Here is a 228,018-nt window from a genome sequence, read left to right on the forward strand (position 1 = left end):
GCGTGACTGCTATTGAAGGAAAAAGATATAGAATGAATAGGTTGGGGCTTTGTCTTTATCACTGTATGCTTGTATGCCAGGCCACGTGACTGGGGTAAGGTGGGAGAACTTCCCACGTCGGTACAATCAGTAAATTTGAAAATGAGAATTTTCAATCAGAAAATGAAAAAGACCTGGGAGTAATTGTGCAGTCAGATATGCAGTTTTCTGAGCAATGCAGACAGGCTGCCAGGGCAGGTCATGGGGTTTTGTCAATGATATATAGGAATTTTGCTAGCAGGGAAAAGGAGGTGATTGTCCCTCTGTATAAGGCAATGGTCAGGCCACGCCTTGAGTACTGCGTACAGGTCTGGAGACCTCATTTTAGGAAGGATGAAGATTTCCTTGAGTATGTACAGAGAAGGGCAACAAGATTGGCGGAATATTTTAACAATATTTCCGACTTTCTACCGAGTAATTCTGATCGGTCACGGAAGTGACGTAATCCGCGGATTCCGCTACAGGCTCTTCCCACGCCCGCACTACAGTAGTGTGATTAGAGCACGTGACGCATTTTTTGTGACCGGTATGATATCTTGAGTCAGGGGCAAATTTAGTGGGGGTGGTCAGATTCGGCTTATTATCCCCTAAGGTAAAGCGGGTATAAAGTATGTGTAAAACGTTCCTAGGCCTATCTAAAAAAAACTTAAAAACCTGGTCGTCATGGCTCGCCTTACGATGAAAACTGGATACGACAGTGTGTGGAGTTCTAACCTTTTAGAATTTTTGAATAGTATGACGTCACAATCATGCTTCCTGAAGTTACTACTGCAGTACGTATGATTGCAACAATATAAATATTTGTCAACAATTTCTTTTTTCGTCTCGCATTTTCGTTAAATTCCATTGTTAGGATCCCCTAACACAGGGGTGGCCAACCTATGGCGCATGCGCCAAACGTGGCGCTTTGGAAGATTACAAGTGGTGCATTTCATCATAAAATTTCTCAAGTACCCAAAGCCCATATTGCCGATTCTTTGGTTCTATTTCCTTTCATCAGGTCCTTCCGCGTATGGCTTAAGACACTCACCACCTTCTTTCCACTTACACGCACATAAACGTGTCAATTCCCTCAATTTAGCAAAAGAAATAAATTAAATAGTTTCCAAAAAAATGCATTTCTGAATTTTGACTTAAGTGATCTATGGCTATGAAAATATATCCCGCACCTAGTCGTCCATTCTTTTGTACGGCCGTTGCCTCCGGCGCCCGACTCTATGCACAAGTGGGAAAATAAATGCAATACGTGACTTTTTCAGGGGACTGAGAATATACAAATAGATCCTTTGTCGGAAGTCTTTCAAATTAAAAGGAAACAATGAAATGATAAATTTGAGGTATTTTCATCTACGAGAAATTTCCATCAAACACATTTCCAAATCGCATTTTGCCAACTCAAGAAATAATAGGGGGGCTCCTCCCCCGGTCGCCCCTGCTCATCAGTTCTTCGAAATTTTTCGACAGTTTACAATTGATATTCTGTGTGATACGACGTACATACTTGTGATCTGTTTGTTCTTTTTCAACATTTAGACTTCTAGAGTTTTGTACTTTTCTGTTTTTTTTTTTTTTTTTTGTTTTTTTTATTCCTTCTATCCACCACTTTTGCTCATTTTCTTTTGCACTGTGGTGCAAAAGAAAAGCAGAAAGTGATATTAAACGTGAAGTCAATGAACAGTGGGAAAATGAGTTGTTATTTATAGCAAAGTCATCAGGAAAACCGTTTTGCATTGTTTCTGAAAGTACTCTTTCACATAATAAAAGACATGATCTTAATAGATACTATAAATCACAGCATCAGACTAACACTATAAATCACAGCATCAGACTAAAAATGAAGCTCGTTCTTGGGTCTGAGCTACGAAAAGAATATGTGACTAAGAAAAAGGAAGAAATCAGAAGACAAAATATATTTGCTAAAGTACGTTGTGAAGACTTGGCGATGATAGAAGCGTCCTATGAAATTGCTTTAGTATTGGCTCAAAAAAAGAAACCTTTTTCTGACGGAGAAGAAATTGTTAAGCCTTGTCTCCAAATATTTGCACGCCATCTTGGTAATAAAGGTATTGAAAGGAAAGCAGACGAAATTGCTATATCTAGGCAGACAGTTACGAGACGTATCGAGGAACTCTCTCAGGATGTATCTCAGCAACTGGAAGATCTTGTCCATTCTTGTACTTTCTTTTCTCTAGATTTGGATGAATCAACGGACATATGTGGTGTAGCCCAGTTAAGCATTTTTATAAGAGGAATTGATGATAATTTTAATGTCTTTGAAGAACTGGAGTCTTCTGGAGTCACTGCATGGTAAAACAAGAGGATCAGACATATTTTAAAAAGTAAAATCATGCCTAGAAAATCTAAAATTAGATTATAGTAAACTCATCAGTGTGTGTACTGACGGAGCGCCGTCAATGATAGGTAAAGCCAATGGCACTACAACTTTGCTCGAAAATTTTTTTAATCGTCCTGTACTAAAATATCACTGCATTATACACCAAGAGGCACTGTGTGGAAAAACTTTAAATATGCAGCATGTTATGTTACCGGTTGTGAAATTTGTGAGTAAAATTAGAGCAAGAGCATTAAACAGACGAGAATTCAGAGAATATTGTGAGTTGTTAGATTTGGAATATGGTGAACTTGTCCTTCATTGTGAGGTGCGCTGGCTTTCTGGAGAACAGGTTCTGAGTAGATTTTGGAAATTGAAAAATGCTGTTTATAATTTTTTAGAACAGGAAAATGAACTACCTGATGAAAGAACATTATTAGATAACAACTGGCTATTTGATTTGGCATTTTTAGTTGATGTTACTAGTCATCTCAATGATCTAAATTCGAAACTACAAGGCATGAATAAATTATTTCCTAGCTTAGTAAATAGCATCAATTCATTTAAAATGAAATTAAAACTGTTCATCTTTCAGTTAGAAAATCAGGATTTAAGTCAATTTCCACATTTGAAAGAGCAGAATGAATGTGCTGTGGATGATAGCAATTGGACCAAATATCTTGAAAAAATCAAATTATTGCGAGTGTCATTTGAAAGTCGTTTTCGTGATTTGGCTAAAGAAGAAAACTACATGCTCGCATTTATAAACCCATTTTTACTTAGTGAACAAAACATAATTGAGATGCCTAGTAATATACAAATGGAACTTATTGATTTAAAAACAAATTCATTATTAAAAATGAAATTTGATGAGCTTTTTTCAGATCAAAATGCTTCTGACACGATTAATTTCTGGCGTTCATTACCCTGTGAACATTTCCCAGAACTAAAAAAATTTGCAAAAAATTATATATGTCGTTTCGGAACGACATACAGATGTGAACAAGCATTTTCATCCACGAAATTGATCAAAAGCAAAACGAGGTCGCGAATGACTTATTCAAATTTGAAGAATTCCCTGCTGCTCTCAGTAACAAATTTAACACCAAACATTGAAAGACTGGCGAAATCCAAACAGGCTCAAAAGTCTCATTAATGGTAAGTAATGTTTATGCGCTGTAATAGAAATTGCTTTACATACAATAATTAAATCATTTAAAAATGTTAATTATGTTCATAAACATACTTTTATTAAAAAGGTTATTAAGGATATGCCTGGACGACTCCTAGCGAGCAGAGAGAACAGACGACTCCAAGTTCCAACCTGATCTCGCTCAGAGCTCTCTCTCTCTCATCACATTCAACAACTGTGGTACAGAGCTATCTTCACCAAACGAGACTCTCCGGCAGCTGTAGCACCATCAGCGGGTTCCACGACAGCGGTCGTCCTCTCGTCCAAGAGATCATCTCTCACTATTGTAGATTGGTGCTCCAATAAACATGTGTCTTTTGAACTGGCGTACATTATTTAATTTAGTTGCGTGTTTAAGTTATTCTTTTTCCTCCCCTAAGCGAAGCAGATCCTACCCCTATCCCTATTTTCCAACCCCAACCACGAACGTAAGAAGGTAGAAAAGGTGCTTGAGTTGTATGGCGCATCTGAACTCGTATGTGAAAAAATTGGCGCATAGTATGTAAAAGGTTGGCCACCACTGCCCTAACAGCTGCGTATGTCGCTTCAACTACAAGATCAGTACATCGATCGGTGCTATTTTACAGAGATATTTAGATACGTTGCACTTGCAAGTATATATTACTTATCATAAATCCATTGTATCTTGTCTTCCAGAAATTATGAAAATTTGTGAATGATCAATAAAATATTTACAATAAAAAAGCTCTTTTATTTCGTAATCGATATATACAAAGCAAAATACCTAAAAGAAACGCGAAGAATGTTTCGCATAAACCGTCTACCGCGCGTGCTCAGCACACACGCAATTTTTTTATTCGTCTTTTTTTTCACAACTAGAGAAACATAATAGATACATTTTTTTCATGATAAAATTTTAATATTGCGAATAAAAAATAACATGAAATATTTCCCATGTCACAAATAACATAAAAACTATCACAAAACATTCAACAATATAAAGACAAATATTACATAAAAAACAAACTTTCTAGAAAAAGTACACAAAAAATCACAGATTACATGAAAAAAAAATTATTTCACCACATAGAATTTACTTCTTTATTAATATTTGTTGTCGATCTTCTGCTTTGCTCAATAGCTGAGCGATGATTACAGAGGAATGATTTGACGTAACGATCCGGATCAAATTGAAGCAATGGTCATCATAATCTGCAACGTGTTTAATTGTCACAATATTATTCATTACGCTGAAAGCTCACTCAGCTTCAGCACTGCTAATCGCAATGGTTTCAAAGATATTTCTGGCTTTCTTAATTGAAAAGATAATTTCACTCGATTTTAAAGATAAACTGTCTTCGATAAAATCTCTAAAATCATTAATTTTTATTTCATATTTTATCAGAAAACTTAAATTTCTTATTCAGTTTTCACCGCCTTGCCACCAAGACGAAAGTTCTTTCACATTCCACGATTTCGGGTAGCGTATGTTTAAAATTTCTTTCAATGGTATCATTATTTTCTTTATTTAATTTAAAATCACTCTGTTGCATTAATAACTTATCCTTTAGGCGCCTCCGTAGCCAGGTGGGAAGGAGCAGCAGTGCGTAGCACATGCTTCTTGATTAGACCGGGGTTCGAGCCCGTCACCACCAAATACGGAGTATGCGGAAAGGTCAAGGAATGACCACCGCATATCCCGGAGCAATATGGCCTTAGTTGCTAATGCTCCTAAAAACCAAATAACAAACAAACAAACAAACTTATCCTTTGAGGATAAAACAATGCATTTAATAACTTGTCACGAGGTAATATTTTTTGCTTTCGATTTTGATTAATTCGAATTTTTTCCACTTCAACATGCTCTCAATTTTAGCTTCATAATTTCCTTCAGAAATTTTCAAATTAGCAATAGCATTGATAGTTCGAATAATTAATTTATCTGCTTTTACCATAGTGATTCTGTAAAAGCTTCTGAAAGGTAAGAGAGCTCCTGCAGGATGTCGATCATTAGTGCTAAATGGTTAAGAAATTCCAGATTTAAAAGTCGATTTAATAATCAGGAATATTTAACTTCTGATTCAAAATGTTTGCACAAAGCGGGATGATTCCTCAAATCCACAATTGTCGTCCGCAAGCTACAATCTGTTCACCGTGGCCCAAACACACGACCGATCTTTATAGTTCAACATCAAGTTCTTCAGCAACCATCCTTAATTCGCGCTAGTTTTTTTTTTTTTTTAATTATTGCCTATATCCCATTATATTTTAGAACATTTTCTACACAGTGACAAAGTTTCAAAATCTGCCAACATTTCATCTTCTTCCAGTTTATATATCTTAGTTGCCTCAATCTCACCTCTCTATGTTGCTACTGTCACTACTGTGACTATGTAAACATAGACAGCAGAAATTTACTGGAAGGCATGGATCACTCACTTTTCCAAAAAACACATGCCCGTTTGTCGAAGTAAAGGGGAACCACAACGCAGGTTGACCAGAGGCTATAATCCGTGTCGAGAATCTTAATCCTATGGAAAGCATATTGACTAGCGCGACTTCTCGGTATGTGACTGCATAGGTTTTACAGACACCACTAACGTTGTGGGACGGTAATCCCTTTCACCCTTGATTCGAACTTTCTAATTACCTAAATTGCCTAAAGGCCAGAGGTGGGAACAATGCATACACAGTTGTCTTTCCTAATCCGTTCGTTACATGGAAATTTTCTTTGTTCAACAGAAACTATTTTAAATGTAATTACCAAGGGGGATAAAAAAATTCGCTATAAAGAAGTTCGTTAAACAGAGGTCGGACTGTAATTAAATCAAAAATGAAGCAATTTTAAAATACATAACCGATCGATTGTGCCATTAAAATGCTGGGTATGGGGTCCCCTCCCCCCTCCGTAGTTTCGGCTCTGGATACTCAATAATTGCATTCAGGATTTTATTTGTAAAATGAATTATCGTCTTAACAATGGGCTCGCATATTTTCAAAAAAATAAATAAATAAATAAAATAATAATAATAAAAAAAATAGCTCACCACTGATTATAAGTGTGTAATGATATACATAACTTATGGGCGCAGATTTGTATGTGCACTCCCTGGTCAAAAGCTGTAATCGGGTCTCTTAGGAGAAAATAAAGATAATAATAATCTCACCAAGTGATATTATTATTATCCTGTAAGATTTTTTGAAGATGAGGGAATAAAGGGGGGGGAGATTTAAACTGCAACTTGTCTACTACTATCTCAGTACAAAATACCAACCAGCACAGAATCTAAAAGGACGTTTTCTGACGTTAATTAAATATGTACCAAAATTAGATCCAGTTTAAACGATAATACTACTGAGTTTCTTAAGAGCTCACTTTATTCGGACAGGTAGTGAATGCTTATTTATTTGTTTTTAGAATAACTGTAGTTTAATAATTTTTGCTAGAATGGGGCGCCTCCGTAGCCAGGAGCAGCTGTAGTGGTGCATAGCACACGCTTCTTGATTAGACGGGGGTTCGAGCCTGTAACCACCAAATACGGAAGGTCAGGGAATGACCACCGCATTATCCTCAGCCCAAATAAAGGGTGAGGGTTGGCGTCAGGAAGGGCATCCGGCCGTAAAAATTGAATACCAAAACAATAAAAACGCTGACCCCCATATAATAATGGGAAAAGGCGAGGACAAAAAAAAAAAAATAATACTAATTTTTGCTAGAATATTTATTATTGTAAAAGTTTGATTTAAAATGTGAATTCAAGTAATTATGTTTTTTCCTTACTTTATTGCACCTAATTGTCATCAAAATTTATTGCGAATTTTTTTTTTTTTTTTGGAATACTGGTATCATAAATTAAAAATACCGTAATACGGGTATTGTGATCCCCCCCCCATGACCAATGTCTGCTGGAGTTCAGTAGGGAGATGGCAAATGGTGATCGATAATTCGCTCTTCCGTGTCAAACTTAGGAGCTTGACATTATTTGACATAATTGATATGAGACCAACATGCATAAAAATTACTTCCATCCGAACCACATTTTTTAATATCTATGATAATTTTCGCCTGCAATAGGCAAGATTTTGTATGACAGTAATCGTGCATATAAATAAATAAATTTTCTGTTTATACTCAGGGACGACCAAACGGTCAGAGTTCACAAGATAGATAGAATACAAGAAACAGCACCGTATTCAGCAGTCATGGGCTTGAACCCCGGTCACTCAAGGCACGTGTACTTATGCACCCGCGTGCCTGATCACTAGGCTACGGCGGCCTTTTTTGCATATATCAAAATGCCTCGATTGTTAATGGTTTCAAAGTAAAAGGGACCAATAATACGAGCGTGTAAATAGGATTAATAATAGCATGACCATAGCATAACTTTTAAGGGGGTGGGATTGATTCCTCAATGAGCACAGCATCTTTGCAGTTCCAACCGATGCAGACATTTGATTTTATAGGGAGACTGGTGGAGGCCCACCTTTACATAGTCGGGCTTCTTGTTGCACCTCATAAAATCTTTGGATCATTTCTTGTTATGCTGAAAGATGACCACCTCTTTGCTGAGGAATTAAGTAACCTTCTTCGAAGCACCTCACAATATTTAATGATTCTTGAACAAGGGGCCTTCGGACATTTGTCTTTGACATGTTCTATGGGATGCAATAACACTGACACCATTTAGCTTTAATCATGTCTTTAAATAAGCTGTTTTCTTCGTAGTGGTCTCCATCAAGAAATCAACTATTTTAACCATTTATACACTAGGATATTTTATAAACGACCACCTTACAAACTCTTTACCACGGTCTTGTTCAAATGCACAAGTAAAAAAACCAAAAAATTTCATATTAAGATTACCCATCTTGCCCATGTGTCTTATGCCCACAAATTATATGTTCTCTGGTTTGTTTGCATGTTTTGCTGGATGAAAAGACGGTTTCCCGGAGAAGTATCCTTGCTACCCTCGCCTGAGATTGACTAATTCAACCATGAAATGAAATAAGTTCATAAAATTCTTCGCATCGTTGATGAGATTCGAACGCGGGCCTTTTCCAGATAGGGTGAAAAGAATAGTGATTATAGCAACTGTGCTAAAAGGCGACATTTCAAAACAAGAAAGAACAAAAATTACAAATTTGCCTTTATCAAACTTCAGCCACAGCGGCCACCTAAAATAGCTGCTGCTAGATACGCTACTGCATGTGTTAAGATGCATATATCAATTATGCTCCACAATCACTATTGCCAGCCGTGACGGCATATGATCCCATACAGCGGCTAAACAAGCTTCACTGCGGTGAACCAGGCTAATTATCAGGGTGTCTATAAGATTCTGTGGCAACAAATCCCATTCTTCCACCAGTGCACACCATAGCTCAACAAGTGACTAAACAGTTAGCTGTTGGTGTGCAGCGACGCCTAAGGGCGTTCCAGACATGTTCAGTCAGATTTACATCTGTGATCGTGCTGGCCATGAGTCTTTGGATATCTTCAGTTTCAAGATATTCCTCCGCCACTTGAGCTCTATGTGCACAAAATGAAACTCTGGGCCAACCGAACCCCTAAAAATTCGCACATAAGGTTCATGGATCTGCTTTTGTGTGCAATTATGGCACCCCTATCAAAAACACAGAGGGACACAGCCATTGATAATTATTCTTCCCCACACGAGAACACCGCCTCCACCACAAGTGTCCATTTCTCTGATGCTAGAGGGATGGTACTGAATTTCTCATCTCCAGATGTAATAATGTCTAGAATTTGTAAGCTAAAATGGTACTCATGAGTGAACAGAAATGTACCCCATTTGTCAGGGCTCCAAGTTACTTGTTCGTGGCACCAGTTTCAATGAACTCTGCGGTAGTGTGGGGATACACACACCGACTTCCTTGCATAGTACTGTGTACTGTTTGTTTTTTGGAGCATTAGCAACTAAGGCCATATTGCTCCGGGATGTGCGGTGGTCATTCCCTGACCTTTCCGCATCCTCCGTATTTGGTGGTGACGGGCTCGAACCTCGGTCTAATCAAGAAGCGTGTACTATGCACTACTGCTCCTTCCCACCTGGCTACAGAGTCGCCTTCCTTGCATAGTGTCCACTTGATTGAGCCTTCTTAACAGTCTGGTTGAAAATGTTTTCACCTGTGGTCACAGCAACTTCAAGAGATGATGACAGGACATCGTAGGGTTCTGTCTTGCTGTTAGACAGATAGTGGTCTGTTCTAGTTGACGTAGCCCTCTGGCCACCTTTTCTTGTAATGATTCCTGTATTCTGAAACTGCTTCCATAGTGCCGAGACATTGCATTGACAAATTACAAGCCAATGTGCCACCTCTGTCTGCCTAGCTACAAATCGTCCAAGGCCACCATCTCAAAGGAACATCTAAACGACCACTTGCCATCTTGAGTACTGGAGATGGGACTATCCCACTGCGCAAGCCAAAAAACGCGAATGAAGTGATTTGGTCGCAACACGTCTTGTTCATGAGTAACACTGGTTGGCGAGAAGAAAAAAAAAAAAAAAAAAAAAAAATCGTTCCGTTAAAACTCAAGGTGATTCTTATAGATTTGACGTTGCTGAATTCAAATATGGCAACTATATTGCTGTAACACCCACCAATTTTAAAGGATTAAAGTCAAGAAAAGTTTCTAGTAAAAAAAGATTTCATATATTTTAAGAAAATGTCACGTACAGTACTAAATATTGAACAATGAGCCTATTAACCTTATTCTATTTACAAAACTGATTATCTGATTAAACAGTCATTTTTTGCCTTTTATAATCATATCAACAATATTCTGCCAACATATTTCGACTCCATTTACAAAAAACTAAACTGATTTAAATTTGTAAACACAATGATTATCGTGTAATTTCATGTTTTTGTGGTCATCAGAATTTAAATTATGTGGATAATGCAATGGTCTTACTTCTCACAGTATAACAAACTTACCTATGGAACAAGTTGAGCTTGCATTGCATTTACTTTCAACAGATAGATTTGCCTACGAGTTTTTACATCGTAAAAAACGTTTTACGATACAGCCTATAGTTTTTAAAACGTGGGAAAGAATTTTATAACAATCCTGGTAATATCAGCTAATAGGGGGAACCCCGGGGTCCGCCATCAACACACGAATAAATGAAAAAAATTTTGCAATTATCTGTATATTTTCCATTGAAAAATTCAGTCCGGTGATGTGTCCAGTTTTAAATCCTAGAGGAACTTTGGATCCAGATATTAAAGGTTTCTGCAAAAATTCAACCAAAAGATATTACCAGCTTGATAAGATTCTCTACTTCTGGAAAAGATGTCTCTCTAACCATGAACATCTCTATGAATTGGGGAAAAAAATTTTATTATAGGCGGTGAGCTTTCTATTGCAGAACCTTTTTGCAAGTGCGATAATTCGTTCCCCCAATGAATAGTTCAAACTATTCATCGTTTAGCAACCAAGAAGTGAAGTATGCAAAATTGTGACAGGTAAAAAGTCCGTTAGTTTACTTATGGAACCAATATATTTATGCTCAGATGACCCTTCTCTACAGGTAAAATTTTATTTAAAAGAGGTTCCTGCAACACGTGAAGAAAACGTAGAGATGTCTTGAAGAACGGAATCGGTCAGTAGGAATGACCAGTCTGTTTGATCTTAATATTAGCCTTACTAGCCATCTACCAGGGAGCGTTTTCCATTTATACAAAGATTGTGAAGCCAGAAGTTTTCATCACTCCATTCAGATATGCAGTGGTGCAGAAGACAATTAAAAATATACTAAAACGTATATTTTAATATGGAGATTTTAAATAAAAATATATCCTGGTAATATATAGCATATTACTACGTTGAAACTAATTTTGTATACATGGAGGATCACATCAACTTCTTTACAACTGTTTCGTTAAGTGTAGTCTCTAGAGACCACTTATCTAATGAGGCACAAATTAATTCTGAAACAGAAGCATATCTTTTAGAAAAATGTTACCCATTTTTATTTGCATGCAATCCTTGATACTAATGCAGGATTGCTTTAATAATTTTGCATTGGAAAATGTGGCGAATTTTCTAGACTTCCCTGTAATAAAATACATCATGGTGTATTTTATTACAGGGAATAAAATACACCATGGTGTATAAAATATTAAAATAGTTTACTTCTTCATGACTATCGACATTCTATTAATAGTTTAAGTAAAAGTGCTTTTTCTGTAGGCAACCTAGTAAAACGAACTTAACTAAACTTGGTTATTTAAGTTAGGGCCAACTCTTCAAGCTTTTTATATTAACAACATAAAAAAAAAAATGACGAGCGAACACTCGATTTCTCCGATCCCTCTATAACTAACGAATGCAAAAAGCAAATGCAAAATACAGCCTCAGATGTCTTCTGCTAACCATGCTATCCAACAGATAGGGTTGGAAATCTGGCAGATTGTGACAATTTTTCCTGTTGCTATTCGTTGACTCCATTGATTCTTCCATTCTGACTCATTCCACAAAAGCCCTCGTAACGCATATAACTATCTTCCTCTACCTACTGGCAGCCTTTTTGGGAATTACAATCCACACAGGATGCAAATTGCCATGTTGACTACCCAATTTCTGATTCCCAATGACCTAACCCTTTCAGATTCTGTCAGCAGTAAATATAATCTCCTTAGTTATGTTAAAGGTGTATATATCTAATTGTACACTCTCTGTGGCCATTTGCCTGATTTTTATAGTACCTTCAGATTCCTGTTAGGGCAGCAGCAGGCATGTCATTCGACGTTCAGCTGATATGCTCATCGTTTATGTACACGCATGCATGCTAATCAAGTAAATCTGTACTTTCTAATTGAGTTAATTTTAATGATGAGCAGTGTGTATGTATGGTAGTAGGGTTTTAGGAGCATCACCGACTAAGGCCATATTGCTCCTTATATACGTAGTCTGTAAATTGCATGTATTCTATGGTCGATTTTCTGTTTGCTGGACAAAAAACACGAGTTTCCAGGAGACAAAACCATGCTACCCTCACCTGAAACGGACTAATTCAGCCATGTTGTGAAAAAAATCCATTAAAAATTCCTTCCATCAATGGGACTCAAACTCAAATCTTTTCTGCCCAGTGTTTGGGTTGGATGGCGATTCTACAAACTGTGCTACAAGCAAGTGAATGTACGTATATAAATTCTGATATTGAAATCGCAGCATCCAGAAGGAATGATCAGCAGGAAGATGGGTTATGCCGATATGCAAATGATTAAAATACGAGGCCAATCGGGCTGATGCTTGCTGATATACGAGGCGTGTCTAAAAAGTAATGAGACTGAACGCGTGGCTCGAAAACTGGCAACACTGTAGCCACGCCTCCGACACCAACCGAGGCGTACATTCTTACTTGATGTTCAGTGAAAGTTTCACTCGATAGCATTAACACATCTGACTTGACAGCGAATTGTGTGTAGTAGCAGTGACGCGTTACGAAAAGGGAAAAACCAAATCTCTTGAGCAGCGTTGCGCGATCAAATTTTGCGTCAAAAATTAACGAAAACGCAACAGAAACTTACGAAAAATTAAAAAGGGCTTATGGAGAGCATGCTCTATCGACGGCACAGATATTTACGTGGCATAAAGTATTTTTGGATGGTCGTGAGAGTGTGGAAGTCCAACCTTGTTCTGGAAGATGTTGCCAGTCAAAAAAGGGACGAAAATGTGACCAAAGTGGTCTGATCGACGTTTGACAGTCAGAATGATCGGTAGTTTAAGTTGAATTTGAATCACCAAACCGTTCACGACATTTTGACCAAGGAATTGGGCATGCGGTAAATTTGTGCAAAGCTGATTCCAAAACCTCACCAAACGAAAACCGAAGGAATGTGTGCCTGGACCTTCTTGAACGCATCTGAATCTTTTTCTATCAATTTTGTTTGTTGGCCCAAAGAGTGGGGTTTTATTTTTATATAAAACTACTCCTTTGTTATTTAATGTTCTATGAGTTCTAGTAGCATGTGTGATGACTAAGCTTGCTGGCTTGAGTAACTGAAATGGAAAAAAAAAATTACTGCTGCCCATTGTCAAACCACACTCCCCATTAGTGTTATAGTGTATGAACTATCAGTTTTGGTAGTCATGCTTGAAGTTTGCCAACAGCAATCTGACTTCTTGCCGCTGTTGCCCAGATTCAGAAAAATGTCGCTCTCTCTCCTTTATTACTCGAGTGCCAGACGCCTTTTCACCAGGACAATACCCAGATACATACCACAGAAGCTTCTTCTGAGTGTTATGACTTGAATGTATCATGGCCAGACAGCTTGGATTTCTACCCCAGTGAGCACATAAGCCACAATTGTACACCGTTATACAGAGCGAGCACATGAATGTGCTGTGCTGGAAGAGGCTTGGAGGGGGGGATACTGCAAGCTATTGGACACTTGTGTGACTCAATGAATCTGTATCATTTTGTCTTTAAATGTGCTCATACATACACCAGCATTTGCAATTTTTATCATAAAGTATACTTTCCACTTCAACCATTGGTCCAAGCAAAAACAACAAGAAACAATCTGAAGCATTCATTGAAACAATGGATGCCATGTGACAAATCAACATTCTGCTTTTTAATGACAACAGTAACGAGAAAGACTGTTGCTTCCTACCTTATGCCAGTTGGGGAGGAATGGCTTTTTCCCACTTGTCAATGCTCCACTAACAACTAAAGTTTGCATCTGAACAGTTCCATTGGACCATTGCTTAGGAAAATTGCCTTTTCCAATGAATGACATTTCCTGCAGAAAGGAGTTGCTGTCGTGGTACAACAGAAAGAGGCAGTATTTTGCTATGGACGATGTTTTCCTAGGAAACTCTTGGTTGTTGTAAAAGGTTTTTAGAAGCATCAGCAACTTAAGGCCATCATCATCAGCCATTTTCAGTCAATTGCAGAATGAAGGCCTATGCAGCAACTTTCCAGTTCCCTCTGTATCGTGCAAGAGCCATCCATTTACTACACACAAACTCATGAATTTCATCTGTCCATCTCCGTCGTTGTCATTCAGGTTTTCTTCTAGCTCCTCTTAGGTACCATTCTGTTATTTTCTTAGTTCATCTGTCTTCATGCCTTCGAGCTGTGTCCTGCCCAAGACCATTTTAATTCTTTAGTGTTGATAAGAATGTCTTTACTTGAGTTTGCTGCCTAATCCAAGTGTTTCTCTTCTTATCTAAGAGTCGGATTCCACATATACATTCCTTTCTTCGCTGTGTAGTTCTCAGCTTATTTTCCATTCTTTTGGCAAATGCCCAAGTTTATTTTATGTTTCAGACAAATTTGGATATTGGTCCTCAGTATGACTAGATTTCTTGAATGCTATCCATCCAAAATGTATTCTTCTCTTGACCTACAGCCATTTATCATTATTACAGCTAATGACGTGTCCCAGATAAGTATATGACTCCAACTTTTCAATTACTGCTCCAATCATTATATCCATTTCTGTGGCATACTTGTTCATTACTTTTCTTTTAGCCATATTCATCTTTAGTCCAAAATCCTTACTAACTCTGCATAACTGATTAAGATTTTCCTCTAATTTTTTGGGATTGTGGCTTAGGACCAGTCATCCGCAAATCGTAAATATTTTAGGTACTCTCCATTCACATTGACTCCTTTCTGCGACCAGTCTATTCTTCTGAAAGCTTCAAGGGCAGCAGTAAATAAATTCGGAGATGTCTCCTTGTCGAACTCCTTTCTCAATTTTAAATTTGCTGCTGTCTTTGTCTAGTCTAAAGGAGCTAGTGTTCTCATATATTTTCTTCAAAATCAATATATGGGATATCTATGCCTTGTCTTTCCGGTGCCCAAAACATTGCCTTATGCTGTATGGAGTCATACGCCTTTTCATAATCCACAAATGCCAGGCACAATGGTGTTTTATATTCATTTGCTTTCTCCATTAGCTGTGATATTACGTGAAGGTGATCCATAGTTGAGAATCCTCTCCTAAAGCCAGCTTGCTCTTTCGGTTGATTCTCAAGTATTCCTACTAATCTGTTAGTAATGATCCTTGTGAACAATTTGTAGATGTGGGATAACAAGCTAATTGGTCTATAATTTCCAATTTACCTCCTTTCTTATGCAGCAAAACTACGATTGGCATCAGACCTTTTCTAATGCATTTTGGGAAGTCTTGCCAGTTTTCGTGTCATCTCTTTTTCATAACTCTACAGTAACTTTATCTTCCCCCGGGGTTTTCTGGTTCATTTTCTTCAATGCATGTTCTACCTCATCAGGTATGTCGTATGTGTTACTAATTTGCAATCCATCTTCCCCTGCTCCTTGTATAATTCTCTACAGTTATCTTCTATTTATAAGTACACCATTACTATTCTTCAGTGTCAGTATCATCGTACTGTTTTACTGATTTGTCCTTTTTCCCTTAATGTTTGTTCTACTTTTCTTGTATTAAATCTTATGTCCTCTCTAAGTCTCTTTCTAATGGCTTTGCATAACTCAATATACCCAATTTTCTCCTTATCAGTGTTTATCTTGCTCTTCTTTTGTCGTCTTCGGTTCATCATGACAAGTGTTTCTTGACTAATTTTTTGTTCTTCGGATTTCTTTTTACCTACAGGTTTCTTGGTCTTTATCATTTTCAGAAAGTTGTAATTTTCTTCATTGAAATCTTGGTCTTTTGCCGTCTGCAGCTCAAACTTGTTCTTAAGTTTCAGTACATATTGCTTTGCTTTTTCTCATTATCTCAAAGACCATTATTATTTACTCAAGTTAGTTTTGGCCTTTCTTTTCTTACATCTATATCAAGTGTGCATCTTACCATTCTGTGATCACTTTCATTTACCTTGTTCAAGACCGTAACATCATTCACGATATATCTTCTGTGAGGATGAAATCGATTTCACTAGTTGTTAATCCATTTGGACTCTTCCATGTCCACCATCGCAGGTGTCACGTAACATATCTCAGAGTCCTTATATAGCATACATGCTCTGCCATGTGGTGGCAGTCCTACAGGTAGAGGACATATCCCAATATTGAGTAGGTGGTCAATGTTTTGAATGTATAGTTTATACAGATGCATATAGTATATTGCCCAAACCGGACATCACATTTTGAAAAACCTTTTATTGATAAACATGTTGATTCACTCTATGAAGCTATCCATAAAACATCAGTCATAATCTTGACTGGACAATGCACATAACATGCCCTATTTAAAACACTTCTTTGAGGAATGTTTGTATTATGTTGTGTAGAAGCAAATTATATCCATACTTTTTTTAAGTGCTAGCAAAATGCTTCAGGTGGTATGTGGAACCAATTTTGCTGACCACCAACCTAGACCATATTCAATCATTTTGCTGGGCAAAAAAGTTAGACCATTCAGTCAACTGAATGGTCTAACTTGTAACCTGATTCATAATAACTGCAATAATACACAAACAGTATAATTGAAACTATTAAAATAGGAATAATAACAATATAAAACCGGAACAAATTAAAATAAAATATACCAATTATACAATAAAAGCAATAAGATAAAATAAAAATAAAACAACGAATAGTAATTACACTATATATAACAAAAGTGATAAAGACAGCCATAGCTTTCAGAGGCAACTGCCTCCTTTATCAACAGTAAGACTTAACTTGTCATGGTACATTCTTAAATAACTGCAGGATCACAGCTCGCAGCATGGGCAGTATCCTCCACACGCACACTGAAACGGGAAATGGCTCGGGAGTGTGCCAGACGAAACTTTACATCACGTTCCAGAATTAGTTACAATGAGGGGACAAATACGGATTCCTGTCTCCATTAATGGTATTATGCTTAGAAGAGCAAATCCGCAAACTCTCAAGCCATTTGCGGTTCCAAAATCTGTGTGAATGGGCAACTATAATGGCATCGCCAGGCAAAATTCGGTGGTTCTTCTCCCAAAAATATTCAGCCACACATTCAAGGAACAACTAGACAGACTGTTGGAGGATAGACGAAATGGGAAGTTTTTTTTTCCCAGTTGATGCGGTATAAGTTTTTCCTCTTGCACCATTTGACACTACTAATGCAAATGTTAAACTGCAGGGATAAATGAATGTTTCAGATGCTCATTGAGTTCTGCATGGGTAGGGCAGTGGATATAATCACCACCCTCCCACATTGGTTGGAATAGGGCTGTCTAAATCATTCTTGCAATAAATTATGTGCTTTTGTTCAACCTTGTAAAAGTTAGTCAGACAAGGGTTGAATTCGTTTTTCATCCAACAAACAAAAAAATACATGCAATTGCAAAAATAATATACTGATGCCTCTATTTTTGACAGCACACACTTAAAAAGCTGAATCTGAAATAGACTAATGTAGAAGGCTACACCTAAAAAACGTTTGACAAGGTAAAAAAAAAAATAACTGGACCCGGTGAGTTCGCAAAGGGTGCACAGCAGACAAAATGTGGAGGCTAAAGAACTTGAAATCTCAAAAGATATTTTAATGAGGTTAACTTGACTGGGTGTAGGGCGAAGCATAAATTCAAGTTTCACTTCTGTCATTCGCAACCTCAATGTGGCATCTGTGTGATACCCTTTGTTTTAATTATAAAGAATGATTTTTTTTTTACCGAATTTAAAACTGACCTATTATGGTTTCCTACACCTAATTAAAAATATCAATAAACAAATAAAGTTTATTGTATTTTTAAAAAATACAATATTTAGTGGCACTGATCTAGGTTGAAAACCAGATGCAAACATGAACATCTGGATTTATTTACATTTAGACAGGAATATCAAAGATTATATATAGTTGCTTGTGTCTCACATGTGCCACAAGAGAATGAGATTTGCCTAAAAGAATTTTGTTTGCCATGAATATGTTAAATGCCACACAAAAAATGTCCCTTAATTTACAATGTGTGATATCCCTTGTTTTAATTATAAATTTTTAGCTTTTTTTTTTACCGAATTTAAAACTGATCTATTATGATTTCCTGCACCTAATTAAAAAAAATATATCAAATAAACACAAAGCAAATAATAAAGTTTATTGTATTTTTTTGGAATTTTATGTCACTGATCTCCCAGATGCTTAGCAGATGCAAACAAACATCTGGATTTGTTTACATTTAGCCAGGAATATCAAAGCTCTACAATAAGATTAGGCACTGTAGCTGGTATCTCACATATGGGACAAGGGAATGAGATTTGCCTAGAAGACAGACAATTTTGCTTGCCTGGAGTCTGTTAAATGTCATACAAAAAATGTCTTGTAATGTACAATATATATCGAAATAAAAACAGAAAATACCATACAACCAATTAGAGAATATTGTTGAGCAAAGGTACAATGGAGGATTTTTTTTTTTTTTTTTCATTTACTTTAAAAGAATGGCACCATACTATCAAAAGAGGGTTAGGGAGAAGAATTATATGCTGGATTGAAGAAAGTTTCCCTTTCGGCAAGGAGTTTTTACTCATTGTAATAAGTATCTCCATGAGTGGTTGAAGTTATTTTATGGAAGGCCTGCTGAATTGGAACTTGGAAACAGTAGAATTTTACGGTCCTATAAGAAGTCATTTAAACTGTTTTGAAGAACAAAATGAGTTTAATGCACTACATGCATACATGTTAACTCCTTTCAAAAGCATGCTGTCTCTGGCCTTTCAAATGGCACACAGCAACGAATGACAATGACAGAACAGTGTTACAGAGCGTACAGTCTTGCAGTCAAAACGAAATGTCTGTAAGATCATTATGCACCTGAAGTGTGTATAATGATCCCACAGCCATTTGGTTTCGAGGTACTTGAAATCAAGTGTAGAGAAATCATTCAATGTGTGTGGAGTTCAAAAATTTGGTGTTATGGGAAATGTTGATTATCAAACCCAAAACGTTGCAGGAATAGGATCGTTAAGAAAGATGCAATATTTGTGAAAGCAATATTTTTTTATGAATCACGCTGGCTTAGTGAGTTTAGCATCATTAAACAAATAAGACAGGGATTTATTACTGGAGCAGAACCATTTTACTTGTGATCACATGCAACCAAGACCATTTTCATACATGAGCAATACAAATTTTCCACAGCATCCGTGATTTCACCTTTCAATTCTACGATGGCATGTAAATTATTCATGTATATGTCTTCAGGATCGTCCTGAGATCTCATTTCATAAATTTCTTAGGCTATACTAATCATTCCCTATATGCATGCAATATTTTCATGTCTAGACAACAACTCACTTATTGTCTATTATAGAACCAAACAATCTTTAGTAGTCTTAACACTATTGATCTATTTGTAGTTTTTTTGCAACTAAATCAATTCGCTCTCACTGTACTAACGAAATGGGCAGTTTGATAATAAAACTTTTCACATTATGTGCTCTCAACATAAAACGATATTGCTATCCACTTATTCACAATTTTCCTGCTATGGTAACAAAACTTCATCTTGTGTTTAATGATGCATAATTCACAAATGCTGGCCTAAAAGAGCCATTGAAAACTGTTGTGTTCTCGTTGATGCTGTAGATACCACATTATTCACAATCTAAATATGTTAGACAACACATCAGTAACAACCTCAATGTCAATTTCTGGTATCACTGGTAACTGCTGTTTTACAGCACTTTCTCTCCACCTTACTAACAGCAAAGAATTCAGAGAACATTTCAATAAGTGCCATGAAATGTGTCACACTAATTTTAAGTTTTGTAGCAAGTTCTTAAATGTTACAGGACTTTGCATTAATATCAAAGAGCCACAGTGAATATAACAATTAACAGACAGTTTCTCTGAGCTTAGAAGTCTGTAATTATAATGTATGGACACAGCAGAATATATTTTCTTGAATATATATGAAAACATTACTTCAAAAACAGAAATTCAACACAAACATGTCACAAGCATATTTTATTTTGGTTTTTAACAGTTACACTTGCTAACACAAGAGACAAAACTTTTACTCTTAATAACTATTTCTACAACTGAAAAACTGGCAATGGATGATGATACACTGTGTGTGTGTGTGTGTGTGTGTGTGTTCCATTAACTAATAAAAACACAGGTATTTATATTTCTCTGAGAAATTCATGAACTTCATACACAGACACGTGATGGTACACATTAATTAAAATTTCCTTAAATTTAAAACCACTACACAAATTAATGATAGGCTAAACATACATTATACATTACAAAAAAAATGGAGGAAACAAGGGTGGTAGGTATTGAAAATCTGTATTGAATGTAACTTTCAAAGGAATGATGTAATGCCATTACACCTCTACATTTCAGTAGCGCCTAATAATAGGTACATTATAGCGATCAAAACCGCCACCCATGGACATCATGTTACCCATTCCGCTAGAACTGCCAAACATGCCAGATTGACTCTGATGGCCAATACCCTGTCCCATTCCAACTGGCTGACCTCGAGGATGATCCATGCTATTACTCCAGCGATCACCTGATGATTCCACTCTCCCCCAGCTGTCAATCTTACTGCCAGAACCCCACTGGGAATTCATCATACTTGAACCAAATGATTTTCCCATTTCTCTGTCACCAGATTTCCAAGAATCGCCTCTATCATATGGTCTGCCTCGGCCCGGAAATGATCTACCACTAATCATTCCTTTAACATAATGCTCCGAACGGTCTCTGGAGGTATCGTATGCTCTTGACTCACGAGGTCTTAGTTTCCACTCTCTAGAAGCTCTGCGATCTGATGATTCCCGTGCTGATACGAAACGTTCTCTATCAAAATTCTCTCTTCTTGTTTCCCTAATTTCATGATCCTTTCCTCTATCGTGGTGCTCAACCCTACTTACTTCTCTATCCACATGATCTATGTCCCGCCTTCTATCATGTTCAATTGCATGAGAATATTCACGGGAGGTATCCAAGCCTTTCTCTCGCACAAATCTATCACTTCTCTTCTCAGGAAGTTCTCTGTGTTCATAAGATACCCTACTGCGACCATACTCTCGTAATCTGAAAAAGATGTAACACTTAAAACAAAACTGAACAAGCTATAGCTAACTTAATTACTGTACAGTTTGGAAAATGAGGTAAATTCTCAGTGAACTAATTATTTTCCCCCAAACTAATTAATGTGAAAATGAATATATATATATATATATATATATATATATATATATATTTTTTTTGTTTTTTGTGATGCATGTGCATGCCCTGAAAAGAAAAGCTCAAAAGTTGTATTTTAAACCACTACTGTCAAAATTTCCAAATCAGGAACATGCATTGGGACCTGACACTTTACATATCAGTTTTTCCAGATTCCTGGTGGTTATACAGTCAAAAAATTGCATTTTTTCCACGAGAAAGGCATATTACAGTATTTTGAGAACTATAGTAAATACTACAGTACAAATGAAAAGTATAGTAAACACAGTAAAAATGAAACCACTATTCCTTTAAATAGGGAAAAAGTGAGTTTCATACATTCATTTCCTTGAAGTTCCAACGATGGGCTTTTTTGAAAATACACTTCACTATGGAAAGGAACAGCATATTTATGAAAGACCACCGTGTTTGGAAATAATTTTTTTTTTTTTAGCCGGTATGGACAAATACAAAGAGATGAAAGCTGACATTTGCAAATGAAATAAAAACACAGTAAACACATTTAGTGAATTGTTACCCTTGTGTAATAGTTCGTGTACAAATCTCAGACTCAGAAACTGAACAGCAATAAAGTAATCGATACATTCCACCATTCAAATATTGCCTCCACAAACCTCTACAGATTCACTACGCTAGAGATTCCCAAAATGTTTCCCTAGCACACTTACTTTTTTTTTGGGATGTGTTATTTTTATGAAACACTTTAATGAAATTTGGATAAGCAATCCTACTAATCAAGGCTTGAAGTCTATTTTAATCCAATCTTTAAGATTAAATGCACTGATGTGTGTGTTACAACTAAATTATGCCAAATCTGTTTATCTGCATTTGATGTGGAAGATGGGGAGTGTTATTGTTATTTGGTTTTTAGGAGCATTAGCAACTAAGGCCATATTTTTCTGGGGATATGTGGTGGTCATTCCCTGACCTTTCCACATCCTCCGTATTTGGGGGTCACGGGCTCGAACCTCGGTCTAAACAAGAAGCGTGTGCAACGCACTGCTGCTCCTGACCACCTGGCTACAGAAGTGCCTGGAAGATGGGGACAATTCACGAAATGCTTGGGGGGGGGGGGAAATTGTTATCAAAGTTTGGGAACACCTACAGTACCTTTCCTGGAAAGACCCACAGTAACCAATTTAAACTCCATAATCAGTGCCATTCTCAAAACACTAGAAGCAGAAACAGTTTGCCATCACGTACACTGACCTGGAAGCTGCCTTCAATTCCATCAGTATTCCCTCAACTATCCACCTCCTACAAAATTACTTCTGTATCATGAGGCAGAACATTATGATTCACAACAGCCCTGTTATCTCACAAAACTATTCTCCTTACTAATCAAACATGTAATCTCAAGAGAGAGAGAGAGATCACAAAAAGAGTTCAAAGGATGAACTCTCTCTGGAGCATTATTTATGGCAATGTTCTATTTGCACAAGAGAATTTGTTATGCTAATTAACCAGCAACTATATCACAAACATCAATAACAGGATCAATCAAAAGCTACATGACTTAAGATCTCATATTAATAAATTTCAACTACTGTTGAAATTTATTAATATGAGATCTTAACTACTGAATCAGTGCAAATAGTCCTCTCTCTCAAGCACCAACCAACCAATGAAAATCCAAGCTCCCCTAGACAGAATACTTATTCTAGCAGACAATATGCATACAGATTTTGGCATCATTTTGGAGTATGAAGTGCATTTCGAGTCCCACATTCATAAATTCATAGCAAAATTTTACCAGATGCACTAGGCTGCCAAACAAAAACTGCTCTACGTTAGATATGTCGATGTGACTTGGCAATACACACACATCTGTATACTCTATCATCTTATATGCCTCTGAAATTTGGGAATCTGCCACGGCACAAACATCAAGTACAGTCAGTTCTGCTATAACGCATATTTTTGCAATGCAGATTTGCTCCAACACAACTGATATATAAGGGAACAATGATGGTATAACATGATTTTGTCTGCGAGTAACACAAGGTGAACACAAAACCCAGCACCAAGCTGAACATAGCGATCTGTGCAATAATACATACAAGTTTACAAAGCTTAAAAAATGTCAAATACGTGAAAGCTATATTTCCCATTTACTGTAGTTGTATTGATTGGAGACACACTGTTCTCAGTTGCTGTATTCACAATATTCACAAGGTAACATGTGATAGTGTACGCCGACTCATGTTTTCAGGAGCTCACATTTTTCTGTTCGAACAAAAATTGTGTGATAGCATGAGCAGAGGAGCACATTTCTGGAGGTCACTACCATAAAACAATTTGCAGTTCCTGAATTATTGGGATTTTCAGTTAGTGCAATCAAATTATAAACAGGTAGTAAACACGATCTTACTGCATTTGCGACAATACCGATAGCTGGAATTCTGTGGGTTTTTACATTATGGTGAAATGAGTTCTGCCTTCCATGAAAATCTTCAATCATAAAATTTTTAGAATCTTCTCTTTGTAAACTTCTCACTCCTGTGTTCATTGTTATCGTTTGCTTATCTTTTTTGCTGTTTAAATTTTACAATTAAAAAAAAAAAAAAAAAAAAAAGCCAGTTAACAAAAATATCAATCAAGCAAACTTCATGTCTTGTCTTGTCAAGGCAAAGTGCTATATTTACTGTAATATTTATTTATTAAATAATTTAAGGTGTTTAAACCTGTGTTAGCAATTTTATTGGGTTTAATTTTTTTTTTTTTGTTTTATATTAAAGCAGAACTGACTGTATATGTACCCTGCTGAATACTAGCTCCTCCACTGAACCATATTTAATGAGATTGCCATCACAATCTCATTAAACTTTGCCCACCTGCTATCCTTGTTAATGTAAAGACATCTTTTCTTTTCCTAACAGCCAAAATAACCATTAGATGATTTTGGAGCTGAATGTCTGAGAACTGTGTAGCTTGAAAAACCCTCAACCTGGACTGAGATTGACTTCTGTGGTAACAGCCCAACCCCAGGCTTGCCTTCTCTGATTGTTTTCTCCCTAAGGCCCAAGCAATTGATGGCAATTCCTATTAATTTGTGAAGGTTTGGAGATACTGAAAAAAGATCCTAAGTAACTTAACCCCAAACAGCCACCCAGTATAAAATTATGGATTGGATGCATATGATCATGTGGAATTCATAAGGTGGCTGTGATATTCAAGCTCTTGATACTCCATAAAGAATATTGTTAAATATTAAAATAAGAAATCAGTTCTGTCTCTGCAATAATACAAGCAATTAAGCAGAAATATAAGCAATGCAAATCTATAAAAATTAATTTGTGTCCATGCCACTTGTGGGCAAACATGAATTCCCAATGTGGATAATGGCATTTAATTCCCAACCACATGTAAAATCCCCTGGCATTGCTGTTGTGAAGGTACACTGTACATCACTATTTGTGTATAATAAACATATGGGAATACTTATTTAATATTACAGAGAATAAGTACAGCCACTTGCCGATTAATGTAAGAGTTGCATTATCCGGAACACTACGTAAGTAGGAACTTCCATAAACAAGCATTTAGGAAATTCCACACTCGCAAACTATAAGGCCTCCGTAGCCGAGTGGGCAGGAGCGGGAGTGCAGTAGCACACGCTCTTTGAGTAGACCGGGGTTCAAGCCCCTGACTGCTGAATACGGTCGATCTGCCAACCCGCACTGGACCAGCGTGGCAGATTATGGTCCATTTCCCTCAACATGAATTGTTGAGGAGGCTTCCATCCTGCAGTGGGTTGATAAAGGCTGCACTTTACTTTTTTACACTCGCAAACTATGCACGCTGAAATTGATAGAAGCAAAAAAGAAATGTTCAACTCGCATGTAAATAGAATTATTTATCCAATTTTTTTTTTTTTATCTCATACGCAGGAAAAATTACAAAAGTGTACAAAATTACAAAATTATTAAATTACAAAAAGAGAGGGGCATGCATAATGCCAGCAAGTTTTACCTTTCGAGCATCGTTGCCAGAATTAACTCTCCAGCTGCAGAATCTGCACAGGCAACTTCATCGCATACTTTAATGTTCTGGAAACCAGCGCGTGATGCTTGAACCTATTAAACCATCCATTACTTGCCATGAACTTAGCTTGGGTTTGCCATACTTATCCTTAACATGTTCATAAATACTTCTTGCTTTTGCTTGAATGGCCATTGGACTCAGGGGCACTCGCTTCCGAATCTAATTTTGTATCCATATTAATAGCTTTTCCATCTTCGATATGGCACCCAAACACTGTTTTTGTGATCACTGTTGATCCTTTAACATCATGTTCTTTAATATACACTGTCCCTTAAAACAGTATTCACTGTTGAAGCAGCGAGACCTTTTTTTTTGGTAGTTGTTGGTGCATAGGCTTCTGTGGCCATAATGCACCTCCCAAGGTTTTTGCAGTACTTTGATCCAAGCCCGAGGCGGGAATCGAACCCGTGACCTTTGGGTTGCCAGGCAGGCACTTTACCCACCTGGCTAGTCCGTTCGGCTCAGCGAGACCTAATTCCGTGCAATAGATGACAAATTTTGTCCTTCTTCCTACTTATTAATTAATCATCTTCATTTCTAAAAAAAAAAAAAAAAAAATTTGTTGTTTCCTAGCACTGCCAGCCCTTATTGTTGGCCCCTTTCCCTTCACCATTGTAATAAGTAAATAGGAACGAAGAGACAATTCTGAAAATGTATTTATGTTTTTTATATTATTGAAGATTTCAGTGAAGGGGAACTCATTTCACCATAATAGCGTAACAAAAAAACCCACACAATTCCAGTTATCAGTATTATTGCAAATGCAATAAGATAGAGTTTACTACCCATTTATAATAGACCGTGCTAAAAGAAAAGCACAATAAACTGGAAAGTGCAAATTGTTTTATGGTAGTGACCTCCAGAAATGTTTTAGAAAAATATCAACAAAGGCGTTCAAATTTGATTCTTATAACGGAACATATGATATCGATGAAAGTGTAGTGCAATTTCCAATATAAAAATGACCTTCTAGAGAGATAAATAGCTTAGTTATATAGCGACAATTTCAACTTCCAAGGTCTTGGAATGAATTACCAAAAAAAAAAACAAAAAAAAACCCACGTGTTATTGGGTTTAACATTATGATATTTTCATGATACCTCCATTTATTCCTACAGGATGCAAAATATGTTTCCATGATTTTTTTAAGTTTTAAGGCTGGCAAAAACTTACGTATAAAGTTGAATTTCCATAAGTCAAGTATTACTTAAGTCAAGAAGTGGCTGTATTCCGAAATCTCAAGCACTAATCTTTTTAAGTACATTAGCATGTATGCATAATGCGCAGACTGTCTTCATGCCTGTCCATCCACATGTAACAGTTCGACTCTTTGTGGATGCATTTTTGTGAAATTTTATACTGAGCATTTTAAACACTTGTTGAGCCATTCTGAATTTCACCAAAATTGGACAAATAGAAATCCAGCAAATTTTATACTGAGCATTTTAAACACTTGTTGAGCCATTCTGAATTTCACCAAAATTGGACAAATAGAAATCCAGCAACTTCCAAGGTCTTGGAATGAATTACCAAAAAAAAAAACAAAAAAAAACCCACGTGTTATTGGGTTTAACATTATGATATTTTCATGATACCTCCATTTATTCCTACAGGATGCAAAATATGTTTCCATGATTTTTTTAAGTTTTAAGGCTGGCAAAAACTTACGTATAAAGTTGAATTTCCATAAGTCAAGTATTACTTAAGTCAAGAAGTGGCTGTATTCCGAAATCTCAAGCACTAATCTTTTTAAGTACATTAGCATGTATGCATAATGCGCAGACTGTCTTCATGCCTGTCCATCCACATGTAACAGTTCGACTCTTTGTGGATGCATTTTTGTGAAATTTTATACTGAGCATTTTAAACACTTGTTGAGCCATTCTGAATTTCACCAAAATTGGACAAATAGAAATCCAGCAAATTTTATACTGAGCATTTTAAACACTTGTTGAGCCATTCTGAATTTCACCAAAATTGGACAAATAGAAATCCAGCAATTGCCCCCCCCCCCCCCCCCCAACATGTTAAGTAAATAGGAGAGGATGGATTTTCAGAAATTTTTTTACACAGGCCCTTCCAAAAAATTTCCAGAACTACTCTAAATTTCATTAAAATCAAACTTAGAAATATTATTTTTTTGTTTATCCATACACATATAATAACTTGACTCCAAGCAAATGGATTTTTATGAAATTTTTTATATTTTGCTGTTACAGAATAATTTTCACAGTCATAGCAAATTTCATTAAAATCAGACTACAAGAAAGCAAGCAATTATTTTTTCATAAGTGTCATATAGGCTACTCACATACTGTATATTATTGCTGAAGCATATTATGTTCACCGACATGTGCTGGTTGGAGGAATGAATGGGCATTGTGGCAGATGGGCAGCAAGAAATTCTCAGTTCACAGATAAACTTTCTCCCCCCCCCTTATAAATCATTAATTTTTACTATTTGCTAATGCACCTGAAATGAACACTAAATCTGCTAAATAGCCCACTTGTTTTGTCCATACAATTTTAAGTAAAAACATGAAAAGAAGTGTACAGTAAACACAGTAATTTACACTAATGGTGAGAAGGTTTAACCAAATTAGTATTATATATAGACAGTTCATAAAACAAGCAAATATATTCACAATCTAGCAAAGATGTTAGCTAATACATAAATAAGACAACCTTAATTAGTGAGATTTTAGGAAATACATAGAAACGGCACCAGTGTTTGTTTTTGCTGTCTGAGACAAACCTTGTCATAGTGCCTAATTCATATTGTAACTTAACAAGCATATATTAGCAGTAGTGCATCTAGCAGTGCCTATTTTAGCCAGCAGCTGTTAAAAGTGCCTCACTTGCACACCCCTAGTGCTGGGCCTGTAAATATATCTACAATTTTATAACCCAAATGTTGCAAACATGAGGAAGAACAAATGTGGTAAATTTCATTCAATTACAGCTGAATGTAGAAACTCCGCATATTCCAGCTCTGACTCATATTTATATAAAATCATCACATGCCCCAAACAATGCCCTTTTCCATGACACTGCTAAGTGCACATATAATGTACATTTCTGCAATATGCAAGAAATGGTGCAATGACTGCATCTATATATACATTCAGCCTAGAGCACTGAATGACTGGGCCATTTTACAGCTATGGACATAGGAAACTTGTGGCAGTACAAATAGTTATAGAAACTAACACGGAGATGCAAATTACTTGTGAACACAAAAGTGAACTTTCGGGGCAATAAACAGACAGCTTTCAAAACTTCTCTTGCCAATTTCCAGTTTGGCTGATTCAGTATTTGCTCATTAATTGGAAAAAAGTAAATTTAAATCAATGATTACACCTTCGAAGGCAGGCAAGCACTGTGAATCAATTTAATGGAAACTTGGATTGGAGTTTTTTTTTTTTTTTTTTTTTTTTTAATGGATTCTTTCATGCAGAAAACACATGCTAATGGATAACAACATAAAAGATTTCTATAGTGAACAAGCACCGAGTGAACTGCACTATAGGAGAGATAACTGTACGTATAAATTGCAACAACAACAAAAAAATAAATAAATATATACAGTGCAGACAAAAAACTGCATCGCCTTAAAAAAAAAGTAACATTTGTAGTCAATATTATAAGATATTGTTTGATTAGTCATTTTGTTTGTCACAAAGCAGCAAAGGTATTGCGTCATATAACGCTGCTTATCCCGGGTGCTGAAATTAAAGCGTGAAGCTGGTGTGAGGAGAAGAACCAGATAGGGCCATAAGAGAGTGCATACACCTTCCCAAGATCAATATTTGAAACAGCTATGCCTTAGTAATCGCCATGCTAGTGCTCCTGATCTAAAACTGGACTTTGAGATGGCCTCTGGTGTTGAAACAAGTCCACTGTCCAAAGACTGCTTTTGGAATGTGGTCTGAACGACTATCGGCCTAAGAAGAAGCCTTTGTTAACTCAACAAATGAGGAAGAAGCCACTTGCTTGGGCTAAAACATGTTTCTGGACAAAAGAGCAATGTGAATCTTTTCTGATGAATCGAAATTCAACCTACACAGCTCATATGGGAAGCGATATGTCAGAAGACGAAACTCGGGGGCACATCATCCTGACCGCTTAACACAGACTGTAAAGTTCCCCGCCGGTCATGTGGTCTGGAGATGCATAACAAGCAAGCAAAGGGGTGGGGCAAATTAAGTTTATTAACGGAATGGTGATTGAAGAAACCTACACTGCTACCTTGGAGTGCCTAAAACCTGTTATTAGGGATCACCACACAGACATCCAAAACTGCATTTTTCAACAGGACTCAGCACCTTGCGATGCAGCAAAATTGGTAAGTTTTATGCTATTTAGATTTAATGATGAGTTTGTCTTCTTGTCTCAAGGCTTAAAACATACTTACACCAATGTTTTCCCTCATTTTTCTCCCTTAAGGTGCAGTCATACCTCAGAAATGCTGGCATTAGTGTTGGACAGGCCCAGTACAGTCAGATTTGAACTCTATTGAAAATTGCTGATACATGTCGTCTAAAATTTCTCAGAAGAAGCCAACAAGATTAAGCTTCAGGAGAGCATCACAAGAGTGTGGCACCAAGAAATTGGGCAACCGCATATCCAGAAGTTAACTCTATGCCAGTCCATTGCAAGGCTGTAATTGCAGCTCAAGGAGGAACAAAATATTGAGGACTTATTTTGCTGATTTACAGTACATAATACTACTAGGTTAACTGGTCATTTCTGTTTGTACACATAAATGCAATAAAATGTATGTTTGGTTGTCATGATTGCCATTTGCATGACTTCTCATATTTCCATTAATTACAGATTGTACCCTTCGGGAAGATATTTGTGGCAATTAGGTATATCAGGTGGAGCCTTTTTATTGGATTTTATTCACAGAGATATATATATCCCATACAACAAATGCACTTTCAACATTTCTGCAACCCACAATGCTGCGCAAAACATAATATTTGAAAAATCCCTAACTTATATAATACTCGACTTACGGAAATTTGACTCAACGTAAGTTTTGCCAGCCGGTGCAAACTGAAAAGAAATATGGAAATGTATTTTGCATCTGTAGGGATAAATGGAGGTATTGTGAAAATATAGTAATGTGAAACCAATAACACTTTTTTTTTTTTTTTGAAAATCATTCCAAAGTCCTTGGAAGCTGGAAATTTTGCTATAGAGTAAACCCCCGCTATTCGCAGTATCTGTATTCACAGTTGCTGATTTAATATAAAATGAAACCTAACAAATTGTGAATGTTAAAGTAGCGTGAACATTTTCCGTGATAAAAATACATGGGCGTGGCTAAAATTATCTTTCCCGGTCAAAACAACACTCAGTGGGTGGGGTAAGAGTGGTCACAAAATCGCAAGCGTGCATGTTTCTCGCTAATCCTTGTTCAGTATGTGTTATGCGCTTGCCATGGAAGGCTTCGTTTGTTTTTAATTTATGTTTATAAATTGAATAAATTTATCAATTTATAAATTGATATGCTTACAAAAGTGATAAATCTACCGTTTTGCAGTGTAAAACAGACTTTTTCGAGTGTGTTAACAGAAGAAAGTGACATTATTTGGACAAGTTCTTTCTAACCCGTACAAAAATATGGCTATGAATAACAAGGGAATGTGAATGTGAAAATATCAAAGAAGGTGGATGACATTAGCGAATAAAATTGAGTTATTAGATAAAATTTCTAATGGTGAAAGTGCCTCCTCAGTGGCAAAACATTATAAAATCAATGAGTCAATGGTATGATCAATCAAGAAATCGGAAGAAAAAATCCGCCGTAGTGTCCGCGAAAACACGCTAATTGTTTCAAATATTTGCTCTGTAACTCGTGATGTTAAATTAGAAAAAATGGAAAAGGCTTTAAATCTGTGGATAGAAGACAGAATGCAAAATAAAATTCCGTTAAGCTCACTCTGATCATTCGTGAAAAGGCAAAACTCCTTTATCAACACTTTAACGAAACTGGTGATAGCACTGGCAGGATAAGTTTTTTTAGCTAACAAAGGCGCTGGTTTGAAAGATTTGTTTGAAACTTCTAATAAATATTACATTTAATATTAAATTGTTTCTTATTTTCATTTCGATGCCATATGCTTGCATTTCACTATGTACTCTCTATGTACATAGTCATATTATGAAGGTACATATAATACATACACATACAAAATTTTAGACTAGTTTTTCTTATATATTTCATACTTTGGAACAGAAACCCTTTATTACTATGGGAGCCATAACTCAGTAGTAGTAGTAGTAGTAGTGGCATGTGATGCAAGAAAGCAAATGTATGAGCTTATGCAGCATCAGCCAAAAAAAAAAAAAAAAAAAATCACACCATTCCCTCCAAATGCCTGTCCAGTTCCTCCTTAAATTTATTCAACCTATCAACTTCCACAACGACAGATGGAAGTTTGTTCCAGCAATTAACCACCCGCTGGCTAAAGGCAAATTTCCGCACATCTATTCTACATCTGTCTTTTCTTAATTTGAATTTATGCCCCCTTAGGTTCGTAACCTGAACAAGTGGAAGGATCCCATCAGAATTCAGCGTGCTCAACCCATTCAAGGCCTTATATACCTCAATCATATCACCGCTCAGGTGCCTAGTCTCCAGCCACTGCAATTTGCAGAACTTAAGCCTGTCTTGGTAAGAGGATCCCTTCATTCCCCTCACCAATCTTGTTGCCCTTCTCTGTACACGTTCAAGTACATCTACATCCTTCCTAAAATGAGGGCTCCAGACCTGTACGCAGTACTCAAGGCGTGGCCTGACCATTGCCTTATACAGAGGGATAATCACCTCCTTTTCCCTGCTAGCAAAATTCCTATATATCATTGACAAAACCCCATGACCTGCCCTGGCAGCCTGTCTGCATTGCTCAGAGAACTTCATATCTGCCTGCACAATTACTCCCAGGTCTTTTTCATTTTCTACCACCTTAAGTGTAGTACCACACAGTTGGTACGTTTCTCTGGGTTACTTCTACCCATATGCAGTACTTTGCATTTGTCAAGGTTAAACTTCAGTTGCCACTTCTTAGCCCATCTGCCCAAATTATCTAGATCCTGTTGCAGTAGCACACTGCCATTACTGTCATTAACAACCCTGCCAACCTTTGTATCATCTGCAAACTTAGACATTAAGCCTGATATACCTTCATCAATATCATTGATAAATATACAAAACAACAGAGGACCTAACACCGAACCCTGTGGGACTCCACTAATAACATTAGTCCAAGAAGAGCAGCACCCATTGATTACCACCCTCTGTCTTCTCGCACTTAACCATCCTTTTATCCATTGTAGCAACTTACCCTTAATACCATTCTGCTCTAATTTGTACAATAGTCTTCCATGCGCAACAGTGTCAAAAGCTTTCCTGAAATCCAAATATATGATATCAAAATTATTTTTTGCATCCAGTTCCTTTGTAACCACATCATAATATCCTATCAAATTTGTCAGACAAGACTTTCCCTTAACAAACCCATGCTGTGTCTGAATTATTGCTGCAGTCTTGTCTAGATGATCCTGCAATGCATCTTTAACCAGCGACTCCATTATTTTACCCGGAACAGAAGTTAAACTAACTGGTCTATAGTTACTCGTGTCACCCTTCGTGGCATTTCTCAGGAACGTAACCCCCGCTATTCACGGGGGTTTACTGTATTCCTAAACTATTTATCTCTCTTCTTAGATCATATTTATAATGGAAATTGCACCACCGTTTCATCTTTATATGTTCCCGTTATAAGAATCAATTTTGAATGCCTTGTGATATTTTTCTGGAGGTCACAACCATACAATTTGCACTTTCCAGTTTATTGGGCTTATCTGTTAGTGCATCTAATTATAAATGGGTAGTAAACTCGATCATATTGCATTTGCGATAATACCAATAACTGCAGTTGTGTGGTTTTTTGGGTTATGGTGAAATATGTTCCCTTTCACTGAAATCTTCAATCACATAAAAAACAAATAAATTTTCAGAATCTTCTCTTCATTCCTATTTACATATTACAATGATGAAGGGAAAGCATGTGGTGGCAGTGCTAGGAAACAAAACAAAATCGATTTACAAATGAAGATGAAAATGATTAAGTAATAAGAAGCAAGACAAAGTTTGTCAGTTTGTCATCTATTGCATGGGAATTAAGTCTCACTGCTTCAACAGTGAATGCTATTTCAAAGGATAGAGCGCATATAAAAGAATACGGATCAATGCATTTAAGATCAACAGTGATCACAAAACAGCATTCAGGTGCTAGATCAAAGATGGAAAATTTATTAATAATGTGGATGTGATTTATTAATAATCAGATTAAGAATCAAGTGCCTCTGAGTCCAATGGCCATTCAAGCAAAAGCAACAAGTATTTATGAAGATATTAATGATAAGTATGGCAAACCAGTGAAATACCACCACTTTGCTTATTGGAGGCTTGAAGTGGTGAAACCCATGTTTAGTCTCTAGAGCAAAGTTTCCGGCATCCCCCTCCCCCCATACTTCTCCTTCAACCCATGCACGGTACTAAGTACAGTAAACCCCCGCTATTCGCGGTATCTGTATTCGCGGTTTCGCAATCGCCGATTTAATATAAAATGAAACCTAAAAAAATGTGAATTTTAAAGCGCCATGAATATTTTCCGCCATAAAAAAACATGGGCGTGGCTAAAATTATCTTTCCCGGTCAAAACAGAGCTCAGTGGGGGGAGAGGGGTGACAAAATCGCAAGCGTGGATGTTTCTCGCTAATCCTTGTTCAGTATGTGTTATGCACTTGTCATGGAAGGTTTCGTCGTTTGCTTTTAATTTATATGCTTATAAATTGAATAAATTTATAAATTGATATGCTTAAAAAATGATAAATCTACCGTTTTTGCAGTGTAAAACAGACTTTTTCGAGTGTGTTAACGGAAGAAAGTGACTTTATTGTGGACAAGTTCTTTCTAACCCCTACAAAAATATGGCTACGAATAACAAGAGAAATGTGAAAATATCAAAGAAGGTGGATGACATTAGCGAATAAAATTGAGTTATTAGATAAAATTTCTAATGGTGAAAGTGCCTCCTCAGTGGCAAAACATTATAAAATCAATGAGTCAATGGTACGATCAATCAAGAAATCGGAAGAAAAAATCCGCCGTAGTGTCCGCGAAAACGCGCTAATTGCTTCAAAAATTTGCTCTGTAACTCGTGATGTTAAATTAGAAAAAACGGAAAAGGCTTTAAATATGTGGAACTCAAAATAAAATTCCGTTAAGTTCGCTCATTATTCGTGAAAAGGCAAAACTCCTTTATCAACACATTAGCGAAACTGGTGATAGCACTGGCGGGATAAGTTTTTTAGCTAGCAAAGGTGCTGGTTTGAAAGATTTGTTTGAAATTTCTAATAAATATTACATTTAATATTAAATTGTTTCTTATTTTCATTTCGATGTGATATGCTTGCATTTCACTATATACATACTCATATTATGAAGGTACATATAATACATACATAAACAAAATTTTAGACTAGTTTTTCTTATATATTTCATACTTTGGAATGGAATCACTTTATTACTATGGGAGCCATAACTCAGTATTCGTGTTTTCGGTATTCGCAACATTTTTCAGGAACTAACCTCCGCGAATAGTGGGGGTTTACTGTACTATAGGTTTTGATACCTTTCGTGTTTGGGGTTTTCATAAAAAAAAAAAAAAAAAACCCAAGCCAAGTTCATGGCAAGCAACAGGTGGTTTAATAGGTTCAAGCATCACGCTGATTTCCATAACATATAAGTATGCGATGAAGTCGGCAGTGCCAATTCTGAAGCTGCAGGGAAATCTTGTGATGTGTTGGAAAAAATTTATGAAGGTGGCTATTCAACGCAGCAAATTTTTAACATTGACAAGACTACTCTGTACTGGAGAACAATGCCAGCTCGAACATATATTGCCAAATCCCCAGGTTTCAAGGCTTCAAAAATAGAACTACACTCTTGCTTGGGGCTAATGCAGCAGGAGATTATAGATTAAAACCAGCTTGTGTACCATTCTCCTTTCTGGAAACCTCGTGCATTTAAGGGCATCAATAAAACCACCCTACCTGTGCATTTCCGATTGAATCACAGAGCATGGATAACAATATCTCTTTGAGGATTGGTTTAATTGCCACTTCATTCCCGGGTTGAAAAATATTGTAAAGACTACGTTCCTTTCAAGATTTTGCTGATATTAGATAATGCTCCTGGTCATCCCACGCATTTAGATGATTTCAATTTGAACGCGAGAGTCATATTTCTACCGCCAAACACTACTTCACTCATCCAATCTATGGATCAGAGCATTATTTCAAATTTAAAACAATACTATTTACACACAACATTTGCTCAGCCATTGTCTGCAGTAGACGATGAGAAAAATTTTACGTTTAATCTTACAATATTTACCATGTCATCTTAAACTTTAAGAAGGCCTGGGCAGAAATTACTAAAAGTTGTTTAAATGGCACATGGAAGAAAATATGCCCATGGCAATTAAAAGGCTACAAAGGATTTGAAAAAGACGAATCACATGAAGAGGTTATAGATAATGTTGTAAAGGTTGCAGAGCTACTTCAGTTGAAGGTCAATGCCAAAGACAGGGAGGAGTTAATAGAGGAAAAAGAGTAGGAATTTATCTAAAGAAGAACTTATTGACATACAGGCAGCGATTAGTGAAAGAAGAAAATGCTGACGAAGCTCAAGAGGAACCAAATGAGGAGCTGATCGAGACGCTTCATCACCAGAGAAATGGCAATGGCAAGGTTTGAGAAGATGGACCCTGAAAGCAAATGATTCTTAAAAGAGGTGTGAATGATATGATTGCTTGCTACAAATAAATCTAAGATGAAAAGTAAAAAGCCACCGTCCAGTCATCCATTAGTACGTTCTTTCATAAGGCTGAGCGGCCGACCCGTTCTAACTTATCACCTGAAGATGTCGATTCTGGCAACAATGCTCGAGAGGGTAAAACTTACTGACATTATGCCTGTCTCCTCTCTTTTTTTTATAATTTTTAAATTTTTTAAATCACATGCTTTTGTAATTTTTCCTGCTCATGAGATAAATTGAATACAATAAATAATTCTATTTACATGTTCATTGAACATTTTCTTTTTTGATTCAATCAATTCAGCAAGCACAGTTGTGAGTGCTATAACAAGCATGGGGGAAAGTTCGACTTACGTAGAGTTCAGCGGAACGTAACCCTTACGCAAGCTGGGGAGTGGCTGTGTGTGTATAAAATATAATTTATATACCTGCTTGAACTCTCAGGCTGATATGATACTTCATGATGTCCTGCAGATCTTTTTCTATCTTCCCAGTAAGGATCTGAATCTCTAGCACTACGACCTTCATATGGACGCTTCTGTGCACGACGCAAACCACCACGGCTGAAAATTAAATATCCAAATAAGTCATCACTATATATTAACTCAAGTTAAAATATCATATATCTTTTATCCAAAGGATATAAAAAAAATTATATCCAGGGCTGGATGGATGGATAGATATTAGGTTTTAATAGCACAAAAATTTTAAGGATTATTATGCACCTGAAAGAATCCAAATTTACAGGAAAATTGATATTTGGGTAATGCCTGATTGAAAACTTGTATATACATACAATGAGTGGACAGAAATCATGGGAACACCTACTTAGTAACAGGCAGACCCACCATTCGCCCAGTTAAGGGCAGTCACACAGCGAGGCATTGAGTCCACTAGTTCACAAAAGCGTTCCACGGGTATTTCCATCCATGCTTGCTGCACTGCTGTCCATAATTCCATTACATTCATTCCTGGGCAGAGGATCCAAAGCTCAAACAGACTTTTCCACAGCATGCCAAAGATGCTCCACAGGGCTCACGTCCGAGAACGGGGAAGCCATTTCACGGTGATAAAATCTGCAGAATGCTCTGTGAACCATGTTCTAGTCACCATGGCTCTGCGGGGAGGTGCAGTGTCCTGCTGGAAGTGTCTAGTGGGTGCATGATGACCATGAATGGCTGCAGATGGTCTGCAAGAGTGGATACAACCTGGACCTTTCACAGATGCATCTAGAAGTACCAGAGGTCCCAACGTGTGCCAATTGAGTATGCCCCACACCATTACCAACCGTCCAAATAGTTCCTTGTTGACACGATGGGTGCATACCTTCGTGCAGTTTCCGCCAGATATGCGCCCTCCCATCCGCTTGAAATAACTGGAAATGGGAGTTGTCTGACTAGGAGATCAGTCTCCAGTCATCCAGGGGCCAGTGCTGATGTTCTTTCTCCAAGTTGAGGCATAGCATCCTGCGTCATGGTGTTAGCAATGGAACTCTGCTGGGTCGGTAGCTCTGCCAGATGGTTTTGGTGGAGACGTTTCTGGCACTTCCCTCGATGAAGCCAGCAGTGATTTGTGCCACTGTTGCTCTCCGGTTTGCTGAAACAATGAAAGACAGAAGTCAATGGCCATTCAACCCCCACCTTTCTCCATCCATCAGTCCAAGATGAGATGTTATTCTGGAAATGGCTTATTCCCAATACACCCTTGATACCATCGGAAAGGGATAGTGCCATTTCTGTACCATCTCTGTGATTGAGTGATCTATGCGTCGGGCACCATCATCCCTCTTTCAAAGTCGGTTAACTCACGACATTTATCCATCACGACCTATATACCTGCCAACCTGTGGGCTTGTCCACATGCTAGAGCGGTGACAACACTGTGTTCCCCAGGGAACCCCGTGAATTCTGTGTCTTTCAGTGTATACACATGAATAAGAAAAAAGTAGTAGAAGGGCAAAAATGTGTCCTATTTCATACTTCTATACATATTGATGATAGCACATAAAAAATTAAAAACTGCTGACACTGCCATTGATGGAGAAAATCTGAGTGCATATGGCTGTTGGCTGGTTAAAAGCGACAAAATGTGCACTTCTAAAATTTGGATATACCGTTGAAGCATGCTTAATAGATGAAACAGTTTCACATTGCTTGCATGTAAGAGGGTTCTTGGTCATCAGCAAAAAAGAGTGTGCAAAACGACAGTCTTATGTGGAACCAAACAAGAACTCTATGATCCCCACGGAAACTAGACTGACATGGTTTGATTACAAGCTTAATCTGATAGGGTTTTTTTTCCCCTTGTCCATACCAGGAACTTGACACTGCAAAAAAATCTTATTACAGATAATTTGCATGTAGTCTGTACAGGAGACTGACAAGTCAAGATTATTCGTCAAGGCTGCTGATTTAGCAGCATTATCAGCCGCATTGTTTCCGATAATGCTGATGTGGCCGGGGATCAGCAGAATCGGATATCGAATCCACCTTCATAGAGAGAGCATAAAATATGCTGAACCTGGGACATGGTTGAAGAATTGTTGTATCTCGCCACTGATAGAACCTGGTGTGCACTCAAAGAATTGCTAAGTATAATAACCTGATCATGTTGGCAGGTTATGTGGTCCAAAAATAACTCTATCATGCAGCCGTGTGGTGTATATTCTGCATTTAGTGGGAATCTTTTGAACTATACTAGAGTCAGTAAAGACAGCTGCAGGTTCCAACACATGATTATGACTTCGAGCTATCTGTATACACAGGCAAGAAGTCAGAATGTTCGCCATGGTGTTGTGATTATAGCTGAAGGTAGATGGCAGGCAGTGTATCAGACTTCATCCAGTTCTTAAGGGAGAAGTCACATGCTGTAGTTTGAGCAACCTTATCTACCAAGAGGTCAAGCTTTGAGTAGCTCTTGGCCACAAATACCAAATGGACAGTTGGCAGTCCAATATGTTAAAGATTTTCTCATCATAGTTCAACAAAGGATGTCCACATGGGGTGGTCTGGGAAGCAGTGAAGGACCCTTTCTGCCAGATAAATATACCTGAGACCCATAATCTAATTTTGAATGTAAAAGTGCACAATACAGACAGAGTAAAGTGCATCAGTATTCACCCAAAGTAGAAGAGAGAGCAAGGAGAATGTTAAGCCCTCTCATGGACTTTGTATGTAGCTGAAAAACATGATGCAGAAATCTCAGCTTTTCTATCAAATAAAAGTCAAACATTTTGTCTCTGCTACTGCTGGAATGGTGCTTTCTTCAAGTCTTAATTCAGGATCAAGGTAAAGGTTACACTTGCAACAAAAATGGACACAAACAGCCTTCTCTGGTGAGAACCTGAAACCATTAGCCATGGCCCAGGAGTTAAGACAGTCAATGGCCAGTTGCAGTTGTCTCTCAATAACCCTCGTTGCATAATTGAGTAAATATGCTGAAGTCATCAACAGAGTGCATTGTTTACAGCTGGAGGAAGTTGTTTCCTAATGGAGGTTAATGGCAAAAAGCGTAACACTTAAGACAGATCCTTGTAGCATTCCTTCTCTTGACAAAAAGGCTGAGAAAGGGTGGCTACTACTCGAACTTGGAAAAGACAACAGGATAAGAAGTTTTTAATCAACACAGGAACACCAGTGTCCTCTTAGATGGAGGTTATAAAGATCTTTTAAAATACCAAATGTCCAAGTTGTCTTGTATGCTTTTTCCATTTCAAAGATTCCACCAACTGCTCTCTTGTTAGGAATAGATGTTTCCAGGCTAAGTGGCCCAAAGTGGACCTATTCATTCAAGGACCACAATGAAAGTGGGAGAGAAGGGCATTTGGTTCTAATTACCACAAAAGATTAGCTTTGACGATTCTCTTCAATACTTTACACAAACAATTAGCCACAGCAATAAGACGATAATGTTTTGGAGATTCTGGATCCTTTACTGGCTTAGCAAAAGTAAGAACAGTTATCTTGCAGCAGGTGTCTGTAAAGTGCTCTTCAAGGAAGATGTTGTATAAGAAGAGCAGAAGGTCAATGGATTTGTCCAGTCCAATGGCATTAGCCTTTGTAAGGCTGAGAACTGCTTTCAGTTTGTAGATAGTAAATGGCCCGTTATATGGGTAAATACCCTTGGTGCTTACCCATAAAATAAAATGAGTCTGAAATAGTACGTCGTGAAAATGTGACAAACAATCTTATTAAAAAAAAAAAAAAAAAAAACACACCTGGGTAATCAGCTAATACTTTAACATATTAATGTAAATAATATTAGTGGTTATGAATTGGTACAAAACAACTGATGCTATTACCATCAGCCAAATCTAAATGGAAAGCATTCAAAGAATTAATCATAGAAACTACTAGGCTTTTCATACCAAGAAATAAATACTGGTCAAGGTAAATGGATGGATATCAGAGAGCTAATGAGATTCGTGGCAGAGGAAAAAATTGTAGCAGGGATTAAGCAGCATCAGCGGCTAAGGCCATATTGCTCTGTATATACTGCCTGTAAATTGCATGTTGCGGTCAGTTTTCTGTTTGCTGGACGAAAATCTGAGTTTCTGGGAGAAAAAAATATGCTACCCTTCCCTGAGACCAACTAATTCAACACATTGTGAAAAAAGGCCCATAAAAATTCCTTACATCATCAATGGGAATCAAAATCAATATTTTCCACGAGGTGCGGGAGGACAGCAATTTGACAAGGGGCAAAGAGAAGAAATATGCATGGGATGCTTATAAATTATCAGGTAACAAAGAAGCTATGGTAGAAACTAGTCTGTAATCAGGTCACTAAAGAAGGCAGATTACAAGAAATCTATGGTAAAGGATGCAAAGAAAAGCAGCAAAGACTTCTTCCCTTACGTAAATACTAAAAGGAAAGAGAAGAATCAAATTGGTTCACTTAATATAGATGGTTTTCAACTGTTGATGATCCTGCTCGGGTTGCTGACACACATTGAATATTTTGCATCTACATTCACACTGAATTCTTTAGAGAAGTGGAGATCATAAGTTTATCAAACAGGGAGCTAAATGATTTTATAATAAGTGAGAAGAAAGTGGAAGAGAAATTGTTGTTAAAGTTAAACATAAAAAAAAGCACTATGATCCATAAACAAAGCAACTGGATGCAAAAATCAATTTTAATATTATATACTTGGATTTCAGGAAAAATTCTGATACTGTTGCACAAAAAAGGCTGCTGTACATTTGGAGCAGTGTGGCATTAAGGACAAGTTGCTACTATAGATAAAGCCATGCCTGCTCTTTGTTGACTAATATTATTAATGGAGTCCCGCAGGGTTCGGAGTTGGGCCTACTGTTGTTTTCTATATTTATCAACTATATTTATAATATAATGGGGATATAACTTCGCAACTGTGATGGCTTGTTGTATTACCTGGGTACCTGCCTGCCCACTGACGATGAAGTTGAACAGCTTCGAAACGATCGTCTGGGTTATTATTATTTGGTTTTTAGGAGCATTAGCAACTAAGGCCATATTGCTCCGGGATATGCGGTGGTCATTCCCTGACCTTTCCGCATCCTCCGTATTTGGTGGTGACGGGCTCGAACCCCGGTCTAATCAAGAAGCGTGTGCTACGCACTGCTGCTCCTTCCCACCTGGCTACGGAGGCGCCTGATCGTCTGGGTGGTGGTACCGCTGAAAATAAATAACAGTAGTCTTCTCTACTAGAGAAGCGTTATTTATTTGAAGTAATGCAATAGTAGCTATCTCGTTGTGAAGGCAACCACATTATGAGATACAATTAAAACGATGCCCTCTACGCTACATATGTAGTTCAAATATATGGGTTAACTATGGTGTATTTACACCGATACTATATATTTATCTACGTAATTGATGAAGCCATACCAGGCTTAATGTCAACGTTTGTAGATGATACAAAGGTTGGTAGGGAGGTTAATGACAGTATACCACTGCAACAGGATTCAAAAAATTTTAGGCAAATGGGCTAAGAAATGGCAACTGAAGTTTAACATTAACAAATGAGAGTACTGCATACAGTTGGCATGTAACTCCAGGTAACATGCCAACTGTATGGTTACCACACTCAATGTAGTGGAAAGTTTAACAAAGACCTGGGGGTAATGGGTAATTGTGCAGCCAGATACAAAGTCTCTGAATATAGACAGGCTACTGGAACAGCACATGGTGTTTTGTCAATGATATACAGGAATTTTGCTAACAGAGATAAGGTGTTTATCCCATTGTATAAGGCAATGGTCAGACCAAACCTCGAGTACTGTATACAGGTCTAGAGGCCTCACATTTCAGGAAAGGTGTAGAGCTTCTGAAACGAGTACAGAGAAGGGTAACAAGATTTGTGAGGGGAACAAAGGGGTGCTCTTATTAAGAGAGGCTTCAGTTCTGCAAATTGTGGCATCTGGAGAGTAGGCATCTGCAAGGGTATCTGACCATGTTTAAAGCTTTGAATGGACCGGACAAGATCAATGTTGATGGGATTTTATCCTTGCTCAGACTATGCACGTAAGGGAACAAATGCAAATTGTGGAAGGATAGTTGCAGAATAGATTATGCAAAGTTCGCTTTAGCCAGTAAGTGGCTGATTGATAAAATAAGTTCAAGGAAGAACTTATGGATAGGTGAAATCGAAAGTTCTTTTTAAAGAAAAAACTTCCTTATAAAGTGACACCTCTAATTACTTGTTGGGTAAAATTCTTCTATAATTTTTTTGTCTGATGCTGTATAAGCTTGTTTCTTGATTCATATTCCATTATTAATGCCTACAGCAGGATTTTTACAAATTTATAAACAATCCACAAATTTGAAAGTGCAGTCCACAACAGGAAGAGTTGAGAGCAATTAACCCTGCTGGCATATCATCTCCTACACAAGTTCTCAGCCTGAAGAAATCAGTCAGGTTTGCTGTTAGAAGCAGTTAGTTAGTATGCAGGATGGGTGAAGGGCGAGTCAGAAGTATTCCTCTCAAGGAGTAGATTTCTCAACAAGGTCAAGTCCATCAAATCAAAACAAGGACCGCTGAAACAGCCCCAGCTCTCAAGCATCTCTATAACAATGCAGAACATTTATTTATAACTCAACTCCTTGTTCTCTATTGAAATCTCCCCTTCACTGGTGGCATGCACACTGTGTGATTAAAAAGGGCAGGTTTCTCTTTACTTTTGAGATCATAATTAGTTGTATGTTATTGTCACTGCTTTCCCTTTTAATTATGTAGTTTTGTTAACTAATTAAGATAATTTAATTATTCAGCCGATGATATAAGGCAGGGAGCAGTCCTAACATAAATATCCAATTTTGAATTAATAAATCCAGCTGCTAACCCTAAAATGTACAGTTATATTTTCTGTTTAGATCAATGTCATTTTCTGCATGTGTTCAGGCAGGAAATGCCATTTTCAGTTCTATATTAAACACTGACACTGTATTAAACACTGTAAGGAAGAATGGCCCCTACAGTTTGCCAGTATGCACAAAAACATACTTTAGGGACATAAATAACGTATTTAAAATAGATTTGCACATTACTGCTTCTTTACATTCAAGCACCATGCTTATTAACTTTTACAGAGGTGAAATGTTGCCGAACAGTTCGGTAATTTGATTTCTTGTTTTGTTCAAAGATAATTCATTTCCAACCTGGCATACCATCTAATTTCTTTTTCTTTTTAGTCCGAGGTCATTGCCACGTTGACCAAGGTTTTTTGCAGCTCCAGTGAACACTAAGTTTTCATTTATATTTAGTTGTTTTATTGACTTTTAATTGTTATACTAAATTATTTTCTATAAATAGCTTTATAGTTCTAGCCAAGCTCCGTGGTTTATTTTTGAATTTAGGCAATTTCTTCAATGCAGCAGTCTAAAACAATGCGCAAAATGTGAAATGTTTGCAGATGTCTAGAACATGACATGATCAAGCCAAGGAAGATGCCTTTGTGTGTGCTAGGTGCAGAAACTGTGAAGAAATTAAGCACCAATCAGTGTTCTGATAGGTGTCTGAGAGTTTGAGGTGTACGGTAAACCATTTTTTTTTTGCTGATGCTGTATAAGCTTGCACCATATGCCTCAAATACTGCAAAATGCTAATTTATTTTATTTGTTTATTCTTTTGACTACAAACGAAAGGATCACCAAGTTAAATTCTTATGCATTAGTTGCAGACTGTTCCATGCCTTTTTCTTTGCAGGGCAAATGATTGATACAGCACACACGTGCACACGCACGCACACACACACACACCTTTTTATGTAATTATGAAATTCTTAATGAACACTGGCCACACATTTTGAGCAGTGGGAATACATTGAAGTTTATATCATCTTGAAGATCCAGCAACCCAGACATTGACCTGCTCTTTCCTTTTACGAAGAGAGCAAAAAACCCGCTATACTGCAATATGCTCGGTGATAACAGATACAATCAAAGATCAATAACAAGTCATAATTAATAAAATTCCACAGTTAATGCCTATACTGGATTTCAGTGTGTGTGTGTGTGAGAGAGAGAGAGAGAGAGAGAGAGAGAGAGAGAGAGAGAGAGAGAGAGAGAGAGGAGATTAATACAATCTTTCTTTAACAAAGTACAACCTCATTGCTACTTCTTATTCCTATGCAATTAGAGTGCACTGTAATACATTCAACGAGAGCACACAATTGTCTAAGCCAATGTTTCTCAACCTTTTCGTCATTGCAGCACACTTTGAAAGATGCTAAAATTTTGCGGCCCACTACAATCACCATTATACTCATATATATATATATATATATATTATAAATAAAATAAACAAAAATTATATTTACGGAGGGTTGATTCAGCCTTTTGATAACGATTTTGACAGTCCTTTAAAACTACGAAATTCCGTGCCACTGCCACCGGTTGTGTTCTATTTGTTTTCCCTGCTCGTGGACTATCGCACGGCGTCACTATTTCTATTGGAGTAAAGCCCGCTGAAAAACTGCCAAGTCGATCTTGTCCCATTCCTGCTGGCAGACTTTCACAAACCTTCAACAGTTCTGGGGCAGTGGTTTCCGAGAGCACTTTTCAAAAGTCCGAATGTGCAAAAATCCATGGTTGCAGTGTCAGGTGATTTAACAGTATAACTTCAAACGAATACCTGTCATCGCTTCCATTCTCCGCAAAAAAGTGCGAGTAGAACATGACGTGTGGTTGGACACCTTATCCTGGTGCACCCAGACCTTTTCATCGCCAGAACCGTACAACGTGGGTATTTCACGTTAAAACTTCAGTCTGGCAATACAGAGTTGACTTTCACGTTTTTAGCAACTCTGCGCAACTCAAATTTGCGTTATAACAAAAACCGGCTACAACCATAAAAAGTTGGCCAAAACGTTCCTCGCACTGATGCGCTCATGTTGGAAAGGCCTTGTCACCCTGTGGTCGGTAATAAATTGCCCGAATTTTGTTGCAGTAGGAGAGGTACACCCACGCTCCATCCAATGTTGCTATGAATTTCAACCTTTCAGGTGCCAGATATTTTTCTTAAGAGTTTTCGAGCATTGATCCGCCGCTCTGCAACGTGCCTTGCTCCTAGGTGGTGTACAGGGCTTTGTGCTTCTTCTCCAGTTGGAAATTTTCGTTGATTATGCGATAAACGGTTGACTGGGATGTTCCCACATGTGACTCTTTGGGCTTTTGGATTTTCACAGACAACGAGCGGCTGCACTTTTCGTACTGTCTCCCTCGTTCAACTTGCAGCTTCTTCGGTGTTTTCCGCCCTCTTGCAGCAGCTTCGCGGAATTTTCCTTTGCCATTCAAAACCTTATGGATACCAAACTTCGATACACTAAAAGTTTTCGACCTGCACCTATCTCATAACTGTACCCTTCTTCGGAAAGTGTGGTTATGTAACCTTCCAACCATGGGTCCAATTTCCGAGGCACGTTGACATTAAAACAACTTCTACAAATGATACACCTGTTCATAAGATTTGGGACTGTGCCTGCGGGAAATAAAAATTACATTGCTGCCATACGTCACAAGCAGGATTAATGTCAAAATCGTTATCAAAAGGTTGAATCAACCCTCTGTATACACACATGCACGCAAAGTGGAAGTTATTTCTGTTGGATATATTTAATAATACATTTATTATTTGTTTTAAATTCTTTAATGTTATTTTTTGAACATACATGAATTGCATGAAATTTAAAAGAAAATATGTAAAAAATTAACATAATTATATAAAAACAAACAAATATAGAATTATAACATTTTAATCAGTGAGATGGTTGAGTTTGATGGGAAGCAGTTTTTTAATACGAGGATTTATTATGGATAGGCTTACTCTCAGCTCCTCTATCGACTTAGGTTCTCTCTCTCTCTCTCTCTCTCTTTTTTTTTTTGTTTAATCTCATTTAAAGCAGAAAACACTGCTTTGCACTAGTAGGAAATGGAAAATGGTAATAAAATTCTAATTGCCTTTTTTGGAAATTTGTGGATATTCATTATTTTGATCTAACATTTGCTAATATTAGCACTATTAAAGTGAATTTCCAGTGACAGGTCAATATGGATCTCAGCCAATTATTCCTCTTACAAATTAAGTTCTAGCATTGGAATGTTTCTTCTTGCAAGTGGGTCTTTCACCCACAAATATATTTTGGTTTCAAAGGATGGGAAGTAAAGCTCAATTTTTGTCATTAACAGCTCTAATGTTTCACTTATTACATTCATTATTTTAGTATAATTCGTTTTGGCAGTCAAGGGAAACATTTCTAAATTTTTTCATTTACGTATTTTTTCCATACACAGTAAACCCGTGCTATTTGCGGGGGTTACATTCCTGAGAAATGCAGTGAATACTGAGTTATGGCTCCCATAGTAATAAAAGGGGTTCCATTCCAAAGTATGAAATATATAAGAAAAACTAGTCTAAAATTTTGTCTATGTATGTATTATATGTACCTTCATAATATGACTATGTACATAGACAGCACAGTGAAATGCAAGCATATGGCATCGAAATGAAAATAAGAAACAATTTAATATTAAATGTAATATTTATTAGAAGTTTCAAACAAATCTTTCAAACCAGCACCTTTGCTAGCTAAAAAACTTATCCCGCCAGTGCTATCACCAGTTTCGCTAAAGTGTTGATAAAGGAGTTTTGCCTTTTCGCGAATGATGAGTGAGCTTAATGGAATTTTATTTTGAATTCGGTTTTCTATCCACAGATTTAAAGCCTTTTCCATTTTTTCTAATTTAACATCAGTTACAGAGCAAATATTTGAAACAATTAGCGTGTTTTCGCGGACACTACGACGGATTTTTCCTTCCGATTTCTTGATTGATTGTAACCGTTGACTCATTGATTTTATAATGTTTTGCCACTGAGGAGACACTTTCACCATTAGAAATTGTCTAATAAAAGAATTTTATTTGCTAATGTCATCACCTTCTTTGATATTTTCACATTCACATTCCCTTGTTATTCGTAGCCATATTTTTGTACGGGTTAGAAAGAACTTGTCCAAATAAAGTCACTTTCTTCCGTTAACACACTCAAAAAAGTCTGTTTTACACTGCAAAAAGGTAGATTTATCACTTTCGTAAGCATATCAATTTATAAATTGATAAATTTATTCAGTTTATAAGCATATAAATTAAAAGCAAACAACGAAACCTTCCATGACAAACGCATAACACATACTAAACAAGGATTAGAGAGAAACATGCACGCTCGCGATTTTGTCACCCCTCTCCCCCCCCACACACCAAGTGCTGTTTTGACCGGGAAAGATCATTTTAGCCACGCCCATGTATTTTTATGGCAGAAAATGTTCACGGCGCTTTAAAATTCACATTTTTTTAGGTTTCATTTTATATTAAATCAGCGACCGCGAATATGCAAAAAGCGGGGGTTTACTGTACTCAATTTTTCCTCTGAGCCTTGCATACTGATATTTAATTTATTTAACTACACGAATAAATCTGCTAGAAAAGCTAATTTTCAGCACCAAATTTTATCACTTATATAAGCACAAAATTTTGATTGCTCCACTGAAAGAAATATGATCATTTCCTTATGCAACTCATACATACAGATAAGTACATTTCCTTTTGATAGCCATTAAACCTCAGTAAGCATTAAAAATGGCCAGTCTCCAGTGCCTCTCATAATTTTCCAAAAATACATATTTTTTGTGGTCTAGTTTTGACATAATTGACCATTTTAACCGTTTGATCAAATACAAGTTTTAAATCGGGTATGACTGTCTTTGCTACGAGAACGTCTCTGTCTAAAACAGTGTTGCAATAATATTTGCATTATGTTGTTTTACTAAGTTTACAAATCCTTTTAGTGCTCCTCTCATTGCGGGAGCACCTTCAGTACAAATGCTAACACATGACTTCCATAATATGCCACACTTTTGTAAATAATTATTCATTACAGTAATACCCCGAAGTTACGCGATAGGTGGGTCCGACGAAAATCGCTTAAGTCAAATTTGCGTAAGTCGGGGTACAACTTTACATACAAATACATAAGTTTTGTTTAATTGGGACGAAGGACTAACAAAAACACTAAATATTTAATAAAATTGCAGTTATTTTTACATATTAATACAAAATATGTATTAAAAAAATAAATGAGTTACGTAAAAAAGTTATTTCGATGTCGTCAAATTTGACGTTATTTCGTCAAATTCTTCTGACGACACAGCGCCTTCTTTTTTTCACGCAGAATTTCTTCGTAGCAAGTTAATTTTTGTATTCCTTGCTTTGTAGCTATAACGCGTTCTTCGTTGGAGTCTGTGTTCTAAAATTTCTAAGCCTTTTCAATTGAGCTGAGACCTGTCAAACTTGCAATTGTCATGTGCTTTTCTGGTGGAACTGGGTCTGAAGTGTCGGATACTTCAGTGATGTTTTGCTCACGAATCTCATTCATTGTCAGCTCCTGACTATGTGAATCCAACAGCTCGTTGACATCATCACCATTGACTTCCAAATCTAATTGCCTGGCAAGATTAACAACTTCTATCACATGAGCGACATGATCAGTTTCTGGCATTGTTTTCGCCTTGTTTTTGAAAAAAAAATGAACAAAGTTTCTTCCAGAGACCATTCAATGTTTTTTTTGTGAATTTCATCCCAAGATTCAATGATTCTTACGGCATCTAAAACATTGAATTGTTTCCAAAAGTCTTTAACAGATATCTCACTATTTTGTCTCATAGCTTCATTCAGACGTGCAAACGAACGCCTCGTGTAGTAAGCCTTGAATGTTTTGATGACTACCTGGTCCATCGGTTGAAGCAAGCTGGTTATGTTTGGAGGCAAAAACACAACTTTCACACGTGGGTCGAAATTAATTAGGGTGGCAGGAGGGTGACCGGGTGCATTGTCAATAAGAAGCATCACTTTAAATGGAATCTGTTTAGACTTGCAATAAAGTTCGACTTTGGGTATGAAGTGGTGACCAAACCAGTCCTCAAAATCGGAAGCTCTCACCCAAGCTTTATGATTTGACTTCCAAATCACTGGTAAGCTAATTTTAGATATACACCAAACGAAAAAATGAAGAACCGCGTAACTCCGAGTTCACGTAAGTCGGGGTATTACTGTACTTCGAAAATATCTTGGCTGGTTGTTCTTTCAGCAAGTTCTGAAACAACAACAATAAAAAAAAAAAAAAAAAAAGATTAATAATTGTGTCCTTTTTGATAAACCTGACAAATGCTATCAACTGGGCTTTACCGCTAATATCTGTAGAATTATCTACTGTACTTGCAGTGCAAACAAGCACCCAAAATTAATGTTGAACTACTTGTTCTTCAATATCATCGGACATTTCGTTTATATGCCTGCTAATTCTGCTGTTCGAAAGTGGTACTGTCATTTTCCCCCCCAGCTTCCTCTCCCAAAATACTTTTCACGAATACCCAACATGCTGATAAAATCAGACTGTGCAACCAAGTGAGTTTTTTTTTTTTTTTTTTTTTTTTTTTTTGTCATCAGTTTGGCTACTAAATAGCTGGCTTCTTGATCTTTATCAGATATTTTAGCCATACTATAAAATTCTATATGTTGTCTAATGGAGGCCTGCAGTCTTTTAAAATACTCCACAGTTTTCGGCAATAAATTCTCGTGTTTTGTAGAAAAATGACGCTGCAATTTACTCGACACCATTGATTCATTCGACAATTTTAAATCACAAAGGTTGAAGGCAATCTTGGGTACCAGTATAAGGAAATCCCATCGCCAAATAATCATCATATTTATGATGACATATTTTCTTCTTTTTTGATGTTGGTGGTTCGTTTTTGTTTGTCATTTTCTCCAACTCGTTATCAAGTTGCCTCTTCTGATTTCCTTTCACTAAAAATTAATCCATTTCTAACCATTTCTAAAAAAATTAAAATTTACTTCTAGAATGTACTCATACGGTTAATTGAAAATACCTGTTCTATACAAATTAACTGAATGACGTTTTAGAGATATAAAAGCACAAAGGAAATTTCTTACTATGCTGCTTATAAGTTGCACTTATACAACTACAGGGTGCCTGGGAGAGTTTCTCAAATGATAAGAATGGCAGTTGGACAGACTAGACTTTGGGACCTCCATAATTTTTTTACACTATGTCATAAGAATGGCTGAATAAAGGTGAACAGATCTACTACTAGGAATCAAAAGGTGAATAAAGAAATAAGGTGAACAGATCTAGTACTAGGAATCAAAACGTGGCATCACATTGACCACTGGAAGGGGCTGGGATCGGTGCAGCATAAATAAACAATTTTTTTATTTGAATATCATAAAACCTGGATTTATTAATTTTTTTTTTTTGCATTTTCTGCAGCACACCTGAAGCATACTCAAGGCACACTGTGCCGCAGCACACAGGTTAAGAAACACCGGTCTAAGCTTTCATTAATTCACTTACATAAGATAGTTTTAGAAATTGTTACCCTTCAATGACATTGGCATAAGATGGAACAATCTATAAAACCAATGAAAAAATCTATTTATATTACCTTATCTGTTGCCTTCTTCTTAGCTCCTCCTTCTCACGCTCTAAATGTTCTCTCTCCATTCTCTGCTTTTCTCTTTCCATTCTTAGAACTTCAGCACGTTCCCGCTCAAGTTTCTCTCTCTCAATCCTAGTTTTAAAAGCTGAATTTTAGCTCACTATACTGGACTGATACATATTAACATAAAGATTAAAATAGCTAAACAGACAAGAATTAAGCAGTGTTTCAGTCAAGATTTAATGTTAAACGTTTAACAACAGGTGACAAAAGCAGCAAGATCCAAAAATTCAGGAACATACATATTTACAGGTAAGCTCCGGTACTTTGAAATCAGAAAAGGAAGGTTTGCACTTTGTAGTTTACGCTAATATGAAATTAATGTCACATGGTGAGAAAATCAATGTTGCATACCATATTGAGTGCATAAAACATTTGTAACACCAAGTATTGTGATGAAAAGAAGAACAACAAAAAGTATTCTTTTATTTTCTGGACTTCATATATCTTAAGTTACGATACGTATATTTACATATTTGATCTTTTAATAGTTTTTTTATTAATTTAATATCAATGTTTTTAAATAAGTAGCATTAATGACTTGGTTGGAATTTATTGGACCACTTACTGTTACTGGCTAGGGACAGTTTCTATTTGTATTGTGTAACATGATTGTGTTTTTGTTGCTCAGTTAGGTTAAAGTGGTGTTTCAATTCACTCTGATAGTCCCCTGGGGCAATTTTTACCTTGTACACCCTGAAACTTGCAATAGCTGGAGCCAGAACTGTTGGATGCAGTAGAAAATATAGAAATAATCAGTTTATTTCAGGGTAGCAATTTTAAACCAAACATTAAAAATTAACAGGAACATTAAGAGAATGTATGGGAAAGAACATTAGGTCACTTTAAATTTAGTGAATAAGATGTGATAGCCAATTTGTGTAAGTTGGCATGGTGCACTACAGTCAGCTTCCGGAAATCACGGAACAAAAAAGATTGAGTAGCCAATTAAACAAATACAAGACTCCATTACTTCTCATATGTTTTGTACATCCCAGAGTACTGATTTTGGCACTCCCTCAATATATACTAAGTTGATATTAGATAGTATGAATCAGAGCTGTAATACTCAATATGTTCTACGTTGATAATAATATTAGTAAATTAATAAGAGGAGTTTACCTCAATATAGTACGTGGAACACTTCCGTATGATACCCTCCAGAAATTAAAACGGAAAAAACGAAAAAATCGACAACTTACCAGTACATTAAAGTAAAATATAAATAATTAAAGTAAAATATAAATAATTAAATAATCAATTTAACACAATTCAAAATCAATTCAAAACAATTAAAATTCAAATTAACGCAATTAAAATTCAAATTAACGAAAATATTCAAAACGATTTTCCTTCCTGGAGGAAGGAAAATCGTTTTGAATATTTTCGTTAATTTGAATTTTAATTGTGTTAATTTGAATTTTAATTGTTTTGAATCAATTTGAATTAAAAATTTGAATCAAAATCAATTCAAAACAATTAAAATTCAAATTAACGCAATTAAAATTCAAATTAACGAAAATATTCAAAACGATTTTCCTTCCTCCAGGAAGGAAAATCGTTTTGAATATTTTCGTTAGATTCTTTTAATTGCGTTAATTTGAATTTTAATTGTTTTGAATTGATTTTGAATTGTGTTAAATTGATTATTTAATTATTTATATTTTAACTTTAATTATTTATATTTTACTTTAATGTACCGGTAAGTTGTCGATTTTTTCGTTTTTTCCGTTTTAATTTCTGGAGGGTATCATACGGAAGTGTTCCACGTACTATATTGAGGTAAACTCCTCTTATTAATTTACTAATAACTAAGTTGATATACACAACAAGAAGTGAAATGAAGAATTGGTTCTGGTCCACAGGTGGACAAGTCAATTCATTACACTGTTATGCAATAACAGTGTAAGCAAACCCTTCAGTTAGATTAAGGTTCATTTTCCGCCATGAATATTAATAGAATAACAGATATTTATAAAATAAAATGATTTTATATAAGGTAACAGTTCCTGAGCTAAATCAACCACAGATATGTAGAAAAAAGATAAACAGTGGTGTATTAACCTTTGAGTTGCAAAAGGATTTTATAACTGAGAGAGAGAGATTCCTCTAATCAGTTTCTCAGAAAATTATGGAGGCACTGAATGCAATGGGTTTGGTGTGGTAAGAGAAGCCTGATGGAGATTGTCAATTCAAGATGCAACAGAGTGCAATAAATTCCACCTAAGTCATTAATGTTACTTATTTAATAATACTGATATTAAGTTAATAAAAAAAAAATTTAAAAGATCAAACATGTAAATATACCCATAGTAACTTAAGATATATGAAGTTCAGAAAACAAAAAAATGCTTTTTTTTTGTTGTTTTATTTTCATCGTAATACTTGGTGTTACAAATGTTTTATGCACTCAACATGGTATACATTACTTTTCTCACTATTTGGACAAGAGGTACGTTTTCTACTATTCAAATCTTCTAAATATATTGAGTTTGGATTTATTAACAATTGTTGCAAGCTTCAGTGTAGACAGAAAACAAATGATTCTGATGTGTTATGTTGCATATGCATCTCTTATCCAGAACACACTTTTTTTTGGAAAACTGCAGTTTGGAAATGTTTAGGATGAAATGGGAATGAATAATTTCATTCCTAAAATAAAATTTCAGTAACATGACCTGAACAAGTGTAAGGAGATTTAAAACGAGAAAGAGGTAACTAAAAAATGAAGTTTGTCTTACTTGATATTGCTATAATGGAAGACATAAGACTGAGATGGAAGCAATAAACAAGTTGTGAATTGATGCAACTAGGGAGCAGCTAATATTAAATGTTTGGTGTAGTGGTTCTGTACTTCCAGAAAACAATGTGACAACAAAGTGCAAATTTCACAATACCACTTTTAAAATTATGCCAACTGACTTCTTCACAGAAATTGAAGATGGGCCCCTTACGCTGTATTTCACCCTTCACATTTTTAAAAGTGGAAGCCAAAACACCTGTTACTATGCAACTAGAGCAAGGCTTTTGTCATGTGAGTGTTGTAGTTATGGGTATTGCATCATGCAAAACTAGTCACTGATTGCAATAAACACACACACACACACACACACACACACACACACACACACACACACACACACACACACACACACACACACACACACACACACTTTTCTAAGTGAAAACCTTGGCAGAATTTCATAAGCAGCCAGAGATACCATTTATGAAGTACTGCCAGGAAATGTAAAGTCTTTAGTAACAAATTCCTTTACTATGTGGAGTTTAAACATTTCATTTATTTAAATGCTTTACACTTAAAACCTGTCATTTGAAATGTTCACAGTGAAAACTGATTTAAATTCTACTGAAATGTAAGAAATATTTGATCTTATCATGATAACCATCATAACACCAAAAGAAAGGGGGGGGGGGGGAAATCACACTGCATATAACGAAAAAATGAGATAAGGCTGGGACAACAACTACAGCAAAACAAAAATCACATCTTAATTAGAAACTGCACACGCCAAAGAAAACTTGGGGCTTTAAAGTAGAACTGTTTTTAACCTATTACACTAGCCAGCAAAAAATATTTTTTGTCATAGAATGAAAGAAATAAATGCACTAACTCCGAAAATCACCATAAAGAGTATAACGTCTACATCAAAAGATGTACCAATGTTTAATGTCAAAATAAAGGGATATATACATATAATTCAAGTTTGTAATACGAGTGTAAAAAAAAAAATATCATACATTCTATTAATGTTTGGAGGAGGGATTTACAAACCCTGAGAACACTGTTGCACCGGAATTTGAACTGATGAACCATAAGGTAGAAGTCTGTTTATCACAAGAAAACAGAGGCCAGAATCAATTGCTAAAATTAAGAGAATTAGCTTATATCTGTTAAAATAAATTAGTATGTCATACATTACTGGCTAGTTTATGCGAAATTGGCATATTTTGGTAAAAGCTAACTCCCTCTATATTTAATAACTGTGATGTGAAACTATCATGGTGATTTTCAAAATCTACACATAAAAATTGGTTAAAAACAACTAGGTTCTTGGAGGTAAAATCGTGTTGGCTAGTGTTATTAGCAGACCAAGTTTAAAATCTTTCCTATGCTGAAAGTTAGCTATCCTCCAGGATGGTTTTTCTTTTACATTTAATGGAGAATACAAGAATTGTGTGCATCTTAAAAGAAGAACCAACCGGCAACATTCACCTGTGCAGTGAGTGATGAAAGGGCTTGGAGCTTAATTATAATGAATAAACACACACACACCTCACAAATTTTAGAGTACATATTCAGAATCCCTATGGGAGATTGACATCATTGAAACTGGAATGGACTCACTCCATTCCAGTTTCAATAATATCTATCCTTGGAGCTGTAGTAGATGCTACTGCTCTAAGAATATACGTCTGACCCCCTCTCACAGGGAGTTGCTTGTGGAATACTCAAGTCTGCATTTTGAGATTCGTTTAGACAATAAATTAAATGTATAAAATATTAATGAACAAAAATCTATTACCTCAATCTAGTTCGTTCTCTTTCTAGACGAAATGCTTCTTCTTTTTGTTTCCTTTCAATTTCTCTCTGCCTATAGAAATCTTGAGTTCTTCGCCTCTCGGCCTCTCTCATTTCACGTTCTTTCTGTCTTTGTCTCTGTCTTAAGTGTTCTTCCTGCAGAATATTAAAGGAGAATAATGGGACTGGATAGATTATAGACAATACAAGAATAATCAATTAGCAACTAATACAAGTGATGTACTGAATCACACTACCAAATGAGTAACACGAGTTTAATAACCTGCCAAAACACATAAGAGGAGATAGAAACACCTTCATGGTTACACTCTCTTATTTTTGTAATTGGCCATAGTTTAAATTTACAGCATCTAGCACATATCAAGTCTTGTAACATTTCAAACCATAAAATATTAACTTGCATTCTCTTTGACCCATCCCAGAGTGAGGTTCCTGAAATTAAACATCAAGTAGTACTAAATTTTGAAACACAAACTTCCTAATGGATGAAATTTGAGCTCACCCAGCATTTATTAAAGAATAATCATTTTTCAATGCTAACATGTGCAGAAATAAAATTCTTCCTCACTGCACAGGACAGAATCTACTGTTTTTGTTTTAAACTCTCCACAACTTTCTAGTAGAAATGCCTAAGTTAGAATCATTCTTCTGGTTGTTTGCCATGTATGACAGGAATCATGTGTCCAAGAAAGTGGAAGATTTGAAGTGTTCTAGGAGTAACAGCATCATATCCATGTAATGACCTCAATATGTAAATGAGGTACATCAGATTGAAAGTGACCATCGGGTTTTCAAATGTTGGCATAACATTTAAAAGAAACAAGCAAATTGCCTTATTCGAGCCAAAAGAGAGGAACACAAAACAGACCTTAAGCACAAATGAGGATAACATACCTAAAATGTTTAGGATTGGTTTCAATTAAAATTTGCAATTCAACCCTTTCTTGGGCAGTTCATTAATTTACCTTCTTTTAGACCTTTTTGATCATGAATGGATTTGGATGAGTCAGTGATCACTTGTACTTTTTAATTTGGTAACTCTGAAGCGATTATATGGCATTTCTCACCACTGATTTATCAATCGAGATGCATATTTAGCCAAAGAGCCAACACACACGTCCACAAGATTCAAAAGGTTTCAGTAGCATGCATCCACTAAAATTTTTTATAAGTTACAATTCCTTTTAGCACATCTCCCTATATAGTAAAGAATGTCTAGTAAGTAATCATCCACTTTTACAGAAAGGGCATGCTGTTCCCTTTTCATACACAAATTAATAAGATCACAAAGACAGCCTATTACCACCAGATGCCTAATCATTTGGTGATAATCTTTTTGCATTTCTCTGCTAGTTCACTATAAGGAAACATATTTCTCAATGTGCCTACATGATCAACAACTCAGAGAAAGATGTTCTATGACAATAGATGCAAATAAATATTCAGCACATATGACATCACTAGGAACTGGCACATTTTCTATGCATTGCAGTCCTTATAGTAATTTGTTAGCAAATGTTAAATTTAATTTTGTTTCCTGCTTGAAAGTGAAACGTAAAATCTTGTCTTATGAAGTTTTACATTGCATTTCTTTGGCATCTTACTGAAAGAGATTGTTAATTTTTTTTTTTTTTTTTTTTTTTACGTAAACCCCAAACACGAGAGGTATTAGAACCTATAGTACTTAATACCGTGCTTGGGTTGGAGGTTCAGAAGACGAAAGAAGATATTTATTGACATTGGACTTGAACCTCTGTACACTGTAATTTTCAGGAAATACAAAGGGTACTAGGAAAGTTTTGCAATATGACGCAACAATGAATCACAGGAAGCTGCTTGTTGCTGCATGTTGAGACATGTTCATACGTGCATAGTAGCCGCCGTGCCAAGTCGATGGGCTCAGTTATTCATTAGTAGTGAGAGTGTAAAGTGCTTGCGATGGCATCGTGGTCACGAAATGAGATAAGGACAGTTTTGCGGTATAATTTCGTGCTTGGTTTAACCATAGACCAGTGCTTAGAAGAAATGACTCTTGCACTAGATGATGATTGTCCACATCGTACAACGATATTCAGGTGGTATAGAGAATTCCAAAGGGGAAATTTCACTCTGGAGGATTCTGAGAGGCCTGGAAGGCCACGAACGTCAGTTACGGAGGGAAACGTTACTGCTGTGAGGAAAATGCTTGACGAAAACAGGCGAGTGACCTACCAACAGATAGAGGATACTTTGGGCCTAAATGCACCAGCAATTTGTTCGATTCTGCAAGATCATTTGCACGTGAAGAAACTTTGTTCTCTCTGGGTGCCGCATCAACTGACTGAAGAGCAGATGACACGACGTGTGACTTGGTGCCGGGAGATGTTTAAAAAGTTTGATAAGGGACAATCTCGGTATGTGAACAACATCGTGACAGGTGACGAGACTTGGCTGTACTATTACGATCTGCCGACCAAGGCTCAAAGCAAAGTTTGGGTCTTTGATGATGACGACACACCCGTAATTGTCAGAAAATCCCGATCTGTAAAGAAGAAAATGATAGCTGTATTTTTCAAATCGAGTGGAATTGTGGAACGTGTCGTTTTGGACACGCAGAAGACAGTCACAGCTAAGTGGTATACTGAACAATGCCTGCCTAAAGTCATTGGATCTATGAAGAACCTGCGGCCAAAGTCAAGAATGGACACCTGGTACCTCCATCACGATAATGCTCCAGCTCACCGCGCCAAAGCCTGCACCGAATATTTGACCACGACAGGACTGAAACTTCTCGAGCACCCTCCCTACAGTCCAGACCTTGCTCCCTGCGACTTTGCACTGTTCCCGCATGTGAAAATGAAGCTAAAAGGGAGGAGGTTTTCCAGTGATGAGGACCTTCTACGGGCTTGGGACAACGAGTGTGCTTTACTCCCTAGTGAAACTTGGCAGAACTGGTTTAAAGATTGGTTTCGGAGGATGGAGAGGTGTATTGAATGTAGAGGAAATTACTTTGAAAAAATTAAATAAACAAAGCTGTATTGCAAAACTTTCCTAGTACCCTTTGTAGTATGAAGGAAGGTTGTTCCAGAAAACAGCAGTTGAATGAATAAACAAGGAAGATGAAAAGTTGGTTCTGTGAGTTTGAAGTTGGACAGCAAATGGATGTTGGCTGGTGGCTGCACATGTTCGGACTGTTTTGAAAGAGAGCGGGAATTATAGAAGCTAATTCAGAAGAACAGTGCCCATGGACGTATCTTTAGAAGAGGCATGCAGCAGAAACGGTACATCTATGAGACAGCGAGTGGAGAGACTGTTCGAGATGAATCATTATTTAACCGATTCTATCTGAATAGAATCAAGAAGCCCGAGCAAGGTTTTGGGGGCACCACCCCAGATGTGGGAACAATATTCCATGGTAGGGTGGATTTGCGATTTATACAGAGTGATCAGCTGTTTGGAAGAAAAGTAAAGCCAAGAGCGAAAGAGAAAACCAAGTTTTTTGGATGCAGAGGAAGCAAAATTTGTAATGTGCTTGTGCCAAGAGAGATTAGAAGTCAGGGTAATCCCCAAAAGAGATAGTGGATTCCGGTTATTTGGGCAGCCGTTTATTTGGGGCAAAAAAATCTTAAAAAACAGAACCCAATCAAGAAAATAGCCAGGGTTTACTTCGCTTAATTGGGACAAAATGCCGTTTAATCGGGGCAGGAGACCGCAGCACTGAAGATTACCCTACGATTGTCTCCGACCGTACACTTAGTTCGGTTGGATTTCTGGACACGACCATAAAACAATTAGCAGTCACCTGTTTATTGGACTTTTGTGTTAGTGAAATCTGTCATAAACTGATAGTAAACTCGATCTTATTGAATTTACGCTAATACCGACAGCTGGAATTCTGTGGGTTATTAATGGTAAAATGTGTTTACACTTCTATGGAATCTTCAATCATATAAAAAAAATAATTTTCAGAATCTGCTCTTCATTCCTATTTTTAAAGCTTCGTAATTTGTTACTCCGTTCTCACTTGCGGGTATCGTGTTACTTGCAATTTGTGTGCAGTGTTCTTTGTTATTGATTGCTTATCTTTTTACTGTTTTAAATTTTAACTCCCACCCACAAATGACAGTGAACAGAAATGTCAACTAGTTTAGTTAGTATGTACATATTACAGTACGTATTAATTCTTCCGAATTTCACATATCATTTAATTTTTTAATTGGTAAGGTAATAAAGGGTAAATTTGTACTTAATATATATATTTACTTAGATAGTCTGTGGATAATATTCCTCCTATTTTCGCTAATTAGAATCGCGGTTTAATTGAATTAAAATTCAATTCACAAACGTGATCACAATGACCGGCGCTTATTACACATCGTATAGTGAACGGTACTTCACAATGGTGACTCCATCGTAACACGATTTGATTGTACAGTGAACCAATTGTAGGGGGGGGGGGCATTGTATTTTTAACTATTTATGTGAAACTTCGGATAATTGGGGCAGCCGCTTAATCGGGTCAAAATGCACTAGTCCCGATGTGTCCCAAATAACCGGAATCGACTGTATATCATTTTGCCTAGAAATCTGACTGTCACCAAAGATAAGCATAGGAGTAGAAGAATCCTTTTTGCAAGATATAAGACAAGACTGGGTTTTAGAAGGGTTGAAATCAACTAAGTTGTCTTCGTCCCACTGGAGAATTACCTGAAGGTCAGCATTTAAGGAATTGGTAGCAGATTTTCGAAAAGTTGAAGCTGATTGAGCAGGGCAAGGTTTCTCAAAATGGAAAGTGGAATGCAATGTGCTATCATCGGCAAAACTATGGATAGGATTTCCAGTCAATGGAAGAAGGTCATTAATATACAAGAGGAAAAGAGTGGGGGAAAGAACTGAACCTTGGGGTACACCGGCATTAGTGGAGAAGTTAAAAGATAGAGAGCCATCTACCATCACCCTCAGTGAGTGATCAGATGTTGCTGTTGAGTTTAACGACACATAGGCTGCTGGGGCCATATTGTGTCTTTCTAATGGTGAATATGAAACAATAACTATATTTTATGATATATTCCTATCTGATTTAGGAAAGTAAATAGTTCCTTTTTATTAGGATCATCTCCCAGACTCTGCATTAAATTTATTGATGACTGCGTATTAGAAATTGACTTAAAGGTGTCTAAGCGGATGGTTTGAAAGTGGGGACAGTCCACTAGCAAATGGTCAGTTGAATTTCGCATGATGTGCATTGGAGAGCGCTGTCATTAGTTAGCAGATACAGGTGAGTGAGGTGAGTATGCCCAATCCTAAGCCTTCCTAAAATTGTTTCTTCTCGTCTATTTTTCCAGAAGCTGGAGAGCCACAGCTTTGGTTCTGGTTTTATTTGGTAGTTTGTTTTCTGGATAACCTCTCCAGATCAGTGACCAGCTACTGTAACATGCTTTATGGATGATATGTTTGAAATCGGAATACAGAACTTGACTATTCTGTAAAATAGAGGTATCTGGTTGTTTGGCTGCAAGATCTGCTCTTTCATTTCCTGCTATACCAGAATGCCCTGGTATCTAATCTAGCAGAATGTCACAGTTTGGTTTGACTCATTACACAGTAATTTAGAATGGATTTGTTTGATAACAGGGCGAGAGGAGGCGGTATTACTATTTATGGCAGAGACAGCACTGAGTGAGTCAGTGTATATTAAGGCAGACGAAATTAGAAGTTGAGTAATGTGATCTAGAGCCAAGTTAATAGCATAAAGCTCAGCAGTGAAGACACTGCATTCTACAGGTAATGAGACAGAAGTAGTGAATGATGGGAAGATTGCCGCATCGCCTACTTGGGTCTCAGTTTTTGATCCATCTGTATAGATCTTACAAGCCTGTGAATTAGAAGCAGAGCGAGTTTCATGTAACTGTGCGATATTGAAGGGACACAAGGTGTTCTTTCCCCACTGTTGGAAATATTCATCGTAAATTGCAGGAATATTTGTCCACGGTGGATCAAGCGGTGTCATGTCATGATATATATTGCCAATTTCTATATTCCACAACTGAGTTAGTTCTTTAAGTCTAAGTGCAGCAAGGTTTGTTTTCATTTGGTTTACTGTTGAAAAATGACTCCCATTCGGTATTGTACAGACATCTCCAATTCAGGTGAGAGGGAAGACTGCGGATTTTTGCGGCATACATCAAAAGCAATTTTTCCTTCGAAGATGTAAGGGAGGTTCTGAAAGCCCCTAGAGAAACTCTCAGAGCACTGTGCTGGATTGTGTTCAATCGCTGTAAAATAGTTTTCCTAGCGCAGAGTCATACACTGGGGAGACATAGGCTAAACGGGACCTGATGAGAGCTCGATAAAGATGGATCAGGGTATGTCGATCAGCACCCCATGACATAGATGACATACCAGAGGAAATTCAATTTCTTCAAGCAGATGGTCCAAAGGTAGGTCACATGTGCTTGAAAGTTTAGTTTCCTATCTAGCACCAGGCCAAGAAAACGGACAGTGTGAGTAAGAGGTATTGGCATGTTATTGATCTTTAACTCAGGATCAGGATGAAGTGATCGTAGTCTGCAGAAGTGAATAGTGGTGGATTTCTGTTCAGCAAGACGATACCCATTGCATAAGGTCCAGGCTTGCAATTTGCAACTGTCTTTCAATAGTATTCATACTTTGTGATTGGTAGGATATAGTGAAGTCATCTGCATACATATAAATTTGAATGGTTTTTGGAAGATCTTCCAATATTTTGTTGACCCGAATTGCAAATAGGGGAGCACTCAGTATTGAACCCTGTGGGACACCCTCTTCTTGAATGTGAGATGCTGACAACACGTTTTGATACCGGACTTGTGCGGTAAGAAAAGGTGCGTAATTTTAAAAAGTTCTGGATGATTTGAGGAAGATAGCCTCTCAGCCCCAACTGATGCATATCTTTAATAATGCCAATTGATGCCGGGTGGTATCGAATGCTTTGTGAATATCTAGGTTGACCATCACTAGGTGTTGTTTCATGACGAAGGCATTTCATATGTTGCATTCAAGTTTTACAAGTAAATCTAGGGTAGATCTGTTTTTACAGAAGCCATATTGCTGATCAGAAAGAAGATTCTGAGAATCTAGAAACCAGGTGAGCCTCTTATGCACCATCCTTTCAAATATTTTGCCTAAACAGCTTGTTAATGATATAGTTCTGGACCAGAGTGGGATCTTTGCCTGGTTTTGGAATAGCACAGATATAGGAATGCCGCCAGGATAGAGGATAAGTAATAATATGCCAAGGTCAGTTTCACATAGATGCTGCAGCATACTGTAGTGAATACCGTCTGGTACTGCTGCACTATTTGACGATTTGGTTAAGCATTCCTTGGACTCAACTAGATTAAAGGCTGGTTATAAGGAAGTGAGAGTCTAGTTTGAAAATTCAATTTTTGAAGTTCTTCATTAGCTTTATATGCGTTGAAAGAATGTCACATAAGAGGATGAGGTGGAAATGTTATAAAAAGACTCTGATAGCGCATTTGCAATATCAGTAGGGGAAGATAATTCCGGCCCACTCCATTGTATTAGTGGTGATTGCAGCGGTAGAAATTTCCCATTGAGTGTTTGTATTTTTTTTCCAAATAATTCGAGTGTCAGTATTTTTGTTAATGGATGAGGCGAAGTTAATCCAGAATTCGTGTTTTGCTTTTTTTCTAATTTGTTTCGCTTTAGCTCTGAGTTTTTTGTAAACAATTAGGTTGGCAGTAGTTGGGAATTTACGAAAGTGGTTCCAAGCTCGGTTTTTATCACGCTTTGCTTTGGAGCATTCTTCATTCCACCAATGATTTTGGTGTACACTCTTGCGCTGGTTAGATTTTGGAATGGAAATTTCTGCTGCAGATAATATATATGGCTGGTAATGTGGTCAGTTATGTCATCAAGATTCTATTGCTGTACATATTGCTTTTCAAGTATGACACAACTGGAATAGGTTTTCCAGTCTGCTTTTTGGAAGTTCCAAGAAGTACGGCCTTTAAAGTATGGCATGCCCTGTGTTTGAATTGAACTGATGATAGGGAAATGGTCACTGTGGAATGGATCATTTAGCACTAACCATTCCATGCTTGGAAAGAGAGTTGCTGAACAGATGGATACGTCTATGGCTGATGTAGCACCACCAGGTAGTTGAACATAAGTTGGAGAGCCAGAATTTAAAAGAGTCAGGTTATGGTTATCCAGGAATGTTTCAATTAATTTGCCTCTACTATCCATGGTGGAGGATCCCAACAATGGGTTGTGACCATTGAAATCACCAAGTAAACAGACGGGAGGTGGAAGTTGTGTAATAAGACTGTCCAGTTCAGTCTGGGAGCAAGGAAAATTCGGTGATATATAGATGGATGCAAGTGATAACGATATTCCCATTGCTATCCGCACTGCTACAACTTCTAAGGAGGTTTGTAGTTGGAGATGTCTTGAGGGAATTGTAGATTTCGTAAGTATAGCTACCCCACCACGAGCAGGAGAGTTAGAAACCTTGTCTCTCCTAAACATAGTATAATTTTTGAATTTGACAGAAGCATGTGGTGATAAAAATGATTCCTGTAAGAACACACCTACTGCATTAGTTTGAGTTAGTAAATCACTGAGGTCGTCTATATTACTGTGTAATCCTCTACAGTTCCATTGTAGGAATTTATTCATTGGTTGGATTTGTTTGAGGAAGATTGATCTCACAGTTTTTTCTGAGAAGGTTTCTGTCTGCTTGGCTTTGGTTTTTCATTTCTAGGAAATGATTGGGCCTGTATCCATGATATCACTAGCATGTAACTCTAGTACTGTGTCGTCATCCTCTGATTGAACATCAGTTTCCGTGTTGCTATTTCGTGGCTTCACCCTTTTCTGATTTTCAACGGTAGTTGATTTTGTTGTTTCGGGCAAGGTTGAGATAGCATCAGTTGGGATGCTGATCGGCGTATTGCTGGTTTCGTTGTCTGTAGGTTTCTTGTTGCATGATAACACAGTTTTGGCCCAGGTGGCAAAGGAAATGCTCGGTTCTATGGACACATCTGTTTGAGTTGCAGCTGAGTGGCTGGTTCTGGTGACAGAAGCCAGAAAGCAAGTAGCACTTGCTTTCTGGCTTCAGGGTAAGTGACTTTATGTTCCACTTTATATTTCCGGATTTTTTGCCTGTTTTCCAAAGATCATATGCTTTAGAAAATGCAGGGTGGTTTTCCTTACAGTTTGGACAAATAGGAGTGGAAGCTGTACAGTCTTCTTCAGAATGTTCCTTGGAACCACAAAGAGGACACACAGCATCGCCTCGGCATGCTGTTTGAGAATGACCGTACTTTCTGACATTTAAAGCAGCAAATGGGGTTTGGGATGTAAGGACGAATCTTGCAATTTAGGTAACCTGCTTTAGCAGAAGATGGAAGAGTCAGAGTACTGAATGTTAAAATGATGGACCTGGTTGATAGTAGGTTGCCATCTTTTTTGGTCATGATTCTCCGTGCATGAGTCACTTTTTGTTCACTAAGCTCTTGTATTATTTCTTGTTCAGAGACAGTAATTCCCATTCGCCGATGATGCCTTTAGAGGTGTTCAGAGTGTTATGTGGCATAACTGACACTAGAATGCTATTAAATGTTGTCAATTTTAACAATTTTTCTTAATTAGAAGAATTTTTAGAATTAGAATTTTTCTTCATTTAGAAGGAGACGTTTCACCATTTTAGGAGATCCAACAACCGATTCTAAGCATTTCTGTATTAGAAACGGCGATAACTTGCTGACAGGCTGTGTGGATAATCACTGCATTATTAGAAATGCTGGCATATCTGCACTCTGTTTTTCAGTCCGCTGTCTCTTCGGACGATTCAAGTCACGCTCTGAATCAGACTTGACAGGTCTGGAGCCAGTGGGCTCTAGCGGTGGATATGCATCACAATCCATCGCTGCTCCTTTTAGCCCTGGAAGAGGGAATTCCTTCTCCCAGGTTACCGACCCTGCCACGCAGAGGCAGGAGCAGTGCCAACCAGTGACCAAGCGATCAGCAGAAGAGGAGAGCAGTAACGTTGCAAGCAGAGTTAGCAGTAAGAGAGAAAACTCGATAACCAATTACAAAAAACAGTTAGCAAACCATAAGATGGAAGCTTGTTTAGAAGACCTTTATGCCTAACACGATTGAAAGCCTTTGAGATGTCAAGAGCAACTACTTGTGCTTCACAGAACCTTTCCATTGAATTAGTCCATAAATGGGTAACATAAGCCAGAATATCACCAGTGGATCGACACTGACGGAATCCATACTGGCGATCGTTGATCAGACAGAAGGTTTCTAGGTAGTTTAAGAGTTGGCAGTTAATTGATTTCTCCATTACTTTAGAAAGAGTAGAAGTAATTGCAATGGGACGATAACTGGATGGGAGGGATTTGTCACCCTTTTTAGGAACTGGATGGATATGAGCAAATTTCCGAGCAGAAGGAAAAACACCTTTGGAATAAGAAAGTGTAAAAAGGTGGCAAAGAATAGGAGTAAGTTCAGGAGCACAGGTTTTGAGAACAAGTGGAGAAATACCATTGGGACCTGGAGCTTTCTTAGCATCAAGATTCGTCAAAATCCTTTTGACGGAAGATCACAGCAGACATTGAATGGAACGTGTTAGAAATGATGGGAGGTGTTTTACCAAGATCATTAATACAAGAGTTGGAAGAAAAATGGGATGCCAGCAGGTTAGCTTTATCCTTGGCTGAAGTGACAACAGAACCATCTGGTTTGGACAGAGGCAGGAGTAGAGATGGGCAAAAGTTGCAGCCAATAGCTTTAGCAAGAGACCAGAATGCTCGGCTACCATTAGGGCAAGAAGCAAGTTTTCTACTCTTAGCCTGTTCAAACTCTAGTTTGGACTGATTAATAACTGCTTTACAATTGTTGTGAGCTTTGGTGTGGGCAGAAAATGAAACTGAAGAATTAGAAACAAGCCAATTACGATATGCAACATTCTTCTCTTGAACAGCCTTAGCACATTTATTGGAAAACCAAGGTTTAGATAAAGGATGAGATTTTAAAGTGGAGTGTGGGACAAAGGATTCCATTCCTGCAAGAATAATTTTGCTGACACGATCTGAGCAAACATTGACATCAGAAGTTTTGAAACAGTAACCTGACCAAGAAAAATCTTGCAGGTCATCCCTTTTTGCATTCTTGTAAGGCCAAACAACACGAGGTTGGGAATAGCCATAAGATAAAGGTTCCATTGGAGAAGAGACAATCACCAAGTTGTGATCTGAAGTGCCTAAAGGACCTCTCACTTCGACCGTGTACTTAGAAGGGTTGTTTGTGAGAAAAAGATCAAGCGTGTTGGCTGTATGGTTAGGATTGTCCAGTATTCTTGTAGGTAAATGAAAAATCTGTGCAAGATCATTAGTAATTGCAAAAGCCTCAGCAACTCGACCAGCTGGGTCAGTGTTACTAGAAAACGGGAGCCAGCTGGAGTTGTGAACATTAAAATCACCTCACTGTTAGGAAAGTTGGACTGGAGAAAGTCAAGTTGCAAGGAGAGGAAGTCAAAGAGCTCCAAGTGATTAGTGGAGTGGAGTTGAGACAACAGATGAATTTGACACAATGAGGTAGAGATTTTAAGAAAGAGAAGATCAAAGACAGGAGATTCCAAATTGCCAATTCTCTGACAGGGAATATCAGAACGGACATATGCACAAGTACCACCTTTGAGGCGAAAGGAATCAGCGAATAATTTAGGCATCTGAGATGAGCAGTAGTTGAATCAACCGATAACTGAGATTCTGTCAGAAAAAAGTACATGGGGTTTGGCAGACTGTAAGTGGAAATGGACATCGTTGAGACTAGAATTGAGACCACGTATATTTGTGAAATGAATTAGGAAGTGTTTGGGAGGTTTAGATCTTTTCGCAGATAAGCTTGCTCTATTATTTTGACAATTCATGGTGTATTCAATAGTAAGAAAAAGTGGAGGGATGGACATGCTGTGTGAAGTAATGAAATTTTTGGATATGGCATACATGGTAAGAATATACCCAGATCCTTGACATAATGTGGCCTCGACAATGCTCCCCGCATACACACTACTCGGACTCCCTCCAGTCACTATCTGGAAGAGTACAGGTAGCAAGATTATACACTAGCTGATCCGGAAGCCTCCTAGAGAGTTACCAATAGATTCGGTCCAGTGTACTAACTAGCAGCCGGCCTGCTAACACCGTTTTAGAGCTGTATCCACGAAATGTAAGGAATATTAGATCTTGCCACATCATAACCTCAAAAGTCATCAATCATACTGCATGATGGAAGAGTTGGGGAAGGGTTGAATTGGCTTTGTTTCTAGGCCAGCCCTAAGCAGCAAACTCTTGTATAGTGTTACTTCATGAAAATTTGTAAAGATGAAAACTTTGTACCGAAAGTTATTTTTTCATGTACGAAAATAGATTTAAAATCTGGAGTAGGAGGAGGAACAGTTCATGCTATTTTCTGATTTTGCTTTAAAAAGCAAATCCAGGTCTGAAATTCAGATCCAGTAATTGTTGAAGTTGAATCAAGCATTTCATAAACAGATGCAGAAGTAGTATAGGCACTCCTCGACTTATGTACTTAATTGGTTTTTTTTTTTAAAAATGTACATACGTCCGTTTTGTACGCAAGTCCAACTTCGGTCTTTGTAGATACAAAATACATATACAATACAGTACAACACACCGAGATTATAACCCCAGACAAACTTCATCATGTAGAGCATTTTACGATTTGTAACCGTGTTAAATGACGCTGAAAAAAACATGCAATGAATAACATATAGTACAGTATTTATTCAAAACTAATTTAATGTAAATACGATACATAATTTAATTTAATATACGATCAAATCACTTTACGGTGGATTCTCTAAAATAAAATACCATTCACCATATGATATGTAGTAATCGCCGGTCATTGTGATCACGTTTGCGAACTGAATTTTAATTCTATTAAACGGCTATTCTAATAAGAGAAAATAGGAAAAATATTATCCATAGGCTATAAAATTAAAGATATAGAACACAAATTTACACTTTACTTCCTCCAATTAACAAAATTAAATGATGCGTGAAAATTTGATGAATATTTCCCACAGGTTAGCAAAATAAAAATAAATTTACGCTTACGTACTAGCTTAATTAATAGTTTAACTAATTAACATTTCTGTTTACTGACTTTTTTTTTTGTCGTAAAATTTAAAACAGTAAGAAAATAAGCAATCAATAACAAAGAACACAGCAGGAACAAATTTCAACTGACGTGATATGCAATTGAGATATGGGGTAACAACTTTACGAAGCTCAAAAAATAGGAATGAAAAAGATTCTGAAAATTTGTTTTTTATATGACTGAAGATTTCAGTGAAGGGGGACCACATTTCAGCCATAATAACGTAAAATTCCATAGAATCGAGGCTATCGGTATCATTGCAAATGCAATATGATTGAGTTTATAATTACTTTGCACTAACAGAAAAGCCCAATAAACTGGAAATTGCAAATTGTTTTTATTATTTTATGGTAGTGACTTCCAGAAATCTGCTTTAGAAAAATATCACGAAGGTGTTCAAAACTGATTCTTATAACCGAACATAGCAAACAGCTTTGTGCTTTGTACGTATCTGGAAGTTGTACATAAGTAGAGTGCCTGTATTATCAAAAATAATAATAAGGAAAAAAAATTGTGTGAATTCAAGATATATTAAAATGTCATATTTTAAATTCTGATTTGATTTTTGAAATAAATAATTTCACTCTAACATTGAGTAAGCAAGTCAAAAACAGATTAATATTTAAAAGTTAGTTAATATTTGAAATTTTTGGTTATGTAATTAAAGGCAATGACTGAAACTAGTCTAAAATCTGGCAAAATTATTTGATTTTGTTTTTACTTGTGCATTTTTAGATAGAATGTGTGAAATTAATTATTGCTTAAAAAACCTGGCAAAAAGAATATGGAAATTCTTACCAACATAAAATTATGAGTGGTGCATAGATACTCATTTTTGAATGAAACGACAATCTACTTTAGATTTGTGGTATTATTTAAAATGTACATTTTGAACAACATTTTTATAGTAAGGCATTGGCACGTTGACAAAAACAGAGCCCCCCAACCCCTCTCAGTGGTCTTTGCATAGAGGTCCAAAAATTCTAGCTAATCCACAAATGTCACATATCAAACAAATAGGAAATGTCATCTGGGACCATGAGTTCAAAGTATCTAGCAGTTTGATATGGTGGAAGATAAATCAAAAAAGAGAAAATTATTCCAAGTACTTATTCATACTGCTACAGCTTCTAGGGTGGTTTGTAAGGGGATTTGCCTGAATAGAATTCCAGAGCACCCTTAGCTACATCTCCAAATGCTAGTTACTGACAGTGAAATTCGTGTTCATATCCACTTCAACATGAATGTCAAATACACATTCTTCCTGATTTTGTCATCAATGTCCATCTTTGCAGAAATCATTTGGTTCTTTAGAGAAGATTCAGCTTCTTCCACCTCAGCTTCCATCTGAGACTTGGTGCAATAGGGTGACAGGATGGAAATTGGAGTATTTCAAGTCTATCTTTGTTTTGCTTGTAAAGTGGCCAAGTCACTGAAAGCTGAGCTCTAGTTCATTCTGCAAGCAATTTATCAGGTGGAATTGATTCACGGATCCAAGTAACAAATCAGCAATATTTCTGCATAAAGGATGCATAAGTGTGTCGGTGGACCATGGACTTTTTATTGGCTTACTTCCTGAATAGTCAGTGGTTTTTTTTTTTAATACAAATTTCTGTAGGTTACGGGAGATTTTGGAAGATTGCAGTAAGAACTCCCTTTCTGTTAGGGCAAATCAGATATTAGACAACCAGTTTCAATGTTATTCTGTGATCCCCATTTTGTGCATATTGCATTTCCTGAGCATGTTCTCTGAAAATGTCTGAATCTCTAGCACCTGAAGCATGGAATAGGGTTTGGAATATAGGGGTGGATGTGACAATTAGAATAACCAGTTTATATTCAAAATGAGTATTATGCTATATTGAAATCAGACTGCTGTCTCTTCTTATCAAAATTCTTTTGGTGTGCATAACCTTTTGATTTTGCACAAGCTCCTCTTCTGTTATATTCAACACATTCCACTTGGAGATAACACAAAGTTCACTGGATGATTACTTGAATGCACTATGAGGAAAGCTCAATATTCAGGTTGGTGAATGTCTTGAATACCGTTCAGAATAATAGCACGCTGTGATTTTGATCCAAAAGGTCCTGCATCTGGGAGGAAGTGTTTACACCCAGGTGACTGACCAGCTTGTAATGGGCAAGCAGAAGCAGTGTTGCTCCTGCTTCCCCATGACAAGCTAATCAATTGGGTATAAGCTAGTCCTTAGTGGAAATAAAATTAAAGAAAGCGTGTTTTCCTTTTTGAGCTTTCTTCTTAGTGCTTTAAGAAAGTAGAGCTACTTGAGAGAAAGATTTGCACCTGCATGAGATAACAAGAAAAAACCATCAGTCACTGTAAGGAATATTCTCTGCAGTACAGTGATTGCTTGTAAACCAAAAATGCTTGACGTTTGGTGACAGGAAAAGTATGAGGAATTACAACAGGTCCCCACACATCAATTGGAAAAGTTTACTTTTCATCATTTGGCTGTACCAATACTGTTTTTCAAATTTAAAGCCAAATCCCTGCTCAGCCAGAATGTAGTAACATCTTTAATTTCCCAAACCTTCTGAGACTGTTGCTTGTCTACATTCACAGGAGACATCCCCTCTAGTAACATGCAACACACACTTTAGAAAATCAATTTGATTTTAATCACTTAATCCAACAAATAAAATTTAAAAATGAATACGACAATGCATACCTTAATTTTCTGGAATGTAAGCATAGATGGTTTTGATGATCTGAAACCAGGCTTAAAATAAGTTCTTCCATAAAATGATCTTCTAAATCCTACAGCACCTGACATTACTCTTCCACGACCACGAAATCCAAAGCTACCCCTGCCACGCCCACGAAATCCAAATGTTCCTCTGCCTCGTGGACGACCTAGTGAACGGAATCTGAACTCTCTGCTACGGGATCTGCTTCTCCTCCTTATTCGTCTTCTCCGTTCATGTGATCCTTCTCGAGACCTCCGATCTTTGGAGGCTCTTTCAACCTTTTCGGCTTTTTCCTCATCTTGAACGCCATCTGAAATAAAAATAAAATAAAATAAATAACAAAATAAACACAAAAATGACACCCCAACCAGCTTTATTCTTTAGGCATGTGAGGTTTTCTACAAAATAAAAAAAAAAAAAAACTTTTTCCAGCTTTCATGTTTTCCTTACTCCTGTTATTCACCACAAGTGGAACAACTATTTACATAGCGATCAACAACATGCCATTTTCATTTTTGGTCTTTATATCAGCTTACGTATTGCTTATATTATATTATTATAGTGCTCGTGGTGGACAAAAGCAGTGTTTAGGAAGCCAGTAATCAGCACAGGTGTGCGTACTAGCATTACTGGGAAGATTGTTAATTTTCAAGTATTCAACCTTTAGGATTTTGTGTCAGGGAAAACCGCCAAAATATGTTCTGCTTCTTTGGGACAAGATGCCTATTCACAAGAATAGTAGTTCAGCACCCCATTAAAAAATGCTGTTAAACCATCCACTAACAATTCAGATTTTTCTCCAATGACTTATCTGATCAGAAACCTTAAATCTAAGTTCTGTGGGAAGAGACAGTTTTACTTAACATTGCTCATGTCCCATATTTCAAATATGGGACAAGGGCAATGAAGTACAGGGACATTCAAATTAAAAAAGGACTAGTTTCAATTAATTTATTTTTCAGCATAGACTTGCAAAATGTCCCTTGTTTGTAACATGATTTACAGTTAAGGTGAATGGCCTATGGAAAAAGACAACGATACCAAGAGAGGAATGTGAATACTACTGAACCACACACCTTCGAATGATCAAGAGTAATAACCAGAATTTACATGGCTACTGCATTTAGAAAGGACTAGCCACCAAAGGTACTCTTTTTCTAAATTCAGGAAGGTGTTTTCCCTTTTCCGTGCATCTCTCACCATTAGTGAGCAGTACATGGGAAAAGGAAAACTCCCCATAAAATACATGCAACTTATTGACAATATACTAATACTTCTTGTACTCAGAAAAAACTCAAACAAAAGCCTTTGGATGTGCATTTGAAGAATGATGGAAATAACCAGCTGGAATGACAAAATTAATGTAGAGAAAATAGGGAAAGAATGGACCTGCTGAAATATATAACAGAAAGCGGATGTGTCATGAGAACTGGCTGACAAAAATGGGACTAAAAGAATGGTCAAAGAAGCTAAACAAAGGAGAAAAACTGCTAATCTTAGAAGTTTAAAAAAGGATAACACAACACTTAGATAAGGAGATCGCAATTTATCGTAATAAAATATTGCTAATACTTTTGCTTCTGTCGTAAGCAAACTTGTTTTTTGTTTGATTTTCTATCCAAACAGATGACAGCCGTTCCATCTCTTCCAATTCTTTGTCTTAATCTAATGGATTTTAATTACACTTTGAGTTGTTCCTACTATAAAAGTTATTTTCTCTGCATTCTTTGTAATTCTTGGCGTTGCCTCATTTAGGTCTGTAGCACGTGCAACATCACATGGTCTTTCATTTCGCTCAAAGCGTTTCACAATTTCATATTTTTTCTCTATTGACATAAGCCTTACCAGGGAAACCATGGTGGGTCAGAGGCCGGAGTGATTTTGGCCATAAACGCTAGTATGAGGCCACAATAAATTTTCCCGGGTAAGAATTTTTGACCCCGTCCGCCTCTGTTTATCAATATTGCTTTTCTTTTTCCCTCTGAATCTGTAGTGTCTTCACCAGGACGCTTCCTTTTCACTCCTTTTCAGTATTTTACTCATTTTTAGGGAATAAAGCACAATTACAAAATGAGGAGGCACACTTGATACACAAACAAAGCTGTGTGCGTGTAGCAACTGAATAAACAACACCGTAAAGGCAGAAACAACTACCTCATTAGCTCACATTTTACTAAAGCACATTTCTGGGGGTTACTACCATAAAACAATAAAAACAATTTCCAGTTGCGTTTCTGCTAGTGGAATCTGTTATAAACTGGTAGTAAACTCGATCTAATTGCATTTGCGATAATACCGATAGCTGGAATTTTACGTTGTGGTGAAACACGCTTCCCCTTCACTGATATAAAAAACATAAATACATTTTCAGAATCTTCTCTTCATTCCTATCGTGTTGCGCTCGGTTGGGGTGATTCCGGTCCAACTGCCATTTCTTGTAAACACAAAGGGGAATTGTGCATAAGCGAATTCGGTTCATGTTATATACTATATCGTTCCCCTATTTATAAATCGTATATGATCAAATTCGTGTAATGTAAACATGTGTTATACAAGGGCTGACTGTACTGATTTCCTTTTTTTTTTTACTTGTACCTGTCTCTGATAATATTTCACCCACCTTTAACACAACTTTGCCGAAACTTTTATTTACAAAAATAACCATTACAGAGACATAGAAATCAAGCAAATATTAAGAATACCTTTAACGGCATCAGCCTTTTCCTGGCCTTTTTCTTGAGAATCCACATCCATTTTTTCATCGGGCTTCTCTGTATCGGAAGTGATACCTGTTAAAATTAATCAAATACCAATTAAAATTAAATTATTATTACATAACTTATAAACAATACTGACCTGGTTACTTTAAAGTTCACCAAGTTTGGTGTAACTACAGCTAGGTTAGGTTATATTATGTTAGTTGTTCAGCTTTAAATGATGAACTTCATTTATGTTATGAGATGCAATTTTTGCAATTAATAAAATATAAAATCTCATACTTTCTCCAAACACATAATCCATACCCATCTAACTAATCGTTTTAATAATTTTTATAAATTCATCTTCTCCAGGAGGATGTTTAAATAAGGAATATCCATGCATTATGGTAATATATCTGTTATAAGAAACACTAACTGATTTCAGCACTAGAATTTACACCAAGAACAAACATTTACTATGCACTACTTTAGAAATATCCCTTCTAAGAAAAATGCCATGCTAAAATTCTTCCATATGCAAACTCTGGGGTGGGGGGGGGGGAAAGAACTTCAATTTTTCTAAACTTCTCCTGCCAAAAACTTATCCAATTCCTGCGCAATATGCATATAAGACTTGTAAAGCTATTGCTGTTATGAATATTTTTATCTTCTTCAAAAGAAGCATTTTACACTGAATTTTGGCCTGCCTCTACCTTCCAGTGCATTCTGCATCCATTTGTAATCAATGGTCAAACATCTTTACACTGCAATTTTCAGAAAATGAAAGCATTTGAAAATAAACTTCTTAAAAAATATTTCATTTACACTGGTGTTCAAAGACCTAGGAATTTCACATTTCTAACCCTTTTTTCGTGATTGTATGTTACATTAATAACTAGCATCACAAAGAGAAATATAAACAAAAGATATTTATTAATAGTTAATGCAAAGCTAAGTAATATTTGACAGGTGCTCTCAAAATATTCCAAAATGAGAATTTGCAACCTTTATACAATAGTTTTGGTAAACATGACAATTATGGCTAAAATGTTATCAGAAGCTCTCAATTTGTTTCAGTTTATCATTTTAAATGAAAAACAAAATGAAAAGTTCACCAGGTGCAAAATAATATTTAGTTGAACTGCCTCTGCCCTGATGACAGCAGCACACCATCAAGGCATTGACAAGTTCAATTTCTGAAGATAATCAACTGATAGTTCATGGTCCCAAACAGAATTATGGCTTTCTGAAGTTCATGAAGGGTCTTTGGTTTCTTTCTGACAACTGCAGATTCCACACGATGCCAACAGTTCTCCATAGGATTCAGGTCTGGGCTGTTTCCTGACCAGCTAATAGTTGTAATGGAGCATTCTTCCAACCCTTTTTTCACCTGTAACAAATGTAAACACATTACTGTCGAACCTCTAATGCAGAAATGAAGCTAAAGTAACTACAGAAGTGCCTACTTACACTTTTTTGCCCAATGACAAGGAGCGTAGTCAACCTGAAAGATGCAGTTACTTGGCAGGTTGAAATGGTCTCTAATGGTTGGCAGCAATTTGCCTTCCAATATAGCGAGGTATCCATTGGCATTTTACAGAACCTTTTATAAACTGCAGGTGACCTACTCCATGATACAAAATGCATCCCCATATTATTTGCTGGTAGGGAATTTCACTGTAGACACCATACAGTGTGAATGGTATTCTTCACCATGTCTACGCTGAATCGTTTGTCTCCCATCAGAGCCATGCAGGGTGAATTTCTTCTCATCCGAGAAAGTAACTGACACCCATTGCTCGGGGGTCCATTTGACATGCTCTTTACACCAAATTAATCGGGCGTTTTTCATTTTTTGTGTGAGGAGGGGGCTTCTTCCTAGGACAGTCGGCTTCAAGTCCATTTTTGAAGAGGTGTCTTCTGACTGTTGCTGCACTTGCTATCACTCCTGTATGGTCTTCCCATTCTCTTTGCAGCTCAGACAAATAAGCTTTACGGTTTTTAAAGCATAAGTGCTTCAAAGCACCGTCCTGCTTTGGCACAGACTCGTTTGCATCCGGTTCCTTTTTTCCTATCAACAGAACCAGTATTCTTGAGTTTTGAAAGAAATCTACTCACTGTCAACTGATTACAAGAAACTCTATAAGCAATATAACAGGAAGAACATCCTTCCTCACGTAAAGCAATAATAACACTCTTTCTTCGTGGTGTTAACTGCAAGTAACTCGCCATCCTGACACAAGCAAGGAATGACTGCAACCCTTGCAGAGCGAGCTTATATAGCTGAAAGTAACAGCTGATGCAATATTACATCATCACCTATGTGTGTCAATCTTATCTGATGCAATCTGTAAGAAACATCGCCATATACTTACGTTACTCGGATGACAATTACAATTTAAGGGGTGTGCACTTCCTTTGAACACCAGTGTATGTTATATAATAAGTTATATCTATTTCATCAAATCAAAAAAAGGTTTATTTATTTGTCATACAGCACATAGTATTTTGCAAGAAAAAAAATTACCATGCAGCATCAATTAAATATTTTGTTTATATTTTTTAAAGTAAATACCAATGATACAGGTTTTCTTTAGTGGGTATATATATAAACACTTATCATATACCACAAAGCAAGAGGAAAACAGATTTTTTGGGGGCAGAACAAGAATTATTATTATTATTATTTTTTTTTAAATCTATAACACTAGAAACTAAAATTTAACTTGACAACATACACATTTTTATTAAAATACAGACATTGGATTGTTTACTAGTAGTATAGTATGCTTTAAAACATTAGTTTACACAGGACTTTATTTTTTTCTCTATGGCTTTTCTATTTTTCATCAACTTATTTATCATGATTTTTTCAAGAAAGACAGTGGTAGAGACTTTGCCCCCTCATGTTATACCAAAGTTCTGTTGCAAAAGTGGCATTGCTGTTGGGACTTGGCTGTGAAGACCATTTCCAAAGCTTCATTAGAAGTATTTCAGTGTTTTTCACCTGATTAAATAAATATTCTGACGCTCAAGCACTGCTGTGAGGATTTTTAAAATGACGAGCATGATCGGATAACTTTTTATATTTAAAGCACCCTTATTAGTTTCCCAACCAAGGGCAACTGCACATCAGTTTTCTTTCTTTCTTTCACAATAGCAAATATAAGATACTCACACAATCAAACTGACAGGCCAATGCTGCAAACAGTTACTGCTTCATCTATTTTATCTTTAAAGATACTGATGCTAAAAAAGTATTTGAAACTCATCTATAAGAAATTTTAAATTTGAAAATGATGCACTCTAAGTGAAGGAATTTGCGAACAATTTAAGCGTTCCTTTAAATGCTGAGACAATAATAAGAACCTTTTTCAAGAGGAATTTGTGCACCATATAGTTACATACATATTTCTTCACTGACCAAAGAACAGAATTTTCTTGTTTTAGACTTTCCATGGTTTTGGCAGAAGAAATGCCTAGAAGTCAGATCATCCAATGGTTTAGTCTGCTATGGTAATCAACTTCCAAAATGAAGATTTGAGTGTTGGTATTTGAACAAAACATTCTCCAGCACACCAAGGAATAATGATCTCAGTGAGGATATGAGGTAGGCTAGACTGAAGAACTGTGTTTGGACTTTTAAATGTTGGCATAATATATTTAAAAGACAAAAGCAAACTGCTTTATTCAAGCTAGAGGAACATAGCCAGACTTTCTGCAGAGATGAAAATAATTTTGCCTAGAATTATCAGCTTGCTTGGCTCATTACAATTGCTTTCACCACAAACTTGTAAATCAGTTCTTTTTTTTTTTTTTAGTTCAATTTGTCTTCTTTCAAAAGTTTTGGATCAAGAAAAAATTGAATCTGAATAAGTCAGTGCCACTCACTAGTGATAAACTGCACTTTTCAATTTGTTTTAACTGAATAGGTCTCCCATATTTTGTCGACACTTCTAACCTCTTCTCAAATAGACGTAAGGTTCCTACTATTCTATCAGTCTGGTACATATTGAAGAACCAAATAGCCTATGTGTCCACATCACATGTGCTTAAAAATCTTTATATCAGTGGTAGGCATCATTCATTGTAAAGTAAAGATAAATCTATCTTTACTTTTAGCACTGTTTCTAGATAGTGAATAAATTTACCCCAATTGCCCAGTCTTTTCTCTTAATATAAAACAGGTATATAAACAGGTATATAGTATATAAACAGGCACATTATTGGCTAAAATGTGTATTTTTTTAAAAAAGGAATTCGCATGCATTCAAATTGTTTAGATGTTCTATGTTATACTCCATACAGTCAGGTCTAGCTCAATTCTGTCCGCAATAAACAAATCTGTGTGACATCCCTTTAGTGTCTTTAGTGTTTTTCAGATGTTTACTGTGCAATTTAATTCTTTAATCCAAATAAAAGTTCTTTATTATTATTATATTACTTTTTGCATAGAGATATATTTTTTTAAATCTTACACCATCCAAGGAACTTAGATATTGAAAGGCTCAGACAAAAGCCCCATCAAGCTCAAAATCAACTGACCGATTCAAAAATGCATCAATTTTCATTTACTGCTTCTGGAAATTTGGGGCAATTAATGTAATACTTGCCATACCAAAAACATTTACAATCCAAGAAATACTATGTTAATGACCTTTTAAATCAATAATACATTTAGATGTAGTTTTGTTACTGTTGAAAGTAATACCTTGTAACTTAATTATTAACTTTGTAACTGATTATTTCATTTCAGTTAGGATGTAAAACATTATATACGTACCATTACCTTCTTAAATTTTCTTAATTTTTTGGGAGGGGAGTTAAACTATGGAGATTTTCTGCAGTGCTAAAATAATTTATTCTTCAGTCACTTTGAATACACAAAAATAAAAAAATTAGTAAAAATTAATGTAAGCAATTACAAATAAAAGCTTAGTGCAAAGACTTCCACTACAAAAGGAGGATCCTCTGAAGCATAGCCAATATTCACAACAGATGACTAGACAACCGAAGTTAAGGGGATTTGTTTCACTCTGTGATGTCTTGAATGCAGTCTTTCCTTGGACGATACAGGAGTTTCTAGAATTGGCTATTTGAAAGATCAATTTCCATATTTGTACTGTTCAAGATGCAAACTTTGGTTGGATGGCTCAATATCAGCTTCAACAGGGCAGCTGCTCCATAATGTTACTATCTGTCAAGTCATTCACTCCAGATTGGTAAGGCTTCATCAGCCTAATCAGAAATTAAGACTATGAATTAGTCATTTGATTTTGAATTAAGAGACTTTTGCCATTAAGTTCCTTGGGTGGTGTAAGAAAAGAAGTCAAAGTTCAATTTTGTTTATATTAAAGGGGGGGGGGGAAAATCAGAGAAAATATCCACAAAATTTGATTTTTAGACTGTTAGTAATAAGCACATTCAAAGTGCTGCCCAGGTGGAGCAGAAATGTCTCACAAATTTGTTTCTTGGCTGCAAGAACTAATTGCCAACCATTCAATCCGATGGTGGCACTGAAAGCAAGCTGACTTTTTTCTTTTAATCAAAGATCACACTTCAATGGGAAGCAGCTCAGAATCACTGATTACTGCCATCTGAAGCAATATTTTGTTTTTGTTTCTCCATACCTGGTGGTTTTTTTTTTTTTTTTTTGCTACTTCACTGTCAGAAAACATTTCTAATCCACCAACCTATGATGTTGACAATATTTTTTTAATGTGAGTATTCCTGAGTATTGTTGTGCCTATTCACTTTTTCCAGTGATGCCTTTTCACTTTTTTCAGTGAATTCACAATTCCAGTTTTAGTTGCTCTCTTGAAGGTCCTCTGAGGGGGGGGGGGTTACATCATCCAACCCAAATTTCCTTCCAGCCAGGTTGGTTTTAAGTTAAGAATTGGTGGAAAAATGGACCTAGTCTGGCAAGCGTGATGCACGGGGCAGCAATTCATACCCAACCTGATGAATTGTAGATATGACAACAGCTGGTATGTGAACAGGTACAATGTCCTATGGAAACAAAAACCTTCAGTATCTTGGCTTCTCCGACTTGACTGATTTTAGTAATTTAGTTAAAGGTAATATAAATTTGTCTGTCCATCTTGGGAGTAATAATGGTAGATTATTCTCAGTTTTCTTGAAGATCAACCACACTTTTACCTGCACAAAAAAAAAATTATAGTTTTCATTCTTGTTGGTAGTGATGATGCTACATTTCATCTATAATTGTAGATCTGACCAGAGTTTTCAGTTTGCTTGATAATAAACAAAACACAGTGGGTTGAAGTTTTGAATGGAATATGTTTCTGACTGGATGTCAAAAAGCAAGGAAATGTTTGGTCACTATCACATCATCCAACCAAGATTTCCTTCCAGCTAAGTTGGTGTTTAGTTTCAGGTGGAAAGAAGTAAACTAGATGGGGTTAGTCTATGGTAATCCTGTCTCGCCTAATTCATTTGACAGACTGTTTTGCACTCAACTGAGATTCTCTAGTTATTCTCTGATCGTCCATTGCAGTGTCCACTGCACTGTTCATCTTCAATACTAGTACAGCCATGTTTAAATTCAACCAATCATTTTTTGATAATTGATGTGGTGGGGCAGATTCTCCTAATGTATTTACTGCATCTTCATGAATATACCTGCCCAATGACTCCTTTTTGTAAATAAATATTATTACAGCCATTTTTTTTTTTTTTTAAAACATAGGCCAAAACTTTATGAACAAAAAAAAGAAATGTGGTGTAAATTATGAACATGTTCATAGAAACATTCATATAACCCTTGTATATTATTTCAGAACTTCTACAGCATAGCATTTATGCATAATGTGTAAATTATGAAAAGAATTTTCTCAAACTAATCCCTTATTAATAAGTCATCAGTATCTTACTTTTCTTTCTTTCTGCAGCAGTTTTTATATTTCTGAAGTCTTTTTGGGCCAGTTTTTTTGCAGCTAAAGATGCCCTGATATCAGTCTTCTTTAATGCACTACCTCCTGGTTCCTTCCTTGTCTATGAACAGAAAGAAAAATAGATGCATATCATGGTACTGGAAGAGAGTACTTTCTCACAAATTTAATGGTAAACTTTAATGGTAAAAAAATCCAATTACAATGAAATGGACCCAACCTATAACTCCTACAAGAGTTATGACAAGTTCATTCCTGCCCCAGCATGGGGACACTGCTTCATACTAGAAATTGCTTTCTCTAGTAGAAATTACTTTCCACTAGAGAAAGCAATTTCTTAGTTCGTAACAGACAGTTTCCTACATGTGATCACAAAAGAAAGTCGAAAAGTTTTGTCTCTTAAGGAATTAAAGTTTTTAGATTCATCATCATATTTTAGTAGATTTTAACTGCATTTATTTTAATGGCGTGTATTTTTAGAATCTTCAACCTCGAGAAATTGAAGACAATGTCTTCAATATCTCGAGGTTGCATGATGTATTAGGTATGTCTGGCGTCGGGTTGAGGGCTTCAGCTGTAGTCCCGGGGTTGTCTGATTATCTAGATGCCTTCTAGACTGACAGCAAAGGTTGAAAAAGAAATTTATAAACTTCTGAAGATAGATTAGATTAAGACTCACACAAAATCACTAAGCTTATCAATTTTTGATTATTTATTATAAGGAAATGTGGAGGAGAAATTAAAGATAAATATAAAAAATGCACCTGGGGTGGATGGGACTATCCAATTATATTAAGGGAGCCAGCAAAGGATGTAAGAAAACCATTAGACATAATTATAAGATCTTTGGATTCGGGAGTGGTCCTTGTGCATTGGAGATGTGCAAACTTATCCCCACTTCACAAAAGGGGGTTCAAACAGTGATATGAGTAATTTCAGACCTCTTAGCTTCACTTCCATTCCAAGGAAAATAATGGAGTCACTGGTTAAAGAAATGATATAGGACCATCAAGAGAGAAGCGCATTTATACTTGTCACATCATGGGTTTGTTGGGGGGGGGGGCCTCTTTGCCTGACCAATGTGGCTGGGTACTACGATGCAGTAACAAAGGAACTGGATGCAAAAAATAATTTTGATATCACACACTTGGATTTCAGGAAAGCTATTGATACTGTTCCAAATACATAAGACTGCTGTATACATTAGAGCAGTGTTGAATTAAGTGAAAGTGACTGCTATGAATAAAGGGATGGTTGAGTGGGGGAAGATAGAGTGGTTATCGATGGACACTACTCTTCGTGAACTAATGTCAACAGTGGATAAACTAAGATAGTCCCACCCAGCACCAAACCCACAGGGTTCAATGTTGGGCCTATTGTAGTTTACCTTATTTACTGATGAGGATATATTAGGATTAATGTCTTAGTCTATAGTAAAAGAAAGGTGGTTAATGACAGTAATGAAGGTATGCTGCAACAAGATCTGAAAAAGTTTGGCAGTTGGGCTGAAAAATGGCACCTGCAGTTTAACATTGACAAATGTAAGTTATATAAGGGTAGCAGTAATCAGAGTAATGTCTCAACTGTGTGGTACTACACTCAGGGTAGTGGGAAATGAAAAGGACATTGGGGTAATTATGCAGTATGATATGAAGTTCCTTCAGCAGTACAGACAGGCTGCCATGACAGACCATGGGGTTTTGTCAACGGTTAGGCCACACCTTGAGTACTGCATGCATGTCTGGAGGGTGCATTTGAGGATGTAGAGTTGCTACATCCTCAAATGCACTTCAAGTACAGAAAAGAGCAATTAGATTGGTGAGGGGAACAACAGAGTGCTCTTACCAAGAAAAGCTTCAGTTCTGGAAATGGCAGTGTCTGGAGACTAGGCACATGCGAGGTGATCTGATTGAGGTGTTTAAGGCTTTGAATTGCTTGAGCAAACTCATTGCTGATGGGATTCTCCATCTTGCCAAGACTATGCACGAGGGGGCATAAACTCAAATTAAGGATGGTTGCAGAATAGATGTGTTTAGAGCTTTCGACCAATGGGTGGTTGATTGTTGGAACAAGCTTTCATCAGTTCTTGAAGAGTTTTAATAAATTCAAGGAAGAACTAGACAAGCTACTGGAGGAGAATTCCCTCCCCCCCCCACCTGGCTGATGCTGTATAAGCTTGCTTTCTTATATCAGTTGCCACTATTCATACTAATATTAATTTGTGCCTAATCTGTTACTTTTATCTAATTAATTTAGAGATATTAAAGATGTTACAGGCTCTATTATTTAAGAGAACAAAATCATCTTCACATAAACTGATTAAATCATTAGACCTTCCACAATAAACTTTGTAACTTGCATTCTTTTATTAAACGGTCTACAATACCATCAAGAGTGAAGATAAAGTGCAGACTACTCCACTCAAAATTTACAGAAATTCAAGTTGAAAATCTCAGCAAGTACTCCCTGTATTCTTGCCTTCAATCTATTCAATGAAAACTCCCATGTATGGGAGCTTCAGAAGGGAGGGGGGATATATATATACCTGTAGATGTAACTGTAATTTCGTACTCTGCTAGCTATTTAAATCTCCAACAAAAACTATACAGACTGTTCCTTTGTAATTACTTTCTATTCCCTAAGATATTAAGAACTCTTTAATTTTTTTGGGCTTTCAATTCAGTCATATGTATAAGCCAATTTCATTAAACTAACTTTCCATTTTAAATGTGCCTGCAAGTCTCTACTTGTTTTATCCAACCAATTAAATTTAAATTTTCTTCCAAGCTAGTTCTATCTTATCTTATTTACAGAGTAAATTAATCTATAACTATTTATATGCAACTTCATGTTAATCGTCTTGATTTTTCTGATGTCTGCTATTCTGATATGGCCTAGTTCATCTACAAATTCCAGTTCTTTGCCATTCAAGCTTCTATCATTAGTGGTACTTGTGTTGATGACTTTGGTATCACATTAGCACTGTGTTCTCTCTGAGCCAGGTTATGTCCAAATTGATTAGTACTTATCTTGATTACTCCAACCTACTGCAGCAATAAGGTTTCAGCCTATTTCTCCAATTTGGTCAGCTTAATCCCCTATTGGCAGTCGTTGATCATTTGTTCAGTAGCCATATAGCTTTCAAACTAGAAAAAGCATGAGTGGTCACTGAATAAGGATCCCAGTTCATTCCCAAACCTAGCTAAGGAGATGAAGGTCTCGAAGTGCTAAGATGGTGGTACTCTTTTCAGTAATATGCTCCTGTGTAATAGTTCATCCCCCTCTACTACAAATAACCAAAACCTAAATGTTTATAGCAAACATTTATATATATATATATATATATACACAGGGTGATTCACTACCAGTGCGACAAACTTACAGGAGGTGTAGGGGGCACAAAGATGAATCGGAATCACATAGCATTACAGGGTCCGAAATGCCTTTGTCATGCGAGAGGTCGTGTGAGCGAAGAAGAACAAAAACAGCAACTCATTAGTGTAGCAGAAATCATTTTAATGAAAAGTTTTACATTGGCAAAAAGCCATGCTACAGAAGGTTTTCTAAAGTTCGACCAGAAGCAGTCACACAGGCTTCACAGTGCCGCCGCATGGAATCCCTAACGTTCTGGAAGATTCCTGGCGTGTCTCGAACCTCCCCGGCAGCTACAGAGAAGCGGGCGAAGAGGTCTTCAACTGGATCAACGACGGGGGGTCTCGTAAACCAATGTCTTCATTTTACCCCAGCAGAAGAAGTCCAGGCATGATAGGTCCGCCGATCTAGCAGGCCAATGACCCGGACAACCACGACCTGTCCAATGCTGTCCAAATGTAACGTTTAGGTGTTGGTGGATGTCACTGGTGTAATGTGGGGGAGCCCCATCATGCTGGAACCACATTGAGCAGCGCAACGACTGAGGAACATGTGCTTCTTCAATAAGTTCGGGCAGGACTTGCTGTAGAAAGATCAAGTATGCCCTACCATCCAGACGAGGGGGCAGAAGGTATGGTCCAATGAGGTGGTCTTCAACAATACTGGCCCAAACATTGACAGAGAAACGGCATTGAGTTGCATGTGTTCGCGTACCATGGGGGTTCTCCAAAGCCCACAAATGGGTGTTATGTTGATTTAAGGTTCCCCTCTCTTGTGAAACTTGCCTCATCCGTGAACAATACGGACACAGCAAATGCGGCGTCTGCCGCACTCTGTTGAAGAAACCAAGTAGCAAAAGTCCTCCGGAGTGGATAATCCGCAGGCTCCAATGATTTGGACGTGTTGCAGATAGTATGAACTCATTTGGTTTGTTGACAGTATCCTCCATACAGTGGATTGGGAAATACCCACTCGTTGGCCTATCACTCGAGTACTTGTACTCGGATTGCCTTCTGCAAGACGTAGGACATTCTCCTCATTGTCTGGTGTCCTCGTCATTCACTCTCGATTCATGGTACCTCTCGTGAAACAACCAGTCTCACGTAACCTTCTGTGCACACGTGCTAAAATCATATGATAAGGAGCACGCCTGTGCAGGAAACGTTCCTGGTACAAGCGCAGAGCTGCGCGCCAGTTACAGTCCGCAGCTCCATATGCGAGGTGCATGTCGGCCAGTTCAACGTATGAATACTCGTTCATCCTACTGCCTCGGGAACCGGTTCGCAAATGCTGACTTCCAGCGGGATCGCTGTTCACACGACCTTCCGTTCAACGTTCTCTAGTGCATGACAAAGGCATTTCGGACCCTGCAATGCTATGTGATTCTGATTCGTCTTTGTACCCCCCACACCTCCTGCAAGTTTGTCGCACTGGTAGTGAATCACCCTGTATATGCAATTAAGGTAGATTCCATCACCTCTAGCCATTTTACACCTGAAATGGCTGCTTTGTGTCACCTCCAAAAATATTAATGTTCAGTGATTACCAATCAATTGTAGCTGGACAAGTAAATGACAGTCAGATGCTTATCTTATCTGTTCTTCTATCACCAGCTTGTTGTTTCTTCTACAATCCAATTTATGCACAGGGCCCTATAGATTATAAATATCTAGTTTCTTAAGAACACCACCACATACAATACATACTAATTTCAGGTCTGGAAAACACCGGTAATTGTGATTTAGCCAAGGGTTAGCTAAAGCCCTTGACTAAATCACAATTACCGGTGTTTTCCAGACCTGATTGCAACTTGTGCCCTGAAATTAATATGCATTGTATGTGGTGTTCTTAGGAAACTAGATATATTTTGTAATAACAGGACAACCAGAAATGTTTTCTTAAAGCTTAACCTCCTGATAACACTGATCAACACGTAAAATGTTACGAAATCGAAAATCACATTGAAATTTGTCTATTGGCTCGTTTTCAAATTGATTTTTAATTGACCGTATTTATCTTCCGAAAGATATTTATAGAATTGGGTTAGATCCATTTCTTTAAACATAACCTTTAGCATATCATCATTTTGCAGATCAATCACTTCCAACTGAAGGTCTGATGGAAGCTCCTCAATTGTACAGCCAAATGGATTTTGAAATATGGAAATGTCTTTTGCACTTGCATCAAGATCCGAAAAACGCTGTTGTAACTGTAGTTTAAGTTCAGAAAATATATCCGCCGCGATTTTTTTTGGGAATGGGGATTTCGCTAATATTTGAAATTTTTTACAGCATGGAAAATGGTCAAACTTGGTTATGTGATTTGTGTTTCAAACAATGCAAATTTTTGACGATATGATTTTACGAATGTTTCACATATGAGCACTGTTTTCCCCTGTAATTTTAAGTTAAATTCGTTAAGATATCCCATGATGTCTGTAGCAAATGCTAATTTCCATAGCCATTCATTGTTAGATAATAGTGGTTGTGGGCAGTTTTTCTCATTTAGAAAAATTTCTATTGCTTCTTTGAGTTCAAAAAATCTCATTAAAACTTTTCCATTGCTGAGCCATTGAACTGCTGTATGGTAGGGCAAATCAGGATATTCGGCTTCAATTTCTAATAAAAAATCACGAAACTGACGATGGTTATGTTAAGTCCACGAGAGCGAATAAATTTAACCGCTGACACAACTGGTTTAATAACACATGACAGATTGAGGTGTTTCCCATAAAGAAAGCCTGCTGGTGAATAATACAATGAATTACCAGAGGTTTTGAAAATTTAGCTTCTTCACAAGCCTTAAAAATTTGTCCAACTAATCCTTTCCCCGTTCCACACATTTTTACCACCATCAGTTGTGACACACATTTTAACTGATTCCATTGCAAATTGTACTGTGTTAGCGTTTCACTTCCTTGAAGATATCTTCGCCTGTAGTTTTTCCATGCAGACTATTCATAGAAGCTAATTCTTCAGTAACCTCAAACTCAGTATTGACTCCTCTAATAAACAACAACAATTGGGCAGTATCAGTAATATCTGTACTCATCAAGAGCCAACAAAAACCACTTGAAATTTTTTGCCTCGTTTTTTAATTGACTCTTGATGTGGCTCCCAATGTCCTCAACTCTTCTAACAGTTGTTCTCCTCGAAAGACTGACAGATTGAAACAAATCCATTTTCTCTGGACACATTTCTTTGGCTGCCACAAGCAAACATGATTTAATTAATTCACCATCGGTAAATGGTTTCCCTTTCTTGGCTAATAAATGAGCTATTCGTAAGCTTACTTTAGTTACTGCTTCATTATAATTTTTTATTTTAACAAATAAATTGCGTTGTGATGATGCATTACGTTTTAAACTTTCCAATTTTAGCTTCCTTTGATTTTCTGTGAGATTTGAATATTGTGCCGCGTGCTTACTTTGGTAATGACGACGTATTGTACTCTTTTCGCACAGCTATTGTGTCATTACATAATAAACATGATACGTTGTCATTTATTTCTATGACAAAATAATTCACACTCCATTCAGCTTTAAAAGCACGACATTCGAAGTCCACTTTTCTCTTCATATTTGGTCTTGAGGGTGACCTGGAAACGGTGGGTAATAAATAAGAGGGGGAAAAAAGATCGCAGAGTGCCGTGACAGACAATACTACGTGCGCCGCTAAAGCAAAACTGAGAGAAATGCTGGCAACACTTGTTCTACAGTAGACGACAGAATGCGAATATGCGACACCAGTAGCGCCACGTGCGGTCATTCTCAACTCGACTATCGGCTATTGCAGCGCATAATTTGATTTATTTTTAATTTTTTTCATGTAAAAAACAATACTAACCCGCGGGCCGTAGTTTGCCAACCATTGGTCTACATCAAGGGATCCACCATTTTGTCCAAATCTTAATCCTTCTGAACCACATAAGATCACAGATAATGAGCATAATGACCTCATCGGGGATCAAGAACTACCGAACAATAAGAGCTTTTGGCTCTTGAAGCAACAACAGTGGAATCTTCTAGATCACTCTTAGAAAGTGACATTTCATACTCAAAATAAAAAGACTGATAAATTCTATCAACAGAAGGTAAACTCACTGTGTCTAAGGATGTTGATGGTCCAATGGCAGCAAGGAACATGAGCCACGTTCCAGAAGAATGGAAACTATTTATAGATGCTTCTAAGTTGAGTCTTAAAGCTGTGTTATTACACAATGCTAATATGCTGCATTCAATACCACTTGCATTGCTGTCCACAAAAAAGAAATTGGTGCAAACACTGAGAACATCCTCTTAGGTGTACACTATCAGAAGTATGAGTGGCAGATGTGGTGTTTTAAAGGTAATCACCATTTTTATTAAGACCACAATAGAGTATTGTTGCTTTCTCTGCGAGGGGGATAGTAGTTGGAGAGGAGTTGGCCTCAACAAAAATAATTATCACTTGGAATCAAGAACGTAGCATTTGAATCTCTGGCAGATCCAAATAAAGTTTTGCTGCCACCACTCCACATCGAACTAGGGCTCATAAAAAATTTTGTGAAGGCTTTGGAAGTGAGAGGTCCTCCATTCACATACTTGCAAGAGAAAATTCCCAAGATTTATTACAGACAAGATTAAGGAAGGCATTTTCACTGTTCCACAAATAAGGCAACTTTTCGAAGACGAACAGTTCGAATATGTCCTTAGTGATAGCGAGAAATCAGCGTGGAAAACCTTCCGAAATGTTGACTGGTTTTCTAGGAAACATTATAAGCCAGAACCTACAAGGCAGCTGCTTGTGGAAGATCATTACTACTTACAAAAAAAAAAAAAAAAACTGGGGTGCAACATGTCATTGAAAATGCATTTCTTTCCCTCACACCTGGATTTCTTCCCGCTAAACTGTGGTGCCGTCAGCGACGAACATGGTGAGCACTTCCATCAAGACATTGCAGCAATGGAACAACGATACAAAAGCAAATGGCGTGCCACCACGTTAGCCAATTATTGTTGGATGGTGAAATGGGATGTTCCCGAAACTGAATACAAGCGAAAGCCGAAAAGGTCCAGTGTTTGATACAGATGTGTTCGTAGCTACATCTTACTGTCATATAAATAAAAAATACCTTGTATAAATATAGAAAACTTTTTTTCCATGTTTGGCACCAAAATTTATAAAGTAAATTTACTTTCATTCCCATAACAAGATATGACCCATAATTTGTTGTTCAGTGTAAAATGGTATCATCATTATTTCGAAAGTTGTCAGCAATACTTCAGCAATGTACTTTTTGACAGTAATCACTATAATGTTTGAATATGAAGTTAAATATTAAAAAAAAACTAATATTTTTTTAAAGCATTTATGTCCTTTAAAAGTATGTATTTTAAAGTATTATCCATTTTTAATAAGGTTCCAAAAAAACACCTAACTAGGAAAGGGGGGTAGATAATTTACAATATCACTGAAGCTGTTTTTAGAAATGTATGGGGTAAGGTACAAAGCTGCATCTATTTAACTTTAAGAATCATACTGGCTGTCTTTTGATTTCCTTTCTTTTTTTTTTTATATAGATCCAAAATATTCACTATCATTTTTTTCTTAAAATCAATTTAACAGCCCATATAGACAGAGTAAAAAGATCCACTAGATACTGATTTTTATTTTACAATGAAAAATCATTATCCGGTTGGTCAAGCAGTTTAGTTATTTCTACGTTGGTTACCTTGGTTAGGCATATTTTTGGATGAAAGTTTTATCAAAAAAGAGTGTACTGCTACTTATCTGCAATGTGAAAACTGTCTAGATTGAGAATTTCAGGACTTAATATTTCTCAATCAGTATAATACCTGTAAAACAATATTTATAACTAATACTCATTACAAATAATAATATATTTCTTTTATGGAGAAGACCTGTTTATTTCTAATGCAACAATAAGGAACTCTTGCTGATTTGGCTTACAAAATAAACTATTTTAATGCTTTTGTGGTAACCTACTTTTGCTTTTTAAGTTAAGTACAGAAAAACTAGTATTGTGCACGCACGTGTGTATCTTATTAAGTAAATAGAAGATTGTAAAAAGAGAAAGTAATATATAAAAACAAACTGTCCACTTACCCTTTCTACAGATATCATTCGTCCATGTAATTCAGTACGATGAAGATTCTGAATACATACAGATGCCTCTTTACTCGTTGACATTGTAACAAACCCATAGCGACGGGCACCTGGTGTTCTTGCATTGGTAACAATTTTGGCTCCAATAACCTAAACATCACACAAAAAATTAAATAATAATGTGTGTGTATTTAGTTCCACAATATGATCTTTTTTAGACTTTATAACAAAATATTTATCTGTCTAATCTAATCTATAACTATTTTTTTAAAACCATGAAATTCAAAAGGGTTAAGTTTTATATGACAAACTGCATGTGTAGTGACAATACTTTTGCCCAATATTTTAAGTTTCTGAAACCAACCCAGCTAGCCATTTTTGCACCAGTCTTTGGTATCTAACTTCCAGCAGCTCACAATTCTTTAGCATCTTTGAAATGACAGCCTTTCAAGGACAGATTATGCAGGCTACATAATCTGGAATGTAAGGCAAACTATAACATGTTCAGTGATGGTCAAACAGTGGCTTTTTGGCTATGAAGGGCATTAAAGATTATCTCTCTCTCTCTCAGTGCAACAGAAACTTTACTGGCCTAGAACCCTCCTTTAGTTCCTAACTTTATCAGCAGATCGCCAAAATAAAATAAAATAATTTTGTTTTATTGTTGGCAATAATAATAAAACAGATTCACAAAACAAAGCCATTTCTAACATACTTTTAAAATTGTCATTCAAATTTGGAAATATGCAAATTTTTATTTGCTCATACAACCTGGTTATACAATTGCTTGTGATCTTGGGTTGCAGAAATGAGAGAGGGGAAAAAAAGTACAAATCCTTACTTCTCAGAATTAGTATGATGAGCAAGCCTGTATGTTTTTCTGCTGTGATGAGCAGAGCTCACTTGCAGATATCAATAAAAAAACTTTGTTAACTTAAGAATAAACCATTTTTAAAACTACAAAAATGCTTTTGAAACCATGGCATATGTTTCATTATTTTTTATTCATTTACTGCAATATTTTATGCATAAATACATAAAACATGACAATATGAATATCTCACACTATATTACTGCTTTCATTTGAAATTCTTCAGTTCACTGTATTAATTGTTTGGGCTTTGTCATACTTTCATCATGTTCATTTACTGATAACCTGGAAAAATCAACAATATATAATTGATTATAGTAGATCAATTATATGTTATTGATATGTGTAATATGATGCATTTTAAAAATAGCCTCATGGGATTCCAAGACTGGATATTTGGGCTCAGTTAGTTTGCCAATTTCTGCTTTCAAACTAGAGAGGAAATGCACATCAAGTATGTGCTCTTTACCAGGGGGATGAGAATTATTTTTACAATTAATCAGAAGCAAGAATTCCAGAACCAACAGGAATATCACTCTTTCTATAGTACAGTGAATGTCTTCACATCTTGCACACTTCATGCTTATCCTTCACAAAATTTGCTTTCATTTTGTTTATGTATGATCTAAATTTATACTTGTGTATACACAAACACCATATTGTCAGAATTATATGAATATCTGAGATTTCGGAGAAAAATGAGACATACCCACCAAATATATGACAGAACAAATATAACAGAAACTGTATCCGTGCTAAAAGTACACAGATCAACAAAATACAGTAAACTGGGTTAAGCATTGACCCCAACAACTTCCAAGGGGAATCATGCAATATTAGCAATCAGCCTTCAATGCCATGCAGCAAAACTAGATCAGTTCTCAAACTGTGGGTTGAACCTTCCCAGGGGATCACAAGCTTTCTAAAATTGTCTGTGATTTTCAAATGATTTTTTTAATATATTTTTTGTTTTTTTCTGTTTATTTCCAGTGCAGTTTTATTTAATAAAGACAACCTTATAATATTAATAATATTAGACCTTTATAATATTACAAGCAAACATATTTATATATCACAAATAAGCATACTTGTAGCATAAAAATATACAAAAAAAAGAAGAAAAAAAGTAAACGACTAAATCTTGCCCAAAGCTAACCTAAACAAAATTTTGGGATAAACTGCAGCATCAGCTTCAGTATAAACTGACAAAACAGCAACAATTAGTTGAACTGACTGCTGTAGAAAGAAAGATTTTTTTTTTTTTTTTTTTTTTTAGGAGCATTAGCAACTAAGGCCATATTGCTCCGGGATATGCGGTGGTCATTCCCTGACCTTTCCGCATCCTCTGTATTTGGTGGTGACGGGCTCGAACCCCGGTCTAATCAAGAAGCGTATGCTACGCACTGCTGCTGCTCCTTCCCACCTGGCTACGGAGGCACCTCTGTAGGAAGAAAGAATAGCTGCATATATGCTCTTAGAGTTACAAAATGTAGCAACCACAGAAGTGCCAATTTGCATTATGAACCAAATTTTGGGTGTGATTTTCTGCATGCCATTTAATTTCATAAATTGTATGACTATTATTTTAAGGAATAAAATAAAAAATATACAGCCACTCCATGACTTTTTTCATGGAGTGGCTGTATTATTTGTAAAAAATGTCATGGAGTCATGACATGGTCATGACTCCATGACATTTTTTGAAGTTTTTGCCAGGAGGGGCAAACTTAAAAAAAAATCGTGGAAACTTATTTTGCATCCCATGGGAATAAATGGAGGTATCGTAAAAATATTGTAATGTGAACCCAATAACATTTTTTGGTAATTCAATCCAAGACCTCGGAAATTGAAATTTTTGCTATATAACAAAGCTATTTATCTTTCTAAAATGTCATTTTTATAATGGAAATTGCACTGCACTTTCATCGTTTTCATATGTTCTGTTATAAGAATCAATTTTGAACGCCTTTGTGATATTTTTCTAAAACATTTCTGGGGGTCACTACCATAAAACTATTTGCACTTTCCGGTTTATTGGGCTTTTCTGTTAGTGCAATCTATTATAAACTGGTAGTAAACTCGATCTTATTGCATTTGCAATAATACCGATAACTGGAATTGTGTGGGTTTCGCTGAAATCTTTAATCATACAAAAAAGAAATACATTTTCAGAATCTTCTCTTCATTCCTATTTATTTATTACGATGGTGAAGGGAAATGGGCTAACGGAAAGCACTGGCAGTGCTACGAAATGGAACAAAATTGATTTAGAAATGAAGATGATCAATTAAGAAGTACGAAGCGGGACAAAATTTGTCATCTATTGCACGGAATTAGGTCCTGCTGCTTCAACAGTGAATACTATTTTAAGGGACAGTGTGGGTATAAAACAACATGTTAAAGGATCAATGTATTTCACACCACGGCCAGTCCACCCCAACAGTGATCACAAAACAGCATTTAGGTGCTGTATCGAAGATGGAAAAGCTATTAATAATATGGATGGAAAATCAGATTTAGAAGCAAGTGCCCATGAATCTAATGGCCATTCAAAGCAAGCATTATTTATGAAGATAACGATAAGTACGGCAAGCTGCAAGTCAACTTTGTGGCAAGCAACAGGTGGTTTAATAGGTTAAAGCATCACACTGGTTTCCAAAGCATTAAAGTATGCGGTGAAGTTGCCACTGACGATTCTACAGTTGCAGAAAAATTTTGTGATGTGTTAGAAAAAACCCCTTCTAAATCTGCACAGCCATCAACTTCTGTAGAGGCGTGCTTTTCAACTGGAGAGTTAATTCTGGCATCAATGCTCGAAAGGTAAAACTTGCTGACAATTATGCCTATCTCCTCTCTTTTTGCAATTTTATAATTTTGTAATTTTTGTCATTTTGTACACTTTTTCCTGTGCACGAGATGAAATAATTGAATAATTCTTTTTACATGTTCGGCGAACATTTCTTTTTTGCTTCTATCAGCGCCATTGTTTCAAGTGCGAAATTTCCCTAAATAAGCATTTAGGGAAATTCCGACTTATGTAAAATTCAACTTACGCAGTGTTCCGCGGAATACAACCCTTACATTAATCGGGGAGTGGCTGTACATGACATTGTAAAATACAGTAACATTGTTTAAATAAAGGGGAAAAGTTACAGGCTGCACTATAGAGGTTTTCCTTTACCTAAAAAGGAATTTATCTAATCTCTGCTGACAGAGTCTAGATAAATTGTTGCCTCCATAGGTAGGCTTAAGAAAATTCAAAGGCCATCCGAATTGTTACATACATGAGAGAAACTTTATAGGGTGTTTTTTTTTTTTTTTTTTTTTGTTGTTAGTGCAGCAAAAGCTTGACTTTCTTGCATCCCATAGGAAAAAGGGAAAAAAATTTTAAAAAAGGGGGAAAAAAAAACAAAATTGATGTTAACAATTAAAGGGGGCCTACTTGATATTCCAACCTTTACAAGTGCACATTTGCTGATAGTGGGGGTCCTTGCAAGAAACAGCAACACAATCTGATTCGTGCACCTGGTAATAGCCTGCAATAGGTGAGACTCTTAAACAACTGCTGTATCCAGTTTTGTAGTAATATAAAAAGATACCAATTCCTGTGTATCTTATTTAAAGACATGTATGACATTTTACAAAAAAAATGCCTATAATGGATAAAAATCTATATAATTTTTGAATTTTATATGCACAGATTACTGAAGGACAGAATTAGCCAGACTCAAATTATCATTGCCCTGCATTACCAACAGCTAATATTTAGAATTTTGTGGCTGTTAAATACTTCTCATTGAAAACTAACATGAAAGAAGGATGCTCTGCTAATATTTCCTTAGTGAGTCCATTATTAATAGCTCATAAAATTTGTGTAGTGGTCTATTTAGCCAAAATAATAAATGTGCTGAAAAATTACTTTAAAATTAATCAGTATACAAAACACTCTTCCCACTCACCAGTGGGAAGAGTGTTTTGAAAATTTCCACCACACTGTAGTTTTGCCATGGATGTTCTTTCCTGCTAGAGATTACTGATTAAGTATCTATACAAGTATTAAAAACCTATTAAGTCAGTTATTATCATTGTTCACAACACCTTGCATCTCACAACACAACCAGGTTTGCCCATAATGAATGCTGTTTATGTTGCATCCATTCTTTTAAAAAGCCAGTATAGTGCATAATTTCAATTATAATGATTTTCATATTTCAAGAGTTATGTACTGATACAAAATTCTCACAATGAGGGAATTGGTTGGGCATGAAAACAAGTGATGAGTTTGCGGTCTAGGAATTTCCCCCACCCTTTCTTAGTTAGTCTGCGCAAGCGTGGCATTTTGCTCGTATGCATATAGGGAGCAATTTTACAGTGTTTCATAAAAGGGGAACAAAAGCCTTGGTTTAGGTGGTCAAAAGTAACTCTTAAGAATGTATACTTCACTCTCCAGTACCAAATAAAGTGCAACAAAAAAAAAACTATAACAATGTTATCCAAGAAAAGCACTACTGCTTCCCACTTGTTATTATCTAATTGTGCTGACAGCAAGTTCACTGCACACCAAATTGCATGAAACTTTTGAATATGCCCTCATAAATTCACCCATTAAAATGTTGAAGCACGAGGTCAAAGTTAAGTAGTAGTTTTGACCAGATATTTTTATGATTATATAGATATAGGAAATCTGTGAAATTGATACCAAAAAAAATTAAAAAACATCAATAAATAATTCTGTATTTCATTATGTGAAATTCTGACATTATCGATCTGATGCATACATTTAATTTTTCTTATTTCAATATTTTGAATAATATTACAGCTACAATGCATATCAGCTGAATATTTTAAATGCATTTTACCTTTCCATACTTGGTGAAAAGTGCTTTTAAATCAGCAGCACGTGTAGTTGGAGCTAATCCTGTAATCCACAAGTTTCGGTTGCTAACAACAACACGCCTCACTCTTTCACCTATTTTTTCCAGAAATGAAAGAAATCACTTCATTAGGAAACTCTAAAGTAATCAAAAAATAAAATAATACAAATTTACCAGAAAAGTACATTGCAAATTACAGCACAGACATGCTGACTTTTATTTCAATTCCACTTTTTAGAGTTACCAGTACCTTTGCCTCTTAACCCAAAATAAAGTTGATGTTCAAAATACAATTTTAATAATCTCACAGCACAGCAATTTCTGTATAGTATTAGTTGTAAATACCACTATGAACTATTAAAATTGCAAGGATTAACAAAACTTTGATTTTTGAAGTCACTAAAAGAATACAAATCATTATAAACTGAATGGGACAGCTTCAGATGTATACTGATATCATAACGATAAAAAGCATATCAAAGTGCAGAAGGCATTTTCCTTAAAATGTCACTAAATATTTCCTACATTTTTAATTTTATTTTAAAAATTAAAATTAAACTTGAAAATAAATTTTAACTTTAAACTATTATTTTACTCAACTGCCTATAGAAACTATACACACGGTAAGTTAAGTAGCAGTAATGGCAAATGATGCAAGAAAGGAAGTTTATATCGCATTAGCCCAAAAAACAAACAATAATAATAAAAAATAAATAATAATAAAAATAAATAAATAAATAAATAATAATAAAAATAAATAAATAAATAAATAATAATAATAAAAATAAATAAAATAAAAATAAACTAAACAGTTCACTCATCTGTTTCAGACAAGAATTTGTCTAGTCTTCCTTGAATTTATTCAACCAGTCCACTTCTACTACAATAGATGGAAGCCTGTTCCTATAATCAACCACCCTCTAGCTCAAGAAAAACCTCTGCATATCTATCCTGCAACCATTCTCAAATAGAAGTTTCAAATGGAAGAATGGCATTAACATTCAGTATACCCAATCCATTGAAGGCTTTAAACACCTTAATCAGATCTCTGAGTGCTTACTCTCAAGATGTGGCAATTTGCAGAACTGAAGCCTTTCTAGGTAAAACCATCCTTTTGTTTCCTACACAAGTCTGGTTGCCCTGCTCTGCATCCTTCCTAAAGGGAGCCCTCCAAACCTGTATATAGTAGTAAAGATGCAGCTTAACCATTGTCTTATATAAAGAGATAACCTCCTTATCCCTGCTAGCAAAGTTTCTGTATATCACTGACAAAACCCCATGGGATGTCGTAGAAGCATGTCTGCACTGCACAGAGAATTTAATGCCCGACTACACAATTACTCCCATGATCTTTTTTTCTTCTCCACTACCCTGAGTGCAGTACCACACATTTAAGTTACTCTGGGTTACTGGTACCCATTTCCAATACCTTTCATTTGTCAATATTAAACTTAAACTGCCATTTCTCAGCCCATCGACCCAATTTTCATAGATCTTGTTGCAGTAGCCCATCCTGATGACTGTCTAAACACACTGCCAACCTTTGTATCACATACAAACTCAGACATTAAGCTGGTATATATACCTTCATCAATATCACTGATAAATATTGAAATCAACAATCAGACCAGCAATGAAATCTCGGTAACCCCACTAATAACTTTAGTCCATGAAGAGCAGTGCCCATTGATAACCATTCTCTGTCTTCTTCCACATAACCACCCCTTTATCCATAGCAGCAACTTGCCCATAATGCCACATTGCTCTAGTTTATACAGAAGTCTTATGTGCAACAGTATCAAAAGCCTCCCTGAAATCCAAGTAAATTATGTCAAAATTATTTTTTGCATCCAGTTCCTTGGTCACTGCATGATGATAACCTATTGGATTGGTTAGACAAGACTGCTTTTTAATATACCCATGCTGTGATAGTAGTATAATTGCATGCCTGTCCAGATGGTCCTGCATTACTTCTTTAACAATGAAGTCAATATTTTTCCTGGAACAGACATTAAACTAACAAGTTTGTAATTACTCATGTCGCATTTTGATCCACTTTACGAATTGGGGATACATTCGCACATCTCCAGTCCATAAGGCCCTTCCCTGAATCCAAGGATGCTTTCATAATTATAGCTAAGGGTTTGCTTATTGCCTTTGCTTCCTCCGTTAATATGACTGGATAGATTCCATCCATCCCAAGTGCCTTTTTTATGTACATCTTCAAGAATTTCTCTTCCACTTTCCTTTCAGTTATCAAAAAGTCATTTACCTCCTCTTTAGAGTTCGATAAACTTCTGGCATCCCCTTCCCTAAAGAATCCCTCGTGTGTCAATGTAGATGCAAAAGACCTATTCAATTTATTAAGAACCTGAGTAGAGTTATTAACAGTTAACCCATAGATATCAAGTGGTCCAATTCATTCAACCCCTTCCTTCTACTGTTAATATAAGCATGGAAGTCTTTGCTGTTTTTCTTTGCCAGAGAGTTCTCAATCTGCCTTAGGTTTCCTAGCCTCCTTTTTTTTTTATATAGGTTTTATATGCATCCCATGCATGTATATAAATATTTCATCTGACTTCCATTTAGGTCTAAGCCTTGAACAGTATTTTTTCATTGGGATGAAAAGCCTAGGAGCTTCTTTGAATACTTCCCATTCAGAATTTGCTGTTGGTAACATCATCAGTTGGTCCCACTGCAGTCACCCTTACGAAAGCAAAAGCCTTTCCAGTTACCCTTGACACAGTCATTATGCCTATAACACTCCTACTCTCAATTTTGTTTTCCTAGTGCTAATATCAAAACAAACTGACTTGACTTTGCACTCTTCACCCACTTCAACTGGATGCACTCCCTTAAATTTAATATGCTTCTTAAATAAGAGCATAACCCCTCCATCTCCTCTTAGATGTCCTGTCTGTCCTTCCTGCATACATTGTACATCCCATATTCAAATTCACTTATGCCTGAGTGACACCATGTTTCAGCTATTCCTACAATTACTGCACTTGATGACTGAATTACTACTTTAAATTCATCAAATTTATTTACAATGCTCCTAGCATTAGTATACATGCACATGTTCTTACTCTTAATTATCCTAACACAGCCCATATATTTATTTGTTCCATGATGACATACACAGCAGTGCCTGAAGACCCAGACACCTTGCTTTCCAGGCTGCTGTATGTACCAATAGTAGCAGTGGAAGAATCACTTTCACCTCTGCCTGAGGCTCTAGTTAAGCTATTAGTCTGTGTACCTCCTGAAGCTAGCAGTTTTCCAACCCACCTATCACTGTCTTAATAGCATCATCAAATATTCTTGCACCCATTCAAGTGTATCCCATCCCTGTGAAAACAGTCACTCCTGTTAAATGCTGTGAAAAAAGTCTACCCCACAAGCCTTGCACATTCTATTTAGGGCCAAATTGACTGACAATGCTCTCAACATATAATCGCTCCTATAGTGCCTGAGCAGAATTGCAGACACTTTCGAATTAAATCCTAACTTGCGACTTTTTTTCAACACTGACCTGTACTTGTTAAGGAAGTCCTCAGATCTCTTACTCTTAATATCATTAATGCCCACACGCACAACGATATCACCTTTAGTGCCCTTAAAAGATTACATCTGCTCTACGTCATCAACTTTTGCTCCCTAGCATGAATACCCAGGTTCTGTTTCACCTATCCTTCTTGCACAAATTTCTTGTTTCTCTGACATTAGAGTCAACGACAATAACTGCCTTCTGTGAGACCAGAGCATTCTGCCTTAGAAGTTGCCGGTGTTGTCTGATACATAAGTGTGAGCTGTGGCACTGAGTTGGGCAGCTGAGAGCTTAATGGGTTCCTCATTTAAATCCTTCGAGGGCATATATCCTATTGTTAAAACTAGCAAACACCCATTAGAACACTGAATTGGCATCTCATTTCTTCACCCCCCTGCACCTAGCAGACACAAAGACATCATATATGCATGTGCATATATATATATATATATATATACGCACATGCACACACACCTTTCATGGTTATTGTATTATGGACCCATAGTTTACCGCCTAAGGCACATTTTAGTCTCCTTATATAAAGAGCTGACAATGATTATTTTCCCACATTTTTCATAACTATTAAAATATAGCATAAAACAGGATACTGTCTTATTTGTTTATTAATCCTCATCTCAATTATGCTGCTTGATAACTTACCGTATTTCCCCATGTATAAGACACACCCTTTTTTGAAAAATTTGGGGTCTAAAAACTGGGTGCGTCTTATACAGTGGTTATAGGTTTTTTTACTTGCATTTCCCACTTTTTCGCGCTTGTTGTCTTTGCGCTCATTGTTTCGCACTTGTTACCGGTATATTAAGTTACGTTTGGCCACATTCTGCCCAGAAATGGCTCAGAAAAGATTTTCGTACAGTGCTGAATTCAAGTTAAAAGTGATCCAGTTTGCAAAAGTGAATGGAAATCGTGCTGCTGAACATAATTTTGGTCCTCCTCCTCCAACTGAGAAAACAATCTAAGACTGGCTACGGGAAGAAGACTGAAAACGCCATGGCAGAAGAAGGCCATGAGAGGAGTGTCAGCAAAATGGCCTGATTTAGAGAGGGAATTGAAGATATGGATTGAAGAGCAAAGGGCAATTGGAATACCTGGAGGCTTGACATCCCAGCTCCAACCACTTGATGTCAGCATTAACAAACCCTTCAAAGCTGCCATGAGAGACGAATGGAACCAATGGATGAAGTCTTCTGGGGACAATTTGACACCAGCAGGAAGAGTGAAGAAACCAACTATAGGAGAAGTTTGTACCTGGGTGAAAAGATCCTGGGATAATATCAAGATTGAGATCATTGTCAAGCCATTTAAGAAGTGTGGCATTTCAAATGCCATAGATGGAACTGAGGACGAGGCAATATATGAAGACAGTGATTCGTCATCAGACACAGATGAGGACAAGCTAATGGACGAGAGTTTTGACAGTGATGAGGAGTTGTATGAATTTTATGATGAATAAAACTTGAGTTCAATAACTTTAAGTAATACTTTTTTTTTTTTTCAAATTTCGGGCCCCAAAATTAAGATGTCTTATACATGGGGAAATACAGTAATTAACTTTATGGAAAAAAATTAATGTTCCTGACACTACATAATTAATACATAGTACAATCAAAAAAGTCCAGATTCTCATTTTAAATGTAACTTGGCCCAAACACTGCAACTATTACTGCTCCTTAAGCAGTAATGCACTTTTATGAACACTGGTATAACTGATACAATTGAAACAGCTGGACAGCTCATGCATTGAGAGTGACTTGATAAACTTGTGCAAGAACTTTTCCAAAATTTGATATCAGTATGATCTAAAGTTGACTATTTTAGAGTGTAAAAAAATATACTTAACATATACTTAACAATGTTAAGTATATGTGAAGATGGAGATTGAAACTTGCAATTTTACAACAGCAAATCATACTATGTTTATTACTGTGGTATTATGCAGAAAGTCCTGAAGGTTCTTAAATGTACATGTTTAAGTAGGAGTTTGGGGGAGGGGGGGGGCAATTCATAAAAGATGTTTACATTAAAGTTAACTTACCTTTCTCATCTCGGCTTATAACCTTCAACTCTTTCACAGCACTATAAAAAATTAAAGTTAATTATATTTGAGAACAGGTGTGTACACATAAATAATATTTGAAATTCTCAAAAAAAATTCCATCCAAAGAAAGACTGATAGCTTAGTTCAGTTTTACTTTTAATATTCAGATTCAGTAGTTTTCAGAAATTCAGCTAGCACAAATAATGAAGGGGGGAGGAAGAGAAACAGAGAAAGGGGCAAAAAAAAAACACATCTGAAGATGTATTTATATTTGTGGGTGGGGAGAAAACTATAAAGTGGAACAATCCAGATAATTTAGTTATGGTTCACATAGTAATAAAAATATTTAACTCGATACCATAAACAGACAAAATTATAGTTTTTTAGGTCTTAAGTATAAAACAATTACAACAATGAAATAAGTTGTTAATAGTCAGAAATTTTCTCTAAATCTTACATTTCAAAATCTCTTTATTATCAAATCTCAAGAGAGCAGAATAAGAAACGATATAAGTTTTAAAATCCAAATTAGCAAAACAAAATATTCTGTTATGCTAATTTTTGTCTTTTATAATATTAGAAATTAAATTTATAAATCATTAAAATTAAAAAACTATTTTAAATAATGGCTGCAACTGGTGGTTGTTAACAGAGGACAACATACAGAAATTATCAATCTTCCACTAAATATTAAAAAGAAAGAAAAACTTAATCACAGTGACAATTTAATAAGGGAAAAATTACCAGACCATGTCTAAAATCTGTTCTACTCTGTACAGTTACTGGAATTGCAAATGCGGCTACAAGTATTGGGTAGTTCACTGTGTGAAATATCACACAGTAGACAATATGATATTAGAGAATATTTGTATTTTGCTTGACTACCACCACGGCACACCTCGTAATCTAGTTCATTAATGAAAATAAGCAGAAATAAACAATTTTTAAAAAAAGTTTAATTTTTCTTGTGTAAAGAAAAAAAGACAGAAAAACTGAGTCTTTGCAAAAACACGGCGAAATTGTCACTAACTATACTATGACAGTGAGAGGGATGAAAAAAGATGAAAGTGAATTAAAAAAAAAAAAATGGATTCTCTTTTGTAAATTTGGAGGGTTGGCAGTTATGATTTCAATATGCAGTATACTCATGAAAAGTAATGCTTTCGTGATATAAAAAAAAAAAAAAGCCCACGGCTATTTATTCTCAGTAGTGCCATGACCAAAACAGCACAGTTGTGGGAATTTTTTCCCCCTTCTTCAGTGAGTGAGTAAGCACCATGAGGGTACAAGAAGACAACTGAAGCAAATATTCTCATAGTACACAAAGGACAGAATTTATTTAGTATTTAATTTTTTGCGTGCTATCATCAATAGGTATAGACATACATAAAATATGACACTTATCTTTGCTCTTCTACTACGTTTTACTTATTAATAGATGAAAGGATAGAAAAGATACCGGGATCTGGGGCAACACTATGCTTTCACTCCCCCCCCCCCTCGCTAGTGGACGAATCCCCAGTTGGTAAGTATATAGGTTCAATGCATTCATGTAGATGGTAATTTGATGTCAGTATGGATAAACGTTGTCAGTTAACTGACTTTGAAAGAGGGATCTGACACAAGGGTTGCTCTATCGTGGAGGTGGTACAGAAATTGCACTATACCTGTTCGACAGTATCAAGAATGTATCGGGAATACGCAATCTCTGGAATAACATCTCATGATGGGCAGCGCTGTTGGGGGAGGGGGGGGGGAGGTGCTGGATGAAGGTGGCCGCTGCCTCTGTCTCGCATTGTTTCAGCGAACCGGAGAGCAATGGTGACACAAATCACTGCAGACTTCGAGGGAGGTGGCAGAAATGTCTCCACCAAGACCGTCAGGCAATGATTAGCCGCAATAGGTTATGGGAACTGCCAACCTACCAGAGTCTCACTGCTAACACCACGACACAGGACTCCGCCTCAACCGGGGGGGGGGGGGACAACGGCACTGGACCTTGGATGATTGGAGACGGGTCCACCGGTCCCGTTTCCAGTTATTTCGAACAGACGGGAGGGTGCTTATCTGGTGGAAACCGCAGAAAGCTATGCACCCATCGTGTCAACAAGGAACTTTTCAGGCAGGTGGACAGTCAGTAATGGTCTGGGGTGTGCTCAACTGGCAAACATTGCGATCTATGGTATGTTTAGACACATCTCCGAACAGTCCAGATGTGTTCATCCATGCAGGCCATCTGCATCCCTTCATGGTCATCATGCACCCACAGGGCAATGGACTCTTCCAGTGGGACACATGGAATGGCCTCCCTGTTAACCGGACATGAACCCTGTGGAGCATCTTTGGCATGCTGTGGAAAGGTCCATTCAAGTTTTGGATCCTCCACCCAGGAATGTGGCAGAATTATGGACAGCTGTGCAGCATGGATGGATGGAAGTACCTGTGGAACACTTTTGTCGACTCAATGCCGTGTGACTGCCCTTATATGGACAAAAGATGGGCCTAGCCGTTACTAGGTTGGTATCCCAAGAGTTCTCTCCACTCAGTGTATGAGAGTTACATAAGGTGTGTGAACATAACATGGTGCATCCTTTTTTTTAGGTCTCTGACTGCAGAAAATTACTAATTCAAATTGGATAGTGCTCAAAGGCAACATCTTGATTTGCAAAAAACTGTGTTGATGGCACTTAACTGAGAATAAGTATCAATAGCATTCTCTACCAGGGCAGATTTACTTATCCGAAAACCGAGGTTAAGCGATCGATATGTTTACCTGGAGATTGTTAACACAAAGTATCATTGCCGATACTCAAATAAAGAGTATTCCTTTCTCTTGTTGCCTTTTAATATGCCAGTGCAAAAAACATTTATACAGAATATCCAGAAAGGCTCTTCTCGATATGAATGGCCAACTCACTATTTCCAGTCAATATCTGAAAATTTTAAATATCCCCCATTCACCCATTGTAAGACATTATTTATTTGTCCATTCCACTTGTCTGTATAGTTCTTTATTATAGTTATCACAGTCATTTTGGCCAATGTCTGTCAAGCCTTCCATGACAGATATAGTTCAGAGGTCTAATTAAATTTATTAGTCATCAATTAAAATCAAAGTGATCTTAAAATAATTTCCAGAAATCTGGCAATTTTATTCACACAAATCATGTTGGCTAATACATAGCTGACAATTCTCCATATATACAGTGGAAAAATCCTGCTTTTTGCCTAAATTTGGCCCTACGCTGTTGTAATGTAGTTGGCGTGAGTATCTCTTTTGCAAAAGTTCAGTTTTCTTCATCTATCTTTTCATAAAATAAAAATATTAACAAAACTATTTTAAAAATATTGATTTTTATATATATTTGTTAATCAATTGACTGGCAGGTGTGCAGTAGTAGGCTGTTACTAAATACAAATACAAAAGTGTTTTTTCTGTTATGCACAGTCATTTCATAATAGTTTTGTAATGCAAAGCTAATGCACACCTTTCATTGAGATACCAAATAAATAAGATAATTTTGAAGTCATATACATTGGATTATTGTCTAATGTCATCTGAAAGAATCAGATGTATTGTAAAATCAGAAAAAGATATGGTTGCCTTGTGTTATTTCAATTTCCAGTGGCACAAATGCAACAATCAGACATTTGGAAATAAATACCTATAACAGTGTGCAGTGTTGAGTTTTGATATGTGCCAAGTTTTTATTTGCATAGAACAGTCTTCCTCAGAGCTGTGCTAATTATGGAGGCAAGTTGTTTATTATGTGTATCCCAGAGTGAAATATGATATACAAACATATAATATAAAAAGAAATTGCAGGGATGATGGAAGAACATGTAGTGATACTGCAAAAAAATTCTGTTGCTATAGGTGGCAGTAATCAAAGTGATTCCAAGCTACATTCCATTGTGATCCTTTGTAGTAATAATACTAGTAATAAAATGGCCTTCTCTCAATGTGAATGCTGGCAGTGGGAGAAGGCTATTTTATTACCATTACTAACTTAGTGTTGACAATGTGTCTGTTATGGTAGTCCTAAAAAACTGGAGTAGCAAGGGTATTAAAAGAGGAGTCTGAGCACTTGATGTCCTTAAAGTGGCTATTTTCTTCACCATGTCTGTCCTCACATCTACCTGCATGTAATAACGCAGCTACAATTGGATGGCTTTTCATAAATTTTTTTTTGAGACATACTAAATTTTATGAAAATCAGCTCAATAAAAATCTGAAACTTATTTTTTCTCTGTCTGTCCATCCACCTGTAATAACCCTACTTGGAGGATGGCTTCTTGTAAAATTTTATATTTGTAGAATGATTTATCATGACATCTAAAACTTTGTTAAAAATTGAACCAATAGAAGTACAGCAATTACTTTTATCTCCCCTTCCCCCACGCATAGGCTATCTGTATACTATATGCTGCAGATGAAGTACCAGGTGCTATGTACATTATCATGGCCTGACTGGAGGAAGAATGGGCAATATGGCAAATGTGCAGAAACAATGTTCAGATTAGCACATAATTATTGCATTTTGTTGGGGTTTTTTAAAAAATTAACTCATTGATTATCACTATTTGCATCTGAAATGCAGTGCACAATGTTCGTTCTTCTTCAAACCTTATCCAGATTTGAAGTTTATATTTTCATCTTATAGCTGTGAGATCAAGCTACTGAAGTATAAATTAATTCAAGGTGATGCATTTATATGCAGTAAACTCATGAAAAGAACAAATGAAGGTTTGCAATATAGCACCGTTACCATATCATCTCATATTGGAAGTCCTTCACAACAAGATAAAGTAACCAATAACTGATAGCAATCATAATATACTGATGTGGGATTTATTTAAGACATAACTGCTGTCAAGGGTAAAAAGGAAGACACTTTGCTTTCATAAAGATGACTACGGCGGTCCTACACAATTTTTAAATTCATTCAGTGAGACCATCTGATGACGTTACCAACTGCAAATTCAGTGAAAATCAATCGTGGAAGTTACTAAGCTTTTATACCACCTAACAGATATTCCTCTGGGTTTAGACCTAAATAGATATCGAATGAATTTATGAGACTAGTGGTAGAGAAGAAAAATGCATGATTATGGTTATAAATTATCAGGGAACACAGAAACTTGGTATGCAATCAGATCACTGAGGGGATTAGACAAGGTGAGGCAGATAAGCCTTTCACTAAGAATGCAAAGAATTCTTTGTTTATGTTAAGATTGGAAAGGAAAGGGGTGGACCATATTTGCCCACTGATTATAAATGGCACAACTACTGATGATCCTGTTCTGATGGCTGACAAACAGAATTATTTTGCCATCTACATTAGGACGTGGAGGAGCTTAGATGGGAATGCAAGAAGTATATCAAGTGGGAGTTAAATGACTGTGGTAAATCAGAGGAAAGAAAGGAAAATTCGTGAAGTTAAAAGCAAATAATGCACCTAGGGTTGGCAGAATCAATCCAATCATGTTAGAAACAGCAGCAGAAGAAATAAGCAAACTTTTCACCACAATTATGAGAGCATTCAGGGAAAGAGCCTGAATGAGAAAGAAGAAAGGATGGACCTGTGAGTTTGAAGTTGGACAGTAAAACAATACTGACTGGTTGTAGCACATGTTCATACTGGTGTGGAAGAGAGAGAGAGAGAATTATAGAAGCCAATTCAGAAGAACAGTGCCCATGGAAGTATCTATAGAAAAGGGTGTGCAGCAAAAACAGAACATCAGAGAGAGAGAGAGAGAGAGAGAGAGAGAGACTTTATTAGAGATGGGTCATTAACCTGCCTAAGATCCGGGAGCAATATTCCATGGTAGGGTGGATTTAAGATTTGCACAGAGTGTGCAGCAAGCTTGGAATAAAAGTAACACCCAGAGCAAAGAGAAAACCCAATTTTTTATATGTAGAGGAAGCAATATTTGTAATGTGCTCATGGCAAGAGAGATTAGAAGTCACAGTAATCCCTAATAAAGAGATACGTGATCTTGTCTAGAAATAAGTGTCACTGAAGATAAGTATAGGAGGCGAAGAAACCTTTTTTGCAAGGTACAAGACAAGAGTTTTAAAAGGATCGAATTGGTAGTGGATATTCGAGAAGTTGAATGTTTGACCAGGGCAAGGTTTCTCAAACTGGAAGGTAGAATGCAATGTGTATCATCAGCAAAACTATGAATAGGATCTCTAGTCAATGGGAGAAGATCATTAATATACAAGAGGAAAGGAGTAGGGGAAAGGAATAAACATTGAGAGAAACCTGCATTAGTGGAGAGAGAGCAGTCAGGAAAAAAACCAGATACCCAATTATAAAAAACAGTTGGAAAACCACAAGATGGGCACGTATTTAGGAGACCTATAAGCCAAACACAATCAAAGGACTTTGAGATGTTGAGAGCAACTGCTTGACTTTCGTCAAACTTTCCCATTGAATATGTCCCTAGATGGGTAATGTAAGCAAGTATATCACAAGAGTACCACCACAATGATGGCATCCATACTCGCAATCACTAATCAGATGGAAAGTTTCTAGATAGTTTAGGAGTTGGCAGTTAATAGATTTCTCCCTTAGTTTGGAAAGAGAAGAAGTTCAATGGGATAATAATTGGATGGGAGGGATTTGTCAACTTTTTTTAAGAACCGGTTTGATATGAGCAATTTCCAAGCAGAAGGGAAAACACCTGTAGAATAAAAATGTGTAAAAAAGCAATACAAAACAGGGGCACAGGTTTTAAGATCAAGTGGAAAATGGAAAGTTTCTAGATAGTTTAGGAGTTGGTACTTACTTTTCGATTACTTTGGAAAGAGAAAAAGTTCAAATGGGAGGATAATTGGATGGGAGGGACTTGTCAACATTTTTTAAGAAGTGGCTGGATATGAGCAATTTCCAAGCAGAAGGTAAAACACCTGTGGAATAAAATGTAAAAAGGCAACAAACAAGAGCACAGATTGTCAGATCAAGTGGGAAAATACCATCAGGACCTTGAGCTTTCTTAGCATCGAGACTGTTCAAAGTTCTTCTGATATCATTTTAAAAGAAGACAGGAGGCATTTAAAAGAGTGTATTGGGAATGGTAGGAGGTGGTTTAACAAGATCATCAATACAAGTCAGAAGAAAAGTAAGATGCTAGCAGGTCAGCTTTATCTTTAGCTGAGGTGGCAACAGACTATTTGGTTTTGACAGAGGTGGGAATAAAGATGGGCAAAAGTTGCAGCCAATAGTCTTAACAAGAGACCAGAATGCACGACTACCATTCAACAAGTTTTCTACTCTTAGCATGTGCAAAATATAATTAATTAACTGCATTACAACTGTTGCAAGTATTTGTGTAGGCAAAAAATTAACCTGGATATTTGGATGTAAGCCAATTAAGATATACAACATTCTTATCTTGAACAGCCATAGCAGATTATTGGAAAACCCAAGGTTTAGATGAAGGACAAGATTTTAGGGTGGAGTGTGGAATAAAGATTTCATCCCTACAAGAATAATTTCACTGACACGATCCGGGCAAATGTGGACATCAGAAGATTTGAAACAACCAAGGAAACGAAGAAAAGAAATCTCAAAGATCATCCCATTTTTCATTCTTGTAAGGCCAAACAATGAGAGGTTTAGAATGGCCATGAGAGAAAGGCTCCGTTGTAGAAGAGACCACCACCAAGTTGTGATCTCAGGCACCCAGAGAACCACTCACCTTGCCTTGACCATGTACCTAGAAGGATTGTTCGTGAGAAAAAGATCAGACATGTTGGCTACGTGGTTATGACTGTCTGGTATTCTGGTAGGTAAATGAATAATCTGTGCAAGGTCATCAGTAATTGCAAACGCCTCTCAACTAGCCTGGTCTGTGTGACTACAAAACGGAAGCCAGCTGGAGTTCTGAACATTAAAATCACCAAGGAATATTACCTCACCATTAGGAAAGTTAGACTGGAGAAAGTCAAGTTTCAAAGAGAGGAAGTCAAGAGTTAAGCAATTAATGGAGTTGGGAGAATGATATGGGCAACAGATGAATTTGCCAGAATGTGGTAGAGATATTTTAAGCCAGAGAAGGTCAAAAAGAGGAAATTCCAAAATTACTGAGTCTTTGACAGGGAATATCAGAGTGGAAATATGCACCCACTTTGAAGCAAAAGGAATTGCATAATTAGGAAATAATTAGGACAACCGAGATGAGCAGTGGTTAATTCAACTGATAGTTGATTGTATCAGAAAAATGTGGGATTTGGCAGACTAAGCAGAAATAGGTATCACTGAGATTGGAAACTGAGACCATGTACATTTATAAAATGAATGAAAATGTTTAAGCCTGAATGAAGTAGGTCTCTTCATGTGGCTTGATATCATAGAAGGATGCTGCAGAATAGGAGCAAAAGTTCCCTACAAAGATAAAAAAATTTATAATAATAATAAATGATACTAGCACAACAATTATTGGTGAACTGTGCACACTATGGAGAAGTATGGAGGCCCCCGATTTCACAATGCATGAATTTACATCTGCATATATGTGCTTTGAGGTGAAGGCTGGAGAGGTCCTGAAAGGTGAAGACTGGAGAGGTCCTGAAAGCCCATAGAGCATGCTCAGCCATTGCAAAGTTTTGAAGATCTCATCAAGAATAGTACATGATATTATCTACAGGTTAAACCCACTTTAGTCCTTGTGCCCCCACTTCACAAGTAACCAAATTGAAATGTAATACATTACACCACCCACGTATGTAGGCACTCTTGTTTCAATTGATATAAAACATCAAATTTCCATTATTTTATAAACAATAAAAATCATTTATCCAAGCCTTTCAAATCAACAAAAACATTACTCTGTAAGAATTATTTATTCAAAAATGTTATACTGGGACATCATAAAATTTAATAAGCATCATCAGAAATAACTAAACTGTAGATGCTTAAAAATTCTAATTAACTTGATTACTATTATATTCACTGAATTGGAACTCTCCTCAATTTAAGCAGAGTTCATCTGCAGAGGAAAGAATTCAAAACTAACCTCAAAACTTTTATAAATGATTTTTAATTTATGTTTTGAGAGAATAATTCATAACAGCTATTTACATTAAGACTTCAAAATTAACAATTTACAAGAATAACATTAACAAATACCAAAAAAATATATTACTGTTGTATTATTTTACTGTTTAATTAGATCTAGCACACCAATGTGGAATGGTTATTTAAACATGAAAGAGCTTAAATTTTATTAGCATCAAGCTGATTTTCAGATGTGTATAATTTAGGTTCTGATCATATTAAATTGAATTTGTATTTCTGAATATTTGCAAAAAACAACTTAAATATATTTTTCACAATTTCCTATTAAGCTCTATTACAATTAAATTCAATTCACTTTATGAACCAAGAAATGTTTCCCTTTGAACTTCACTGCATATTTTGTTATATCTACTTCAGAATACAATTTTCTGGTTCCATTCAAATTTAAACAAAAAAAAATCTTCAAATTTATAATCTTTAAACTTCAATTAGCTATATATATACTAGGAATGACAAACTGTAGTTTGTGAGCTGCATCTAATTACGTGCTTTAAGAATAACTATGCAGAAGAATAAACCTCTCCACTTCTTTGTTAGTCATTTTAATAACATAAAATAATACTTAGTCAAATTGAAAGTTAGTACCCTCACTTGAAATTAGTACTTTCCTTTATATTAATACTGAAAATACAATGAAATGACTGCATAAACATATTGCTGTAGCATGATTTTCTACTTAAAGTGTTCAATGCCAATTATCTGATGAGGTGGGACAATGACTAACAGTTACATTCATCAACTAACTATTGTTTATTTCCGGAAATTTTAAAGATTTCCAAGCATTTCAATTTAGGGGCTCAAACTTGAAAACTAACTTCACAATATCTCATTCTACTATCTTGTCAGGCAGTTATCAAACCTATCTGCAACTGCAAAGAGATATGTGCAAGAACTGGCGATTCTGACTTAGAATATTATTTACATAGAAGCATAATATTATTTCTTACCTTAGCCCAAATAACTTCAGCTTTCTGTCATTTTCATTTTTGAATTTGACATTCTTGCTTTATTTTGTCTGGAGGATTGTTTTGTCTTCTGTTGCACTGTCTTTTAGTTTATTGGTCATATTAGAACATATGACCAATAAAGTCTCCCAATTCTTTGATCTTCATTTAAAATTTTTGGCACCATCTTGGCATACACTCTTCTAACAAATTTAAAGTTATTATTAATTTTTTTTTTCTGTTTATACTCCAGCACGACAACCAAGTCAGTAGAGTTTACAAGAAATTGTCAATACAAATATTTATCGGATTTAGTAGCCACGGGCTTGAACCCCGGTCCACCCAAGGAACGCGTGCTTTGCCCTGACGCTCCTGACCACTCGGCTATGTCAGCCCTAAAGTTAAAATTTGTCTGTTTCTTTGTACATATTGAGTTTTGATGGAACCTTTCTAATGCTTAAATGGTGATCACTTCTAATCAATATCCTTGCTCGGTCCACATTTTCATTGATATCAGAGAGCCTGGCTTTGAAAAGGTTCCACATTCTCTCTTCCTTCTAAAAATCTTTTATGCCATCCAAACACACAAGCTCTTAAACTTGATGTAACAAGTCAACTCTCAGTTGGTGTTTTCTTTAGTTTTGTTAAAAATTTGAGGTTTATTTGTTGTTTGATTCCATTGTCTGTTATTTTTCTGGAAACAGACAAGGTAATGAAAACCTGTCTCTCTACAAAGCAAATAAGCTTGTTGGAATTTGACTTGCAGACAACTAGGGAACAGTTCAACATCAAATGCTGTGTGTCACTCTTGTTACTTAGTAGCCAAACCTTGTATGTAAACTTATTGATAAGCAGTGCAATTCACTGAGAACTAAACTACCAAAAGCAGTTTTAACAATTAATTTTAATGTCATAAATCATGTATATATAATATTAATAAAGAAACACGTGCAGGACATTGACTTTGAGATTTAAATTGTGCAAATAACTTGTTAATGAAGTGACAAGTAACACCCACCCTGTACATTTCTAATCGCATCTAATTCCAAAAAAAAATAATGTACAGAAAATGGAAATAATTATACAAACAACTGCATCCTGAAAACTAGTGCCAAAAAAAAAAAGTATAAGCTCTCAACTAAAAGAATTATCAACATATTTAAATTACAAGTCAAAACATTCCAGTTTCTATGAATCACAATAAAAGTAATAATGTAGCTTTAAACAACATCGTGATACCACTGCCCCATGAGACGTCTACGTTTTTTGAAAATTATAACACTAATTATTGATAGTTGCAATTTTAGGGTATTGTTGTTTTAGTAATTTCATTATAACCATTCGAGTTAAAGGTCCAAAATCAAATTTAATGAAAATTTGATAATTACGATCAAAAATTAACCACTATCAACCAGTCCATTAAATATGATCACTCCTGAAAGAAACTAATATAAATAAATTTGTAAAAAAAAAAAAAAAAAAAAATTGGGGGAGGGGTTTAAACACATGGAACTTCAGTCTCCTGGATCATACAGTAGTTTTTCCACTTATCTGGATAGGTATGGGTTCAAATTGTTTTGAAACACTGGAGGAATTCTTAAAGGCTTAAAGGAACATGAGTAGTTAGTTTCTCATGAGAAAGCACTATTTTCCCTCCCACTAGTTATTCTGAGATTTTTGACCCATACAACACACAAATCCATCCACATAGGTTACTATAGCCTAAAAGACCAATGCATTATAAGTAATATAGACTACAAGACAAATGCTTTGTAAAGTGCATAACTGAATTGAACAAAGGACCCTTAACAGAAATGTTATCATTATTACACATTTCAGGAGGAAAATTTATAAACAGTGTTAATATCTGTAGAATCCAAAAAACCCAAAAGAAGAGTAGATGTTTAATGTCTGTTACCAATAACCTGAGAAGTCCAATAAACATGTCATTAATGAATAACATGTCAAAGCACATACCTGCATGGAAGTGGTGATGCTTGGTTGAGGGTTTGGGTTGTGTAGAATTTGTTCCAATATAATTAAAGCCACAAAGAACAGGTATAAAAGTTCATAAAGTATGTATATTTTATTTTATCGACTAATCATTAGAGCAATGTTGGCATGAAAATTCCTTGTTAACAAAAAACTGTTTTCTAAATTTTGACCAATGGCCCAAGGAAATAAACTTAGATTTATATCTTGTACAGTTTGAACGGCAACAGATGTAGATATCATTAGGTGCAACCAATAAGACTTTATTAATGAACTCTCCACTTACATAATAAGTGATTAACATCGTAACGAATAATATCTGGAGGAATTCTCAAAGGCCTCCAACTGTGCTACCATGAATAAATTAACTCCAGTTACATAATATACATGGGATTTCTGTAAAAATTGGTTCTCATTTGATAAGGTACAAACAACAGCAGCTTTTCAATATAGAAGCTGGCACAATTTCTGGTTTATTGGACTTTATTTTTATATAAAATTTTCAAATCTGAGATTTTTATTGCAATTGACGTACTACTCATTAAAGAATAAATAAACGTGTAAAAGTCATAAGCAACACCAAAATGCTACAAAATAAAAAATATATATAATTTTATAACAATTTTAAAAAAAAGATAAAATCTTGTATTTCATAAAAGCAACAATATTAAAAAATTTTGCATTAGTAGCGGCAAATGATGCAAGAAAGTAAGCTAATACAATATCAGCAAAAAAAAAAAAAAAATTTCCATATCACATGTCCATCCCTCTCCAGCATTTAAACCGTTGAACTTGCTGAGCAAGTTCAACTGCTAAACATATATAAGGTGGAACCATGTAGTAAAAAATTCATTCCTTTCTTTCTAGTGTTACATAGGAAGTTTTCGTTGTGTATCTTCACATTCTTTGCCCCGAGACCTCTCGTAATTTACCTTAGCTTGCCTAACCTCCATTGTGACTTAATTGCACATTAGTTTATATCTACTGTAGGATTCTGTACCACTTGATAATTTATATGCATCCCATAACATTCTTTTCTGCTATAAGTCTCATTAGTAGATCTGACATCTAATGCAGTCTAAGTCTTGAACAGTATTCTCTTAACTGGCTTTTTTTTTTTTTTTTTTTTTTTTGTTAGTTGTTGGCGCATCGGCTTCTGTGGCCATAATGCACCTCCCAAAGTTTTTTCATTTTACTCTGATCCAAGCTCGAGGCAGGAATCGAACCCATGACCTTTGGGTTGCGGGGCAGACACTTTACTTACCTGGCTAGCCCTTAACTGGTATAAAAAGCCGAGTAGAGTCTATGATTACATCCCTGGATGTATCTTTATTTAGAATTTGGTAATAGTAACTTCGTCAGTTTGGCATAGAATTTAAAAACTGTCTAAGACTACCTTTACAAAATAAAAGGTCTTTCCTTTTGCCCTTGAGTGTAATTACATATTTAACTAAATCGCACAATACACTATGATTGTGCTACCTAATGGGTTTTTAACTGCATATTCTAAATGCATGATGGGTCACTGCTGATAATGATATCAAGATCTTTCACAAGCTTTTCCCCATTGCCTCTCTAAAATGCTGGTGTAGGAAACATTTATCCAATAATCCACAAGTCTTGCTACTGTAAGTGGCCAACCCACAAGTTCCAATCAACATCTGGAAAGTTAAAACCTCCCATTATAAGACATTTGATTTATTGGCCCACTTTACATATCTGTAAAACTTCTTGCTATACTCACCAGTGATTAGACCTATAACACATTCCTCTTATTTCTGCATTCCAAGTGCTTATGTCACACAAGAGTGACTCCAAATTGCACTGGCCATTCATGTCAACTGGGTACACAGCCTTAGATTTCATGTGCTTAATCTAAGAGAAACCCACCCCCTATACCTGTCTTTTCTGTACATAATGTATTCCCCATGTTCAAATTCTGAATCCATTAAATGTGAGTGATATCATGTCTCTGAACTCCACAGTGTCAGCATTTCAGGAGTTGACCAGTACTTCAAATTTATTTACTATGCATGCTCCTGCAACTGATGTTCAAGTTTAAGTGAACAGTTGAGCTTACTCACTTAATCACCTTTAAAGTACCTTTCTACTGCACACACACTTGCTCCTCTGGTCTTCCTAAGTTATGAGGCATTCTTTAAAATTGTGTTTTAAAGTTGGATTTTGTTGCATTAGACTCCTTGGGTCATGGGGGCATTTTTGTGTGCCATTCAAGTGATTCCACCGTGGTCATGAGTGAACACCCAACTCTCATCCCCAGCGACCACTTTTCTTAGAAAGCTGGAATCTGCATAGATTTTTTGAACAAATCACCAGCAATGGTTTTCCTGTGGTTCATTTGACCTTCTGACAGCAAGCATGGAATAAACTTTGCACTCATGTGACACATCCCTAAATCTTGGACTGGGACTGTGTGTGTACTGAGCCTACACACAGTTCAACTTCATGAGCAATTACAACATTCATCCCTAAATCTTGGACTGGGACTGGGTGTGTGTGTGTGTGTGTGTGTGTGTGTGTGTGTGTGTGTGTGTGTGTGTGTGTGTGTGTGTGTGTGTGTGTGCTGAGCCTACACACAGTCCAACTTCATGAGCAATTACAACATTCATCCCTAAATCTTGGACTGGGACTGTGTGTGTGTGTGTGTACTGAGCCTACACACAGTCCAACTTCATGAGCAATTACAACATTCATTTGCCTATAATTTCACACAAGTTCCTTCACTTTAGTGACATTTTCATCATTTCGTGGCATCTTGGGGTACTCTCTGTGGGGTTCATCTTCCAGTGTTTTCTGCATTTTTCAAACAGCTGTTTTCTTCAAAGTGTCATCTTCATAAACTTTCTGTAATACTTGCAACATCTCTGTAGCATTTTCTCAAGTATAAAGAACTTGATGGTAGCATGCTGTACAAACTGCAACATTCTGTAATTAGCTGTAACACACAAGTGAAGTGGTTGAGCCAGTTCCTACTTTGCATGTTTGCACACCAAGCTCAACATCAACACCCCATGAAACCTTACATGCACGTTCTTACCCTTAGTAACCTTAACACGTCCACATATTTGCCTGCTCTCTCTCTCTCTTATAATTATGTTTTTATTTTAATTTAAATCTAGTTTTAATTCTAGTTAAATTTAATTTAAAATGCAGTCCACATATTTGCCTGCTCTCTCTCTCTCTCTCTCTCTCTCTCTCTCTCAACTATGTTTTATTTTAATTTAAATCTAGCTACTGCACATTATTACTGATACTTAGAAAATTTAATAAAGAATTTTATTTTATTTTTTGTAAAAACACTATGGGTCAGGTTCAGGACCAGTTACCACAGGTCTAATACAGTGCACCCAAACAGGACTCTAATGATAGATACTACAAAACTGCTCTATGGTTGCTGCACAATGTTGTTCAGAAAAATTGCCTGAAAAGTGAATGTCTTTTCATCATGATGGCACACTTTAACACTCGGTAGCACGTTCTATTCAAGAATTTCTTGTAAGGCACTTCCTTACAAATATGTGAAAACATACTTGCTGCATTTTTCCACCTACATTTCAGATAATACATTCCATGAGCTGTAATTTTATAAATGCAAATGAGCAACCCCTTTAATATTTGCCAAAAAATAATGGTTGAAAAGCAAGTCTGCAATTCTTGGATAAATACAAACATTTATTTTTGGGCCAAGCTGTCTATGCAACAAGCCTCAATTTTATCAAAAGTATTTCATGTACATCAACAAGCATTTGGTTGATAATAAACAAAAACCAGCAAGTGGGCGACAATAAACAAAAACCAAACACTGCTGCCAATACAGTACAGACATCTGTCAGTGTGCGTATACAGTACTCTCGATTTTCTGGGATAGATTGTAAAAAAATATTCCAGGATAATCGATTTCCCGATTAATCCAAAAATACAAGTCTCTGACATACTCTTCAATAGTCCTGGAACGTAAGAGATACGTTCCTGGACTTCTTGCGTAAGAGGAGATTTGCATAACTCGGGAATGACTAATAAAATATAAAAGATATGCCAAAATTAAAAAAACCACATATCCTCAAAAGAATGAAGAAAAATAGTTATATATTTTTAATAAGTCCAATTAAAAACTATCTGGGGACAGCGGTGAAGTAGCCGGAGTGGCACATAAGAAATGAAAACATAAAAGGAAGAAAAAATGCATGTTATTGTACTGTAAAGACTGGTATGTATTTCATAGCCTTGGTTATTATTATAGCTGACTTTCATTGGTACTGACCGCTTCTCGTATTGTCTTTCTCCTTTATTGTGTTCACCACTGCCACTGACAAATCTCAATTTTGCATGATACTTGTTAATGTTTGGCCATTTTCATACATCCTTATTTTAATTTTCTGATCCAACTCTATCGCTTTCCTTTTCTTGATAGATTTACTAGTACCGCTGTCACTTATTCTCTTAGTCGGCACCATGATAATGGTCAAAATGAAATTTTCTGAAAAGTACTTCACAGGGTTAAGGCGAAAACTCACTATTATTACTCCACCCGAGCTCACAAAAAATTTAATGAAGCATATTTCTGGATGTCACTGCCATAAAACAATAAAAACAATTTTACTGGACTTTTCTGTTACTGCAAGCAATCATAAATGGGTAGTAAACTTGATCGTATTGCATTTGCGATAATACCGATAGCTGGAATTCTGTGAGTTATTAACATTATGGTGAAATGTGTGTCCCCTTGAAATCTTCAGTCATAAAAAAATTATAAATAATGTAATGCAAGTCTGAAGCTACATAAGTCGGGGACTTGCTGTATTGAAAAATGTTCAGCAACCTACGTAAAAGGTATGGCGATAGATAAAGAACTTGCCATGCACTACTCGTGTGTCCAATACAATGCGTCCCTTAATGTCGTGTATGGTTTGGTCCCCAACATTATAATGGTTCTTTAGAGATGCAATGGATGCACCATTTTCAAACTTTTGAATAATTTCAAGTTTTTGTTTAAATGAAAGCACAACTCATCATTAAGTTACTATAAAAAAAAATTCCGACAGCCCTAACAAAACAATCTCCTTTCGGGGTGCGATGGAACACAACAATTGACGCGACGCACTAAAACAAACTAAACATTTGGGGTTGTGTTTTTTTTTTTTTTTTTTTTTTTGCAGCAAGTATGAAGGCATCAGGGGTTACAAGATAATAGGCATACTAATCTTCTAATGACGACTTATAACGCCACTTCTTGTCACTTATTTACGACTTGCAAAACATCTGTTTATACCTATTCTATTTATTACTTGAATTTTATGATTTCTGGTTGGGTTTTTTTTTTTTTTTTTTTTTATTTGGAATCTTGAAATGTCCTGGTCAATCCGATCCTGGTAAATCGAGTCTGCTGTATACTGAGCATACCTTTACAGCTATTTGGTTTTTAGGAGCATTAGTAACTAAGGCCATATTGCTTCGGTACGGTGGTCATTCCCTGACCTTTCCGCATGCTCCGTATTTGGTGGCGACGGGCTCGAACCCCGGTCTAATCAAGAAGCATGTGCTACGCACTGCTGCTCCTTCCCACCTGGCTACGGAGGCGCCCCCTTTACAGCAATTGCATCAATAAACTTGTGTGCTCTGTAACATGTATACATCAAGAACATATTAGAATGCACTTCTAACCTATTACATTATATATTTACATGCAATGCTGCTACAGCTGCTGATGCTTGGCCTGCAGAACCCAGATACAAACAATCCAAAGAGGAAATCACAGTAAATGCTTGCAGTAATGCCAGTCTTCCAACTGCCATGTCTGTTGTTGGTAGGATCAAAAATGCTAGATCTTTTAAAAATACATTGTCCAGGTTTTTTTTTCCCTTTTTTGTTTCCCCGTCCCCCAGTTTATTACCACTCACAAAAATCAGCATGCACGGATTCTGCATTATTCAATTTTTTTTTTTTTTTTTTAAAGTATACTGCAAATATTATAGTAAGAAAGCATGCCACAAGGGATTCAAAAATTTTTCCAACATAACAGAAGGATCTAAATACAAAAAAAAAAAAAAAAAAAAAAACAATCAAATGCAGCACCAAAAGTATCTCATGCAGCTGCCAAAAACACCCAAATGCTGCAATACATTACATTTAAATAGAATTACTGATTTCATGTAAATTAAAATACACACACATTTTAAATGAAAATAAAAAACTTAAGGCATATATAATTATTTATGGTTCCCCACTCTAATATTTTCAATTATCCAACCAACTACAGGTCCTGATCATGTCAGATGTCTTCTGGTGTATTTATTTGGACTGGAATCTCAAAAAAGAATCTGAATTGCATTTTGTCCATGAATGAGTGTTTATGACCAATTTCAGGGTGGGTTAAACCTATATTACGATCATTAACCTTTCAGGGATGATGTTTTTGGGTAAATTCTTGCCATCGGGAATTCCACTGCCAAGTTCATTACGGTATTAATCTCAGATGGTAATATAAAATAATTTAAATCACAGGATCTGTGTTCAACCATCTGTTATTTGCTAAAGTGTACTGAAACTGTAACACACACCCAAGCTACATCAGGAAGTTTTTTTTAAATGAAATTGTATTGTAGTGCCATCTCAACCCTTTACCTACATATTTCTTATACCCAAGACCATTTAAGTAAGCCACAAACTAAAGTAGCTATATAAATCAAACTTTTCGAAAGGTGGCAAAGTAGCATAACCAATATATTGGTTATGTTACTTATGTTATTTGTTGGTTTATCAAGGAGTTCTAGAATGTCTAAAGAGATGACAAGTTTTTAAGTTCAGTTTTGGAAAAAATAGAAGACATGAATAAAGACCACGTTAAAATTTGGTAGCTAGGCTGAGCATACATAATGATTGTGGCAAGACTGCATCATTAGGATTTTAAGATGATTAAAGATAAGTGAAATCAGTTACTTTTTTTTATAATGCACACACTGCTACTTTCTGAGAATCTTGACAATGCACACTGGGATAAACTATTTCAATGACCACCAATTTAACAAGGTAAGTTAAATTGTTCATTGACTACATTACTACTCTTCAAAAATATTCAAGTTCTATAAATGTGCACACAAAATGTTGTCTCCCATAAATGACATAAGCTTGTCTTCAAACTATCACAAAAAGATATTGCATATGTAAGTGCCACTGCACTCTTCTAAGGCCAGTGGCTTACATCCGTACCTAAATGGTTAGAGAATGACCCCCCCCCCACTTTCTAATTAGCTGAACTGCTAATGCCAATCTATATCAATGCAGATAATGCAGAAGCATTAATCCTTGAGTGAATGCACAGGATATTTAAAGCACTCCAGTGATTCTGAAACTTTACCAAAAGTAAGGGTATTAAACCTTGAGTGGATGTGCATGGCATTTAAAGCACTGTACTAATTTCAAAACTATTCCACCAAAAAAAGTTGAATCCAATGAAGCAATAAAATAATTTTAGGAGTTATATTTTCTGAAGTGTCAGAAGTAATTCAGATTTCTCAATAGACAACCATTTGGGGAAGTTTAGCCTAACTTTAGTAAGTGCAGAAATATGTTCTAGCATGAAATATAAATGGTGCAGTTAATTCTTTCTTTCATTGTTGATTTTTAGATAGTATGAATCAGAGCTGTACTACTCAATATGTTCTACGTTGATAATAATATTAGTAAAATAATAAGAGGAGTTTGCCTCAATATAGTGCGTAGAACACTTCCGTATGATACCCTCCAGAAATTAAAACGGAAAAAACGAAAAAAACCGACAACTTACCGGTACATTAGAGTAAAATATAAATAATTAAATAATCAATTTAACACAATTAAACACAATCAATTATTTATATTTTACTCTAATGTACCGGTAAGTTGTCGATTTTTTCGTTTTTTCCATTTTAATTTCTGGAGGGTATCATACGGAAGTGTTCTACGCACTATATTGAGGTAAACTCCTCTTATTATTTTACTAATATTGTTGATTTTTTATACATTTTCACAGTAGGGAGGAAGCCAAAACATACTGCTGCATTATAATTTTCTAAAATATAGTACGGCAATTATCAAAATGACGGGTAAGGTTTAAATTAATAAAATTCTTTGCTAACCGTTTGCAGCTACTTTATATTTTTAAAAAAGTGATATCAGTACCAAAATATTGAAAAATTCAGTCATCCAAATCATGGCATTATGAGAGGTGTTTCATGTTTCAAGAGCTATCAAAGATTGGGACATGACCAATCATAAATTGATATGGACCTTTATGACAGCTTCATAAATAAACTGAAGCCCATCAAGCTATCAGCTGCCCATATGCCAGAGCTAGAACTTTATGATCAGGCAACACAATGGAAACTCCCAAGGTAGAATGCACCAGTCCCACAGGAACTAGTTGCTACTGGTGACTATAGTCAGGGAAACAGAAAATACATGGTGCAAAAGGGATAGGACCAGGGTACGTTTTCCAGGGACAAAAGTTGATGACATTGTAGAGCAGATATCTTTTAAGGGCACAAAAGGTGATACTGCTGTACACGTTGGCGCCAATGACATTAAGAGCAGGAGATCTGTGGACTTACTTAACAAGTACATGTCAATGTTAAAAAAAAGTAGTGAGTTAGGGTTAAATTTGAAACTGTCTGCAATTCTCCCCAGACACGATAGCAGAGTATATGGTGAGAGCAAACAATTCAGCCCTGGAGAGACTGAGCAAGGCTTGTGGGGTAGATTTTTTTACAGCATGGTCTGTGCTTGTTAACAGGAGAGACTTCTATTGGGATAGGATACACTTAAATAGAAAGGGTGCAAGAATATTTGCAATGTTAAGTGGGTCTCAAAACTGCTTGCTTGTGGGGATACACAGATTAACAACACAGCCAGAGGCGAAAGTGATTCTTGCACTGCCTCTATTTGATTGAGCAGTAGCCTTGAAACAAATAAATACATGAGCTGTGTTAAGGTAACTGAGAGTAAGAATAGGTGCATGTCCACCAAAGCTAGGAGCATAATAAATAAATTTGATCAATCTGAAGTGCTGGCAAAGGCATGAAATGCAGACATTGTTGGAATTTCAGGGACATGGTGTCACACATATAAGGGAGGCAGATTTTGAATATGGGAAGTACAATGTATACAGAAAGACGTGTGGGGGGGGGGGTTATGCTCTTAGTTAAGAAGCACAAAATCTAAGGCAGTGCATCCCATTGACATGGGTGGCCACTGCAATGTTGAATTAGTCTGATGTGACATAACCGGGAAAGAAAAAATGAGCACAGCACTGTATTATAAGCACAATGCCTGTGATGATTCACCAAACAGTTGTACAGAAAAAGAGTGGGCCAGAATATCTTATAATGGGGGATATTGACTAGAACTTATAGTTGGTTACTCACAGACTAGAAGACTTTCATGGGTTTATTGGACAACTGTTTTCTACAGCAACATGTTAGAGGCAACATGTTAGAGGGTGTAATACTCATGATCTGATTATCAGCAGTGATTATTCATGCATTAAGAATTTGCAGATAAAAGGAAACACTAGGTGGCAGTGATCACAGTATATTGATTTGGGATTTACTTAAAAATGTTACTGCCATCAAGGGGAGAAGGGGGTTTTTGCTTTCAAATGCAACTACAGTGGTCTCAGACAGTTTTAAACTCTATACAGCGGGACCAACTGATAATGTTACAATCAGCAAAATCTAAATAGGGAGCATTGAAGGAAATAATCATAGAAGCTACTATGCTTTTCATACCAAGTGTAAGAAATACTCTTCAAGTTCTAAATGGATATCAGATGAACTGATGAAACTTGTGGCAGAGAAGAAAAGTGCATGGGATGTATATAAATCATCAGGTAACACAGAAGCTTATGGTAGATATAAACTAGTCTGTAATCAAGTTACAAAAGAGATCATGGAATCGAAGGCAGATTACAAGAAACCCTTGGCAAAGTAAACAAAGAAAAACAGCAAAGACTTCTTTACCTATGTAAACCCTAGAACAAAGGGAATGAATTAAACTGGACAACTGTTGATGATCCTGCTCAGGTTGCTGACAAACTGGATGAGAATTTTCCATCTACATTCATATGAGGAATTCTCTAGGGAAGGGGATTCCATAAGTTCATCAAGCTCTAACAGGGAGCTAACTAATTTTGTAATAACTGAGAGGAAAGTGAAAGAGAAATTGTTGAAGTCAAACATAAGGAAGGCACCTGGTGTGGATGAGATCTATCGAATTATATTAAGGGAGGCAACAAAGGAAATAATCAAACTCTCAGCCATAACTATGAGCACATCCTGGGATTCAGGGGAGGTCCTGGTGGACTGCAGATGTATGAATGTATCCCCAATTCACAAAGTTGGATCAAAGGCAACAATAATACTTTAAACAGAGTGTGTGTTGGTTAAGGGAAATCTTGTTTGACCAATATGATTGGTTACTATGATGTGGTCACAAAGGAACTGGATGCAAAAAATAATTTCACATCATAAACTTGGATCTCAGAAAAGTATTTGATACTGCTGCACATAAAAAAAGTGCTGTACAAATTGGAGCAGTGTGGCATTAAGGCTGAGTTGCTGCTATGGATAAAAGGATAGCTGAGTCTGAAAAAAGGCATACCTACACAGCTACTTAATCTCCAACTAGACCTGACAAGCGACCACAAACAGGAAAAAAGACGAATCTCGGATCAGTTGCAGTGCCGCTGTCAGGAATCCTGGATTCAAACCCACAAAGATGGGCAATACTCATCTCGGACTAATGTTATTAGTGGAGTTCCAAAGGGTTCAGAGTTCGACATTGGGCTCGTTTTCTATATTTATCAATGATATTGATGAAGGCTTAATGTCCAAGTTTGCAAATGATACAAAGGTTGGCAGGGTAATTAATGACTGTAACAATAGTATGCTACTGCAATAGGATCTAGAAAAGTTGGGCCAGTGGATTGAAAAATAGTAATTGAAGTTTATCTTTGATAAATGCAAAGTACTGCATATGGGTAGCAGTAACCCAAAAGAAATGTACCAACTGTGTGAACAACCTCAGGGTGGTGGAAAATGAAAGACCTTTGGTAATTCTGTAATCAGTTAAATTCTCTGAGCAATGCAGACAGGCTGCTAGTTGAGCTCTTGGGGTTTTGTCATTGACATACAGGAATTTGCTAGCAGTGATAAGGTGACTATCCCATTGTATAAGGCAATGGTCAGGCCACATCTTGAGTACTGCATACAGATCTAGAGGCTTCATTTTAGAAGGATTTGGACCTGCTGGAAAGAGTAATACAGGGAAGGACAATAAAATTGGTGAGCAGAACAAAGGATTGCTTTTAACAAGAAAAGCTTTTTTTGTTTGTTTTGTTTTTTTGCTGATACTCTATAAGCTTGCTTTCTTATATCATTTATCACTGCTAATGGTAGTAAGTAGGACACGCAGAAATTATTCGAATCATGGTTTTTCTCCTGCTTGGCATTATAGCGATCTGTATTCCACCAGTGATTTTTGTAAATGCAACCATTCTTGGATTTTGGAACAGAAGAATTAGGTGCAGCCAGCCTGATTGGTTATGTACTTACATCATCAATCAGTTACTGCTAAACTAAAGCCTAAAAGAAATTGGGCAGCATACCCATCCCAGTCCACCTTATTATACTCCCGGATGGATCGCTAATCAGGATATGGAGTTACCCTGTTCGTAATGAGCAAATAATTGAAAAGTGATTTCAGTTCAGGCATTGTTTAATACCAGCCATGTCATAATTGGAAACACTGATGGTGAACAAACTGACAATTCAATTGCAGTAGAATATGTATACAGATGGATATAGTTGGAGATTCAGAGTTTAGTAAATTAAGATAATTTATTATTCAAAAATTCTTCAATTTTCATGTCCAATGTAGCCCCCCCACCCTACAAAGGATGATAGCCATTAAAGTCACTGAAAATAAAAATTGGAGCTGGGAGGTGTGTGGTGAGGTTGCTTCATCCTGAATAGGGAAATGGTGGGTATTAATGGAAACAAGGGCAATTTCATGACAACTTCTAGGGTGATTTGTAATTGGCAGTATGCTACTCTTCCACATCCAGGACTGAGCTCCTATCTTGTCTATACATGCTTTAATTTGTAAATTCTGGCCAAAGTAATAGTGACAAGGTTTCCCACAGGCTGGGGGTAGAATTGAGCAAGTAAATCCTTAATTCATTAGGATGGCTGATTAGTCCTCTGCAGTTCTGTTGGATGATTTCATGAATCAATTAGGTTTAGCTGTGGAAGATTATCTGACTACTTTTTCTATGCAAACCATTTGTCTTTTTTTTTTTTTTTCTTTTTTCTTTTTTTTTTTTGAAATATTAGGCATCCAGTATCCACAGTATCATTTGCATGACATTCTAGTATAGGTTCCTGATCTTTATGTTTATGTACTAATTGCAGTGCTGGGGGGCTTCACTGTTTTTACTTTGAGGAATGCCTTTTCAGTAGTTTGATAGAGTAACTTTTTCTCCCCTTCTTTCAAGATTAATAATGCAGATTTCAGATTATTTTGCAGATTTCTATTGGTCCAATTTTAATGAAATTTGGGAAGAGTCAACAAATCAATCCCAAAGGGAGAAATGGAAAATTTACCCACCAATAATCAAGTTATTACATGCAGATCCAGGAATAATAGGGGGAGGATTTCAAATCTTCAACTTTAATGAAATTTCAATTTTAGCTGGCTTGTAATGTTGTTCTGAAGAGCCAAATATAAAATTTCACAAAACTTCATCTACTGAATGTCAAAGAAATAATTTCCAGGTTTTTATTTTAAGCCATCCCAATTTTAATGAAACTTGGGATGGCTTTACAAATATTTCTAAAAGAGCCAAATATAAAAGTTTATGAAAATCCATCCACTGGGAGTTCAGTTATTACATGAGGGCATACAAGACAGACAGACAAAGACAAGTACTTTACACATATGATAAATTGCCTAAAAATGTGATATAAAAACATACACCTGCCAGAGTTAACTCTCTGGGGCCCAATGTCGCAGCCACCTAACTGCCAGAGTTCCTGATTAGAGAATTTGTTTTTCAGCTTTTCAGCTGTGCAGGTGCAATTATTATACTGTTATCTATTTAAATTTCATATGAGCAATCTGAAAAGCTGAATCAATGTTTATAAGCAATTGTTAGTGGTAGGTGTTGTTTCTTTGTAGTCCTCTTTCAGCTAGGATGTCAGAGCACCATGACTGGCATCTATATATACACATCTTTCATATAAGCAATCTAAGCTAAACTGATGTTTACATTAAATTGTTAATAGCAGGCAGTTTTTTTTTTTTTTAGTCCTCTTCAAGTTTGATGTTGCAACTGGCATGACCCTTGGTGTTTCCAATTATGTTTTTAAGTTGTGCTAACTCATTTACTGTAATGTCATCCATTTATACTTCATATGAAAAATCTGAAAATAATTAGATATTAACTGCTGTTAATATTCAATTGTAACAAAAGATGGCATCCCCCTTCCCCAGTGATGTTGCTGTCAGTGTTCCCAATTATGAAATTTGTTTTCCTGATGTGCTGGTGCAATTATTGTACTGCCATTATTTTTTACTTCTTATAAGCCACACATTTATACTTCATATAAACATTTGAAAAACTAAGTCAATATTACATTCTATTTTTAATGGCAGGTGGCAGTTTTTTTCAGTGAATCAGTCACACAGAAACTTACACTGTGTGTAAATAAAGTATTTAGACATACCATCAAACTCTCATAAATGCCTTTCTAATGACAAAACTGGGAAATTGTTAGACCTTGATAAAGGAATTGGAGAGGGAGGGATTCTTACAAAGAAGGCAGTTTCTGACTGTTCCACATGACATGATTGGGTTTCAGTTTCATTAAACTACGGTTTTTTTTTTATGTTATCAACATGGTTAAATGAAAAAAAATAATAAAAACTGATAAAGAAATAAAAGGTTAGGAGCATCTGGTATTACAGAAATACAAACATTAGTACCATTATCTGTGATATGATAGATTCTACTTCATCTGGATGGGTCCAAGTTTGAACTCACTAATTTAGTCAAGGCTTGTTCAAATTGAAAATTTTTTATGTAGCTAAATATTCACCCCAAGAATGATACCAGACCAATGTTCCAAACTAATGCACCTTTGTAGAAATAATTACAAGTAGTATATAAAAATTGAGAAGGTATTTAATAACAAAGGTTTATTTAATTTGTCCAATTCTGCATCACATGCTCTTCATGTGTTAATTGTTGTAAGCATATCTGAAATTCCATTTTCCTAATACTGTCATGTATCCCTGCAACTTTTTCCCCCTTTGATCTTTAATTTTACCTTTCAAAATAAAGTATTGATTTTCAAGCAAAACTTTACAAGGAGTAAAGTTCAGAACCACAAACAGTTGATCAAAGACTGTATGGTTTGAAGTTGTCAGATGGAGTGATGCTATTAAAAAAAAAAAAAAAAACTGCCCAAACTGCATGGATGTAAGATGTCAAAATAAAATTTTGAATAAATTGGTTAACTGTTGTAATGATGTGTTTAGGTGGCATGCTGCATCAACAGTCATCTGCTCTAATGAGCTTACAATCATAAAATAGCATGTTTCACAGTGGACAGACACTGAAAAAATTTACAAAAAACAACAGATACAATATGGCCATACATTATAGCAAGCCACCTTACATTACAGTAGTCCTTCTGAAGTGGGCAAATGGAGTCTGCTCGGCATGGTCAAAGAGAAAAAATTTTGGCTGTGTGTAATCAAGATTGATGTGTCCTGGAGATTTACACCTGCCTGTTTCAATTCCTTTCAATATCTGGAAAGTTAAAATCTCCCATTTCAAGAATCATCACAAGAACCATCCAAACATGTTCTTATGATACAGAATCATCTCCAAAGGCTACCCTTACAACCTTGAAACAAAATTTAATACAATCTCTCTTCTGAATTATACACAACATATGCACGAATTAAACCAACACAGATACACAATAAAGAAAACTACACAAAAATTTACTATCACCACTAGACCAGAAAAAAATTGTACTATTGGTAGTGTTGTTTTGGTAGTTAATGACCATTATAGCAAACTTTATACCAGGGGCTCTTAACTTGTAGTCTATTAATGGGCCACATGGGCTTCAGCAGTCTGTGAACCAAGTGGAGGGTAGTTTTTTTTCCCCTTCAATTTCTTTCCTGTTACTCTGAAAATTGTCTAAAAAACAAAGGTCCTTTTATATCAAGTTATGCTGTATTGTTTCACTCCAAACAAATGTGGTTTGGAATATCATATGTGGCCCACCATGTTCAAGTAAAAGCACAACAAAGTTTCCATATCATTTAATTTTACTTTCATCATTGAAAATGATGGGACAAAAGCCACAGTGCTTCTAGCAAAGTTTATGAAGGAAGCAAAGCTCAAAGAATACCTTATGGCTGCCCATCCTCATTACACATCAGACTGAATTTTTTTCAAAAGGCTCACTTTAGAAAGGTTGCAGACTGAATTTTTTTCAAAAGGCTCACTTTAAAAAGGTTGCAACTTTACCAAACTTTGGATATACCTAACACAAAGGCGGTCATAAAATAGCATGTTTCACAGTGGATAGACACCGAATATATTTATAAAAAACAACAGATACAAAATGGCCATACATTATAGCAAGCCACCTTACGTTACAGTAGTCTTTCTTCTGAAGTGGGCAAATGGAGTCTGCTCAGCATGGTCAAAGAGAAAAAAATTTTGGCTGTCTGTAATCAAGATTGAATCTTAAAGCATCTCAAGATGCTTATCACACTGTCCAGAAAAAGAAGCCACACATGGCTGGAGAGACAGGGAAACAATGTTCCACCAAGAAAATCTAACTAGTTTGTGGCTTCGTGCAGAAGAAGAAAATTGAAGTGCTGCTGCTGTCAAATGAGGTCATCCACTCCAGAAGCAATGAAATTTCTTCTAATATTTTGAAGCAGGGTATGGATGAATTAGCAGCTGTAACAATCCCTTCACCATGAAACCTGACAAAACTACTGTCTTTCAATGAATTCGGCTTGATTTCTCCACTGCATGCACACAAGAAAAGAATTCCTATTCTGTCAGACCCTTTTGGAAACAACAAAGCTTTGACCTGAAGAAAAATCTTGGTATTCTCTGCAGATGGAACACCTGAAATGCTTAGCAACACATCTGGCTTTGTTGAAGAAAAGCTGCATACATCACTGTTATTGCATTTTACAACACAGCAGGCAGTGGCATTAAAAACTCAGCAATTTTGAAAACCATGTTGTATACTGAAAGTTGGCAACTTCAAAATCTGGACTTGGATTACTGCCTTCAAAAGTTTTTAAGAAATGAGCAGAATATGAAATTATTCACTTCTACAAAGAAATTCTTTGGTTTTCCATTAGCACCTGAATAAACTCTGGACTCAGATTTTCATTTTTTTTTTTTTTTTTTTTAGAGAGAAACTGAAACCCCCACTCTCAGGGGAGTTCTTTCATCACTTGGCTTATTTGGCAGATATTTTTGATGAAATGAAGTAAACCTTTCAATAAAAGGCCCTGCTGGCTGGAGTAAAGGGTGACAAAGCCTTGCCAACTTTTCTGCCAGCAAATATCTGCACACTTGGAAACACTACAGAATCCTTAAATGTTACTTCTGCTAAGACTACCTTAAAATTGAAAGTTTCATAATCCTTTCCTTGCTCACATAAATAATAATGATGGCAGGTCCTGCCAAATATGACCTCAATTACTTGAGGACAAAAGAAATTATGTAAAGTAAATTCAACTCAAATTCTTAGAGAACAGTCACCTGATAGAGCTACGGGAGCTGTGATCCTGTTTGCTACTTCATACTTTTGTGAGTCAGGGTCATCAACATTTGTTGCCTTAAAACAAAGTCAAGACTGACAGGTTATCATTGATGATATAAACACTGCCAGGTCAAACACTAAACTTACCCAAAAAGTAATATTCTCATTGAAATTTACTTTAAACCAGAATTAAATTTTCCTTTTCATTTTAGTATCAGTAGTAACAAATGATACAAGGGAGCAAGCAGCATCAAGGGAAAAAAAAAACTCCCCACTTTCACTGCACCAGATGGAAGTTTGTTCCAACAATCAACCAATCAATTACTCTCTCACTGAAAGAGTATTTCCACACATATACCCTGAGGCGCCTCCGTAGCCAGGTGGGAAGGAGCAGCAGTGCGTAGCACACGCTTCTTGATTAGACCGGGGTTCGAGCCCGTCACCACCAAATACGGAGGATGCGGAAAGGTTAAGGAATGACCACCGCATATCCTGGAGCAATATGGCCTTAGTTGCTAATGCTCCTAAAAACCAAACAACAACAACAACAACATATACCCTGCAACCATCCATTTCCAATTTATGTCCCCTTATATGGACTTTCATGTGTTATGCGAGAGAGTAAGGATGACATCAGCATTTTTTTTACTCAATCCGTTTAAAGCCTTAAAACACTTCAATGAGATCTCCTCACGGGTGCCTTGTTTGCAAACACTGTAATATGCAGAACTGACGACTTCCTCAATAAGTCATCTTTTATGACCCTAGCTAATCTAGTTGCTCTTCTCTGCACCCATTCCAACAGGTCTTCATCCTGTCTAAAATGAAGTTTCTAGACCTATATGTAGTGTTAGAGTTTAACCTAACCATTGCCTTATACAACAGGATATAATCACCACCTTATCCCTGATGGAAAAATTCCTGCATATGACATTGACAAAACCCATAAGCTCTCTCTCTCTGCATTGCTCAGAAAAATAACAGATAATAAATGTATAACTGCCACAACAGCACATGACATGCACTAAATAAAAAAATTAAAACACCTAACAGAGCGATACAAATATGAATTTTCACATTCTTAATGTTCATTTTAAATATTTACGAAGTCACAATATTCCTTTTTAATAGAGTGAGGTCATTACAAAGTTTGATACTTTAATATGGATTTTTTTTTTCACTGCGAATGGAAAGTGGAATGCGGTAAATAAAATTAAAATGGCTAGTGATGTAAATGAATTTTGATATTCCTTCTGTATACTTTTGATCTGCACACTTAATATTCAGATTTTAAGTTTGGGTTGATGTTTGGTTGACTGTTGTCAGTAGACTTTATATTCTGTACAGTTGATTGTTTAAGCGAAACTTCCCTTATGTTAATTTTAATGTCTTTTTGTCATTTTTAATTGACAGTGTTCAGCTAGCAAAATTGGAATGCCAAATTCAAGTTACTAAGGTGCTATATTTGACTTGTTATTGTCCACAATACTAAAAAATAAATAGTAAAATTTTATAATTACATCAGCATACAAAATTTTTTGATTTCATGTGCAGATTTATTATTGACTTTTATAGTTTGTATTATAAACTTTATTACAGAAATTCAATCAAACATGGGAAAACCAAACCTGGCTCTCAGATTCTTTACACTTTTGAAAATACTTTTTTTTAAAACAAAACAAAAACTGAAAAATTTATTAACAGTAATATTTAAAATCTTTAAAAGATTTATTCTCTAAATTATTTTAAACCTTTTAAAAATATATTTTTTCCATATATGCTTAAGATATTCCACAGGATATCTGTGCACATTTGTATGCTTATGAAAATATCTACCAGCTGCTGCAATGATTTTTAATCCCAGTTTAATAATCAATAAAAGAATTAAAAATTATATATTATTTCTTATATCTATGTTGTCAAAAAAATGAATACAGTCATAAGTGCCCAATTTTAAATTTATTGCCTTTATTGTTAACATTTCCATAGTATCATGGAAGACTCAGATGTGCCAGTTAGTGACTTTTAGGGATGCACCATGTAGTTAGTTAATGTCGGACTGTACAACTACCCCTAGGTCTTTATCATTCTCCACTACGTCGAGTATGTATGATACCATCCAACTGGTATATTATTCAGTAATTACTGCTACCCATACAAAGTAACTTGCATTTATCAATGTTAAACCACAATTGCACTAATACCCATCTGCCTAAGTTTTCTAAATCTTGATGCAGTTGCACACACACACACACTGATAACTCTCAAAACCATCTAGCCAACCTTTGTACCATCAGGAAACTTGGACATTAAACTTGATACACTTTCATTAATAAATATTGAAAGGAGCCTAGCACTTCATATTCTGTATGCAAATCAGGTAACTTAGGATATTATGCATTATTTCTATTCTTGAGAGCTGCAATAGTTAATTTCAAATATTTAGTACAGCAGAAGTACAACCTACTTATGACTTTTGATCGCGAGTCCCCCCCCCCCCGACACTGCAAGCTGATTTTAAACAGCCGTAAATATTGCAATGGTCTTTGTACTCTCAATAGAGCAAACTTTTCTACCATGAGTTGCACAGGTTTCACACAAATTACATCACCAAAAGGCAAGTATGCCATTTATTTAAAATTGTTTTACTTGGTGATCATAGGACTATGCAAGAATTAACAGTAACTGTTAAGATAGATGATAGTAAAGATTGAAAATTTTTTAAAAGCACCTTCATGTTCCACGTTTGTTCTTTTAGACATTTATAAACATTCATAATAATTCTTCTCTCCTGGATATTTAGCAACAATTTCTTGTGGTTAACTGAATAGTCATCCCTATTTATGCCATTTCAGTACAAGTGTCATCATAATTCTGGCCACTGCAATGTAAGCATATTCACATTATAATGCATCATTTTTGTCCAACTTTAGTGGCAGCTCATAATATTAAATATCATTATTGTTAAGCCAACCATTCACAAGTATAAAAACAAAGTGCTGCCTAATAAGGTACAATTCATTGATGAGATTCATTGTTGAGATATAGGCACATCAGCAACCTAAACCATATTGAATCATTGGGTATTGTGTGTACAAGTGTGGTGTTCACGGGCCAATCTGCAAGTTGTTTGGACTGAAAAACCCAGAATAACTCAATGAGAAAAATCCTACTTGTTATGTCTGAGATTGGCTAACTACAGCCATGAGTGAAGAGGCCTTAGAAATTCCTCCAGTCTACGGAGGAGGTCTGCATGGGCCCAGGTCTGATACACGGGCTGGGTAACAAGAACAGTGTTCGGGTACAAATAACCGTAATGAATTGTTATTTCCAAACATTTCTGACTATTTCCTACATATATATTTTTGTAAAATATTTTGTTATGCATTTAAATTCTTAAAGGTTTTTCAGAAAAATTTGTATTAGTTGTCTGTTGAGACTTTTAATTGACCAATAAGGCACACTTCAACACCTCCAAAATTCACCGAAATTTGTACTCTTTCGTGGAAATAACCTGGCCTGTATTTTTGCTCACTAGCCTTTACCCTTAAGTGGGCATAGTTGCAATTTACATTACACCAAGGGTATGTGAGTAATTATGTCCCCTGGCAATGGGTTCCTTTTTAGTTGTATGTGTACAGTATTAATTAAGTGTGTGATACTGTTAATCCCTAGTTCTTCTGGATCAGAGATTTTGAGTTGACCTATTTTCAATTCTAAGAACATTCACTTGTAACACTTTCTAACCACTTCTTTGCTATATCCAATATTGATCAAATAATTTAGAAATACAGGTAAGGGGAATGCTTACACATCATTCATATAGTGAGAATTTCCAGTGACAGAAGTGACAGTCAGTTCTAATTTTTTAATTTAAGTAGAGGTGGATATTGATTTTTGTTTTGGAATTAAATTAAATATGGTAAATTGAAAATTTATTACATTTTCTTTTTTATATAATTAATATTGATAATTATTTTGGATAATTATTATTGTTATATAATTATTACTATTGAATTTTGAACCTGAAAGGTTATTTTTTATTATTATGAAACTTCCAAGTAATGCTAGCAATTTTATTTATATAAAAAGTTTCAACTAGGGTCGGATAAAAATGGATTCTGGAAAGAAAAAAAATTCGGGTTCAGGCCAGGCTGTCTAGACTTTGGGCCGGGCAGGGTAAAAATAAAAAATTTAGACTCATGCAGGAATCGAATAGATTGAATAAAATACTTGAATAAAACTCCTACAGAAAATAAATCAATTCTCAGCTAACTGCATATTTTCAAAAATATTTTTAAAGGAAATAAGTCTGAGATGAAAATAATTAGGAAAATTAATAACCTACAGGTCAGACAGTTGCACAAAATAATTATTGTCCAAGGCAGAGACTAAATGGATATAATGCACCTTACAATACTGTATACACTTACCATGAGCAAAGAACCCCATTACATGGGTAAATCCACAAAAACAAATAAAATAAAATAAATTTTCTGTTTATACTCCGGGACGACCAAACGGTCAGAGGAGTTCACAAGATAGACAGAATACAAGAAACAGCACCGCTGTCACGGGTTTGAACCCCGGTCACTCAAGGCACATATACTTATGCACCCACGCGCCTGACCACTAGGCTACGGCGCCATAAATAACATGTTTGCATAATGTGGTGGAGAGAAAAAATTTAATTCGATTTCAAGAAAACTCTGCAGGAAAAAAAGAAAAAAAAAAAAAAAAAATACAAATGAATACCAGAAACTTGGGAAGTACATAGCAATAAGAAGTTGGGTAATCTAATTAAGAGCATTAAATTACAGGCCCACATTTTCCCCTTTAAATTAATTGAATTTTAGCATATTTTGTAATTAAAGTGAAAAATAAGTAATTAAATTTTTACCAATTAATATCTGTCATACTTTCTACTCATTTGTCTAAGGAAAACTTCTGAATGCCCATGTGTGATTGATTTTAATGACATTTGGGATGATTCATATTTCTAAAAGAGCAAAATATAAAATTCATTTAAATCTACCCACTGGGAGTCTAGGTGTTACACGTTGAAAAAAAGTCATGAGTTAGGGTTCAATTTGAAAGTGTCTGCAATTCTACCAGACACGATAGGAGGGAGTATATGATGAGAAACTTGTCGATCCTTTCAGCCCTGGAGAGACTGTGCAAGGCTCAAGAGGTAGAATTTTTCTCAACCTGGTCTGTGCTTGTTAACAGGAGAGACTGCTTCTACAGGGATGGGATACACTTAAACAGAAAGGGTCCAAGAATATTTGCTGATGCTATCGAAGCAGCAAAGTTAGGTGGGTAGGAAACTTCTAGCTTTGGGAGGGGAATACATGGACTAATAGATTAACAGTAGCCGCTGACAGAGGTGAAAGTGTTTCTTGCACCGCTTCTATTGAAATGCAATTGAGCAGCAACCTGGAAAGCAAAGCAATGGGGATTTCCAGGACTGCTGGAAATCCTCATAGTGGAACAAGCAAATACATGGGCTGTGTTACGGTAACTAAGAGTAGAAACAGGTGCATGTATACTTGCATGTACACCAATGCTAGGAGTATAGTTAATAAATTTGATCAGCTTGAAGTGCTAGTCAAGACCTCAAAGGCAGACATTGTTGGGATATCAGAGACGTGGTGCCACACAGACATAAGCAGTGCATATTTGGGAATTTGGGGAGTACGTGTACAGAAAAGATACAGGACAGGAAGGGAGGAGTTATGCTGTTAGTTAAGAAACACAAAATCTAAGGAAGTACATCCAATTGAGATTGGTGGACAATACAATGTTGAGTCTGTCTGGTGCAACATAAGCACTGGGAAAGAAAAAATGAGTAGGTGTGTTTATAGGCCTAATGAATCGGATGAGTATAATGAGCAATTATGCAGAGAAATAGTGGGCAAGTAATTTAGAGAGTCTTATAATGGGGGAATTTAATTTCCAGGATATTGACTGGAATTTGTGGGTTGGTCACTCACATACTAGCAAGGCTTTTGTGGATTTATTGGATGATTGTTTTCTACAGCAGAATGTTCGGGAGGCAACTAGAGGGAGTAATACTCGTGATCTGATTATCAGCAGTGATTATTCATGCATTAAGAATTTGCAGATAGAGGAACCACTGGGTGACAGTGATCACAATGTACTGATGTGGAAATTACTTAAAAATGTAACTACCATCAAGGCTAAAGGGAAGGGCTTTTGCTTTCATAAAGGTGACTACGCTAGTCTGAGACAGTATTTAAATTCTATACCATAGGACCAATTGATGATGTTACCAACAGCAAATTCAAAATGGGAAGCATTCAAGGAATTAAACTTGGAAGCTACTAGGCTTTTCATACCAACCAAGAAATACTGTTCCAAGTTTTAGTCCTAAATTAATGTCAGATGAACTAAATAGACATGTTTGTTTGTTTGTTATTTGGAGCATTAGCAACTAAGGCCATATTGCTCCGGGGATATGCGGTGGTCATTCTCCGACTTTTCCGCATCCTCCGTATTTGGTGTCACGGGCTCAAACCCCGGTCTAAATCAAGAAGCGTGTGCCACGCACTGCTGCTCCTGCCCACCTGGCTACGGAGGTGCGAATTAGACATGTGGCTGAGAAGTAAACTGCATGGGATACATATAAATTAACAGGTGACACAGTAGCCTATGATAGATATAAGTTGGTCTGTAACCAAGTCACAAAGGAGGTTAGGCAGGCAAAGGCAGATTACAAGAAATCTTTCGCAAAGGATGCAAAGAAAAACAACAATGAGTTCTTTACTTATGTAAACTCTAGAAGGAAGGGGATAAATCAGATTGGTCCACTTGATATAGATGGATCAACTGTTGATGATTCTACTCAGGTAGCTAACAAACTAAATGCATATCTGTTTCTACATTCACACGTGAGGAGTTATTCAGGGAGGGGAATGCCAGAGGTGTATTAAACTCTGGCATTAAGCTAGATAATCTTGTGATAACAGAGTAAAATGGAGGAGAAATTGTTGAAGATAAACATAAGAGAGGCACCTGGGGTGGATGGAATCTATCCAGTTATATAAAAGGAGACAGAAAAGGAAGTAAGCAAACCCTTAGCCATAATTATGAGAACTTCCTTGGGCTAAGAGGAGGTAACCATGGACTGGAAATGGGCAAATTTGTCCCCAATCCACAAAGGAGGATCAAAGGGAGACAGGTAATTAGAGACCTGTTAGTTTAACTTCTGTTCCAGGGAAATTAATGGAGGCACTGGTTAAAGAAGCATTGCAGGATCATCTAGACAAGACTTCAGTTATAGCTCAGACACAGCATGGGTTTCTTAAGGGATACAAAGAATAATTTTGATATCATATATTTGGATCTTAGAAAGACTTTTGATACTGTTGTACATGGAAGACTGCTGCACAAATTGGAGCAGTGTGGCATTGGAGACAAATTGCTGCTATGGATAAAGGGATGGTTGAGTGGGAGAAGACCGAGTGGTAATCAATGGACGCTCTTCATGGACTAATGTTATTAGTGGAGTCCCCCATGGTTCAGTTTGGGTCCACTGTTGTTTTCTGTATTCATTAATGATGGTATATCAGGCTTAACGTTGAAGTTTGCAGATGATACGAAGGTCGGCAGGGTTGTTAATGACACTAATGACAGTACGCTGCTGCAATAGGATCTAGAAAAGTTGAGCAGATGGGCTGAGAGGTGGCGAATGAAATTTAACATTGACAAATATAAAGTAGTACATATGGGAACCAGTAACCCCAGAGTAACGTATCAACTGTGTGATACTACACTGACAGTGGTAGAGAGTGAAAAGGACCTGGGGGTAATTGTGCAGGCAGATTGTTTGCAAGAGTAGCTCATGGTGTCTTGTCAATGATATACAGGAATTTTTCTAGCAGGGATAAGGAGGCAATTATCCCCTTGTATAAGGCAATGGTCAGGCCACACCTTGAGTACTGTATCCAGGTCTGGAGGCCTCATTTTAAGAAGTATGTAGAGCTGTTGGAACGAGTACAGAGAAGGTTGTTATTTGTTATTTGGTTTTTTTTAGGAGCATTAGCAACTAAGGCCATATTGCTATATGGCCGCATATAGCAATGGGAAATGACCACCGCATATTTGAATATGCGGTGGTCATTTCCTGACCTTTCCGCATCCTCCGTATTTGGTGGTGACGGGCTCGAACCCTACAGAGAAGGGCAACAAGATTAGTGAATGGAACAAAGGGTTGCTCTTATGAAAAAAGGCTTAATTTTGCAAATTAGTGTCTGGAGACTAGGCAACTGCAAGGTGATCTGATTGAGGTGTATAAAGCCTTGAATGGTTTGAGCATGCTCAATGCTGATGGGATTCTTCCTCTTGCTCAGAATAATCACCTGAGTTGACTGAGTAGACATTTGTAGGATAGATGTGCGGAAGTTCGCCTTTAGTCAGCGGGTAGTTGATTGCTGGAACAAACTTCCATCTGTTGTTTTAGAAGTTGATAGCTTAAACAGATTCAAGGCAGAACTAGGCAAACAACTGGAGCGAGTGGATGAGTGAAAGGGGGCATATGACTTTTTTTTTTTTTTTTTTTTTTTTTTGGCTGGTCATTTGCGTCGAATGTGGCTTTCAGTTTTTCCAACGTTGTACAGTAAAGCTGGGTATTGATTGTTCCTCCCTTCAGCAAGAAATCCACCAACAGAACGCCTTGGCGATCCCAAAACACTGTGGCCATGACTTTTCGCACACTGGGAACAGTTTAGACTTTTTTGTACACATGAGATTGTGGATGTTTCCAGGTCATGGAGTCTTGTTTGCTCTCTGAGGTAAAGTGATGAACCCACGTTTCGTCTGCTGTGACTACCTGAGTGAGAAAATCCTCTCCTTCGTCGCTGTATCGCAACAGGTTCTCCAGACACATCCCCATGCGTTTTGCTTTGTCCTCCTCTGACAAATGTCAGGGCACCCAACGGCAGCACACCTTTCGAAAGCCAAGGTCATCATGAACAATTTTGTGAATAGTCAACTTACTCGTGTTCACTATTTGTGAAATTCACACAGTTTCACTCGCCTGTTTAAGAACGAAGCCGTCAATGCACAAAATGTTGTCTTCTGTCTTGCTCAATGAAGGCCTGTCCACCCGATGTTGATATTTATGTCAACATGGCCCACTTTAAATTCATTGCACCAATTTTGTACACAGGAGATTGTGGATGTTTCCAGGTCATGGAGTCTTGTTTGCTCTCCAAGGTAAAGTGATGAACCCACGTTTCGTCTGCTGTGAATACCCGAGTGAGAAAATCCTCTCCGTTGCTCTATCGCAACAGGTTCTCCAGACACATCCCCATGCGTTTTGCTTTGTCCTCCTCTGACAAATGTCAGGGCACCCAGCGCCAGCACACCTTTCGAAAGCCAAGGACATCATGAACAATTTTGTGAATAGTCAACTTACTCACGTTCACTATTTGTGCAATTTCACACAGTTTCACTCGCCTGTTTAAGAACGAAGCCTTCAATACGTGAAATGTTGTCTTCTGTCTTGCTCGATGAAGGCCTGCCCACCCGATGTAGATATTTAATGTCAACATGGCCCACTTTAAATTCATTGCACCAAAAACACATCTGCTTCTTTGTCATCACCTTTTCCATACACAGCAACTAGTTCACAGTGAATGTCACTTGGTGAAGACCCTTTTGCTTGCAAAAAGCAAATAACTTCATGAACACCTGTTTTGGACCACACTCAACACAGTAGCTGCCATTTTGCAACTGGAATCTGCTGTGAGACGACAGTACCGAAACACTGCACTGGCAGTCTTTTTGAACTTTATTAATGGGTCTATCTGTCCACCGCATTTCATCTCATTCACTTTCACTATAATAATTAGGGGGGGGGGAAATGTGTTAGCTTGCCTTTCGGAAACCCCTCGTATATAATACAGTATTAGGAAGGATAAGAGAGATGCAAGAATTATGCTTCTTATGACAAAAAGAAGCTCTCATTTTGTCTTCTTATTCAAAGGCAAAATGAGAGCAGGAACATGCTGCTGACCAAAGGATTGCAAAAAGCATGATCTTACTAAAATCTCATATTCTGAGAGGAAACAGTGAAAACATATGCTAGTTTTAAATGACTATAGAACTAACAGACAGATTCAAGTCATGGAGGAAGGGATTTAGACTCAATAGTAGAAAGTTCTTTTTTAATGATGTTTGGCGTTTAATGAAAGTTTGATTTTAATGTTAGAAGTTTATACTTAAATAAACTATCACCATTCTGTGAAGAGGGGTGATGGCTTCCCCCCATTTAATGGCTGGTGCAACAACTAGGAATTCGTAGCACCATATTACTAAAATTTCCATTAGCCCCCTTATGTCATTAGTTGTCTAGATCAGAAGTTCAAACTCATTCATTTCAATGTCAACATGCCTAACATTAATGCAGTTTCTGCTCATACCAAATATTTTTTGTATTGCTTACTGCCCTGACATCCTTTGAGTTATTTAAGCTTGTTTCCCCAGCATTTGCTTCTAGTACACTTAAAACATCAGCTGCCATCGTATATCTAGCTAATATCAACTTTTACAGCCTCATAGATCTCTTGACAGTAATGTATTTATATTAATACTGAAGTCTAAGGTATGGGGGACAGTTCTAGTTCCCAACAATAATTCAGCAAATGTTTGAAATAATGATAATGTGCCTGTTTGTATATTATTCATGATCTCTCTCTCTATAGATAAAAAAATTGGGATAAATCACAAGGGGGAAAAGAGACTGTTGAGTGTTGAGATCTATTCATCTGTATTGTCCCTATAATGAAACACATAATACACCAAAAGAAAACTGGACACAAGCATAACATTTCAATACAGTGTTTTGTGATACAGGAGCACGCATTTTATTCGGAGGACATACAAATTACTCCAAGAATACATCAGGAATCACACTGAAATCAGTAAGTGATGGCTTAACTTAAAATATTACCTTGGGTTGAGAGTGAAGATTATACACTTAACACAAAATCAACTTAATAATAGATATACACAACCTAAATAAAGTCACTGGCATATGCCAGACAATTAGAAATAGGAATGTATTAGTTGATCAAATGATTTTGATATTCCATAAATCCTTCCACGCAGATAACAGAATAAGAGAATAACTTCCTTTCTTCACTGCAGATCATAGAATAACACAACTGTTATAAAGATTTAATATTTTTTTGTCTTACAATTGAAATGAGCACCCCTGCTTATTATTATTGTTAGGCAACTGCTCATTAAGATTAACAATGAATCAGGCTTTAATACGCAGAATAGCTCACTTCACCCCTAGTTTAATTTGTCATTAACTGATTTCAAACAATTCTTATCCTTATTTTTTTTTGAAGAGATGTAAAAATACATTTCATACTGTGTAATTTAAATTTCTAAACAAGGTGGTGTCATCCATATACTCAAATATATATAATATATAAAAAATTCCAAATATTTAGATAAATTTAAATTCCTAGAAGTGAACAATAAGAAGTAAACAAAAATGAAGACTGTATGATCTGCTCAAAAACAGGTCAACTAGTTCACAGTTTATACAACTTAGCTATATAAACCTCAAAGAAAACTTTCTTATTTTCTGAATAACTTGAACCAATCTTGAAAGTTGAATGGCCAACCGATTCTCCACTGTATGTACATTTTAATCAGTTATTGACTGTTCAGTAGAGTAAAAAATAAGTAGAGGGGATGGGAAAACTATTTAAAAAATAAGGAGAGGAAAACAAAGATGTGCATATGATGCAGTGTCCATTAAAAACAATCCAAAACTTCAGTAGTGCCACAACCTTGTTAATGGACTTTCTGGCTATTTTCATTTGTCTTTCCACTATCATTGTTCTTGATTATGTAATTGAACATTAGCTGTCCAGTTTCTTTCCCTCAACTTATAAAACATATTGTAATGACTTGTTTGTATGTGTGCATACACACACACACATACGAAAAAAATATCAAGCGTACCCTCTTACTGTCAATAAGTGATTATAAAAGTTGTTGCTGTAGTATATCCCTTTTGATAATCATTTTTATACTAAAGAAACTGCCAATCCGACAATCCAACAGAAGCAAAGGTGTGTTCATGCTGTATATCATAATGAAATATCCACTATTCATCCATTCCCCCACTGGATGTAATAGATTACAGCTTCATTTGTTGACAGCTTGCAAACTTTTATCTCAGATGTATAAGCAGGCACAGGAAGGGAGCCAATACAATTTTCAGTAATATAAAAAGTAGCTGCCTAATGACGAAAGCTATGATACACAGTTTACCTTAGTATGAAACATTTCTCAAATAAGTAAATATATTTTAATACTTTAAAGATGACAAATTTAACCTTACACATTAAAACATTTTAAAATTTATACTTTTCTCCCCAAATATACAAAGCTTTCTGACTGGATTCTAGTTGTTTTAATGTTTAAAGAGAAACACTGGTATTTATGTATTAAATTTTCTTCTTCAATGTCAAAGCAGAAGCTATAAATGGATATATCTTCTCAACAAATCTCTTCAGTTCTAACTTCAGAATCACTTGCCGAAATCCATTACATTCAAAACAATAAAATTTCGGTAAAATTGCATCCACATATGCATTATCCATATGTAACTCATATCTCATTAATGAAAAATTAGATGATTTTCAGTCTAAGTATATATATATGTATATATATATTCTAGAGCATCAAAATAAAGTATTTTGAGTTGCTTTCCTTAAAAAAAATACCATTTTGCATAAGGTCAAGCTTGATGCATAAACAGCAAGTAGCTTTTTACTATCAAGAATGACAACACTTGTACTTTTCCTTTCTGCCATTTCACTAATTTCAAGTAGTTATGAAAATGTAACCCTCCACAATTTGTAAATTACAGAGAGAAATCAAGACCACATATATACACACATCACGCAGATATAAACATATCTTCCATCAAAAAAAAAAAAAAAAAAAAGGAAAATGAAATAAAGAAAAATAGAAAATATAAACACTTTTCAAAAGGCACATATCACAGCAGGAATAATGGGCAAGTTGAATTCTGTACAGCTTTCCTAAATGAGTACTATATTTAGAAATCCTCATACTAAACAGAATGATGCAAATAATGAGATGTCTTGTCTTTGTTATCTGGAAGTTTATTACTGCATTTCCATACTTCATTTTAGCAATTAATTCAAAATTATTGCTTTTTTACTAAAGAAATTCTGCACTAGTCTTGAAATCAAAAATCTGTAATTTTTACTCAATTTCTCTTGGATGATAATTTTAGTTTCAACATCACTAAATATGATGTATATATACATATATACAGTATACAGACACAAACATACAAATATGAACATATATGTATATATAGACATCCTACAGGAAGAGTCATTTTATCTCATCACTTGTGGAGAGTAAAACAGCAATGTATGAGTAAAAAGTTACTGAAGGCTCTCAACACATTGTTTCACACAATCTATCCATCTCCTTTATGCAGTGTTTGTAGTAGGCTTTTGTTTTCCATCATTGCTGCTTAAAGATTAATATTCATAAATAGACACCAAATTTCCACTCAACATTATGTTTTGCCCTTCATTTCCAACTTATCTTTTAAGTCAAACAATGAACCTTATTCTAAACTGTATTTCAGCTTTTATATATATATATATATATATATATTTTTTTTTTTTTTTTTTTTGTTATTAGAAAACCATGCCACATCAGGAGTGCTAGATTAAATCTCAGTTCCAATGTTTAATATGGACAGGCTATCAAAAGGAACAGTAATATAACAATTTGGTTTAAAACAAAGTTAAATGGTGTAAAGAAAACAAACCTCTTGGCCTTTGGTGTATCCGCTTCAGTTGGTTCAGAATTTTCTTTTGCTGCTTCCTTTGGCTCTCCTTCCTGTTCTTCTTCTCCACTAGCTGTTTTCTCCTCAGTCACGGTTGATTCGGTCTGTTCTTTCTCAGCATTGGCAGAAGTCTCGCTCAGTACCTCATCTTCTGCAATGACATTAACTAATTCAGGAGCTTCATCCTCAATTTCAGCTTGTTTTTCAGTACTGACATTTTTCATATTGTAAAGGAATATCCAAATTTCTGATTATATTCTGATCAATCCATTTTCTGATGTTCCATATCTATATCATGGTGTATGGCAACAATACTATAATTAATTAAATAGCATTAGTTTAAATACCATTAATTGAATTTAGATTAATATCCTCATCACTATAAGGATAACAGTGGAACCGTTGTTTCTGATTTAAAAACAATGTATGGTTTTTCAGATATACCCATCCTCACAGTACTTTTCTCAGTGATTGTTTCCTTTTCTTCAACAGTAATTTCTTCTAGAAGTTTTTAAAAAAGGTGCTGCCAACATTAGGTATACTTTTTACAAGCTGATAGTGGTATTACTATTCTCAAAAGGAAATGAAAACTCCAAACTGTAGGCCTACGTAGATTCTTCTTCAAAACTTTATTAGGTTTAGCTATCATTATGGATTTTTTTTTCTAACACTGATCAAAATATTTACAGAGAAAAAAAATAAAACATTAGTTCAAATTTATATTTTTAGTGAGGAAAAAAATTGTCCTGATGGCCTATATGCCATGAGAAGGCTGGCTGCAACAACAAACAGTACACTAGCACCGAAACCAAGAATAAATTTAATTTGTCTAATATCCTTTTTAATTAAGACAGCAAATTACTCATGACAAAAACAAAGTATTCACATCTTGATCCTGAAGCTATATCCAGATTTCATTTCATTTTATATCATGTTGAAATAAATGTTATATCAGGCATAATCCTTACTTCCTTTTTCTTGCTTCTGCTCTTTCTCTATCCAGATGAAAAATAATTTTATTGACAATTTCTTTTACGAATCTTTTATCTTCCAAATTCAGAAAGAAAATGCCTTAATCTTTTCTTCCAAAAATCAAGGGAAGCCTTTGCTAAAGATCTTGTTTAATCTCTATATATTACCTCTTTGGTGATACAATCAGGCTGAAATGCTTTTAAAATTATTTGTTCCACATCATTAGTCTACTTCATCCAGTGTGTAAAAAATGTTTCAATTAAATAGGGCAACTCTTGCTTCTCCTTATTCAGAGTGCATATATTTATAAACAGTAAAACACTCCATCTTGTTATTTTATAAACAGCTTGTCCTGCAAGTCAACCAGACAAATATTTCTCTATGCAATTCAATGCACAGCAATGCATTTAATTTTCAATGTTATCTTTCAATTAGAGTATGTTCATAAAAACAGAATCCCAACATTTTATCAATGCTCAAGAGCAGACAAATTTTTAAAATTTTCATACTAAAAATATTTTCACATAAGAAAGAAAAAATAAACTGTTTTCTCTATCATAACAGATGAAAAATAGTATGAACAGAAGACTTACCATTACACTTGCTCTCTACATTCTGCTCAACCTAAAATTAAGGCAATAAAGAATTCACACACAATTCTAACTATTAAAATATACATATTGTTAAAACTAAAAGCATAACTCTAAAGTTTCATTAGCAGAGCAAATTATTACAAGCTCAATTTAGATCAATAAACAAACTCCATTGTGCTTATTTTAGCTCAATTTAGATCAATAAACATAAGATCCATTGTACTTATTTTACTACAGAACAGATTTTAAAGATTAAATCTAAATTATACAGGGCAGGGAACTGCAACCTTTTTCCACCATGAGATACTTTAAAGTACCTCACAGCAGAAAAGGTTGCAGTCAAAGTCCCCTGCTCTATATAATTAGCTAGCATCTCTATATTAAATATGCTGGTTGAAGAATTATATAATTTTTTATTATAAAAGACACATTAAGTAGTTACATAATATGAAATAAAAACTAAATCAGGCAAGTAATTAGAAATTTGACATTCTCCAGAAAATTTTATTTATATTTCTATACACTACTATTGACCAATATGTTATGTAATCAGCCATTTTCTTATATCTGAAAATACATGATGTTGTAGGGTGTTCTGATCCAAACAATTTGAAAATGTAATAAAATATCATCTAGACATTCTAAAAAGAAAAAAGTTTATTGGTATAAGGTCATTTTGAAAAGTTTAACTGGCATAAAGTTCACTGTTAATCAGCAAAAATAATTTATATATATAGTCATGCTTCAATCAAAAGAAAACCAAAATAACCTTACAAAAACCTTAAAAGTCACAAACTACAAACTTCAAAGTCACAATTTTTTATGGTCTCAGACAAGCAAAGCACAAGTTCAATAGCACAGAAGTCGTATACTGGTACTTCATTATTTAACTCTGTCCATAAGTGGTTAGTAGAATCCAGGTGAAATATAATGGTCAATATCTCCCCCCTGCCACAAAGAATGGAGGAAATAGCATGCAAGACAAAGCTTCTCACACATCCCGATCTTTCATAACAAATGTTCTAGAACATTTCTCAAACTGGTCCGTAGACCAGTTCCAGGGGATCTGCAAAATGCTCAGAAGATATCAAAGTAATGTGTTCATTTTCTTAAAAAATGTACTGAGAATCACAGCTAATTTCGATTTCTAAACATTACTTATTTTTGATACGATTAGAATATATATAATTGTGTACATATTTCAAACTATTCATTCTATGTATAGCAAATTGATGATAAATAAAGTTATTATATATCTGTATCAAAATAAAGTTCAGTTGGTTCACACAAAGCTATGAATTTTCTTTTCAGAAAAACCAGTTATATATATATATAGGGGTCAGCAAACATGTTTTGATTTTTGAAGGGGTTCATAAATCTCAGTAGTTTGGGAACTGCTGTTTTAGAAAGTTTAGCATTTTGCCTAAAGTTAATCAAAAAAAATTTGACTTTGGATTCCCTGGGGTTGTTTGTCCATTTAGTGTTAAATTTAGATCAGCATAAAGATTACTTTTTGTGAAAAAAGTGCAAACAAATTGTTTTCTAGGCTGAAAGTCTAAAATCATTATTCGGAGCCCACTTACTATGATTAATCACTGGCTGTAGTTATCATACTACATGGTTGATAGAAAATACTAATATCACCTAAACAAAAATGGAGATGCACTTATGATCCACGTGGAACTCTTTTCTATTGTCGGAAGAAAGATGAAAATTAGTTTTTACATACTTTGAAACCAGAAATACTATGTTAAAAAAAAAAAAAAAAGACATATCATGAAGACCATATTTATAAAGATCTCACAATACTCCAAATCACCATTGTTTCATAAACTTTTTCAATATCAAAAGCCATACTATGTTTCAACTTTACAAAGGCATTCCTTATAGGTTACTGTTCTCACTAGAATAGTCTGCTACCTTTTAAAACAATCATATTATACACTGTGCTGCCACTTTATTAGGAACACCCCTGCTGTGCACACAAATGGTTTGTCCGACAATGTTGCAAGTCACATGACCACAGTTGTGGATATAAGTGCAGCAGAACAAAACCTTTCTAGTATCAGTTAAGCATACAAACCATAGCAAGAATGGGGAAAAGGAGTGATCTTACGGACTTCGAACGTGGCATGGTAGTAGGTGCAAGACGTGCTGGACAAAGCACATCTGAAACAGTAGTTCTCCGGAATTTTTCATGCACCACAGTTTCAAGGGTGTGTAGAGAATGGTGCAACGAACAGAAAACATCCTCTCGATGGCACTTCTGTGGAAGAAAATCACTTGTTGATGAGAGAGATCAGAGGAGGATGGCTAGAATTGTGCAGGCAAACAGACGGGCCACAATGTCGCACATCACGTCAGAATACAACCTTGGTGCGCAGAACAAAATATTGCAATGGACCACTAGTTGCACTTTGTCGCAAATGGGCTACAACAGTCGACGGCCAGTTAGCGTATCTTTGTTATAAATGAAGAACAAGAGAGCACGCCTCCTCTGGGCACAGCAACACCAGCACTGGACTATTGAGGATTGGAAAACAGTTGCTTTTTCTGACAAGTCGAAGTACTTGGTGTATCATGTTGATGGAAGGCTCAGAATTTGGCAAAAACAACATGAATCCATGGACCCATCATGTCTGATGACTACTGTGCAAGGTGGTGAGGGGAATGTTTTCTTGGCACACCATTGATACCCATGGATTCATGTCCGAATGCCACATCATACCTAAACATCGTTGCTGACCAAGTGCATCCGTTCATGTTGACAGTTTATCCTCAGATGGTTATTTTCCAGCAGGATAATGCATTGGTGTACAAAGCCCGAATCACTATGGAATAGTTCCAGGAACATGACAATAACTATTCTTTGATGCAGTGGCATACTCAGTCCGCGGATCTCAATCCTATTGAACATCTTTGGGATGAACTGGAAAGGGCTGTTCACTGCAGGCCTACACCTCCGTCGAATCTCAAGGAACTGCGTGACACCCTCGTGTCTGCATGGTACTCCATTCCTGCACATTTTCAGCATCTTGTTCAATCCATGCCTAGACAAATTCAGGCTGTTTTGAAGGCTAAAGGAGGCTCGACATGCTACTAGGTAGATGTACCTAATAAAGTGGCAGTACAGTGTATATATTTGTATAAAAGCTCATTAGTCTTGCACTGACCAATCTTCCAAGAACTTTTCAGCGATTACTGATTATAGTGCATATAAGATGGCAGTGAGACCCCCCATGAAAGGTGTTGGTTGATACATACATACATATATATAGTTGGTTTCAAGTGATGCTTTTGGAAGATGTTTCAGAATATTGAAGCGTGTTACTTGAGCCTACTGCTTTAGACTAAGACAATGCAGCATACAAAACTTTTGTTATACAGTTCCAGTCTGTATGATTCCAGATTTTTTCTTTTTGTGGGGCATTGACTAAACTATTTTATGCACTGATGTATGGTGATTACCACCCCCCCATGATTTGGGATGAAGATGGAAATGGGTCAATGTCTGCTTGATCACATTTTATGCAAAACAATTGTTCTGTAACACTGCTTCCATAATCCTCTCATGTGGTACATAACTTGAGTTTTTTGTACGTCAGTTTGAACATACCTAAAAATATCTAAATTTTATTGCCCCAGTCTGGAAAATTTTAGCTGAAACTTCGTACTATGAAACACTTGATTACCATCTGAATATAATTTATGACTGGAATAATGATACTCACATGGAGGTGGAAGTGCTTTAATTCTTCTTTTAATAAATTTAAATTAGAGATGAACTGCTGTTCAATCAAGAAAAAGGCAAGCTGGTTTCTCCTTTTCCAGTACTTTTAAAATAACCTCAATTTTTACAAAAACCACAGCAGTTCCATTGTATTTATGACACGACTCTGCATTTTTTAAGATGCATTCACTGATGTTTTCTCAGAAGAGCATTTCTGGATCATTTTCTAATGCTGATTTCAAAAATGACTTGTTTGTTTCCATCACATCATGTCTCTTCAAAAATCAATTTTTATTAATTTTGGCAGAATTTGTGAACTGAAAGTATAACAAAATGCTACTTTTACCAGACTTAAAATGTTGAAAACACTATTAAAAAGGTCAATGTGGTAAAAAGTCCACTACACACATCTCATTTTAAAAACTGCTCGACAATGAGTCAGATTTTTTTTTTGATTTTCTTGCAGATCCTTCTACTTTACAGCCATCAATATTTACATTCCACCTCTACTGGTACCTCATCTCCATGATGTTCTGGTGAAACCTCACCCTGTTCTTCTTAACATTTCCTAGATTTTGTGAGCAGTAGTCGATGCAAGAATATAAAAAATACACCTTGACACTCATGCTGCAGCCCAGATTCTTGAAGTTTGCCAACATTTTCAACTATATTCTTATAGTCTGGATCCTTGTTCCGTAAGAAGTTCTCAACAACAGACTTGAAGCTGGTCAATGACTGTTTTTCTCTTTTATTCATAGTTCACTCAATCTCAGTCCCTCTGTTTGCAAATTTGAAGTCTAACAAAAATATCTTGTTTTAGCTTCTCTTGGTTGATTGATGGGAATTTAGTACAATGGTAGTTGAAGGAGGGAACTTCCAGAGATAAAGCTTTCACACACTGTTTCATCAAACCCAGTTTGATGTGGAAGGTCAGTTTTGGGGTCTACCAGTGGTTTATGAACTATGTTCTTTGATCCATGCAACAAACTGCCACTCTTTGGCCATACCTTGACATCCCAGTCCTTACTCCTTGTCTTACTGTCTCACTCACAAAAAGCAAGGCATTTTTGTGTGGCTAGATTGCTGTCCAAGTAACATGCCTATCACTTAAGTCAGCACAGACAAACCATGTTCTTCATAATTAATATTTGTCAACTTCAAATTCTCATATTTCTTTCAAGTGCACAGAGTGAGCTACTGGAATTAAAGCATATTTATTTCCACTGTGGAGCAACACCCCTTTGAGACTAATCTGATGAGTCAATAAAATATTCACTGTGTAGGATTGTAACCAATCCTTATATAGTTCATTAAGTCATTTATATTACTGCAAAAAAACCATAGAATTGTCCTCAGAAAACAGGGGACTATTTCTCAATCACTTCTTACGTACCATGAGAAAAACATCCCAAGTGCTAGAAGATTTTTTGACTTAAGTCTTGCAAATTCCTTCAGTAAATTTAAATCTCTTACCAGATCATTGAATTCATGCTGTGAAAACAGCTGAGGGCTGGTCTGTCTCCGAGCATAGACTTTAGTTCCATTTTCAGAAGCTTAACTTTTGGCACTCTGCTGCTACATGCTCCAATATAAGTGGAGGGTGTGGAATCACCAGGTTATCTCCATGTGGGACTGGTATAATGGAAGATGGAATATTAGGATACACAGTGCTCTTCTTACTGTTTACATTATTTACTTATATTATATCCTTTTACATTAACTAAGCAAAAGTAACAGTCATCACAGTGGTTTGTAGGCTCCCACCAAATCATGGGAACTGCATATGACATAGCCTTCTTTTTACCATTTTCCTACAAGCTCAATGCTTCAACATGCAAACTTTATGTGGAGCCCACTGTTTCTCTTGTTAGTTTCATTCCAAAATAAGCCCAATACAAATTTTTTTCCAAATTCTGTAATATCTTGTCATTGCTTGACACCTACATAACTTCCACAAATATAACAAAGTTCAGATTGATCCAACACTTTCAGATTTTTTTTTTTTTTTTTAGGAGCAATAGCAACTAAGGCCATATTGCTTCAGGGATATGCGGTGGTCATTCCCTGACCTTTCCAGATCATCCGTATTTTGTCGCGGGCTCGAACCCCGGTCTAATCAAGAAGCACGTGCAATGCACTGCTGCTCCTGCCCACCTGGATACGGAAGCGCCCACTTTCAGAAGACATTTTCATAACTTTTCCACACAAGTTTGACATAACCTCAAAAATAATGAGTTCACACTGATAAATACTGCTGCATGGTGCTCTCATGGTCAATAATATTCGAAGGCAGTGTTGCCAACATGTGAAGATTTAGTTTACAAATTACTGGCATTTACTCCTAATTTAATACCTACAATAATACAACTCCTCGCGACATCAACTTTTACTTCATGTTCACAAAGTGATTTGTTAAAAATTGTAAATGATAGAAAAAAAATTTATTTAAATCTAAAAAAAAAAAGTGAAGTGCCTTGTGTTCGTTAACTTCAGTTCTGATTTTGTGACTGCACTTGTTAATTCTGTAGTGTGAAGAACTGGTATTACTGATTTAGTACTGGCTAAAAACTGCCATTTGAAAATGTAAACTTTAACCAATTTGAACAATTTCTCATTCAAAATACTACAGCATTCGCTGTCGACAATCAGCAGTGAGGAGTTGGCATCTCTTCTATAGTCTGCTGTAGAAATCCATACTTCCAAGTGTGTGGCACATCGGGTGTTCTTGCATTCCCCAAATTGTATTATGTCAACTGTTGTGCAGTGATCTACCATTGAGCCTGTACAATGCACTGAACCTTTCACTAACAATGAACATCCACTTTGCATAACCGTATACAGTTCTCTTGACAGCAGATGGTTTGACACCATTCTTTGAGTCACAAGCAACCAATAAGTTTCCACAACCTTTTGAAAATCCGTCATATCTTAACTATATCCCTTAACTGCTACTTTCACTTTGACTTGCACAACCAGATGCAAATTACCACTGCTCTAGTGAATGGCTTTTTATACTGTGTGCTATGTGACAGTCCATTATGGATAGGGTGGTCACATTTCAGTGATCAATCTGTATATACAAGGTGTTTCAAAAATGGTCAATAATTTAAAGGTGAAAAGTACAAACTAAAATAAGCAAAAAAGTCCCAGTGAACATCAGGCCGCAAATGAACAGTTTGCAAAATAATGCACATTTTATGTTAAGATCTGCCACTGACTATGGGAGCACTCTGGGAGGGTAGTCTGTATTGCTGAGACCTTGTACACATTGGATATGGTAAGGGTACAGTAACTGGCAATGTAAAATTCACCACACACTGCCATGACTTAGTACACGCTCTTGCAGAGAAACCCTCCTTGTTGAAATTCCTGGATTTTGTTCTATTCTTTCTAACACCCTTTCCTCAACATCAGGTGTTATGCTTCTGGGCCTATCTGCTTGTACTCCATGTGTGAAGCACCCATGTTCTCTAAGACACTGATGTACCCTGATGAACATGCACCTGTTGGGCTGCCTTCGGTGGGGAAATGCTTCTTGGTAAAAATGTGCAGCCTTGAGTGCACTGCCGTTGGCTTTACCATACATGAAGTACATGTCCGCATACCATTCGTTGCTGTAACCTCTTTCCATGTTGACTATCCTTTTACAAGTACTAGTATGCCTGCTACATCTCAGAGCATTGAAAGAGGGGAAAGGGAGAGAATGAGCATAACCTAACCTAAACAAACAACTGTCAGTGGTGGATCCCAACTAGAAATGTGCAATATCTCAAAAATGATTCACTTAAGGACCCATGTTTACTAGGCTTTTTTTGCGTATTGTAGTCTGTACAGTTCACTTTAAATTATTGACCATCGCTTTTGAAACACCCTGAATATGTAACCATTTAACATAAATATTCTATAATACTATTTATCAGTAAATATTGTAAACTACAACTGGTTATCTCTTTCCAGATTAAAGGCATGACTTGATGAGAAAGACACTACTGGCAATAGTCTATCAATCAATAACTGATCAAGATCTGCAACTATTTATTTTTCCAACTACAGAAAAAAATGGATACATATATATAAAAAAAAATTATGGGCAAGAATGTACAAGAGAAATATACAAACTTAAAATTGGCAAGAACTGCAAGGTGCAGTTGATGAATGATAACATATCATGCTCACATCTCATCCAACTCAGAAAACAGAATTTTGACAGCACATTTCCTAGCTCCTTTGGTTTGATTTGTTTTGGATTTTACTGGTGCATTAGCAACTATAGCTATAATGTTGCCAAATCCAGGTCATATATAAACAAATTAAGCTTTCAGTGACCTAATAAATTAGATAACCATGTTATGATATGACATACACTGAGTGATCACTGAATTATGACCACCTACCTAATACTTCATAGGTCCTCCTTTTGCCCTCAGTACAGCAGCTATCCAACGTGGCATTGATTCAACAAGATGTCGGAAGCGTTCAGGAGGTAGGGCCAACCAAAGCTGTGTAATGCAGGCAGCAATGCAGGTATGGAGGTGATTGGTGTATCCAGATGCCTGATATGCCTTTCTATAGTGTCCCACAAGTGCTCTATAGGATTGATATCGGTGGAGTACGGAGGTCAATCGATATGCTGGAAGTCAGAACTGTGTTCTTCAAACCATTCCTGCAAAAGTGCCCGATGGCTCGGCGCATTGTCATCTTGGAAGACACCATCTCCATTCAAGGAAAAAGTGTAACATAGTAGGATGTGCAGAGTCAGCAAGCAGTTGACTATTGATGTTGTTCCACATGCACCGGGGTACAAGTTCCTGCCAGAGAAACATACCCACACCATACAACTGCCTCCACCAGCCTGCACTTTTGATACCTTGCATGATGAATCACGAGCCTCATGCTGATGATGCCAAATCCGTACACAACCATCCATGGTGTGGAGTAAATAACGTGACTCATCCGACCAGCACACCTTCTTCCAGTCTTCTAACATCCAACTTGCATGCTCTTTGCACCAGGCAAGTCTTTTACACTGAGGAACCTTGGTCAGGAGAGAATGCCATTGAGGTCATCTGCTGGTATAGCTCACACGTGCAAACATGCAACGCATGGTCATGCCAGATATTGTTTCGGGTTGGGCCATGTTGTATTGGGTAATCAACTCTTCAACAGTGCTGCACATGTTCGCCTGTATGAGTCGTCGGACCCAGCACTCCTCTAACATCAACCTTTCGCTGACCTTTGCAGTTTTGCTGTCGGCTCGTTGTTTGACCATTCTGACGCCAGTCTAGTACACTTTAACTACGGCAGCTCTCGAACACCCCACCAGTTCAGCCGTTTGGGAAATTGAGGCACCAGGCAAGTCTTTTACACTGAGGAACCTTGGTTAGGAGAGGATGCCGCTGGGATCGTCTGCTGGTATAGCTCATACGTGCGAACGTGCAACGCATGGTCATGCCAGATATTGTTTCGGGTTGGCCCATGTTGCATTGGGTAGTCAACTCTTCAACAGTGCTGCACATGTTCACCTGTATGAGTCGTCGGACCCAGCACTCACCTCTAACATCAACCTTTCGCTGACCTTTGCAGTTTTGCCATCAGGTCATTGTTTGACCATTCTGATGCCAGTCCTGGTACACTAACTACGGCAGCTCTCGAACACCCCACCAGTTCAACCGTTTGGGAAATCGAGACACCAGCTCGTTGAGCACACACAATCTGTCCTTTATTAAAGTCCGATTAATCATTCCTTTTACCCATCACACTCGGAACTTTACTTGACTATCTCTGCACTTTCGTACCTCACGTGGTCAACGGGTTGCATTCAATTTTCATAGGGGTGGTCATAATTCAGTGATCACTCAGTATAGGTATAATAAATATAAAAGATATATCAATAAATGGTAAATTTTAAATACGTATAAAAAGGTTTTCCTAGCTGCAGGTAAATAGCAAAAATGTCTCAATTTTGGGAGAGGGTACAGTATTACGCTTATTATATCCTGAAACTTAGATTCAAGTGTGAGTGTGTGTGTGTGTGTAAATAAAAGGATATGGTCTACCACTGAGCTTTATCGATTGACTATTTTTGCTATATGAAAAAAAATTGCTTAACAATAAATGGTTTCCATCTATTAAAATCTTAAGCAGGTACTCACCTCCTCAACTGCATCTTGATCATTCTGATCATGTGATGTATCATCTTCCCCTTCTAGTCCATTCTGGAAATGGAATTTCTTATATATATAATGCCATAATTGTACAGCATTGTTCACCAGTTCAAAATTTTATTACTATTACTATTAATTATCCAACTAAACAGCAATAAATCTGCACCAATCAAATTATGGTAAGCAAGCATTAATAGCCTATGTATAACTGGCTAAATTTGATTTTAATTACTATAATCATTAGTGAAAGTTTATAGCTAAAAATGAACTTATACTGAGAAATGGCTATATTCAAGGAAGATGAAGTTTAATATAACCCAATGCACATCAAATAATTTACATTAAATATTTCAACTGTTCTTGTTTTGGGAGATTTTTTGTGCAATTAAATAAAAATTCAAAAAGACAAAGTAGCCACTGGAAATGTCACTTCACAACTATTCAGTAGTTATTTGAGAAAGAATTAACAATGCTATGCTAAAATAACTTGATAGATGAAGTTGTTTTTATTAAAATCATGCAACAAAGTTGGAAATACCACAATACTTAAATTATTTTAACGTTTTGAGAATACAGTAGACCAGGCCCGGGCAAACTACGGCCCGCAAGCTTTAATTGTATTTTCGAAAAAAGTTTACTTATTTTATGGCTTTTGCGACACCTTTTTGAAAAATAAATTTGTATATGTAATACATTATAGAATTTGTCAACTTGTAAATTGTTTTATCATCTCTGTATTGTTCAAATTGAGATAGAATTTTAAATTGCGCACGAACCGGAGCGAGCCAACAGGCGCTTTTATAAACTAACCACACGAAACTACGGTGATGACAACAACGGCTTTGCTGCAGTGGCGGAGTAATAGGATAGGACTGCTGACCTACCGCAGTTCCAATCTGTTTTCTCTGACGGTCATCCTGCAGTTAGTTTTTTTGCATTATCTTCGGTTACCATTTTGGCGGCAGTAGCGATAAAAATTATTAAAAAACGAAAAATTCAACAAGAGCATCGTGTCTTCAATGAAGAGTGGAACACAAAATATTTTTTTTACATAAATAACGAGACTATTTGTCTCATCTGCCGGGAGAGTGTCTCAGTGCTGAAACAGTACAATATTAAAAGACATTTCACTACTAAACATTCCGAATATGGTGCCAATTTAACTCCGGAAGCGGGAAAGAAAACTGCTGATGGATTGATTCAAATTTATCTAGACAACAAAATGTGTTTACGTGGCTAACTAAGGAACAAGAAGCTACTGTAGAGGCAAGTTTTTTTATTTCTCATATAATTGCAAAAAGCAACGAGCCTTTTTCTGATGGAGACTATTAAAGAATGTATGACTGAAGCTTGTGGAATTATATGTCCTGACATTAAACACAAATTTGAGTGAGAATATAAGTTTATCTCGGTGAACCATAGTAAGAAGAATTGAATGTATTGATACAATTTTGAATGAGCAATTATTATCAGTATTATAATCCATAACATGGTACTCGATAGCTCTCGACGAAAGTAACGACTAAAAGAATACTGCGCAGTTATTAATTTTCATATGTAGATGTACCTCTAATTTTAAAATTATTGAAGAGTATCTTTCAATGGAATCTCTTAAAGACCAAACAACGGGAGCTGATATATTTGAAAAATGCTTAACAAGATATAATTTACAATGGAACAAAATGGTAAGCATAACAACTGATAGAGAACCAAGTTTGACAGGTAAAAATGTTGGAGCATTAAAGAAAATTCAGGATAAAATATGTGAAAATTATCCTGATTATAATTTAATTACAATTCATTGTATTATACATCAAAAAGTATTATGTAAAAATGTGTTAAAAGTTGAACAGGTCACATCTTGTATTAGTAAATAACTAGTAAAATTTAGTAATTCTAGTAAATCTAGTAAAATTTAACTAGTAATTAAAAGTTTATTTACTAGTAAAATTAACTAGTAAATAAACTAGTAAATTTAATACGATCGAGGGGCCTGAAACACAGACAATTCGTTAATTTTCTTCAAGATATTGAATCCAAGTACACAGATATTCCTTATCATAGTCAAATTCAATAACTTAGCTTAGGAAAAGTTCTTCGGCGAGTATGGGATCTTAAAGATGACATCGTTCTATTTTTAAAACTGAAAAATATTATGGACTTTCCCGAATTAACTGATAATAACTGGATTTGTGAATTTGCGTTTACCCTGAACATCGTGACACCCTTATACAAAGGGTACTAGGAAAGTTTTGCAATATGACGCAACAATGAATCACAGGAAGCTGCTTGTTGCTGCATGTTGAGACATGTTCATACGTGCATAGTAGCCGCCGCACCAAGTCGATGGGCTCAGTTATTCATTAGTAGTGAGAGTGTAAAGTGCTTGCGATGGCATCGTGGTCACGAAATGAGATAAGGACAGTTTTGCGGTATAATTTCGTGCTTGGTTTAACCATAGACCAGTGCTTAGAAGAAATGACTCTTGCACTAGATGATGATTGTCCACATCGTACAACGATATTCAGGTGGTATAGAGAATTCCAAAGGGGAAATTTCACTCTGGAGGATTCTGAGAGGCCTGGAAGGCCACGAACGTCAGTTACGGAGGAAAACGTTACTGCTGTGAGGAAAATGCTTGACGAAAACAGGCGAGTGACCTACCAACAGATAGAGGATACTTTGGGCCTAAATGCACCAGCAATTTGTTCGATTCTGCAAGATCATTTGCACGTGAAGAAACTTTGTTCTCTCTGGGTGCCGCATCAACTGACTGAAGAGCAGATGACACGACGTGTGACTTGGTGCCGGGAGATGTTTAAAAAGTTTGATAAGGGACAATCTCGGTATGTGAACAACATCGTGACAGGTGACGAGACTTGGCTGTACTATTACGATCTGCCGACCAAGGCTCAAAGCAAAGTTTGGGTCTTTGATGATGACGACACACCCGTAATTGTCAGAAAATCCCGATCTGTAAAGAAGAAAATGATAGCTGTATTTTTCAAATCGAGTGGAATTGTGGAACGTGTCGTTTTGGACACGCAGAAGACAGTCACAGCTAAGTGGTATACTGAACAATGCCTGCCTAAAGTCATTGGATCTATGAAGAACCTGCGGCCAAAGTCAAGAATGGACACCTGGTACCTCCATCACGATAATGCTCCAGCTCACCGCGCCAAAGCCTGCACCGAATATTTGACCACGACAGGACTGAAACTTCTCGAGCACCCTCCCTACAGTCCAGACCTTGCTCCCTGCGACTTTGCACTGTTCCCGCATGTGAAAATGAAGCTAAAAGGGAGGAGGTTTTCCAGTGATGAGGACCTTCTACGGGCTTGGGACAACGAGTGTGCTTTACTCCCTAGTGAAACTTGGCAGAACTGGTTTAAAGATTGGTTTCGGAGGATGGAGAGGTGTACTGAATGTAGAGGAAATTACTTTGAAAAAATTAAATAAACAAAGCTGTATTGCAAAACTTTCCTAGTACCCTTTGTATACTTTCGACACTGTGTTACAAGGGAAAAATTTATATGACCATGATATGCTAAAAAGTTTGAATGGTTTTCAATTAAAACTCCAGTTGTTCCTTCGACATTCATTGATTAACAAGGTAGACCACTTTCCAACCATGAAGTTGCTGAAGATTCCAGAAAGTAAATTTGAAAAATATTGTGAAATTATCGACGCTTTGAATGATGACTTTTCACGAAGATTTGGTGACTGCCGAAAAATTGAGACAAGTTTGGCAATGGTGCGTGACCCATTTTCAATAGAAATTGATAGTGCACCGAGTGAACCACAACTTCAGATTATAGATCTGCAGTGTGATACCAATTTAAGGGAATTGCACCGTCGTGAGGAAATCTGTATATTTTACAATACTCTTAATTCGGACAAATTCGACGAAGATTTTGCCCGAAAAATGTTGGTTATTTTTGGATCAATCTACATATGTGAACAAACATTTTCCATCATGAATCTAAATAAATATTCTTTACGATCAAGCATCACCGATGAACATTTACAAGCAGTTTTAAGAAATATGTATTAACACCCGTAATTAAACAGGTGTTAATCTGTATTAACACCTGTAATTAAAACTGCAAAATTAACACCCGAAATTAAAAAAAATGTTAAAAGCTGTAAAACAGTTCCATTCATATCATTAAATTCTTGGTTGTCAGAGAATAATTTTTTTTTTATGTTATATTTCTTCTTCATGGTAACATAATATATATCTAAAAATAGTATTTTACGTGCGGTCCGCCTTCTTTTTGAATTCCTAATATGGCCCTTCAGTCAAAAAGTTTGCCCCTGCAGTAGACTCAATTTTCCAAGATAGATGGTAAAAAAAATTCCTGGGTAATCAATTTCCCTGTTAATCCAAAAATAGTGTCTCTGACATACGTAACAGATATGTTCCAGGACTTCTCATGTAAGTCGAGAATTACTAATTAAGTATTGCTACTATATCCCTGATATGCTAAAATTACAAAACCTATGCAATATCCTCAGAAGAATGAAGAAAACTAGTTATATTTTTAATTAGTTCAATTAAAAACTATCTGGGGACAGGGTTGAAGTAGCCAGAGTGGCATATAGGGGGGGGGAAGAAAAAAAAACTCTTGTTATTGTACTGTAAAAACTATGTATTTTGTAGCCCTGGTTATTATAGTTGATTCATTGGTGCCGATCGCTTCACTGCTTCTCATATTCTGTCTTTCTCCTTGTGTTCACCGTTGCCACTGAAAAATCTGAATTCTACACAATTCTTGATGTTTGGGAATTTTCGTACATTATTATTTTAATTTTCTGATACAACTATCGCTTTCCTAGTACCGCTGTCACTTATTCTCTTAGTCGGCACCATGATAACAGTCAAAATAAAATTTTCTGAAAAGAACTTCACAAGGAATGAAAACTCACTATCGTCACCCCGCGCAAGCTCACATCTGGAGGTCACTACCATAGAACAATTTGCACTTTCCAGGTTATTGGGCTTTTCTGTTAGTGGCAATCTATTATAAACAGGTAGTAAACTTGACCCTATTTCATTTGCGATAATACCGATATCTGTAATTCTGTGGGTTTTTACGTTATTATGGTGAAATATGTGTCCCCCTTCACTGAAATCTTCAGTCATATAAAAAAATATATAAATAACGTAATGTAAGTCCGAAGCTACATAAGTCGGGGACATACTGTATCAAAAAATTTTCAGCACCCTATGTAAAAGTATGGTGATGCCGACCGGAGTAGCCGGGTGGGTAAAGTGCCTGCCTGGCAACCCAAAGGTCGCTGGTTCGAGTCCCACCTGGGGCTTGGATACCATGATGGTGCCGCACTATCCGGTTGGATCTCACTGCCATGATACACGAAGGAAGCAGGAAAAAACTGCTTCCTTCGTGTATTGCTCACATCATACGATAAAAAAAAAGTATGCAATACATAAAAAACAAAAAACTTACCACGCACTACCTGTGTGTCCAATACGATGCTTCCCTTTATTTTTTACGAGGTCAATTTTAAATCTAATAGCTTCCCTTTATTTTTTACAATGTTGTGTATGGTTTGGTCACCAACATTATAAGGGTTCTTTAAAGATTTAACGGATGCACCGTTTTCAAACTTGAATAATTTCAAGATTTTTTTTTAATTAAAAGCACAACTCTTGCATTTGCCCATCATTTTTGTGATTTCTAAATGGGGGGGGGGGATAGTTATAAAAAAAAATTCTGACATACATAACGAAACAAGATACGGTCAGACATGAAATTCTCTGAGCATTGTAAACAGGTTGCAAGGAAGGCCCATGGTGTCCTATCGATGATCTGTCGAACTTTTGCAAGTAGAGATAGGGACGTGATAATCCCATTATATAAGGCTTATGTTAGACCACACTTGGAATACTGTGTTCAAGTATGGAGACCACACCTAAAGAAAGACATCGAGCTTCTTGAAAGGGTGCAAAGACGGGTAACTCGCCTGGTGAGATCGGCAAAAGGGCGTCCTTATGAAGAAAGACTTCGAATATGTGGGTTGCAGAGTTTGGAAACTAGACACCTTAGAGGAGATTTGATTGAGGTGTTTAAGGCTCTGAGAGGCATCAGTAAAATGAATGAGGACAAAATTTTCAAGATTATAAATGATGCTAGAACTAGGGGACATAAATTCAAGTTACGGGGGGAAATGTTTAGATTGGACTGCAGGAAGTTTTATTTTAGCCAGCGAGTTATAAATTATTGGAATAAGTTGCCTTCATGGGTGGTAGAGGCCGACAGTTTGGGGAAATTCAAAGGTCATCTGGATAGTACTTTCGGGTAAGGGAAGCGCATAGGATGATAGGATTAATTTCCTTTTTATTTCATTTTATTATTTTTATTTATTTATTAATTATTATTATTTATTTATTTATTTATTTAATTTTTGTTTATATCATTGTTTTGTTCGGATTTTTTTTTTTTTTTTTTTTTGGCTGGTGCAGCATAAGCCATAGGCTTTCTTGCACCATACGGCCGTTACTAATACTAATACTAAAATTTGTCCTTTTGCAGTTCGGCAGAACACAACAATCAACCAATGCACTAAAACAAACTAACATTTGGTCTCTTTCCCCCCCCCCTTTTTTGAGCTGCAGGTGTGAATACAACGGGGGTTGCAAGATAATACGTACACTAATCTTCCAATGACCACTTATAACGCCGCTTCATGTCATTTATTTACTTACGAGTTGCAAAACATCTGTTTTTTTTCAAAGCACCCTTAGTTCCTAAAATATTTCACCTTTTATGTACACATATTTTGGTCTATTTGCTCAATTAGTTTGATTACCAATTGAAAAGTTCTGGAGTCTACTAAATCTTGCTGTTTTTGGCAGTTTCTAGACAATTCTGTCTCCACCTGCTCCCTGCATGTCAGATAGATATATAAGAACCCTGCCAGACAGGGTCAGTCAGAATTGGTGTGTAAATTATTATTATTACATATTAGTAAACACTTCTCTTATTTTGTTGTCTATGGCAGTTGAAATGCTTTTAAGATTTCACATCAGCGTGTTAATTTACAAGATAACTTTTGTTAGGTGTATGGTGATTACACAATGAAATCTCAGTCTCTAATGCTCATTATAAGAAATTACATGCACCTCATTTTGACAGCAAATTAGGTGATCAAGACAAGAAGTAGGCTCTAATATATACTGCATTAATTGCACAGCATATGAGTAAATGGAAGCTTGGACATCTTCAAGAAATTTTGTGGAAGATTTTTTGGGCAAAAAGAGCAGAGAACTATTAAATCCTGATTAAAAATTTATTACAGAACTACCAAAATTTCAGCTGCAATACATCTCTAAAAATACACCTCTGTTCTGATTTAGAATTTTTTCCTGATAACCTTCGACATGTTACTGACCATTATGAATGTGTTCACCAAGATATTGCTACCAGGGAGAAATGTTACCAAGGGAGTGGAAGCTCAGCATGATACACTACTGCTGGACATTTAATTACAGAGGCTCCTAATCATTACAAAAGAAAAACCAAATTAAAAAACTTTTCTTTTTTTTTTTAACCATTCGTCGTAAAAATTTGATTAAAATTTTCAATAAGTGTAACCTACATTCTTCTCTAAATCTGTGGGTACTAGGCAATACCAGCAAATTTGCATTTAGCTCAAAATCCACAAGATATACCAGCATTTTCCAAACTGTTCAGCGGAACACTAGTGTTCCGTGAGATGTGAACAAGTGTTCCATGAAAAATCGTAATTAATAATTAAAAAAATAAAATAAATAAATTGTGTTCTGTAGCGTACACCACTTTTGTATCATAATTTTTAATGTTTTTCCCCCCTCCCTCAGTTATTAATATACTGGCATACACTAATAATCAAATAAAGGTGGAACACTATTTTGGCAGGCTTTGCATAGAGACGTATGAGTAGAGGTAATGATATCTACGAAAAAAGTAGCAATGTAGTGATCTAATATGCCATGATATGTACGTGATTTAGCCTGGAGTACATGGGTTGAAGGAGAGGGGGAAGCAAACCGATATTATAACTAAACTCACATCCTTGAATAAATTTTTTTTGATAATTATCAGTATTTCGAAATATTATTATTAAAATAAATGACCATGGATTTGTGGTTGAAAAAAGGAACTTTAACGTGAGAAGCAAGTACTTCTAGTATTGCAACATTGGTCAATGAAAATGAACAATATTGTCACACTTCAAAGTGAGGATGAAGAATCACAGCCTTTTGTTCCTCAAAAATAAAGTACGGTTTCCAGTTATTTTAATTTCAGCTTTATGTGTTGGAAATAAAGTTGTGCCTGATGCACAGTGCATTGTATGTAATAAAATATTAGCAAACAGTTCTTTGGCTCCAGCTAAATTTGTGTTTCGTAAGTGTTCCATAACTATATTGCGAAAAATTGTTTCACGACTAAAAAAGTTTGGAAAACGCTGAGGTATACCATATTTGGGGGGTTAAAAAACTAAGTTTGTTTTCCAGTTTTATTTACCTATTTATAAAAAAAAAAAAAAAGTAATGTGCATATTTGTGCACACATACATTAAATGAATTTTTGAATGCTTCATGGTTTTATAAACTTAAAAATGGAACATTAATAGCTTCATTTTTATATATATTTGTAGGGGTTTTTTTTGTTTTTTTTAAACAGAAAAGGTTTTATGTTAAAAATAACAATGATAAAAAGATGTTTAAATTTAAATTTTTCCTTGATAACCAGGATAATCACTCTAGACCAACTGCTATCTATATATACAGGGTGTCTCAAAAATACATGGCATAACTTCAAGAATGAGTTCCCCATATGTAGACAATAAAAATATTTTATATCAACATAGTTCCGGAAATGCTTGGTTCCCGAGTTATTAACTGGAATGTCTTATCTCCCCACAGATGATTTCCTTCATCATAAGGTACTGACAGAATCTGGTGGTTTTCCATTCCGACCATAAAATCAAAATCAGGAGCAAGCAGATATGCACTTTATGTATGGTTTGGCGGACGGCAATACTCTGGTGGCTCTTCATTTGTACCACGAAAAGTTCACAGAACAAAGATGTCCAGACAGGAAAACGTTTGAAGGTATCCATTGCCACCTTTGTGAACATGGGACCTTTACACCTCGTGCTGCTGACAGAGGACGACCAAGATCTACGACTCCTGAAGTAGAGGAGGAGATTTTGGATGTTGTGCATGCCACTCCTGGAATCAGCATACGCAGAATAGCAATGCAACTGGCTGTTCAACATTAGACTATTCAACATTAGAGGAGAGTGCTGCGAGAACACCAACTGTATCCTTACCATCTGCAATGGGTACAGGCCTTGTCACCAGCAGATTACCCTGCGCGAGTAATGTTCTGCCAGTGGTTCTTGCAGCAGTGTGGCACAACTTCTCACTTTCCTGCCTTAGAAATATTCACAGATGACACACAGTTCACACGAGACGGAATCTAAAACTTTCACAATCAGCATGTATGGGCTGAGGGAAATATGGTGAGACAATACGAAACATGCCAGGAATTTGGCATAGTCTTCGCGAGTCCACGAGCCGTAGATGTGAGGCCTGTATTCAGGCAGAAGGTGGACATTTTGAACAATTACTATAACGTGATGCGAACAGTTAAGTATCATAGACAGACCTTCAAAACTCGGAACCCAAGCATTTCCAGAACTATGTTGATATAAAATATTTTTATTGTCTACATATGAGGAACCCATTCCTGAAGTTATGCCGTGTATTTTTGAGACACCCTATTTATAAACCGCTCAGGTATGCTGCCCAAATTTTCCAACTGCTAATTGTTGCCTTCACCCATTCACGTGGTTCACCTTGCATGACCACCAATACCGGGCATTATTTACTAATTTTTGTACTAATATTTTTTGACCGAAGAAAGGCAACCTATGCCTGAAAGCTATCGATGTATATTTATTTTATGTCTTTAGGCACATCCGTAGCCAGGTGGGCAGGAGCAGTAGTGCATAGCACACACTTCTTGATTAGACCGTGGTTTGATCCGTGACCACGAAATACGGAGGATGCGGAAGGTCAAGGAATGACCACAGCATATCCCCAGCCCGGATAAAGGGTTAAAGTTAACCCATTTGCTGAGTCACATAAACAAATGCATCAAATAACCCAGGGCAATCCAACAAGGAAACTGCAAATCGCATTTATAAAAGATCCGGCCTTAGATAAGAGACGATAATGCACCTACATCCAAAATGGAAGTAGCTGCAATATTTGTTGGAGAAGACGGGGAACCACCTGCAAATAGAGACATATGCATATATCCCACAGGTGACTGCTCTAGAATTATATCACCGCTAAACAAGAATGGTGAAGACTGAAGGATCTAGATTAAACTATTTACGCCATAATCAGAAAGATGACATAAGTTATGCTGGGTACAACTAGTATTTAAAAAATTACATTTAATAAACACAGCAATTCATTATAAAAATGTTAAACATCAGTATATCAGAATTTACAAAACTCAAAAAAGTAGGTGGCTGTCATATGTTCCAAATGCCACCACTGCTGGATTAATTCAGATTTGATTCCTGTTACTTGACCCTTTACCTATAATTCATGTGAATGATTCCACCCTAAAGTGAAACATTTAACAAAGCAATTAAAATGGAAAAACAAAACCAAGGAAGGTGGATGCCTATGAAGGCAGACTTGCAGTTAAAAGCATTTAACTGTTGTTTAAAAATAAATCCAAAATATGAAGATTATATTTACCTTTTCATCCTCTGAGTCACCCTTCTCATCATCTTCATCATCCTGTCCCTCTGCATTTTCTTTTGTTGATTTTCCTTAAATATTTAATTTATGTTATAAAAAAAATTTATCATAAAACAATGTAATGAAAAAATTGAATATATAATTATAAAAGGTTCGGAATTATTTTCAGCATAATACAATAACAGTTACAATAGCCAGTATAAAAGATTAAGGAAATTGATGCAGGTGCAGTGAATTATTTAAATTTAGTGATTGCTAATAATTCAAGTTCAAGAACTTGAATTGCAATTGCATCAACTGGCAATGACTATTCACTGAGACATGAGAAAGTGGCCAGGCCAGAACAATTACTGTGAATGGTTTACAACTAACTGAGAGAGAAAGAGTGTGGAGGGGAGAGTAAAAATACTTTTATTAAGAGAAACAAAAAGCAATAGGAGAGTTTTTAAGGTGACCATGGAGACCTATTACAACGGTTGCTGATGGTTCTTATCTTATTACTTGAGTGAATGCAGTGATTTTTTAGAAAAGATAACCAATTGGCAAAAATTAAGACAACTAAAAGGGAAAACATTTTTTTCAAGCTATGAGAAAGAAATAAAAGGCTAGGTTTATATGAAATGTGGCAAGATCAACTTTTAAAAAAAAAAAAAAAAAAAGTTGAAACTGAATATTGCTGCCCACTAATATCAGAGAATTATATCCACCACCATACACTAAAATGGTATATCTAAAACATGTAATTTGAAAGAAATATAAAAAAAATTTTGCATATCAGATGAAACTTGAGAGATGAGTACCATTCTACACAATGGCAGTGATAGCAGTTTAAAAATCTCTTTGAAAAGGCCAAGACCTAAACTTTTTAAATGTAGGTGGTGAAGGGCATATATACAAAACAAGAAATATCATGGAGTTTACTTATGCATGGGTTAATGCAGACATTTATACTACCAAGGTAATTTTAATACATTGTTTTAATTATTTCTCATGTTGTGAATACCTTCACAATGAGTTGCCATCGTACTGCACTTTCTCAAATAAGTAACGCTTCACCTATGGAGAAGACTACTGTTACTTATTCCCGGCGGATGCCACCACCCTGTTTCGAAGCTTATTAGCTTCTCTTCAGTGGGTGGTTAAATAAGCTTCAAAATGGTGCCATCTGCGTGGTGGTATCCACTAAGGATAAGTAACAATAGTCTTCTCCATAGGTGAAGCATTACTTATTCAAGGAAATGCAATACCATGGCTACTTGTGAAGGTATTTGCAATGAGATAATTAAAACTACCCTGGTAGTATAAACGATGTGTGTGTGCATAAGTAAACTCCTTCATACTCTGAGGTTTTAGCCAACAAATGTCTTTTAAAGAAATATCATAATAAACTGAATGGAAACAGATTCAAAATTTGATCCTAGTCACATATGATGCCAAAGACTACAAATAATTTAGTCATATTGATAACACCACACATCACAGCATGCTATAAATTTACAACATAAAAAAAAAAACCATTCCATTAGAATGGCTCACAGCAGTCGTGATTTTCCTTGTTCTCTAGACATACTTAAATATGACATTTGTACAATACTGTGTGCTTCGTTCAGAAGACTTGTGCCCAAAAGACTTCTGGATTCTGAGTTTCAGGTCCTTAGAAAAAGAAATCACATGTGAAACAAATATAGTTCATCCTGCTATAATACATGTCCTGAAAGAACATGTACACAGTATAATCACACTATGGCGTGCCCATTTCCATAAATCAGTGATAGGTTCTATCAAAGCTATAGCTTGTCAATATTTCCCCATTTCAATCTTATTTTTGGCAATACATATTATGCTACAACTGGTAAAACATTAAAACTCAGAGGTAAAACTCAATAAAAATTTATTGAAATTAAACATACATAAGCACTAAAAAAGGGTTTAGGATGAAAGCCTCAGGCTATGGGAAATTTACGAACAGGTTAGTGCAAAGCATAATTTTTGCGAAGTAGGTGCCAGATGGTACCATTTTGAATGCTTGTTGGCCTCTCAGTGGGAAAGTAGGTATCCCATGTGATACAATGAGTGACAACCCAGTTATGAAGTTTAACTTCACAACATGACAGATGTAAGACAGTGTGTGATAGTAGAGTACTAAAGGGTTTAGGGCTGAAAGCCTCAGACCATGGGATATTTACTAGACAAACAAGTTAGGTGAAAAGCATCATTTTAGTTTGTAGAAAATCACCAATGTGGGTGAAATGGCATAGTTTTTGTTACATCGAATTTGTTACTCATTGTATCACTGGGGTACCTACCTGTCGACCAATGAGCAGCCAATAAGCCTTGAAATGGTGCTGTCTGGGTGGTGGTATCCACTGAGAATAAATAACATTAGCTTTCTCTACTGGGGAAGCACTGCTTATTCGAGGTAGTGCAATAACAGGCAACTCGTGAAGGCGATCCCAATGAGGTGTAACAAAAACAATGCCATGTCACCTAATTTGGTGATGCTTTGTCTGCATACATGAGCAACATACAGGGTGATTCTAAATTATTGTGGGGGTTTCAGTGGCCTATAATTTTTAAACCGGAAACAACAAAATAAAACTGCTTATGGAATATGAAAGTGTAACTCAAAAAGTTATTACCTATAGAATCAATACTGTCGAATGCTAAACTTCAACATGCACACCTTTCATGGCAAGTAAGATGTCCAAGTGATATTCAATTTCCCTACAAGTGTTCTCCAGCATTTGCAGTGTAACTGTTTCGATCGCAGCAACAATTCTGAGCTACAGTTCATCGAGGAAGTCACAGGGGACATTGTACAGTGCCCTTCACATATCCCCACAGGAAGAAATCAAGCCGTGTAAGATCATGATGTTGTTGTTTGGTTATTAGGAGCATTAGCAATTAAGGCCATATTGCTCCGGGAATATGCGGCGGTCATTCCCGGACCTTTCCGCATCCTCTGTATTTGGTGATGACAGGCTCGAACCCCGGTCTAATCAAGAAGCGTGTGCTACGCACTGCTGCTCCTTCCCACCTGGCTACAGAGGCGGCCGTAAGATCATGTGAGCGTGGAGGCCATGGAATCAGTCCACCACGCCCAACCCAGTGCCCAGGAAAATGCATGACAAGAAATTCTCAACAATATGAGCCCAATGTGGCTATGCACCATCTTGCTGGAACACCACATTTGGCTGATGATTTTCCAACTGGGGTAACAGATACAGTGTAGCATGTCCAGATAGGTCACCACTGTCACTGTTTTTTCCCCAAAGATCTTTTCCATACTGAGTTTGAAGTTGGATCTTTTCTATTCTATAACAACGTTGCGTTGTGACAAACTCTGTTTTGAAAAACCAAAGTACACACATTGCCTTCTCTTGAACAGTCGCCATTTGAAGTAATGTCGTCAATATCTCCCAGACATCAATGCAGCAAGTACAGGGTTGCCAAATAAAAAACCTTTTGAGTTACACTTTCATATTCCGTTAGCAATTTTATTTTGTTGTTTCCAGTTTGAAAATTATAGGCCACGGAAACCCCAACAATAATTTAGAATCATCCTGAACTTTCATTTTAGTTGGAAATTTTTTCAATCAGAGAAAGGGCAGCAATCTTCTTGTACTGGGCTGAGGTTTTTAAAGAATAAATGTAAGCAAAATTGCCTGGTTTGCTCTCCCACCCCACCCCACCTTCCAAACTAAATGTGTAATGGCTCATCAGATCATCCAATTTTCTTTTGATCATGCTACTTTCATTATCTGGCTCCATTTCAGAAATCATTCTTTCCAAAACTTTAAACTCCTATTTTTATAAATATTTAATGCAATGTTTTTTTGTTTTTGTTTTTTTTTTGAAAATAACAGAAAACACTTTTTTCCCCCACCTCACTGTTGGCATAGTTTCAAGTAAACTGTTACAGTAAGCATAGAAAGAAAAAGGAAAAAATATACAGCAGGCCCCCGTTATAACGCGGTTCGCTATAACGCTGTTCTTATATTATAACCCGTATCTGACTATAACGCAGTCCCAGATCACTATAATGCTCTTTTACAGATTGCATTTTTGGCATATTTAACAAAATCATTTCATTTGATGGAGTCAATAGCTTGAAAATGAATTGCAAAACGGCATTAAAATGTTTCCCACGCCGACTTGAGAAATTTTCCCACGCTAATTTAATTGCAGTACACTGACTTGTTACGTAGTTCCGAGATCAACATATTAAAAAATGATCAAGTATATTCCTTGTAATATTTGCGTTATATGCATTTATCTGAAGTCTAGTCAACACTCAGTACAGTATTAGACATTGTGCGTAACGGACAGTTTACTTGAACATTGTATCATAATTAATGCAACCAACGCAGTTACATTTTCGAAGAGTTAATAATGGCCGATAAGAATGAAAAAGCAACAACGTCTGGGCGCAGTACGAAGACTATAAATGTAAGAAAAAGACTGAATCTGAAAATTAAATTAGACATTTTGAAGCAAATCGATTCCGGTCAAAGACAAGCAAATGTGTGCCATAATTTAGAACTTGCAAGTTTAACTGTAAGAACAATCATAAAAAAAATAAAGAATTAATTTTAGCAGCGGGAAAGATAGCTGTTCCACTAAAAGCAACTAGAGCTAGGCCGGCTATTGGGATTGAATTGGAAAAACTTTATTGAAGATAATATCCAATGCAGAATTCAGTTAAGTTAAATATAAAAAAAAAAAAAAAAAGAGAGAGAGAGAGATTAGCCAATGTCACGATCTGAAGTAAACTCACCTAAAAAAAAAAAAAAAAAGTGGAACCATTTAAAACTAGTAAGGGCTGGTTGAATAGATTTAAAATCCAGGGAGAAGCCACAAGTGCAGAAGGAGCCGAAACGTTCAAAAAAGAACTTGTTAAAATTATTGAAGAGGGGTATGTGTTATACTTCTCAACAAGTTTTTAACATAGACGAAGCAGGACTTTTGTGGAAACGAATGCCTAAAAAAAGTTTCATATTGAAAGAAGAAAAAAACATGCCAGGTTTCAAAGTGGCAAAGGATCGGTTGACTTTATTGTTGGGTGGTAATGCTGCGGGGGATTTAAAATTAATACCCCTTTTAGTTTATTTGGAAGACGGCCCAAGTTCAACCCAAAATCGACACATTTTTCATGATTAAATTAATCAATTAAATTCATGATTTTAATTGGAATTTTAAGTTTAATTTTGATACATAAGTAGTTACCACATAATTATATACATATGTAATGCAGAATATTTTATATGTACAAATATCTGAATATATTAATTATTTTGACCGACATTTGTGCATCTTTTCACTACCGTTTATTATTGATTAGGAAATATTTCCTATGGCACCGACCGCATCTCACAAATACATATGTTACCTTATGGGAATGCAGTGCTCACTTAGCGCTCTGTTTTTCCAGAATGAATTATCAGCGTTAAGTGGGGATCACCTGTGTGTGTGTGTGTGTGTGTGTGTGTGTGTGTGTGTGTGTGTGTGTGTGTGTGTGTGTGTGTGTGTGTGTAAGAAATAGTATATAAATTGTTACACAACATACAATAATTCAAAACATGCTCACTGACAATTAAATTGAAAGAACACTAGTGTGAGAGAGAGAGAGAGAGAGAGTAACATGCCACTGACTGGGTTTTTTGTGTATAACTTTTTTTTTGCGTGTGATGGTGGGCATGTCAAATAAATAAACACAACTTGAAATGAGCATGGCAAGATGGCTTATAATAGGATTGTTCTATAATTAAAAACATTAAGATCTGCACTATCTAAAAGCAGTACAAAATATAAATTTTAATGTTTGCAGGTGCTTTCCAATATGCACTATAATTTTATATTACAAGTTTGAACATGGTTATCAGATCTTGATTGATGTTAAACAATAAAAGCCAGAATCAGTAGTCCATAATCTTTTAATCATGTCCTGTAAAGTTAATTGATTCATGTGTTAGCTTATTTATTCACTGCACCACTCCACTGCACTGCACCACTTGTATTTTATATACAAGTGGTGCAGTGAATAAATAAAAATATTGCTCAGAAATGAAATTTTTATTCCAGCCCCTTAATAAGTTCTCCAGTTTTAAACAAATGAATGTGTCAATTTTTCTTCATCCATTCCTTCATCAATAACAGCATCACCACCTTTCTCAGGATGCATAACCATGCCAATTATTTAACTTGGTAAATAATTTAAAGTAATGTGCCTTTCTATTTTTTATCAAAGCTGTTTCATGAGCAAAGTCTGGAGCAATTCATTCTGCCATCAGATGTCATTCAAAGCAAATTTTTGCAGCCCACTGTTCTTGCTCATAACAGTAAAGTGATAGAGCAAACATTGAAACTTTCCCAATGGCACAAAACGGTACTTAGCTTTCAATTTGCATGTTTTGTAATCTTCGGAGCTACACAACTTTATAATTTCAATTGAAACTATTTAACATGGAAAAGCAACAAGTGTTTCATACCTACCATCAGAGGTGATTTTTCTTCTATTTGTTATAGCTGCATTTCACGGCAAATCTTTTGCAGCCTAGGATACATTTGGTTACAGCAAGGTAATAAATACACACCGAACACTCAAATTTTTATCAACAGCATAAAGAGGATACTTGGCTTTTGTTACTCTATGCAGAGTAACATGCCCTTGGGCCACTATTTAAAATGTCCAAGTGGCACTGGCATATGAATTTCTAATTTCATTCGGAGCTATTTTTTACTTATAAAAATCAGGCATACTTGCCACCAAGTGATATAACCAAGTTGTCAACATATTATACAACAATTTCTGCTTACCAAGAGCATAGAGTTTACTAGCTTTTAAAAAGTAAATTGTTTTTATTTGGTAGTGTATACCTGCACTGCTGAACAAAAATTTCCATGGAATAAGACAATTCTAATGGAAGCTGTTATTCATCTAAAAGCCAGCCATATTTAAGTGGTTGATACGATAAAAGCATCAATGACCAATAGCACAAAAACATATATAGCTTACTAAATTTGGCCTTTTTCACCGAAATCTTTGGAACTAAAAATTTTCTGAACAGTAAAAACTAAACTCCAACCTATAAAAGTGATGGAGGTAAGTTAATTTTAATGAAATGGGCTTTTTCTTCAGATAACCATTTTCAGATATTACCAAGAACCTTGGATTTTAGTTCTTTCAAAATTTTGGTATTCTGAATAAGGGGCCAAACATTATATTATTAAACAGAGTATTTTTTTTTTTTATATTTTATAATTTTTTTTTTTTTTTTTTTATTTACTCCAGAGTAGAATTATATCCTAAAAGTGAAATATCATTTGTATCTCTAACACAGTTTATTAATTCCATTAAGCTATTAATTATCCCAGATTAAATAAGATAAAAAGCATAATTTTTTTTTGAAAATAAACCATCTACACAGCTTAATTTGACTTTTTAAAAATATTCCCTACTAAATAATCTTCATAAAAATATAAAGACATTCTTAGCATAACTGCATTACAAGCAGTCCATGACTTATAAAACTTAATACTATCCCAAGTTTCATTCATAGGTTGAATTATTTTTATAAGTAAGACTAATTCTAATGAAATATATATTAGTACAGCAAACTTTACTGTGAATAAATACATATAGTGCACTTTATTGCATTATACTGTACGTAAACTGTTTTCTTTTCTTAACTTAATATTAGGGACTTTTGCTTGCTAAGACTGATACTTTTTGTAAATACATAATATTTGATTGGAAGAGGAAACTGTGGGGGGGGGGGAGGACTACTGGAGGTCATCAGGGTCTGAGTGATTTTTCTTCAGATTCAGCCTCTAAAAGGCTGAATCTGAAGAAAATATTAATGGATGTTTTAACAGTATCTAGTTTTTATTCCTCATATGGCCCCATTACAAGCAAAGTTACCTTGACAGCTAAGTCTAGATATCAACGGCTGCTAGATGTTCAGAAATGCTGTCAAGAGCATTTCTGATCATCCACCAGTAAGAGATCAGAACTGCACTTTTGTTTATTTCACCAAAAAGATGTCTGAATATCTCCTCACACTAAGCATTGCTACAAAGAATTATTAAAAACCCAAGCATGACTAGAGACAGTGTGCATGTTTCAAATTTTCTTCTGCAGATGTCAATTCCCAACAAAGGATCACTAAACAGATTCTGATTCTCTCTCTCTCTCTCTCTCTCTCTCCCTCTCTCCCCATTCATAATAGATTTTGTAGGTTCACAAACTAAAGCCAACAGACCTGATATTGCAAAACATCTATTTCTTTATTTACAATGACACTAAGCACTAAAAACTAGTGCACAAAAAATTTCAAATTAGAAAATGACACACAATCAACTGATAAAATATGTGCTACTTCAATCAATGGGAACTTGTGTGCTATATAATCAGATGCAGCAACATTCTCTTGTTTCAGACTTCCCACAAACTTGGTAGTATAACTGCTTATGACAAAGTAAGAATTATCCTTCTGACAGTCTGGTATGATTATTAACTTTTAAAATGGAAGTGGAAGATTTAACTAATGTCAGGTTCTTGACTCTTGATTTTTTAAGGAGTCCTTATGTGCTGTAATGTAATAACTAGATCGTATGTATAGCTTAGCTTAATTTTCAGCACTCACCTCATAGTAATCCGTTTAGCTGGTGGAGAGTTTTACCACATACATAGTGGTTATAGGATTCTAATAACTAACATGGATTTTGGGTTTAAAACTAAGTTATGGGCTATAAAAATTTTTCTAAGAAAGGAAAGTGCACCTTCCATTCTATGGTTGCCTAATTAAATTAAATTAAATGAAGAAAAATGCAAGCTAATAGCCGCACACGAGCGACTTTCGAAAATCCGTCCTCAGTTAGCTATAGTGTGGGGGGGGAGAGAAAGAGCGCGCTTGTGTTATATACGGGTTGGGTTCCCGAAATGCATTTCAGTGCACGTGGAAACTTAATACGTGCTAAATTCCAAATGGGGGAGAAATTGGCGGGAATCTTTTTGTTTAACACGTTGAGTGATGTATGGCGCTTAGACCATTCGATGACGAGGGCTTCGTTTTTAAGGATTTTGTAGCTGGAATTTAATTTAACTACTGTGATGGCTGAATCGATGAGTGGGTTGTGATTTTGAGATTGGACGTGTTGTGTTAGTTCTGTACTTGCTGAATTAGTTTTGAAGCTATTAAAGTGGTAGCATACATGCATGAGTGTTGGAAATTTTTGATGTCCCGAATTTTGCTGTTGTACTGCTTATGTAATATGCTTGGCAATCTGATCAAATATATAATGTTGTTGTGATCTTGTGTCTCATACTCGTGTGTTGTCTTGTATGAATTGAATTTGGAACTTAATTTGTTATAAGATGTGAATATTAATTTGATATCTGTATTTTTAAAAATCTGTTGAAGTCTTCTAGCGTATTGTTGATGATATGGGAGTGCAATAAGGGGTTTATGTATCTTATTCTTGTTCACATGGTTAATAATTTTGTTTGGGTTATTAGTGTTATTATGAACTTTGGTGATGGTTTCTTTTATTAGTTGTGATGGGTATTTTCTGTCGATGAATTTTTTGGTGAGGTACTGCAATTCTACAGATAGGTCTGTTTGTGATCCAGATTGCAGATCCCCCTCCATCCCTCCTCAAAGTTCCTCTGCAGATTCCTGTTGAAAAATACTGCACAAGAAGTATCTATGCTGTTGGATGTGAACTAAATAAAAATTTAACTAATCTACGTGTACATCAGTAGGCCTCAAAACTTGGGCCTCTTCACACATGGCAAAAGAGAATGTTACTGATCTGAATGGCATTCTTTCCTAATTTCAGAGCAATGCTTTTAAGAAGCCTGTGACACCTAAAGAGGTGCCACAAGCTTCACAGTACTCAGATGAAAATCACTGGTATAACGTTTCATGGTATAAAAAGTTTACAGAAAAGAAAATTTTACATACTTCCTATTCTTTTAATAACAGGTGTTTTCTTGGTAACTGGTGATCCTCCCTCTCCAGGAACTTCAAAGAGATGTTCTTCTGGATCAAGACCCTCATCCTGTAAGGCCTAAAAAATATATTATACATATATCTATATATACAAGGAGTATTTCAAAAGTTCCTGGCCTACCATACATTTCATTATTTGAAAATAAATGTGAATATTAAATTAAACATTTATATGAATGTTACCCAATTTTCTAAGTAATATCTTACATTAGTATTTTGCTTTTAGATTGAAAAAAGTTATTTCCATCGAAATCAATAATTTCACAAAAGAAAGCAATACTTTTTTTTTCTTTTCAAAAATGATTATCTGAGAAGCACAATCAGTAAGCATATGAAGACACTGCAGAACGATTATTCACAAATGGACCATGAATGTGTGGGAGGCTAGATTCAAAGGGGGGGGGTCACAGTCACCAAAGATTAATCTGGGAAAGGTAACTGTGTCAAGCACCAAAAACACCGATGCTGTTTATTATTAACTTTTAAAGATCACACTGATTTACAAAACAGTAAAAACATTAAACATATTCTGGAAATATATCTGCAATTGTTTACAAAGAATAAACCTGAAAAAAAATTTCATACAAAATGGGTAAACAAAGGATTTGAATACAAACCAAATTGTGAAAAGACAATTTTTGCGAATTTGCCCAGAGTTCAAGTTTGTCAACCAAATTATAACCACGGATGCCAAACAGCAGTCTACAGAGTTGCATTACATGAAATATACTCACCATAAAGAAATTTCAAAGGGCATCATCAAGATAAATATGATAGCATTTTTTTTTTTTTTTTTCAGACAAAGGAGTGATATTTACCTTCAAATGGATAAATCTACACAGGCCAATATTACTCCTTTGCCACTGAAATTTCATGAGAAATTAAAGATCAAACACCACAGGAAACTCACAAAGGAATGGTATCCTCTTATATAACAATGATAAGATGTCACACCCACTATATTCTCAAGCATACCTGATTGAGAATATAGTGGGTGTGACATCTGCTTCCTGCATAGAAATTCTGAAAGGGTGTTAAGTAGTATAGAATGAAATACATACAGTCAAGGGATGAGTAGAGTACCAAGATAGTGGGTTCTACATAAGGAACATTGCATCAAGCACATACCCTCAAAAGTAAACATAATGAAGGAAAGTTTATTTCCAGGCGGCTTTTTTTTTGTGTTAGGCCCAGAAAATGTTCAAATACCCTGCATATACACCAATGAGCCAAAACATTATGACCAGCGAGTTGTTATGCAAATCGAAGCAACTGCAGGTGAACTACGGCAAGTGTGCGGGTCGGGACATGGTATAAAAAACACCTGATACTGAGCTCTGTTAATCAGTGTTACTCTTGTTTTTCAGATGGGAAAGGCAGCGGACTTAAGCAAGTTTGACAAAAGCCAAATTGTAATGGCCAGACGACTGGGTCAAAGCATATCAAAGCATAGTCGAGGTGTTGGACAACCATGGCTTATCGATGCTTGAGGTGAGCGAAGGCTCTCCCAGATGGTACATGGCAACTGTGGTACAACTTGCCGGTAACTGGAATGCTGGTGACGGGAGTAATGTGTCACAACACGCAGTACATTGAACCCTGCTGAAAATGGGGCTGCGTAGCCACAGACTGCTACGAGTGCCCATGCTAACCACAGTTCAACGGCTACAGCGCTTACAATGGGCATGCGAACATCAAAACTGGACCTTGATTGATTGGAAGGTCATCTGGTCCGATGACTCACATTTGCCACTCCAGTCATCATGTGCCAGGCATTCTAATGGCTACCACCTACCTAAACATCACTACCGACCAGGTACACCCTTTTATGGCAATGGTATTCCCCTCTGGCAGTGCAGTCTTTCAGCAGGATAATAAGCCATGCCACACGGCCCAGATCGTTCGAGACTGGTTTGCAGAACATGAGGAAGACTTCCAGGTATTGCCCTGGCCTCCAAATTCCCCAGGCATCAATCGCATTGAGTATCTGTGATTTGTGTTGGAACAGAAACTCTGATCTGCAGTGTCTCAACCATGGACCTAACAGGAGTTAAAGGATCTGCTGGTTACGTGCTGGTACCAGATACCACAAGACACATTTAGAAATCTTGTAGCATCCATGCCTCACTGGGTATGAGCTGTTTCGGCTGCACATGGAGGACCAACATCATATTAGGTAGGTGGTCGTAATGTTTTGGCTCATCGGTGTATATATTAATATCTAGTGTAATGGAAATAAAAGTATATAAATAAGACTCACCAATGTAAGCCACGAAAGGATGCATAGAAAGCATTAACACAGTATATGTATGTTAAAAACATAAGATCACTATTTAAAAGGGGAGAGAGTAATGAAAGTAATATAAAAGATGTTTAAAGCTATTTATAAAAAATTTTAAATATTAGGAACATATCCATGAGAACTGCAAATGACTAAAATTACTGACAACAGTCAAGCTATTTTCACTCAGCATTATCTCTAACCGTCTTGACACTAGGGGTCTCCTGAATACAGAAACTTATTTTATAACCACATGATCTATAACAATAGTTAATTTACATACTAAGAAAATTTCAAAATTAAGGTCTTCTATTTAACCCAGTGGAAACAGAAACAAACTCGTGAATTCTGATTTTTACTTGAACAATTTCCAATATCTTAAAATATAATGCTAACAATTTATCTATAGTCCTTTAGCATAATTTTTGTCCATTTTAATACAATCAAATAATTATAGGCCTTCATTCCAACTTCTGAGAAAGATAACTTCGATAACACGCACAGGAACTGTTGTTGTTGTTATGGTATGCGTTTATGTCGCATAAGCTACTTTGGCTATAATGCGCCTACGCACACGAATGTGAATACTCAAACAAAATTGAGTACTGATGATTCAGAGCTATACTACTCTATGTATGTCCTAAATGCACACAGGTATTATTTCGTAATAACCAAGGGCATTTTTGGAGTGGACCTGTAGTATAAAAAAAAATAGAAAATAATAGAAAAAAAAACGTTGAAAACTCTAATTATCCAGGTAATTTTACTTTTTACTTAGGATGGAAAATATACAGTCTGTCCTGACATGCGTAAGAGATACGTTCCAGGACTCCTTACGTAACTCGAGAATGACTAATAAAATATTGCTACTATATTCCTGATATGCCAAAATTACAAAAACCACATAATATCCTAAGAAGGATGAAGAAAAATAGTTACATACCATAACAATTAAAAATTTTTTTGGGACAGCGGTGAAGTATCTGGACTGGCACATAAGAAAAACCGTGCTATTGTACTATAAAAAGTGATATGTATTTCGTATGCCGTGTAGGCTTTATAAAGGCTACTAAGGGGAATCAAAACCAAAGTGTATATACTTAAGAAAATTGGTCTAAAGCACAAAATTAATCAAAGTCAACGAATCAAATGAATGAAACTATACACTTCAGGTAATGAACTGAAGATAACTTAAAATGAATCTGAAGCATTAAGACATTAATTAAAGGGTGTTGCAGGCTGAGTAGAGGTCAGGGAGGTAGTACAGTCAGTCCACGTATAACACGTATTTACACTACATGAATTCGATCATACACGATTTATAAATAGGGGAATGATATCGTATAGAACACAAATCAAATTCGCTTATGCACGATTCGCCTTTGTGTTTACAAGAAATGGCAGTCGAATGCAGAATCAACAACTGAACGAAACACGACAGGAATGAAGAGAAGATTCTGAAAATGTATTTATGTTTTTTATATCAGTGGAGGGGAAATACATTTCGCCATAATAATGTAAAAACCCACAAAATTCTAGCTATCGGTATTATCACAAATGCAATTAGATCAAGTTTACTACCAGTTTATAACCAGAAACGTAACTGGAAATTGTTTTTATTGTTTTACAGTAGTAACCCCCAGAAATGTGCTTTAGTAAAATGTGAGCTTTACAGTGATGTTTATTCAGTTGCTACACGCAGGCAGCTTTGTTTATATGTATCAAGTGTGCCTCCACATTTTGTAATTGTGCTTTATTCCCTAAAAAAGGTGTGAAGAGGAAGCATCCTGGTGAAGACACTACAGATTCAGAGAGAAAAAGAAAAGCAATATCGACAGCCTACTGGGTCAAAAATTCTTACTCGGAAAAATTTGTAGAGGCTTCATACTAGCGTTTATGGCCAAAATCACACTGAACTCCGGCCCACCTGGGTTTCCCACTAATGGCCAGTTCACCTGTTGATAGAGAAAAAATATGAAATTGTGAAACACTGAGTGAAATGAAAGACCATGTGATATTGCATGTGCTACAGGCCTAAATGAGGCAACGCTGAGAATTTGAAAGAATGCAGAAAAAATAAAACCTTCATAGCATAACTCAAAGTGTAACAAAATCCATTAGATTAAGACAAAGAATTGGAAGAGATGGAATGGCTGTCATCCATTTGAATAGAAGATCAAACAAATAACAAGTTTGTTTACAATAGAAGCAACAGCATCAGCAACGCTTTATTACGTAATAGTCTAAATAAAATATGTATTTTATTACAGCATCAGCAACGCTTTATTACGTAATAGTCTAAATAAAATACGTATTTTATTACGATTATTTATTGTTTGCTAACGTTTTGGTTACAAACATGTGTTCAATCTTGGGTGGTCAGCACCTAATCCCATTTTCCCCATAGGGCCTGTTGTTTATATTGCACGATTTTGCATTGCATGAGGGTTTCTAGGAACACAACTATCGTGATATCTAAGAGGCCTGACTGTACGTGACATGAACTCTTTGATCTTCATCTGTTTCGTATGCTTTTTTTTTGTCTTCATAAATTTCACGATAAGCAATCTTGAACTTTCTTATTTTCAAATAACATTTGGTGTTTTCATCCATTTCCTTAAATATGGAGAGACCTTCCTAATTTTTATGAAACACTTCTGCCATTTCCTTTAATTTGAACTGCTTCTTGGGTTGCTCTGATTCCTCAACGGATTTGGCTGTCCCTTGCTCCTCAACTCTACACATTCAACTGGGCTAGGTCTTCTGCTGTTAAATCTTCACCTTGTTCATTCACAGGCTCGTCTACATCTTTGTCCTCCGGGACCAGCTGCAACCTCTGGACTAAGGTTACAATTTATTTGGTAACAGAAGATATCAGCTCGTCTTTGTTGAAGCCTTTGTTATTAAGTTTGGAATGTTTTAGAAGTTTTTTCTAAACTTCACTCATACAAGTTGATGTCACATCACGCTAGGGTCTTGAAATGTTCCATATTCTATCAAGGATGTTAAATGTCTTCCAAAATTGGCACAGATCAGTCTTCCGTGCTCTGTTGCATTTACAGCCTCAGAAAATGTTGTCCATCTGTAATAAGCTCCGAATACCCAGATAACAAAAGCTCCCACTTTACTCTCAAACAAAACTAAACTGACTCCACAATCTAGAACGTAAGGAAGTAAAGTATGTAGAGACAAAGAGCTAGAGTGCAATTCTTTGAAGAAATAGATGGAACACAGTCCATCAGCTATTTCTTCTGAAGTGCTTTGACATAGTTCAGCTGTCTCAAACACATTGTCGAATTTTTCTTCAGAATTTTTAAAGCAGAAAATCAAATGTCAACTCTAGTTATTTATCTAGATTCTAGTTACGCCGCAGGTTATTATTATCCAACGTAGTTTGTATGGGAACAAAAATAAAAACTTATACTTCTTATAGTAGTAGTAGTAGTGGCATGTGATAGAAGAAAGCAAGTGTATGAGCTTATGCAGCATCAGCCAAAAAAAAAAAAAAAAAAAGTCACACCATTCCCTCCAAATGCCTGTCCAGTTCCTCCTTAAATTTATTTAACCTATCAACTTCCACAACGACAGATGGAAGTTTGTTCCAGCAATTAACCACCCGCTGGCTAAAGGCAAATTTCCGCACATCTATTCTACATCTGTCTTTTCTTAATTTGAATTTATGGCCCCTTAGGTTCGTAATCTGAACAAGTGAAAGGATCCCATCAGAATTCAGCATGCTCAACCCATTCAAGGTCTTATACACCTCAATCAGATCACCACGCAGGTGCCTAATCTCCAGCCATTGCTTGTTTGTTTGTTTCCGGATTTATTGAGTGCATCGGCAACTATGACCATAGTGCGCCAACCAGCCACTGCAATTTGCAGAACTTAAGCCTCTCTTGGTAAGAGGATCCCTTCATTCCCCTCACCAATCTTGTTGCCCTTCTCTGTACATGCTCAAGCAAATCTATATCCTTCCTAAAATGAGGCCTCCAGACCTGTACGCAGTACTCAAGGCACGGTCTAACCATTGCCTTATACAGAGGGACAATCACCTCCTTTTCCCTGCTAGCAAAATTCCTATATATCATTGACAAAACCCCATGACCTGCCCTGGCAGCTGTCTGCATTGCTCAGAAAACTTCATATCTGACTGCACAATTACTCCCAGGTCTTTTTCATTTCCTACCACCTTAAGTGTAGTACCACACAGTTGGAACGTTTCTCTGGGGTTACTTCTACCCATATGCAGTACTTTGCATTTATCAAGGTTAAACTTCAGTTGCCACTTCTTAGCCCATCTGCCCAAATTATCTAGATCCTGTTGCAGTAGCACACTGCCATTACTGTCATTAACAACCCTGCCAAATTTTGTATCATCTGCAAACTTCAACACTAAGCCTGATATACCGTATTTCCCCATGCATAAGACGCACCTTTTTTCGAAAAATTTGGGGTCTAAAAACTGGGTTTGTCTTATACAGTGGTTGTAGATTTTTTTACTTGCATTTCCCACTTTTTTGCGCTTGTTGTCTTTGTGCTCATTGTTTCGCACTTGTTACCGGTATATTACGTTACGTTTTGCCACGTTCTGCCCAGAAATGGCTCAGAAAAGATTTTCATACAGTGCTGAATTCAAGTTAAAAGTGATCCAGTTTGCAAAAGTGAATGGAAATTGTGCTGCTGAACGTAAGTTTGGTCCTCCTCCAACTGAGAAAACAACCCGAGACTGGCTACGGGAAGAAGAAACCCTACTGAAAACGCCACGGCAGAAGGCAATGAGAGGCAAGTCAGCAAAATGGCCTGATTTTGAGAGGGAATTGAAGAGCAAAGGGCAATTGGAATTCCTGTGTCCACAAAGATGGTTCAGCATGAGGCAAGAAGAATTGCTGATGAAAAAGAAGTTACTGATTTCAAAGGAGGACACAATTGGTGCTTCAGGTAAATGGAATGGACTAAGCATGCATACATGCACCAGACGCCCAAAAGATGCCTGAAAGCTATGAGCAGAAGGTCCTTGAATTTCATCGTTTTGTCATTCAATGTCTGAAGGCACATCAGTTTGAGTTGGGACAGATTGCAAATATGGACGAAGTCCCCTTCCATTTGATGTCCCAAGTAACAGAACTGTTGATAAGAAGGGAGTGAAAACTGTAACTGTAAAGACAAGTGGACATGGAAAGAGCCATTATACAGTTGTTCTAGCTTGTTGTGCCGACGGAACCAAGCTGCCTCCTATGCTGATTTTCAAACGCAAAACAATGCTAAAAGAAGACATTCCTCGAGGAGTGATTATCCACGTTCATGACAAGGGTTGGATGGATCAGGATGGGATGAAGATCTGGTTTGAGAAAGTTTGGAGCAGGAGACCAGATGGGCTCTTACGTAAACCTGCCCTATTGGTGCTTGATCAGTTCAGGGCACACATAACAAAAAACACAAAGAAGATTGCTGCAGAGCAAAAAACAAAACTTGCCATCATACCTGGAGGGTTGACATCCCAGCTCCAACCACTTGATGTCAGCATTAACAAACCCTTCAAAGCTGCCATGAGAGACGAATGGAACCAATGGATGAAGTCTTCTGGGGACAATTTGACACCAGCAGGAAGAGTGAAGAAACCAACTATAGGAGAAGTTTGTACCTGGATGAAATGATCCTGGGATAATATCAAGATTGAGATCGTTGTCAAGTCATTTAAGAAGTGTGGCATTTCAAATACCATAGATGGAACTGAAGACGAGGCAATATATGAAGACAGTGATTTGTCATCAGACACAGATGAGGACAAGCTAACGGATGGCAGTTTTGACAGTGATGAGGAGTTGTATGAATTTTATGATGAATAAAACCTGAGTTCAATAACTTTATGTAATACTTTTTTTTTTCAAATTTCGGGCCCCAAAATTAAGGTGCGTCTTATACATTGGGGAAATACGGTACCTTCATTAATATCATTGATAAATATACAAAACAACAGTGGACCCAACACCGAACCCTGTGGGACTCCACTAATAACATTAGTCCAAGAAGAGCAGCACCCATTGATTACCACCCTCTGTCTTCTCCCACTTAACCATCCTTTTATCCATTGTAGCAACTTACCCTTAATACCATTCTGCTCCAATTTGTACAATAGTCTTCCATGCGCAACAATGTCAAAAGCTTTCCTGAAATCCAAATATATGATATCAAAATTATTTTTTGCATCCAGTTCCTTTGTAACCACATAATATCCTATCAAATTTGTCAGACAAGACTTTCCCTTAACAAACCCATGCTGTGTCTGAATTATTGCTGCAGTCTTGTCTAGATGGTTCTGCAATGCATCTTTAACCAGTGAATCCATTATTTTACCCGAAAGAAGTTAAACTAAATGGTCTGTAATTACTCGTGTCACCCTTTGAATCCCTTTGTGAATTGGGGATACATTTGCACATCTCCAGTCCGTGGGGACCTCCCCTGAATCCAAGGCTGCTCTCATAATTATGGCTAAGGGTTTGCTTAGTTGCTTTGCCGCCTCCTTTAATATAACTGGATAGATCCCATCCACCCCAGGTGCCTTTCTTATGTTTAACTTCAACAATTTCTCCTCCACTTTGCTCTCAGTTATTACAAAATCATTAAGCACCCTGCTACAATTTGATAACCTTCTACCATTTTCAAACCTTAATAACTCATGTGTGAATGTAGATGCAAAATACTCATTCAGTTTGTTTGCTATCTGAGCAGGATCATCAACAGTTGTTGATGATCCTGCTCAATTGTTCAATTGAGCAATCCTATCAATTGTCAATTCAATCCTATCAATTGTTCCTTCATTCGACTTCACTCTTAAAAATTATACACAAAGTATCTTTACGATTTTACCAAAAAAAAATTTACGTAAGTCAGAAGTTATGTAACTCGAGGACTAACTGTATTAAACATGTTAAAAACAATAAACCAAAATATTACTTAAAATAAATTATTAAATAATAAATATATAAATGAAATAATAAAATAAATAAAATTTAAAGGAAAAACTGGTTTGTCAGTTCCTGCTTCTAAGGTTGTATCTAGTTGTCCTGGCTGGAAAAATTTTTGTTGGAATTTTTTTTTTTTTTTTTTTGTTAGACCTGAATAGGAATTTTGTTTATTTGGATTTTTTTCTTGTGTGGTGTTGCCACTCAAACTAGTATTGCTTTTGTTTCTGTTATTGTGGAGGATATGTTTTGAATAATTGGTGGTATTCTGTACTGGGCCACCACCTTTCCAGTTGGTTTTTTTTCTCCATGCCTTCCAATGAAAAAGGGATTCTTCCTTCAGTTTTGTCCTGGTATATTTTGAATGTGGACACAGTATGGATGTGGAATTAATTCCACTGCAATCAACATTTCGAACGTAGCATATGCAGGGCTAGGTTGGGCTTGCCTATCATCACATAAATATATGATACATAGATACATAAAACATTGCAAGATAACACAGAAAAATCTAATATTTTAAAATTTTGAAGTTAAACGTTTTGTGAAATGCAAGTTTTAAATTTGGTGGGGGAAGGGATCATAACACATTTGCATTAATTCCTTTCTAATTTTAAAAGTAAACATTTTCTTCCAAATCATCCTGAATAAAAGTTAAGTACATTTAGGAAACAAAAAAAAAAAAAAAAAAAAAATAGATTTTTAATCATTAATTAACAATTAATGTGCAACATATTTCCAAGGGCTCCAAGAATGGCCTGCAACAATCACTGAATTAAATTTGGGAATAAATTAAGTCCTCCTATATACCTCAACCCCACCAATATTCGTAAAATGACCATACAATATTCGGTTGAGTGGTTAACTGTATGAGGTCTAACAAATGCCATGTAAGCAAGTATATTTTTCGAAATTATCAGGAGTGAATGAACCCAATTACTGAGCAACCATAATTTTAACTGAGTGTGGTACAAACTACAGATAGTATATCTGCACTGAGCTTGTTATAATTTGGTTCTCTTACCCAAGATGTTTTTCAAATGAGGGTCTCAGCTGATGGAAACCCAAAATTTGAGTGATTTGGTGATGGTAGGAATGAAGTTATTGTAAGCAGCACATTAACAAATTGTAATAATTCATTCTTTATAAAAATAAAAAAAAAAAGCAACAACTTATGCACAAAGAAGGAAAATTTTATTTCTGCACATTTGTCACAGTGCCCATAATTTTACAACCAGCACATGACCAGAAAGATAACATCCAATGCTTCAGCTACAATATACAGTATAAGGATGTAACATGTATGAAAAAATAACTGCCAGATTTCTATTGGTATATACAAATTTTATATACCAATAAAATAATTTTAACAAAATTTGGAAAGGGTTGGCAAATTGTTCTAACAGAGCAAAATATAAATAAAACTTCATAAAAATCCATTCACTCAGAGTTAAGTTATAACATGTAAACAGGTGTTGAAATAACTGCCAGATTGGTCCAATGCAAATGAAATCTGGGAAGGCCCTAACAAAATGTTCAACCATAAAATTTCATAAAACTCATCAACATGGATGAGTTTCAACATCAGTCATTACATGATGAGGGAAAATATAATAATAATCACCAGATTTCCATCGTTGTGATTTTTATTATTTGGAACGGACGACAAATCTTTTAAAAAGACGCAAACATAAAATTTCATAAAAATCCATCCACTGAGAATCAAAGTTGCAATTTACAGACAGGCTAACAATAGGCATATTATGCATATATATGCTAAAGTGCCCAAAACACAACGGCTCAAGTATTTCAAAAAGTGCTAATTAATAAAATAGTTCAATTCAACAAAAAGTATGTGCACATGTATAAATGTCTTTCAGATGAAAGTGTGTTCCATTTAGAGGTGTAGCAGAACTTTCCAAGGTGAGACCAAAATTCCACATCCTCTCAGAACTTCATTGGACTTGAATGAATAATTAAAATACAGTATAAATAAAGAATAAATATGCACAAGATCTATCTCTTTGAATGCTAATATAATAACCCATGTAGTCAATTTCAGATGGCCTTGGTTAAGCTTAAAGATAAAAGAACAAATAGGTGTCGATTATTTTTGGCAGGTAAATTAGCATTAGTAGAAGCATATGATTCAAGAAAGCAAACTTATATAGCATCAGCCAAAAAAAAAAAAAACACTTCCCGTTTCACCCATCCATTCACTCCAAAAGTGAATAGTTTTGCCTAGAATTTAGAGCTGTCAACTTCCACGAGAAGGAAATTTGTTCCAGGAATCAACAACCCACTGGCTAAAGGCAAATTTCCACACATTTATTCTGCAACTTGTTTTTTCTCAATTTGAATTTATTCCCCCTCAGGAGCAGAATCTAAGCAAGAGGGGAAAAAAATCACATCAGCATTGAGCTTGCACCAAACCATTCAAGGCCTTATACACCTCAATCAGATCACCTTGCAAGTGCAGTCTCCTGATGCTTCAATTTGCAGAATTTAAGCCTTTCTTGGTAACAACAACCCTTTGTTCCACTCTCTAATCTCACTGCCCTTCTCTGTATTTGTCCCAGCAGCTATATCTTTCCTAAAATGAGGCCTTCAGACCTGTATGTAATACTCAAGGTGTGGCCTGTACATTGCCTTATACAAGGGAATAATCAACTCCATATCCCTGCTAGCAAAATTCCTATATATCATTGACAAGACCCCATGAGCTACTCTTGCAGCCCGTCTGCTGTGCTCAGAAAACTTCAGGTTTGATGCACAATTACACCCAGGTCTTTTACATTCTCCACTACCCTGAGTGCAGTACCGCACAGTTGGTATGTTACTCTGGGATTACTGTTACCCAAATGCAGCATTTGCATTTGTCAATGTTAAACTTCAGTTGCCACCTCTCAGCCCATCTGCTCAACTTTTCCAGATCCTGTTGCAATAGCATACAACAAACCCCCCGCGAATAGCGGGGGTTACGTTCCTGAGAAATGCCGCGAATAGCGAAAACATGAATACTGAGTTATGGCTCCCATAGTAATAAAGGGGTTCCATTCCAAAGTATGAAATATATAAGAAAAACTAGTCTAAAATTTTGTCTATGTATGTATTATATGTACCTTCATAATATGACTATGTACATAGCACATAGTGAAATGCAAGCATATGGCATCGAAATGAAAATAAGAAACAATTTAATATTAAATGTAATATTTATTAGAAATTTCAAACAAATCTTTCAAACCAGCGCCTTTACTAGCTAAAAAACTTATCCCGCCAGTGCTATCACCAGTTTCGCTAAAGTGTTGATAAAGGAGTTTTGCTTTTTCACGAATGATGAGTGAACTTAACGGAATTTTAATTTGAGTTCGGTCTTCTATCCACAGATTTTAAGCTTTTTCCATTTTTTCTAATTTAACATCATGAGTTACAGAGAAAACTTTTGAAGCAATTAGCGCGTTTTCACAGACACTACGGCGGATTTTTAATTCCGATTTCTTTGATCTTACCGTTGACTCATTGATTTTATGTTTTGCCACTGAGGAGACACTTTCACCATTAGAAATTTTATCTAATAACTCAATTTTATTCGCTAATGTCATCACCTTCTTTGATCTTTTCACATTTCCCTTGTTATTCGTAGCCATATTTTTGTACGGGTTAGAAAGAACTTGTCCACAATAAAGTCACTTGCTTCCATTAACACACTCGAAAAAGTCTGTTTTACACTGCAAAACGGTAGATTTATCACTTTTGTAAGCATATCAATTTATAAATTGATAAATTTATTCAGTTTATAAGCATATAAATTAAAAGCAAACAACGAAACCTTCCATGACAAACGCATAACACATACTAAACAAGGATTAGCGAGAAACATCCACGCTCGCGATTTTGTCACCCCTCTCCCCCCCACCCACTGAGCGCTGTTTTGACCGGGAAAGATCATTTTAGCCACGCCCATGTTTTTTTAATGGCGGAAAATGTTCACGGCGCTTTAAAATTCACATTTTTTTTAGGTTTCATTTTATATTAAATCAGCGACCACGAATAGCGGGGGTTTACTGTACTGTCATTAACACTCTACTAACCTTCGTATTGTCTGCAAACTTGGACATTAAACCTGATATACCTTCATAAATATCGTCAATAAATACAGGAAAAAACAATGAGCCCAACACCAAACTCTGGTAGACCACTAATAAAATTATTCTACCAAGAGCAGTATCCACTGATTACCACTGTCTTCTCCCACCCAACCATCATCCTTTTATCATTGTAGAAACTTGACCTTAATGCCATACTGCTCCAATTTGTACAGTAATCTTCCATATGCAACAGTATCAAAAGCTTTCCTAAAATCCAAGTATATGATATCAAAATTATTTTTTCATTCAGTTCCTTTGTGTGTCACCACATCGTAGTATCCAATCAAATTGGTCAGACAAGACTTACCTTAACAAACCCATGCTGTGTCTGAACTAAAACTGAAGTCTTGTCAAGATGATTCTGCAGTGCTTCTTTAACCTGTGACTCCATTATTTTCCTAAGAACAGAGGTTAAATTCACAGGTCTGTAATTTCTCATGTCACCTTTCGATCCCTCTGTGAATAGGGGATACGTTTGCACATATCCAGTCCGTAAGGATCCCCTTCGAGTCCAAGGATGCCCTCAATCATGGCTAAGGGCCTGCTTACTTCCTTTGCTGCCTCCTTTAATATAACTGGATCATAATTAAAAACTTTAGAAAGTAAAAGATTAATGGATTAGATTATGTATTACAGCCACTCCCCGACTTACGTAAGGGTTATTATTATTAGCCATATGCTGCAAGGAAGCCAGAGTCTTATGCTGCACCAGCCAAAAAAAGAAATATGTTCGAAGAAAATGTAAATAGAATTATTAATTTTTTTTTTATCTCACATGCAGGGAAAATTACAAAATTATAAAATTACAAAGAGAGAGGAGACAGGTATAACGTCAGAAAGTTTTACCTTTCGAGTATCGTTGCCAGAATTAACTCTCCAGCTGATAAGCACGCCGCTGCAGAAGTTGAGGGCTGTGTCGATTTAGAAGGGGTTTTTTCCAACACCACAAAATTTCTCTGCAGCTGCAGAATCGACACTGGCGACTATTGCATACTTTAATGTTTTGGAAACCAGCACGATGCTTGAACCTATTAAACCACCCGTTGCTTGCCACAAATTTGGCTTGGGGTTTCGCCATACTTATCCTTAATATCTTCATAAATACTTCTTGCTTTTGCTTGAATGGCCATTGGACTCAGGGGCACTCACTTCTGAATCTGATTTTCCATCCATATTATTAATAGCTTTTTCATCTTCGATATAGCACCTGAATGCTATTTTGTGATCACTGTTGATCTTAAATGCATTGATCCTTTAACGTGTTCTTTTATATGCGCACTTTCCTTAAAATAGTATTCACTGTTGAAGCAGCGAGATCTAATTCTGCGCAATAGATGACAAACCTTATCCTGTTTCATACTTCTTAATCATTTTCATCTTCATTTCTAAATCAATTTTGTTTTGTTTCCTAGAACTGCCACCACATGCACTTTCCGTTGGTCGCTATCCCTTCAGCATTCTAATAAATAGGAATGCAGAGAAGATTCTGAAAATTTATTTGTTTTTTATATGATTGAAGATTTCAGTGAAGGGGTACACATTTCACCATAATAACATAAAAACCTACACAATTCCAGTTATCAGGATCATCACAAATGCAATAGAGTTTACTACCCATTTATAATAGATTGCACTAACAGAAAAGCCCAATAAACTGGAAATTGCAAATTGTTTTATGGTAGTGACCTCCGGAAATGTGTTTTAGAAAAAATATCACAAAGGCATTCAAAATTGATTCTTATAACGGAACATATGATAACAATGAAAGTGTGGTGCAATTTCCATTATAGAAATGACCTTTTATAGAGATAAATAGCTTAGTTACATAGCGAAAATTTCAACTACTAAGGTCTCAGAAAAAATTACAAAAAAAAAAAAGTGTTATTGGGTTCACATTACGATACCTCCATTTATTCCTACGGGATGCAAAATGTTTCCACGATTTTTTTTAAGTTTGCACCAGACAGAAAAGAACTTGCGTAACGTCGAATTTCCATAATTCAAGTATTACATAAGCCGTGAGTGGCTGTATGTATAAATCTTTATATTTCAATTTTATGTAACCTACTATATACAGGTAATTCTCAACTTTACGAGTTAATTCGATTTTAGCATGCACTCGTAAAGCGGGAATTTATTTCCCATAGATATAATGTTAAAAAAAAGGAGTTTGGTTCTGAATAACAGAATCTGACAATAGTAATGTTAAATAAAGGTAAACAATACGATAGTTTATGCTTAAAAGATGATTTATTTATCCAAAGAAATAAAAACAGCCTTTAAAATCAAGCAAATCATAATAATAAAGAAATTATTTATGCCATACAAATGTTAAGGTATGTTTATTCTTCGTCATCACTAACTCATGACGATGAAGAATGGGATCGTGTTTGCTTATGATCTCTTATTTTGTTTCCAATGTTATTCCTCTTCGCTGTTTTTTTTTTTTTTATTAACATGACTCTCAGTAGTATTACTTCATTTTGGCATCATCATAAGCCATTTTCAATCCACTATTAAGGATCAAGGCCTCTCCAGCAAATTCCAGTTCCTTCTGTTTTGTGAGATGGCCATCCATTTATTATCCACAAACTCGTGAATTTCATCTATCCATCTCCATTGTTGTCTTCCAGGTTTTCTTTTAGCTTCTCTTGGGTACCATTCTGTTATTTTCTTAGTTCATCTGTTATATCATGTCTTCAAGAAGAGCATCCTGCTAAAGTCCATTTCAGTTCTTCAGTTTTGGTAAGAATGTCCTTTGTTTGTTTGTGTTTGCTGCCTAATTCATGTGTTTCTCTTCTTATCTAACAGTGTGATTCCTAATATAATTTGTTCCATTCTTCACTGTGTAGTTTTCAGCTTCTCCTCCATTCTTTTGATGAGTGCCCAAGTTTCACTTCCATAAGTCATGGTCGGGAGTATACACCAGTTCATTATTTTACATTTCAGACAAACTGGGTTATTGCTCCTCAGTATGTGTCTATATTTCCTGAATGCTATCCATCCGAAATTTATTCTTCTAGACTTCCAGCCAATTATTATTACAGCTAATGACCTATCGCAGATAAGTATACGAATCCAACTTTTCAATTACTGCTCCTTCAATGAATATATTCCTTTCTGTGGCATACTTGATCATCATTACTTGTGTTTTAACCATATTCATCTTTAGTTCAAAATCCTTACTAATTCTGCATAACTGATTAAGATCGTGGCTTATGATCACAATGTAATCTGCAAATCATTTCAGTAAATGCTTTGCACTATTTACAACTTACCTATATAGATATAAAACTTCGTGACATTTAATACATGAATGATTCCAATGAGGTAATGGTAGAAACAGTTTCCTCTTTCCTCCTCATACAAATTTCCAATCTCCAGTTTTTTGAAAACCAAAAGTTGTCAGTTAACCTGGATGCATTTCACAAAGCTTGTCTCTCAGCTTAAATCTTCTAAAAAGGGTCCATTATTGGATACAGTAATTGAAGTGCAGCCACAGCATAGCCTTACAGAGTGAGATTATAACCCCTCCCATCATTACAAAGTTTGATAAATCATCAAGTGGATATCATAGGCCTTTCTTGCAGCCTGTGCACACTACACTGCATGGAGAATCCTCTGCCTCTACCACAACCCCCAAACTTTCTTCTTAATTCAGCTCCTATTAGTGTATAAATTACAAGTTATTTCCAAAGTGTAATTCATGGCATTTTGCAGCATTTAATAATGGCTGCCACATTTCTGACCATCCCTAAAACCTATCCAAATTATTCTGATGAAGAGCCTGCATGATGCTAGTCCTTTACCACCCTCCCAACCTTGGTATCTACAAACATCATGTGCCATAACAGTTTCATTAAAGTCATTTAAAATCAAACAGCTGTACCAGCACGAATCATCAAGGTTACCCACTTTCAACACTAATCCAATCAGAAGAATAGCCATTAATCACAACCCTTTTAATTCCTGTGCTACAACCACTGGATTCTACAGGTGGTATTTTGCTTTGTGGCACTGGTTTTGCTATCACTCTTGAAAGATTAGTTTATTACTAGGGATGTTTTTCTACATAAAAAGGATATCCTCTGATGAATTTAGAGAGTGATATGTAGTATATTTAAGTGAACAAGTTCCAAGATAGAATTTTCATATCCCACTTATTTACTATGGTTTTTACCATAGCTTAAAGCTATATTAAGACATGACTTTCAGAATACTGTTTACAAGGTTCTGAAACTTTTGAATTATCTTGTGATTTAAAAATATATATATATAGAAAAAAAAGTGTTTCTCTGTAAACTACTATATATTCCAGCACAAAGGTTGCCCTTTGAAGCACTAACAAAAAAAAATCATCTAAAATTTAAGGGTTGATTGTATGCCAAGCATAAAATTCTAAATTTGAATTAAGGGCACATGCTTAGGGTTAAATAATATGAACCATTTACAATTTATTTTAACACACAGTATATTTACTGACCTTTAAAAAGAATTCATTCATCTCCTCAAACAAAAACAGTTCACAGTACTAAAAGGAAGTTAGTTAACTTTTCAGGTTTATCTCTACAATTCCAAAAAAGTAAACTTTTGAGACTGCCTATTTCTAATAATAAATGCACCTCCATATTGAAGCACATTACAGAGACACAAATTTCCAGTACAGTATGAAAAAGGCAAAAAGAAATGACAACTTTATCTCTGATATACACATATAACATCAACAGGATATTTTGTTCCATTGTCACCCATAACTGTAGGTTCTAGTTTCACAACCTATAAGGGAGTACTGTATATGCTTACCACTTTCTTTTGATATTTTATTACATTACACTTTGCTGTGCAATGTAATAAAATATAAAAATGTAAAATTCTAAAAGAAAGAACAGAATTAATTGAATTAAAAAATACAGCAGTTCTTCATGCACCATTCATAAGATGCAGAAGCTTGTTACAAAATTGACTGACGTACTGCAAGTACATGATTAAACAAGAATTTAAGGCACTGCAATATATGGTATATTTCTAAAACTTTATAAAAAAAATAGAAATCTCTCAATATTTATTTTGTTACAGTCTACTTTTGATTTTTTTTTTTGTCTACCACCATGATTTACTGCTTACTTACTACTTGCTTTTGACTAAAAACTGTTTCGTACCTAAATAATTTCCTCTGCTTTGTCGGATTAAATATTTTGAACATCCCTAGGGTCCTCTCCAAATAATTATTTGCTTATAGAAGACTGGTTTGTTTTTTTATTTTTTGCTTTTTTCTAGGCTTTTGCATTAGATAAACTTAACTCTGGGCTTATTTACTTGAGGTATTGGTTGACTTCATTGCTCTTACTCCCATCACATCACATCTTGTGATGTGGAAATTAAGCCAGATATACTATCATCACGGGCCACCATAGCCAAGGGCCTCCATAGCCGAATGGTCAGGAATGAGAGTGCAATAGCACATGCTCTTTGAGTAGACCGGGGTTCAAGCCCCTGACTGCTAAATACAGTCGATCTGCCAATACACACTGGACCAGCGTGGCACATTAGGTCTATTTCTCTCAATGTGAATTGAGGAGGCTTCCATCCTGCAGTGAATTGATAATGGCTGCAGTTTACTTTTTTTTTTTATCATCATTAATATCAATATATATTTGTTAAAACAACAAATGGGCCAACATTGAAGCCTGGATGATTCCAATAATAATATTAAAACATGGCCATCAAAAGCCATGTCACACCTATACAACTGCAAGAATTAACAAGGTCAGCATAAGATACAATCTATTTTAGATTGTGTTACTAGAGTATTTCCATTTTCAAATTAAATTTAAATTTTTTTATTAGTATTAGTAGTGGCAAATGATGCAAGGAAGCAAGCTTGTAGAGCATTAGCAAAAAAAAAAAAATCACATTACTTGTCCATCCCCTCCAATAGCTTTTCTAGTTCCTTGAATTTATTCAAAATACCCACATCCACAACAGACAGGAGTTTCTGACAGTCAGTCACCTGCTGACTAAAGGCACTCTACTCTATGTTCTGCATCTATTCTGCAACTGTCCTTCCTCAATTTGAATTTATGCCCCCTCATGTGCATAGTCTGGGGAAGAGGAAAAATCCCATCAGCTTTTGAGTTTATACAAGCCATTCAAAACTTTAAACACCTTAATCAGTTCACTTTGCAAGTACCTAGCCTCCAGATGCTGCAATTTGTAGAACTGAAGCCCTGTGCAGTTCCACTCACCTATCTTGTTGCCCTTCTCTGTACCCATTCCAACACCACCACATCTCTAAAATGAGGCCTCCAGATCTATATGCAGTACTCAAGATTTGGCCTGACCATTGCCTTATACAATGGGATAATCACCTCCTTATCCTTGCTAGCAAAATTCCTGTATATCATTGACAAGACCCCATAAGCTGCTTTGGCAGCCTGTCTGCACTGCTCAGAAAACTTCATATCTAACTTCACAATTATCCCCCATGTTCTTTTCATTCTCCACTACCCTGAGTGTAGTACTGCACAGTTGGTACATTATTTTGTGGTTACTCCTACCCAAATGTAGTATAGTATTTGCATTTGTCAAGGTTAAACTTCAATTGCAATTTCTCATCTCAACTGACTAATTTTTCTAGATCCTGTTGCAGCATCATAGTTATTACTGTCATTAATCACCCTGCCAACCTTTATATCATCTGCAAACAAACTGTACAGTACTACACTCAATATTTATTTATTGATATGCCTTCATCAATATAATTAATAAATATAGAAAACAACAATGCACCCAGCACTGAACCTTGAGGGCCTTCACTAACAACACTGGTTGTTAGTGGAGTCACCACCCCCAATCTTCTGTCTTTTCCCACTCGACCACCCTTTTATCCATAGCAGTAACTTACCCTTAATTCCACGCTGCTCCAATTTGTATAGCAGTCTTTTATGAGTAACAATATAAAACACATTCTTGAAATTCCAAGTAAAAAAAAAATAAAAAAAATAAACTGCAGCCATTATCAATCCACTGCAGGATGGAAGCTTACTAAACAATTCATTTTGAGGAAAATCCAAGTATACAATATAAAAATTTTTCACATCCAGTTCCTTTGCAACTGCACTGCAGTATGCAATCATATTGGTCAGACAAGGTTTCCCTTAACAAACCCATGTTGTGTTTTAAGTATAATTGCAGCTTTGTACAGATGATACTACATTACTTCTTTAACAAGTGACTCCATTATTTTCCCTAAAACAGAAGTTAAACTAACAGGTCTGTATTTACTCGTGTCACCCTTTGATCCCGTTTGTGAATTGAGGATTCACACATCTCCAGTCCATAGGGACTTCACCTGAAACCAACAGTGCTCTAATAATTATTGCTAAGGGTTTGCTTACCTCCTTTGTTGCTTCCCTTAATATAACTGGATAAATCCCATCCACCCCAAGTGCCTTATGTTTAACTTGAAGAATCTCTTCCATTTTACTCAAGTATTACAAATTTGTTTAGCTTCCTATTAGTTTGATAAACATCTGGCTTCCACTTCCCTAAAGAATACCTCATGTATGAATGTAGATGCAAAATATTCATTTAGTTTTTCAGCAACATAAGACAGTTGATTATATTTGAGAATACAGCAAAGACTTCTTTACATAAGTAAAGAAGTCTTTGCTATATTTCTATGCATCCTTTGCCAAAGATTTCTGATAATCTGCCTTTGCTTGCCTAACCTCCTTTGTGACTTACAGACTAGTTTATATCTACCATAGGCTTCTGTGTCACCTGATAATTTAAAATTTGTTGTTGGTAACATCATTAGTTGTTCCCACTGAACAGAATTCAAAAACTGTCTGAGGCCACTGTAGTCTCCATTACAAAAGCAAAAACCCATCCCTTTACCCTTGATGGTAGTTACTTCTTTAAGTAATACAACATCAATATACTGATTACTGCCGCCTAGTGGTTCTTTCAACTGAAGATTCTTAATGCATGAAGAATCACTACCGATGATCAGATCAGTATTGCTCTCTTGTTGCATCTCTAACATACTGCTGTAGAAAACATTCATCCAATAAATCCACATGTCTTTCTAGGATGTGAATGTCAACCCACAAGTTCCAGTCAATATACGGAAAGCAAAAATTCCCCATTATAAGACATTCTGATTTACTGGCCCATTATTTCTCTGTTCAGCTGTTCATTGTACTCAGAGACATTAGACCTATAACACTCCTCTCGTTTCTGCTTTCCCAATGTTATGTCACTCCAAGCTGACTCCACATTGCACTGGCCACCTGCAAGCAGTCGACACGCATAGAGATAGATTTTATGTGCTTATTAAGTGAGAAGATAACACATCCTCCCCTCCTATCATGTTATTTCTGGACACACATTGTTCTCCCCATATTCAAATTCTGCATACCTTATATCTGAGTGACACATCTGATATCCTGCATTTGATCACTTGACCAGCACATCAAATTCATAATTTCTTTACTATGCCCCAAGATTGATATGCATGACCCTGGTTTTACTTTTAGTTAACCCTAACACAGCCCATGTATTTACTTCTTCAATGATGACCACAGCAGGCTTTGAAATCCCTGGCACCTAGCTTTCGAGGCTGCTGCATTTTCCAAAAGAAGTTCAAGAATCATTTTCACCTCCGCCTGCAGCTATTAGTCTGTGTATTGCTCCAAGCTAGCAGTTTTTCAACCCACCTAACGTTGGCTCAATAGCCATCATCAAATATTCTTGCACCCTTTCAATTTAAGTGTATCTCATCCCTGCAGAAGTAGTCTCTCTTGAACAAGCATAGACCAGGGTGAGAAAAATTCTACCCTATGAGCCTTGTACAATCTCTGCAGGACCAAATCGATGGACAAGACTCTCATCATATACTCCCTCGTATCGTACCTATGCAAAATTGCACACTTTCAAATTTACCTCTTATAAAATCATCTAACTTATAAATTTTTTCAACATTGCTCTGTACTTGTTGAGTCCATAGACTGCTTTGTAATGTCATCAGTGCCGTGTACTATCCAAGGATCATACCAGATAACCCACTTTATCTTTGTGATACAGATAACTATATATGTGGGTATATAAGCAATAAGCCTAGTTGCTGTTAAAATAATAACAATCTGTCCTACAACCATCAATCTGAGGATCTTACCAATGAACCCAGTGAATTTCTTATACATTAACTTCATCAAGATTCAGTCTTCTGGATCTACTCACCACTGGCAACTACAGTTTTATTGCATTTGCTGAGACATGGCTTACACCTGAAAGTGATTTTGTCACTCTTGCTGCCAATTTTGAACTGCCATTTTCATGCTATTTTTCATTAATATTTATGGGGCGGTGACATGTCTGTTCAATTGAGAGAAAGGTAAGCCATGTTCATCATGACTTACTTTTCTCCCAACATCAGGATCAGTCTTCTCAACATGAAGCTGTAGCTGTCTGCATCCACATTTGTGGCACCCCTGTCCTTGTAGTATATTACAAACCTATGTGAGTTCGACGATCAGCTCATGGTTAATCTCCATTGCTACACCATTTGACATCATAATTTGTATCGGTGACCAACCTTTGTGATTCACATCCCATCGACACTGACCCTTGTTTGCCCAACCAACTTTAAATATATACTGTATGCAAGCCACTTCTTAACCTACTAGGAGCGCTGCCTGATTAGACAATCTTTTCTAATGCCCAAGTTGCTGTGTTTCACCAAAAATCTACCACTTTGCTTCGCTCAGACTACCCTTCACTGTATCTTCCCGCCTTACCATCCCAGGACCTGTCTCTGGGCAAGTCAGTTTCATCCCCACATTTTCTGAGTCAAGGTCTTGCCAAATTACTGTTCACCTTTTTTTCCTGGTCAGTTTTCCTTCATATATTCTGCTTTATTAGTTTAAATTGACATATTAACTTATTTCTAGAGTAGCTTTATATTCCTATTTACGGTTGTTGTTGTTGTTTGGTTTTTAGGAGCATTAGCAACTAAGGCCATATTGCTCCGGGATATACGGTGGTCATTCCATGACCTTTCCGCATTCTCCATATTTGGTGGTGACGGGCTCGAACCCCGGTCTAATCAAGAAGCGTGTGCTACGCACTGCTGCTCCTTCCCACCTGGCTACGGAGGCGCCTATTTACGGTACTTAAAGTTAAAGTAACTTAGATAGAGATTTGTAGGTATTACTTAGTATCGGAAAGGGTATCAAATACACGAGTTTACCGTTCATAGACAGCCGCCATAGTTACGTGAAAATTAATCAGTAAATCTATTAATCTTGTCGAACTTCATTGGCAATTAAATTGTCCTTTTAACTATACATATAACCACATAGGTTACGGAACATAAATAATTAGTAAAAATAAATAATTAATACATAACTTGATACGGAAGTTATATAAAGGGACTTCGTAGATAACACTCGTTACTGAAACGCGACACAGCATATCCGGAATTCGATAGCATTAGCTTTGTCTGGTATAGTGCATAATATAATATTGTCAATTAATCAGTAGATCTATTAATCTTGTTAAACTTCATTGTCAATTAAATTGTTCTTTTAACTATATATATATAACGACTTAGAGTACAAACGTAACAAATAATACATACTTGATACTCGTTCGTGAATTCCCGCCATTTTTACACGATAGCATAAGCTTAGTGTAGTATAGTGCATAATATAATATTGTCAATTATTCAGTAAATCTATTAATCTTGATAAACTTTATTGTCAATTAAATTGTATTTTTAACTCTATAAATATATATAACGACTTAATCGTAACAAATAATTAATACATAACTATAGTGGTACACGTGATACGGAAGTTGTATAAAGGGAACACTAGATATCGAAAAAAAAAAAAACAATATATATATCCATATATATATATAATATAACTTAAGGATTTAATTTTTGTTTTAAATTTTATTGAAGTACATTGGAATCATGACTCTAACCAGAGCAGCAAAGCAAAAGGCTCAAGCTAATGGGAGTGCTGTGGTTCAGGGGAGAACTGAGGGGGCCAGTTGCCCTCTGAATCACAGTCTATTAAAATGCACTGTTTGCTTGATGTTTGCGGAGCAGTTGGGTACGGGACATGATACTGCCAAGGGGGATGTCTTTGTGTGTGCACGATGTAAGGAGTGCAAGGAAATCAGGCGACAACTCAGCGTTGTTATGGGCCTTTATGAGAGCTTGAAGGACAGGGTGGATGCCCTCGAAGGAAATAAATTGAGGGGCCCATCAAGCTCTCAGCTGCCCACATCAACGCCAGAGCTTGCACTTGGTCATCAGGCAACACAGAAGCAGCCCCCTAGGCAGAATGCACTGGTCCCACAGGAACTAGTAGTTGTTGGTGACTCTATTGTCAGGGAAACGGGGAACATGCTTTGTAAAAAGGATAGGTGGAATAGGACCAGGGTATGTCTGCCAGGGGCAAAGGTTGATGACATTGTAGAGCGGATATCATCTTTTAAGGGCACAAAAGGTGATATAGTTGTACACGTTGGCACGAATGATATTAAGAGTAGGAGACCGGCGGAATTACTTAGCAAGTACAGGTCACTGCTGAAAAAAAGCCGTGAATTAGGGTTGAACTTGAAAGTGTCTGCAATTCTGCCCAGACACGATAGGAGGGAGTATATGATGAGAGCCTTGTCGATCAATTCGGCCCTGGAGGGATTGTGCAAGGCTCAAGGGGTAGAATTTTTTTCAGCCTGGACTGTACTTGTTAACAGGAGAGATTGCTTCTACAGGGATGGGATACACTTAAATAGAAAGGGTGCAAGAATTTTTGCTGATGCTGTCGAGGCAGTGTTAGGTGGGTCGGAAAACTGCTAGTTGGGGGGGATACAAGGACTAATAGATTAACAGTAGCCACTGGCAGAGGTGGAAGTGATTCTTGCACTGCTTCTATTGAAATGAGCAGAAGTCTGAAAAACAAGATGCAGGATATTTCAGAGACTGCTGGTAGTCATTGCGTTACAAGTAAACACATGGGTTGTGTTAGGGTAGCTAAGAATAGAAACAGGTGCATGTATACCTGCGTGTACACCAATGCTAGGAGTTTGGTAAATAAATTTGATGAATTTGAGGTATTGCTCAAAACATCAAAGGCAGATATTGTTGGGATATCAGAGACGTGGTGTCACACAGATATAAGTAATGCGGAACTGGAATTTGGGGAATACAATGTGTATAGAAAGGATAGACAGGACAGGAGGGGAGGAGGGGTTATGCTATTAATTAAGAAACACATAAAGTCCAAGGAAGTGAAGCCAGTCGACATCGATGGACAGGGCAGTGCCGAATCAGTTTGGTGTGACATAAGCATAGGGAAATCAAAATTGAGAGTAGGAGTGTGCTATAGGCCTAATGACTCTGATGAGTATAATAAGATATTGTACAGGGAAATAGAGTGGGCCAGTAAATCAGAGAGTCTTATAATGGGGGATTTTAATTTCCCAGATATTGACTGGAATTTGTGGGTTGGTCACTCGCACACTAGCAAGGCTTTTGTGGATTTATTGGATGATTGTTTTCTACACCAGCATGTTCGTGAGGCAACAAGAGGGAGCAATACTCTTGATCTGATTATCAGTAGTGACTCTTCATGCATTAAGAACCTGCAGATAAATGAACCACTAGGTGGCAGTGATCACAGTGTGTTGAAGTGGGATTTACTCAAGGAGGTAACTACCATCAGAGGTAAAGGGAAGGGTTTTTGTTTTCGTAAAGGCGACTATGATGGTCTGAGACAGTATTTAAATTCTATACAGTGGGACCAACTGATGATGTTACCAACAGCAAACTCAAAATGGGAAGCATTCAAGGAACTAATCTTGGAGGCTACCAGGCTTTACATACCAACTAAGAAATATTGTTCAAGGTTTAGGCCTAAATGGTTGTCAGATGAACTAATGAGACATGTGGCAGAGAAGAAAAATGCATGGGATACATATAAATTAATGGGTGACATGGAAGCCTATGATAGATATAAGTTGGTCTGTAACCAAGTCACAAAGGAGATTAGGCAGGCAAAGGCAGACTACGAAAAATCCTTGGCAAAGGATGCAAAGAAAAACAGAAAAGAGTTCTTTACATACTTGAACTCGAGAAGGAAAGGGATGAATCAGATTGGTCCACTGGATATTGATGGTTCAACAGTTGAGGATCCTGCTCAGGTGGCTAACAATCTAAACGAGTATTTTGCATCTACATTCACGCATGAGGAGTTATTCAGGAAGGAGAATGATGTAGGTAAAGTAAACATTGGCAGTGAGCTGGATGATTTTGTAATAACTGAGAGGAAAGTGGAGGAGAGATTGTTGAGGATAAACATAAAAAGGCACCTGGGGTGGATGGGATCTATCCAGTTATATTAAAGGAGGCAGCAAAGGAAGTATGCAAACCCCTAGCCATAATTATGAGAGCTTCTTTGGACTCAGGGGAGGTACCCATAGACTGGAGATGTGCAAATGTAACCCCAATTCACAAAGGAGGATCAAAGGCTGACACAAGTAATTATAGACCTGTTAGTTTAACTTCTGTTCCAGGTAAATTAATGGAGGCACTGGTTAAAGAAGCACTGCAGGATCATCTAGACAAGAATTCAGTTATAGCTCAGATGCAGCATGGTTTTGTTAAGGGCAGGTCTTGCCTGACCAATTTGATTGGATACTATGATGTAGTCACAAAAGAACTGGATGCAGGGAATAACTTTGATATTATATATTTGGATCTTAGAAAGGCTTTTGATACTGTTGCACATGGAAGACTGCTGCACAAATTGGAGCATTGTGGCATTGGAGGCAAATTGCTGCTATGGATAAGGGGATGGTTGAGTGGCAGAAGAAGAGAGTGGTAATCAATGGACACTGCTCAACGTGGACTAATGTTATTAGTGGAGTTCCTCAAGGTTCAGTGTTGGGTCCGTTGTTGTTTTCGGTGTTTATGAATGATATTGATGATGGGATATCAAGTTTAATGTCCAAGTTTGCAGATGATACAAAGGTTGGCAGGGTCGTCAAGGACACTACTGACGCTATGCTGCTGCAACAGGATCTGGAAAGGTTGAACAGATGGGCTGAGAGGTGGCAAATGAAGTTTAACATTGACAAATGTAAAGTACTGCATATGGGAAACAGTAACCCCAGAGCAACGTATCAACTCTGCGGTACCACACTGACAGTGGTGGAGAATGAAAAGGACCTGGGGGTAATTGTGCAGGGAGATATGAAGTTCTCTGAGCAGTGCAGACGAGCTGCAAGAGTAGCTCATGGTGTCTTGTCAATGATATACAGGAATTTTTCTAGCAGGGATAAGGAGGTGATTATTCCCTTGTATAAGGCAATGGTTAGGCCACATCTTGAGTACTGTATACAGGTCTGGAGGCCTCATTTCAAGAAGGATGTAGAGCTGCTGGAACGGGTACAGAGAAGGGCAACAAGATTAGTAAATGGAACAAAGGGTTGCTCTTACGAAGAAAGGCTTAAGTTTTGCAAATTACAGAGTCTGGAGACTAGGCACCGGCGAGGTGATCTGATAGAGGTGTATAAGGCCTTGAATGGTTTGAGCATGCTCAATGCAAATGGGATTCTTCATCTTTCTCAGAATAATCACCTCAGAGGGCATAAATTCAAATTGAGGAAGGACGGATGTCGGATAGATGTGCGGAAATTTGCCTTTGGCCAGCGGGTGGTTGGTTGGTGGAACCGACTTCCATCACTTGTTGTTGAAGTTGATAGCCTAAACAAATTTAAAGCTCAACTGGACAGGTATTTCGAACGAACGGAGGGGTGAAATGGGAGAGGGTTTTTTTTTTTTTTTTGGGCTGATGCTGAATAAGCTTGCTTTCTTGCATCGTATGCCTCTACTAATGCTAATGCTAATGCTAATATTCCTCTCCCTGATGCTTGACATGTTGACTTGCTTTTATTTCATGGTGACAATGTCTAGGTGATGCTGGTTCTCACAAAGCAAACCATGGTGGATATCAAAGTTATCAATCCTATTTTCAGAACAAGCAGAAAGAATTTTAAATGTTTTGATTTTGAAATCATGTCTCACAAGAGATGATTTTTCAGATCACTGTTTAATACCACTAGGAAAGCAGCCTTATATGAACTCATAAATACTCAATCTCAAAAAGGAATAGGACCTTTTCACAAATATTTTAGATCCATCCATCAAGACTTCAAAGCTAGAGGCCTGGGCAGATTATGTTACCACATTTGGTCTTATCTCATCCACTGATGCATTGACTATACTGGATCCTTCATGCTGTGACACTGAAATCTGTTTCATCTTCAAATTAAAATAGCTAATCAACTCCCTTCTGAATTTCTCTGCAACAGGACTAGATGGGATCCTCAACTACTTCCTGAAAACTGGCAGTTTTTTTATTCCTAGACATCTTTGCAAATCTTTACAGCCAAACTTTCACACAAACTTACCTCCAGAGTGGAAATACTAGAGTTACTGCTGTCCCAAGCTTGCAAAACTACAAGGGCAAAATGACTTCAGGCCTATCCCTATTTGATCCCCTTTACTAAAACTTTTAGTTTTCTTGAAACCACTTTCTAGACAAATTTTTGATTTTAGACCAGCATTAATTCACTATGGCATTCTTAGCACATTCAACTAAGTCTCCATCTCATTTCCATGATTTAGGCAACGTGGCAGAAAAGGAAAATCTGCACTGCTTCTTCCCTGATATCTCTACTGCCTTTGGCTCAGTTGCAGCTGGTGCAGGATTTAATAATGGCTATTCAAGAAGTTGGAGCTGTTTGTGCAGGGCATAGTTTCTCAAACTGGAAAGTGGAATTCGATGAGCTATCATCAGCAAAACTACTGATAGGATTTCCAGTCAATGGAAGGTCATTAATATACAAGTGGAAAAGTGTGGGAAAAAGAACTGAACCTTAGGGAACACCAGCATTAGTGAAGTTAGAAGACAGACATCTACCATCACCCACAGTGAATGGTCAAAGAAAACTGGATACCCAATTACAAAAACCAGTCAGCAATCCATAAGATTGGAAGCCCATTTAGAGGACCTTTAAGCAAAACACAATCAAAAGTCTTTGAAATGTCAAGAGCAACTGCTTGAGTTTCAATCTTTGGTTTATTGGATGGAAAAATGATTTTATATGTATTCTCATCCAGGAAAGTCATGTATGATAAGTAATTCCCACCTTGTTCTTTCACAGCACACTTCATGCAGAACACCTGTCCCTTCAACCATCTATCCTCCTATGTATTCAATGTAGATTAATTTTCATATTTATTGAACTTTTTTGAATGCAAAAAAATAGTACAGTAGAGTTGATAATCCGAACTAATTGAGACTTGTGGTAGTTCAGACTTCCGAACTTATCAAAAATACAGTTCTGGAGACTAAAAAAAAAAAGTTAATAAGTTCAGAAAGTGAAAAAAAAAAAATTAAGTTGTACTTAGTATTTTTATTATAATTAACAAAACAAATGGAAATTTCAGTCATAATAACACATATGTATAGGCCTTTAACGAAATTACTTATTTTTTGCTGCCATTTTCAAACTTCGTTTCTTTGCTGCGAGATCTCAACTCTTCAGCAAGAATAGTTGAGTGGGCTGTATTCAGTTTGTTGCTCGTACCTAGCCCTCGTGGGTAGCACAGTTGGTAGAATCACCATCCTCCCCATCCTGGATGTAAAAGACCTAAGTCAGAGTCCTGTCAATGATGGGAGGAAATTTCATGGGCCTTTTTCACAATATGGCTGAGTTAGTCAGTCTCAGGCGAGGGTAGCATGGTTTTTCTCCCTGAAACTTGGGTTTTTCATCCAACAAATAGAAAATTGACCACAGAACATACAATTTACAGACAGTATACACGGAGCAATATGATCTTAGTTGCTGATGCTCTCAGAACCCAACTACAACAACAACAAACAGCATCTTAGACGGATGGGTCATTAGCTGTTCTCATACTTTTTCTTTTGCACCGTCATCTGAATTAAGTTTCGATGCAATCTTTAAAATTATTCCTTGCTGTTTTTAATTTCTGTTATGGTTGACTTTCCGACCTTGTAAAATCTTGCTAACAAAGACCTGCTTTCTCCCTTTGAAAGTCTGTTAGTAATGACCCTTGTGAACAACTTGTAGATGTGGGATAACAAGTTAATTGGTCTATAATTTCCAATCTCCGATTTATCTCCTTTCTTATGCATCAAAATTATGATTGCATTATTCCACTCAGTAGGTGTCAACGCCTTTCCTAATGTATCTTATGAAGAGTCTTGCCAGTTTCTGTGTCATGTCTCTTCCTCCTAAATTTAACAACTCTACAGTAACTTCATCTTCACCCGGGGCTTTCTGATTCTTCATTTTCTTCAATGCACATTCTACCTCATCGGGAAGGATATTGGGCATGTCGTATGTGTTACTAATTTGTGATCCATCTTCCCCACTGCTGGCATCATTCCCTTACTCCTTCTCTACGGTAGTCTTCTGTATTTGAATTATGCATCTCTGCTATTTATAAGTACACCATCACTATCCTTCAGTTTCAGTATCATTTGTTCTTCTGTATTACTGCTCATGATTTAAGTCTGCTGCTGATTTAAGTCTTTTTCCTTAATGCTTTGTTCTACTTTCCTTGTGTTAAATCTTATGTTCTCTGAGTCTCTTTCTAATGGGTTTGCATAACACACTATACTCAATTTTGTCTTTGTCAGTGTTTATCTTGCTCTTCATTTGTAGTCTTCGGTTCATCACAACAAAGTGTTTCTTGACAAATTTTTTCTTCTTTGGATGTTAACTGGAACTTGTGGATTGATCACTCACACACTAGCAAGACTTTTGCAGATGTCCTGGATGACTGTTTTCTACAGCAGCATGTTAGAGAGGCAACAAAAGAGAAAGCAATACTCAATCTGAGTATCAGCAGCGATTCTACAAGCATTAAGAATCTGCAATTGAAAGAATCACTATTTTTTTTTTTTCTGGTGGATGCTAATTAATCTAGCAACAACCATTAAATTCCAAGACCTAAGAACAAACTCCTACTGCATATTAAATGATAAAGTGCCTGTTTTTAATCCAGATGTGAAAAAAGAGGATTTTCTAGGCTCTTCTAAGAATAGCAAGAGATAACACTTTAAAATTTACCAAATTACATAAATTTACAATTCATTTAGTCATTTAAATTGGCCTTTAATTTGCAAATAGAAAGTCTAGTTTTACCTTTTGAAATGTAATTAATTTCCACGTAATGCCTTTCATACAACACACTTAGCAACAACCATTATGCCTGCTTTGACGGTCTGTATAAAAATAACATTAGAACTAAATAAGTTTATCAACAAGATTTTAAATTTTACTGTAACCAATATCTACAGACTAAAGAATGGAGAACGCTAAGAACAAACCGGCTTTACTGCTACGTCGGCCATTAAGAACTGTTTTCACACAATTCCGCAGGGTAGACAAGGAAAACGCAACTCTAGGCAACAACACTCAGTATCGACTGAAATGCACTGCCTTCGCCCTGAAACATGCGCAATATTAAACTGTAAGTAAAAATTAAAAAAAAAATAAAAAAGTTGGTAGTGCCTTAACTCAAAAAGTTGCCGACATTCAAACGACAGTTAGGTTGCGACTCACTGTAAAAACGAATTGTGAATAGTCGGCCACAATGCGAGCCAACTTACCGGCCACGACTAAACTAATAAAATACGACGTTAAATTACATTTTAAGAAAATATGCAATTTCAACCTACTCCTGCATTCAAACAAAATGATTAGCATCAATATTCACAACTAATATTTCACTTCTAATTAATTGCTCATTTGAAGCTGAAAATGCTTTCATGCAAAACAAAATGGAGCCCTTCTTACACAAAAAAACAGAAAAGCCAAAAGCCATTTTAATAAAGACTAGACTACTTACTTTATTAAGTCGCTCAATTAAAGCAGTTTTAACCCCAGTTTTATCCAAACCACGCTTCTCTAATTCAACACGCAGATCCACAACTCGCAAATCAATTATTTTCTTTTTGGATAAAGCGGTTTCACCTTCTTCGTTAGCCATCTTGTTTCTTCCACAAAGACTAACACAGCACACACCAACCCTGCTTGTAATGGCGCTGGAGGGAGATTAGCACTCCACCCTGAACACCAGATACCTCTTGTTTAACGTTAAATTTGCAGAAACCATATAAAACAAAAAAAAAAAAAAAAAAAAATAGAATAATAACAATAAGAATACATTGCTAATAGTGATCTGTCGATATAATAATAGCACTGAATTTCAGCATTTGAATCTGGAAAAATAATTACATGAAATTCGTCAAATTCGTAATTAATATTATATATTTTTTGGTAATTATGTCCCCCACCAAAATTAACAGATTTCCGGTCCCAATTTTCGAAAGGCATTCCAGATTTGAAAATGCTTTTATGCAAAACAAATTACAGCCTTTCTTGCACAAAATAGAACAGAAAAACCAAGCATTCTTTTTAATGAGAACCAATTGTTGTAGTGGTAGGCTTTTAGGAGAATCAGCGAATAAGGACATATTGCTGAGTATATACCGTCTGTAAATAGTAGTAGCAGTAGTCCTAGTGGCATGTGATGCAAGAAAGCAAGTGTATGAGTTTATGCAGCATCAGCCAAAAAAAAAAAAAATCATACCATTCCCTCCAAATGCCTGCCCAGTTCCTCCTTAAATTTATTCAACCTATCAACTTCCACAACGACAGATGGAAGTTTGTTCCAGCAATTAACCACCCGCTTGCTAAAGGAAAATTTCCGCACATCTATTCTACATCTGTCTTTTCTTAATTTGAATTTATGCCCCCTTAGGTTCGTAATATGAACAAGTGGAAGGATCCCATCAGACTTCAGCGTGCTCAAACCGTTCAAGGCCTTATACACCTCGATCAGATCACCACGCAGGTGCCTAGTCTCCAGCCACTGCAATTTGCAGAACTTAAGCCTCTCTTAGTAAGAGGATCCCTTCATTCCCCTCACCAATCTTGTTGCCTTTCTCTGTACACGCTCAAGCAAATCGACATCCTTCATAAAATGAGGCCTCCACACATGTATGCAGTACTCAAGGCATGGCCTGACCATTGCCTTATATAGAGAGACAATCACCTCCTTTTCCCTGCTAGCAAAATTCCTATATATCATTGACAAAACCCCATGACCTGCCCAGGCAGCCTGTCTGCATTGCTCAGAAAACTTAATATCTGCCTGCACGATTACTTCCAGGTGTTGTTTCATTTTCTACCACCTTAAGTGTAGTACCACACAGTTGGTACGTTTCTCTGGGGTTACTTCTACCCATATGCAGTACTTTGCATTTGTCAAGGTTAAATTTCAGTTGCCACTTCTTAGCCCATCTGCCCAAATTATCTAGATCCTGTTGCAGTAGCACACTGCCATTACTGTCATTAACAACCCTGCCAACCTTTGTATCATCTGCAAATTAAGACACTAAGCCTGACATACCTTCATCAATATCATTGATAAATATACAAAACAACAGTGGACCCAACACCGAACCCTGTGGGACTCCACTAATAACATTAGTCCACGAAGAGCAGCATCCATTGATTACCACCCTCTGTCTCCTCCCACTTAACCATCCTTTTATCCATTGTAGCAACTTACCCTTAATACCATTCTGCTACAATTTGTACAATAGTCTTCCATGCGCAACACTGTCAAAAGCTTTCCTGAAATTCAAATATATGATATCAAAATTATTTTTTGCATCCAGTTCCTTTGTAACGACATCATCATAACCAATCAAATTCGTCAGACAAGACCTTCCCTTAACAAACCCAAGCTGTGTCTGAATTATTGCTGCAGTCTTGTCTAGATGATCCTGCAATGCATCTTTAACCAGTGACTCCATTATTTTACCCGGAACAGAAGTTACACTGACTGGTCTGTAATTACTCGTGTCACCCTTCGATCCCCCTTTGTTAATTCTGGATCCACTTGCACATCTCCATTCCGTGGGAACCTCCCCTGAGTCCAAGGATGCTCTCATAATTATGATTAAGGGTTTGCTTAGTTGCTTTGCCGCCTCCTTTAATATAACTGGATAGATCCCATCCACCCCAGGTGCTTTTCTTATGTTTAATTTCAACAATTTCTCCTCCACTATGCCTCAGTTATTACAAAATCATTAAGTACCCTGCTTTATTACACGCGCAATTAAGTAAATTACGCGTGTCTGTTGTCAATTTTCTGTTTGCTGGAAGAAAACCCAACTTTCTACGAGAAAAAACAAGCTACTCTGACCTGAGACTAGCTAACTAATTTAAAAGAGGGCAGTTAGGTTAATTAGTGACCTACCTCTAACAAAATCCCTCAACTCGGATGAAACGAGTAATTACAGACCTGTAAGTTTAACTTTTGGTTTGGGGAAAGTAATGGAATCACTAGTTAAAAAAAACATTGCACGATCATCTGGACAAGACTGCACTTATAGTTCAAATACAGCATGGCTTTGTTTTGTTGAGGGGAAGTCTTGTCTGACCAATTTGGTTGGATACTAAGATGTCGTTAAAAAGGAACTGGTTGCAAAAAATAACTTTTAAAATCTACTAATAATTTTATTACCCAAACCTATCACAACAGGTTTCTAGGGCTCTAAAATCACATGGGATAAAATGCGTACATCCCTCAGGCAGAAAGTTACGATCCCTCATCTCTAAAATGAAAACGCCAGTTCCCACCTTACTACAAAGTGGTTTAGTCTACAGCATCCCTTGCAGCGACTGCACTAGCTGCTACATGGGGGAAACTGGGAGCCGGCTTCGGAAAAATTCTTTCGGAACACGAAAGAGCCATCCGCTTAGCGGACATAGAATACTCGGCCATTGCCGAACACGTCTGATCAAACCACCCCCACATTGACCCACACCGCGATGTTGTGATTGTAGATAGGTTTCGCCACTACCGATGACGGGCCTGGTTCGAGTCGTTGAACATCACAGGCTCTAATACCTCAGTCAACAGGAGCAATGGATGTCGTGTCCAACCTATCATTGAAGCAACCATTTTGATGAATGACAAACGTTGGCAATGTCACATGTGTCACAGCCACAGGCTTCAACATCCAACAATTAACCATCACGCAGTTCATATACATGACTGGCAGTACACACCCTCATGTTCCACAATCTTAACTGTCAGTTTCACTGATGAAGGTTAACAAACTAACCAAAAGCTTTTGTATGTATCTAATTTAATATACAGGGTGATTCACTACCAGTGCGACAAACTTGCAGGAGGTGTAGGGGTCACAAAGACGAATCGGAATCACATAGCACTGCAGTGTCCGAAATCCCTTCGTCAAGCGGTAGAGGACGTTGAACGGAAGGTCGTGTGAACAGCGACCCCCGCTGGAAGTCAGCATTTGCGAACCGATTCCCGAGGCAGTAGGATGGACGAGTATTCAACCGTTGAACTGGCCGACATGCACCTCGCGTATGGAGCTGCGGACTGTAACGGGCGCGCCGCTCTTGTACCAGGAACGTTTCCTGCACAGGCGTGCTCCTCATCATACGATTTTAATCGTATGATGAGAAGGTTACGTGAGACTGGTTGTTTCACGAGAGGTACCATGAATCGAGAGAGAACGACGAGGACGCCAGACAATGAGGAGAATGTCCTTCGTCTTGCAGAAGGCAATCCGAGTACGAGTACTCGAGCGATAGGCCAACGATTGGGTATTTCCCAATCCACTGTATGGAGGATACTGTCAACAAACCAAATGAATTCATACCATCTGCAAAGCGTCCAATCATTCTAGCGTGCGGATTATCCACTCCGGAGGACTTTTGCTACTTGGTTTCTTCAACAGAAACGGTTCGCAAATGTTGACTTCCAGGGGGATCGCTGTTCACGCGACCTCCCGTTCAACGTCCTCTACCGCATGATGAAGGCATTTCTGACTCTGCAATGCTATGCGATTCCCAATCGTCTTTGTGCCCCCTACACCTCCTGCAAGTTTGTCGCACTGGTAGTGAATCACCCTGTATATATATAGACATATATATATACACTGTGCTGCCACTTTGTTAGGTACATCTACCTATAGCGTGCTGAGCCCCCTTTAGCCTTCAAAACAGCCTGAATTTGTCTAGGCATGGATTGAACAAGATGCTGAAAATGTTGTGCAGGAATGGAGTACCATGCAGACATGAGTGTGTCACGCAGTTCCTTGAGATTCGACGGAGGTGTAAGCCTGCAGCGAACAGCACTTTCCAGCTAATCCCAAAGATGTTCAATACGATTGAGATCCGCGGACTAAGCGAGTCACTGCAGTAAAGAAAAGTCATTGTCATTTTCTTGGAACCATTCCATAGTGATTCGGGCTTTGTGCACGGGTGCATCATCCTTCTGGAACTAATCATCTGACTGAGGATAAACTGTCAATATGAACGGATGCACTTGGCCGGCAACGATGTTTAGGTATGATGTGGCATTTACACGTGAATCTATGGGTATCAATGGACCCAACGTGTGCCAAGAAAACATTTCCTACACCATAACACTGCCCCCACCACCTTGCACAGTAGTCGTCACATGACGGGTCCATGGACTCATGTTGTTTTCGCCAAATTCTGAGCCTTCCATCAACATGATTCACCAGGAACGTCGACTCATCAGACCAAGCAACTGTTTTCCAATCCTCAATAGTGCAGTGGTGGTGTTGCTGTGCCTACAGGAGCCGTGCTCTCTGTTCTTCATTGATAACAAAGGTACGCGATTTGGCCGTCGGCTGTTGTAGCCCATTCGCGACAAAGTGCGACTAGTGGTCCGTTGCGATACTTTGTTCTGTGCACCAAGGTTGTATTCTGACGTGATGTGCGACATTGTGGCCCGTCTGTTTGCTTGCACAATTCTAGCCATCGTCCACTGAACTCTGTCATCAACAAGCGATTTTCTTCCACAGGAGTGCCGTTGAGAGGATATTTTCTGTTCGTTACACCATTCTCGATACATCCTTGAAACTGTGGTACATGGAAAGTTCAGGAGAACTGCCGTTTCAAAGATGCTTTGTCCAGCACGTCTTGCACCTACTACCATGCCACGTTCGAATCCGTTAGATCACTCCTTTTCCCCATTCTTGTTACGGTTTGCACGCTTAACTGATACTAGAAAGGTTGTTCTGCTGCATTTATATCCACAACTGTGGTCATGTGAATTGTAACGTTGTGTGAAAACCATTTGTGTGCACAGCAGGGGTGTACCTAATAAAGTGGCAGCACACACACACACACATATAAATGGAAATGAAAAGTACACAAGGTGCCAGAACTAAGAGAAGTTTAAGGGATAGTAGAAAGTGGAAGTGAAGCAGTGGTTAAACAGGTGAAAGAATTTGAAAAACCTAGTGCAAAAATGAACTGGGACTGTGGAATAAAAAAAAGAAAAAAAAAAGGAATATACAAGTAAATAAATAACACTATATTGAGATGTGGGAACGCAATTTTAGCAAGGGGTCGAATCAGGGGATGGCAAATATGCAAAATCTGAATATAGTAGATGAAAATATGATACATAGCCAGGAACTTCATCAGGGGACTACTCCTGACCATGTATCAGGCACTGTTTCCAAACTTGTCTGTAGTATTAGGAAAAGGGAGGCAAATATGTGGCCTTTTATTGTAATACTAGTAGACAAGGTAGTCCTTACGCAGAGTAAAAATTTAAATTAAAATAAATACAAATTTACAAAAGTGTAATGTGGAATATAATACAAATGTATGTGAAGCGCATGAAAAAGTATGGACAAGGGAATGGTAAATTCTACGGGAAGCAAAGGGGAGAAAAAGTTGTTGAAAAGAACTTCTTTTGAACATCATTTTATATATATAAATTTATATATACAGGGTGTCTCAAAAATATTGGTACAAACGTTTAGGGAAGGTAGGTAACATCTAAAGGAATGTAAAACGCATAGCAACCCATAACCGGAAACGTCACCGTAAGTCGGTACACAGCGCTGTTCATCAGTTCGGGAGAGGGAAAATTTCTGGTTTACTCATTCAAGCAGTAGTCGCCGCACGAAGAGCATGCATCGATATACGAACTGTGAGCTGGCAGATATCCACCTAGTGTATGGATAAGCAGAGGGCCCACACGGTGTGCGCCCCCATGCGGCACAACATCGCTTCGCAATAAATGTGTGGGCAGGTATGGTCGGTGACTGCTTAGTCGGCCCATACCTGTTACCATCCCGCATGAACTCCGCTAAATATCGAATCTTCCTTGAACAAATTCTACCAGGGTTACTTGACGATGTTCCAGCAAATGTGAGACGCAACATTTGGTTTCAACATGACGGGGCGCCTGCCCATTATGGAAGGTGTGTTCGTGACCATTTGAACAGGCGTTTTCGGCGTCGAGGGATTGGCCGTGGTGGACCCGTTGCCTGGCCCCACGCTCACCTGATTTATCGAGCCTTGATTTCTTTCTGTGGGGGCCCTCCAATCTATCGTGTGTGAATCGGCTGTGGAGACGGAAATGGATCTCGTGGCGAGACTCGTCTGCGCTGCTGCTACTGTCAAAGAAACTCCAGGTGTGTTCGACCGTGTCCGCCAATCCATGCTGCGTCGGTGTCACGCATGCATCGCGTCTCATGGTGGAACCTTCGAGCATCTGTTGTAACATCATGAAATGCATTCATCTCGTACTCCTTTGTTAATATTATGTCAAATAAATGTTTGCCACTAATTACTGTCTTGTGTCATTTCTGCTTCTTGTGCCTCTGCTACTACTTTCCCGTGACATTTCTAGTTATGGGATCCTATGCGATTCACATTCCTTTAGATGTTACCTACCTCCCATAAACGTTTGTACCAATATTTTTGAGACACCCTGTATATCGCGATATAGTACTTAGTACCGTGCATGGGTTTGAGGTTGAGAAGATGAAAGAAGATATTTGTTGACATTAGACTTGAACTTCTGTAGATGTAATTTTCTGTAGATTTCTGTAAGCTTGTAATTTTCAAGAAATACGTATGAAGGAAGGTTGTTCAGGAAAACGGCACCTGAATGAATAAACGAGTAAGATAAAAAGTTGGTTCTGTGAGTTTGAAGTCGTACAGGAAATGGATGTTGGCTGGTGACGGCACGAGTTCGCACTGTTTTGAAAGACAGGGCGGGAATTACAGAAGCTAATTCAGAAGAACAGTGCACGTGCAAGTATCTGTAGAAACGATATGCAGCAGAAACAGAACGTCTATTAGGTAGAGATTGGAGAGGCTCTGTTAGAGATGAGTCATTCATTAACCTAATTGCCCTCTTCTGGATGGAATCTAGAAGCCTGAGAGAGGTTTTGGAGGTACCGCCCAAATGTGGGAACAATATTCCACCGTGGGGCGGATTTGCGATTTGTGCAGAGTGAACAGCTGTTTGGAAGAAAAGTAACGCCGAGATCGAAAGACAAAACCAAGTTTTTTAGATGCAGAAGAAGCAATATTTGTAATGTGCTTGTGCCAAGAGAGATTAGAAGTCAGGGTAATCTTCAAAAGAGATATATCATTTTGCCTAGGAATCGGATGTTACCAAAGATAAGCATAAGAGCAGAAGAATCCTTTTTGCGAGATATAAGCAAGGACTGAGTTTTAGAAGGATTGAAATCAACTAAGTTTTCTTTGTCTCACAGGAGAATTACCTGGAGATTGGCATTTAAGGAACTGGTAGTGGATATTCGAGAAATTGAAGCTGATTGAGCAGGGCCAGGTTTCTCAAACTGGAAAGTGAAATGCAATGTGCTATCATCAGCAAAACTATGGATAGTATTTCCGGTCAATGGAAGAAGATCATTATTATACAAGAGGAAAAGAGTGGGTGAAAGAACTGAACTTTCGGGGACACCAGCATCAGTGGAGCAGTTAGAAGACAGAGAGAGCCATCTACCATCACCCGCAGTGAGCGGTCAGAGAGACAAGTGGGTAGATACGGAAGTACATGTACAGTAATTACAACTTCTTTATTAATAGAGAACGAAAGACTGAAAGCTAGGATGGAAGAATTAGAGATTAGGGCAGCACTATTTGATGACTTAGAGGAAAACCTTTTCCAGTTTTTCAGTCAGAGCATACAGTCAGTTATGCGGTTCAGGTTAAAGTAGGGGGAGGGGTGCAACCGTTGAGAATCCGAGTGATAGAAGTCAAACAGTCATTGACAATAAAGAGGAAGGGGAAAACTTATAATAAGAAAAGGCAGGTGAACACCATTATTTTAAAAGCTGACGATAATTCTAAGTTGAATTGAGCCAAGATGTAAAGGACACCGTATTAACTACTCTGAAACAGGACTTTAGAGAAATTAAAATTAGATTATCTAAACAAAATTATTGGTTTTGGAGTCATTAATTATTAAAGATATTAAACATGATAAACCGAGTTAATAATCCTTCATTGATCTTTGATATTCCTAAGGAAATATATAAAGAGTAGTTGGGAGAGGATATATATATCTCAAAAATTTTTGATTTTGGTTACAGTTCACGAGAAATTAGGGATGGAACATTACCTAAGTTTAATACAGGTAAAAGGCTAAAGTGACTAGCTGGGTTGTGGGGTTGGCCCCCAGACTTTTGAGTAATTTATTAACAAAAGACAGAGCCTATTTAGGTTTTTTTTGTCATAGGTTTAGAAAGTACACAGTAGTAATTAAGTGTTTTAAATGTCTGGGATATGACCACTCTGCACAGTTTTGTAGTCATAAAGTAGCGTCATGTGGTCACTGTGCTGAAAGAGGACATTTATATGCCGACTGTAAACGCAGAAATCAACAACCATCTCTGTCAAGAAAAAAAGCAGAGATTTTCAGCACTCAGTAAGGGATGCAAATTGCTCTGATTATAAGAGAACATTTGAACTGGCAAGATCTAGGCTTAGTTAGGGATAATGTTAGTTATAGTAGTGATTTTTCGTACTGTCACGATAGTGAGGACTGCAGGTATTTAACAGTGATGCAGCAGAATGCTCAAAGACCTCGTTCTACAATGGATGAATTGGGAGTTTTTGTTAATGAGAATGTTTGTGATTTAGTTTGTATTCAGGAGCCTTATACATTGCAGTTTAACAATGTACACAGTTATTGGACTACCAATAACTGTAAAATCGACATATGTTACTGAAATAGACCTAGAGTGGTTATTGCTGTGTTAAACAATAACATCAAAGTAACAGTTGTAACTAGTATGTGTACTCGAGTTATAGTTTGTGTACATGTGGAATTATTACGTTACATTTTATTTATTATCTGTTTATTGTGCACAAACTGTAGAAATTGATTTCATTTTGAATTATTTGGAATTAATATTGGAAATAATTGATAATTGTAATGTACTTATTGCAATGGACTCCAAAGCTAGGTCAGGGTTCTGGTCCAATTGTGGTACAAATGCTAGAGGCACGAGTCTTGAGGACTTTATATTGGCGAAGCATTTGAATGTACTTAATAGTGTAAATCAGCCTGATACCTTTGACAACATACATGGTGCATCAAATATTGATATAACATTGGCTTCTGCTGGGTTAGTAAGTAGGATTTGACATTGGCATGTTAATATGAATGTAACTAATAGTGAACACAGAGCAATTCTTCTTCATGTTAATACAAGTGATAAAATTAGCCACAGTAGTACTATAGGAGGAGTATTTTACCCGAATGCTTCTCAGTACACGCGTTTGACTTGACCATGGCCTGAGAGAGTCAGGAAATTTTTTAAAATATTTTTCTGGCATTGGTTTATGCTTCTCTCGATAGATGGCGGTAGTGTTATTTTCAGAATGTAATTTGGAATTTATTTTTGGGCTGGACTCGTTTTTTTTGCGGGTCCCCTATTACTTTCGGGTTAGGTGTAGTCTTTGAATGTATCGATTGTGACGTCAAAGCGAATTTTTGTGAATAATTTTAACGTTAATTATGTGGCGTTGCATTGTGGGGTTTTAATTCAGAAGATGCATTCTGGGAAGTTTATTTTGGAGTGGTCAAGCTGTGGGCGAGAGCTGCACCTGCGTCTGCGATGCAAACGAGGGGAAATCTAAAACCATACATACGTCTTTCTAAAAAAAAAAATTCGTGACTCGAGTTAAAAGCAAAAGATGACATGATCTTCCACTTCTCCGAAATCGTACGACCGATGGAAAGATTTATCTTTAAAATTCGAATCAAAATCGTTGGCTGTGACATGATGGAAACTCCACCCCCCCCCCCCCTAAAATATAAACCCTCAGGCGCGAGTTCAGTATTTCCTCAGGAAATGACTCACTACTGTAAGCATTAAGTTTAACTGTTTGGGCTAATTGACGGTGTTTTTGTATTCTGCTAACAAAAATAATTCCCGAGTTGCCCTAAGAGAGAGAGAGAGAGAGAGAGAGAGAGAGATAGGCTGTTTTTCCTTCAACAAACTGAAATTAACAAATAAATTTGTTCTGCAAAGAGATAGAGCGAATGCTCCCGTGTCAAGTGGTAAAAAAGTGTCTGTAACGTCAGGCGGTAGTTCCAGAGGAATGAGTCATAGATGCTCAGATTAATTTTACCACTGAAAGGGCACGCCCGGGCTTGATTTGTTTGAACGTAAGAATACCGTTGTCTTTGTTATTTACGTTTTGGTTCTCGTTTGTGGTGCTACCATCCAAAATGTCGATTGAAGTTTTCGAATGTAGGTTAAAAGAATGTGTGGCTTGTCAAGTCTAAGTGCCTATCTCCTGGTAATATGAATTTGATTTCTGTTGCTCAGGGCCGGCCTTTGGCGATCGAACCCAATCTGCCAAGCGCGGACCCCGCGCTTTGGAGAAAAATTAAATTTAAACGGAAAAAGGAAAAAAAAAAAAAACCCAGATAAATAAAAAGAAAAAAGAGAAGGAAAAAGGTGTTTTTTTAAGTTAAAGGGCTCCTGTGAAACCCGAAACAATGACTTTTTATACATATGTTTAGAAAATATGATTAGCATTTTATTAATGAGTACAAAGAACGCAAACAAAAATAATGTTTTTAATTTAATTTTTATTTTTTTTTTAAATTCATATGTGAACAGCAAAGTCTGTATAATTTATAAAGGTGTGGAAATTTTGGCCATTGTCCAGGTAATTATCTCAAGGCTAGTTTTTACACACCCTTTGAAATATCAAAACTAATTAATTTTCACACATGCACTTTAAGTCTGGCCCATACCTCACTTTGGGTATGGGCCAGACATAAAGTGGGGTATACAGTACATGTATGAAAATTAATTACTTTCGTCTGGCTCCCGCTGTATGGCCGAGCAACCCCTGTCGCCCTGCCGAATCCAGTACGTATCGCTATAAAGTTGTATTGGTTGGTGTGTTTTTATTTGAATAATTGTGCCCCTTATTGTGTAAGTAAGTAAAACTTATATTATTCTTCATTTTATTTATTGAGTTGGAGCTGGAACGCGACACAAACCCAGTGGTATAGGCTATGCCAATGTAGCTGCATTGGAGCCGAGCTTGAAAGGGGCCCCGTGAAATTTGGAAGGCAGATTCATTTGTCAAAACAATTCAGAATTTTTATTCATAAACGAGCAAGTTTTTAAATTAAATGTAACACATTCTTATCGACCCAGCGACTTGGTCACCACCCGAGTATTGTTTAGACCGATTCCAAACTTATAGAAATATTAGTAAATAAAAGATAGTCGTGAAATATTCGGCAACACCAGTGTCAAATGTTAAATATACATCACAGTCTGATTTTATTTTAGTATTGGTGAATTTACATTTTTTGCATGTGCATACTCTGATTGTTGTCAGAGGGTAATATGTTTTATTTTACAATACACAAATTTGTTGCATAACAATCTGGCTATGGACGGTGTTGTCGTTTTTAACGCCTATCTGTTAGATTTGGCTTTCTTTCTTTTTTTATCTGAAACGAAAAACTGCAAGGACTAGGAATGAGTTATTACCATACTAACAAGAGACGCATTTCAATCGCGGTTCGTTTGATCCTCGCGTATGGCGTTCTGAACATAACCATGTATTGGAAGGGACCCTTCCCTTAATTAGCTTTTATCCCGTGGTGTTCAGAAAGGGAATAAGCAATGACCAGGCAGAGTAAAGACAAAGCATTAACTTTCTTTAAGTTTATGGTTTTGAGGTTTTCACAACATCCTACCTGTGTCTATTGCTGTGTTTCTATACAGCTAATAAGACCCGGACCACAGAGAAGTAAGATACTCCTCTGCGACCCGGACTTTGTTCCTGGCCATAAATAATACATTTTATAACCGCTTGACATGTACTGTACTGTATCTGTTCTGTTTTCGTTTGTGGTGGGAAAATTTGTTGCAAAGTTAATTGAAGGAGTAACGTGGAAAATTAAACAAAAAAAATTCAGCCAATCGCAGAGATTTTCATTTGCTTTATAGTCAGAAAAAATCTGCAGCTCTTATCAAGTATCATGTACCATTCTCTGATTCTACATTTTCAAGTGCAGTGATTCTACATTTTTAGGTTTCTCAGAACATGAAAAAATTTACTCATTACCACCATTTTTTTTTTCCACCTTTGATAGAAAGGCTGAATATGTAAGTAAATTTATTATTCCAGTTTTCATTAGTTATCGTTCACAAATTGTGGATTCATAATTTGTGAATGTGGGCCATTTACAAATTATGAATCTTTCATGACATTGTCCAGTTTTGATACTAATATATGTTACTCATTGCTGTAGATTTATTTATTTAAATATTTTACTATTCTTCGCAATCTGTTGCAATTTGACTGAACTATTTGTGATTTTATTACTCTGGTTTCAGTATTTTTTTTTTTTTTTTTTTTTATTGAGCATTTGTTGAAGGATCATTTACAGATCAGAGAAAGATATAATATGAATTTCAAAAAGCTATTTTTCTTCTCCGCACTTTTTTTCCTTCTTTTTTTTTTTTTTTTCGCGCTTAGTGAACAATGAATGCGCACCTCTGAATTGCATTAATTTACTTTGTGCCAAGCCCATACTCACCAAATGTGAGTCCCTGGGGTTAATATGTTATACATTGTTGTAGATTTATTTTATTTATTTATTTTTTTTATCTATTCTTCATCTGCGTGGTAACACAATAGTATCGCCACCACCCTTTGCGCACACCTGGTGGACAAAGCTCGAGTTCGAATCCCGTCGATAGCGCGAGGAGCTATAATGGGCTTTTTTTCACTCCGTGGCTGAGTTCGTCGGTCTCAGGCGTAGATAGAAAAGTTTATTCCCTAGAAACTGGGTGTTTTTCGTCCAGCAAACGGATAAATCGACCAGAGAACACACACAATTTACAGATAAAATTAATATTTGGGAGGTGTAAACATTTACGGCGGAAACTAATATCATAGTTTTTTTTTTTTTTTTTTTTTACTATTCTTTGCATTTTGTTACATTTTGTAATTTTATTACTTTGATACCAGCATTTCTTTTATTGAAAATTTGTTGGTGGATCGTTTACAGATCGGAGAAAGATTATAACATGAAAAACTGTAATATGAATTTGCACAAATCACTCAGAACTGTTCGACTTCCTTTCTCTGAAACTTTTCTGATCAATGGCTCAGAGACGCTAAATATAAGAACTGACTTGATGGTGATTATTTAAAATGTTTTTTGTAAATATTATACATGCACGCTGCCTTAAATTAAGTGATATTGAAAGGCATCGTAATTACAAATTAATCACAAGAAAGACGAAGCGCCCTTTAGTTTTCAGCTTCAGAGAGTATTGCCATTCCAGAAAATTGCAATACAGAAGGTTCAAAGGCAGAAAGCAGCATAGTATTTTTCATAGCTATGCATTGTGCATTGATCATAGTTGAGTGACATTTGTGAAGTTCGTTTTTCAGACAGTACGTTAAGTAAGGATCCCAAACTGCGAAGAACAAAATGTACTTTAATAGTATGCAATGCTATAGCACCACATTTCGTGATTAATTTAAAACCTCATATAGGAAAGAGAAACTTCAGTTTAATTATCGATGAAAGTACGTAATGACATTAGTGCTATAAAAACATGGGGAATTGTAATACGGTACTATTCGAATTTCAAGAATCGATTTGTGGTAACTTTCCTTGACATAATCGAACTCAATGAATGCATTGCAGAAGAAATACACTGTGCTGCCACTTTATTAGGTGCACTTACCTAGTAGCGTGTTGAGCCTCCTTTAGCCTTCAAAACAGCCTGAATTCGTCTAGGCTTGGATTCAACAAGATGCTGAAATGAATAGGAATGGAGTACTATGCAGACATAAGTGTGTCAAGCAGTTCCTTGAGATTTGACGGAGGTGTAGGCCTGCAGTGAACAGCCCTTTCCAGCTCATCCCAAAGATGTTCAATAGGATTGAGATCCGCAGATTGAGCGGACCACTGCAGCAAAGAAAAGTCATTGTCATGTTCCTGGAACCGTTCCATAGTTATTCGGGCTTTGTGCACCCGCGCATTATCCTGCTGGCAGTAACTGACTGAGGATAAAACTGTCAACATGAACGGATGCACTTGGTCAGCAACGATGTTTAGGTTCGATGAGGCATTCAGACATGAATCTATGGGTATCAATGGACCCAACGTGTGCCAAGAAAATATTCCCCACACCATAACACTGCCCGCACCACTTTGCACAGTAGTCGTCAGACATGTCGGGTCCATGGATTCATGTTGTTTTCGCCAAATTCTGAGCCTTCCATCAACATGATGCACCAGGAACTTCGACTCGTGAGACCAAGCAACTGTTTTCCAATCCTTAATAGTCCAGTGGTGGTGTTTCTGTGCCCAGAGGAGGCATATTCTCTTGTTCTTCATTGATTACAAAGGTACGCAATGTGGCTGTCGGCTGTTGTAGCCCATTTGAGACAAAGTGTGACTAGTGGTCTGTTGCAATACAGTATTTTGTTCTGCACACCAAGGTTGTATTCTGACGTTAGGTGCGACATTGTGGCTTGTCTATTTGCTTTCACAATTCTAGCCATCCTCCTCTGACGTCACTCATGAACAAGCGATTTTCTTCCACAGGAGTGCCGTTTAGAGGATGTTTTCTGTTCATTGCACCATTCCCGATACACCCTTGTAACTGCGGTGCGTGAAAAGTTCAGGAGAACTGCCGTTTCAGAGATGCTTTGTCCAGCACGTCTTGCAAATACTACCATGCCACGTTCAAAGTTTTTTAGATCGCTCCTTTTCCCCATTCTTGCTATGTTTTGTATGCTTAACTGATACCGGAAAGGTTGTTCTGCTGAATTTATATCCACAACTGTGGTCATGTGACTTGCAACGTTTGTGTGCACAGCAGGGGTGTACCTAATAAAGGGGCAGCACAGTGCAAATGAATCTTTGAAATCATCGCTAAGAAATAATGGATTAAAGTTGCACCGACTTATTTCATTGACAATGCATTCGTATTGGTGTAAATTAACAATGATGTGTAAGAAATTAAAGGCTAAGATTCCCTGTTTGCTTCTTATCATGTGTGTAAAGCATTCACTCCCTCTTGCAGTGTCTATGAGCATCTACCATGAAACAGATTTTCTTTTTGTTCTCACACCCACCTGTTAAACAGGCTAAATATAAAAAGCTTTATAGTTTAATGAATGATGGAGTTCCATATTTGATCGCTGATAAAGCACAAAGTGCAGTTATATTATAAATTTCATTATTCTACAACAAGTAAGTTAAAACAAAACGTTCAAGAAAATTTTTTCTAATCGTCTGTTGCGTTATAATTTTTTAGAATGTAAAAAAAGAATAAAAGCACACAAAGCGGCCACACTAAAAGGAAGAGGAAAAGAGTCCACAGAAGCACTAGGAAATGAATTTTTCTAGTGCAATTTTTCTTTAAAACGTTTATCTGTGATTCTACATTTTCAAGTTTCTCAGAACATGAAAAAATTTACTCATTACCACCATTTTTTTCCCAACTTGCGACAGAATATGTAAGTAAATTTATTCTTCCAGTTTTCGTTCACAAATTGTGGATTCATAATTTGTGAATGTGGGCCATTCACAAATTATGAATGATTCATTACGTTGTCTAGTTTTGATACTAATATTTTATTGCACTAGAAAAAGAATTTTCTAGTGCAACAAAAGCCCAGGGCCCAGGTACGGATCCCATCAATGACGCGAGGAACTTTAACGGGATTTTTCACTCCGTGACTGAGTTAGTCGGTCTCAGGGAAGATTGAAAGGTATTTTGCCCAGAAACTGTGTTGTTTTTTCCCACCAGAAACTGGGGTTTTTCGTCCAGCAACAACAGACAAATTGACCAGAGAATACACGCAATTTACAGACACAAAAACACATGGGTAGATGTAATCAATTGGCGACTGCCCTGTTAACTTGTGCCTTAATTCGGCACTGATGAGGAAAAAAACGTCCCCCACAATTAGATACGTCTCCAATGGAACGTTCCTCAATACGCCAGTCAGTGTGTATGAACAGTTCATAAAATTTATCAATGTAAAGAGCAGTACCGGTGAAAATTTGTACAATGTGCGGAAACAGGAATTCGAAATATTAGGATTAGACAAAACTAATATCCGAGGGCAAGGTTATGACAATGGAACTAATATGAAAGGAAAAGTTTCAGGTATTCAGACAGGACTTTTACAGGAAAATTCAAGGACATTCTAGGGGATATGGCCAAAACCTCTCCTGATGCAATGACCTTTTTTGGTACACTTCAACGTCTGCATGTGCTCTTTTCAGATTCAACAAAGAAATGGTCATTTTTCAAAAATGTGTGAAGGGACTTTCTGTAAAGCCTCTCTGTGAAACAAGGTGGGAGTGTCGAATGCAGTGAAGGGTATCAAGTTGGTGATTTCGATGATGCACTTTTGGAAATAGCATCAGAAGATGCCTAAGGAAGAAGTAAAGCTGAATCACTAGCTAACCGGATCAAGAAACACAAGTTTCTTGTTTCTTTAGTATTTTGACATGAGTTTTTTGTTTCACGTAGTAAAGAACTGCAAAGTGGTACAGATCTTGCTCTTTCTTCATCTTCATTTCTTCTTTCTTTAAAAAATGATAGTTTTATGTATCATTTTTTAATCATAAAATAATAGAATACACAAAATGTGGTTGTCTTTGAGATTTGACCAGAAGTACTAGCACATTTTGAAGCTTATTGATCGGTGGTTGGGTAGGTACCTTGTTGCAATAGGGACAACCGAGTTATGAAGTATAAGTACACAATGAGTGATGCATGTAATAATGTAAACTAAAGGTAATTATTTTGCATTAAGCAACAGGACTACACTTAAGATTCACTACTGAACAGTGCTTTTGCATGCACCATTGCATTGTGAGTTGATTCAAAATGATGCCAATTATCAACTTGATCTTAAACGTAGTCCTACTGCTTCATGCAAAATAATTGCCTTAGTTTATACTATAACACATCAGGCATCTCTCATATTGTGGACTTTATAACTGGGTTGTTACTATTGCAGCAACAGGGTACCTGCCCCACTGACCGATGATGTCAATTATCGACAGTTCACTATGACCAAAAACATGGTGCAAAAGCACTTGGGCAATAGTGAATCTTGAGCATAGTCCTATTACTTCATGCAAAAATAAATTTTCATAATTTCTTTTTTTATTATGAGGGCAAGATTTAAACACCATATTTGTTAGATTGTACCTTAAGGTTTATGCCCATGTCACAGGGATTTTTATAATTTGAGATTGGATAAAAATGTCTTTGCAGGTGTATGTAATATATATGTCTTATGTCAATATTAAAATTTTTTTCTTTTTCTAATAAAATTTAAGATCACAGATCTTCACTTTATATAATAAATGCTTTTAAAGCTAATCACTCTCCTCAAATGTATCTTTTCACAAGTTACTTCAGCAAACTAAGTTACCATGGAAGGTTTCTAGGCAGATTTCACAGGGTTCCATCCTGGCCCCTTATGTGGAACTTAGTGATCAAGGTCATTTGATAACACTACATTAACAATCCTTGCAG

General features: G+C 36.6%; 2 protein-coding genes across 3 annotated transcripts; one reads left to right on the top strand and one right to left on the bottom strand.

Annotated features, from left to right (window-relative positions):
• Positions 1 to 2,567: 2,567 nt before the first annotated feature.
• On the top strand, positions 2,568 to 11,765 carry LOC150091472 (general transcription factor II-I repeat domain-containing protein 2-like). Its single transcript, XM_090368563.1, has 2 exons — positions 2,568 to 3,180; positions 11,743 to 11,765. The coding sequence occupies exons 1-2, from the start codon at positions 2,568 to 2,570 to the stop codon at positions 11,763 to 11,765; spliced, it is 636 nt and encodes a 211-aa protein (XP_090224689.1).
• An 8,651-nt stretch (positions 11,766 to 20,416) lies between these two features.
• Positions 20,417 to 210,152, bottom strand: LOC150091473 (uncharacterized). Of its 2 annotated transcripts, XM_090375749.1 has the most exons (16): positions 209,949 to 210,152; positions 177,540 to 177,645; positions 167,572 to 167,645; positions 156,771 to 156,833; positions 146,889 to 146,919; positions 145,306 to 145,474; positions 102,555 to 102,595; positions 96,934 to 97,043; positions 91,204 to 91,353; positions 81,707 to 81,827; positions 74,817 to 74,903; positions 72,096 to 72,424; positions 56,210 to 56,361; positions 51,612 to 51,737; positions 37,041 to 37,175; positions 20,417 to 21,518 (listed from the first exon to the last, which is right to left on the bottom strand). In XM_090375749.1, exons 1-16 carry the CDS (start codon positions 210,087 to 210,089, stop codon positions 20,816 to 20,818), a joined length of 2,538 nt encoding a protein of 845 aa, XP_090231875.1. In that variant the 5' UTR covers positions 210,090 to 210,152; the 3' UTR covers positions 20,417 to 20,815. The 2 variants fall into 2 exon arrangements, with proteins under 2 accessions (XP_090231875.1, XP_090231884.1); XM_090375758.1 differs by lacking the exon at positions 37,041 to 37,175.
• Positions 210,153 to 228,018: the final 17,866 nt, after the last annotated feature.

The sequence above is a fragment of the Mastigoproctus giganteus genome, chromosome 1, assembly GCF_048544385.1.
Source record: "Mastigoproctus giganteus isolate SK-2022 chromosome 1, ASM4854438v1, whole genome shotgun sequence".
Lineage (NCBI taxonomy): Eukaryota > Metazoa > Arthropoda > Arachnida > Uropygi > Thelyphonidae > Mastigoproctus > Mastigoproctus giganteus.

Excerpts from the sequence above, each read along its gene's own strand:
- LOC150091472 (XM_090368563.1), top strand. The coding sequence starts at position 2,568 with ATGCAGCATGTTATGTTACCGGTTGTGAAATTTGTGAGTAAAATTAGA. Across the intron at positions 3,181-11,742 it reads AAACATAATTGAGATGCCTA|GCAACCTAGTAAAACGAACT; the intron begins GTAATATACAAA and ends CTTTTTCTGTAG.
- LOC150091473 (XM_090375749.1), bottom strand. The coding sequence starts at position 210,089 with ATGGCTAACGAAGAAGGTGAAACCGCTTTATCCAAAAAGAAAATAATT. Across the intron at positions 72,425-74,816 it reads AAAGGCTGATGCCGTTAAAG|ATGGCGTTCAAGATGAGGAA; the intron begins GTATTCTTAATA and ends TTTTTATTTCAG. Across the intron at positions 21,519-37,040 it reads CAGCCTGAGAGTTCAAGCAG|ATTACGAGAGTATGGTCGCA; the intron begins GTATATAAATTA and ends CATCTTTTTCAG.